Source organism: Thalassophryne amazonica, chromosome 17, assembly GCF_902500255.1.
Source record: "Thalassophryne amazonica chromosome 17, fThaAma1.1, whole genome shotgun sequence".
Classification (NCBI taxonomy): Eukaryota; Metazoa; Chordata; class Actinopteri; order Batrachoidiformes; family Batrachoididae; genus Thalassophryne; species Thalassophryne amazonica.
The window spans coordinates 22,130,335-22,374,127 of record NC_047119.1 but is presented as its reverse complement, the minus strand read 5'-3'; the positions used below and the strand labels follow the sequence as shown (position 1 = coordinate 22,374,127).

The 243,793-nt window shown below is 42.5% G+C and overlaps 1 protein-coding gene across 2 annotated transcripts; it reads right to left on the bottom strand.

Moving 5' to 3' along the window:
• Positions 1-310: 310 nt before the first annotated feature.
• ctif (CBP80/20-dependent translation initiation factor) lies at positions 311-172,112 on the bottom strand. Of its 2 annotated transcripts, none has more exons than XM_034191677.1 (13): positions 171,950-172,112; positions 155,919-156,148; positions 155,426-155,497; positions 155,003-155,125; positions 124,055-124,128; positions 122,650-122,754; positions 122,410-122,488; positions 98,046-98,122; positions 67,245-67,812; positions 65,866-66,165; positions 57,935-58,090; positions 45,712-45,765; positions 311-1,187 (listed from the first exon to the last, which is right to left on the bottom strand). In XM_034191677.1, exons 2-13 carry the CDS (start codon positions 156,093-156,095, stop codon positions 1,119-1,121), a joined length of 1,854 nt encoding a protein of 617 aa, XP_034047568.1. In that variant the 5' UTR covers positions 156,096-156,148; positions 171,950-172,112; the 3' UTR covers positions 311-1,118. The 2 variants fall into 2 exon arrangements, with proteins under 2 accessions (XP_034047568.1, XP_034047567.1); XM_034191676.1 differs by lacking the exon at positions 311-1,187 and adding an exon at positions 38,258-41,902.
• Between the last annotated feature and the right edge of the window lie 71,681 nt (positions 172,113-243,793).

Here is a 243,793-nt window from a genome sequence, read left to right as displayed (position 1 = left end):
TTGTTAAGGTCTGTGCTGAGTCAAAATGAATGCACAAGACAGATGCCTACATACAGTCCCATAAACATAGAGGCAACAATTTTCTTCTGAACATATAAAAAGCAAAACAGTCAAGCATGGCATTATCCATTATTATCCATCCATTATTCCAAACATGAAAAAGAAGTCAGCAGGCTACAGGGATTTCATTAATCATGCCTCTTTTACTTGTGTAACACTGTGTCTGTTGAGATAAGACATCACTTTCCTACTACAGATTTTTGTCCTTCATTTTTCTTTCCATACTCTTCTCACCCTACTTTAATCCAATGCAACTTTCTCTTCATTTGTTTCCCATATGAAAGATCAGACTTTAAAGTTACGTTGTGTACTTACAAAATGCTACATGGCCAAGCACTCTATTATCTAGTAGGTATTGTAAAACCTTCTGTATATTGTTGTGGCAAGCATTTTTCAAATGCAGAACTAATTTGTCTTCCAACAATGAAAAATAAGTCAGCAGCCTACAAAGACTTTACCAGGCTCTTTGTCTCGGGAACGAATGAGACAGTGCTTTCAAACTGTGTCCATTCATCACTTTTTTTGAACCCGCTTATTCCAGTTAAGGGTCACAGTGGTCAATGGGTGAGAGGCCTCGGTTCACCCTGGACTGGTTCCCAGTTTATCGCAGGGACAACACTTATAAACAGACGAACTCATTCACATTTCCACTCACACCTACGGCCAATTTAGAGTGACCAGTTCACCTAACCTGCATGTTTTTGAAGTGGGAGGAAGCTGTAGCACCTGGAGGGAACCCACACAAACACAGGGAGAACATACAAACTCTGCACAGAAAGGACCAGGTTGAAAGTGAACCTGGGACCTTCTCATTGTCCTTATTTTGTAGGTGGCAACTTGGCAGTGAGTTGATCTTTTCTATAAGATCTCTCTCCTATTTTTTGCACCTTTTAAAATTTCTATTAAGATGGTATTCTGTTTCTCTGTAAGTCTGGTTCTATTGCACATATGTTCTTGATGTCTTCCACAGTCTAAAGCAAGAGACACATCGAGCCGATGGTCAACCATTGGGAGTCGATGTTTTAAGTCAGTTTGGTATGTCCTGTACCATCAGCACATCAGCACTTGTGGATGTCAGCCATAAGCAGCTTTTTCTCCGATCCAGTATGTTGAATTGATGTTGGCACCTGCGGGTGAGAGAGTGAACTCTGATTGGCTTTTCAGATTTGATCAAATCAGTGCATGAGAAGAGAAACAAGTGATGGAACCAAGCAAATGGTGAAGATAAGATGACTAGCATCCACAAAGTCATGGCTGACTGGAGTCTCCACTAGTCGAGCTGAACCTCCAGTACGTGTGTCCCCAGCTTATACGTAATAACGAATAATTACAAAGTGGTACACTGGATGACTGATAAATCATGACCATTATCTACACATGTGGCCAAAAGATGATTAAAGACTGAGGGTGGACATTGTAAAACCCACTCATATACTGTTAAAAATAAGTTTTTAGTGTATGTGAAAGAGACGCTCAGCTGGATGAGACACAAAGTCAATGGGATCATCTCTGGCATGACTTACACAAGTTGTCATTGTAATCAAACGTTGCACATTATTTCAGCCTAAATTAAATCATCTCCCCTCCTTTTCTCTGTTGTTCTCCTTCTAACCTCTTAACGATTTCAAACGAAACTCCACCAAACATATTAAACAGGTTTGCCCCTTAGTCTACCCGTGATGGTTGCTGCTTCTGCTCCATCTTAGCCGGGGTAGAATTAGAAATCTTTGTCAACATCTAAAGAGTGGAGGACTCCTATTAAATGAAATGAGATTAGAGAACACAAAACTAAAATCATTTTACACATTGTTTTATAGTCTGTTTTGTTGACAGATTTATATTCTGTCTTTTGTTGAATATATATGTTTTGTAGCAAGTCCATAGTTTGTCTATACCGTATATACAGTTGTATAAAGTTAGGGCACCCCTGATAATTTTCATGATTTTCCTTCATAAATCATTGGTTGTCTGCATCAGACAACCGATCAGTCAGATTTGGGCACCTTGTCATTTTATTAATTTACATTTAAAATACATTTAGCACTAATTATTGGAACACAAAATTAGTTTGGTAAGCTCAATGACCCTTGACCTCCTTAAATGAGCTGAAAACAAAGATTGTTCAACATCATGGTTTAGGGGAAGAATACAAAAAGCTATCTCAGAGATTTCAGCTGTCAGTTTCCACTGAGAGGAACATAGTGAGGAAATGGAAGACCGCAGGCACAGTACTAGTTAAGGCCCTAAGTGGCAGGCCAAGAAAAATCTCAGATAAGCTGAAGCAAAGGATGGTGAGAAAGTCATAGTCAACCCACAGACCTACTCCAAAGACCTACAACATGATCTTGCTCAAGATAATGTCTCTGTGCATCATTCAATTATACAGCGCACTTTGCACAAAGAGATGCTATATGATGCAATTTATGTATGTATGTGTAATGCAGAGGAAGCCTTTTCTGTGTACATGCCACAAACAAAGTCGCTCCAGGTATGCTAAAGCACATTTGGACAAGCCAGCTTCATTTCGGAATAAGGTGCTGTGGACTGATGAAACTAAAACTGAGTTATTTGGACATAACAAGGGGCAGTATGCATGGCGGAAAAAGAACACAGCATTCCAAGAAAAACACTTGCTACCTATAGTAAAATTTGGAGGTGGTTCCATCATGCTGTGTGGCTGTGTGGCCAGTGCAGGTACTGGGAATCTTGTTAAAGTTGAGGGTCACATGGATTCCAGTCAATATCAGCAGATTCTTGAGAACAATGTTCATGAATCAGTTTCAAAGTTGAAGTTGCGCCGGGGCTGGATCTTTCAACAAGATGACGACCCTAAACACTGCTCAAAATCTACTAAGGCATTCATGCAGAGGAACAAGTAGTTCTGGAATGGCCATCTCAGTCCCCAGACCTGAATATTATTGAAAATCTGTGGTGTGATTTTAAGTGGGCTGTCCATGCTCGGAAACCAACAAACCTGAGATGTTTTGTAAAGAAGAATGGTCCAAAATACCTTCAACCAGAATCCAGACTCTCATTGGAAGCTATAGGAAGCATTTAGAGGCTGTTATTTCTGCAAAAGGAGGTTCTATTAAATATTGATGTATTTTTTTTCTGTTGGGGTGCCCAAATTTATGCACCTGCCTAATTTTGTTTAAAGAATTATTGCACACTTTCTGTAAATCCTGTGAACTTCATTTCACTTCTCAAATATCACTGTGTTTGTCTGCTATATGATATATTTAACTGAAATTACTGATCCAAACAACCAAAGATTTATAAAGGAAAATCATGAAAATCATCAGGGGTGCCCAAACTTTTACATACCACTGTATATATGTAAAAATAATATTACATCTTCAAGCGGGTAAAGGTTCTGGTCCATAACTCCTCCTCAGCTGGAACAAAACAAGAAAGAATCTGGGAATATTTTATTAGCTGCCAGCAGGTTCCACCTGACGAGACGAGGCAGCTTGGCTCCGAATGCCACCACTGAGAAAAAGTTTGATTGTGTTCACCACATGCTGATGGATGGTAGACAACCGACTGTCAATCAAGTAGCTGATGGTGTTGCTGGTGAAGGAGTTGAGAATATTCTGCACAGAGAACTTGGAATGTCAAACAATTCTGCTCGATGGGTGCCGCATGATCTTCTGGCTTCTGTTTAGCAGAGCAACGGGCTCTTACAAGTGACTCATCTCATAAGAAACTAATCTCATAAGAAACTAAGAGTGAGTAACTCAGGATGTTTTCTGGATCCATCATTTTGGAATAGACCCAAAATGACTATCCATATAGTGGAATAGTGTCTCTTGGTTGGATGATGTCATCAGTTTTCAGGAATGCAAAGGGCATTATATTTGTTGGCAGCCTTTTGAAGGGTGAAAACATAAGGACTGAAGAGTCAGGAAAGCAGATGAATGCAGTCTAATTTCATTGGGACAATGCCCCAGCTCATAAGACTATGACTGTGATGGCTGCTGTTTTTGACTTGTGGCAGCACCAGTTTCACTTGATTGAAAGAATTATTTGACTGGGAAGAATTACTGAAGTGAGCATGGCATCATATTTGCAACTGAAGAGTTCATGGATCATCAAGACGAAAATTAAAAAAAAAAAATATATATATATATATTTTTGTTTTGGTCATGTAATCACAGTAGGTACGCGACAAAAAAATAAATAAATAAATAAATAAAAAATCAAAGTGTCTCCATGTAACACAAAACCTGTTTCATTGTGTAGAGGTTGACTAAACTAAGAAAATGACACCAAGATTGTTAAATTTGGTTGAGAAACAAGGAAGATATGCACCTACTGTTTTTCCATTAGAATGAGACAAAAAGTGTGATCGCATATAGCTGAGACAGGAAAATGACCATATCCTTATTTCTCAAGGTAACTTGGAATACAATGGGGACATGGTAGGTCATTGCAGTAGCTTAGATATTAAACTAATGACTAACTAATGAATGATTAATCAATTAATTAACCAGTATAGTGTGCAATGAATGACAGCACTACCAGAGAAGCTGACATTTAGGTAGGATGATGACATAATAAATTAATGCAAACCTTTGATATCATCATGGTCTGTCAAATAATAATGCAGAGGCAGATGACGGGTCCCTCAGTGCATTTTGCTCTACCTGCCATTTTGAGGCTCAACCACAAAATGTTGTAATTTTTGGCAGGAATGCATCAAAATATATAATCTCCAACATAGTTAGGATAAAAAAAGACAAGCTTACTTGCCTTTGGCAACTGAAGAATGACTTAAGTGATGCCTACTTTTTCTCCATCATATTATAGCACCTTCAATTGCACCACAGACTAAAACAGTTAAATGTGGTCTATTAAACATTAGGTCTCTCTCTTCTAAGTCCCTGTTGGTAAATGATATAATAATTGATCAACGTATTGATTTATTCTGCCTAACAGAAACCTGGTTACAGCAGGATGAATATGTTAGTTTAAATGAGTCAACACCCCCGAGTCACACTAACTGTCAGAATGCTCGTAGCACGGGCCGGGGCGGAGGATTAGCAGCAATCTTCCATTCCAGCCTATTAATTAATCAAAAACCTAGACAGAGCTTTAATTCATTTGAAAGCTTGTCTCTTAGTCTTGTCCATCCAAATTGGAAGTCCCAAAAACCAGTTTTATTTGTTATTATCTATCGTCCACCTGGTCGTTACTGTGAGTTTGTCTGTGAATTTTCAGACCTTTTGTCTGACTTAGTGCTTAGCTCAGATAAGATAATTATAGTGGGTGATTTTAACATCCACACAGATGCTGAGAATGACAGCCTCAACACTTCATTTAATCTATTATTAGACTCTATCGGCTTTGCTCAAAAAGTAAATGAGTCCACCCACCACTTTAATCATATTTTAGATCTTGTTCTGACTTATGGTATGGAAATAGAAGACTTAACAGTATTCCCTGAAAACTCCCTTCTGTCTGATCATTTTTTAATAACATTTACATTTACCCTGTTGGACTACCCTGCAGTGGGGAATAAGTTTCATTACACTAGAAGTCTTTCAGAAAGCGCTGTAACTAGGTTTAAGGATATGATTCCTTCTTTATGTTCTCTAATGTCATATACCAACACAGAGCAGAGTAGCTACCTAAACTCTGTAAGGGAGTTAGAGTATCTCGTCAATAGTTTTACATCCTCATTGAAGACAACTTTGGATGCTGTAGCTCCTCTGAAAAAGAGAGCTTTAAATCAGAAGTGTCTGACTCCGTGGTATAACTCACAAACTCGTAGCTTAAAGCAGATAACCCGTAAGTTGGAGAGGAAATGGCGTCTCACTAATTTAGAAGATCTTCACTTAGCCTGGAAAAAGAATTTGTTGCTCTATAAAAAAGCCCTCCGTAAAGCTAGGACATCTTTCTACTCATCACTAATTGAAGAAATAAGAACAACCCCAGGTTTCTTTTCAGCACTGTAGCCAGGCTGACAAAGAGTCAGAGCTCTATTGAGCTGAGTATTCCATTAACTTTAACTAGTAATGACTTCATGACTTTCTTTGCTAACAAAATTTTGACTATTAGAGAAAAAATTACTCATAACCATCCCAAAGATGTATCGTTATCTTTGGCTGCTTTCAGTGATGCCGGTATTTGGTTAGACTCTTTCTCTCCGATTGTTCTGTCTGAGTTATTTTCATTAGTTACTTCATCCAAACCATCAACATGTTTATTAGACCCCATTCCTGCCAGGCTGCTCAAGGAAGTCCTACCATTATTTAATGCTTCAATCTTAAATATGATCAATCTATCTTTGTTAGTTGGTTATGTACCACAGGCCTTTAAGGTGGCAGTAATTAAACCATTACTTAAAAAGCCATCACTTGACCCAGCTATCTTAGCTAATTATAGGCCAATCTCCAACCTTCCTTTTCTCTCAAAGATTCTTGAGAGGGTAGTTGTAAAACAGCTAACTGATCACCTGCAGAGGAATGGTCTATTTGAAGAGTTTCAGTCAGGTTTTAGAATTCATCATAGTACAGAAACAGCATTAGTGAAGGTTACAAATGATCTTCTTATGGCCTCGGACAGTGGACTCATCTCTGTGCTTGTTGTTAGACCTCAGTGCTGCTTTTGATACTGTTGACCATAAAATTTTATTACAGAGATTAGAGCATGTCATAGGTATTAAGGGCACTGCGCTGCGGTGGTTTGAATCATATTTGTCTAATAGATTACAGTTTGTTCATGTAAATGGGGAATCTTCTTCACAGACTAAAGTTAATTATGGAGTTCCACAAGGGTCTGTGCTAGGACCAATTTTATTCACTTTATACATGCTTCCCTTAGGCAGTATTATTAGACGGTATTGCTTAAATTTTCATTGTTACGCAGATGATACCCAGCTTTATCTATCCATGAAGCCAGAGGATACACACCAATTAGCTAAACTGCAGGATTGTCTTACAGACATAAAGACATGGATGACCTCTAATTTCCTGCTTTTAAACTCAGATAAAACTGAAGTTATTGTACTTGGCCCCACAAATCTTAGAAGCATGGTGTCTAACCAGATCGTTACTCTGGATGGCATTTCCCTGATCTCTAGTAATACTGTGAGAATTCTTGGAGTCATTTTTGATCAGGATATGTCATTCAAAGCGCATATTAAACAAATATGTAGGACTGCCTTTTTGCATTTAGGCAATATCTCTAAAATCAGAAAGGTCTTGTCTCAGAGTGATGCTGAAAAACTAATTCATGCATTTATTTCCTCTAGGCTGGACTATTGTAATTCATTATTATCAGGTTGTCCTAAAAGTTCCCTAAAAAGCCTTCAGTTGGTTCAGAATGCTGCAGCTAGAGTACTGACGGGGACTAGCAGGAGAGAGCATATCTCACCCGTGTTGGCCTCTCTTCATTGGCTTCCTGTTAATTCTAGAATAGAATTTAAAATTCTTCTTCTTACTTATAAGGTTTTGAATAATCAGGTCCCATCTTATCTTAGGGACCTCGTAGTACCATATTACCCCATTAGAGCGCTTCGCTCTCAGACTGCGGGCTTACTTGTGGTTCCTAGGGTTTGTAAGAGTAGAATGGGAGGCAGAGCCTTCAGCTTTCAGGCTCCTGTCCTGTGGAACCAGCTCCCAATTCAGATCAGGGAGACAGATACCCTCTCTACTTTTAAGATTAGGCTTAAAACTTTCCTTTTCGCTAGGGCTTATAGTTAGGGCTGGATCGGGTGACCCTGGACCATCCCTTGGTTATGTTGCTTTAGACGTAGACTGTGGGGGGGTTCCCATGATGCACTGTTTCTTTCTCTTTTTGCTCCGTATGCATCACTCTGCATTTAATCATTAGTGATCGATCTCTGCCCCCCTCTTTCCCTCAGCCCCAACCAGTCTCAGCAGAAGACTGCCCCTCCCTGAGCCTGGTTCTGCTGGAGGTTTCTTCCTGTTAAAAGGGAGTTTTTCCTTCCCACTGTGGCCAAGTGCTTGCTCATAGGGGGTCGTTTTGACCGTTGGGGTTTTTCGTAATTATTGTATGGCCTTGCCTTACAATATGGAGCGCCTTGGGGCAACTGTTTGTTGTGATCTGGCGCTATATAAGAAAAAAGTTGATTGATTGATTGATTGATATTGAATAAATCCAACGTGAAAACATAGATGTCATCAACTCATGTTTATTCCATGAAATCCAACAGAAGTGCAAAAAACATCAGTACTTGGAGACAAGTTTGCAGTGTGATAAGTTATTATCATGTACCTAATCACAGCCTTCCAGCTGATGATTCCATGGCTTATTTGGACACATTCTGGTCATATGCATCCATCCATCCATCCATTTTCTTCCGCTTTATCCGGAGTCGGGTCACGGGGGCAGCAGCTCAAGCAAAGCCGCCCAGACCTCCCGATCCACACACACCTCCCCCAGCTCCTCCGGCGGAACCCCAAGGCATTCCCAAGCCAGCCGAGAGATGTAGACCCTCCAGCGTGTCCTGGGTCTTCCCCGGGGCCTCCTCCCAATGGGATGTGCCTGGAACACCTCTCCAGCGAGGCGTCCAGGGGGCATCCGGAAAAGATGCCCGAGCCACCTCAACTGACTCCTTTCAACGTGGAGAAGCAGCGGCTCGACTCCGAGCTCCTCCCGAGTGACCGAGCTCCTCACCCTATCTCTAAGGGAGCGCCCAGCCACCCTGCGGAGGAAACTCACCTCGGCCGCTTGTACTCGCGATCTCGTTCTTTCGGTCATGAGCCAAATCTCATGACCATAGGTGAGGATCGGAACGTAGATCGATCGGTAAATCGAGAGCTTTGCCCCCCTACTCATCTCTCTCTTAACCACGACGGTCCGATACAGCGGCCGCATCACTGCAGATGCTGCACTGATCCGTCTATCGATCTCACGCTCCATCCGTCCCTCACTCGTGAACAAGACCCAGAGATACTTAAACTCCTCCACTTGAGGCAAGGACACTACACCGACCTGAAGAGGGCAAAGCACCTTTTTCCGGTCGAGAACCATGGCCTCGGATTTGGAGGTGCTGATTTTCATCCCGGACGCTTCACACTCGGCTGCAAACCGCCCCAGTGCACGCTGAAGGTCCTGATTTGATGAAGCCAACAGAACCACATCATCCGCAAACAACAGAGACGAGATTCTGTGGTTCCCAAACCAGACCCCCTCTACACCCTGGCTGCGCCTAGAAATTCTGTCCATAAAAATAATGAACAGAACCGGTTCCGGTTCTGGTCATATGCAATCGATGTACATATTTAAGTTGTTTCCTTTTTTCAGTGTAGATCAATGATTGTACTGATGCAGAAACAGGACATTCTCCAGTTCTCAGTAAGGCCTGAGTGCCTCAGGTTCACCAGGAAAGTGGATGCAAAATCTGCAGCACTATTGCACCCAGAGAACTGAACTAGTAGATCATGGTCCAGGAGAAGAGAAGTGAGCGTGTGTCAGTTGACTCTGTCACTTGTATCAATACATCTTGCCACGTCTCATTCATCTGTCTGTCCCATAGATGTGAAGCAGTTCAGTGTAAGAAATATAATCCGCACATTTTTATTATTTTTTTATTTTACCTTTATTCAACCTGGTTAGTCCCATTAAGATTGAGACCTCTTTTGCAAGGGAGACCTCGACAATTATAAAGTTTCCAATTCATCTAACCTGCATGTCTTTAAATGTGGGAGGAAACCGGAGCACCCAGAAGAAACCAACACAAACACAGGGAGCACATGCAAACTCCACACAGAAAGGCCACAGGTGGGAATCAAACCCATGACCTTCTTGCTGTGAGGCAACAGTGCTAACCACTAATCCACCGTGCACATGATCTGTTAGCACCCTTGAATGCAAAACACACAAACAAAAAAAAAAAAAAACATTGCATGGCAGTATTTTGCTTAAAGACATGCAACAGACAGGTGTAACCAGGACATGAGAGCTACGGTTAACCCTGCCTGTTCCAACTGACTTTCTAAAGTTACACAATCGTTAAAGCACTGGACTTTTTTTCTGCTGAGTGTGCCCTTCAGTTGTCCCCCTAAACAAAGACGTGAACACCCCCGCAGGGACATTGGGTTTATACGCCTTTTTAAGAAAAGACACCATTTGGAAGAGATTAATCTCCATTCCTGAGTGTCATAGTGTTGTTGAACACTTCAGCAGAGCGGCTTTTTAAAAACGTATGTTGTAATCTCATAAGAAACTAAGAGTGAGTAATTGCTCCCTTGACTGAATTATCAAGCAAGTAAAAAAAAAAAAAAAAAGGGATACATGCTGATTTGTGATCCGTGCTGAAATGAAGAGCTCATGGTTGTCTGGAAGGTAGAAAATCAATTTAAAATCTCATTAGATGCTTTCAAAAAATGTAAAACACACTCGTTTTCTAGTTAAGGTGGGAAAAACGAAATCCCCCATTAGGACGGCTCTTTAAAAAGAATGAAATGCAGCCGTGTTTTATTTGCACGTTTCTGCATCTGCTCTGCTAGTGCTTTTTGTATGAGGTCACCTGGAACACGCCTCCACCTGTGTGAGTGAGCGGGTAAGTTAATGGTGTTTGTGTTGACGTGGGTAGTGGGTCAGCCAGGCCCGGGGCTGTGCAATAACACAGGGTCCAACAGGTTTTTACACCTGTATGTTAATTCTGACACTTCAGTGTTTGCCTTGGCTCGGAGGCGAGTGTTAAGATAAACTCAGCTGTAATTACTGGTCAGGCAGTCACTTGGTGCATTCGTTAGACTGCACTGTAAATACACACGAGAGGAAAAGGCGGATTAAAGCTCCAGTAGCACTAAACTGAACGCATTCCGCCCTCCCACTTCTTCTTTTTTGTAATAAATTGAAAAGTCTGTTTCTGATGCCACCCCAGTCTCACACTTTGGGTTTGTTTTGTTTTTTTCATGATGCCATCATGAAATGTGTCAGATTTTTGTGAGGCGGTCAAATTTCAGTCACTATTTTTTAACCCTAATCCTAACTCTAACCATAACCTCAACACCCCCCAGCCCCATGTCACCCCAAATTTCATGACGGTATCAAGAACCAATACATTAAATCACTTTCCTGACACCATCACGAACTTGTCGTGAGATCGGGTTGCTGCTCTGTTCTTCATATGACACCATATTGCCTCTATGAACACAGCACTATCACTATAGCCAGTGTCACCAAGCTATGGAGGCTTGCTAATTAGTGCTAATGGTGTTCACATACAAAACAAATTATACAAAAATTTAACTTAGAGAAAACACTGAGGCTGTAAACATTTTTTTCCTCCTGTAAAGTCTGGGATTGATTTGCTTTTGGAGCCTGCCCCAAGTGGCTTTTTGAGAAATTACACTTTGGCACTTCTGCTTTGGCTTCATTTTTCAGCACCAAAGGTTGGCACTTGTACAGCCCTGCCCCCATTTCACCATGTACCTTGATCTTGACAGTAAAAAGCACCTGCCTAAATTGCGCGCTTTATTAATAATTTACATTATGAGATGACAAAACACATGCCAGAGGAGATTTTAACCATCATGGCCATGTTTCATAGTGACCAGTCAATAATTTAATCAAGCTTTGCCTGAGGGAAATATGATGAGAAATGCAGTCAAATAATGCTTCAGCATAAGGAGCACAGAAAGACCATATCAATAGTACAGAAAAAAAATTAACAAATAAATAAATGAATGAATAACAAAAAAGAATGGGTATTTAGAGAGTGCAACACTCGTGACTTCCAAGTTTGACACATGCAAATGAATTCTTTGTGATTCTATCATACTATATTACAGTATATAATTCTGTGTGGTTTTGATATTTGATCGATTCTGTCTGAAATCAAACCATTGTATCCCTGATTAACACACAACCCTTCATTTAAACCCATTTAAACAATTACAAATTTGACTATGACCTTTCATGGCCAATCAAGTTGAAAGGTCATGTGACCCATATAAAGGAGATATATGACTTCATATTAGTGATTCAGAGTACATCTATATCCAGTTCCTGGAAATTCTAAATATTTCCTATGTATAAAAAGAGAATAAGTAAAGATGATCTTGCTTTGCAAATTTTTGATACCTGATTGCTTATGATGTTGACACCAATGAAAAAAATGGCGGGGGGGGGGGGGGGGTATGTGTCCTAATATATGGTTTGATTCCTTAATTCTGAATCCGGGATGGAAATCAGGGCCAAATGTCAGCAAACCTATACAGGCCCAGAATTCCACTGGTGCTGGAATATAGGCATTGGACCAGTGACCTTGACTTTTATCTATTTGTTTTTTCTTAAAATCACACCACACTTGGCCAATCCTCATTCTACCAAGTTTGGAGCAAATTGGATCAAAACTCTTTGACTGTACATACAAGACCCAAAACAATACCACTACCTGTGATACCGTGTTGGAGAAGTCAGCACACTAACTGTTTGTGCCACCATTCTGTCGCATGTGATACCATGTGTGGGTATTACAATTCAATTATCTATCTTAAATATCTTAATATTGTCAATAAAGCTGATTCAAGATATTGCTCATATTGTGACTATGCTGAGATTTTATAATTGAAATAGTAAATTACAGTGAAAGCTGATCATGGCCGCCTCTCAAGAGTAACCATGTATGTGTCACAGTCAAGCGAAACGTTGGCATCCATTTGTCCTTCTCCAGCCAATGGGATTCTCAATACATGGTCATCTACATGGTGGATCATGCCAAGGGAAATACGTTACATGACCAACATGATGCGGTTGTCAATCCTTTCAAATGCAACTGATCCTCTGAGAAGACATGGTATCAAAGACATCTAATCATCACCTTAGGTTACTGGCTAGCCTCTAAGACTCACAACAATACAGTAAGTCAGGCAGCACCAACACATTACACCTTTAGACATTAACACATTCTTCTTCTAATGGACAAGTCAAGAGTGTTATTGAATGCCTGGGTTTTTTTTTAGCCTTGCTCAGGACAAAAACAAACCCAGACTCTTTGATCCTTCACTCAGCTTCTGTGCTGAAGTCAGGGTGTCCATTGATTCCACCAAGATCTCAGCATCATACAGTGAAAGCACCTAGATCACCGGTTTCTACAACCCTACCCAACACCCAGTTCATTGTACAGTGTAAGAGCCAGAACACATCCCTGATAAACACCAGGATTCATTCAGGTATGATATCCAATAATTTCTTGGGGGTGCCAGAAATTCTTAGTAGCAGCCCAGTTAAGTGAATCAGACAGTGTGAAAATCAACATAGGCGCCAAAGACGCACAACGAAAATTTGACAACAGTGACCCCACAGAGGATAAATATGAGTCTCTCATGACTCCAACTTTCTAGATGAAAAGCAAAATGTCTTCAAAGACCTAAATAAGCCCAGTTGACTGGACTCAACCTACTTGACTAGTTTCAGTGATCTTTATTCATTAGTCACTAATGTTAGTACTCAGCTTTTTGCATACTAAATTCGTAAAGTGTCTCCTTTCTCCCAGCAGTCATTTCAGACTCGGTGCCTCAACACGATCATTTTTGTCATCGGAAAAAACATACGCGCAATGTGTGTGGCGTTTCTGAGCGAGACGGGGAAAAAAGAGACGTCGCGGAGGCTGCAACTCGGCACCGAGTCAAACCATGTCGTCTTCACTCCGTGAAATAACAATGAGTGTGAGAATGTGAAGAAAAACAATCTGATCAACCTTGCGTGAGAAGGAATACGTATGCTGTTACCAAGACAACATGTCTTGAAACACCCTACTACTCACGAGGAGAGACCACAAGTGTTACCTTCACTGCTGCCAAACACTTTGTAAATGGCAGCAGCTTGGTTTATTTCTGCAGGTCACTTGTTAAACGGAGACATCTTAGTTTTGTGCAAGTTGGCATAAACATGCATTTGGAGTAAATATGACTTTTAAGTATCCATGATGACAGTTTTGTTCTGAATTGTGTCCAGTATGTTCTATGTGTCATCCGTGTAAATTTGAACACAGAAATGTTTAACCCCTTAACACCTATTGTCGCATATATGCTACAATATTTGACTCAAATATGCAACATACCAGATTAACCAGTATGCCTGTTGTCGCAAATTTGCAACATACCATTATTATTATTACAACATTATAACATAAATTATTACCAAAATACCAAAATTACTATTTATTTTTTGTGCAAAAGTGAAATTAATAATCTCAACATTATTTACCATCTACTTAAAGGCAAAAACACACACAAAACATTTTTTTTTATATACAGCTATATAAATTTAGGCGTTAAGGGGTTAAATATGTTTGAGTTTGCAGCTTCTATGCAACAAAAACTGTTAAGGAAGTGTGTTATAGTACTGTGTGTGTGTGTGTGTGTGTGTGTGTGTGTGTGTGTGTGTGTGTGTGTGTGTGTGTGTGTGTGTGTGTGTGTGTGTCAGAGCCTCCATGACTGCACTTCAGGCACGAGGCCTGTCAACAAAAGCCTATTCATTGTTCCATTGAGGCGGTCCCGAGGAGACACTGTGGCTGACGTTGTGAGCAGCGACACTGCTCGCTGTATTAGATCTGTTTGGTGTCAAGACAACACCACCACGATTCTTGGAAAAAAAAAAAAAAATCCAACGCCTCCAGCTGTGAATGATAAACACACACACAAACCTCTTTTTGTCACATTTTCTTGTATTCAACCCTTTTTCACATGTAACTGTTTGCTTTCTTTAATACCTAGCAGCAGTAGAGATTTGACATTTTCATGTCAGATTTATCTTTTAACCGCTACCTCTGCATGTGTTTTATATATATATATATATATATATATATATATATATATATATATATATATATATATATATATATATATATATATATATATATTAGATAATGTATCTATAAAATTCTGTTTATTACAGATGTAACATCTTGTCATAATCATTCAGATGCACTGCGCAAAATATGTTGTGTGGGCCGCTGAAGAGGAGGTACTGCTGGCCCACCACCACCAGAGGGCGCCCTGCTTGGAGTGCGGGCTCCAAGCACGAGAGGGCGCCAGACCCAGAAGAAGTGACAGCTGTCACTCATCCTCTGCACCAGCTGTCATCCAGAAAGAAGACAACAGGAGCTGCACGAGTGATAACCTAGTTTGGAGTGGAGCTGCTCCCTCCTAACTGTGTTGGGACTGAGAATTACTGAGTGTGCGGACCTCACACTCACTCATCATATTGTCTGCTTCTCTGCCAGCAGTACCAGGGTCGACAGCCGAAGACAGAGGCCACCTGGGGACTCGGGACCTTGGCGGCTCCGGTGTTCTTCAGACCGTTGGTGGTGGAAGCCGTGTGGGACGCGGGCTTCTCTCTCGTCGGGGGTCTTCTATCTTCGAGCCTGCCACCACGTCACCTGGAGTTAACTTGACTTGCAAATTTACTGTACGTTTCGTTGGTATTATCAAAACATTAAATTGTTACCTTTTTGGCTTATCTTCATTGTCCGTTTCATTTGCGCCCCCTGTTGTGGGTCCGTGCTACGACACCTTCCCAACAGGATTTCTCGGCCACGTCATGGATTCCGAGGGGCGTCAACCCGAGCTTGACGGCCACATGGAAGAGCCAGGAGCGCAGGCGTCAGCGGGAGGCGTGTTGAGTGAGCTGCAGCAGATCTTAACCGCCTTCACGGCTCGGTTAGATTTAGTGACCGAGCAGAATGTCCTCCTTAATCTGAGGGTGGAGGCTCTCACCGCCAGGGTGGAAGCGCGCGATCAGGGCGCTGCTGCAGCCACTCCTCTGGCTGGTCCTGGGCCTGTATCAGACGTTCCACTGGTCGTTCAACGAACCCCCCCACCATCCCCTGAAGCATACATAAGCCCTCCGGAACCGTACGGGGGCTGTGTCGAGACATGCGCAGACTTCCTCATGCAGTGTTCGCTCGTCTTTTCACAGCGCCCTGTCATGTACGCATCAGACGCTAGCCGGGTGGCTTATGTTATTAATCTGCTTCGAGGAGAGGCACGCGCCTGGGCTACGGCGCTTTGGGAGCAGAATTCACGGCTCCTAACGTCTTATACTGGGTTTGTACGGGAGTTCAAACAAGTGTTTGATCATCCCAATAGAGGCGAGACCGCTTCGAACGTGCTGCTGTCGATGAGACAGGGGCGCCGTAGCGCAGCCGAGTATGCAGTCGACTTCCGCATCGCGGCAGCGAGGTCCGGCTGGAATAACGTTGCGCTCCGCGCCGCCTTTGTAAATGGACTGTCCCCGGTCCTTAAGGAGCACCTACTGGCTAAGGAGGAACCGCGTGATTTTGACGGGCTTGTCGATTTAGTTATACGCTTAGACAACCGTTTAAACGAGCATCGTCGGGAGCAGGCCGGGGGGCGTGACCGGGCACGAGCCGTCCCTCCCCCTTCCGGTTCCGACAAGGTGACGTCGTCCCCACGCTTCACTGCCAGAGAGCTCCGTGTGGCTACAGCTCCCCCTGCTGAGGAGGCTATGGACACGAGCAGGGCCAAAGTAAAAACAAATGTCAGACAAAGGAGGCTGGCCCGCGGGGAGTGTTTTGTCTGCGGCTCTTGCGAGCACATGCAGAAGGACTGCCCTAAATGGTCAAACTACAACGCCCGTCCTTAGAAACTGGGCTAAGGGTGGGCCATAACACACACGCGGGAAAACCCCGCAAATCTGCACGAATCCCAGTAACAATCCTTTGTGGGGATTTAACCCTTCACGCCCCAGCACTGGTAGACACGGGGTCTGAAGGGAATCTGCTGGACAGCAGATGGGTAAAGGAAGTAGGGCTCCCTCTGGTGGCTCTGCCGGCACCATTGCAGGTGCGAGCACTAGATGGCACCCTGCTTCCATTAATCACACATCAGACACAACCAGTGACTTTGGTTGTGTCTGGGAATCACAGGGAGGAGATAGTGTTCCATGTAACACCATCTACCTCCCGAGTGATTTTGGGCTTTCCATGGATGGTGAAGCACAATCCCCGGATAGATTGGGCCGTCCGGGGTTGTCACACAGTGGAGCGAAACCTGCCACCAGGAGTGTTAGGATCCTCGGTTCCTCCTCCCGGCACTACGGCTAATGCAGGAGGTCAAGTCCCCCCCCAATCTATCGGCGGTGCCAAAGGAGTACCATGATCTTGCTGACGTTTTCAGCAAAGATCTGGTGCTCACTCTTCCCCTGCACCGACGTATGATTGTGCATCGATTTGGTCTCCGGCGCTGAGTACCCGTCCAGTAGGTTGTACAACCTCTCACCGTCCAGAACGCGAATCAATGGAGACCTACATCCGGGACTCCTTAGCTGCCGGGCTGATCCGGAACTCCACCTCCACGATGGGTGATGGTTTCTTTTTTTGTGGGTAAAAAAGACGGCGGACTCCGTCCATGCATTGATTACAGAGGACTGAATGAGATCACGGTTCGCAACCGATACCCGTTAACCTCTGTTGGATTCAGTGTTCACGCCCCTGCATGAGCCCAAATTTTCACTAAATTGGATCTTAGAAACGCGTACCACCTGGTTCGGATCCAGAGGGAGACGAATGGAAGCGGCATTCAACACCCCCGTTAGGTCATTTTGAGTACCCTGGTCATGCCGTTCGGCCTCACTAACGCCCCCCGCGACGTTCCAAGCTTTGGTTAAATGACGTCTTGCGGGACTTCCTGGCATCGGTTAGTCTTCGTATATCTGGACGATATACTCATCTTTTCCCCGGGACGTGAGACCCATGTCAGCATGTACGTCAGGTCCCTTACAGCCGATTGTTGGAGAACGGCTGTTTGTGAAGGGCGAGAAGTGCGAGTTCTCCACCGCACTTCTTTGTCCTTCCTGGGGTTCATCATCTCCTCAAATCCGTCGCCCCTGATCGGCTAAGGTTGCGGCTGTGAGAGACTTGGCCCCCAACCAACAAGCCACAGGAAACTACAGCAGTTCATAGGCTTTGCAAATTTCTACAGGAGGTTCATTAAAGGTTACAGTAGGTAGTTAGCCCCCCTGACTGCCTGGCCTCCACCAAGGTCCCCTTCGCCTGGTCGGATCGGTGCGAAGCCGCGTTCCAGGAGTTGAAACGCGGTTCTCGACTGCACCAGCTTCGGTGCAGCCTGATCCTGATCGCCAGTAATAGTAGAAGTGGACGCCTCTGACTCAGGGATAGGAGCCGTGCTGTCCCAGAGTGGTGGAGGCTGATAAAGTTCTCCATCCTTGTGCCTTTATTCCCGCAGGTTGACCCCAGCTGAACGGAACTATGATGTCGGCAATCGGGAGCTCCTTGCAGTGAAGGAGGCTCTTGAAGAGTGGGAGCACCTGCTGGAGGGGGCATCGTTGCCCTTCACGGTTTTCACGGACCATCGGAACATGGAGTACATCCGGACCGCCCAGCTGGCTGAACCCCAGGCAAGCCGCTGGTTTCTGTTCTTTGGACGCTTTGACTTCCAGATCCAGTTTACCGCCCCGGACTAAGAACCAAAATCAGATGCATTGTCCCGGGTGCTGAAGAAGAAGCCAAAGCGGGCTGTCGACCCCCACTGAGACATCATCCCCGAGTCCATGTCGTGGCCACCCTCACCTGGGACGTGGAAGGAAGACCGTCCGGGAGGCCCTGACAAGGAGCCCGGACCCGGGGGACTGGCCCCAAGAACAGACTGTACGTCCCACCAGAGGCAAGAGCTGCCGTATTGGACTTCTGTCACAGGTCCAAGCTCTCTTGTCATCCCGGAGTGTGTAGGACCGTGGCAGTAGTCCAGCAGCACTTCTGGTGGGCGTCCCTGGAAACCGACGTCCGGGACTATGTCCAGGCCTGTACCATCTGCGCCAGGGGCAAGGCAGATCATCGGAGGATGACGGGACTCCTCCAACCCCTGCCAGTGCCTCATCGCCCCTGGTCTCACATCGGCCTGGATTCATCACGGCCTCCCCCAGTCCCAGGGCAACACCGTGATTCTCACGATAGTGGACCGGTTCTTCCAAGGGCCAACTTCATGGCCCTCCCGAGCTCCCCGATGGCCCAGGAGACGGCAGACCTCTGGTCCACCACGTCATGCCGGCTGCATGGGATACATCGGACATCGTTTCAGATCGTGGTCCCCAGTTCTCTTCACAGGTGTGGAAGAGTTTTCTGCAGGGAGCTGGGGGCCACCGTGAGTCTCTCGTCCGGGTACCACCCCCAGACAAATGGCCAGGCAGAGCGGGCTAACCAGGAGCTGGAGCAGGCCCTTCGATGTGTCACCTCCGCGCATCCGGCGGCCTGGAGTCACCATCTGGCCTGGATCGAGTATGCCCACAACAGCCAAGTTTCATCTGCTACCGGCCTCTCCCCTTTTGAGGCATGTTTGGGGTACCAGCCCCCATTGTTCCCGCTGGTGGAGGGAGAGGTCGGTGTGCCCTCGGTCCAAGCCCACCTCAGGAGGTGCCGCCGGGCCGCCCGCTCTGCCCTGTTAAAGGCCGGACGAGGGCCAAGGCCCATGCGGACCGCCGGCGTTCCCCGGCCCCCCACATACCAGCCCGGGCAGGAGGTGTGGCTCTCCGACCAAGGACATCCCTTTGTGTGTCGATTCCCCAAAGCTGAAAGACAGATTCATTGGACCTTTCAAAATCCTCAGGATTATTAACCCGGCCGCAGTGAAGCTGCAACTCCCGGCTTCACTGCGGATTCACCCTGTCTTTCATGTTTCCTGTCTCAAACCACACCACACCTCGCCCCTTTGTACTCCGGGACCTACGCCGCCTCCTGCCCGGCTCATTGACGGGGAGCCTGCCTGGACAGTCCGCAGGCTCCTGGACGTCCGTCGTAAGGGCCGGGGTTTCCAATATCTGGTGGACTGGGAGGGGTATGGACCTGAAGAACGCTCCTGGGTGAAGAGGAGCTTCATCCTGGACCCGGCCCTCCTGGCCGAGTTCTACGCGAGACATCCTGACAAGCCTGGTCGGACGCCAGGAGGCGCCCGTTGAGGGGGGGGTCCTGTTGTGTGGGCCGCTGAAGAGGAGGTACTGCTGGCCCACCACCACCAGAGGGCGCCCTGCTTGGAGTGCGGGCTCCAAACACGAGAGGGCGCCAGACCCAGAAGAAGTGACAGCTGTCACTCATCCTCTGCACCAGCTGTCACTCGTTCATCACCACCACCATAAAAGCCGGACTGCAACTCCACCTCCCCGCCGAGAAATCGACTACCATTACCAAGGTAATTCTTCTCTGCTGTAGTTATTCAGTGTATCTAAACTGTGATCTGTGTGCAGCCGCGTACCTGTGAAGTCTGTGGAAGACTGGATTGGCGGATAGTGAGAGGACGACGGTCTTCGTCTCTCACTCCATCCAGAAAGAAGACAACAGGAGCTGCACGAGTGATAACCTAGTTTGGAGGTGGAGGTGCTCCCTCCTAACTGTGTTGGGACTGAGAATTACTGAGTGTGCGGACTCACACTCACTCATCATATTTCTGCTTTCTGCCAGCAGTACCAGGGTCGACAGCCGAAGACAGAGGCCACCTGGGGACTCGGGACTTGGCGGCTCCGGTGTTCTTCAGACCGTTGGTGGTGGAAGCCGTGTGGGACGCGGCTTCTCTCTCGTCGGGGGTCTTCTATCTTCGAGCCTGCCCACACGACACCTGGTGTTAAATTGACTGTGCAAATTACTGTACGTTTCGTTGTGTATTATCACAACATTAAATTGTTACCTTTTTGGCTTATTCATTGTCCGTTCATTTGCACCCCCTGTTGTGGGTCCGTGCTACGACACCTTCCCAACAAAATATATATAGATAGATAGATAGATAGATAGATAGATAGATAGATAGATAGATAGATAGATAGATAGATAGATAGATAGATAGATAGATAGATAGATAGATATATTGCACGCAGCGCATCTGAATGATTATGATGAGATGCTACAACTATAATAAACATAATTTTACAGATACATTATCTAATTCATAAGAAATATTAAAAATGCAACTGTTTTACCAATCCATCAATCCATTACTATATATAGGATAATGTATCTTTAAAATTATGTTTATTATAGATGTAACATCTCGTCATATATCTATATCCATATATATCTATATAGATATAGATATATTGCACGCATCGCATCTGAATGATTATGACGATATATAAATATGCTGACAGCGAACGTGCAGTCAACTATGAAATTATTATTTTATATAACGTGGTGTCAATCGGGAGAAAGCGGGATGCACTGACACTGACACAATGAATTGCAGGGATCAAATTCGTGCAAGTGTCAAGGGCCTTTAGTAAATCACCCACAAACGTTTCTCCACCCCAATTCACTAAATTTTAGATTTCCCACTCAGTTTAACACTTGTCATCTGGCATTTTAGTAAGCCAGGCCCTGAATGTCATCTTTCTTTCTCCGTAAATCCAGATAACTTGATTTTTGACAGGTTTCCAGACTCGGATTAATATTCTTTGTCTATTATACCAACACGAATCAGCTTCATTTAAGTTGTGCTTTCACTTCCCAGCATAACAGCACAGATCTGTACCCAGAGGAGAAAACAGCTTTAAGAGTTGATCACACATTGTAATTATCACATATATTGCTTTGTCATGTGGTTCATGCTTTGGTGTTAAAAAAAACAGACATGAAATATGTGGCTGTTGAACATGGAGCCAGTGTAACACGGCTGATGTCATTAAACATGTTATTATTGTCATAAAGGAGCAGTGACACATACCGTTTCCTCAGGGATTCATAAAGACGCTGCGCTGTAATGGAAATTCAACGCTTCGTTTCAAATCTCATTTTAACATAAGGTTCTGCCTGGTAGACATTAAAACAACACTGGTGTTGGATTTTTAAACCAAAAAAAAAAAAAAAAAAAAAAGTTGATTTATTCAGGTAGACAATATGAAATTGGAATTTTGTGAAAATGTCTTTCTGTTGCTTCACTGCTGATACGTGTAAAATAAAGATGGGAGAACAAGGAGAGAAAAGCAGCTTAGTTTGTGATATTTTGGCTTTTGAAGATCAAATTCTTTCAAAATACGGCAACAATGAAACATCAGCTATTAACTGTTGATGTCTTGCAGCTGACAGCAGCAACTGTTGTTTCTGCACCCGTGTGTGAGGAACAGATAGAAAAAGAGAGAGACGGAGCGGGATATCTGATGAGAGGGCGACCCACTCGCCACTTACCACTCACCATGACTGCGTGCTGAGCTTCAGCCCAGCGGCCACGTGGGAGGACATCACATTTCTGACCATCGTGACCATTTTCCCAAAAAGCATGTTGGATGATGGTCATGTGATGTCATGCTGGGATGTAGTAGACATGACCAGATCATCAGCAGAAAGCAGGGGGATAAACAGTGATGCCTTACAAATTACTTCCCCTAGTACCTAAATAATAAAAATAAAATAAAATCGTGCCACCACTTACAAAAACAAAGAAAAACCATAATGCAATGCTAAAATACCCTCAGCTGCATGACTATTGTTTTCTTTATAATTTGCAGTTGTTTAATTAATTATTAAGATGGTATTGTCTTACGTACAGTTTCTACATGTTCAATAAAGCCCCTCTAACAATCAAAAACAATATTCACATTTAATGGCGTCTGCATGAAGCCTTGCGTGTGCATGAACATGAGCTTTTGACAAGGGCGGAAATTGTGCAAATCAAGGAATATTTGTAGATCACCCTCTGAGTATTTGCAGGTATTAATGACAGAAATTTAACTCCATAGAAAGGTAGCTTTAAGTTAGCAGAAGTTAGCGTGCAAGCTAACGCCGCACAATGTTTTGTAAATGACTCCAGAGGTGTTATCAGGTTACAAAAACAGCATTTTCAGTTTTAGAAATGTTTATTTCTCGCTAGCGTTTACATAATATATTACAATGAGGATTTACAGTTTTTACATACAAATGAAACAGAGTTTTGCAGCTAGCTAGCAGCCTGTGACGTCACCATGCTAATATCCACAAAGTGTCTTGTAAATAAGTTGAAGTGCTATTAGGTTCCAAAAATGGTGTTTTGAGTTTTAGAAGTGTTTATTTCTTGCTAGGTTTTACATTATATATGAAAGACATGACATCATGGTGCAGCTCTGCTCTGATTGGCTGTCACCTCCGCCACTCAAAAACAAAATGGAACAGATTGAAACAGGATGTGACTTTACAACATCTTGAAATACCTCTTAAATAGGTCAAGGTTAGCCATCTTTGAACTTGTCCAAGGTGTGTGTCCCACGAATGTTCCGTGTACATTTGAAGACCCTGGCAGTAATAGGACTGGAGCTATGTTGAGCACAGACGGACGGACGGACGCAAAGCCTTTGCAATACCCGATGGCCATATTTGATGGCCTCAGGTAATAAATAAATAAATCTGCATCAATTCAACAAGTCACTGATAGCACCAGCTTATATATATATATATATATATATATATATATATATATATATATATATATATATATATACATACACTCAACAAAAATATAAACGCAACACTTTTGGTTTTGCTCCCATTTTGTATGAGATGAACTCAAAGATCTAAAACTTTTTCCACATACACAATATCACCATTTCCCTCAAATATTGTTCACAAACCAGTCTAAATCTGTGATAGTGAGCACTTCTCCTTTGCTGAGATAATCCATCCCACCTCACAGGTGTGCCATACCAAGATGCTGATTAGACACCATGATTAGTGCACAGGTGTGCCTTAGACTGCCCACAATAAAAGGCCACTCTGAAAGGTGCAGTTTTATCACACAGCACAATGCCACAGATGTTGCAAGATTTGAGGGAGCGTGCAATTGACATGCTGACAGCAGGAATGTCAACCAGAGCTGTTGCTCGTGTATTGAATGCTCATGTCTCTACCATAAGCCGTCTCCAAAGGCGTTTCAGAGAATTTGGCAGTACATCCAACCAGCCTCACAACCGCAGACCACGTGTAACCACACCAGCCCAGGACCTCCACATCCAGCATGTTCACCTCCAAGATCATCTGAGACCAGCCACTCGGACAGCTGCTGGAACAATCGGTTTGCATAACCAAAGAATTTCTGCACAAACTGTCAGAAACCATCTCAGGGAAGGTCATCTGCATGCTCGTCGTCCTCATCGGGGTCTCGACCTGACTCCAGTTCTTCGTCGTAACCGACTTGAGTGGGTAAATGCTCACATTCGCTGGCGTTTGGCACGTTGGAGAGGTGTTCTCTTCACGGATGATGCGAAGGAGATGTGTTGCACTACATGAGGCAAATGGTGGTCACACCAGATACTGACTGGTATTCCCCCCCCCCCAATAAAACAAAACTGCACCTTTCAGAGTGGTCTTTTATTGTGGGCAGTCTAAGGCACACCTGTGCTCTAATCATGGTGTCTAATCAGCATCTTGATATGGCACACCTGTGAGGTGGGATGGATTATCTCAGCAAAGGAGAAGTGCTCACTATCACAGATTTCGACTGGTTTGTGAACAATATTTGAGGGAAATGGTGATATTGTGTATGTGGAAAAAGTTTTAGATCTTTGAGTTCATCTCATACAAAATGGGAGCAAAACCAAAAGTGTTGCGTTTATATATTTGTTGAGTATATATACACAAACACACTGCTGCCAGTGATTTAGTGTCAGTTTATTTATCAGGGGTACTCATGAATTTCTCTTTGAATCAGAAACTCTCAAGTCTCTGCTGGATCTCTGTGGAGACTTGCACCCTGTGACTCATAAACACATCAGATATACTATAAATACATGAATAGTCTAAACAGCTTTGAGTAAAGTTGATGCTTGTCATCAAAGTTCTTAGCTCATCACCCCCCTCAGCGGACAGTTCAGCCTGCATCAAGGAAGAACACAGAGTGCTAATCATTTGTTTCCCTGAAGAACACAGTAAGAGGTCACAGGTGGATGGTGGGATGTAATGCAAAGTGAGCAGCACTGGCAACTGATGCAGCAACACCTGCAGCAATAATGGGAGTGCATGTTATTCACAAGTGCAATTCATGCATATATACGTGACATGATGATTTATATTGGCTCAAGTCAAATGACTCCCCATACATTGGTACAAATATGTACAATAAACGCTCATTATGTACATTGAGTCAATAAACGTCTACAGTCACAGCAGTCAGAATGACAGTTATACACTTAGAACCATAAGTAGAATCATAAGTATTTGGACAGTGACAGTTCTTGTAATTTTGCACCTGTACATCACTACAGGGGAGTCAGGGGATGGATACATCAACATTCCCAAGTCACTGAAGAGTTCTTGGGCTTCATTTATTAATTAAGGAATACAAACAATATGGTACTTTGTGGTAAATCTGTGTGAAGTAGTCAGTTCTCAAAAACTGAGTAGCCATGTAAGAAGTAGACAAATGAGGGAAGCCACCAAGACAACTCTCAAGAAGACACTATAACAAATGTCCATTTTAATTTCAGTAAACTACTCGCAGCTGGAACTGCCATCATTATATTGTTGCTCTGTTTTCAATGTAAAACAAATACCATACTGTCCCACTGCTAAATTACAGTAAAGAGCTGTATTTGCCAAACTGTTTCTGCATTTAGAAAAAACACTTTGATAATATTTCATTGAGCTTCTTCCATTTTGCTCAGGATCATCACCACAGGAGGTTTGGGATGTTAATTTGGCTTTTCCAATGCAACTCAGCTGTACTAGGATAACAGGCTGACATGGCCAGTCTTGAACCAGGGATATTTTGTTTGGAATATCCCAAGTGCACTAGCTTTGTGCATTGTACTAATGTATTAGTTGACTCAACTAATCTATTTCAGCTCCGTGTGGTCCAACCCAACAGCAGAGCTACTGGAGCTCGAACTGCGTTAATGTCGGTTCTGGCAGAATTTGTGTTGAGCCTTGGTGGCCAACAACCCTGATGCTGGTTCACCAGTTCACCTTCTTTGGGCCAGTTTTGGCAGGTCCTGACCAATACAGACCAAGAAAATCCCAGAAGAGCCACAGTTTTGGTCATACTCTGGTCCAGTCAGTCCAATCATTACGTGTCCCCTTTTCCAGCTTCCAACACATAAAATTTAAAGACAAGATGCTAATTTGTTGCCTAATATGTCTCACCCACTAACAAGTGCCATTGTACCAAGATAATCAAAACTATTCACTTCACCTCAATAGACAAGGTGCTGGCCGGCCATGAAGACCTGGGTTAGAATCTTACTCGTGTTACCTGAAGATTCACAATTGGATCTGGATGGTTAAAGAGAAGCCGTATTGGAATTCTGTGTCTTCTGACCCAAACATGGCAGCCTTATTAGCTACCGAAGGTCAAAATGCCCAGCTGTTTTCCTCCAGAAGGATTTCAATGGCCTTGGTGAAGCATATGGCTCCCTCTTCATTTTGCCCTCCCCTGCAGACTCTACGCACACACGGAAAGAGACTGACACAAACTCATCTGCACACATGACGCACGCCTCCCACCCCCCCACTCCACCCTTGTGTTTCTGTCCCTACCCCCCCCCACACACACACACACTCCCCCACCCCACCCTGCCCTCCGCTCTGCCATTCCTGGGAGGCCATGTGGCACAAGCTGCAGCGCACCCCACCTCCCCCAAGCCTGGCTGCGTGGGACTCTGCTGCGGCCTCCACTCACTTTGCCTCAATTCGGATGATGGACTGCTCCAAAGTTTAGTGCACATAAACAATACCAAATGTACAGTGGGGCAAAAAAGTATTTAGTTAGTTCCTGATTGTGCAAGTTCTCCTGTTTAGAAAGATGAGAGATGACTAATTTTCATCATAGGTACACTTCAGCTATGGGAGACAAAATGAGAAAAAAAATCTAGGAAATCACATTGTAGGAGTTTTAAAGAATTTATTTTTAAATTATGGTGAAAAATAAGTATTTGGTCACCCACACACAAGCAAGATTTCTGGCTCTCACAGACCTGTAACTTCTTCTTTAAGAAGCTCTTCTGTCCTCCACCTGTTACCTGTATTAATGGAACCTGTTGGAACTCATTATCTGTATAAAAGACACCTGTCCACAGCCTCAAACAGTCAGACTCCAATTCAAACCATTGCCAAGACCCAAAGAGCTGTTGACGGACCCAGGAAAAATTGTAGACCTGCACCAGGCTGGGAATAGTGAATCTACAATAGTCAAGCAGGTCGGTGTGAATAAATCAACACCTGGGGAGCAATTGTAAGAAAATAGAAGAATACAAGACCATTGATATCTCCCTCGATCTGAGGCTCCACACAAGATCTCATCCCGTGGAGTCAAAATGATCATGAGAACGGTGAACAAAACTCCCAGAACTACAACGGATGGGACCTGATGAATGACCTGCAGAGAGATGGAACCAAATAACAAAGGCTAACACACTACGCAGAGAGGGACTCAAATCCTGCAGTCCAGGCGTGTCCCCCTGCTTAAGCCAGTACGTGTCCAGGCTCATCTGAAGTTGTCAGAGAGCATATGGATGATCCAGAAGAGGACTGGGACGACCTCATGTGGTCAGATGAAACCAAATAGACTTTTGGTAAAAACTCAACTATGGTTGTGTTTGGAGGAAGAAGAATGCTGGAGTTGCATCGCAAAAACACTATATCTACTGTGAAGCATGGGGGGTGGAAACATCATGCTTTGGGCTGTTTTTCTGCAAAGGGGACAGGACGACTGATCTGTGTTAAGGGATAAATGAACGGGGCCATGTATCATAAGATGTTAAGCCAAAACCTCCTTTCATCAATGAGAGCACTGAAGATGCAACGTGGCTGGGTCTTCCAGCATGACAATGATCCCAAACACACTGCTCGGGCAATGAAGGAGTGGCTCGGGCAATGAAGGAGTGGCTCCGTAAAAAGCATTTCAAGGTCCTGGAGTGGCCAAGCCAGTCTCCAGACCTCAACCCCATAGAAAATTTGTTGAGGGAGTTGAAAGTCTGTGTTGCCCAGCGACAGCCCCAAAACATCACTGCTCTATTGGAGATCTGCATGGAGGAATGGGCCAAAATACCAGCTACAGTGTGTGCAAACCTGGTGAAGACTTACAGGAAACGTTTGACCTCTGTCATTGCCAACAAAGATTATGTTACAAAGTATTGAGTTGAATTTTTGTTTTGACCAAATACTTATTTTCCACCATAATTTACAAATAAATTCTTTAAAAATTCTACAATGTGATTTCCTTGATTTTTTTCCCTCATTTTGTCTCTCACAGTTGAAGTATACCTATGTTGAAAATTACTGACCTCTCTCATCTTTCTAAGTAGGAGACCTTGCACAATCAGGGGCTGACTAAATACTTTTTTACCCCACTGTATATGTGCGATTGTTTTAATTCTGATGTGTGCCATTATTACGTTCAACTAGTAATAACTGTGGATTAATTGTTGTATTTTGTCTGAGGTAATTGGGTGTGAAGATAATTTTGTTGCACTTCTAAGTGTAATGACAATAAATGATCATCTCTCATATCCTTGAACAAGACAGTTAATCTGCATGGTCCCAGTGCACCCAGCTGCAAATGGGTACCTGCTTTGTCTGGGGGAAGCTAACCTGTGTCAGACTGGATACTCTAGTCTGCTTCTGTGCTATGGAATCCTGAGATAAGAACCCCCCCAACACACACACACACACACATTGTGCACCAGCTCCATGAATCAAAGCGCTGCTGGCATGCAGCGAAAAATGTAAATCTCGTCCTCTGCTTTATTTTTTTATACATTCTCCTTTTCTACCTTTCACTTTCACACAACCTTCCCCAGTCTCTGTCACTGAAGTTCAGGTTGCCTAGCAACAGGGTCATGTCTGTCACAGGAGGTTGCCACAATGACAGCCGCCGGGCGGGAACCTGGCAACAAAGACATCAGGTGTTACTTACCACCGCTCGTCTGCAGACACTTCCACCGAACCCCACCCGCACCCTCTGCCGCGCACGCACTCGTGTGCGTGTGTGCTCACTTGTGCACCCCTGAGCGGCACAATCTCTGCTGACGCTGCCCGTGTCCTTTTGCCATCTCTAATTATGGCGTGTACACACTGATTTGTGCCTCAGCGGTCGGTCGCTGAGTGCACCTCACAGCGGAAGCTTTGCCTGTCAGCCGCAAACAAAGACACACTTCTGGGTGGCTGCTGTGGTCAGGGGAGCGAATGACAAATACACACCATCATCAAGCTCCGTCCTGTGAGACACAAAAGTGACTTGGAGAGAGTAGAGTTGAATAATTTCTCTTTCCCGCCTGTACTTCTTGTCTGCTCGATTTCAGAAGTGTTGTCCCCATATGGCTGGATGTTCTTGCTCCAGCTCACCTTGCTTCTCCTCTCGTTGTATGAGCATCTGTCTGTTGACATTGGCTCGGTGTGTGTAGCTACTTGGCAGCCACAAAGTGAGACCAGGCTGCTGTTCCATACTTCTCAGACAGGCCAACGCGAGAACACACCTGCTCCGAACAACCAAAGATGTCAGTGTTCCTTGCCAGAGAATGAACTCTCAGATGTGTCCGTGAGGCACGTATTTGTATTTAAAGTGTGAAAAGTATGTTTTTTTAGCTGATTGGCATTATCACCTAACAGAGTCAAGACTTTAAGTCATTTAAACAGGTCATATCATAGCAGTAAACTATCACAGGTCACCAGGTGTCTTAAAAATATATATATATTAAAGTTCATAGAAGAGACACAAACATTAAGTTGTCTTAAGAGGGTTGGTGCCGAGTTCAGCTGCCACAGACCACAGTCTGGACCGAAGAGATGATTTTTTGGTCCGAACAAAAATGTGGTCTTGGTCCAGATCAAATTGTTCAAACCACATTATTTTCCCTCCATTCAATTTGTTCCAAGGACAATTTGAAGTTTGAAATTTTAGGTTTCACCTTAAAATGATCAAGAAGTGTTTAATAATGTAAAGCTGTGTGGCATAACAATTATGGGTAATGTCAAAACACAGTAGTCCATTGCTAATGTAGCCGTTAACAAGCTAGGCTATGCTGTGTGCACAATGCATTCTCTCACGAGCGCCACTAGCTTAGCTTATAGCAAGCTAAATGTGGACGCTCTCATTTTGGCCAAATAACTACCCAGTTTCTGGGTATTCTGTGTTAGTCCGCGCCCGCGACCAACGCGCTTGAGGAATTCCTGCACAAAAAGTAGTTCCCAGATAATTGCGATGTATTCCTGTGAACTTGTGTATCTTGTGTGTTTTTACGCTTAAATGATCGTAAATAATATTCTCTATTCTCACCCAAGGGGCACCCAAGTTCTCAATAGAGAACTTGGGTGCCCCTTCTAAAAGGTGAGATTTGCAATGAGGGCAAACAATACAACTCTTAGAACAGCATTGGGGAGGCGCTGCTCGAAAAGTTGATTGTCAACAGATCAAGAAAGTGACAGACTGCATGAATGGAAGGCTCATGGCAGTTTTGAAAAGAAAGATGGCCGTATTGATCACTGAATGTTTTTAAAAATTTCAAAAGTGTTTATTTATTCATTTTGCCTTATTTGTGATACTAATTTTATTGCATCGCCACTGCTTGCATCACCCACTCTTTAAATTCTAAACCACCCTTTGATATTTTCTTCTTTACAGTTTAGTTCTGCATCATTTCTCTGCACTTGAACTCACCTCACCTCTGAAGCTCTTGGTCTTACTTCCCTTCCACACGGTCTCTTGTCTACCTTTCTCCTTTCCGTATCAGATCTCACTTTCCTTTTTCTAGCTGTCCTGCCAGCCGTGAAAGTTCTGGCTCCTTTTCTTCCATGGACCCAAGTTCTGGCCCCTTCTCTTCCATGGACCTTGGTCATGCTTTACCCCTCTCCCCGTTGCCCCTCTTTTATCTATCAGGGCTTGGGACCAGCACTCAGAATGCACTGGCTTGTGCAACTAAAAACAACAGTTTTTATTTGGACTTTTCCCTCACAGGACCCCCTTCATCCAGAAGATGATACTTTGAGGCATGTCTTCTGGTTTAACCCTTTTCCCCATCAGCATAGTGGACACTCATCAAATCTTCATCGTCTCTGTGCATGCGAGACAGCTGGAGTGAGTGTCATGAAGGACAGTGTAAAATCACCTATTTGAGGAAAATATCAACACCAGTGCAACTGAGATCAGCGGGATGATGAAGGAAAGTCACAACGCATTTTCAAAAAAAAAAAAAGAAAAAAAAAATCTACTTAAGAACAAACTTTACCTGAAATGTAAGAACTGACTCTAATAAATAAAATAAATTCTTAATTCTGTTGCCCCTGTTGGTCTCACACCTTGATAAAAGTTCAGTTTTTTTTTCTGAGATTGGTGAAACGTTGCAGCCTACGATGGCGCTTTAGGGCCACATTGAATTTTTTTTTTTAGACGTCGAGAATAAAGTCGTAATTTTACAAGAAAAAAAGTCGGAATTTTACGAGAATAAAGTCGTAATATTACGAGAATAAATTCATAATTTTATGAGAATAAAGACATAATATTACAAGAATAAAGGCATAATATAATATTTCGACTTTTTTCTCGTAATATTACGACTGTATTCTCGTAATATTATGACTTTTTTCTCGTAATATTATGACTTTATTCTCGAAGTCCAAAAAAAAAAAAAAAAAAAAAATTTCAATGTGGCCCTACAACTCCGTCATAGCAGCCAAATAGGTGCTTTATTCTGTGTGTTGGTTTCTTGAGGCTCCCTGTCGGTATGTGATGGAGTAAATGAAGAACACGACACAGTATATACAGATTGTTCTACAGTCACACGTTCCAAATACCAATAATTGGTTGATTTACTGAGTCAGCAAGCAGATCCCATACCCAAAGGGGCCACGGCAACAGTTAATTCAGGAAGTGAGCAGGTCATGATATCACTTCCTCCATTGCCAGTCCAGGAAGCAGGAATAGAGGTTTCCAGTTTCCCTTCTGGTTCAAATCACTTTTATAGTTTTGCCTGAAAAAGTCCACTTTGAAAATCATTTACAAAGGGCACTCAGGAAGATATATCTATATTTGTGAGTATCAGGTTGTTTTAGACCTTTGGTGTCAACATCCTCAGTATTTTGAAGTAGGAACCTAGATGCCCTTCATTCTGGGTTGGTTTCCAGTTTATTGCTTCAGGTCATTATGTCTGCGTGTCATTAAATAGTGTCTCCACTGGACTGAAGTGAGGCAGATCCACTCGATATTAGCTTTACTGAGCAAAGTAAATAGGATAACAGATATAGTGAAACATGAGTGTCTGCATATCCAGTGTAATTTGTAATGCATTAAATATACTAATTATTAATTACACTAATTAAATATACACAACTTGCACTATGCACAATTTCTCCAGTCACACGCACAGAAGCCGATAACATCTTAAGGGTTTTCGCTATCTTGGTGGCTTTCCTCACTAGTCACCTTCTTGCACAGATCTTAGTTTTTGGGAACTGCTGCATCCAGACAGATTTACCATACAGCACCATACTGTTTGTATTTCTTTATGAGTGAGGTAAATGAAGTCCAAGACATAATCCGTGTCCTGGAAAAGTTCATGGATCCATCCCTTGACTTGTCTGAAGAAGACTGGATGTAAAAGTGATTTAGATTTTTATTTCTTTTAATTCATGATGTAGAGATTAAAGAGCAACATTTTAGAATTTTTAATATGAAAAGCCTGTAATTTTACTTTATGTCATAAAAAATTCTAACATGTTAAAGCTCAAGGGTGCACAAACCTTCACATCACTGTATGAAAAGCCTTTGTTCACTCCACCATGAAGCTATGATGGTTATGCAACAGACAAAAGCTGCACTTTCCAGCCACAGAAGCCTGTAACTCCTTCAGAGTTGTCATGGGTGTCTTGTTGACTTCCCTCAATAGTCTCCCTCTTGCACAGTCACTGGGTTTTTTGAAAACCGCCGACTTCAGACAGATTTAGCAAACGGTACATTACTGCTCGTGCCAGTCTGATCCTGTTAAGATTTCAGCAGCTAAGCAGAGTGGGTCCTGCTTAGTACTTGGATGGGAGACCTCTTAGGAAGAACAGAAGCTGTATCTGTTTCTCCCAGTAAAATTGCAGTTGCGCCAGGAAGTGTACCCACTGTAAAACTGTTTAGGCGACCCTGAAAGAGCAGATGAAAGACCAACAACAACCATGCTGCTGGTATTTCTGAATGATTGGTGCAAGTCCATGGCATATTTAGTAACTTAAAAATGTTCATGGATCTATTCCTTGACTCATCTAAAGAAAACAGTCTAGAAAAGTCATGATTTGTTTTTAATGATAGTACTTACAATTTCAACTTATTTCATTTATATAGCACCAAATCACAACAAAGTTGCCTAAAGGCGCTTCACACAAGTAAGGTCTAACCTTACCAACGCCTAGAGCAAGCACACAGGCGACAGCGGTAAGGAACAACTCCCTCTGATGAGTTTGAGGAAGAAACCTCAAGCAGACCAGACTCAAAGGCGTGACCCTCTGCTGAGGCCGTTCTAACAGTTTCAAGGTTTTGCAAAGATTTACAAAGCAGAAGAAACAGAAAACAGGAAATCAAACAACATAATAAAAAAAAGATGAGAAGTTCATGCAGGTGTCAGCACTGCAGGCAAGGGTCATCCAGCATTCCTCACGCCATCAGTGGGCCTATTCCCGCAACTTATAGCCTATGCAAATGAAGGAGCTGTGTATATAAATGGCTAATTCCAAAATGGTGAATGCAAGACTTTTATCAAACCCTTTGAATTAAAGGTAAAAGTCTGCTGCACTATAAACACAAGTTGATTGCTGCTTTTAACTCCACTGTGTTGGTGCAGAGAAGCAAAATACGTATTATTATACTCACTCATCACTAGAGATGGTTATTGAGAACCGGTTCTTTTCGAGTATTATTACGAAATGATTCGATCCACCGATATCAATAGCCTTTTTGCTTAACGATTCCCTTATCAGTCCTTCAGAGCGGCTGTTGTTTTTGAGGGTGTTTGTCGGGAAAATGATAATTCCTCTACGTTGATTACAGACCCTGCAGCGGCTCTGTAATCAACTGTTTCTGCAGTGCGACACCACTTTGAAGTGTGAACCAATGAAACAATGCTTCGATCCACTTGGTTCTTTGATTCACTGCTCTTCAGAAACGGCAAGTCCGCTTCTTAACCCCTCTCAAAGCCATTAAAATATCATGAGTCACTTTTGTGTGGATTAAAGTCACTAACTGGGACTCTTGTCTTGTTGCAGTCAAGAAACGAGAAATGTCCTCCGTTCCGTTGGCACAGCTCCAAATGCTGCGCGGCTCTTTGCTGAGACAGAGTCCGGTCGGAATTAATAACTTCAAAACGAATTGCCGCTTTGAATAAAATGACACCTCTTTCCAAAGGTTGTAATACAGACAAGAATCTACAATTGAACAAAATGTATTTTTTTTTCCTCCCAAAATGAGACGTGCTGCAAGAGCTCAGCTCAGATGTATGGAAAGACATTCATGAATAATTTCTGAAACACTTTTGACAATAACTACAGATTTTGTTTATTTCTATTTATGTCCAGAGATCAAGGATCCACCATGTAGAGTTTATTATGTCCAAAGTTTAAGGATACTTTAAGACTCAATAAAATGTTGTTCAATTTCAATTTAATTTCACTTTAATCGGCTTATAAAGCACCAAATCACAACAAAGCCATCTCAAGGCGCCTCACATAGAACAGTTCTACATAAAAAATTAAAATAAATAAATAAATAAATTCAAATACATAATTAAAAACAGAAGTAAAAGAATAAAACAGATACAAAATAAAACTATTCACAAGAAAGAGAATAAAAATAGGCTTTAAGTCTTGACTTAAAAATGTCCACGGACTCTGACTGCCTCACGGTCGCAGGAAGACCGTTCCACAGAGCGGGTGCACGATAAGAAAAAGCTCTTTGACCCATTGACATAGAAAACCTGTAAAGCCTACTTTTAGTACACAAAAAAATTCACAAGAGGTATCGATAAGGGAATCGATAAGGAATCGGATCGATAGCAGAATCGATAATGGTATCGATATCGATAAAATCTTATCAATACCCATCCCTACTCATCACTCATCTTCAACCACTTATCAGGGATCGGGTCGCGGGGGCAACAGCTCTAGCAGGGGACCCCAGACTTCCCTTTCCCATGCCACATTATTATTGTAATTTATAAAAAAATGTATTTGCGAGTGTCCAAATACCTATGAACCCATCTGGACATATAGGTTAATACAAATTTAGTCAAGATAATGGAAGTCATTTGATGCAAAATGTATTTTACTGGAAATCATAAAGCCCCTTATTGTATTTGGATGCAACATAACATAATAAATAAATGTAACATCATTCACGGACCCACAGAGGACTTCTGAATCAGACAGGCACACAGTATATTCCACTAAAATATGTGAACACAAATATAGCTGAAATTGAATCTGTTTTTTGGAGAGGAATATAAACTAGAGCGCAGTAGCTGCTGCTGAGATGGAAAGGTCAAGAGAGCGAGCTAAAACCATTTCGTAGCCCACAGTTATTGATTTCTCTCACAGCAAAGCGTACAGCAGGAACACATCTGGGGCTGCTTCTGTGTTTTAACTTCACTTTGTTTTACACAATATCTGGCCTTTGTACCCCTCGGACCAAATGGAACACAATCTGCACCGCTCTCCTCTGGTTTGCTTGTGTGCTGATCAAACACAGAAAGACGCAGAGTCGAGGAGGGGAGGGAAAAAAAAGGATTGAGCCATCAGAAAGAGGACGAGTGCAAGATTGTGGGAGATTTCAAACAGTGAGCGTCCCTCCCTCGCTGTTTTTTTTTTTTCTTTTTTGGGGGGGATTTGTCATCAAAGCCAGCTGAGATACAGCCTGTTTTTGTCTGGCTCAAACAATGCCAGCTTGAGTCACCGCACACAAGCCGTTCATCTATCAATGCCAGCCGAGGAAGCGGGCAAAGCTGGAGTCGTGATTTAGTGTCGTGAAGCATGCGTGATTATGTTTATGCCTATGCCCCATATCGGTAACCTTTACAACCATTTTCATAAATAAAAACATTAATCCATAAGGCCTGCTGACATTCTGTATGTCCTTTCCCTTCATCGTCACGCTCTGCATTCAAATCCTACGCAATCTTGTTGTGATCGGATTCTCTTTACCACTTTAAGCTCCATCATCTATCAGGTTAACATGTCCGTTTCCACAGCACAGACCTAAATCAAACAGAAAGTTAATTGTTAGTCAGGACTGGCTTTGACTTTCCTCTGTTTCTTCCCGTACTGTGCCAAGATTTGTTCATTCTGATACACTTCCTACAGGCTCCACCCGTTGATGGAAAAAATAAGACAACGTGGAAGTGGCAAAACTTGCAATTCTTTCAATGACCACTTGAGGCTGGCTCCAAAAGCGAGGCGTGTTTCATGAAAGCCCATGTTAAAATATCTATCTTTACAGCAAAAACGTATAGCCTGATACACACACACACACACACACACAAAAAAAATTCACCTCTATAGCTAGTTTTTCTGTTCATGAGCTCATCCACTTCAGATAATTTATGTCAGTTCTGAATAACTAAGGGTGTGGTTACTTTTGAATGACAGCTGTGTACCAGTTGGAGCAATCATCATTAGCTGTTGTGGACTGTTTATCCTTTGTGAGCATTTTATTACAAGTATCTGAGATATTATGTTTTGCTGTGTGACTGTAGTAATGAATCATCTCACAAGTCTGTGCTCCAGTATTTCTGTTCCATGACAATTAATTTGGATTAGCACCATTAGCATTAAATAGCAGGTATCGTATTGTATGTAGGTAGCTTGTTGAGATTCGGTCCAATGATCGTACGGATGTTACTGAGGCAATATATCCGGTCATACTTTGGCATCCCCGCACCAAGCCACCTGTTATGAAAATCACAGCCCATGACACAAAAATACATGATGATCAAGCACCCGAACCGAAGATAGCATGCTAGCTTTAGCTTTTTTGGGGGGACTCTGACATGGAGGGCAGGTTCAGTATTCATTTGACCCACCAAGGTGATTCCAGTCTTGTCCATGCTCCACCTCTTTACCCATTTCATGAGTTGGTTAGGAGGTAGGTAAAATCAGGCACTGCCAATATGGCAACATTTGGAGCCGCCCCATCAGAGCGTCACACCCGCTCTTCGGAAAATGCAATGGATGATGTCACAAAGGGTTTGTGCAGTATTTGGTTTATACTTTATCGCTCAGATTCTATTTCCTTCTCTATTTGTATTACTCACCATTGACTATTTTCCTAGTACTGCTGTTGAATCACTTTAATTTTTTGGTTTACACTAGTTCTGCTGCGTTACATGGTTTAGTGCTGTATAAATTTTTTCCCCATTTTCAGATCATTCTGCAGTGTGTAAAACAGGCGCTTCCACATGGTGACAGTTATAAATCCATCTCTGCCAAAGACTCAAATCATTTCAGTCAAATGTGTTTAAATTAGCGTAGATGAGCACCAAAGGACGTCCTAAGTCCTTGGTGGGGAGGAGGAGGAGGCGCACACGGCTCCCGTTAGGATGCCCCGAGACGGGCGGTGTGTCAGGCCAAACCAAAGGCAAATCATCAGCCAAGGACGTGCCGCGACTGTTAAAAACCCTGACGTGTGGTCCGTTTAATGTGAGACGATGTAAAGGCGAAGACATGTAAATGAGAGGTTCCAGTATGCGCGTGTGTGAATTGTTAGTATAATGACCTCCTGCCACGCCAGGATTAGTCACGCAGTCTATCTGGTGATGAAAAGTACCCAGTGTGCATTCTGTCTTTGTGATGATTTAAGAATGAAGCCCCGATGTGAACACTCAGTGATCAGAGCTCCCCTCCATTTTCCAAAAGAAGCACCACAAAGCCTGTTTCGTCACACTTTTTTCCCGTTTATTTTTCAGTGACTTAGAAAAACAAAACAAGCTCACAGGTGACCCACTGCCAGAGACCTACAGCTCGCCATGAGTGCCAACCGGAGCCTTGTTTTTAGCATTCATGAGGATACGCGGATGAAGGTGCATCTCATTCAATCGTCGGGTGAGTCATGTGACCCGAGTAAAGGGGTCTAAGGGCACGCGGGGTGACGGAAGCTCTGGCACCGCAGACAGGCCGGAGCTTGTCCCACTGATGTGAGAGCGAGTCGCTTCTTGCATAATGCAACCAACAAGTCCTAAATGGTGATACAGACTTCAACACTGCCAGTAAGTGAGGTATCTCAAATGTTTTTAGATGTTCTAAAATACCCACCTGATGGAAAATGCTTTTTTTTTTATAAGGCAGTGACTAACCATCTGTTTACGGACACTTAACCCGGAGCACGTTGTACTTCCTGTATGCGTGACAGATAAAATAACAGGCGCCGCCGCAGACCCCAAACCTTAAGTTAACCTTTCCTGATCAATGGGGACACATGGTGTCACAGTGTGTCACAATGGTGATACACTGGTGTCACAGTGTGTCACAGTGTGCCACAAATGGTGTCACAGTGTGCCACACTGGTGTCACAGTGTGTCACAATGGTGACACACTGGTTTCACAGTGTGTCACAAATGGTGTCACAGTGTGCCACAAATGGTGTCACAGTGTGCCACAAATGGTGTCACAGTGTGCCACACTGGTGTCACAGTGTGCCACAAATGGTGTCACAGTGTGCCACACTGGTGTCACAATGGTGATACACTGGTGTCACAGTGTGTCACAATGGTGTCACAGTGTGCCACAAATGGTGTCACGATGTGCCACACTGTTGTCACAATGGTGTCACAGTGTGTCACAATGGTGTCAACATGAACTGTGCAATACCATCAACACATCTAGACCAGAAATAACGCAGATTAAATAACAAAAAGTAATGCAAAACATCTATGTGGAAACCAAAAATCACTCTGGGTGCCTCATGGTAGACTGTGAGGCACCAGAGTGATTTTTTTTTAAATTCCTGTTCTGAACACAGATAGATATATGAACAATTAAATGACCATGCTGCAGGGCCAGTGCACAGGGTTTAAGGGAATACTGTAGTGTAAGTACTGTAGGATGAAATATGAGGGTTGGGGGTCCAAATGGTTTTCTGCTTGTCCTGTAATTTGTCACATATGCAGGAAGTAGAGTTAGCGCCCAGGCTAACATTACATTAAACAGACTGTTAGCTACAGTGTTTTAATAACATACACATACATATATATAAATGACCCAAATTTAATTTAAATATTAACCTAAAAATAAAATACAAAGACAATGTCTAACATTACTTGTTGTGAGCAGACACCCAGTGACAGATGATTACTCCCCCCAACCCCATCTCATCTATGTAAATCATCTGAGATGTGTTTCTACCACACAGAATCAGTATTCTTGATGCAAGACAAAGAAAATAATATATAACACTTAAAAATGCCCACAGATATTCAAGGGAAACTATGTGTAATCATAAGGAGCTAATTCCTGATGCGTGGGCAGCAGAACGCCACACGACCGTAATCTTTCTGTGTCACCACTAGCACTCGACAGCCAATGACAGCTCATTTACTTTTTGTTTGTTTTTTTTTTAAAGGCTGGTAAATATAAGGAATGCTGGATTATATATATATGTTAGAGCCCGTTTACAAATGGTACGTCGATATCACAGCACACGTTCGCTGGGCTAATTGCCATATATGACTAGCTAATGAGATCATACAACAAGATTTTCCTCTTTTGATCGTCATCTTCAAAATACACAGGTTAATAGTTTTCATTGTTCTCAAAAAACAAAGCGAATACAGTCGATATTAAACAGCTGTAAAATGTCCACTGCAAAGAAGTGAGTGAGCAGAAACACAATTCAAAGAGTTTTACACTTATATTCCTGTGTGCCATGCTTGGACTTTTTTTTTTTTTTTTTTTTTCTTTCATGTCATTTTCCCTCTTTTTCAGCAACAGAATGATCCGTTTGACTGTTTTGTCTTCGCTCTCCCACAAGGCCTCCAAGCAAAAAAATGATCCTATAAAAACATGGCTACCTGTCAACACCATTAGTCCTTTAAAACATCCTACAAACCTTCCCTAAGCCCTGTCACATTATCATCAATACTGAGGGTTATTTTTGTTAATGCTCAGGTACTAATTTATTTTTTTTTATTTTTTTTTTTGCATTTGGTTTCCTTAAAGCAACAGTGTGTAGGATTCATTGCCATCTAGTGGTGAGGTTGTCGACTGCATTATGCTGTCACTGCTCAGATTGTTTCCCTTCAGTTTTTTGCATTTGTTGGTGGGGGCAATTCGTACTCCCTTGCCTCCACTTGTGATAAGCAAAATGTATGATCCTCAATTTCACAAAAATGATGCTTCTCAACCTCGCTAGACTGCACTAGCAACCAGTAGACAGTGTATAGGGGACCAACCACTGATGCCTTAATTTTATTTTTTCTTCAGTCTTCCAGCAGGGCTGCAAAATGCTAAAGGTGGAGTAAGCATGTCCCTTCTGGACAACTTTATCAAACACGCGGTCTAACATGGTGGAAATTCATGAAGGGGCCCGACCACATGTCGATATGAAGGGCCCTTCTAAGATTATGAAAACACATAGATTTGTCTTAACTGGAAATTACACACTAATGAGCAGATGGTTATGGACTCTATGAACATTTCTGCAAATCAACTCCCGAATCCTACACACTGTAGCTTTAATTTGAAAGAAAACTGCCTCAGAATGGTGCAAAACAAATCCAACCCCTGCAATAAGCCCAAACACTACATGTCAAACTGACTTACAGTATTTCATTTTCCTGTCAGACAAAAACAAAAGAATTATTATAGAGGGTAGTGTCTGTTTTAAAAGCACCCCCCCAGTTAATATTCCTACTGCTTCGATTGGTAGCAGCCGCTAGTGTTCAGGGAGTTTAGATGCCGAGGGGTGTGTTCAGAGTGTTGTCGTCTCACAGGGGCTCAAGCAGCCATCTGCCACCGTACTCCAGCCAGCCTGATCCTTATCCTCAGAACCGGCCAGCAGCCCCACTGTCTCCTTCCCACAAAAGGCTTCCTGCTGGTGCATGTGGAGGGGGGTTGGTTTGGGAGACAAAGGCTGTGGAGCGCCGCAGCACGGCCCCACAGCGGGGCCCTTTGACCTGCTGCCTGGCCCGGCAGGGCAGACAGCCCAGACAGACAGCGCCCACCGCCTCCTCCCTCCTCCTCCTTCGCTCTTTATCAGCCACAGATCTCAGGGGCTGATGGAGAGACGGCGGAGGGGGGGAGGCGTGATGTGGTGGGGAGGAGCGGGGGAGCAGTGGGCAAATGAACACAATGAAGAGACTAACACGAACTCTCCTGACCACCCCTGCTACTATCTTTGGGAGAGGATCTCTCTATTCCCCAGGAACAGGCTGCCGCCCTCTTCCTCCTCCTCCTCCTCTTCTTCCTCGTCCTCCTCCGCTTTAACGAGAATCCTCTCTTGTCTTGTACCTCACCAGCCACAGCAGAGCGAGCTGCCACGCTGAGGAGACAAGACAACCCCCACTGGCCGTGCCATCCGGCCATATTTTCACATGCCAAATGTGCTTTCCGCCTTTTCAGAAAATGTGTAGCTGTGGTTGCTCTCGGCTACTTTGGTGGAGGAACGATCAAACTCAGTGACCAAATAATATTTCGAGGGTGGCTGGTAATGTCGAGATGAAAAACATTTAGTGTCCTCTCTCCTTGTTGCTGACACTGAGGCAGCTAGGCAGTGGTGGTGAGTTTTTGGATGGTGCGGTTGTAGTACTGAGTGGTAAAAGCCTCCAGGGGGCTCCAACGGTGGGCGTGCAGTTCGATGACCTCCATGAGGAGCGAGCGGGTTAGTGGAGACTCGGATGGACAAAGCATCTTGTCCCTGGCTGCTGCAAGGAGATCAGTCATCATCTCTGGAAGCTGCTCTTCCAAGAGATGCCCCATGCTCTGCAGCTGGGGGGTTGGGGGTGGGGGGGGGGGGGGTTGGAGTGAGAGCAGGTAAAGGGCAAAAGGAAAGGGGTGAAAGGTCAGAAAACAATGTTTGTTTTGTCTCCTGCAGAAATGATTCATACTGCATTTTTTCCATGGTGTATCCAGTAGGGCAACCAAATTCATCTTTTACAATTTGTACCTCTGTATCTCTCTAAAGCAGCAAAAACTGTCATGTTAAAATATTTCAGTTAATTTGCAATCTAAATGTTTTTGGTTTAACACCCTAGTGTATAGTGCAAGTGTATTTGGGGTGTGTCTATTTTCTAGTTGAAGGGTGACATCTCCTTTCAGAGGCGTGGGACTGGAATCTACTGCACGGACATTTTGACAGCAACTCATTTTGACCTCAACTGAGAGGTTTTCTAGTGAATTAATGGATCAGCACTCAATGTGTTAAAGTGTGTTTGTGGACAGCAGCCACCAAATCTCCCTGAGGTGAAGCAATAAATGAGTGCATACAGTAGTGTTCAGAATACGAATGCAACAAACATGGAAAAACATTGAGCATGCGCTCATTTGGCGGCACATGCAGCTCTATGTTTGCACCAGTGTGAAAGGGGCTTAAGGAAAAAACTTCCTCTGATGATTAGAGGAGAAACCTCAAGCAGACCAGACTCAAAAGGGTGACCCTCTACTTGGGCCATGCCACCGACACATTGACAATACAAATATACAGGAAATTTTGGGAGTCCCATGTAGTGCACAGGATGGGAGGCCTGCAGACGCCCACTCCCACTTATGGATGGGCCACACCTCAAACAGAAAGAAAAAACTGAATCGGGCAGCAAGAAAGACAACAAATATGGTATACTTTTTCAGCATTAAGCACAGAAAAACAGAAGAAAAACTAAGGTGATTGGCCGGCCACTAGTAACATAGTAATAGTACAATAGTAACTACTATGCCAGTATGGCCAGCCATACAAAAGGGAAAATAAGTGCGCCTTAAGTCTGGACTTGAAAGTCTTCACAGAATCTGAATGTTTTATTGATGCAGGGAGATCATTCCACAGAACAGGGCACAATAAGAGAAAGCTCTATGACCTGGAGACTTTATACACCCTAGGCACACAAATTAGTCCTGCACCCTAAGAAGGCAGAGCCCGGGCGGTACATAGGGTTTAATTAGGTCAGCTAAATAGGGAGGGGCTAGTCCATGAAATAATTTTATATTCACTGACTAGCACCTCCTTTTTCCTTGGTCTGTAAGGAACACAAGCTGTCCACTGTTTAAATAATTTTTAAAATAATTTCTCTATTAAATTGCAACATGGAAAAACGCTGAGCACACTCGCATTTTGGCGTACTTCAAACACAACATCACAATATGCAGCTCTACGTTTGCAACCGGTGTGAAAGGGGCTTAAGGAAAAACTCCTCTGATGATTAGAGGAAGAAACCTCAAGCAGACCAGACTCAAAGGGGTGACCCTCTACTTGGGCCATGCCACCGACACATTTGACAATACAAATATATAGGAAATTTGGGAGTCCATGGTTAAATAATTTTAAAATAAGTTCTCTATTAAATTGCAACATGAACAGCACTTCTTCTTTGTCTTTCGGCTGTTCCCGTTAGGGGTCGCCACAGCAGATCAATCGTTTCCATCTCACCCTGTCCTATGTATCTTCCTCTGTCACACCAACCACCTGCATGTCCTCTCTCAGCACATCCATGAACCTCCTCTTTGGTCTCCCTCTTCTCCTCCTGCCTGCTGGTGGCTCCATCCTCAGCATCCTTCTCCCTATAATACCCTGGGTCCCTCCTCTGCACATGTCCAAACCATCTCAATCTCCGCCTCTCTGACTTTGTCTCCAAACCATCCCACCTGAGCTGTCCCTCTGATATGTTCATTCCTAATCTTGTCCATTCTTGTCACTCCCAAAGAGAATCTCAACATCTTCAGCTCTGCCACCTCCAGCTCTGCCTCCTGTCTTTTTGTTAGTGCCACTGTCTTTAAACCATACAACATAGCTGGTCTCACTACTGTTTTGTAAACTTTCCCCTTCACCCTTGCTGATATTCTTCGGTCACAAATCACTCCTGCCACCTTTCTCCACCCACTCCACCCTGCCTGCACTCTCTTCTTCACCTCTCTACCACACTCTCCATTACTTTGAACAGTTGACCCCAAATATTTAAACTCATCTACTTTCACCACTTCTACTCCTTGTAACTGCACTATTCCACTGGGCTCCCTCTCATTCACACACATGTACTCAGTCTTGTTTCTACTGACTTTCATTCCCCTTCTCTCCAAAGCATATCTCCACTTCTCCAGACTAGACTTAACTTGCTCTCTACTCTCACTACAGAACAGCACTAATGAATAAAAAATAGCTTTTGTCAATTATAATAAAAAAGTAATGGAAAATAATAAAACAAAGAATACCTGAGTTTATAACTTAAAATTCTTTTAAAAAATGAGAATGTCGACACTTTCTAGTGAGATGGCAGTAATGATGATGATAATAATAATATTTGCATTATTTACATAGCACTTTCAGGATAAATAATTTGTCCTCCGGATCAGACACACCACTCAGCAAAAGTCAGGAAAGACATTTTTTTTGTAGCTTAGACTCCCAGCCAACATGGCCCATGGCTACACAGGAAAGGGTGCATACTCCATCCTCAAGCCCTCACATTTTGAAGTGACTATTTCTGTGCTTGGTTCATGAAATGTGGCATGCTTGCATCAGGCTGCCATATAACTTATACAGACAGCTTCTTTTTTAATGCCCACACATAATGGCTTTAATTTGACTGCAACTTTACACAGATATTAGTTTAAAAACAAGTCACCGTGACGATAAAACTGTATTTCACACTGTGAACCATTACACCACTACCACCGAAGGGGCAGCTTTGTAGAGACTGCCTTCTTCATTCATTATTTGCAGTGCTATGTACTGAGCATTAGTAGACTAGCACACTGTTTGAAGGCAAAGTTGACCAACTTGTCAACTTTTGTGGTGATATGAGTCAATGAAACAAAGTTCAGAATCTCACGTCCTTTCTGTGAGCCTTGTCAGTAAAGACTGGTGTTAGAAATTCTTAAATATTACACTGCATGTGCATTTTCACTGGGCTCTTGTTTCTTCTTTGCATCCAGTATTTTCTGGAGCAGACTTTAAACCTTAAATAATAAGAAAATTCCTGTTTAAACAAGTATCACCTAAAACACTAATTCTAACACATTCAACAGTACTCTATCTGTAAAAGTCCTGTTGTACCTGAGGAGGAAGTGACGCACTCTTTGAAGTCAGAATGCACTTAATTCAGCTACAAGATGACACTTTTGTACAGTGTTAGTTTATATCTCTGGAATAAGACGCGGCGTCTCAAACAACTGATAATCACACACCCTCTGGCTGCAGAACTGTGTGTGTTTGTGTGTACATGCTGGAGAGCACGCTGGTTGTAGATGTGTTTGAGGGGACGTGGGAACTGCATGCTCCCAGTTCATCTGGCTTGACGTCTTTTAGTATCAGACATGCTATGCACGTGACTGCTCCCCGATTTCACCCAACAATCAAATCCTGTTATAATCTATGATTATACAAATCCACAGATGCAGACTGGTAGTGTACTGTGTCACAGTAACGAAGTGGTCTCTCTCTCTCTCTCACACACACACACACACACACACACACACACACACACACACACACACACACACACACACACACACACACACACACACACACACACACACACACACACACCACACACACACGAGTGCATGGGGTGCGTGTGTGTGGTTCATACCTCCATGGAACAGCAGAGTACTGCATCTTCCTTAACATCTGTGGACTCTAATAGCTGCAAGAGACAAGAAGAGACATTATGTTACTCTAAAAAGAACAAGATAACAGAAATGAAGGTATCAACTTGGAACATCACAATAATTATTACAGCACAAGTGGAAACAATGATATGACTTTAGACATGAGTTTAGCATGTGCCCTATTCAAATTTCAGGAACACTGATCTATGATAGGGGCAAAAATGTTGAAAATGGACTCAATTCTTAACCTCCTAAGACCCGGAGGTTCTCATGAAACAAAACTTAGTTTATGGACTAGACACCCAAAAATGTCATGTCCACATATGTGGATGTCAGGCCCTAGGAGGTTAATGATAAATAAGCACTTCAAGAACATCAATATGTGCCATACACTGTTAAAAAAAGCATTTGTTGATTCCACTTAGCTAATTCAGGTCATCTTATTGGTCTGACTAAGTTGCATTGTGTCCATGTAAAGTGTCAAGCTTTCAACAATACAATTTGACACTTTACATGGACGTAACTCAGTCAAAGCAATAAGTAGACCTGACTGAGCCAAGTGGAGTCAACAAATCTTTTTTTACAGTGTGACCTGCACCACAAGAACCAACCGGGAAACTAGTACAAGGTCTGAGCAATGTATAATACAGAGTATCAAGTTTTATCATGCTCCATGAAAACCTTGCAGAGGTCTTGCATCCGCAATGTTTCCAAGACTTGGTCTCCTAGCAGAGGTGGGATGAAGTCACCATCAAGTCACTCTCAAGTCATGAATCGGCAAGTCCCAAGTCAAGTTCCAATTCATAATAACCACCAGTTGTTTGCAAGCTGACTTGAGAGTGACTTGATGGTGACGTCGTCTCACCTGAAACATGTCGCATACACAAGATTTTCGAGGCTTGATCCCCTGGTGGCAACATTTGCAGTAAAAATGCATTAAATATCTCAGTTGTCCAAAAGCCTTCATGACATTTTGTGTCAAGTTTCATCTTGATGTACAGTCTTTGTCAAGATATTGTAAACATAAAGGTTTCAAAATGCCTCGTGGCCACATTTATAAAGGAAACATGGCCAACCTTGTCTTAAGTCTATGTGAGGTGACCTCATGCAAGAAGTTTTACCTTCATTGCACAAAGTTTTTGTCAAGCTATTGTGTACACATGAACAAGACAGAGTGAAGTAGCTTTCAGACCTGCTCTGCATTTGGTAATACAGGTAAAATCTCAACAATCCTGATCACAGCAAAATTCTGTGCAAAATGTTTAAATTAGTGTGTAATTGAGTTGTGTGTGGACAAACACACGCACAGAGACAATTACACTGCCCTCTTCAAACAAGGATAAGGACAATAATTAATAAGTAGAAGTCCAGCCCCGTGTGGGAGCAAAACAAAAACAGGATATATTTACATTCATTTTCTATATCCGCTTACTCCAATTAAGAGTCACGGGGGGAGGGGGGTCATAGGGCATGAGGCAGAGTACACTCTGGACAGGACGCCAGTCTATCCCAGATATATATTTACAGATATATGAATATTCAAAGACGAGCCACATGGAGAGATTAAGTGAACACAAGTGACTGCGTGTTTTAATCAGTGTGAAACTAAGAGAAAATAATCCCGACTGTCAATATCTTCAACATTTCAGATTCTGCAAGACAACAAAACGGGCTTTCAGCCTGGCAAGCTAACTAATCACCACGTCCTGTTTTGTGCATGCGTACACACAGTTGCATACTGTGCTGCCAAAAACAAAACAGTTGAGCTGGTAAACACGCTTGCTGGCTTCCCCTCTACGCTGGCCCCCACAGACAGATGGGTGAACAACCGGCACATTTAAACAATGCAGGAAGGGATGGCGGCGTCCTGTGCTAGACCTCCAGCACCCTGTGCCAGGTATTTAGGCAAACAGTTTAATTGATCAAAGGCTGCTTCCAAATTGCCAAACTGGGCGGTGGAAGCAGGGGGAATGTTGCTGGACTGATGTCTGTCTAATGTCAGCACGTGCGGATGAAGTGTGAATGTGTCGTCCTCATTCAGACTGGAATCGACCAAGATTCAATACGGAATACTTTCTAGCCAGATAACATTCAGTTCAGTTCTGTTTTTCATATCCAGCTCAACCACCACACACGTCCAAACTCTATCCGGCTTAAGCAGGAAAGAGTGAATGAGTGTGTGTGTGTGTGCGCGCGCGCGCATATTTGGACCTATGCTGCGTTCTGATATCAGCGTCAGAAAAACCCATCACAGCAATCGTTCTTGCAGAATTTCTGTCTTTTGCAGTGGCAAACTGCAGGTGATGCAGTTTGATGATAACGACACAGACAATAATTTACTTAATTGAAAGGTACACCAGAGTTTCACACTTTGCACAGCATTATACTTATGGCCTTAGGACGAGTCTTGAACAAAGGGAAAAAAGTGAAAAAGAACAAAAAAAAAACACAAATCGCAGAGAAAAGGTGGATGAATGAGCTTTAGACTTTTCCCCATCACCGAATAGCCTGCGAGTCAAGAGCAGAAAAGGAACGAAAGAGGAACAAAATGAAACCAAAGCCAATGTTGATCTCCACACTTTAAACGAAACGCGCCTGGACCCACTGCTGGAGCAGCGTGTGTCTGCATCCTGCTCTGCGTTCCAACTGCAAACAGAAGCGCTCGATCCAACCCACTGTGGAGATGTGTGCACACGTCGGTGGATCCACCCGCTCTGGTTCTTCGTCCAGAACAAAAGAGGGATCATCTCCTTCATCACCAGAATCCTCACTATCTGGTGCGCTCCGTCTTGCTCCAATTTAAAAAAAAAAAAAACCCCAGCAAAAAACAAAACAAAATCAAACAAAAAACAACAACAAAAAACCCAGCTGGTTTGCCGTGGTGCTGCTGTATCACTGTATTACATTTTATATTGTACTGTATTATATTTGTATTGTATTATATTATTATTAGATTTTTGTTGAGTGTATACTGATTTATAACAGAAAACTGTCAAAAGAGGGAGTAAATATAAGTGTAAAAATGATTGAATATATCAAAGCAGCAAAATTAAAATGATCAGTCCGTGTGAACGCGCATCGACTCCCCATGTGCGGTTATTTCCACCAGCTGCCACGGATCCACAATGTGAATTCTGCCTTCCAAAACAGCTCTTATATAATCATCTGAATCATCTACCTGTTGCCACATGTACAGAAGGGCTGGATTGTCATTCCTACACTCATATTGTTATATTTAATAAAAATAATAAGGCGATAGGAGGCGATAGCTGCTGCTGCTACCGCTAGTAATGCGTTCAAGTACCGTCATAAATTACACAACTTTTTGTTGTTTAAAATTCAGCAGTTGCTTGTAGCAGGAGTGTGGTTTTCATTTTCTTTTTGGTAAAGCAATTCATGGTGCTTGAGCACAGTGCAGCTGACCCCCCAAAAATCGAAGCAACCAGGCCGAGTCTGCCCTGTAGTTTCTGGCGGTACATGAATGCAGCGGCAGTAGCAGCCAGCTTCTGCACTGTATGAAAACATTCAGCTGGTCGAATGAAGTCAAACTAAATGCCAAGGTTACAAAAACTAAGCCAATGATAAAAAACCTTCAAGAACTACAGCAAAACGAAATACGGATGAATTGAGGTTTTCGGTGGCATTCGTTCAAATTTTTCAACAGTTTAAAAATCCTGATAAAGCACCAGCTGCAAGAACAAAGCTGCGTGAAGGTTAAACAATGCCAAAGAAAGTCAATGAAAGTCCAGATTTCTGGTTTCATTTAGGCTTCGTTGCCCTTTGTTAAGTGCCGTGTGACCGGGCCCTTAAACAGGAAACCCTGGCTCTTATGGCAGTTTAAAAAGTTAAGTTTTTGTGAGGTTATAAATTAATTCCTTTCTGAAATATCACACAAATTATCTGTTTATCTGTTTAAAGCCAGTCGACTCTGCACTTTAATAATCCAGCTCTCGCTGTTCGTTTTCCTCCCTCTGTAAACACAAAACACAACCAGCTGGCACCCCTGGCTATGACCGCAGCAGCTGCACACCACAACAGCAGTTGTCGGCAAAAGTTAAAAGTTTAGGCTTACTGGGAAGACCAGGACAAACTGGATGTTGTTTTGGACAGTGAGAGATGGATTATCAAAGTGCAGAGAGTGGCCTGGCTTTAACCAAGTAAACCAAAGTAAATTATTATCCGTGTCATTATCATTGAAAATGGTGGCTCTTCACATCATCACGTGCCCCCAGTGGTGAGCAAAAGGTTAGCAGGACAGAAGGAAAAAAAAAAATCTAAACAAACTGACGGTCCCTGGTTTTTCCTTGAAAAATGTAGACAGAGGTAAGTAATGCCACATGTCAGTTGTTGTAATTTGTCATGGAAAATTAAGTTCTATAAAACTAAAACTAATTGCTAAATAACAAAAACTATCATTGCTGAACAATATTGTAGCCCATGTATTTAGATACATATTGCATTGTTTTATAAAGGAGACATGCAAGTACCTAGTATTTATATATTCTACCGAACAGCAGAAATGTCACCGGCCCAATATTTCCACACAAAACCAACATGTAAGCAAGTAAAAACATCCAAATGTTAATGGCAGTGATGAAAGTAGTATGGGACAGAGGGAAGCAGAACTTTCTGTGGACACATTTAAGAAAATCCTTCTCTATGCCACTCCACCATGAAGCTGTATAGCTGATAATGCAACAGACAAAAGTTGCACAGTTTCTGCAGTTAACAGCCATCATCATCAATCATCATCCTCATCACTATGATGGTGATGTTTTCTCAAAACATACTAAATCATTTTGAGTGTAATTTAAAAAAAATTCCCCTCAGACCATCTATTTCCACAGAAATAACTGCATACATGTAACCAAAATGTTATCATCTAAAACCTGTAATGCAGACAACAAAGACAAATTAAGGTCAACCCCAACAGAAAGAAGAGACAGAAAGAGAAAGAACACACCAGTAGCAAGCACCATCTGCTGTTCAATCCACTTTCGATATGAAGCGCTCTATATTTCCAAAGTGTTCCACCTACTGTTCAGACCCAGGCTGCCGTGCAGACGTTAGCTCCGGGTGTGGTGACACTGCGGCTGTTTGATGTGGTAACTGAAGACTTGACGCCGCCAGACGTATGTGACAAGCAGGATTAGCTCATAATGAGTACTCTTGGGAACTGAGGTTAAAAGTTTTGCTCAATCTGTTAAAAATGATCTAATCTATACTCGTCTTTCATCGGTTCCACTGTCACTGCAGCAGCCCTGCTATTCAGCACGACAGCTGGCCTTGTTCCCTGGTCTCTTCTATTGATCCAACATGATAAAGTACAGTCCACACATCCATGCTGCCAACTTATAAAGAAACAGAATTATGCTGGATTATACTCATCTTGAGAACTGATTGAGACTGCTTAAGAGTCCCTCTGCTGGAGCTGGAATCAAGTCAGTAAGGACTTTGATTAGAAGCAAGACATAGAAGTGCTGCACTAAGAAACTTTCAGATTCTTTGAGTCCTGTTGCTCTGTAGTGGATTTGTTACTTTGTCTGGGAAAAACAATGTATGACAGGAATGTGTCCTTTAGGACTAACAACATCTCAAGTGATTTATTCACTTCAAGTACAAAAACATTTTCAACCATCTCAATTTTCTGCTCTCGTCGGTCTTTCAGTTTGATTTCACAACTCAGAATGACTAAATCTGCCATCAGACTGAAAATCAACAAAGAAACCACTGAGCGGAGAAGAAAAAAAATGTTTTAACTGGGTACTAATGACACATCGAGGGCACAAAGTTGAAATGATGACCCCCTTCAGCTTGAATTGTAATTCAAATAGTTGCATGGCAACAGCAGATCTCACGTCAGTCAGGGCTGCAACTTTCCTTCATTATATTAAAATGCGTTTATATTTTTACAGGGTTAGTTAAAATAAATCTATAAATGCAAACAGGTATATAATAAAACAGCTGGACCTTTTCATGCAGACACGTAAACAACCACAGCCTTCCAAACAGCTGCTTAAAAAGCATAATTATATCAACAAACAATTCATATTTTTCAGCACATTTTCTTTGACTGGGAGGACAGGTTCATGCTGAAAATCAAAGAAGAGTTACCAGGTCATAATATAAAGGCTTCTGGGTATTATCATCATGTTGGAATGTTGTTGAGAGTGTGCTACAGTATGCACCATCCCGATGACAGCCTCCGAGGGCAATGCAAGGGTCAACAGTTTTAATAAATGATGGTTATATGTGCAAATTAAAGTTCTGTGGTACCTGTGCTCTGAATTTTCAGGACCATTAGGCTGTGCAGAATTATTCCTTTGTGTGTTTTTTCAAGAGGCACTCTGACATTTAGTGATGTCTTTCACCAACAGTCTTTTGCTTGTAAGCAAAAGAAAAAGATATAACAAAATTTCTTTACTGGTGACAATATCCAGGTCTTCATCAATCTTTTAAAAGCTGCAAAGTCTGGTTCTTTAGGGTGGTGCACTAAATTTAGCATTCCAAACACTGAAGTAAGAAGTAAAAGGGGAGGTGGTGGTCTAGTGGTTAAGCGTTGGGCTTGAGACCAGAAGATCCTTGGTTCAAATCCCAGCCTGACTGGAAAATCACTAAGGCCCTTGGGCAAGGTCCTTAATCCCCTAGTTGCTCCCTGTGTGTAGTGGGTGCCTTGTATGGCAGCAACCTGACATAGAGGTGAATGTGAGGCATTATTGTTGTAAAGCGCTTTGAGCGTCTGATGCAGATGGAAAAGTGCTATATAAATGCAGTCCATTTAAAAGAAGTAAAATTTATTCAAATTGCACATTATTAATTTGTAATGCAAACACTGTATTAGTGAATAGAAGCTAAAGGGCTTCTTAATGTTATTTTACGAGGCACAAAGAACACAAGTAAATGTTGCCACTGAATAGAAGAGCTAAATGTGTGCATATTAACCTCAGAAAACGTAATTGTCTACTATACATTTAAAAATATTATAGTTATTAATTTAGCCTAGCCATCCTCCTTGTTGCAATTCTGCTTGTCCCACAAAGTACAAAAAAGTGGCACAGCGAGTGATATGAAGGTTATTCTCTCTATTTATTCAAGAGCGCATGAAGGTTTTTCCCCCTCTTTATACAAGAGCATGAGCTTTCAGTTTGAGAACATGATTTATTAATTACACTCGTTCTCTAAGACCGAGCCCATCATTCACATTCAGAGCTTCTTAATTTTATTTCATGCCGAGTGGCATTCACCTTAATGGTGCATTACCACAACCTTCTGCTCTTGCTTGTCAATCACATTAGTCACATCAGTTTATAGGAGCAGCTTGTTACCAGTGTAGATAATGCCAATTTGTGGCCATAGATGATAATGCACTTTTAAGACTGATAATGCATTTTTTTCATATATAAGTCATTTTGAAATATACTGGAGGACTAGCTAAACAAATTAACAACAACAACAAAAAAAAACATGACTTACAGTCTGGAAAATGTGATAATGCACTACACTTGTTATTCTTATGTTTTTTGTTTTAAAGTACACCATGTAAACCTTGCGTGCGTGTGTGAATAAACACACACACACACACACATATATATATATATATATATATATATATATATATATATATATATATATATATATATATATATATATATATATATGTACTGGGTGGCCTGAGACAATGCAGGTGGATCTGTCTGGTCCAAGGACACAGGCAGGTAGCATGGGCAGAATTCAAACTCAGGTCTACATATTGGCAGGCCAGCTCCTTAAACATGGGGCTACTTTCTCCTCACAATATTAAAGAAGGTAAAAAAAAAAAAAATCCTGGGACCACCCCTTTATCTCGATCCACTCATCTAACCAAATCTGACTCGAGAGTTAATGGGTACCATCTCAGACCATAACCCCCACCCTCCATGAAGTTTTAGGAAAATTGAGTCAGTAGTTTTGTGTAATCCTGTTGACAAACAGACAGACAAACAAACTAACAAACAGCACTGAAAAAACATAGCTTCCTTGGGGGAGGTAAAAAAGATAAGTATAGAAATCCCAGAAGAAGTGACATCTTTTGTATACCTGGTTAGTATAGTCAACATTGGTGGAAGAAGAGTGTAAAACATCTTAGTCAGAGTACACAAGGTATCAATGGTGTCCAACATGTTCAAGAAAATATTGTCCACACATTGTGTGATGTGAGGACCGTATGCACAACCCAATCTTCAATCCCAATGTGAAGGCTGTCAATCTATATGGTACACAGATGTTAAAAACCACCAAGAAAATAACAGCTTGCTGCAAACTTTCACAAATCAATGCTCTAGAAGAATATTGAGGATTAGATGGGTGGATGGAGTACCTAAAAAAGCAATGGGAAATATGTAGATAAGATCCTCTGCCTATTCAGATCCTACAATTAAATGGAAACATAGATGGACTGACTACAGCTTGAGAAAACACCAGACAACATAATGAAACAAGGGATGAAACCCCAAGGGTAAACGAAAAAGAGGGTGTCCTAATAACAACCGGAGTACAGATGTAGAAGCTGAAATGAAGAGCTATGGCCAAACATGGAACACAGTGGAGAAGCTGGCCAAGACGAGACGAGAGGGAGACGCGAAGCCATCAATGGCCTATGCTCCACCTGGAGCTAAGGGCAAAAGACATCTGAAATCAATGCACATTACAAGAAACCTGCAGACAGTAAGTCAATCTGCCTGTGCGGGAAAGTTCCGCTGTCAGAGGGCTGTGTACACTACAGCGGTCAGCCAGTTGTGACTGGATGAGCTCATTGCCTATTAATCTACTGTGTATGTACATACAGCTGTCATGCACATGCAAACACACTTCTAAACACACCTCAAGTTGTTAGCTAATCCTGTTCTGCAGGCTGCTACTACAGAAGGAGCCGCTGCAGAGTGCACCACAAACACAAACGCTCGCATCCACAAACACACTAGAGGCAACTGCAATTTATGGCAAAACTTGTAGCTGGAATCCAAAAACTGAATGTTACACCCCGAAAGCAGACAGATAAAAGAAAATCAGGAACAATGGCTCTAAAGAAAAATGTGGACACTGGCATGTGTTCAAAAAAAGTACATGTATAATTAATGAAATATTTTGTCATTATTCACAGGCATGTTCTGGCCTCAGGTATCATTAAGCTAAATGTGGTGATGTTGCGACATGAAGGTGTTTTTGTGTGTATCTGAGGTTACATTGTATTTCCACACCCTTCGTCGCGTTGCCAAGCCTTTTAACAAGCTGAGATAATGCCCCGAGCATACGCTCAGACAGGGCGTGGAGACGTGCGTGTGTGTGTGTGTTGGCTGTGTGTCACTGTTAGGTTTGTTTGACAGACGTGGGGTGTGTGTTGACTGCCAACCTGGCAGAGATGTGGGAGGTAGCGCTACCTGGCACATGCCTCAAAGTTACCACTCAAACTAATCTTCTCACCTGGACTGTTTCTTTTAACACGAACCAGCTTCCTCTACGATAACTGGAGGCTCCTCTTACTTCCCCTCAACTCTTCTCTCCTGTTCTTCCTCCCTCACTGCTTGCTTGCTTGCTTCTCCTTTCAAATGTCCATCTGTCGTTAACCACTTCTGTATTGTGCTATGTCTGCTGTGGCTAGCCTACATGGTTTCCATTGTGACTGAGGGATTAAGTGCAATGGAGCATGACCATCTGATGAGAAATGAACCTGGGGTCATGCATTTTCCAGGAACTATGATGATGTCCTGTATGTCTGCACCGCTAACTGAACCCACTGCCGAGACAAACGTCTAGACTTGGTCTGGTCAAAAACAGGAAACTGTGGCTTGGTGTATGCATCAATCTAAAATGGACGTTCCGCAACTGGGCTCACTTTCTAACTTCCACTTATAGGCTTAACACACCTTGATTTTGTTTGAATATTGATGCAAATACAAAGAACGACAAGATCATCAAAGCTCAGCTGTACATTTAAAGTGGCACAGCTGGTCAGTTATTACTTTATGAAATAAAAAAAAACTAAACAAACAAACAAACCCCAAAAAAGTGTTTTGAACGGTTTATAAATGGTCTTTGAAGGCTGTCTATCACCTGCTGTTTTATCTTATAGTAAGAGCTAGATGTTTTCACCAGTTATACACCTTCATGATGACGTGGTATAAAGCAGAATTTTCTTACAATGAAGACCTGAAAGTTTAGTTGCAAATTGCCAGCCTAGATTTAGAGTGAAGCTGAGAGTGGTGATGCAAAATGCAAACTTTGCACTGTGCACAATTTCTTCAATCACAGCCACAGAAGCTTATAACTTCTTCTGGCTTGTCTGGATGTCTTGGTGGCTTTCCTCTCTCTTCTCCTCCTTGCATAGTCACTCAGTTTTTGAGAACTGTCTACTCCATGCAGATTTACTATAGAGTGCCATACTGTTTGTATTTCTTCATAATTGATGTGAATAAAGTCTGACATATTCAGTGGCAGCTTCACTATCAGAGAGCCTCATCCACAACTACCACAAAAGACTCCAAGCTGTCACTGGTGTTGAAGGGGGCCACACAGTGTATGAAGAACGGGGGGGTATGTAAACTTTTGGTCAGTGTCATTATGATTTAAAAAGAGTAAACAAAGTTGTTTGACAATAAATGGCTTCACCCAACCACCAGCCATGAGTGAAAAAAAGGTTTTGTGTTATCATTCATATTCTCTGAAAAATGGTCAAAAAGCTCCCCAAAATTTTGAAAGGGTATGTAAAATTTTGAGCACAACTGTATACCTGTTTGGTAAATTTTTTTTCTCGCCACAATCAACTCAAATGTATGAACATATTTTCATGAATAAGAGCCCATTAAATATCAGTGAGGATCAAGAACACTCCCCAAACCAGAGACAGATCCAGGATGCAAGATCATTTCTGTAATTTTATCACTGTTAACATTTTCTCATTAACCTACTGATTCCCAAGAAGTTTCTGGTGTTTTTTTTCCCCCACACCCGCAACATTATGGCGGACACATTTATCATGCCACTTGCAAATACTTCACCTCTATGAAAACAGCACAATCATGCCTAGAAGAAGGTAGAACTAAAAAAATGTCTTGTATAACAGCTGCAATGCCAATAATTCATACATGAAGAACCCCAATTTGAATTCTTTGATAATTTATTTTACAAAAACTGAAAGAAGATGGAATCCATATACATCATTTTCCCATTTACCCACAACTGTTACCAACACTGAAAAAAGCATGCCATAAATTTAGGATTAATGCATTTATTTTTCTATGCTACTATCTTTCTTGACAACATTTCTTCCACTGTTTCAAGAATCTGTCCTTCAGTCTGCAGTTCAGTTGAAGATTTGCTGAATTTCTGTCATCTGACTAGTGACTGCAACAGAGTAATTCAAGGATTTGCTTTTGCAAAAACACTATCTGGACAGAGTAAACAGTTTATTTTATATGATTAATAAAAAATAAGGAACCGGTATGTAGGACAAAGTCATTGTGACTGATTGGCTGATTTGACGTTTATATTTGACTATTTTTCCTGACAGAAACATTCAGGGCACATGGTCAGATGAAGGATAATCAGAAATTTGACAGCCTGTTGATGTTTTTTAAATTAATTAACTAATTAATTCTGTGAAGTTGTGAAAAAAGACATGAAAAGAAAAGAAAACATGCTTTTCATTCCTGCTGGCACGTTGTGGGGTTCAGAGTGTTACACAATCTATAGACCTTAAAAAAAAATCAAAGGTTTGGCACTAAAATGTTGAGGAGCCTGGTTCTCTTATGAAAAGAACTGTGCTCTACTGAACACCCCTCCATTTATTTATTGGGGGCTTTGATCATTTTACACAATTCACTTAGGTTATTTACAATTCTACGCAGTGGGACTGCAGATATAACTAAGGTATAAAGCTTGGGCTCATTTAGAAAAAAGGCCACTGCCTCCTAAGCAGCAACCAATGTTCCAAACTCTCCTGCTGCAAAATGTCTCATCTCTCTGTACTGATGGAAAAAAAGGAAACTATAATTATGGTGGCCATAATGGTGAAATGGTGGTATACACAAATACAGTCAATTTTGAGATTTTGCAGAGTAAATTTAAATGCTGTTTAAACATGTTGTTTTATCCATGAAGAAGATCAATATTAAGCCAGAACAATCAACATGATCAGCTGTGGTGACATGAGTTTAAATGTGTACTGACCTCACGTAGACAGGTGTAGATGGGACAAACCAGCACCCTGAAGGGCTCCCTGGTACTGCTCCTCATGGTCCCAAACACCTCACATAAGAAGGTGATGAAACCTAACCACTTCTCCACATCAGACTGCTGGAGCTTCTCACGACAGGAGAAATCCCTCTGTTGGTGTGGAACATTGACAAAAGCGAATGTCAGAAATACATCAAGCAGATGTGATTAAACAACAGAACAACACAGAAAAAAGAACATAAATACACAAAGATTTAAACAGCTTTTTTTGCTTTTGTTAATAAATGTAATACAAGTTAAAAGCTGACAGTGTGGTGGTGAAAAATAAGTGTTACATGAGCTTGAATGTTAATTTTTGTAGGTGGCATATGTATCAAGCTCTTCAAGCTAAAAAGCAGCTGAAAAACACATTCAACAACTTCTCACATTCCTTTTATCCACCAGGAGAAGAGGAGAATGAGTCAATTTGGTGCAAAAAGTGTAGGGGAGTGAACGATGTCAGTGTGGGTAAAAGTGTTCAGGTTAATACAGGTTAACTTTTAAAGCACACTTATGGAGATGTTACAGCGGCAGGTTAAACAGAAACTTTATTAACATCAGGATAATCTCGCTGTGGCTCTCTGCAGAGTGCTGCTGTGTTCACGTGGCAGTTTGTAACCTCACAGGATTCTTTAATTAGAATACAGGTTTCTACACATGCGCCCATTTACTTGTACACACTGAAAACAATCGCTTGGCGACAGAATATGATGTTGAATCATTCCAACAAACCTACAGCAACAAACAACCATCACACACTTGCAAAAACAACCAAACCCTCATGTATCTCTGGTGCTATCTGATATGCTTTGGCTCGTCCTCTATTACGTGTCAGGTGGCATATAAGTAGCCTCCATGCAATCCAGAAGACGGCTGCTGGAGTTCTGATTAGGGTGCGGAAGTTTGATTCTGTGGTTCATATAAAATGTTGTGTTCCTCTATATCTTACGGAACTTTCTGAGCCTTATAGACTGCATTTTTATGGTGCTTTTCCATCCGCATCAGGAGCTCAAAGCGCTTTAAAATGATGCCTCACATTCACCCATTCACACACACACACCGATGTAAAGGTGCTGTCATACAAGGCGCTCACTACACCCCGGGAGCAACTAGGGGATTAAGGACATTGCCCAAGGGCCCAAGCAGTCTAGTGGTTAAAGCCCAAGCGCTTAACCACTACACCATCACCTCCCCATAATGTGCCGACACTAGCTCTGTGGTCTCAGGGAGCTGGCCTGTTGCATGTTTCCATGGTAAAGAACAAGTTGGCAGGAGCCTTTGCTTTACTGGGCTTTAATTTTATAGAATAACCAGTATTAGATCAAGTGTTTCTTAGCTCTGGTCCTTGGGGACTCCCTAACATGTACACTTTTCAACTCTCGTTATGCTGGCCAAAGGCGATTAACTCATTCAGGTGTGGTCAGCCAATAAAGAGTGAACAGACACCTGAATGAGCAGATCATTCTTTTGCAGAGGAGGATTTGCGGGTTCCTTTGGGACCAGGTTTAGCAACCACTGACATGAAGCAGTTTTTTTGTCTAGTGCTTAGAATTATTTGACTGATATGAATTTCATTATATTTCAATCTTCCTTTGATTTTCTGTGTTAGCATATGTGACCCTGAACCATACCTTAGTTATGCTGGTATAGACTTAGACTGCTGGGGGGTTTCCCATGATGCACTGAGTGTTTCTTTTTATTCACCTCTTTTTGCTCTGTATGCACCACTCTGCATTTAATCATTAGTGATTGATCTCTGCTCTCTTCCACAGCATGTCTTTTTCTTGATTCTCTCCCTTCAGCCCCAACCAGTCCCAGCAGAAGACTGCCCCTCCCTGAGCCAGGTTCTGCTGGAGGTTTCTTCCTGTTAAAAATAAGTTTTTCCTTCCCACTGTGGCCAAGTGCTTGCTCATAGGGGGTCATTTTGACCGTTGGGGTTTTTCTGTAATTATTGTATGGCTTTTGCCTTACAATATAAAGCGCCTTGGGGCAACTGTTTGTTGTGATTTGGCGCTATATAAATAAAATTGATTTGATTTGATATGTTAAAGCTGCTGGTTTTAAATTTTATGTTTATGCTGCATATACAATAAGTTTGTGTTTCAATCCCTACAAAGTTAATTCCACCTGGCTAACCTTGGTTTTATAGGCCAGTCAGCTTTCCCACAGTACTCCTGTGACTAATTCTGTTTTAATTCCCTGCGGCACAAACTGGACTGACTTTGTCGTCAAATGAGCGGTTACTTAGTGAGACTTAAATAAGGATAATTATTACCAAGCCACAACCTAAAATAAAACCACCTGGAAGAAAGAAAAATGCAGCTTCTTGACTGACTGACCACTTGAGGCTGGCTCCAAAAGTGAGCCAATTCCCGTAGAAGCCAATGTTAAAATGTCCAACTTCAGAGCACAAATAAACATTTTACATGTTGGTACAATAAATGGTTGTTGGTCTCTATAGCCAAGTTCCACCTCCATGACAACTGTACAGAGAGTGATTTTTTTTTAAATATCTCAGTTTAGTTTTTAAGCCATAAACCTATGCACAATTAGGGAGTGGCCACTTCAAGTGGCAGCTAGTGTGTCCAGCTGAGCCAAGTCAGAGAGTTCTGGTAGCACAGAGTTGTTGTGGACTGGCAGTGTGCGTCCTTTCTGAGCATCTTATTCCAAATATTTGTCACAGTGTGGCATGCTGTGCAGTTAAATGTCCTAGTGGATCATCTAAGAAGTCAGAGCTCCAGTATTTCCGCCAAGTGAAATTTTCATGTTATCTAATTTTGTATGCTCATGGAATTAGCACATTTAGAAGCTGCAGTGCATCCAGAAGATATTCACAGTGCTGCACGTTTTCCACATTTTTTATGTTACAAACTTATTCTAATTATTTTTTCCTCAAAAATGTACACAAAATACCCCATAATGACAATGTGAAAAAAGTTTTTGGGAGATTTTTTGCAAATTTATTAAAAACATCCAAAAAACAAACAAACAAAAAACAAATTCAACAATAACAAAAAACAACAACAAAACAAAACAAAAAAAAAAACAACAAAAAAAAAAACAAAAAACAAAAAACTAAGAAATCACATGTACGTAAGTATTCACAGCCTTTGCCCTGAAGCTCAAAATTGAGCTCAATTTTGGTCCCACAGTTGACAGTGCATGTCAGAGCACAAACCAAGCATGAAGTCAAAGGAACTGTCTGTAGACCTCTGTGACAGGATTGTCTCAAGGCACAAATCTCAAGGCTCAAATCATTTCTGCTGCTTTGAAGGTCCCAATGAGCACAGTGGCCTCCATCATCATTAAAGGGAAGTACTGATCCACCAGGACTCTTCCTAGAGCTGGCCACCCGTCTAAACTAGGCGATCGGGGGGAGGGCCTTAGTCTGGGAGGTGACCAAGAACCCAATGGTCACTCTGTCAGAGCTCCAGCATTCCTCTGTGGAGAGAGGAGAACCTTCCAGAAGGACATCCATCTCTTCAGCAATCCACCAATCAGGCCTGTATGGTAGAGTGACCAGATGGAAGCCACTCCTTAGTAAAAGGCACATGGCAGCCCACTTGGAGTTTGCCAAAAGGCACCTAGGGAACTCTCAGAGCATGAGAAACAAAATTCTTTGGTCTCATGAAACAAAGACTGAACTCTTTGGTGTGAATGCCAGGTGTCATGTTTGGAGGAAACCAGACACCATCACTACAGTGAAGCATGGTGGTGGCAGCATCTATGGGGATGCTATGGGGATGTTTTTCAGCTATGGGGATGTTTTTCAGTGGCAGGAACTGGGAGACTAGTAAGGATTGAGGGAATATGAATCCAGCAATGTACAGAAACATCCTGGATGAAAACCTACTCCAGAGCGCTCTGATGGTTCATCTTCCAGCAGGACAATGACCCTAAGCACACAGCAAAGATATCAAAGGAGTGGCTTCAGGACAACTCTGTGAATGTCCTTGAGTGGCCCAGCCAGAGCCCAGACCTGAATTTGATTAAACATCTCTGGAGAGATCTGAAAATGGCTGTGCACCAATGCTCCACATCCAACATGATGGAGCTTGAGAGGTACTGCAAAGAGAAATGGGCAAAATTGCCCAAAGATAGGTGCACCAAGCTTGTGGCATCATATTCAAGAAGACTTGAGGCTGCACTTGAGGAAAGGATGTAATTTCTACATTTTTTTATTTTTACTAAATAAAAAGTGAAGCGCTGTGAATACTTTCCAGATGCATCGGTACTTGATGGCATTAAATCCAGTTAATCCATGATCACTCAGGAAATAAGGTGGTCATAATTATTATTATTTTTATTATCTTTTTTAATATCAATACCAAAGTCACCAGTTATGACAAACACCATCCAATCCCAAAACATATGCTTTAATAAAACCTACTTCATTCCACTACTTCATTACCACTTCATTCACCCCGCCCAGGTCACACAGGGTCTCATCCATGCTCCACCTCTTTACGGTTGGCTGGCACATCGGCGGAGCAGGCACTGCCAAAGTGGCAACACCCAGAGCAGCACTTTGTGAGCGTCAAAATGATTTTTCAAAACCGTTTCTTGAGAAATGGGTGACATCACAGCGAGTTTGTCCAGTATACTGTATATACGATCTGTGGTTATTACCCGTGTCATGAGGGAAAGTCCCCTACGACATTTTGGCCATGTGGCATGCAGGTGCCTCAGTGTTGAGGACCCAAGTAACTGGAAAAGCCCAAGTTGACACCCACATTTCAGCTGACTGTGACAAGGTAGTTGGCTACTTTTGAGAGGTGGGGATGAACTAATGTCTGCCGAGGTTGTTGTTATCCAGGACTCGAAGTGGTTCTGTAGTGTGGTGGATGCGGTGATGTGCTGACCTGGATAACTGCATTTGAAAATTGCTATCTCCCCACAAAGATTTTTGTTATTAGTATATCTTCTTGTATGTATTAGCTTCTTTACTATGAGCAGTCACCACACTATTCTACACTCTGTGTGTGCAAAGGTCAGGGTGGTGTGCAGCAAGAAATTTAAACTTTCAATGTGGGGCACCTCTGCAGCACGCATCACAATCACTTATGCAAGATGATGATGATGCATGATGGGCCACATGTGACATACATTGCACAGTAATGGAGGAGATGCATGCAAACTGCTGTATATTTTAGCAACAAGTAAAACCAGGCACATGCGTTATTTGTTTACAACATATAAAATATGGCTGAAGAATGATCAAAAGGAGAAGTGCTAAGGTGGGGATGGAAGATTGCATGTTAAGCTACACAACAAACAATAACAACTAAATGCTCTTTCCAGCCCTGCTAAATTAAACAACAAACTTCACAAGTAGCAGGCTGGGTACATTTAATCAAAGCAGTCACAGACTAATTGAGATTCTGGGGTCTGGAAGCAACATAGCGCATCATTATTGAAGGCTTTCATGAACCCACTGATGACATTTAAAGTGTTTTAAAGTGTACAGCTCAAATGTCAAAGACAAGGAGGGGGTCAATGCTGGCTGGAAAGTGGGAATGAAGGAGACAGACAAAGAAAAAGAGGACCACGTAGGTGTGGAGAAGAAGGGATAATAAATAGGTGGAGCAAGAATGAAATCTCGATATCTGAAGTCAGAGAAGTTTGAAAGGAAAAACTATTAAAAAAAGATCATTTAGAATGTGAGGAAGATCAGAAGGAGACACTGTAAGTCTGGAGGTGGGGTAACATTTAAACCCCAAGTGTCATATAAAGACAATGTGTGGGTCTTCAGACAGTCTGCCGCTGTGTGCGTCTGGCTCTCAGGGCGGAGTGAAGCTGAGGAGGGAGGGCAGGAGAAACAGCGAGGCACTGGCCTGTGCCAATCTGGGTGAGGGCAGAATAAAGAGCTCATGAAATAGGGAGCGGGAAGAGGAGGGAGAGAAATATATCACGGCTGAGAGGACGTTTTCGTCTTGGTACAACATTGGAATTTACCGTTAAGTGAAGGATTGCAAGGAAAGTGTGTGTTGGTTTCTCTTCCCTGGATGTTTTGATTAGCCCTTTTTGCCCACTGACATTTACAGCGACTCGCACGCTGCTGGTTTCCACCTGAAAGCATTTTCCCACCCGTCGACATCTGAAGGAATCCATTACAGAAGGGATTTTGTGTATGTCGGGTTTGGCGATGCAATTTGGCGCTCCGATCACAGTCTGTACCGGTAGACACCGGAAACTGTCAAGTGCTGCTTGCTTGAAATCACACTGAAAGGCACTTTACCAACATCTGTTTTCAGCACTTAATGTGTCTGAAATGGGAGGATTTTATTTATTTATTTATTGTCAGGAAAAAGGTAGTTTGACTTTATTGGAAATTAGTGTTTGGCTGATATGAGTTTTTTGATCACTGATGCCAATATACACCCACCAACCACTTTATAAGGTACATCTGTTCAATTGCTTGTTAAAACAAATAACTAATCAGTCACCAAGATTCTGGCATCATATTCAAGTCTTCTTGAATATGATGCCAGAATCTTGGTGCATCTATCTTTGGGCAGTTTTGTCCATTCCTCTTCGCAGTACCTCTCAAGCTCCATCAGATTGGATGGGGAGCGTCGGTCCACAACCATTTTCAGATCTCTGCAGAGATGTTCAATTGGATTCAGGTCTGGGCTCTGGCTGGGTCACTCAAATACATTCAGAGAGTTGTCCTGAAGCCACTCCTTTGATATCTTGGCTGTGTGCTCAGAGTTATTGTCCTGCTGAAACATGAACCCTCACTCCAGTCTGAGGTCAAGAGTGCTCTGGAGCAGGTTTTCATCCAGGATGTCTCTGTACATTGTTGCATTCATCTTTCCCTCAATCCTGACTAGTCTCCCAGTTCCTGCCCCTGAAAAACATCCCCACATCATGATGCTGTCACCACCATGCTTCACTGTAGGGATGGTGCCTGGTTTCTTCCAAACATGACACCTGGCATTCACACCAAAGAGTTCAATCTTTGTCTCATCAGACCAAAGAATTCTGTTTCTCATGGTCTGAGAGTCTTTCAGGTGCCTTTTGGCAAACTCCAGGTGGGCTGCCATGTGCCTTTTACTAAGGAGTGACTTCCGTCTGGTCACTCTACCATACAGGCCTGATTGGTGGATTGCTGCAGAGATGGTTGTCCTTCTGGAAGGTTCTACTCTCTCCACAGCTGAATGCTGGAGCTCTGACAGAGTGACCATCAGGTTCTTAGTCGTCTCCCTGACTAAGGCCCTTCTCCCCCGATCGCTCAATTTAGATGGGTGGCCAACTCTAGGAAGAGTCCTGGTGGATCCGACCTTCTTCTATTTACTAATTATGGAGGCCAATATGCTCACTGGGAGCAGCAAAAATGTTTCTGTGCCCTTCCCCAGACTTGTGCCTTGAGACAATCCTGTCACTTGTATCCTGTGTGGCTTCACAGATGCAAAATATAGAGAAAAAAACCCTGATGAGATTTTATTGTACAAGATCATTTTCTGATTTAAAGCAAAATGCAGGTGCTGCACGTACTGCAGTAAAGCCGCCTTTATCAAAGTGATCTTTTTCAACCATAAAGCAGGCACTCTGTCAGCTTATTATCACACAAAAAAAATTGCTTATTGCACAATCATTAGCCAGACTCTCACAGCAACAACTGAAGATAAGAGTTAATTATGGTGCTGCAAATTCTATCTTTATAAGAGATAGCTACACTTTCAACACACAGTCATTTCATCCATCAAGTCCAGTCAGAGGGAACTTGGTGCTCACTGAAAAATATGTAAAGCGTGAAATTAATGAGATTATTAAACTTTAGTCTGAGTTGTGTGAATGCTGAAGAGAATACTAAAGGTGCGAGCCGAAAACTGGAGCCTCACTGTTGCTTGCGAATGTAATGGATCCCTCTCTGCTACTCTCACCTGCAGCATGTTGAGGAGTAGCGATCGGAACTTGGTCCCCTCCACCATGAACAGCGCCATCTTGTCACAGAGCTTGGCAGCTGTGGCTGCAAAGTTCCTGTCGGACACAGCTTTGGTGTAGATTGCAGTGACCACCTGAGCCAGGGCATCCTCGGATTGTGCTGAAGTCTGGGCTTCCTCCATGAACGAAGCCAGCTGCTGCTCCACTCCGCTGCTGTTGCTCCTCATGTTGTTGAGAAGGTTCACCAGCCGGTCCATGCTCTGTGGTCCCGAGCCCGATGCCTCCACCTGTGCTTCTTCCTAAGGGGTGGAAACAAACAGGACTTTGGTGGGTGAAACAGTAACTACAGAGGATGCAACATTAAACTTCCCACACTCATTAGTTTGTCTGTAGGCCATCTGCAACGTGTTCAGGAATACTTTCTGAACAGGTGGGTCTTTGGTCACAGTAAAGGTTAAGGAGGACACACATTTTGAGGCTCCACCTGAATCAAAAACACATACTACAGGGTTTTCCCCCCAAGAAAAAGACTTTTTTTTTTGTTTTTTTTTTACCTGGAGGCCTGTTTCACCAACAAATTATACTATTTGGTGCATTAATTTTGAAAGAACATGACTTTTATGCAAAGTGACTAAAATAACTGCAACTTTGGGGAATGATCGTACACAGACTAAAGTTTAAGTCCAGCAAATTTACACTTACACTTCAGTCTCTCACATCAAGAAACCTTGTTGAGTTTGGACGTCAAAGATCAAATGTAAAGGATAGTGGCAGTTTTTTTCTTTAGGAAAAATTGCATCATTACTTCTCAGTACTGTATATGGCTGAGAGGCAATATGCTCTCTCTGTAACTCAACTCAAACTTTATTTATAGAGCACATTTAAAACAACCGGCCATTTTTGGAACGTAGTAGTGTCACTATAACCCAGATATGAATGGAAAACATCAGGACTAGCTATTTCTGTTTTTACCTCCACTTTACATTGACCCACTGACACTTTGACATCAGGTTGCTAGCATGAAAGGCTAACAACTGCACACCAGGAGCAGCTTGGAGACTAGGACCTTAATCAAGGACACCAAAGTGATTTTTCCTCTCTGATAGGGGAATCGGACTGAGGATCCTCTGGTTGCAAGCCTCTCTAGGCCACCACCTCCCCTTCTAATCTGACTGGTAAATAACCATACAAAGTGACCAAGTATTTAAAGCAAGACAAAGTATGCTAGCAGCTGGGCATCTACGTCTGTGTGACAGAGCATGGGTGTGTGTGAGCATTTATAAGCAATTATAAGACTAACTGTTAGGGTGTTTCCACATACATGTTACTCCTAATCGTCTTAATACTGATTGACAGGCAGTAAGCAGCTTTTCAGTACCTTGTCCTTTAGTCGCCTCCTCAGCCTCTCCTTGGATGACTGCAGGAGGTTGATTTTGGGCTGCTCTGGCTGGTTTTTGCTTGCATTCCTGGTTCCTGATGGGTTGGGTGAATCCTTAATTACCACTTCATTTGTATTGGCTCTTGATTCAGATTTGGGTGATTCACTACTGCCACAGTCCTGTGGAAGCCTGATCTGCTCCTCAGCTAATGTTACATTCTCTGTTTCATTGTCTTTAGTTGTCTTTGGTGGTGCTCCTTTATCACTTATGGTGTTTGAGTGTCCGTGGGTCTGCGCTTTCTGATTGTAGTGCCAACGTCGATTCTGACTGTATCCATGGTGCGGGGGCCCTCCTTGGCGCTGCCCTTGTCCTCCTTGATCCTGGCGAGGTGGTCGACCACTACTGTTTTGTCTGTTATCCCCCATTTCTATCAAATTGTGAGGCTGTTGGTTTGGAGACTGTTGTTGTGTTTGATCCCTCTGGTGCTGTGGTGACTGTTGTTGCGTTTGCTGAGGCTGGTTCTTCCCTCCTACACCACCTCCTCCTCCTTGAGTCCGCTGATGCCTCCTGGAATGAGAGGAAGGAATTTAGTTAGCTTTGTTGTGATGCTGAAAGTGACTGCCTCCAATTTCATCTGCTCACAGCCATCCATCCATTCATCCACCTAGCTAGCTAGCTAGCTAGCTACTTAGCTACGTGCCTACCTATCCACTCTGCCACAATAGTGTAAAGCTGCTTTTTCACCGCCTCATCCCACCTCACACATTACTATTCTCTGTCTTGTATCTTATTTGCACTTAAAAAAATGATATTCAATTTACCTGCCATGTATACTCAGAAAACTACTAATCTTTGAGAAATACGGCAATACACAGCCAGATACCAGATGTTACAGGAGCTATCAACCAGTGATCTATACTAACAGATACAACTTGTAGTACTTGGCAATAAGTAAAAAGTTAAAAACCTTGAAATCGCTTGTATTTGGTGTGTCTATCTTTTCCTGTCCTGCATACGTCTGTGCTTTGCTGCACTGGCCCTATGCTTGACAAGCCGCTGACATATGGTCAATGGGATTAGTCACCCTGGCACCGAGGATGCCTATTATCTGTCGTAAACTACAGTAATACACACTAGCAGTGGGTAGAACACACTGATCTCTATACATTACTGGATCACTCATTGGCCAATATTTTTTAAGCAATCCGGCCGCCATATTACCACTCCAATGTTCCACTCTTGAACGCTGTTTTCTATAGATTTTCATTGAGGTGCATGCAACTTTATTCTTTGTAGTTTTGTTAACAAATACCTTCATGTGCAGCTATAAACTGCACAAATCGCCAGTTGAAGGGCTGTGGACGAACATGTCACCTGTGAGTATGACTGAAATGGGAAAAAATGAACAATAATTTGAAAAGTTCTCTCCCTTATTCCAGCATATAGGCAAAGATAATAATAATAATAATAAGTGGCTTATTAACTCAACATGTGTAAACACGTCATGTTTTGTGTTGGACGAACTATTTTAAGACATTTATTAGGTCTACTTGTGCATAGTTTTGGAGCTTTAGGTGTTTTTGCTACAAGCTTTATTACTTATATTAGGCTGAAGATCATAGAGCTGTGTGTAAAAAATGTCACTGAATATATATATATGCACCTTCAACTGCACCACAGACTAAAACAGTTAAATGTGGTCTATTAAACATTAGGTCTCTCTCTTCTAAGTCCCTGTTGGTAAATGATATAATAATTGATCAACATATTGATTTATTCTGCCTTACAGAAACCTGGTTACAGCAGGATGAATATGTTAGTTTAAATGAGTCAACTCCCCCGAGTCACACTAACTGCCAGAATGCTCGTAGCACGGGCCGAGGCGGAGGATTAGCAGCAATCTTCCATTCCAGCTTATTAATTAATCAAAAACCCAGACAGAGCTTTAATTCATTTGAAAGCTTGACTCTTAGTCTTGTCCATCCAAATTGGAAGTCCCAAAAACCAGTTTTATTTGTTATTATCTATCGTCCACCTGGTCGTTACTGTGAGTTTGTCTGTGAATTTTCAGACCTTTTGTCTGACTTAGTGCTTAGCTCAGATAAGATAATTATAGTGGGCGATTTTAACATCCACACAGATGCTGAGAATGACAGCCTCAACACTGCATTTAATCTATTATTAGACTCAATTGGCTTTGCTCAAAATGTAAATGAGTCCACCCACCACTTTAATCATATCTTAGATCTTGTTCTGACTTATGGTATGGAAATTGAAGACTTAACAGTATTCCCTGAAAACTCCCTTCTGTCTGATCATTTCTTAATAACATTTACATTTACTCTGATGGACTACCCAGCAGTGGGGAATAAGTTTAATTACACTAGAAGTCTTTCAGAAAGCACTGTAACTAGGTTTAAGGATATGATTCCTTCTTTATGTTCTCTAATGCCATATACCAACACAGTGCAGAGTAGCTACCTAAACTCTGTAAGTGAGATAGAGTATCTCGTCAATAGTTTTACATCCTCATTGAAGACAACTTTGGATGCTGTAGCTCCTCTGAAAAAGAGAGCTTTAAATCAGACGTGCCTGACTCCGTGGTATAACTCGCAGCTTAAAGCAGATAACCCGTAAGTTGGAGAGGAAATGGCGTCTCACTAATTTAGAAGATCTTCACTTAGCCTGGAAAAAGAGTCTGTTGCTCTATAAAAAAGCCCTCCGTAAAGCTAGGACATCTTACTACTCATCACTAATTGAAGAAAATAAGAACAACCCCAGGTTTCTTTTCAGTACTGTAGCCAGGCTGACAAAGAGTCAGAGCTCTATTGAGCCGAGTATTCCTATAACTAGTAATGACTTCATGACTTTCTTTGCTAATAAAATTTTAACTATTAGAGAAAAAATTACTCATAACCATCCCAAAGACATATCGTTATCTTTGGCTGCTTTCAGTGATGCCGGTATTTGGTTAGACTCTTTCTCTCAGATTGTTCTGTCTGAGTTATTTTCATTAGTTACTTCATCCAAACTATCAACATGTCTATTAGACCCCATTCCTACCAGGCTGCTCAAGGAAGCCCTACCATTATTTAATGCTTCGATCTTAAATATGATCAATCTATCTTTATTAGTTGGCTATGTACCACCTGCTTTTAAGGTGGCAGTAATTAAACCATTACTTAAAAAGCCATCACTTGACCCAGCTATCTTGGCAAATTATAGGCCAATCTCCAACCTTCCTTTTCTCTCAAAAATTCTTGAAAGGGTAGTTGTAAAACAGCTAACTGATCATCTGCAGAGGAATGGTCTATTTGAAGAGTTTCAGTCAGGTTTTAGAATTCATCATAGTACAGAAACAGCATTAGTGAAGGTTACAAATGATCTTCTTATGGCCTCGGACAGTGGACTCATCTCTGTGCTTGTTGTTAGACCTCAGTGCTGCTTTTGATACTGTTGACCATAAAATTTTATTACAGAGATTAGAGCATGCCATAGGTACCGTATTAAAGGCACTACGCTGCGGTGGTTTGAATCATATTTATCTAATAGATTACAATTTGTTCATGTAAATGGGGAATCTTCTTCACAGACTAAGGTTAATTATGGAGTTCCACAAGGTTCTGTGCTAGGACCAATTTTATTCACTTTATACATGCTTCTCTTAGGCAGTATTATTAGACGGCATTGCTTAAATTTTCATTGTTACGCAGATGATACCCAGCTTTATCTATCCATGAAGCCAGAGGACACACACCAATTAGCTAAACTGCAGGATTGTCTTACAGACATAAAGACATGGATGACCTCTAATTTTCTGCTTTTAAACTCAGATAAAACTGAAGTTATTGTACTTGGCCCCACAAATCTTAGAAACATGGTGTCTAACCAGATCCCTACTCTGGATGGCATTACCCTGACCTCTAGTAATACTGTGAGAAATCTTGGAGTCATTTTTGATCAGGATATGTCATTCAAGGCGCATATTAAACAAATATGTAGGACTGCTTTTTTGCATTTACGCAATATCTCTAAAATTAGAAAGGTCTTGTCTCAGAGTGATGCTGAAAAACTAATTCATGCATTTATTTCCTCTAGGCTGGACTATTGTAATTCATTATTATCAGGTTGTCCTAAAAGTTCCCTGAAAAGCCTTCAGTTAATTCAAAATGCTGCAGCTAGAGTACTAACGGGGACTAGAAGGAGAGAGCATATCTCACCCATATTGGCCTCTCTTCATTGGCTTCCTGTTAATTCTAGAATAGAATTTAAAATTCTTCTTCTTACTTATAAGGTTTTGAATAATCAGGTCCCATCTTATCTTAGGGATAAGACCTGACAGTACCATATCACCCCAATAGAGCGCTTCGCTCTCAGACTGCAGGCTTACTTGTAGTTCCTAGGGTTTGTAAGAGTAGAATGGGAGGCAGAGCCTTCAGCTTTCAGGCTCCTCTCCTGTGGAACCAGCTCCCAATTCAGATCAGGGAGACAGACACCCTCTCTACTTTTAAGATTAGGCTTAAAACTTTCCTTTTTGCTTATGCTTATAGTTAGGGCTGGATCAGGTGACCCTGAACCATCCCTTAGTTATGCTGCTATAGACTTAGACTGCTGGGGGGTTCCCATGATGCACTGAGTGTTTCTTTCTCTTTTTGCTCTGTATGCACCACTCTGCATTTAATCATTAGTGATTGATCTCTGCTCCCCTCCACAGCATGTCTTTTTACTGGTTCTCTCCCTCAGCCCCAACCAGTCCCAGCAGAAGACTGCCCCTCCCTGAGCCTGGTTCTGCTGGAGGTTTCTTCCTGTTAAAAGGGAGTTTTTCCTTCCCACTTCCCACTGTTGCCAAGTGCTTGCTCACAGGGGGTCGTTTTGACCGTTGGGGTTTTTACGTAATTATTGTATGGCCTTGCCTTACAATATAAAGCGCCTTGGGGCAACTGTTTGTTGTGATTTGGCCCTATATAAATAAAATGAATTAATTGAATATATATATATATATATATATATATATATATATATATATATATATATATATATCTTCTTCTTTGTCTTTCGGCTGTTCCCGTTAGGGGTCGCCACAGCAGATCAATCGTTTCCATCTCACCCTGTCCTCTGTATCTTCCTCTGTCACACCAACCACCTGCATGTCGTCTCTCAGCACATCCATAAATCTCCTCTTTGGTCTCCCTCTTCTCCTCCTGCCTGGTGGCTCCATCCTCAGCATCCTTCTCCCTATATACCCTGGGTCCCTCCTCTGTACATGTCCAAACCATCTCAATCTCGCCTCTCTGACTTTGTCTCCAAATCGTCCCACCTGAGCTGTCCCTCTGATATGTTCATTCCTAATCTTGTCCATTCTTGTCACACCCAAAGAGAATCTCAACATCTTCAGCTCTGCCACCTCCAGCTCTGCCTCCTGTGTTTTTGTTAGTGCCACTGTCTCTAAACCATACAACATAGCTGGTCTCACTACTGTTTTGTAAACTTTCCCCTTCACTCTTGCTGATATTCTTTGGTCACAAATCACTCCTGCCACCTTTCTCCACCCACTCCACCCTGCCTGCACTCTCTTCTTCACCTCTCTACCACACTCTCCATTACTTTGAACAGTTGACCCCAAATATTTGAACTCATCTACTTTCACCACTTCTACTCCTTGTAACTGCACTATTCCACTGGGCTCCCTCTCATTCACACACATGTACTCAGTCTTGCTTCTACGGACTTTCATTCCCCTTCTCTCCAAAGCATATCTCCACTTCTCCAGACTAGACTCAACTTGCTCTCTACTCTCACTACAGATCACAATGTCATCTGCAAACATCATAGTCCATGGGGACTCCTGTCTGATCTCATCTGTCAACCTGTCCATCACCACTGCAAACAAGAAAGGACTCAGAGCTGATCCTTGGTGTAATCCCACCTCCACCTTGAATGAGTCTGTCATTCCGACTGCGCATCTCACCGCTGTCACACTATTCTTGTACATGTCCTGCACTACCCTAACATACTTCTCTGTCACTCCAGACTTCCTCATACAATGTCACAACTCTTCTCTTGGCACCTTATCATAAGCTTTTTCTAAGTCCACAAACACACAATGTAACTCTTTCTGTCCTTTTCCAACAGTATTCTCAGAGCAAACATTGCATCTGTACTGCTTTTTCTCGGCATGAAACCATATTGCTGCTCACAGATCTTCACACACACACACACACACACACACACACACACACACACACACACACACACATATATATATATATATATATATATATATATATACATATATACACATACATACATATATATATATATATATATATATATATATATATGTATATATATATATATGTATGTCTGTATGTATGTGTATATATATATATATATATATATATATATATATATATATACATATATATATATATGTATGTCTGTATGTATGTGTATATATATATATATATATATATATATATATATATATATACATATATACACATACATACATATATATATATATATATATGTATATATATATATGTATGTCTGTATGTATGTGTATATATATATATATATATATATATATATATAATATACATATATATATATATATATATACATATATACACATACATACATATATATATATATATATACATACATACAGACATACATATGTATATATATATATATATATATATATATATATGTGTGTGTGTGTGTGTGTGTGTGTGTGTGTGTGTGTGTGTAAAAGCTTGCTGATGATTCCACAAAACTTGTATAAACTTTGATTTACAGAATGATAATTTTTAGTACTGAGTATCTGTCCCAGTGAGATATGAGTAAGTGGGAAGAGAAGGGAAAAAAGTGTCAAAGTAATAAAAGAAAAAAGAAAATAAATCAAATAGCTAATCATGGCATGCATAGATTAGGAGTGATCAATCTTACATTATCTGAAGAACAAAAATAAGTAAACAAGAGAATCAGCTGAGTTATTACTTGAAATTGTTGACGTTCTAATAAGCTGTCTATGGGCGGGCTGCATAAATTGGGAGTGGTTAGATGGCTGGTAAAAGCAAAAAATAATTTATTTTCAAGACACTTTTCTCATCATGTCCATGTCTTACCTGCGACATCATCAGTGTGCGCTGGTCTTCATGAGTTTTTGTGAATGTGCCGCGTGACCCACAATAATTTATGTAAAAAAAATAATACCAATAAAAAATCATTAATTATTTTACACATGCACATTTGGCATGTTTTATTTTCTCCCTCAAATCATCAGTTGGCACATGGCAATGACGTCAGTTTGAGAGTTTGTAGTACCAGTGTTGGAGACCAGGTATAGAATGGATCTGTGGTACTTAATGTGCGAGTTATTTTCCAATGAAATCAGACATTTTATTGAACTATATGGAGGGTTGGGTGTGTTTTCCTGCAATGGCCCACCCCTTTTCGGGCAGAATTTCATGCAAAACCCCCAGGGCATTCTGATGTGTGGATATGGTATATACTGAAAAATTATGATTCATGATCACAGATTTTCATTACAGTAGAAACAAGAAACACAACATTTAACTGCCTTTTTTGTTTGAAATAAATGCGAGAGATGGAAACTTCCTAACTAGGTGCAAGTACTTTCATCACACGTTTAATACAGTCGGGTCTCACTTAAAGCATTTGTTAAATGAGGAAATGTGATGACGTCACTAGTTTGAGCTTTTCCACATATCGCTGGTGATCATCAGGCTCCAGAGAAATTGTTAAATATAAACTGAAATTGCTAAATATATAGCCTTACTGGTGCAAAGTTGTAAGCAATTTCACCTCACAAAAAGAGGACTGCTGGTTCAAAGACAGTCCGGGACCTTTCCATGTAGACTTTTTATAATCTTGGTGTGGGTTCCCTCCAAGTGTTCTGGCTTCCTCACACAGTCCAAAGGCATGCATGCTAATTGGTGACTCCAAAATGATTGCAGGTGTGAAATGTCAACGTGAATGGTTCTATGTCTTCATCCCGTGAAGTACGAGGTCTGTTAGAAAAGTATCCGACCTTATTATTTTTTTCAAAAACCATATGGATTTGAATCACGTGTGATTACATCAGACATGCTTGAACCCTCATGGGCATGCGAGAGTTTTTTCACGCCTGTCGGTTACGTCATTCGCCTGTGGGCAGTCTTTGAGTGAGGAGTGGCCCACCCTCTTGTCGATTTTTTCATTGTTTAGGAATGGCTCAGAGACTGCTGCTTTGTTTGATCAAAATTTTTTTCAAAACTGTAAGGCACAACTGAGTGGACACCATTCGATAAATTCAGCTGGTTTTCGGTAAAAATTTTAACGGCTGATGAGAGATTTTGGTCTGGTAGTGTCGCTTTAAGGACAGCCCACGGTGCCTGACGGCGATCTGCGCTTCGAGGCAGCAGCGTCTCGCCGTTTCAAGTTGAAAACTTCCACATTTCAGGCTCTGTTGACCCAGTAAGTCGTCAGAGAACAGAGAACTTTCAGAAGAAGTCGGCATGAGGAGTTTATTCGGACATTCCATTGTTAATGGACATTTTGTAATGAAAGAACGTGCGGGCAGAGTCGCATGTTGGGCCGGACCCGACCGCGGGGGGTCGCGACAGGAAAAACACCTCCGTTGGAAACCTTAATGGGCAAGTTGGAACATGCCCAAGCTGTTAAACAATTTCTCAGTTACTCACTTGTTGAAAGCCATCAAAAGCCGCCTGAATTTTACAAATGGTTTTCAACACGGAGGTGTTTTTCCTGTCGCGGCGCAGACGGATTCGCCGAGTCGTCACGGAAACGACTCGGCGAATTTGCGCGCACGTCTTTCATTAAAAAATGTCCTTAAACAGTGGAATGTCCGCATAAAGTCCTCATGCCAGCCTCTTCTGAATCTTCTCTGTTCTCTCACAACGTCCTGGGTGAATTAAGCCTCAAATTAGGATGTTTTCAGGTCGAAACGTCAAAACGACGGCGCCTGGGAGCGCTACGCGATGTCCCACTCTGTGGGAGTCCTTACAGCGACAGAAACACGCCATAATCTCTCATCAGCCGTTAAACTTTTCACCTAAAACCAGCTAAATTTCTCGAATAGTGTCCACTCGGATATTCCTCACAGGTCCAGAAAAAATTTTGATAAAGCAACGCGCGCCGTCTTGAGCAGCATGTGAAACAAAGGAATTCAGCCGAGAGGGCTGAACCACATCTCACTCAAGGCCTGCCCACAGGGAAATGACGTCACCGACACGCGTGAAAAAACTCACGCATGCGCATGAGGGTTCAAGCATGATTGGTGTAATCGCACGTCATTCAAATCCATATACTTAAAAAAAAAAGTGTCGGTTTCTTATCTAATAGACCTCGTATGCTGCCTCTTGCCCAGAGTATGCTGGCACTGAAATTGTGAAATGTTCAAAATCAATCTGTTAAGCCAAAGCACAAATGTGCAAAAAGGAAGCCTTTATTGGCCCAAATGGACAATAATCCCCCCCACCGCAATTAGCATGGTAAACACAGGATTAATGGAGTCATTCAGTAAGTCAGCGGGTCCACAAAATGTTTGTAAGTAACTCTACAAATTTAGTGGCACTGCATGTTCAGCCATGAAATTTTTGGTTTTGTTAAATACAGGTGAGGGTAATGAGTTGACTATTTTGGGCCATGTTAGCATTTTTTTTTTTTTAGCAGGCACAATGACCATAACATAAAATGAAGAGAGACGTACCTATCAAGCTGCTTATCAATTGTGTAGTAGCCACCTGTTATCAGCTGCAGGGTCCTGGTGGCCACCAAGGCCACTGCTGCTTGTATTTTAATGTCCAATAACATGAGTAAGCCTGTTACAGCAAACGTTCAGTGTGCTTGTTTGACTCTATTGGTCTACATAATAGTGGACACTTCATGAGACATGAGCAACGCAACACCTTGTTCTCCATCTCAAACACACACACACTCACTAATTTGATGATTAATGTGATTTCTACAATCGCTGTTAGTTCTAATAAGCCATTCGCCTGATCTACTGTGAATGCAGAGGTGAAAGTGAGACAGTAATGAAATGTTAATCATACTTAATGACTGCGTGCTCCGCAGTCGATTGAGTGTCGCTTAGTTTGATCATCACTTTACTGCCAAGTAGACTTTTGCATTGAAGATAAATGATGAGGCCACTGATGAAATTTCTTTTCACAGTATCTTGTTCCTTGGAAACAAGTTGGCATGATCAAGTACTCGTACTGTAGCTGCTCAAATGAAAATCCATTTTCCTTCTTGGGTTGATTTGCCTGGCAACACAAGGCATTAAACAAACTTAAATAATCTTGCATCTCCAGTCCTCAGTACCCATACACATTGGCACCATTGTTGGACTTTGTGATTAACACTGTGCTATACTAAAGGGTACCATTACTTATGCAATCCATTATTATCCCCACCAGCCAAAGAGAAGCAGTAAGTCCTATATAGGCCCAGGGCCCATGCGTATCTCAGGATTCCATAGGCTCTGGTGGCCGTACTTATCTCAGGATTCTGTAGTGTCAAGTGGACGAGAACCTACAACAACCCTGGACAGGACGCCAGTCCAATGCAGGTTACGTCCTCAGCCAAGGACCATTTACAGTTGGGTGGAATGAGATAATGCAGACTATGTGCTTATCCACTGAGCTACCTGCTCTATCACATGTGAAGGGGGGATGGATACAGAATCATACTTCATCTGTGTATGTGTCCATCCGTCACATTTTGCTTTCAGCACTATAAGTTATTAATGCCTTGTCTAATATATTCCATAACTGATACACATAATCACATACTGTGTTTAATCAATCTATTAACTTTTGGCCCATCTATCAGTCAGGACTTTTACAACAGAGCCATTTCAAACACTGTACAGGCTGTACAAACATGTCCATAACCTCGTCTGATTATCCCAAAATTTATATGGATAATCATGAACTACATTTCAGGTGGCTTAGCGGGGGGTATGGTTTCCTCACAGCAAGGAAGTGCTAGGATCGCTTCCTGCCTGGGCTTTTCTTGGTGGAGTTTGCATGTTCTCCCTGTGTCTGTGTGGGGTTTCTCCCACAATCAAAACCATGCTCAAAAATAAATAAATAAAAACATATATTATAATGGCTAAGTGGCCTCTGTGTGTGTGCGTGTGTATGCGTACATACATGCATGTTTTTATATATATATATATATATATATATATACACACACATACACACACAAAACCCCAATTCCAATGAAGTTGGGACGTTGTGTAAAATGTAAATAAAAACAGAATACAATGATTTGCAAATCCTCTTCAACCTACATACAATTGAATACACCACAAAGACAAGATATTTAATGTTCAAACTGATAAACTTTATTGTTTTTGTGCAAATATTTGCTCATTTTGAAATGGATGCCTGCAACACATTTCAAAAAAGCTGGGACAGTGGTATGTTTACCACTGTGTTACATCACTTTTCCTTCTAACAACACTCAGTAAGTGTTTGGGAACTGAGGACACTAATTGTTGAAGCTTTGTAGGAGGAATTCTTTCCCATTCTTGCTTGATGTATGACTTCAGTTGTTCAACAGTCGGGGTCTCCGTTGTCGTATTTTGCGCTTCATAATGCGCCACAAATTTTCAATGGGTGACAGGTCTGGACTGCAGGCAGGCCAGTCTAGTTCCCGCACTCTTTTACTACGAAGCCACGCTGTTGTAACACGTGCAGAATGTGGCTTGGCATTGTCTTGCTGAAATATGCAGAGACGTCCCTGAAAAAGACGTTGCTTGGATGGCAGCATGTGTTGCTCCAAAACATGGATGTACCTTTCAGAATTGTTGGTGCCATCACAGATGTATAAGCTGCCCATGCCACGGGCACTAACACACCCCCATACCATCACAGATGCTGGCTTTTGAACTTTGTGTTGGTAACAATCTGGATGGTCTTTTTCCTCTTTTGTCCGGAGGACACTACGCCCATGATTTCCAAAAACAATCTGAAATGTGGACTCATCAGACCACAGCATACTTTTCCACTTTGTGTCTGTCCATTTCAAAGAAATGGACAGAGAAGGCGTCGGCATTTCTGAATGTTGTTGATGTATGGCTTTGGCTTTGCATGGTAGAGTTTTAACTTGCACTTGCGGATGTAGCGACGAACTGTGTTAACTGACAATGGTTTTCTGAAGTGTTCCTGAGCCCACATGGTAAAATCCTTTACACAATGATGTTGGTTTTTAATGCAGTGTCACCTGAGGGATCGAAGGTCACGGGCATTCAATGTTGGTTTTCAGCCTTGCCGCTTACGTGTACAAAGTTCTCCAAATTCTCTGAATCTTCTGATTATATTATGGACTGTAGATGATGGAATCCCTAAATTCCTTGCAATTGAATGTTGAGAAACATTGTTCTTAAACTGTTGGACTATTTTTTCACACAGTGCTTCACAAACTGGTAATCCTCGCCCCATCTTTGCTTGTGAATGGTTGAGCCTTTTGGGGAGGCTCCTTTTATACCCAATCATGACACTCACCTGTTTCCAATTAGGTGTTCTTTGAGCATTCATCTACTTTCCCAGTCTTTTGTTGCCCCATCCCAACTTTTTTGAAACATGTTGCAGGCATCCATTTCAAAATGAGCAAATATTTGCACAAAAAAACAAAGTATCAGTTTGAACATTAAAAATCTTGTCTTTGTGGTGTATTCAATTGAATATAGGTTGAAGAGGATTTGCAAATCATTGTATTCTGTTTTTAATTTACATTTTACACAATGTCCCAACTTCACTGAACTGGGGTGGGTAGGTAGGTAGATAGATAGATAGATAATGTACTTGGTTTCCACATTTTTGGGCCATATAACATCGTGCTCCATCTGTGCAGCCTTTTCTAGATTATGAGTGTGTGTTAAACATCTTCATAAGCAGCTTCGGTTGCGCTTGCCAGGGGATGCTTGGCCACTAGTTGCCTCATTTTGGTTTTGATATTTTTATTAAATTTATATCATGCTGTAAACATTTGTTTTCATTGTTGGTGTAAAGGGAATAATTTTAGAATTTGTAGAATAGAAAAGCTTGAATTCCCTCACTCCAAAACAGCAAAAAGAATGTGTAGTGTGTAATGGAAAATGTGTAAAAACAAAAAGATGTGCCTACATCCATTGTCCCATGAGGTGGGTGGATGAGGTTCTGTCTGCAATTGTTTACTGAGTGACTGCATCTTGTTGTAGAAAACTGACATTTGAAATAAAGAAGCAAGATCTTTGGATTTGATGTTGCCTGGCTGCAAAATTGTTTTTCCCAAACAATATCACCACTACAAGCCACGCCAAGCCTTCTGATTGGTTATAATGTAATATGTCATAACAAAATCGCAGAAAACGAAAGATGGAAATCTGAAGCCAGGATTTGTAGTTTTAGTAATCGGAGCTAAATTTTGGAACAGTGAGTGATAGCGTTGATATATGGCTTTTTTTAATCGAAGAGGCATGAATTAATAAACTGCATTTCACCCTCCACAGCATATATGTTTTTGTTATGCAAGAACCATGAACGACCAAATCGCCAGTCACCATCTGCAGCAGTCAGGATTACGATCGTGGTGCAGACAGTAGAACAGCTGACTTTTAAACACAGAGTGTGTTGTAGCAGCAGTTCAAATCTCTCTTGGGTAGTGTTTTTGTGTGTTCTTTGCATTTTCTTATATTGGAAAAAAACAAAACAAAAACAAACAAACAAAACAACAATAACCACTACAACTGACTAAACCATTTAAGTTAAAAAAAAGTTAATTAAAAGTTAATTTTTCATACTTTTTGGATTTTATGGACCACAATGGAAATACATATTTGGTTCCTTTAGGGGTAAAAATAAATTGGGTGAAATTTCATAAGCTTTGAAAAATAATCGCTGTCACCTGGCCCCTGTTTTTCTGACGTGTTAGTGACATTTTGAGTTATGGATTGGATACATTAGTGGCAGATTTTGTCACATCTGCCTCAGGTCACATTTTTGAGGTATTCAATGTCAACATGGACTTCCTCATCAAGGAGCCCTCTGAGTGGCAGGATGACCCATCATTCCAGTTGTCACAGCAGGTCCTGGATAACATCGCTGCTGTCAATGATTTTGCTGAGGGAAGAGTTGCACTTATCCAGGATTACAATCAGACCCTAACGAAGCATGAATAGCAGCACCAATACCTGCTGCAAGTTACTGAGTGGCATCGACATCAGAACCAAAATCGGAACCAAACGCCGCTCCCCACGACTATTTGTTTTCACCAAATAGGTGGACAGTAACATGTAATACTCCTTTTAATCTTCCCTATATGGTCAATTGAAGGAGAAAGGATTGTTGTTTGAATTTGTATTTCATTTGTGAACAGGTACATTGCTATTGTTGGTTTACGCTAATATGCTCAATCACTGCAATTTCCACCTCGCGTGTGGCAGTGGTTGGAAAAGTCATATCAAAATAAAATGTTGCATAAAACATTTTCTTATCAAGTTGAACAATTTTGGTAAAAATGCAGGAGAATGGTATATTTTATTGCATTTCATTTAAGTTGTTTTGTTGTTGTTCAGGTCAATTTTTTTAACTACTCAAACAGTTCTACAATGGTAAAAATCCAAGGATACCACAAAAAAGGGGTGGGGATAACATTTTAGTTGAATGCTATGCTCAGTTTTTTTTTCTCATTTTAATTTCGCTATAACCAAGGGGGATTTGAATCACTTCTATAGTGCTCTGTGTATAAAAGCCAGCTGCATCACCATCTGTACCACAGTAGTAACATCAAATGCTATGAATGGTGAACTGCCATTTAGTCATTCAGGGCTCTCAGGTAACAAAAGCCACATATCTACTCTGTTACCCATTGTTTTAAAATTTAGCGCCAGTCCCATTATTGAAACCAGAAATATGGCAGCAAATTTCCACCTTCTGCATTCTGCTGGGGTAAATGCCCATTTTCATTCATTTTCTATAATCGGTTATTCTGATTAAGAGTCACGTGGGAGTTGGAGCCTATCCCAGCAGTCACTGGGTAAGACGAAGGGTACACCCTGGACAGACTGCCAGTCTATCACAGGGTCAAAACGCCTAAAGATCCCAAATTGCCTAACCTGCATGTGTGAGGAAGCTTGAGCAAGGTGGGAGGAAGTGACCATGCTGTTGGGCAACAGTGCTAACCACTAAGTCTCCATGCTGCTTAGTTGAGCATTTTGTTATGACGTATTACATTCTAGACAACCAGAAGGCATAGCGTGGATTGAAGTGGTGATACTGTCTAGGAAAAGCAATTTCACTGCCTGGCTGGGTCTCAGTCTTGCAAATCCATCTATTCATATTCCAACTATGAGTTATCCTCCTTCCCATCTTTTACCCATTTCTGTTTCTGTAGCCACAATGCTACTTTCAGTCTTTTCTTTTGAGTTTTCACTTTAGTCCATCCACTTTAAAGTAGCACAAAGTGCCTCTTACATCTGCCTTGCCAATCCAAATTCACCCTTGACCACAAAACTTGAAAGTTAAATTTCTTCCATTTGAACATCCCAACATGCATCACACTTTTGTGACCTTCTTTATCTGCATTTTTTTCCACCCTGAAATTTTATCTCCTTTATCATTACTGAAAAATACCTTTCTGCTAAAATTACAGCTTAATGTTACCTCCTACCCTCTCTAATTTCTCGCTTCTCCCTTGTTGTTCACCGTGGTATCTCTATGTTCTCTAAATTATGCTGTACAAACTCGAAGAAAGATTATTTATAACTATTCGAGAAGTTCCAGAGACATGATTAAAGTGGTTCTTTTGTTTTTCCACCCTAATTACCAGATGACCTTTGGCTACTGAGGCTGTGTTTAGTAGCAAAACTGAAATGTAATTTGCAGTTTCATATGCTGAAAGTGTATTTATGAAAATTTGGTGCTTTCTGGCTTATGCTGTCACTAATCTGGCTGACACATGCCGTTTTCCTTCTGAGCCAGTTGGCAGAAGTATGGTTAACTAGTCCCGGGTTGACTGATCAATGGCTCTACTAGGTGTGCCACAAAGGCAGTGATCGGAGGGACAAGAAAGGAAAGTAACAGTGCCACTGAAGGACAGATGAAAAGTGATGTGACAGAGCAGTTTGTGGAATTTTCATTAAAAACACACGGGACAAAGACAAGATGGGAAATTACAGACAACAAGGGGAAACAAAAGCAGGGAAGCCAAGAGGAAACAAACAGATATACAATCTACAGGTTTATAACTATGTAATTCACACAACATGCACAGAAAAATGATGCAGTAACTTAATAGGTGAAGTGAATCGACAGACACGATCATGGGAGAAGGCAGAAACATACAAGATCAATCACTGCTGTTGATGTGGACGATACATGTGGATGGAGAGCTCACTGAACCCAATGGATCGCTGGTTGACCCAGACTAGCAAATTGATCGGCCTGGGAGAAGGGATGCCTGCAGGCCAGATTGTCAATAACACGGCCTCGCGCTTAATAAGAGTCACAACAGTTTTACTGGACAATTTTTGACTGTTTTAATGAATATCAAGGAATCAAGAGCATACTGAATGTGTGTGCATAAACTCAAGTATACTGTGAGTAAGGGTGAGTCATCGAGGCCAGAAAACACAAAGGAGATCCATAAGCAGCACAGTGAGACGAGTAGAGTGGCTGGTAGTGAGCAAACCGCCATTCAGTTTATTAGAGATTTGCAAAGGCACAATTCCCCACATGCACAAGCACACGGCAAACATCATCTTGAACAGAACGTACTACATAGTCATATTTAAACTATATAGTGATATGTGATGCCTGGGGTAGATGTCTAAGCGGTTGCTTGTGCACAGATAACTTGTTTTTGGGAGCGAAATAAGTCACAAAGATGGAGTATGTTCTCTTTTTGCTGTTTGGAGCAGCAAGTGGTAAGCTGCGCATTCCTGTAAATCACAACTAATTTCAGCCTTGCTTGACGTGCCTACTAAAGTAGAAACACATGCATGACCTCCTCTTTCTTTTCCTTCCTGCCACAGCCAGCCTACTCTTTTCCTCAGCCTCTCTTCTTTTCTGTTTCTTGTGCTCTGTGAGTGTAATCCTTAAGCTGTGTTTGGTGACATGCTACGGTCATGCATTTGCTTCATCATACAGTAATTCCTTAGTGTACTGCACAAGTTTGCTTGGAATGATGATAAAAAAATACGGATGCACTCACACATAAACAGATACACACTAATTGAATTTTCTTCAAAACTAAAAAATATTACAAAGTGCAACAAATTTAGAGTTAGGGAACCTAAATGCAAGATAAGTGTATAAGAGCTGAAATGTTTCACAGCTGAATGCACATAAATAACATGTGTCCATAGCTGCATGTGCATAAATGACAGAATGAATAGAAGTTGATGCAGCACAAAGAAAAAAGTCTAACCTTCCTCTTAGATTTTCTACATAAATCTATTTTTTAAAAATGTTTTTTTTCCATTAGTGTGAGCTGAAACACAAATCTGAAATGTCGCAGATTTTGTGCAAAACAGTGATGTTAGCATTTTTATTAGTGCAGGTAACTTTTATATGTATTGCATATTTTTAGACTACAAGTCCTGTTTTTCTTTGTTTTTTAAACACATGTTCGGCTGGTCCTTTGGCATCATCTATGGCCACAAGATGGCACTCCCAATGTGACAGAGAGACTGTGTGATCCAAACTTCGTACCAGAAAGTCATGGTAGTGTACTATTAAGCCCGATGCCAACCACCATAAAAGTAGATTTGAATCAGGAGGATGCTCTCCTTACTCTTGCAAAGCACCTTATTATGACTTATGTTGTGATTTGGCGAAATGTAATAAACTGAACTGGACTGAAATTGTGCTGGGTCATAGATAATGAGTGAAATTAATAAATCATGCTCTTAAACTGAAAGACCATGCTCTTGAATAAAGAGAGGGAATAACTAACCCACATACTACTCACCATTCCATTTGTTTGCACTTTGTGGGACAGCCAGACAGCTAGGCAAAGGTATGGCTAAATATAAGGGTATAAGGGTACCCTAACCCTAAATATAAGTTTTAAAAATATACAGCAATTTTATAATGTGTAATAACATGTAATGAGGCTCTGAACAGAATTTTCCTTCTGTTGAGTGTTGACAAGAAGCTCTGTTGAGTAAAGTAATAATTAGCCCATTAACTTCTGCTTGCTAAGGTGGTGTTTGCATTATGAATAAACAATGCACTCCCATTAAATTAACTGATGCATGAAGCAACAAGAACAAAAGTACTCAAATAGTTTTGACCACAACCATTCGTTATGACCATTCATTCATGGTGTCACGTTTCATAATTTAGATATCACAGTCAATTAAGGATGCAATTTTAGCAAGCTTTAAGACGCTCACCACAAGTGCTCCTGTGGTGCCACCATGCTGTCGTCTTTCTTGAGATCAAATCTCTCCTAGTAATAGCTGACTAGCGAAAATAACAAGCACATTTTTAAAATTAAATTGCAGGAGGGAAACTATTTTCTTTATGCCTTGTAGTAGGCAGAGATTGAGGTGCTTGTTGCTGAGATCATACAGGCTACACGTCTATTACTACCTAGACATAATTATTAATTGTGTATTACTTTGCAGAATTAAAGAATGTATGTAGATGAGGTTGTGTTCTGTGATGGCAGCAATGCTTTGTAGTTGCAGTTTTCCTGTTGTACCATTACATGCTGTGGGTACACATAGTCAGAGCTGTGTGTGTGTGGTTACTCACATTTTTAAGTGTAAGTACAAGTTAATAAATACCCCACTTTGGATAAAAATGTTCATACACATGGTTTACATTCCAATGTGCATACAAATGGTTAATAAATCAAGGCTCAGTCCTCACAATCAGGCATTAAAATTTGAAGCACAAACTAAATGCACAGACTCAAGCAGTCAAGTCCAACAGCAAAGTTCACAATTATTCTCCACCAACATTCTTTCTTAATACTGTGTGGAACTGGTGCGTTGTATGAGTTTTGGATGTTTTTTTGTGTTGTTGTTGTTTTGTTTTTTTTAAACAAATGGATGCCTTCCTGCCACTAACGCATTCCGGATTTACTGGGCTTGGAACCAGGAGCAATTTTCGGTTTAGTGTCAGCGATTAAACCAGTGACTTCTTGGTAAATGGAGAACATGTTCACCCCACTTGAGCTGCTGTCAACAATGATCACGCTTGATGAGTTTTATTACTTCCACCAAGGATGTTATGTGTCTTTCTGTTCAACTTTTAGCATGGATAAACAAAAACTATCACACTGATTTTATAGTAAGTGGAACTTGTCACAAGAAGAAATTACATTTTCATAATGATCTAGATGCAGAAGTTAATTATCATTTCTTCAGCAATGTCAAACAGAAACAGATGCTGTGATACTTTTTGCAAATAATTAATGCACATCTCTTGACAGATTATTGGATACCTGTCAGAATACAGATTCTCCACAACGGCAATCTGGGTAGAATCGAATACAAATTTGCATGTGACAGAATGTCTGCAGCAGAGGTACTATATACATTCTAATGAATGCAGATAAAAACTTCTATTATTCCAAATGCACAATGATGTTTTCCCTTGGAAATACATCAGGAAAAAAATGGGATTGCCTTACATTCAAGGTCTAGACTTTCACAGATCAATACATCTGCAACAGCAGGTGGAGCTAAATACACATGAATGTGCCCCGCAACACTGAAGTGATTCGGCCATGTAACTTGTTACTGAAACAGCTTTATGGAGTCTTATGTTGCTGGTGAGTATTGTTTTTAATCATCATATACAGTACACTGTAAGATTGTTGGTAGCTCTTTATTGTTGTAATAGAAACAAAACCTACATGCAGCACTATTTTAGTGAAAACAGGAAAGAAATGCCATATAAATTTTGGGCCTGTCCAGCTGAGGAGAACTTATGATGCAAACTTTAAACTTCTGGATGGAAATGCAGCAGTCATTAAACAACTCTCAAGCAGCTAAGAAATATGGTGTTACAGAGTATGATGCTAGAAGATGACAAGCCACCCAAAAAAACCATCTTAAAAATGCTAAGTCAGAAAAGTTAAAGCAGCTTGTCTAAGAGAATAACAGGCAAGTGGTTTTGTATAGTAAGTCCCTTCAGCTGCTCCCTTGTTTTCCACTCGGGGTTGCCACAGCAAATCTAAGGTGGATCTGCATGTTTAATTGGCACATGTTTTAAGCCGGATGCCCTTGTACATGGTTGAAAAAAGAAACAAGGGAACGCCTATAAACTGTGCTTTTTCATTCCATCCATCCATCCATTTTCTTCTGCTACATCCGAGGTCGGGTCGCGGGGGCAGCAGCTCAAGCAAAGCCGCCCAGACCTCCCGATCCACACACACACCTCCTCCAGCTCCTCGGGGGGAACCCCGAGGTGTTCCCAAGCCAGCTGTGAGACATAGTCCCTCCAGCGTGTCCTGGGTCTTCCCAGGGGCCTCATCCCAATGGGACGTGCCCAGCACACCTCTCCAGCGAGGCATCCAGGGGGCATCTGAAAAAGATGCCCAAGCCACCTCAGCTGGCTCCTTTGGACGTGGAGGAGCAGCGGTTCGACTCCGAGCTCCTCCCGAGTGACTGAGCTCCTCACCCTATCTCTAAGCGAGCGCCCAGCCACCCTGCGGAGGAAACTCATCTCGGCCGCTTGTACTCACGATCTTGTTCTTTCTGTCATGAGCCAAATCTCATGACCATAGGTTAGGGTCAGAACGTAGATCGATTGGCAAATCGAGAGCTTTGCTCCCCTGCTCAGCTCTCTCTTCACCACGACGGTCCGATACAGAGACCGCATCACTGCAGACGCTGCACCAATCCATCTGTCGATCTCACGCTCCATTCATCCCTCTCTCGTGAGCAACACCCTGAGATACTTAAACTCCTCCACTTGAGGCAAGGACACTTCACCGACCTGAAGAGGGCAAAGCACCTTTTTCCGGTCGAGAACCATGGCCTCGGATTTGGAGGTGCTGATCTTCATCACGGACGCTTCACACTCAGCTGCAAACCGCTCCAGTGCACGCTGAAGGTCCTGATTTGACGAAGCCAACAGAATCACATCGTCTGCAAACAGCAGAGACGAGATTCTGTGGTTCCCAAACCGGACCCCCCCCCTACACCCTGACTGTGCCTAGAAATTCTGTCCATAAAGGTAACGAACAGAACCTCCCATGTGACCAAGCTTTTTTTATTTTATTGGATTATTCTGACACAAGAACAAAGAACATTAGTGTACTTTGCACATTTAAGTGCACTTTTTTTTGCTGTAGTGGTAATAAGCCAAACACAAGTCAGTTTGAAGCCACACTTACACAGGTAATTTAAGCAGGTGGGATGGGGGCAACAGTCCCACTGGGTCTCAAATCAGTAAATGACAGCCACACAGGTGAAAATGCGACTGAGCTGTTAAAGAGTGTATTGGAAATAAATTAATTATGAATTATTACAAATACTTTGATTTGAACAGTACCAAGTAGTCACACAGTAAGAAAAAAAAGAAATCCTGTATAAAAAAGGTGCATCAAGATCTATGTATAATGGTTTTATAATCTAATCACAGTCCTCTGAAACATAATAACACTGAATTGTGAGGTCTCGAGAGATTCCCACCCCTAGTGGGTGATCAGGCCAAAATATTATATGGAAATCCTTTGGTGTTGAATCCCAATCCACAGTCACAATCACAATTCCCCACACAGATGTAACTGAATGCACAAGTACTGGGCCGGATGTCCAGGTTGTCTAGAGACAAGGCCTGTCACTTCAGCTCAAGGCTAATGGTCCAACTCACAAATCTCTGGATCCTGTTTTTGCTCATATTTGACTCTGAAAGTTCCGAGTGGAAGTGCTGAGTCGTATCTCTGCCACTTTCACACTTCTCTCAGGATGTTGATCCACTTACTGCTATGCTTTGCCCGCCACGCTGTCTTCTGCTTACAAAATAAGTTACACCTCTAAAATATGTAATGCATCCAGTGTGTCTTCCTGTGTGACAACTATGGCTGTCATAACAAAGCGCTAATTTAGATCAACCAATTAAAAATAAAATAATGCACAAAAAAGTTAATCATGATTAACTGCACTTACTGGTGACCATTGCTCTGGTCATTATTCTGTCCACAGTAGTGTTGTTTACATCAGTGCCTGTCTAAACTGAGCAATCGGGGGAGAGAAGAGCCTTAGTCAGAGAGGTGACCAAGAACCCGATGGGCACTTTGTCAAAGCTCCAGCATTCCTCTGTGGAGAGAGAAGGACAACCATCTCTGCAGCAATCCACCAATCAGGCCTGTATGGTAAAGTGGCCAGACGGAAGCCACTCCTTAGTAAAAGGCACATGGGAGCCCACCTGGAGTTTGCCAAAAGGCACCTGAAGGACTTTCAGACCAAGAGAAACAAAATTCTCTGGTCTGATGAGACAAAGATTGAACTCTCTGGTGTGAATGCCAGACATCATGTTTGGGAGAAACCAGACACCATCCCTACAGTGAAGCATGGTGGTGGCAGCATCATGCTGTGGGGATGTTTTCCAGCAGCATGAACTGGGAGACTAGTCAGGATTGAGGGAAAGATGAATGCAGCAATGTACAGAGACATCCTGGATGAAAACCTGCTCCAGAGCACTCTTGACTTCAGACTGGGACAACGGTTCATCTTTCAGCAGGACAATGACCCAAAGCACACAGCCAAGATATCAAAAGAGCGGCTTCAGGACAACGCTGTGAATGTCCTTGAGTGGCCCAGCCAGAGCCCAGACCTGAATCTGACTGAACATCTCTGGAGTGATCTGAAAATGGCTGTGGACTGACACTCCTCCATCCAATCTGATGGATCTTGAGAGATGCTGCAAAGAGGAATGGGCAAAACTGCCCAATGATAGGAGCACCAAGCTTGTGGTATCATATTCAAGAAGCTGTAATTGCTGCCAAAGGTACATCAACAAAGTATTGAGCAAAGGGTGTGAATACTTAGGTTCATGTAATTTATTATTTTATTTTTAATAAATTTTCAAAAAAAAACAAAAAAACTTTTTTCATGTTGTCATTAATCGAGTGTTGTGAGTAGAAGTTTGAGGGAAACAAATTAATTTACTCCATTTTGGAATAAGGCTGTAGCATAACAAAATGTGGAAAAAGTGAAGCACTGTGAATATTTTTTGGATGCACTGTATATAGCAGAAGAAGAATGAATATATATATATATATATATATATATATATATATATATGTGTGTGTGTGTGTGTGTGAAGGTCATACACCTTTTAATTACTTTTCTGATAGCTGGTCCTGGAAATATCTAAAATGTGTTTCTGTTTTAACTGGCAGACTTTTGACGTTTGTGCTGAAATCATTAATGAAACATAGACACAGACTGAAAAATATTTAAAACTGTGTCATGTCTGAATAGTGATTTTTTTTTTTTTATCCAGGCTTTAATGTTCAAGAAGCAGATTTAAAAATTAAAATGGTTTAGCTCAAATAAGGTCATTATTAAAGGGGACGTATTGTACAAAATCACTTATTAGCGACACTTTATATTTTCATTTGTTTGATATTTAATGTTTAACATCTTGAAAGACCCACAATTCTGAGTGTTTCCACAGACATTCTCCTGCTATAATCATCATTTAGCCCTGACGCAGCTTGTTTAAGACCCATGTGTTATCATGTGACATATGTAACTGAATAATCCCCCAAATGCTTTCATTTTACCTCAGACTCGTAAAAGCAAACCCTCAAACACACGTGCATGCAGACACACTCAACAGCCCAGGATGTCCACCGTACTTCAAAATCAGAGAGAGAGAAACCAATTGTTCTCAATGCGAGTAAACTTTTTTGCTCACTGCTTTTGCATCCTGAGCATGTGACATTTCTTTGCTTCATGCACCTCGCAAGTTGAGATTGATTTTGTTTTTTCCCCCAAAAGGTATAAATGCAATTAACGAGAATTAATCGCAAACCTAGAAATAATTATTACATTTTTTATTCACCTGACAGCTTTTGTTTCATGTGGCATAATAAGAGTTTAAACAGGGCTGCCATTTATTTATTTATTTCATGAGCTGATCAACACAATTCCTGTGACAAGCAGATCATTCGTCAAATTAAAGAGGATCATGATATGAGCTCGTCAGTGTTGTGTGGGCCGCTGAAGAGGAGGTACTGCTGGCCCACCACCACCAGAGGGCGCCCTGCCTGGAGTGCGGGCTCCAGGCACCAGAGGGCGCCGCCGCCTCACGGGAGCAGCCTCGGTGACAGCTGTCACCCATCACCTGAGACAGCTGACGGCAATCATCAGTGGGGTATATCAGCAGGACGGCATCTCCACCTCATTGCCGAGATATCGTTTCTACCGGAGAGGTAACGTATCGAAGCAAACAGAGTGCATCTTTTTGGATTGAGCTAGTTTTTGGATTACTGTTCCAACGAGAGGTGGAGGTACCTTTCCTGCTGTTCGGAGTCCTGGGTGCAAACGCGCCCCCATCTAACTGTTCTTTGTTCCTCGCCAGCAGTACCAGGTCCGACACGCGGAGGCAGTGGCCACCTGGGAGTTCGGGACTTGGCGGCTCCAGTATTCCCGGGGTCCTGTGGCGGAGGAAGCCGTGTGGTTCCGGTCTTACCTTGGAGAGGTGTCTCCTATCTTCGAGCCTGCCCACACGACACTTTTGTGAATTGACTGTTGTCCATTTCTGTGATTGGTTGTATTCGTTGTGCACATTCACAATAGTAAAGCGTTGTTATTTTGACTTACTCCATTGTCCGTTCATTTGCGCCCCCTGTTGTGGGTCCGTGTTCCTACACTTTCCCAACAGGATATCTCGGCCAGCGTCATGGATCCCGAGGGGCGTCAACCGGCTGTTGAACGGCCAATGGAAGAACAAGGCGCACAGGCGTCCGCAGGAGGGGTAATCGGTGAGTTGCAGCGGATCCTCACCGCTTTCACGACTCGGTTGGACTTGATGACCGAGCAGAACGTCCTCCTGAACCGCAGGGTGGAGGCTCTCGCCGCGCAGGTGGAAGCGCGCCCTCCGGGCGCCGCTGCGGCTCTCCCTCCCGTAGACCCTGTGCGTGACAGCGACGTTCCACTGGTTGTCCAACGACCCCTCCCACCTTCCCCTGAAGCATACATAAGCCCCCCAGAGCCATACGGAGGCTGTGTGGAGACGTGCGCGGATTTTCTTATGCAGTGTTCGCTCGTCTTCGCACAGCGTCCCGTCATGTATGCGACCGACGCTAGCAAAGTAGCTTATGTGATAAATCTGCTTCGTGGTGAGGCACGCGCTTGGGCTACAGCGCTCTGGGAGCAAAGTTCACGGCTCCTTCTGACATATGATGGGTTTGTGAGGGAGCTCAGAACGGTGTTCGATCACCCTAATAGAGGAGAGACCGCTTCAGCCGTGCTGCTGTCAATGAGACAGGGGCGCCGGAGCGCAGCTGCCTATGCAGTCGACTTCCGCATCGCGGCTGCGAGGTCCGGCTGGAATAGCACTGCCCTCCGCGCCGCCTTCGTAAACGGACTGTCGTTGGTCCTCAAGGAGCACCTGGTGGCTAAGGACGAACCGCGGGATTTAGATGGGCTTATCGATCTTGTCATACGATTAGACAATTGGTTAAATGAGCACCGTCGGGAACGAGACGAAGGGCGTGGCCAGGCACGCGTCGTCCCTCTCCCTTCCGGTTCCGACCGCGTTCCGCCCTCCCCACGCTCCACGGCCCCTGCGCTCCGTGCGGTTACAGCCCCCCCTGCTGACGAAGCTATGGACACGAGTAGGGCAACATTTAGGGCACCGGTCACACAAAGGAGGCTGGCCCGCGGGGCGTGTTTTGTTTGTGGCTCGATTGAGCATCAGGTAAGAGACTGCCCCGAGCGGTTAAACACCAACGCCCGCCCCTAGAAACTGGGCTGGGGGGGGCCGAGACGTTCACGTGGGACACACCCACATCGCCACACGACTCCCAGTTACAATCCTTTATGAGGATTTAACCCTGAAGGCCCCAGCACTGGTGGACACGGGCTCAGAAGGGAATTTGCTGGACAGCAAATGGGCCAGGGAGATAGGGTTCCTTCTGGTGGCGCTTACCTCGCCTGTGCAGGTAAGGGCGCTAGATGGCTCCCTACTCCCTCCAATCACTCACAAGACACCACCAGTAACTCTGGTGGTGTCGGGGAATCACCGGGAGGAGATCGAGTTTTTCGTGACTCCGGCCACCTCCCGTGTGATTTTAGGTTTTCCCTGGATGTTGAAACACAATCCCCGGATCGATTGGCCGTCCGGGGTAGTGGTTCAGTGGAGCGAGACCTGCCATCGGGTATGTTTAGGTTCCTCGGTTCCTCCCGGTTCCCAGGCCAGGGAGGAGGTCAGAGCCCCGCCCAATCTAGGGACGGTGCCGGTGCAGTACCATGACCTTGCGGAGGTGTTTAGCAAGGATCTGGCGCTCACCCTTCCCCCGCACCGCCCGTATGATTGTGCCATTGATTTGGTTCCAGGCGTTGAGTTCCCGTCCAGTAGGCTGTACAACCTCTCACGACCTGAACGCGAATCAATGGAGACCTACATCCGGGACTCTTTGGCTGCCGGGTTGATCCGGAATTCCACCTCCCCGATGGGTGCGGGTTTCTTTTTTGTGGGGAAAAAGGATGGCGGATTACGTCCATGCATTGATTACAGGGGGCTGAACGAAATCACGGTTCGTAACCGATACCCCTTACCCTTGTTGGATTCGGTGTTCACGCCCCTGCATGGAGCCAAGATATTCACCAAGCTTGATCTTAGGAATGCGTATCACCTGGTTCGGATCCGGAAGGGAGACGAGTGGAAGACGGCATTTAACACCCCGTTAGGTCATTTTGAGTACCTGGTCATGCCGTTCGGTCTTACAAACGCTCCCGCGACGTTCCAAGCATTGGTTAATGACGTCTTGCGGGACTTCCTGCACCGATTCGTCTTCGTATATCTAGACGACATACTCATCTTTTCTCCGGATCCTGAGACCCATGTCCGACATGTACGTCAGGTCCTGCAGCGGTTATTGGAGAACCGGCTGTTTGTTAAGGGCGAGAAGTGTGAGTTTCACCGCACCTCTTTGTCCTTCCTGGGGTTCATCATCTCCCCCAACTCCGTCGCTCCTGATCTGGCCAAGGTTGCGGCGGTGAGAGACTGGCCCCAACCCACAAGCCGTAGGAAGCTGCAACAGTTCCTCGGCTTTGCGAATTTCTACAGGAGGTTCATTAAGGGCTACAGTCAGGTTGTTAGCCCCCTGACAGCCCTGACCTCACCAAAAGTCCCCTTCACCTGGTTGGATCGTTGCGATGCCGCGTTCAAGGAGTTGAAACGGCGCTTCTCGTCTGCACCCGTTCTGGTGCAGCCCAATCCTAGTCGCCAGTTAGTGGTTGAAGTGGACGCTTCGGACTCAGGGATAGGAGCTGTGCTGTCCCAGAGTGGGAAGACCGATAAGGTCCTTCACCCGTGTGCCTATTTTTCCCGCAGGTTGACCCCGGCTGAACGGAACTATGACGTCGGCAACCGAGAACTCCTTGCGGTGAAAGAGGCTCTTGAAGAGTGGAGACATCTGTTGGAGGGAACGTCCGTGCCATTCACGGTTTTCACTGACCACCGGAACCTGGAATATATCAGGACCGCCAAGCGGCTGAATCCCAGGCAAGCCCGCTGGTCACTGTTCTTCGGCCGTTTTGACTTCCGCATCACCTACCGGCCCGGGACCAAGAACCAGAAATCGGATGCCTTGTCCCGGGTACACGAGGACGAGGTCAAAACGGAGTTGTCGGATCCACCGGAACCCATCATCCCGGAGTCCACTATCGTGGCCACCCTCACCTGGGACGTAGAGAGAACCGTCCGGGAGGCCCTGGCACGAAGCCCGGACCCCGGGACTGGACCAAAGAACAGACTTTACATCCCACCAGAGGCAAGGGCTGCAGTCCTGGACTTCTGTCACGGCTCTAAGCTCTCCTGTCATCCAGGGGTGCGAAGAACGTGGCAGTTGTCCGGCAGCGCTTCTGGTGGGCGTCCCTGGAGGCCGACGTCCGGGACTATATCCAGGCCTGTACCACCTGCGCCAGGGGCAAGTCCGACCATCGCAAGGCCCCGGGACTGCTACAGCCGCTGCCCGTGCCTCATCGCCCCTGGTCCCACATCGGCCTGGATTTTGTCACGGGCCTCCCGCCGTCCCAGGGAAACACCGTCATCCTCACGATAGTGGACCGATTCTCCAAGGCGGCCCACTTCGTGGCCCTCCCAAAGCTCCCAACGGCCCAGGAGACAGCGGACCTCCTGGTCCACCACGTCGTCCGCCTGCATGGAATACCATCAGACATCGTCTCCGATCGCGGTCCCCAGTTCTCCTCGCATGTCTGGAGGAGCTTTTGCCGGGAACTGGGGGCCACGGTCAGTCTCTCATCCGGGTATCACCCCCAGACCAACGGGCAAGCAGAGCGGGCCAATCAAGAAATGGAGCAAACGCTACGTTGTGTGACAGCCGCGCACCCGGCGGCCTGGAGTACTCATTTGGCCTGGATCGAGTACGCCCACAACAGTCAAGTGTCAGCAGCCACCGGCCTCTCCCCCTTTGAGGTGTGTTTGGGGTATCAGCCCCCATTATTCCCGGTGGTTGAGGGAGAGGTCGGTGTGCCCTCGGTCCAGGCCCACCTGCGGAAGTGCCGTCGGGTGTGGCGTGCCACCCGTTCTGCTTTGCTGAAGGCCCGGATGAGGGCGAAGACCCATGCAGACCAGCGGCGGACCCTGGCCCCTACATATCGCCCCGGGCAGGAAGTGTGGTTGTCCACCAAGGACATTCCACTGCAAGTGGCCTCCCCAAAACTGCAAGACAGGTACATAGGTCCGTTTAAAATTCTCAAGGTCATCAATCCCGCCGCAGTGAGGCTTCGGCTTCCAGCCTCACTGCGGATCCATCCAGTATTTCATGTGTCAAAAATCAAGCCCCATCACACCTCGCCCCTCTGTACACCCGGTCCGGCACCACCTCCTGCCCGGATCATCGATGGCGAGCCGGCTTGGACAGTGCGCCGGTTGTTGGACGTCCGACGGATGGGCCGGGGCTTTCAATATCTGGTGGACTGGGAGGGGTACGGTCCCGAAGAACGCTCCCGGGTGAAGAAGAGCTTCATCCTGGACCCGGCCCTCCTGGCCGACTTCTACCGTCGCCACCCGGACAAGCCCGGTCGGGCGCCAGGAGGCGCCCGTTGAGGGGGGGGTCCTGTTGTGTGGGCTGCTGAAGAGGAGGTACTGCTGGCCCACCACCACCAGAGGGCGCCCTGCCTGGAGTGCGGGCTCCAGGCACCAGAGGGCGCCGCCGCCTCACGGGAGCAGCCTCGGTGACAGCTGTCACCCATCACCTGAGACAGCTGACGGCAATCATCAGTGGGGTATATCAGCAGGACGGCATCTCCACCTCATTGCCGAGATATCGTTTCTACCGGAGAGGTAACGTATCGAAGCAAACAGAGTGCATCTTTTTGGATTGAGCTAGTTTTTGGATTACTGTTCCAACGAGAGGTGGAGGTACCTTTCCTGCTGTTCGGAGTCCTGGGTGCAAACGCGCCCCCATCTAACTGTTCTTTGTTCCTCGCCAGCAGTACCAGGTCCGACACGCGGAGGCAGTGGCCACCTGGGAGTTCGGGACTTGGCGGCTCCAGTATTCCCGGGGTCCTGTGGCGGAGGAAGCCGTGTGGTTCCGGTCTTACCTTGGAGAGGTGTCTCCTATCTTCGAGCCTGCCCACACGACACTTTTGTGAATTGACTGTTGTCCATTTCTGTGATTGGTTGTATTCGTTGTGCACATTCACAACAGTAAAGCGTTGTTATTTTGACTTACTCCATTGTCCGTTCATTTGCGCCCCCTGTTGTGGGTCCGTGTTCCTACACTTTCCCAACAGTCAGATTGCCCACCCTTACGTTAGACTGTACACCCAGTAAGTCGTAAGCCTGCAAGACAAACAGGCTGTAGTGTGCAAAAAAGCAGTGTTGTTAAAAAAAAAAAAAAAACAGGATAGAGTATGTTAGTATTTCAAGTTGACTAAAAAAATGAAGTCAATCCTAAGCAAACTGCTGTTGGTCCAAGATTGCATTTGTGTTCTTTCCCTTTTGTCAAGCCTGCACTGCGCTCTTCAAACAACAACACAATGGCTCTGGACACAACCAATTATACTCTGTGCTTAAAAACAAGGATGAAAGTGTTCTCATCCATTTGGTATAGCTAAAATTTCCCCTCTTTGACCACAAATTCAACATAAATATTTTCTCTTTGCCTGTCTCTTAGCAACTGAAGAAAGGTTTTCCATTGACATCAGGGCAGGGGGGAGGGACGCAACGAGAGAAAGAGAGGGAGAGAAATGTTTTTCTCTTAAGAACCTGGTTTCAATGAAGGCAAAGTTGATACGATTATAAAATTTGTGGTACTAAAAACCCGCTGCCAGAGTTGGACTCCAGAGGTGGGCTGATAGGTGCAAAGCACAAAAGACACGAAGAAAGCTCAAGGATTCAAGGTGCACACGGCTGAGGTGTGCACTGGATTCTGTTGAGTGGCCTGTTCAACACGAAACATTCTGTCTCCCTAAAGTTATTTTTTCCTGTCTGCAGTAAAGCATGGAGCCTGCATTCCTGTCTCCCCCGAGCTTTGGCTCAGGAGTGATGTTTGAGGCTGCAGGACTGGCTGAGTGCTGACTGAGGCGTGTGTGTTAAGTGCACGCGTGTTGTTACCTTCGGTCATTCCTCCTGCGTCGGAAGAGCTTTTTGGTGTGTGCAATCTCAGCCTCATTGGGTAGGGGCGGGAAGACCTGTGGAGACAAATCACAGACTGTCATATGGACTTTGTGGAAGATAACTCTAAAATATTTTTCTTGTCACTACAAATATAAAAAAGTATGTTGCAGAGAGCTCACTTAAAAAAAGAGAGAGAAAACTGACAAATTCTGCTCATATTTATTCAGAGCAGGATGTGCAGTGGTTGTACATCTGTCACTTCCAGCAGATCTGCAGTTGAGCAAAGTCTACATGAGATGGAAAAGATAAGGTGCACCACCAGCCAGGTGTTTGACTTAATTTCATGCAACACCTCTACTAGAAGTTCTCCATATGTTGGTGTAATGCAACACTCCTCGTTCACTCTCTCTTCAGGTTGGATATCGAGAACCAGTTATTTTCGAGTATCGTTAAGAAATGATTTGATCCACTGATATCAACAGTCTTTTGCTTAATGATTCCCTTATTGGTCCTTCAAAGCAGCCATTGTTTTTGAGGGTGTTTGTTGGGAAAATGATCATTTCTCTATGTTGATTACAGACCCTACAGCGGTTGTAATCAACCAGCATGCAGCGTGACTCCACTTTGAAGCGTGAACCAATGAAGCAATGCTTTGATCCGCTGGCTCATTGGCTGTTTAAGTCGCTGCGCTTCAGAAGCGGCAAGTCCGCTTCTTAACACCTCTCAAAGCCATTAAAATATGTTAATCGTGAGTCACTTTTGTGTGGATTAAAGTCACCAACTGGGACTCTTGTCTTGTTGCAGTCAAGAAATGAGAATCGTCCTCCATTCCGTTGGCACAGCTCCAAACGCTGCGCGGCTCTCTGCCGAGACAAGAGTCCGATTGGAATTAATAATTTAAAAATGAATTGCTGCTTTAAATAAAATGACATCTTTTTCCCAAAGGCTGTGATACAGACAATAAACTACAATCGACAAAAATGTTTTTTCCCTCCAAAATTGAGACGTCCTGCATTCTTTATGAATTACATCCTGACATGCAGCGCAGACAGCTGCAAGAGCTCAGCTCAGACGTCTGGAAAGACATTCATGCCAATAATGTCTGAAAGGAAATGCTGTTGAGAAACTACAGATTTTATTTATTTCCATTTATGTCCAGAGATCATGGATCCACCATGTAGAGTTTATTATGTCCAGAGTTTAAGGATCCAGTGACCAATTTTGTATTTATTTACTCACAAGAGGTATCGATAAGGGAATCGATAAGGAATCGGATCAATAAGTGGAATCGATAATGGTGTCGATATCGATAAAATCTTATCAATACCCATCCCTACTCTCTCTTTCTGACTGTCCAGCGCGCTTTCTCTCTCTCTCTCTCACAAGTTCACCTCTTCTCTCTTCCTCCTCTTTGTTTCTAGTTAGGGATGTCCCAATCACCAATCCAGCCATATTCAATTTTCTTCATATAGTGCACAAATTTGAGCCAAAGACTTTGATGAACCCATTTCTAGCCCCAAAACAGTTCGCCCACAAAAACAAAGTTGTATTTTCAATAAAGATTTGAAAAAAATTCTAAAAAGGCATTTAATTTATTTCTGATTTAGAGTAAAATATTTCTACTAAGTGTTCTAAACAAATATATCGTCTATTCTGAAAGTTGAGATTTTGTAGTAAAAATTTTAATATGCAACACATGAGCTGTATGCTATTAAAAAATAAATAAAAACCTGAACATGGGAATGACTGAAAGTATGGTAAAAATCTAGAAAATACTCCTGGACCTCAGCAAAAAAATGTAGATGAGTGGGTGAGTGAGTGGCTGAGTCCATTCTAGCCATCTTGCGTAGAATAACATCTAGTAACTCAACAAATTAAAAGAACATAAAAGGATGAGAAACCTGACTGCATCTAGTGAAATTGATGCACTAGAAAAAGTACAACTATGGTTTGCCTATGCAACATCCCACAGAGGTACTGTTACCTACTGGATATGTAATGGAGGTGCCTTCCTTCACGAGTGCCACTTACTAAGTTATGAACAGGGAGGCTGGATAAACTGTCAAAAATTATAAAAAGCTTTGGTTAAAACTCACATGTAGTTTGTCTGCCTCGTGAACTCTGGACACTCTGCTCTTCACTACGTTACTCTAAGCTAACAAACTAGCAGCCACAGGGAGAAATATGATACCCGCTATGTTGGCAAGTATTCGATTAAAGATACAACAGAATGGGAAGCTAATACCGGGAATAGTCAATAGACTGAACGTGTGGCTGGGGATAGTGCCAAAATGTTTGTTTGCTCTACAATTCATTGAAACTAACTTGAAACACTGATCCAGAGTCTTTCAAAAACTGTTTCAAACAATGTTGCAGAGTCCATATCAAAAGGAATAGAACAGAATCTGTGCTAAATGTGCTAAATATGTTACCAACTATACTGAAACATTCCAGTTGATTAGTAATTTAAATATTAAAATGAAAGCGAATGAACTAGTATACTTTAGGAATTTTAGATTTAATGACAACTACAGCATAGAATCTGTATGTGCACTAGCACATATGTTGCTTGTATAATTATATGTAGAAGGTTTTTCTACTTCTCAGCAATTCAACTGAATGAAACAAAAAGTGAATTGATTAGGGGAAAATAGTAAAGTTATATTAATTAATTTATTATTTATGGTACTCACATAATACTGCATAATGAAGTAATAGTATAGATGCTGAAGTGCAGATCTACAAATCATGGTCTAAATCCAGGTATTACCACTATGTTGGCAAGTGTGGTTCAGCGAGGCGAAACTAGGGACATATGATCGCAGGTTCAAGCCCTACAGCGGCTCTGCATGTTGTGCCCACTGAGTACCCCTCTCCACCCATGTGCACATACAGGTATCACATTAATCAGTGTTGGGAATTTATCAGACTTGCTGTGGAGGAGGTGAGGGGATCCACAATACATTATGCTTTGAAAGATAGATGGGCACTGTGGGATGTGTTCCCAGGTTGACTTGTGCCTTCCTGCCAGTATTGCCCAGCCCACTAAGTTGTTAACAAGTACCCACCAGTGCTGGGAACTAAGCTGTGGATGAAGAAGAGTTACAGACTTTCATCTGCTTCACTCTACGGGAATCTGGAGATGAGCACTAGTCCCAGAGGCCTAATGATGATTAATCTGTCTGCGATTAGATTTTTAGTCTATGTTTGGCCTTCAGTGGATTCAACATAAAAAGTTAGTTCTTCTCATTCAGGTCTCTCAACTTAAAAAGTTCTATTTCAGCTGTTCTCATAGTAGGTCCAACGTAACCAAATGCATTAGTTAAACAATGCCTCTGAAAAATTTAAGCCAACATGTTTACGTAAAATTTACCTGCACATGTACGGACATACAAATAAAAAACAAATTAAAAAAACAGTTTGCTTTGTAGCAAGAGGCCATACATTTCTCTGCATGTGGCTCTGTTCTGTAACATCTCTTTCAACATACTGTACATCCAACTCCCAGAAACAGAAATTCAAATGACTGAGAGAACTTGAAATTTGATCCCCCTGCTTTAACCTACTTCTACTTTGGCTGCTGGGGAACTGTTGAATTCTGACTGAAACCAGATGTGAGAAAGACAAAGTGTGGGGTGACGTGTCTGTGTGACAGTTATTTATTTTTTTTAAGGCAGATAAACCTGAAAGTAAACTTTACTTAAACCACAACAATTAAGCAGACTGGAGTAAAAATACTGCATCCTCCGAGTGTCAATATCTGTAAAATTCCACTTCACCAAGCTACCAAAAAAGTAGGCAGAAGAAAAGAGAAGGAATCAAATGGAACAGTTGCATGTTTAGCTACTGTAGTCTCGCTCTAGGATATCATTATCTGTAATTCTGCCCTCAAATGGCAACCAGATGACAGGGCGCCCACTGTATAAACACGCAAAAAAAAAAAAGTTTAATAATTTTATTTGGACAGTGTTTTCCATCAACTCTACAAAGCGCTTCACAACATCAAGTGAGAAAGAGTACACAAGAAAAAAGACAATTAATAAAGAACACACAATAATAAAAACAAAACATTAAAATCAATAACAGACTTATAATACCTACATACTGATTAAAAAGAAAATATCAACCCAAAATAAACCTGAACTGCAATCTCGTTTCACCTCAAAAATGTACTAATTATAAGTAATAGAGAACACGTGTCTTCAATATAGATTTAAAAGAGTCGACAGGATCCAACTATCTTAATCTCAGCAGGCAGACAGTTCCATAACAACTGAGCACAAGAAGAAAAAGCCCAACAGGCAGGTTACATTTTACAGACCTTCAGGACAGAGCAGCAGATCACAAGGAGGTTAACATGGTTTAACTAAGTCAATGAAGTAAGAGGGTGCAGAGCCATTCAAAGGTTTATACGTTAATAACAAAACCCAAAGTCTGCTCTCATATGAACAGGAAGTCAATGTATCTTGTTTATGCTGCCCGCGTTATGGGTCACCACACCAGCTCATCTTGTCCTTCACACCAACTACCTGCATGTCCTTCCTCAGAAACATCCATAAACCTCCTAGATGACTACCCTCATCTCCTCCTGCAGAGCGGCTCCATCCTCAGCATCCTTCTCTGGATAAACCCTGCATCACACAGCTGCACATGCTGAAACAATCTCAATCACACCCCTGTCATTTTGTTTCCAAACCCTCCTATCTTGACCTGTCTAAGGGTGGAACTAACATTCTAATCCAATTACATTTGTTCTGCAAATCTGATTGGTTAACCGTGTGAGATTTCAGACCATAAAATATCGCATTGACGGTGGCAAAATATTCGACCGTTTCACATTTGATGCATTACTCCACACTAAGACCGCGTAGCTATGCAGATGTCAATAATGGCCCTGTCAGCTGACCGCAAGCGAAATGACGCTGTTGCTATGGTAAGCGTCGCCGACAGAATTACAGAAAAATAAACTGTGCAAACGATGGAATTGGATTTGATTGGGAATAACCCCCTTGTGTCTGATGATTTGCAGACGATAATGCTGGATTACGGTTGCAAATATCCATTTTACCGGCGGCATGTTAAAACTCCTTTTAATTTCCAACTGTAAAATCCAGCATTAATATCTGCAAATCATCAGACACAACATGGTTATTCCCTAAATTATTTCCATATTTGAATAATCTGCTGATTACTTTCTCCATTGATCAATTAGTTATTTTGCCCACAAAATGTCCATCATCGTTTCCCAAAGCCCAAGACGACACGCACAAATGTCGTGTTTTGTCCATAACGTGAAAATATTCACATTATTGTCAGAAGGAAAAGAACTAATAATAAAACAAAAAAAAAAAATCTTCAAATTTACATACAAAGCTAAAATCCATCTTCATCATTGCCAACAGAAATCATCAGAATGTCAACAGAAATCCAAAATCTTGCTGCGTTTTCATGGAATGTCCGGCGTAATTATCGTTCAATCTCACACGATTAATATTCAACAAAACTCCAGAAGCCACAGAAAGGCATTAAGTGACACAGATGAATATTGAGACATAGTGCATAGTACAGTTCTCCAAAACTGTGTGATTGTTCAAGAAGAAGTCTAGTGAGGGAAGCCACCAAAACACCCAGACAGACCTAAAAGTTATAGGCTTCTGCGGATGTGTTTGGAGAAGCTGTGTATAGTGGAACGTCTATTTGTTGTATCAGCTGTTACACTGCTACAAAGTGAAGTGGCAAACAGAAGGATTTTCTTAAGAAGATGACGTAAAACTTAAGCTACAGTTTACCAGGAGCCACACTGGAGGCACAACCCTATATTTGTGTCACTGTCCAGTTACTTATGAACCTGGCTTTGGTGGACAGAAAGACACATTTTGTCATTAGAGGAGTTCCTAATGTGGTTGAAAAGAGTATTTTAGAGGAAGGGGTTCCAGGAACAATGTGTGCAGGGGTAAGGAGGGTGGTGTGGACTAATCTGAAGGAATAGGCCACGCTGTGATGTATTGTTGTAGAGGCAAAGAGAGTCATAGGGGATCCATGTAATAGTAAAGTTCGGTAAAGAAGAGGTGTAAAATATTGAAATGGGCACGTTGTTTGAACTGGAGCAACATGAAATTGTACAATTGTAGTCCGTGGAGTGAAGGTGTAATTCTTAAGAGTCCGGAAGGCCTTTGAAAAAATCTATACAGTGCATCCAGAAACCATTCACAGCACTTCACTTTTTCCACATTTTGTTATGTTACAGCCTTATTCCAAAATGGATGAAATTATTTTTTTTCCCCCTCAAAATTCTACCATAATGACAACATGAAAAGTGTTTTTTTTTTTTTGCAAATTTATTAGTAAGTCCCTTCGGCTGCTCCCTTGTTTGCACTCGGGCTCGCCACAGCAAATCCAAGGTGGATCTGCATGTTGAATTGGCACAGGTTTTATGCCGGATGCCCTTCCTGACGCAACTCCACATTACATGGAGAAATGTGGCGGGGGTGGGATTTGAACCCGGAGCCTTCTGAACTGAAACCAAGCGCATTAACCACTTGGCCACCACCCCTGCTTTTTTTTTTGCAAATTTATTAAATATAATAATAAAAAAACTAAGAAATTACATGTACGTAAGTATTCACACCCTTTGCTCAATACCTTGTTGATGCACTTTTGGCAGCAATTACAGTCTCAAGTCTTCTTGAACATGATGCCACCAGCTTTGGGCAGTTTTGCCCATTCCTCTTTGCAGCACCGCTTAAGCTCCATCAGGTTGGATGGGGAGCATCGGTGCACAGCCATTTTCAGATCTCTCCAGAGATGTTCAATCAGACTCAGGTCTGGGCTCTGGCTGGGCCACTCAAGCACATTCACTGAGTGCAAAGGGTGTGAAAACTTAGGTACAGTAGCGTTCAGAATAATAGTAGTGCTATGTGACTAAAAAGATTGATCCAGGTTTTGAGTATATTTCTTATTGTTACATGGGAAACAAGGTACCAGTAGATTCAGTAAAAGGGGGTGTTCACAATAATAGTAGTGTGACATTCAGTCAGTGAGTTCGTCAGTTTTGTGGAACAAACAGGTGTGAATCAGGTGTCCGCTATTTAAGGATGAAGCCAGCACTTGTTGCACATGCTTTTCTCTTTGAAAGCCTGAGGAAAATGGGATGTTGAAGACATTGTTTAGAAGAACAGCGTAGTTTGATTAAAAAGTTGATTGGAGAGGGGAAAACGTAAACACAGGTGCAAAAAATTATAGGCTGTTCATCTGCAATGATCTCCAATGCTTTTAAATGGACAAAAAAAACAGAGACGGGTGGAAGAAAACGTAAAGCAACCATCAAAATGGATAGAAGAATAACCAGAATGGCAAAAGCTCACCCATTGATCAGCTCCAGGATGATCAAAGACAGTCTGGAGTTACCTGTAAGTGCTGTGACAGTTAGAAGACGCCTGTGTGAAGCTAATTTATTTGCAAGAATCCCCCGCAAAGTCCCTCTGTTAAATAAAAGACATGTGCAGAAGAGGTTACAATTTGCCAAAGAATACATCAACTGGCCTAAAGAGAAATGGAGGAATATTTTGTGGACTGATGAGAGTAAAATTGTTCTTTTTGGGTCCAAGGGCCGCAGACAGTTTGTGAGACGACCCCCAAATTCTGAATTCAAGCCACAGTTCACAGTGAAGACAGTGAAGCATGGTGGTGCAAGCATCATGATATGAGCATGTTTCTCCTACTATGGTTTTGGGCCTATATATCGCATACCAGGTATCATGGATCAGTTTGGATATGTCAAAATACTTGAAGACATCATGTTGCCTTATGCTGAAGAGGACATGCCCTTGAAATGGGTTTTCAACAAGACAATGACCCCAAGCACACTAGTAAACAAGCAAAATCTTGGTTCCAAACCAACAAAATTAATGCCTCGCAGATGTGAAGAAATCATGAAAAACTGTGGTTATACAACTAAATACTAGTTTAGTGATCGACAGGATTGCTAAAAAAGCAGTTTGAACATAATAGTTTTGAGTTTGTAGCGTCAACAGCAGATGCTACTATTATTGTGAACACCCCCTTTTCTACTTTTTTTTTTACTAATAGCCTATAACAACAGCCTATAATTCTTCTGAACAATGTCTTGAACGTCCCATTTTCCTCAGGCTTTCAAAGGGAAAAGCATGTTCAACAGGTGCTGGCTTCATCCTTAAAGAGGGGACACCTGATTCACACCTCTTTGTTCCACAAAATTGACGAACTCACTGACTGAATGCCACACTACTATTATTGTGAACACCCCCTTTTCTACTGTTTTTTACTAATAGCCCAATTTCATAGCCTTAAAAGTGTGCATATCATGAATGCTTGGTCTTGTTGGATTTATGAGAATCTACTGAATCTACTGGTACCTTGTTTCCCATGTAACAATAAGAAATATGCTCAAAACCTGGATTAATCTTTTTAGTCACATAGCACTACTATTATTCTGAACGCTACTGTACCTACGTTTTCACACCCTTTGCACTCTGTGAATGTCCTTGAGTGGCCCAGCCAGAGCCCAGACCTGAGTCTGATTGAACATCTCTGGAGAGATCTGAAAATGGCTGTGCACCGACGCTCCCCATCCAAGCTGATGGAGCTTAAGCGGTGACGCAAAGAGGAATGGGCAAAACTGCCAAAAGCTGGTGGCATCATGTTCAAGAAGACTTGAGACTGTAATTGCTGCCAAAAGTGCATCAACAAGGTATTGAGCAAAGGACACTACTGTACATGTGATTTCTTACATTTTTAAATTTATTTTTAATAGATTTGCAAAAATCTTTGCAAAAAAACAAACCTTTTTTTCACATTATCATTATGGGGTATTGTATGTAGAATTTTGAGGAAAAAATTGTTTCTTTTTTTAATAAGGCTGCAACATAAAAAAAATATGGAAAACGTGCAGCACTGTGAATACTTTCTGGATGCACCATATATCCTTAAAGCAGTTTGTGATGATAGAACAGGCTGTGCTAGTTACTGATCCTAACAAGTTTCTCATCCTTCAGTTAATGCAGCTAGGTGATGGTCTAGTGGTTAAGGCATTGGAAGATCCTTGGTTCAAATCCCAGCCTGACTGGAAAATCACTAAGGGCCCTTGGGCAAGGTCTTTAATCCCCTATTGCTCCCAGTATGTAGTGAGGACCTTGTATGGCAGCACCCTCACATCGGGGTGAATGTGAGGCATTATTTGTAAAGCGCTTTGAGCGTCTGATGCAGATGGAAAAGCGCTATATAAATGCAGTCCATTTATCATTTATCCCTTATTACTGACTGGGCTATAGTCCTGGAGATTTACCACAAATCCAAATCCTCACTCATTATTCTTAGTCTGAAATAACATCATGACAATTTGCCATCCAGTTATTTTAACAACTGCTACACAAAGTATCTGTATCATGTGTTACCTGTACCAATAGGATTTTAAAAGTTGTTTTTTTTTATTGGGGAACCTATGAACCCAGACTCATCCCTGATGAATTCTTTAGACGGCACTGCATGGCGTACTGACACTGACACTAAATTTGTGATTTTCACACTGATGTTATGTGGCAATTTGTGGTGAATCTTGCTGACACAGTAATAAGAGAGACACAAAACTTTGCAGAACATAGTCTCAGTTTTATAGGCTCGTTTGATATAGCTGCAATCGAAAACGCTACCACCAAAAAGAAAGGAGTCAACACAAACTGTTGGTTGTACTGAAATGTGATACACTATCTGTATTCTGCTGATTTAAGTTACAATGCAGCAAGTCTTTTATTAACATGTATTACAGTAGAAAGATGAATAAAATCCAGAAAACTCAGGAAAGTAAAGCAAAGTGATTAGGGATTAGTACAGAAAGAAAAGCTATAACAGAACTTTCAGTGCTACTGTATGGAAAGTGTGTCTTCCTGCCCCTTCTAGTGTTTAACTCTTCTGGTATGATGCTCATTCACTCACTCCATTGTTTCGTTCAGTTTATTTATGCTGCAAGGGCCTTCGTCCAAAACCAATAAATTTAAAAATGCCTCAGGGGTGGCATTAGAGAACAGCAGAACAGGTTGTTAAGAACATGGAAGAGAGAGAGAGAGAGAATGAATAAATACAAGCTAGCAAGCAAGCAAATACACTTAGGCTAAAATAATGTGATTATTTGGTCTACTTCATATCTTTACAGAAATTTGGTTTAGTTATTCCACTTGTCTTGTGTAAATACAAGATAGAAAGCAAGTAAATACACTTCGTCTAAAACAGTGTGAATACTGGCCTATGTCACGTCTTTATGGAAATTAGGTTTAGTTATTCCACTTGTCTTGTGTGTTGGAAAGTTGCCAGCCCTGCTTTTGTAATTATGACAAAGTTTTGCTACTGGGATAAAATGTCCTACAATTCACCTTAAATCATTTGCTTAATAGGCCAATAAAATTAACATAAATGCATAAATTAGCATGTTTAATTACGTGTAGTTAATTATTAGTAGAAAAGACTGTCTCTGCATTAAAAAAAATGCACTCATGAGTTTGTATTATTCTTGTGACAGTGGGACCAACACATTTTAAGTGTGAAAAAATACACAATATAAGCATGAATAGGTTACTCGGAATTAAACAAAACATATACGCTACAAACTCATCATCTGCCATAATATGGTCTCTACTGCTACGCACAGTTTATTTACCTGCAAGATAGTGACAAGGACTTGGACACAACCCAGATGGATTTGCATTATGCATCTGTTCACAGACCCTCAGGATAACACCCTTCAGATTGCTCAAACCATTCTAATGGAAAACCCCTGTAATGTTGCATCTGGTGTACTGTACACTCAGTGATCTCTATTTCAGGTTTGCAATTCAACGTATTCTGCAGCAGGTGATGCTATCAGGACAAAAGAAATTAAAAGGAAGGATTTAAAGCTGCCACAGACAGGTATAGCGGGTAAACTGCGATAAGAGACAATGATGTGAGGTCGTGACATTCATGTCTCATTTAATAAGTTAAGCCAGGGCCAGAACAGAGCACAGACAGACAGACAGATACATCAAAGAGCTTGGCATTGTAACTGCAGGAGGAGACGGAGCCTTTGAGGGATCAAAGCACCAGGGTGGGGGAAGAAAAAAGAAACTGCTGTACCCTGCCTACAGCAACGTAATCATAGGACAACCACAGCAGGAACACCAAGTTTCACATGATTCTGAAAGACAGAAAATACTTCAACCATTTATGTGTAACTTTACATTAACAATCACTTTACGTTCTCCACAAGATCAAACCTGATGACTGGTCTGGTTTGCATTTAGCTTTTAAAGACCAAATTAATAGGAACATACAGTCTTGACAGTGAGATGTGCTGATAATTACATGCATAACCAGTAGCTGACGACTCAAGGCCAGATTTTACATTCATATTGTAGGTATAAGATCCTCTTAATATACAATGGAACCTCGGTTTTAGAACTTAATTGGTTGCTAAATGTTGTTCTTAAACTGAGGAAACTGCTCAGCATCCTGGACAGCAACTCCCACCCTCTGCATGCCACTCTGAGCACCTTCCACAGACTGAGACCACCAAGGTGCACCACAGAATGCCACAGGAGGTCTTTCCTACCTGTGGCAATCAGACTGTACAATTCCTCCCCCTCTGCAGGATGAATGCATAATGAACAGTTATTCAGAATTATTCAGTTACTCAGAGTTATGTGCAATATTGTCAAACATCTTGTGCAAATGTCTTAAAAACAACAACAACAACAAAAAAAACAACATTGTTCACTGTTTACTGTCACTGTTTCGGTACTCTGGCAAAATAATTTCCTTCAGAATAAATAAAGTTGATCTTATTCGTATTCTTATAACTGTTAATATTGTTCCATGTTTAATTTTGGAATAAAAAGAATGTATTTATTTCCATTTATTTGCCCATTCTTAATATATTGTGGGGTTGTGTCAGGAAAGGTATCTGGATAAAACCCGTGCCAAATCAACATGCAGATTCATATCAGCTCTGTTGTGGGGGACCCCAATGCAAACAAGCAAGAAGCCGAAAGAACTTACCACAGTATAGTAAATTTGATTAGTCATGTTTATATTTAATATGTCAAAAGGAAAAGATGAAAAACAATTACGATAAAACATTTTATGAGTGGGTTGTCCACATGAAGTATTACTATACCTCAGTGGAATTATCGGCAATGATTCATGCACTCAGATCTCAAGTACAGAGATGATTAAGCCACAAAGTGTGCAGTTAGTAGTGCACAGGAGCCAAGAAGCAGCAGGCTTAGGGACAATAGCAGGAAGAGACCTCAGGGAGGGGGCTGTCGGTCACCGTGACCCCCTGGACATTGTTGTGTTGCCCACCAACTTTTGAAGGATGGAGGGGAGGAGTGAAGGCTGACATTTAGAGAGCAGCGAGGAGGAGAGGGTGCAATGAGGGCAGTCATAAGAAAATTGGAAAAAGGAAACAGCAAATAGGAAAAAGCAAAAGGAAGACACAGATAGACACAAGACAGAGGTATGAGATAAACATCATCAGCATACAACAGAACTCTAGGTAGACAGAATACTGTTCAAAAGTTTTAGGGTGTATTCGCCCTAGGCTCAGGTGTCTGGGCCTGTGCCCAAGACCGGCCCTTCCCCACTACACCACTGGCCTGCACTCAAGGTTTGGGCCGAGCTGTTGAGATTAGTTTTATATAAGGAGGTGAAGTAATGTAATATTTATTATGATTAAACAGCACAGGATAAGAAAGCTTGATATTACTGACAGGTTAGCGTAGCTACTCAAAAACATTGGTGCACTGCTGTGCTGTCACTCCTCAATAAATGAACAGGCTTCTGCATTTTTTTTCTTTGTTCTCAGCTCTGAAATAATGGATTCAGCTCTACAGGTGCTTCTGATTGTGTTGCTTCAAGTTATTTTTGTTGTGGCTGGCGTGCCTGGCTGGCTTTTGTGTGTCTTCTGTTTCTGTCTTTTGGTTTTCCTCCCAGGTGGTGCGCATTTGGGACTGAGTGGCTGTGTAGCTGAGTTTAGCAGGACCTCACCCTGATCACCTGAGGCTGATCACGTGCAGCTCATCAGGACTCACAGCTGTGGTGCATCTACACGGATTGGAACATGGTGGCATTTAAGTCTGGAGTGCACAGTGTGTGTTTGCCAGAGACTCGACCTTGTGACCAGACGGGTGAGATCGTCGTCTCTAGAGCCATCTCCCATCAGCGGATGCAGAGAACGTCCAGGTTTGATGCATGGTCTGTGAAAGAGGAGGGGGTGAGGTCTCACGCTCGTCAGCACACTTCCTGAGGTACGTTTGGTTTTGTGACTAACATTTATACAGTCAGTAAATGTGGTGTCCCTCACACCTTATTATATTGAGCTGTATGTTAGTCGTTTAAATCAGCTTCCACTGCAGTGGAGTTTTGTGAACAGGGTGTTCTATGCCTGCAGGGTGGGAAGCTGATTTGCAATTAAGCCAGGAAGTGTTTGCTGTTTGTACACCTTTGAGTGGTCTCTCTGTGTGTTGAGTGTGGACTCACATAATGATTTCTTCTTTCACAGACTCGGTTTGTCGCGGCCACCTGGGGGGTGTCGGCGGGGTCCTTGGGTCCGAACAGTTTTCTGGCTCCGGACCGTTAGCGCTGCTGGGAGCGCACCGCAATCCACCACGCCAGACCGCGTACTCTTTTGTTGTTTTCGTACCACTTCACTGTTATGTTTATTAAACTCTGTTATCCTTTGTACCGTGCTCTGCTTATTTCATACTGGGTCCTTCAAACGCTGGTCGGTTCTCCGGGCTGCGTCCGACACATAATTTTCTCAGATAAACCTTTTCTTTTTATTAGCTGTATGCACTCTGCAGATGTGTACAGCACTTGTTGTACAGAGCAGGTGATCTGACCACCTCTCACACAGGCACAAACGGACATGCCCGTCGCACCTCTGGATTTAATTTTTTTACATCTGCCAACAAAGTTAAAAGAGGTTATGTTTTCGCCCGTTTGTTTGTCTGTTTGATTTTGAACAGCCTAGAGCCCACAATTTTTCTTATATCGTTATGATTTTTTTTTTTAAACGAACATTCATATCATGAAAGGCAAGAACTGATTCAATTTTAAAGTCATAGGTCAAAGTGAGCAGAATTTTTTGGAAAAATCCCTATCTTTAACACTGAATGAATATTCAGAAATTAACAACTCTGTCAAAAAAGATCACATTTTTTTTTCATATTTGAGACCGTTATGTAGCATGGTATCCTTTGTTGACTGACAAAGTTTGAGCCGGATTACAGATTTTGTGGCCATTTCAATTTAACATTGAAACCCCCATTTAATGTATATTTTACATTAACATGCACAGTCACTCATATTGGAAAGTGAGGTGCAGACTGACACTATCGCCTGACAAGTTTGATCTGGATCTGATCCAGATTGTGGATTCAAATTGTGGACATTTCAATTTAATACTGAAAAGCCCATTTGGTGTACATTTTGCATTATATCTCAATCAAAAGTGCCTCAATGACTCTCATTTTTCTAGTATGGATTTACCTACACCACCAAAATTGGATGAAAGTTCCAATTTTTTGCGTGTTTGTCTATCTTCCAGTTATCAATCGGAAACCAAGTGCCAAAAAGAAATGATAAATTGTGCACAGCAGAGATAACCAATATTCTGTGAAAATTATCTGAAAAGGAATTCAGAAACCGAAACACCACATTTGCACCACAGATACATATTAGGACATAGATGACTCCACTGAATTTTGGAGGTGATCCGGATCCGGATTGGTGGATGTCAGAACTCTCCGTTTGCTCTTGTTTCATAAGGTTTAGTAAGATTAAATCTGAAGAAAACTTTAGATTTGAGTCACATTGAGCCCTGACTGACAGCAGACCATCACATTCAATTTAAAAAGAGCAATCAGAGATTTCTGATGTTTGCCAATATGGATCTAGATCACCTTCAAAATTCAATGCAGTCTTCCATGGCCTAATATCTATATGTAGTGAAAGTTTCGTCAAAATCCATGCAGTAGTTTTGACCTAATCCTGCTAAAAGACAGACAGACAAATAAATAAATAAACACCAATGATTTTATTACGTCCTTGGTGGACGTAATAAAAACATCACACAGAGTGGAGGCTCTCTAGTTTTATGTACAGATCATGCAGTCTCTTTATATGTAGTTCTCAGCTTCTTCTCATGTTGTAAAAATGTATTTGTCTTCACTCAACCACTCTGTACTTTATTTCTCTATCTCGAAAATAAAAGTGAAAAAAGTGCAAGAAATTGTCCCTGCTGAAATATAAATTCAATGTAGCTCCAGCTGGTGAAGCTTGGGATTCAATAAACCTTGTTTTCTGAGCATTTCACCATTACTGTGCAATAAAGTTTAATTCAGGCATTCACTGTTGCAGAATGATATTCCAACAAAGTGTGGTGAAGACAGTTTTTAGAAAGTTTAGCCACTGTGGGCAAGTGGTCCACAGGGGGTCCCCCCCACACACACCAAAAGGAGCAGAAAAATCAGCAGCATAAACCTCTTTAACAGGTCGAACAGCTCCCAACATAGGAAAAGCCAGACAGACAGAAAGACAGAAAAGCACACAGCACAGAGGGAGTATCGCTTCATTCTCTGTACAGGATGCCATTAAAGCACTAAATAAAAAGAAATTCCCTTTAACTTCTCCCTTATTTTCACGCGGAGTTACCACAGCAGATATACCTTGGATTTGCATGGTGATTTGGCACATGTTTTATGCTGGAGGCCTTTCCTGATGCAACTCCACATTACATGGAGAATGGGCAAGAGTGGCCTTGAATTGGAAACCTTCCACCCTGGAAACAAGCACACTTAACTGCTTGGCCACTAAAGGGTTACATAGGAACTAGCTGGTGGGAGCAATACTAATGTTTAAAATGCCAAGCAATCCCATGATCTGCATTTTTATCCAGACCTATTAACCAATTTCAGTGCTGTTTTTCAGTCCAGATGCAACAATTGCACTGATTATTAGTATTTGAGCAATCGTGCTATCAAAACAATAAACAGACACAGGCAGAGACAATACAAACTTGGCAGAGGTTAACAACTGAATCACATGCTATTAAAGACCATGAATGGAATGCAAGTCTTAAACAAACTGACAGCTGACACACTATTAAATAAAAAATCCCACCCACCCCCAGTGTCGCTCCTCAATGGGAGTCCTGCTCTGCAGCACGTACGCTTCCAGACGGAGGGGCCAACCAGTCTGTAATATCTCAGCTCCAGACTGCTGCTTTGTTCTTCTGTTGGCCGGCTTTGTGCGCAGACCGGATGTCTCGTCACTAACTAACTGATTCTCTATTTCTGCGTGAGCTCACCCTGTTATTCACTTCCCCAGGCATGAGAACGGCTTTTTTTGAGGGGGTGGGGGTTCTAAAAATGGCTGGGAATCTGGGGGTTACCCTAGATAGCACCCTGGTGGGAGTCTAGGGGGTGAAGCCCCTGAAAGCTCTTGAAATTTGAGCATTTTTGAGTGAACATTTTTTGAAAGCAATTTTGAGCATAATGTGTAGGAATCTTACTGGTGTGAAAGTACTCTTTTCTATAGTTTGTAGGCAACATTTTTGTAAGTACAGACAAGTGCTGGGTGTCAATGATGACATACAGAGAATGGTTGAGACAGACAAGTGAGACAGACCAAATCTTTTTCTCTTTTTACTTGACAGTCAATGAAGATGAGAAAAAATCATAACGGACCTGCCGATACCAAGTCCCCATCCAATACTTGTATTTTCCTAGATATTACACACGGACAGAGCACACTGCATGTACATTAAAGTCAATCCAATGTATGTGCTTGACAGTTTAACAGTGCTGCCATGCATTAAGAACCAAAATGTATTCAGTCTAAGCTGCTCCTTAAAGTTTTTTTTTATAATTTTTTTAAACATTTTAATAAACAGATTTTTTTATATCATCAGTTAAACTTATTTCAACATTGTAGTAGTACAACTACTCGGAGCAATATTGACTGAAAGATGGTTTAGCTGTTAACAATAAATTATTATTATAACTACTACTACTATGTGCAAAAATATCCAAAATCTCTTGAATGCTACCTAAAAACTATGTGGAAACTAGCACCTGCCTACAAACAGTCCAATAAAAATTAAGAAACACAGAAAGGTTTTAAATAAAGATGCCCATTTAAAAGGCAGGGTCCCACATAAGGTTGCGAGGTCTCTGTGACAAAGCCAGTCGAATCCAGCCCAACAGTGTCCTCGCTGAAGACCCGCAACGCGTTAACAACAAATACTAATGCTTTCTTCCCACTCAAATGCGGCTAAAGTCTCTTTCTAAGGATGACATGATGTAAAAGAACACAGATAAAACTTTACCTGTCAATCTGGTTGTGTTGCCTGCATAACTACACGTTATCCATTCTTCTTGCTCAGACAGCAAACCAGGGGTGAATCCAGATGGAAAGGGGGCTTGGGGGGAGGGACACAGCCCCCCACAACACCCCTAGATTAAAGGTCCACTTTTAAAGACATTTTATCATACTACTACCACTAAATATAATAATAATAATAATAATAATAATAATAATAATAATAATAATTTCAACAATTAAAATGTTTAGAAAAAATTTAAATGTTAGAAAATGTTGTAAATAATTTAATTAATTTATAAACAATGTAGTGTTGTGTGGGCCGCTGAAGAGGAGGTACTGCTGGCCCACCACCACCAGATGGCGCCCTGGTTGGAGTGCTGGCTTCAAGCACGAGAGGGCACGGAGCCACTGGGAGTGACAGCTGTCACTCATCATCAGCACCAGCTGTCACTCATACAACTCATCACCATCACCATAAAGGCCGGACTGCAACTCCACCTCCTCGCCGAGAAATCAGCTACCATAAGAGGTAATTTTCTCTGCTGAACTAAACCCCGGCTCCTGGAAAGGGGAAGTGAATACTGGCAGGAGAATGTACGAACTTGCTGTCATGCAGGACAGTCATGTGATAAGTGTATGCGATGACAGAAAACAAGTCAGTTACAGGAATTAGGATGATGCAAATCTTGAGTAAAAAAAACTTATGATAATTAAATGAACGGTATATTATAATAAAGTCACTTTACCAAGGCACAGGCATAGTGAACCCTACTCACATCTTCTGCATCTGGCTCCTCATTAGGGATAAATATGGCTTTGTTCACATTTGCTTCGAAGGCGCTTGCTTCGCTTGACTACACTGCCATTGTCCTTTTCCCATCATGCATTCCATATGTGGTGAAGCAACATAAATGTTATGACCAACAACATTAACACAAAGCTCTTCCAAGCTCCCACAAGCTGCAAAACTCTCACTGAACGTATTGTACTTAATTAATGATTTCTTGGACTTACCCGAGAAGGTGTACGTTTTCTTACACTAAAGCATTTTCCTGTCACACCTACCACGCTGGCTTTCGCTAGAAAATTTCTGCACTCATTTCAGGCTTGAGCAGCTTAATCAGATGACTGATTGCTTACTAATACTAAAGTTTTTCCTTATCACTGTTGCCTATGTGCTTGCTCGGGAAGATTAGACCCGTGTGAAGCACCTTGGGGCAACTTATGTTTTGATATGGTGCTTTATAAATAAACTGAACTGAATACCAATGATTTACTTATATGGAGTGGCTATTCGCCCAAACGTTGGTTCAATAAAGTAAACAGGCGAGCATATACGCCCAAACACAACCGACCAATGAGCGTGCTCGTAAGTTCACTTCCGGTTTCAACGCGGGAGGGAAAAAAGCTGGATATTTTCTCACGGACATGCCCGCGGAGGGGCTGTGATCTAAAGCGGTTCTGTTTGGCTCATCACACCCAGGGAACTGTGTCAAACTAACACCATCTTACAGACAACAAGCAGCATTTTGTTCAAAAATTGTTTTGTCGTCGTTAACAGGCTTCCGTTCAAAATACTTATGATGTTTGTCTGCTTTCATCCATTGCGGTGTTTTCGCAGTATTTATTTCGCAGGAATTAAAGATGGCGCTGTTAAATGTGTCAAACATACGCCACAATAGAGCCTTAAAAAGTGGTGTAAAAAACGTAGTTTAGATGCACAAAACGTGTCAAACACACGATCACGGTTGGGTGAATAAGGTAAGATATTATATTTATCTGCCCAACGGTTCGGCGTGTAATGATCAATGTATGACTTATCTGCCCAACGGTTGGGCGAATAGCCTTTGCCTTACTTATAATACTTCTAAAAATGGGTAAGTTAGTCAAACTTTGGTCTTCAAGATACTGTTGCTCGACCGACTATATCTAAGCCACAGTGTGTAGAATGGTCAGATTTAGTGGTTAGCACTGTTGCCTCACAGTGAAAAGGCATGGGATCGATTCCCACCTGCGGCCTTTCTGTGTGGAGTTTGCATGTTCTCCCCGTGTTTGCGTGGGTTCCCTCCGGGTACTCTGGCTTCCTCCCACATCCAAAGACATGCAGGTTAGGTGGACTGGAAACTTTAACAATTGTGTAATGAAAGCTACATTCCACTTCTGCTAATAAACCTCTAAATTTGACACATTATAGCTTTAAGTGCATAAACTGAATGTGTTTTTGACTGAAGCTTTTTTATTTATTCATATATTCGTGTCAAGCAACCCTACTTTTTTCTTGTTTATATTTAACTTTCCCTCGGGAAATCAATATGCAGTTGTAGCATATCAAAGGAATACCAGATAATAACATCAGTTAATGAGTCATGACATTTTCTGCTTAAGGCTTTAACCACAAGGTAACAGGTGAGGCATGGTGGCATTATGTGTTGAAAGAACAACATCAAGGAGGCTGTCTGGGGGTGGTGGTGGGGTAATTCAATGTGGCACAAACTGCATATTACTACTATTATTTACAAGAGAAATACTGTACATAAGAAAGTGTACTTCACTTTACTACCACAGAATGACAACCAGCTGAGTATTGTACCCATTCATCTTATTTATTTATTTTTTTATTACTTGACTCATCAAGCCTCTGTGGCTTACTGAAAAGAGGTATCATGGTTTGGATGAGTGGTATTCTTCAATTATTTCATTACATTAATCGCAGACATCAGCACATAACTTGCTCATGTTGTAGCCCTAAAACGTAGCTCGTTTGCCTTGAACTGAGCAATTTTTATCCTCAGTATCTGTGTAAGACAATAAAGCTCTAATGTAGCACTGACATTTACAGTGCGCAACTGCACAGTAAGGCTTAGCAAGTGCACACATTACAATACACCTCTCGTTAATGGTTCAATATCACCCAATTCACATTCAGGGTGGTTAACAGCAGAACAATATTTGAATGCTCTGGCAATATTCCACACATTTGACTGAAACCTCTCCATTTCGAAGAGAGTGATACGATCATAGTCTTTCCAAATGTTTCTTTTCAAGAATGACTTCTGAAAAAACCAAGTCTGAAACATTATTGCCCCTCAAGTCAACTTGAGGGAGACCATATGGACCATACAGATACCGTGAGAAGAAGGCTTCATCAGAATGAGAAACAACAGGAGTGGCATGACATCACTGCATGGCTCAGCCTGGCAGACTTCTCCAAAGAGATGATACCAAGCAGAGGCACAGTGACAGAGTGTGTGTGTGTGTGTGTGTGTGTGTGCGCGCGCATGCGCACATGCGAGTATGGGACGCACGGTGAGAAAATACACAAGTGTACATGCTCACTTCTAAGAACTGATAGAAACATAGATTAAAGCTACAGTGTGTAGGATTTAGAACAATGGTGGGCACAGTTCCGCTAATCTGCTAATGGCTAATTATTGAAGCTAACTTTTTTGTTAACGGATTAGCTTTTCAGCTAACTTCAAAAACCATCGGCGGACCAATTAGCTTCCGATAAATTACGAGTAGTTCCGATATATTTTAGGCCGCTAACGTTTTTTACATAGTAACGGTGAAAAACATTTATAAATCCTGTTGGCTCCTGTCTGCTATGTATTTTGCAGCAGTAAGGCAGCTAAGAGGAACTGAGCTGAACTCTACCCCAGCAGAAGGGGCCTGGCCACCAGGCTACCACACAAAAAAAGTCATTACCCTTTACAGCTGTATGCCTTTCTCTGAGGCTGGTTTATAAACCAAATGAATCCGGATAATTTAACAAAACATTAATGTCAACTCTGTTATTTGTACAAAGTAAAAATATAACACATATCTTAATAATGTACTAATTCTGGTTTTGAACATATTAACACACACATGCAGATGCCAAACCGTATTATGGGTAAACTGAGCCTGCGATCACTGATTGATTGATTCATTTAACCAACACAAAACTTGTGTGTTGGTTTTGACAAATAAATGTGTATTTGTAAAATATGTAATTTTCTGTGTGTTAAGTTGTGATTCAGCCAGGCAGCAACAACCATGTGATATAACCAGGCATCATTCACACTGCCATCCAGTAGATGGCAGTGTTCTATGCATTTTGACTCAGCTACTGGATGGCATATTACATACTGGCATGTTATGTTACTATGCTTTTTACTTTTTTACTCTTTTACTATGCTTTGTAATCTTTTAATTTATTTTATTTTGTTTTCTGAATTGTTTAGTGTGAAGTGCCTTGAGGCGACTCTGTTGTGAGTTGGTGCTATATAAAGTCAATAAATTTAATTGAAATTGAGGCTCAGTTTACCCATAATGCAGTCTGGCATCTGTGTGTGTTAATATGTTCAAAATGTCAGAATTAGTGCAAAGATATGTGTTATATTTTCACTTTGTACAAATGACAGACTTGACATTAATGTAGTTAAACTATCTGGATTAATTTTGTTTATAAATCAAAACCATAAGTCAAACCTGCTTTCCTTTTCAAGATGTCTGTCTCACGGCTGGACCACTATATGCTGTCAAAGTAAATGATGCTTCCCTACAGCAGTGGGCAGGGTGCACAAATACAGGAGCAATGACTCATTGGCTGTGTTTGAGTTTTGTGATCACCTTTATTGTATCAGAAGCATTGGCAGTGTTTAAACTCAAAATCGGCTTGTCAGTAGTTGAGAGTGTATCAGAGACAATACTGAAAGCTATCGGTTATCGGTTAGCTGTAGCTTCCAATAAGATTTTTGGTGATTTATCGATTAAGCATTATAAAAGATAACTTTTCAGTTAGTTGATTAGCGGTTATCAAAGCTAACTTTTTGGTTAGCTGTGCCCACCACTGATTTAGTACCACCTATTGGCGAGATTGCACATTGCATTCTGCTGCTGCTGGTCACACTTTTATTTCCCTTTTGGTTTTCACTTTGTTGGCGATGGGGATTCATGCTCCATTGCCTTCTCTGGTGGTAAGCAATATGTAAGATTTTCCTTTTCACAAAAATAAGGGTTCTCAAACATATTAGCCTGTAGTAGCAAACAGTAGACAGCGTATAGGGGAGCAACCACTAATTACCCTTCTTTTTTGTTCAGTCTTTGAGCTGTGCTGCAAAATTCAAAAGCTGGAGTAAGTATGTCACTTTTGGGCTACTCTATTAACATGGCAGCCTCCATGAGAGGACCCACTCCCATGCACATATGAGCAAGCCATTCTAAGTTGATGGAAACATCAATTCATTTTTGCAGGCAATTAATCACACACGAATGAACAAATGGTAATGAATGCTATATTCTATTTCTGCTAATAAACACCCCTAAATCATACACACTGCAGCTTTAACATGAAAAAACCCTGCGGCATTCCCCAGTCATGCCTCTTTGACCTTACTTTGTCCATCTACCAACACATATCCGATCCCAAGCATACCAGATGAATATAACTGACACAGTCTTTTTTTTGGCCCCAACTGAATGAACGGAACAGCGCTCTTGGCTCAGGATCTACAAAAGGAAAAAGGCATCTCGATAGCACAAATAGGCCTGTTTTTTGAGAATCAAAATACACCTCAACTTGAAAGCCATTGGGGGGGGTGGGGGGGGGGGGGGGGGAGAGAACGTAGCTGAAATGCAGTGAAACACGGAAGACATTTTGCCTGGAAAAAAGGGAGGGCGCCAGCAGGGACCCAGAGTGAACCCTGTCACCTCAAGTGTATCATATGAAAAAAAACCTCATACAAAACAGAAAACTGCCAATACATGGTACAGCAGCATGAAACAGTTCTGCATCATTTCCACACACTTTATGCTCAGAAATTCCACAAAAATAAGCAAGAGTTGGTGCAATGAATCATTTCAGAAATAAAATACTGGATATGTGCAGACACACACACACACACACAAAATATAAGTTGTACTTCAAACCGCAGGCCAATCACTGTACATGAAACGGCCACTAACTCAAAATCTAACAAACTTACATCAGTTCTAGTCCGTCATTAGCTGTGTAAATGTGGTGCGTGCATTTAACCAGCAGAGGGGTGTGTAATATTTTTTTATTTTCTTCTCAACAAGAGCTCATTTCAGCAGCTGACCAGCAGGAGTCACCAGAGGCTCATTTGTAAAATACAGACTGACAGAGTATCACTTAAATGGCAAATCATTCAAAATAGTGGTCACCACTCAATAATTGGATTAAACAAAAATGTACAAGTTCAGAGTTGTATTTGTATTTTTTTTTTTTTTTTTTTTTATAAAACATTAAATCTGGGCTCAAATCTCTGTTATGCCTTCTGGCAAACTCCATCTGAAATCCCATGTCTACTTTTGAAAAACTACTGTGAAACAATAACTAGTGAAGTTAGAGACAAAAGTTGCCCTATGGCTAGTTTCTCAGTTTTAATCAGGTAAATGCGTATAATTTGTGTGTATTAAACACAGAAATTAAAGTGGAGTGTGACAGTAAAACTGGCTTTTCATCAACTATCAGAACCAGAGCTTCCTGTTTTAACATAACACTGTGCAAAATGCAAAATGCAAGGTACAAAAAACCCCAAACAAAAGCACAACACTGATGCAGCTTTCAATTAAGCAAATTATTGTTTATCTTGTTAACACTAAAAAATGACCACCTCATGCTGGCACCTGCCACCTGCCACTAGAGATGCCATTAATTCTGTGATGATGACCAGGATGCCAGCACCTCTAAATGCTACCTGTTTTTTCCCCTACCATCAACATGTGAAAGCAGCATTATATTTTGCTCTGCTCTACTCTTTAATGCAGCCAGTATTTTTTATTAACAGGCCACCAGGTGTCGCCCTACAACTAAGAGAGGTTTATAAACTTACTGGAGTCAAAGTCCACTCTGTCATTGTTGTACAACATTCATAATTTACAATATCCCATATTGTAGCAGTCTAGATGGGATATTCTGCTGCAAAAGGGGAGCTAAAGGAAAGAGAAAATATCTGGTAAAGCTTACAGAGCATAGATGGGGTAAAAACTTGTCTATGTCATTCATGTCGATGCTGTCATCTTCCTCAAACTTGCTTTTGTTCATCCTATGAAAAATACAGAATGGAAGAGAAACAAAGTCAGCAACACAGATCCATCAGGAGTGACAGAGGATTAGAGAGAAAACGACAGCACAACCACACTTCACTCACAGGGAATGACTCTAAAGGATATCAATCACAATAAATAAATACTGCACATATCTTACCCCTCTCTGTCAATGTGTGGCAGGTGCTTTGGTGTTCCTCTGAAGTGTTTCCTATGGAAATGGCTGAAGTCTAATTTCTCTGGCTGTACGTCCCAGCCTGGCCCTCTATAAAGAAACAATAAAAAGATTGACAGGCAGTTAGCATCTGCATATTCATACAAATAAAGACAGGAAAGGGTAAAGCTGCAGTGTGCAGGATCTAGTGTCGAGGCTGCAGACTGCATCATACTGTCGCTGGTCACCATTTTGCTTTCCTTCATGTTTTCACTTCTTTGGCAAAAGGGATTCCTGATAAGCAATATGTATGATCCTCCAGTTTAAAAAATGGGCATTCTCAAAGTCGTTATCCTGCGTAGGCAATGAGTAGACATGATATAGTGGAGCAACCACTGATTCCTCTGTTTTTCTTCAGTCTTTCAGTCATATTTCATAATGGCGAGGAATTATGGCTCTTTTGGGCAACTGTATCAACATGAAAATTTGACGTAGCAAACAGAAAACACGCTTGATGGAAAGTGTACTTCGGGAAAAAAAACTCTTACATATTGTAAAAATGTTTTTACACTTGCATGAGGTGGTTTTTCCAGGTGATTTGAAAAATCCTTAATTCAAAAACAGCAAAGGAAACACTTTTTCTGCTAATACAGGTGACGTGACGTACAGAAAGAGTCACACGGTATTCTAAGATACATGACACGGTCCATTTGGACGAAGTAAGAGACTGAGAGCTTGCTAAACGTTGCAAGAGATGATGTTACAGCAGTACTGGATCAATTTAATACATATCCCCTTTGGGATTTGACACAAGTGCCAGACGCCCTTCCTGATGGAACTCCAGTAATACAGTACATGGAGAAACACACAGAACCCCTGGTCTGTGTGCCAAGTACTAAGCAGGACCTACTCTGCTTCGCTTTTGAGATTTGATAGGATCAGGGGCACAAAAAGCACATTAGCTGCATCATCTACAATGATTAAGTATTTAAAATTATTATGGATTATTTTAGGTGCAGCCGATCTGCTCTATGTCAGCCTGATCCCCTCAGATCTCAGAAGCTAAGCAGGGCGGGACCTGGTTTGTACTTGGATGGGAGACCTCTTTGGAACACCAGCGGCTGTGTGTGTTTCTCCAGGTAAAACTGGAGTTGCGTCAGGAAGGGCATCCTGCGTAAAACTTGTGCCAACTACCAATGCGGATCTGGCTGTATCCGCTGTGGCGAGCCTCAACACAAAAAACGGGAGCAGCCGAATGGACAACAACAACATGGATTATTTTAGGTGATCACAAATCCTTACCATAAATTACTCCAGTGGGAAGAACAGATTAGTTTATGGTTGTGTGGTTGGAATCTAGACCAGGTAATCAACAAAATGTGTTGAGTTTGGTAGGCAGCAAAGTACATACCCATGGGAGTCCAATGTGTTTGCAGCCCAGATGTCTGTCCCAAGAATGTCCAAGGATCCATCTCTGTTCCCATTCTAAAACAAATAATGAAAAGGACAGACAGGTTTTGAATGAATGAATGAATGAATGAATGAATGAATGAATGAATGAAAACTGTTTATTTCGAACATTTGATACAACAACAATTACAAGATAGATCAGTAAAGACAACAACAAAAAAGTTCCTACTGTGTACCCAACATGTCCGAAAAGGGGTAGGGTGAAGCATCAGCTTATTTATCCCTACCCCTTCTTCCCCACAACCAGTAATACCCTTTGCCACATATACACATAGATTCCTACACACCTAAACCGATATCAATATATATATATATATATACATATACATACACATATATATATACATACACACATCAACATACATACACATATACATACACATATATACACATATACATATATACACATATATATACACAAACATAAATATACACCTTCACATACCTACTTACATACAAAATACTATATATTTACAAGCCGAAGCAAAAAACAAAAACACCCTAACCCTCATTACCCTTCCCCTCCCTATACCCAGAAAAAAACATATTTTTGTACCGCTGTTTGAACTGGTTCATGCTTGGACATTGCTTGAGCCCCACTCCCAATCTGTTCCACATCCTCACCCCACAGACAGAAATACAGAAACCTTTTAATGTTGTTCGTGCCCACTGATGCTTTAAATTAAATTTCCCCCTCAGACTGTAATCCCCTGATCTGTTAAAAAACATATTTTTAATATTTGCTGGAAGTAAATTGTTTATTGCTTTATACACAATTTGTACTGTTTGAAAATGAACCAAGTCTGTGAATTTTAAGAATTTGGATTGTAAAAATAGTGGATTTGTATGATCTCTATAGCCAGTATTATGAATAATTCTTATAGCTCTTTTCTGCATTACTGATAGTGATTGTGTTGTACCTTTATAAGTATTACCCCATACCTCTGCACAGTACTGTAAATATGGTAAAACCAGTGAGCAGTAAAGAATGCGGAGTGAGTTGTGGTCCAGAATATGTTTCGCTTTGTTTAGAACTGAAATGCTTCTTGACAGTTTACTTTGTATATGTTTTATATGAGTCTTCCAGTTTATCTTATCATCTATTATCACCCCAGAAACTTATTTTCATGTACCCTTTCAATATCTACCCCCTCGACTTGTAACTGAACCTGTATGTCTGTATTACAATAGCCAAATAACATGTATTTTGTTTTACTTAAGTTTAATGATAATTTGTTTCTGTCAAACCATATTTTCAATTTTCCCATTTCTATACTGATCCTCCTCAGTAACTCCTGCAAATCCCCCCCTGAACAAAAAATGCTTGTGTCATCTGCAAATAATACTAATTTTAATATTTTGGAAACATTGACAATATCATTTATATAAATTAGAAACAGTTTTGGACCCAATACTGACCCCTGTGGGACGCCACAAGCATTGTCCAAGCATGATGATGTATATTCCCCCAACTTCACAAACTGTTTTCTGTTACTTAAGTAGCTTCTCACCCAGTGCAACACCAACCCCCTAATCCCATACTGTTCAAGTTTATTGATTAATATGTCATGATTAATTGTATCAAAGCCTTTTTAAGGTCTATAAATATTCCAACTGAATGTAATTTGTGGTCTATGGCGTTTGTAATCTCCTCAACTGATTCTATTAATGCAAGTGATGTTGAACTATGTGCTCTGAATCCATATTGACTATCAGTAAGTAATTTATGTTTATTTATGAATTTGTCTAATCTATTATTGAATAACTTTTCTAATAATTTGGAAAATTGTGGAAGCAAAGAAACAGGTCTATAATTTGTGAAGTGGTGTCTATCCCCAGTCTTATACAGCGGCACAACCTTAGCTATTTTCATTTGATTGGGAAATTTACCGGTTTGAAATGATACGTTACACATGTATGTTAATGGTTCTACAATCCATTCAATGACCTGTTTTACCACCACCATATCAATTTCATTTAAATCGGTAGATGTTTTATATTTACAATTATTCACAATGTCTATAATTTCATTTCCATCCACCGCTGTGAGGAACATTGAACAGGGATTTCTTTCTATAAGATTATTATCCCAATCCTCAGATTGGGAATCAGGAATTTTTTCTGCCAAGCTTGGTCCAATATTTACAAAAAAATTATTAAAACCGTTGACTACCTCATCCTTATTTTCCTTCTTGACATTATTATCAATGAAATACTGAGGGTAACTCTGTTTTTTATTACCATTTTTGATAATGCTATTTAATATATCCCATATTCCTTTAATATTGTTTTTGTTATTATATAATATGTTACTATAATATTCCTTCCTACATACCCATATAATATTAGTTAATCTATTTTTGTATTTCTTATATCTATTTTCTGCCTCTTTAGTCTTTAGTTTTATGAATTCTCTATACAGTGTATTTTTCTTATTACATGCATTTCGTAACCCTTTCGTCATCCATGGTCGAGCTTGGATTTTTTGTTTTCTGTAGTCTTGTTTAATTGGACAATTTTTATCATATAATGATGTAAATATTTGTAAAAAAGTTTCATATGCACTATCAACATCACTTTCACTGTATACCTTTTCCCAGTTTTGCTCCTGTAAATCCTTCTTTAGTGTGTTCATGTTTTCCTCTGTCCGCACTCGCCTGTATTTTATTTTCTCCTCTGACTGATTCCGCCGATGGTTTCTATTATAAACGATGAAAACTGGTAGATGATCACTAATGTCATTGATTAATAATCCACTCACAGTGTTATTCTCAATATCATTGCTGAATATATTATCAATTAAGGTGGCACTATGGGATGTAATTCTGCTTGGCCTGGTGATTTTTGGATATAAACTCATACTGTACATTATACTGATAAATTCATCTGTTATTTTATGCTTATTTGGATTGAGCAGATCAATATTTAAGTCACCACAAATGAACACAGTTTTTTGATTAGTTTTTGAGAACATTTTTCCCATACAGTCAGTGAATGTTTCAATACTAGATCCTGGTGCTCTATATATACAGCTGACTAATACATTTTTGCTTTTTTCTTCACATATTTCAATAGTTATACATTCTAATAAGTTATCAATCACAGTTGTCATATTGTCTACTATTTTATAATCCATGTTCTTATCCACATACACAGCCACTCCTCCTCCACTCTTATTTTTTCTGTTTACACAATTAAATTCATATCCATCCAGTTCAAAATCCATTCCTTTATCTTCATTGATCCATGTTTCTGATATAGCAATTATGTTAAATATTTTTTTAACTGACTTAAATATTCTTTAATGTTGTTAAAGTTTGCATATAGACTTCTGCTGTTGAAATGGATTATTGATAATTGTTATCCGTTCTAATGATCCGATTAAACTGTTCATCTGTATAATAGCAACAACTGTCATTGATATTTGAGAAGAAATTATTGTCAGGGTCTATATCGTGCTCCAAGTCCAGTACATTGTGGTCTGTGTATTTAAATGTTCTCAGTTCTACTTTTCCATGATCAGCAATCCTTTGAGTTATATCCTTCTTGTCTCCAGATGTAGATGAATAGGTAGTAGATGAATAGGTTCCTCTGGTCTGTGTCATGGTGTTGTGATGTGTTTGTGTCCTCATACCTTATTGGTCATATTTGTCCAGATCCTCGCTTTAAGAAACACTATTGTTCATATTTGTCCAGCTCCTCGATGTTCCTTATTGCCATGACTTTTGCTTGTTCTGGTGATCCGTTCAGTTTGATGAATATTTTACAGTTTGAAGTCCATGTGTGCTGGATTTTTCCCTGTTCTTCAAGAAGCGTGCTTTCCTGGCGATGTCGGCATTCCGTTTGGTGAGATGTTCATTGATGAATACGTTTGTCCCTTTCAGTTTTCTTCCTTGTTTTAACAGTGCTGTTTTGTGTTTTCTGTTGATGAATCTCATGATGACGGTTCGTTTATCACCGTCATTTCTCCGGGGCAGAGGGTGGCACGCTTCAATGTTATTTAAATCCATTTCTATACCTTTAGATAGGAGGAAATCAGCAACCTGTTTTTCCACAGAGCTAACCTCCTGTTCACTGGGCTCCCCTCCGCTCTCATCTGTTACCGCCCGTGCGTAGGACCGTGGTTTGATATGAAGACCTGTGATGATGACGTCGTTAATTCTGGTGTACTGCTCCAATTCAGCCACTCTATTTTCCAGCTGCACCAGATGCCGGTCTTTCTCGGCATTCTGGAGCCGTAATGCCTTCACCTCCTCCACCAGATCCATGATTGATTTCTGTTGCTGCTTCACAACAGAAATCTCCTCTGATAGAAAGTCCAGAGATTTTTTAATATCGTCACCTTCCTCCGCTGTCAGAACCTTCTTAGGCCCCATGGTCGGCTTATGAGCAGCTTGTCGATCGCCGATGTTAACAGCCTGCGTTGTTTGTCACCGGGATGGATCTGCACTGCGCTGGTGCCGCGCGGCCTCGGTGTTTCCGCGCTGATGGATCCGCGGTGGCTGCACGAGGCCTCGGGGAAGCGGCACTCGTGACACGCGGCTCTAATGACGCAGCGCGCGGCCTCAGTGAATTCACCACGTTGGGCGGGCCTCGGACGTTGTTGCTGTCCAGTCGCGGGGCTAAGTTGCCGGTTGAGGTGGTATTCCCACTGTCCGGGTTGGCAAACACCGGCGTGGCAGATGGCAACTACAAACACCACCTCTGAAAACTCAGGTACAAACTTTTTGCAGCTCGCTCTGACGACACGCAGCTCTGACTGACTGTGACTGACGCAGCTCTGACCTGATGATTGCAGGACATCGCTCTGTGTGTAAAATGTTGAACATATTCGGCACATTTGATTTGATTTGTCCATGCTATGATTTCTTAAATGCTAACTTCTGTACAAACCAATCTAATGAAGTAGTGTTAATTTTGTCACCTGTTTTTTAATTTAGTGTTAGTCTTGTGTCAAATGTCCTTTTCAGTTTTAGTCATTCACATACCTTTTTTTTAGTCAGGTTTTAATCGAGTAAAAGTCTAACGCCGCAAACACAAAAATGTGGCGTACATCTGTCTCAACGCTAACGTTCAGATGTATCAAAAGTGAAATGACCATGGAAATGTGCGGTGCACCACGCCAGGTTTACAGCTGGCGTGGTTTCTACAGCTATTGGTCCACTGCCGACACGTAGAGGTGATGCTGGGAAACTGTTAATATGTGAAAACATGAAGTCATCAGAGTGATGTGCACATCAGAGACACACTTATGAACAATAAACACACCTACATATACTCAACAAAAATATAAACGCAACACTTTTGGTTTTGCTCCCATTTTGTATGAGATGAACTCAAAGATCTAAAACTTTTTCCACATACACAATATCACCATTTCCCTCAAATATTGTTCACAAACCAGTCTAAATCTGTGATAGTGAGCACTTCTCCTTTGCTGAGATAATCCATCCCACCTCACAGGTGTGCCATATCAAGATGCTGATTAGACACCATGATTAGTGCACAGGTGTGCCTTAGACTGTCCACAATAAAAGGCCACTCTGAAAGGTGCAGTTTTGTTTTATTGGGGGGGATACCAGTCAGTATCTGGTGTGACCACCATTTGCCTCATGCAGTGCAACACATCTCCTTCGCATAGAGTTGATCAGGTTGTCAATTGTGGCCTGTGGAATGTTGGTCCACTCCTCTTCAATGGCTGTGCGAAGTTGCTGGATATTGGCAGGAACTGGTACACGCTGTCGTATACGCCGGTCCAGAGCATCCGAAAACATGCTCAATGGGTGACATGTCCGGTGAGTATGCCGGCCATGCAAGAACTGGGACATTTTCAGCTTCCAAGAATTGTGTACAGATCCTTGCAACATGGGGCCGTGCATTATCCTGCTGCAACATGAGGTGATGTTCTTGGATGTATGGCACAACAATGGGCCTCAGGATCTCGTCACGGTATCTCTGTGCATTCAAAATGCCATCAATAAAATGCACCTTTGTTCTTCGTCCATAACAGAAGCCTGCCCATACCATAACCCCACCACCACCATGGGCCACTCGATCCACAACATTGACATCAGAAAACCGCTCACCCACACGACGCCACACACACTGTCTGCCATCTGCCCTGGACAGTGTGAACCAGGATTCATCCGTGAAGAGAACACCTCTCCAACGTGCCAAACGCCAGCGAATGTGAGCATTTGCCCACTCAAGTCGGTTACGACGACAAACTGGAGTCAGGTCAAGACCCCGATGAGGACGACGCGCATGCAGATGAGCTTCCCTGAGACGGTTTCTGACAGTTTGTGCAGAAATTCTTTGGTTATGCAAACCAATTGTTTCAGCAGCTGTCCGAGTGGCTGGTCTCAGACGATCTTGGAGGTGAACATGCTGGATGTGGAGGTCCTGGGCTGGTGTGGTTACACGTGGTCTGCGGTTGTGAGGCTGGTTGGATGTACTGCCAAATTCTCTGAAACGCCTTTGGAGATGGCTTATGGTAGAGAAATGAACATTCAATACACGAGCAACAGCTCTGGTTGACATTCCTGCTGTCAGCATGCCAATTGCACGCTCCCTCAAATCTTGCGACATCTGTGGCATTGTGCTGTGTGATAAAACTGCACCTTTCAGAGTGGCCTTTTATTGTGGGCAGTCTAAGGCACACCTGTGCACTAATCATGGTGTCTAATCAGCATCTTGATATGGCACACCTGTGAGGTGGGATGGATTATCTCAGCAAAGGAGAAGTGCTCACTATCTCAGATTTAGACTGGTTTGTGAACAATATTTGAGGGAAATGGTGATATTGTGTATGTGGAAAAAGTTTTAGATCTTTGAGTTCATCTCATACAAAATGGGAGCAAAACCAAAAGTGTTGCGTTTATATTTTTGTTAAGTGTATTTGCAATTATATGGGTGGACATAAAAGGATATGCAAAGTGATGTGCAAAATGGCACTAACAATGGCTGCGTTAGCGTTGTTAGAGGACCTTGCAAAGGTTGCAATCTGACGTGAGTGTGTATTCAGGGAACACAAGGATTTACTTGCAAATCACGATAATTGGCTCATAAGCTGCATTCGATTACCAAGGCCTGTGTTACTGGAAGTGCATGCAGAACTGCGATCGGTCTGAAGTGCAATACGACGAGGAGCCAGGGGTTGTCTGTGCCAGTGACATGTGGTGAGGTTTGTGGCTGGTGAGGCACTGACTTCATCACAATCAGGTTTAAATACATATGAACCCCACAGAGTATCTTATTCACCGTTTGATTGACAGCAGTTAACTGGTTATGTGTAAAATCACCTATCAGCATTCTTTACACATACAAACTCTAGCACACAAAAAAGCACATTTAATAAAAAAAATAAAAAAAACGTTATTATAGTCTTACCTTTACTTATAAATGAAGTCTATGTACCGCTCCTTCTGAACAAAAGCATCGATGACTTGCTTGTGGAACTTTACCTTATTTTTCTTCAGTTTTAAAAGTCTAAAGTCAGATTTCACAGGTAAATATCTGATCCAAACCAGCAATACTTTTAAGTTTCCTACCGCATAAAGTAGTTGCTCAGACCATCCCAAAATGCAATGTGGCTGCCTCGGGTGGTGAATATTGCGTGATACAGATGATTAATATACACCAGGTGGTGCAAATTAGGCATCCGCATTGCGCAATGTGCACTACATGGTGCATACTGTGCATTCGTATCTTGCAATATGCCCAACCCGTGGTGTATACAGCCAGTCTGCTCTGTGTCAGTGGAGAATGGAGATCACTGCCAGGGAAGAAAAGTCGTCCTTCATCTGTCCTGTTCTGACTGTATGTTTGAAGCCAGTTTGTTACTGGACATCCACATAGCCAGACTTACGTGTGTCCCGCTCTGTTTGAAAAGAGCGGTTCTTCTGTTGTCTGGAGCAAAAATTGTTTCAGTTTGGATATGTAATCCTCCATTCTGAAAGTAAAGTCCAGGCAAGAGGAAAAAATAAATGAATGGCTGCTCTTGTAGCTTGCTGTCACTTATTCTACAGCTGAGGAGTTGCTGCAAGAAGAATCCTTGGGATCACTAGTGCCCCCTAACACAAGGCAGGAGAGCTGCGTGCCTCACCCAGTGCCTTTTAGCAGCCATTTTATGATCACTCAGCACATGAAACACATTACACACACATACAGCTGTTGACAAAAAACACTGTACATTATGTACATCAGCTAAACTATGGAATTTAAGTTCATACAGCCAAAGTGTTTGACCATTTTAATGGCGACACACAGAGAGACAGTGAGACAGTCTTACTGCACAGCATGACACCAGTTAGCCCAGCAATTGCGCAATCCAAGGTGAGGCATGGCTGGCTGCTGCCTCACCTCAAGTCTCTTCTCTGTATTTGAATGGCAAAAGTGAAAATTTAGTAACAGTAAGTCCCTTCGGCTGCTCCCTTGTTTTGCACTCGGGGTCGCCACAGCAAATCCAAGGTGGATCTGCATGTTCAACTGGCACAGGTTTTACGCCGGATGCCCTTCCTGACGCAACTCCACATTACATGGAGAAATGTGGCAGAGGTGGGATTTGAACCCGGAACCTTCTGCATTGAAACCAAGTGCATTAACCACTTGGCTACCACCCCTGCAAAAGTGAAAATTTAGTCATTTCTAATAAAAAATAATCTAAAACTGGTGAAGTTAAAAGGAAAATAAAGTTATAGTACAAATCACTGGATAAATATAACCACTTAATTTCATTTTTCATTTTACTTTTTTTTTTCTTTCCATGATGACAGGTGAGGCACAGCCTCACCTGCCTCCCCTGACCGCACATCACTGGTCTGTGCCACACAGGTGCTGACCATGCTGGGCTTCCTGGCAATAGGGGTATTCAAGCGTGAGATGGCTGATCAGTCAGGTGTGTGCCAGTCAACCTTGAGTCGAGCCATGTCGGCTGTGTGGAACTCAATCATCTGAATGTCATCCAGGTACATCACATTTCAACATTACAGCACCATCTACAGCCAGTTTCCCTAATGTAATGAAAACTACTGACTGCACATATATTGCTGTAAAGGCGCAATCACATGATGAATTTGTCTTTGTTATTAGGAAACAATTTCATTCCATCAACAGTCAAATCATATGTTGGGGTGGGAACAGCTGGGATAGTACACAATGAGTGGCTGCGTGGGTAAATAGTTTATTTGTGTAATTGTTCCGAGCACATTTGTGCATGTGCACATTCATATATGTTTTTTGTTATCATTATTAATGTATTTTCTTTTTCTTAATGGTGACACAACAGCAGCAGATTCTTAACAGGCCCCCAATTTTCTCCCTGATTGTGTTCACCATTTGTCAATAAACATGTGTATAAAGTTGTGAATGTCACACAATAACAGCCGGGGCACACCTCATTTCTTTTAGCTTCCATGTGTGTGTGCTGCTCTGAGCTCACAGTGACCTCACATGCGCACACATGCACGCACGCACACTAATATTTTTCCCATTTCATTTATTCCATTTTCAAGGGTACCAAATAAACTATCCCTGCGTGTCCCCATGTCATTTCCAGCCATCTGTAGCTAACACTTGGTATAATTTCTTTTCTGTGTTCATGTTGACTGATCTGACGTAGTGAGGATTCCCAGCTCCCAGGGCCTATTTACTTGAATCTGCATATTTAAATAGGGCGTGCAAAGGGAGGAGCCTGGTGCGTGTGCGCTCAAATCCATGTTGTTTGGATGTACAAATGGAATGTGCTTGGATTCATACGTATGCACACTTTGATACATCTGAATTTTATTGTGCTTTGTCAGGAAGGATGACTTTAAGCTTGCTTTCAGCTTGTTTTCATCTTGGAATATAATACGTGCCATGGAATTAATATACATGCTGTTGGATTAAACTGCACAGTTTTTGGTACCTACAGGAGTAAGTGAGGTCATACCGGACTTTTCCATTGCAAATGGGGAGGCCCACGGAATGAACTCGGTGGTGAAGACGATGGAATATGTCTAAGAATGATTCTAACATGACAAGTATGATCAAATGAAGTATTAATGTGTTAAAATTAAGAGTTGATTAGAAAAAGTATGTTACAAATAAGTGAAATGAATGATTATATGAGTTGTTTTTCATAAAGAGTGCAGAGTCAGAGAAAAAGAGGAAGTGAAGAAGATGTCGCAAGCAGGGCAGGAAAAGCTGATGTTAAACAACTGATCAAATGATTAAGATGTTGGTAAAAATTAAATGAATAATAAGGAATGAAAATGTTTGTATATGATCATATGAATTGTTTGTATGTGAAAGAGAGTTGTAATGAAATGACTGAATATGATTGATGTGATTCTAAAGAAATGATTTAAAAGAATGAATTCTCAGAAAAGCTGAAGTGTTAACAGAAAAGAGGAACTTGAGAAATAAGTTACTGGTAAGGGCTGCGGGGATTTCCAGTAAAGTGGAAGGAGAAGGGAGGAGGTTTTGAGTCAACAGCGTCCGCATGGTAACCAAGATCATCTGAGGACGACTGGAGTCAAGCACATATATAAACTGTGAAACACCAGAAAACGGGGTTATTCTTCCAGGGAGAAGTGCTGTTGGCACTACTCCCCTGCTACGAGGAGATCACAAGACTTGACCATCTTGTGAGCAGCAACTGGAATCGTGGAGTGAGAGGATTGGAGCCATAAAAGATCATTTGAGAGAGATTTCAACTCCCACTCAGGCCGTCCAGTCACAGAGTAGCAGAACAACGGAGAGTAACCACTGGCCTTAAGTCTGAGTGGGGAATGTTCAACGATTTCTCTCTCAAGGAACATCACCGCATACCAGAATGGATTAGATCAACTTTTGGTTGATTGAAGACGGAATAAATTCTTATGTGGATTAACTTCCTGAAGGATTACAACATCACACAAGGATCGTGGTCAGCTAACAATTAATAGCTGATGAAGAGGAAATCAAGTTTATCGAGCTGGGGACCCTAACCTCAAAAACCTCCTTCCCTCACTCCTAGAAAAAATTGTTAAGAAGTCAATCCAGTCCCAGTCAAAGTAAGATCAGACAGAAATATTGAATTAAAAACAAAAATCTCTGCCAATCATTATTCTAATTATACTTGAATTACTGTTGTGAAATTATCACCATATAATCTATGTTGATTATGTTATTGGCACTTTCAAAACCTGCAATAAATTTCCAAGCATGCAGTTAAAGAGTTAAGGCTCGGACATTGGATTATTGATGCTTCTTAAGGTGTAAAAGTTAAAGTTTATTGGGTGTACAACATCAAAAGGCTCTAAAAGGTTAGTCTGGTTTTTTTTAATGAAAATAACACATCCTGGGGACTCACTGTACGAGTCACTAAATTCAAAATCTAGCAACATTCCAAGAGCCCTGATCCATAAGAGGAGAGCTGCCATTAATGGGCGTGGCCAGTTCGTATCCTGGTTCCTGAGAAGGAACAATATCCTATAATGGAAGATATGAGTGGAAGTCAGATATGAGTGGAAGTCAGATCCTCGATAATGAAGACGAGGGCAAGATAGACTCCCAGGCCGAATCCGAACAAAGTGATGAGGAACACAAGCCAGAGGGAAGTGGAGATGAATCGATATCCCCGGGAGGTCTTAATCCTGGGGGAAATGGTCAAGAATATAAAAGCCCGGACCAGCTCCACACAAGCTTTGACCCAGTATGGCCAAATTTGCCCTTAGGAAGCGTGAGAGGAACAACCTCAACAGTTAGAAAACAGACAGAACGCCTGGTTGAGCAGGATAAAAGACGAAGAAGGCTTCAGGGAGTGTCTGGACAGATATTCCATCAATTGCCGGAATGTGGGCCCAGAAGCTTGGGACAGCTTAAAGCTGAAGAATGTGTTGCCGGACCGAGTTACCATATTAAAGAGGAAGGGCGTTCGCAGGAGATCTTTAGAAAATCTAAAGCAAAAACCCACCATGTATATGCTGAATGTGACTACATGGAGGAATTGGACCCTATGCCCGAAGGAACCAAAAAAATGGTGACCCAAGATGGAAGACGGGCATATCATTATTTTGGCAGTCCTTGGGATATAGATGGAGATAGTCTTACTGTCTTCACAAATCCCAGACTGAAAATTGCCAACCGAAAATTACATCCACCGGTGTGACAATATCCCTTGAACCCTGGAGCTGTTGAGGAAATGGATAAAATAGTAAAAGAATTGGAAGCTTTGGGGATCATTCGAGTGGAATTTAATCCGATCACTAACAGCCCCATCCAAGCAGTTAAGAAGCCAGAGTCGGCAGGAGGAGGCTGGAGACCAGTAATCAACTTCAAGGCTCTCAATCGACGAACAATAGCCAATAGAGCGAGTTTGATAAATCCCCAAGGAGCACTGAAAACGCTCCAAATTAAGAGATACAAATCATGCATTGATCTGGCAAATGGATTCTTTTCCCTGCGATTAGCAAAACAGTCACAAGGGAAAACAGCATTCACACATAAAGGGAAAAGTTATGTGTGGCAACGACTCCCGCAGGGATACAGAAATTCACCAAATGTGTTCCAAGCAGCAGTAATGGAAATATTAAAAGATCTGGGAGTAACAGTCTACATCAATGATGTGTTTATCGCAGATGATGATGAAAATGAACACCTAATGCGGCTGCAAAAGGTGATTCAGAAGCTCACAGAAGCTGGATTAAAACTCAAACTGAAGAAATGTCAGTTTGGACAATTTAAGGTTAACTATTTGGGATTCCAGGTATCTTCAGACCTGGGGCTCTCAGAAGTATACCGAGAAAAATTGAGTCAGATTAAACCACCGCAATCTGAGAATGACCTACAGAAAATATTGGGATTGTGTAACTATGTGAGAGATCATGTTCCACACTATCAGACATACGCAAGGCCCCTTTATTGTTGTGTGGGCCGCTGAAGAGGAGGTACTGCTGGCCCACTACCACCAGAGGGCGCCCTGCTTGGAGTGCGGGCTCCAAGCACAAGAGGGCGCCAGACCCAGAGGAGGTGACAGCTGTCACTCATTACTCCAGCTGTCACTCATCTACACCACCATATAAGCCGGACTGCAACTCCACCTCCCCGCCGAGAAATCGACTACCAGTACTAAGGTAATTTCTCTGCTGACTGACACATTGTGTAACCAACTGAACTTCTGTTGCAGCCGTTTTCCTGAAGTGTTTCCTTGTCTGGAGGATTGCCGTTTTGGTGTGACAGTGACGGCTTCACCTCGCACCCCGTCCCAGACAAGTGGTTGATCAGGAGCTGCACGAGTGTGTGTGATTTGGAGGTGGAGGTGCTCCCTCCTAACGGTGTCTGGACTGTTAATTACTGAGTGTGCGGACTCACACTCACACATTATCTTTCTGTTTTCTGCCAGCAGTACCAGGGTCGACAGCCGAAGACAGAGGCCACCTGGGGACTCGGGACTTGGCGGCTCCGGTGTTCTTCAGGCCGTTGGTGGTGGAGGCCGTGTGGGACGCGGCTTCTCTCTCGTCGGGCGTCTTCTATCTTCGAGCCTGCCCACACGTCACCTGGTGTTTATTGACTGTGAACATTAAGACACGTTTCGTTGTGTAATATCACAACATTAAATTGTTACCTTTTGGCTTACTCATTGTCCGTTCATTTGCGCCCCCTGTTGTGGGTCCGTGCTACGACACCTTCCCAACAGCATTTCTCGGCCATCGTCATGGACTCCGAGGGGCGTCAACTCCAGCTTGAACGGCCAATGGAAGAGCCAGGAGCGCAGGCGTCAGCGGGAGGCGGGTTGAGTGAGCTGCAGCAGATCTTAACCGCCTTCAAGGCCCGGTTAGTATTTGTGACCGAGCAGAGTGTCCTCCTTAATCGGAGGGTGGAGGCTCTCACCGCCAGGGTGGAAGCGCGCGATCAGGGCGCTGCTGCAGCCACTCCTCTGGCTGGTCCCGGGCCCGTATTAGACGTTCCACTGGTCGTTCAACGAACCCCCCCACCGTCCCCTGAAGCATACATAAGCCCTCCGGAACCGTACGGGGGCTGTGTCGAGACGTGCGCGGACTTCCTCATGCAGTGTTTCGCTCGTCTTTTCACAGCGCCCCCGTCATGTACGCATCAGACGCTAGCCGGGTGGCTTATGTTATTAATTTGCTTCGAGGAGAAGGCATGCCGCATGGGCTACGGCGCTTTGGGAGCAGAATTCACGGCTCCTAACGTCTTATACTGGGTTCGTACGGGAATTCAAACAAGTGTTTGATCATCCCAACAGAGGCGAGACCGCTTCGAACGTGCTGCTGTCGATGAGACAGGGGCGCCGTAGCGCAGCCGAGTATGCAGTCGACTTCCGCATCGCGGCAGCGAGGTCGTCTGGAATAACATTGCGCTCCGCGCCGCCTTTTGTAAATGGACTGTCCCCGGTCCTTAAGGAGCACCTACTGGCCAAGGATGAACCGCGGGAATTCGACGGGCTGATCGATTTGGTTATACGTTTAGACAACCGTTTAAATGAGCATCGTCGGGAGCAGGCCGGGGGGCGTGACCGGGCACGAGCCGTCCCTCCCCCTTCCGGTTCCGACAAGGTTGACGTCGTCCCCACGCTTCACTGCCAGAGAGCTCCGTGTGGCTACGGCTCCCCCTGCTGAGGAGGCTAGGGACACGAGCAGGGCCAAATTAAGATCAAAAAATCAGACAAGGAGGCTGGCCCGCGGGGAGTGTTTTGTCTGCGGCTCTTGCGAGCACATGCAGAAGGACTGCCCTAAAACGGTCAATCTACAACGCCCGTCCTTAGAAACTGGGCTAAGGGTGGGTCATAACACGCACGCGGGAAAACCCCGCAAATCTGCACGAATCCCAGTAACAATCCTTTGTGGGGATTTAACCCTTCATGCCCCAGCACTGATAGACACAGGGTCTGAAGGGAATCTGCTGGACAGCAGATGGGTAAAGGAAGTAGGGCTCCCTCTGGTGGCTCTGCCGGCACCATTGCAGGTGCGAGCACTAGATGGCACCCTGCTTCCATTAATCACACATCAGACACAACCAGTGACTTTGGTTGTGTCTGGGAATCACAGGGAGGAGATAGTGTTCCATGTAACACCTTCTACCTCCCGAGTGATTTTGGGCTTTCCATGGATGGTGAAGCACAATCCCCGGATTGATTGGCCGTCTGGGGTTGTGACGCAGTGGAGCGAAACCTGCCACCGGGAGTGCTTAGGATCCTCGGTTCCTCCCGGCACCACGGCTAATGAGGAGGTCAAAGTTCCCCCCAATCTATCGGCGGTGCCAAGGGAGTACCACAATCTTGCTGACGTTTTCAGCAAAGATCTGGCACTCACTCTTCCCCCGCACCGACCGTATGATTGTGCCATCGATTTGGTCCCGGGCGCTGAGTACCCGTCCAGTAGGTTGTACAACCTCTCACGTCCGGAACGCGAATCAATGGAGACCTACATCCGGGACTCCTTAGCTGCCGGGCTGATCCGGAACTCCACCTCCCCGATGGGTGCTGGTTTCTTTTTTGTGGGCAAGAAAGACGGCGGACTCCGTCCATGCATTGATTACAGAGGGCTGACGAGATCACGGTCGCAACCGATACCCGTTACCTCTGTTGGATTCAGGTGTTCACACCCCTGCATGGAGCCCAAATTTTCACAAAATTGGATCTTAGAAACGCGTACCACCTGTTCGGGTCCGGAAGGGAGACGAATGGAAGACGGCATTCAACACCCCGTAGGTCATTTTGAGTACCTGGTCATGCCGTTCGGCCTCACTAACGCCCCCAGCGACGTTCCAAGCTTTGGTAAATGACGTCTTGCGGGACTTCCTGCATCGGTTCGTCTTCGTATATCTGGACGATATACTCATCTTTTCCCCGGACCCTGAGACCCATGTCCAGCATGTACGTCAGGTCCTACAGCGGTTGTTGGAGAACCGGCTGTTTGTGAAGGGCGAGAAGTGCGAGTTCCACCGCACTTCTTTGTCCTTCCTGGGGTTCATCATCTCCTCCAACTCCGTCGCCCCTGATCCGGCTAAGGTTGCGGCGGTGAGAGATTGGCCCCAACCGATAAGCCGCAGGAAACTACAGCAGTTCCTAGGCTTTGCAAATTTCTACAGGAGGTTTATTAAAGGTTACAGTCAGGTAGTTAGCCCCCTGACTGCCCTGACCTCCACCAAGGTCCCCTTCGCCTGGTCGGATCGGTGCGAAGCCGCGTTCCAGGAGTTGAAACGTCGGTTCTCGACTGCACCAGTTCTGGTGCAGCCTGATCCTGATCGCCAGTACATAGTAGAAGTGGACGCCTCTGACTCAGGATAGGAGCCGTGCGTCCCAGAGCGTGGAGGCTGATAAAGTCCTCCATCCTTGTGCCTTTTATTCCCGCAGGTTGACCCCCAGCTGAACGGAACTATGACGCGGCAATCGGGAACTTCTTGCGGTGAAGGAGGCTCTTGAAGAGTGGAGACACCTGCTGGAGGGGGCATCGTTGCCCTTCACGGTTTTCACGGACCATCGGAACCTGGAGTACATCCGGACCGCCAAGCGGCTGAACCCCAGGCAAGCCCGCTGGTCTCTGTTCTTCGGGCGCTTTGACTTCCAGATCACGTATCGCCCCGGGACCAAGAACCAAAAACCAGATGCATTGTCCCGGTTGCACGAAGAAGAAGCCAAAGCGGGGCTGTCGAACCCCACCGAGACCATCATCCCCGAGTCCACTGTCGTGGCCACCCTCACCTGGGACGTGGAGAAGACCGTCCGGGAGGCCCTGACAAGGAGCCCGGACCCGGGGACTGGCCCCAAGAACAGACTGTACGTCCCACCAGAGGCAAGAGCTGCCGTATTGGACTTCTGTCACGGGTCCAAGCTCTCCTGTCATCCCGGAGTGCGTAGGGCCGTGGCAGTAGTCCAGCAGCGCTTCTGGTGGGCGTCCCTGGAAACCGACGTCCGGGACTACGTCCAGGCCTGTACCATCTCGCCAGGGGCAAGGCAGACCATCGGAGGACGACGGGACTCCTCCAACCCCTGCCAGTGCCTCATCGCCCCTGGTCTCACATCGGCCTGGATTCATCACGGGCCTCCCGCCGTCCCAGGGCAACACCGTGATTCTCACGATAGTGGACCGGTTCTCCAAGGCGGCCCACTTCGTGGCCCTCCCGAAGCTCCCGACGGCCCAGGAGACGGCTGACCTCCTGGTCCACCACGTCATGCGGCTGCATGGGATACCATCGGACATCGTTTCAGATCGTGGTCCCCAGTTCTCTTCACAGGTGTGGAAGAGTTTCTGTAAGGAGCTGGGGGCCACCGTGAGTCTCTCGTCCGGGTACCACCCCCAGACCAACGGCCAGGCAGAGCGGGCTAACCAGGAGTTGGAACAGGCCCTTCGCTGCGTCACCTCCGCGCACCCGGCGGCCTGGAGTCACCATCTGGCCTGGATCGAGTATGCCCATAACAGCCAAATCTCGTCTGCTACCGGCCTCTCCCCTTTTTGAGGCATGTTTGGGGTTCCAGCCCCCATTGTTCCCGCTGGTGGAGGGAGAGGTCGGTGTGCCCTCGGTCCAGGCCCACCTCAGGAGGTGCCGCCGGGGTGTGTGCGGACCGCCCGCTCTGCCTCTATTAAAGGCCCGGACGAGGGCCAAAACCCATGCGGACCGCCGACATTCCCCGGCCCCCACATACCAGCCCGGGCAGGAGGTGTGGCTGTCAACAAAGGACATCCCCCTCTGTGTGGACTCACCCAAATTAAAGGACAGATACATCGGCCCATTCCCCATCCTCAAGATCATCAACCCGGCTTCACTGCGGGTCCACCCTGTTTTCCACGTGTCCCGTATCAAGCCACACCACACCTCGCCCCTCTGTGCACCTGGCCCTACGCCGCCTCCTGCCCGGCTCATCGACGGGGAGCCTGCTTGGACAGTCCGCAGGCTCCTGGACGTCTGTCGTAAGGGCCGGGGGTTCCAATATCTGGTGGACTGGGAGGGGTATGGACCTGAGGAACGCTCCTGGGTGAAGAGGAGCTTCATCCTGGACCTGGCCCTCCTGGCCGATTTCTACAGACGACACCCGGACAAGCCTGGTCGGGCGCCAGGAGGCGCCCGTTGAGGGGGGGGTCCTGTTGTGTGGGCCGCTGAAGAGGAGGTACTGCTAGCCCACTACCACCAGAGGGCGCCCTGCTTGGAGTGCGGGCTCCAAGCACAAGAGGGCGCCAGACCCAGAGGAGGTGACAGCTGTCACTCATTACTCCAGCTGTCACTCATCTACACCACCATATAAGCCGGACTGCAACTCCACCTCCCCGCCGAGAAATCGACTACCAGTACTAAGGTAATTTCTCTGCTGACTGACACATTGTGTAACCAACTGAACTTCTGTTGCAGCCGTTTTCCTGAAGTGTTTCCTTGTCTGGAGGATTGCCGTTTTGGTGTGACAGTGACGGCTTCACCTCGCACCCCGTCCCAGACAAGTGGTTGATCAGGAGCTGCACGAGTGTGTGTGATTTGGAGGTGGAGGTGCTCCCTCCTAACGGTGTCTGGACTGTTAATTACTGAGTGTGCGGACTCACACTCACACATTATCTTTCTGTTTTCTGCCAGCAGTACCAGGGTCGACAGCCGAAGACAGAGGCCACCTGGGGACTCGGGACTTGGCGGCTCCGGTGTTCTTCAGGCCGTTGGTGGTGGAGGCCGTGTGGGACGTGGCTTCTCTCTCGTCGGGCGTCTTCTATCTTCGAGCCTGCCCACACGTCACCTGGTGTTTATTGACTGTGAACATTAAGACACGTTTCGTTGTGTAATATCACAACATTAAATTGTTACCTTTTGGCTTACTCATTGTCCGTTCATTTGCGCCCCCTGTTGTGGGTCCGTGCTACGACACCTTCCCAACATTTATGCTCGTCTCAAGAAGAAACCTAATGGACAAGAGCAAAAGCAATGGATTTGGACAGCTACAGATCAGGATTGCTTGGAAAAGCTAAAGAAAGCCATTCAAGATGCAGTTAGGTTGGAGCCGCGTAGTCTGACTACTCGTCTGCTAGCCGAAATAAGCTGTGAAGAAGAGGATTCGGTGGTAAAAGTGAGCAACGAAGGAGGGGGTATGGTAACTTTGTGGAGCTATACTCTGTCTTCGATTGAGAGAAAATATCCACCGGAAGGAAAAGAACTGGCAGTCCTGGCTAGATATTGGAGTGCGTTAAAAGAACTTGCACAAGGTCAGGGAATAAAAATTATCACTCAAAGCCAAGTCCACCGGTTCCTAAGAAAAGGAACTATTGAGAGTACTAAAGCCACAAATGCCAGATGGGGAAGGTGGGAGGACATCCTGCTAGACCCTGAGCTGGAAATTGGGCCAAAACAGTCGGCGACAAAAAAGTTGCCAAAGGAGAGGCAACTCCCTATGGACCCATACGACTGGACTATGTACACTGATGGGTCAAAGAAGGGTACAGACAATATAGCTTATTGGGGCTATATTCTGAAGTATCAAGATAAGGAGAAATATCGTCAAAAAGGTCAAACGCCAGGGAGTGCCCAAGCCGGAGAAGTTACAGCAATACTGGAAGGACTCTTGGAGTTAAACAAGAGGAGAGTAAAAAGGGCTAAAGTGGTTACAGATAGTCATTACTGCGCACAAGCCCTGAAAGAGGACTTATCCATTTGGGAAGAAAATGGATTTGAGGGAGCTAAGGGGAAGCCTGTAGCTCATATGGATTTGTGGAAGAAAATAGCCAAGTTGAGGCTAACAATGGACTTAGATGTGGTACATCAGAAGGCCCATGTAAAAGAAGGAGCACATTGGAGCGGGAACGAAGAAGTGGACCGCTATGTGCAGCTGAGAAAAGTCGTCGTTGTCGGGATCGAGAAATGGGAACAGACACCCAAGGGAAGGGTAGTTCCAAAAGAGTCCGTGAAAGAAGTGGTGCTGGCCGTACATGAAGCGCTTGGCCATGCAGGCACCATTCCCACACGGAAGGAGCTGGAGAAGCTGCAACTTTGGATTCCGAGAAACCAAGTCTGCCGAGTCCTCAAAGACTGTGAAGTATGTGGTCGATACAATGCAGGACGACGAGGACAAAGGGTGGATGGTTTCACCATAAAGAGTACTGTTCCATGGGGATCAGTATGCATGGATGTTGCCGGGCCCATGGGGGTGATCGGTAAGAAAGGAGAAAAGTATCTGTTGGTGCTTGTGGAGCTGAGAACGGACAATGGGACACATTTCCGTAATGCTCAGGTTGACCAGTGGTGCCAGGAAAATGGAGTAATGAGAATTTACTCGCCCCCATACACCCCTCAAGCAAATGGAGTTGTGGAAAGGGCTATTGGACTGGTGAAAAACTGGATTGGGAAAAATGCTAACACGAGGGAATGGAGTACTAAGGCCCTGGAAATTGGACAGGCCCTGAATGACTGCCATCGTGCCGGCAGGCCCACCCCTTCGCAAGAACTGAACCAACGCCCATTTTCGACACCGGAAGTGGGGCGGAGTCAGACTAAAAAGGATGGAGAACCAGAACCAAAGATCCCATTTAAGGTTGGACAGAAGGTGTGGGTGAGAGCTCGAGATCACCTAGCCAACACTGCTGTTAAACCTAAGTATGAGACCACAGATACAGTAGTGAAGATACTGGACAGCAACACAGTAGAATTGAAGAATAAGGGAATCCAAGGAGTGGAGCAGCTGAAGCCAACTCCTAACTAGACGAAACCAGGAGCTAAACATGGCCAAAAATACCCAAGATCTTCCACCCTTCGTCAGAATGGCCACTGTCAATGGGGTGGTTGCCTTAAGAAGAACAAGAAATGACCTCTGGGCAGGCAGAGCCCTGAGGATACTATATCATGCAAAGAAAGGATTTTTATCTCATGAAAAGGAGTTATTACAATGGAAAAAAGTTGAGAATCACTGTGTGATTTGCCGCGAAGAAGTACCGCTGACGGTCCAATGGTCGGGACCTGGGGTTAGAAAACCCCCAATTCCAAATGGGGCAAAAAATGAGTTCAAGCAATTACTTCACAAGCCGGTGAAGGTTTTGGATGCACTAGTATGTGGGTTATGCCGACTAACCCACTTGCCAAGAATGGTCTTTTACACCCAGTGGGACATACGTGGAGACAATGTGGATATGCAGGTGTGTTCATGCTATTGGAATGGACATGAGATCGAGTACTGCCTGGTGTGTAAAGCAAGAACTCATATGGGAAGACTACTGCATGTGGTAAGAGCAGAAGGATGGCAAGTGAGAAGGTTTTTGGACCCCCTGAGGACCTTTCACACCGATGAAGCCTGTTGGGCTAGCAGAAGGGAATCAAGGCAGCGGTGACGTGAGTCCAACGGCACCAAGTGTCTATTTGATGTTAGAAACAACTAGAGCAGGAGGAAGTGACCAAGCTGCAGGAGGTAGTGAGCGAAAGCCGTCTTTGTTGCATGAAAATATACATCAAAACTGGTCCCATGGTTCAGAGTATAGGCAAAGTTATGACCCTCCAATAGACACAGTGCAAATTCCACTGGTGTTCAGAGTGTATAGAGATCCGGAGTGACCCGGATATACAGACATGATGGGAGGACTGACCGATGATCAACAGCAAAAAGCCCAAGAAGAAGAATGGATCGGCCCTTGGGAATTGACAAGTTGGGCCAAATTGATAAAAGAAGTTCTAAAAAACCCAGAAATTCCACTGGAAGATGCAGAAGAGGTGCCACAAGAAAAAGGGGGCAGAGAAACCCTCATGTATTATTTTACCACTGGACTAGACGCCTGGGGAAATAAAGCGGCAAAACCGAAGAAGAAGTCAGCCGAGTACCACGTGACACCTGAAGAATGGGTGAGAAAGAGGAGGATACAATCTATGGGGGGAGTGGCTAGCAGAGCGGACACTCCTCGTAGGCCGGACCAAACAATTAAGGTGCGGCTCACAGTGCTGATGGTGTTGGTCCCCTATGTGGGGGTTTATTCTGTCGGAGCACATGTTGACCTCCTGGAGGAACAGCAGCAGTCGTTACACCAACCAACTCAAGGTGAGGAGAAATCAGGAAAGCCTCTGAGTCGCTGGATGTTTCCCTCCATTTTCCGTGGGACAAGGATGAAGTAAAAAGAAGCGGCTGTTTGCAAAATGTCGCAAGGACCAGATGTAAATAGAGTACCCATTATTAATAATCGAGGAAGACTTGGACCCTACATACAATGTGGCTTTGGTGCTGAGAAACTATACTTAAATTGGCCAGAAAAAGATTTTGAGGAAGAAGACTGGGAACTAGCATCTAACGGATATTATTTATCAAATTATGAATATAAAAGAGATGCCGACTTAACAGAGACAACAGGACAAAAATTACTTGCTGAACAAGTGCTGAGCGAGGAAAGTCTGCAGCGTTGGTACATAAAAGGACGCCGAAGAATACCCCAATCGGTTCCAAGATGTCCAGGTTCCAAGATGTCCAGATACCTACCCCTGGATATTAAATGTGGTTTACCTACAACTCAACGGCCTGAGATTCACATTGAGATGGGGGATTAATTACGCTGAGCCACTCCAAGGAGTCTATGTTGAAATATACTTTAACCAGTGCTTGATCTGGACGACAAGCCCCAACATACGACGTCAATTGAACAGACGACTGCAAGACCCAAGATATCACGTTTTAGATAACCAGACATTAAATTTCAACCTCGGGCCTGTGTGAGCTGCCTACCCCCAACCATACCAACGATTTTTGTAAATCGAGACTTCTTCTACCTGTACAAAAGAGGAGTCTGGAACTGTTGTCAAGCGATAAAAATTCAGCTTCAAATTGAGCCTGAGGATCAAGAAGAGAAGCCTATAGTTCCCCTTTATCTAGCCTTATCACAGACCAGGTATTCTGGAAAAGAGTTTTGGCAGCATTGGCAAGATCTATGGGACTATGTACCCCCACATCAGGTACAGAGGATCCCTGAGGGACCCCTCCCTAAACCTGACAGAATAATTGTTACGATGTGGAAGTGGGCGTGGAAAGGAATGGATTCCGAACTTAAGCACCCATCTCCCATCTACACTCATCTCTTTAAGAGACATCGACTATTCCCTATGGTGGTGCATCTTGGCAGAAAGAGAAGGAAACCGATGGCGGAGTGACAACTCACTCTGAATCATGCTGCGGACCTTCAAACTGGATGAAAATAATGTAAATAGTCTATGATCCGGGCCTGGAGGACTCACACCATACTTGGAATTACCCTACAAGAAAATATGTTTAAGCTGGCCACAAAAGGATTACAAAGAAAAAGGATGGTTGCTGGGAACAGGAGGATACTTTGTAGATAATGACTCATATAAAAGAACTGCTGACCTTGCAGAGCCTGGAATATACACTCCTCTGGAAGCTATCGTGGACAAAGTTGGACAACACTGGAATTGCCCTGGGGTCGGATGGAAATTTTACCCAATTCCCCGGTGTCCAGACTCATACCCCTGCATCTTGAACGTAGTGTATGTACAGAGAAGGGGCTACAGATTTAAAATAAGGTGGGGACCTAATTATGTTGATCCATTACAGGGAATGTATGTGGATATTTGGCTTGGATCTTTCCAGATCTGGACCAGTACTCCCTATATGTTTAAAAGACTTCAACTACAAGAGTCACGTTCAACTTTTTGCTTGATTGAGAACCAAACTTTGCCGATATGCACGACAGTACAGTACCTTGACATCGAGAGAGGCGGAAGTCTTCCGCCTATTAGAAGTGGATGGCGAACCAGAGTACTAGTGGGGCTTTGGCAACCTCCAAAGGCTATACTGATATGACTTAGCATAAAGTCGGGAAGAGGACTATTTCGGAGATCGACTCCTCTGTACTCTGTGATGGCGCAGTATGTCTACAGTGGAACGGCATATTGGGACGCCTATGAGGATATCTTACACCTACGTAGAGAATTGAATCCTGCATCTTCACAGTGTTTCTACACACCCCAGGGACCACCGCCTGAAATGAAGGAGGTGACAGTCGTCACTTGGAAATGGGCGTGGCGAGGACTAGATATTAGACTCCCATGGCCATCTCCCTTGTTAGTCACCCTTCTTCAGCAACGAGCATCAAGCGTCTCTGTTGGGAGCACGAGACAAACAACAGCACCTAAGATCATCTATCTCCGAGATGGAAGAACCACGGGAAGACAGCGTGATCACCACGCAACCTCAAAGAACCAACGAAAGACCAAGAGAAGAAGAGTTTGGCATAGAAATGCCACTACTGCAACAACCCCAAAAGATGGAGCCACTGCCACCAGTACCAAGTGAATTCTACTACGAAAATGTTGGAAGAAAGCAGCAGCAACAAAGCCAGCCGCGAAAGAAAAAGTGCCTCCAATGTTGGAGTTGGATGGCCAGAATTACAGCATTATTAGTCGGCATTGCTGTACTTCTAGCTATCCTGTACTACTATGGTAGTACGCCCTGGACCTTAACCCATATCAGGGTCCAGTACGCAACAACTAAAACTTTCCAACAGACATGTTGGGGAGTTGAATCAAGAAACACCTACATGATATGGGACCAGAACTCTACAGAGAAATGGGCAAAGATGAAGAACCTAACCCAGCAAATGCTAAAGAATAAGTGGTTGCAATATTTGAACGACAGTGGGGAATTTCCAACCGTCACCACCAATTACAACCTGACCACCGGAGCAGACATCCTTCAAAACCTACAAGTGAGGGATCAAGAGATTATCGTGGCACGGTTAAAACAAAGAGAGCGAAGAGAAGTAGGCTGTACTTGGATAAGACCTGAACCTGGCGAGCCAGCCTGGTATTGCTCATGGGGATGCAGAGTACTGCTGGGCTATCGAGCAGGATATTGGGAAAAAGAAGCTGTTTTTCCAGCATTACCAAGACATGATGTTTGCAGAATGATAATGCCTACCTGGAAACATTGGGGTAATTATAACGTCACCTGTGACAACACCCGCAGCAGAGTGTCGAAAGTGGATACTACATCTACAATAGTCCCTCCGTTGAACAACGCTACCGGCATGGGAGCAGGGATACCATATTCCAAACCAACCGCCATCTCACCAGCACCATTGGTGGGATCCACAAAGATATCACCAACACAGGGAAAAACCAAACCACTCCCTACATCGCCAACACAAGATACCCAGCAAGTATTAGAACCAAAAGTTAAAAGTATTGATAACGTGGCTAAAAATAGATGGAAGAAGATTCATGATTATTGTGTAAAAGAAAAAGTGGCAAAATTAGATAGATGTTATTGGAATCGACCTATTGGATGTAAATCTCAAAATTACATGGTGCTTGCACCAGTCATCGATTTGATAGACAGGATTACTTGGAAACAAAAACAGGAAGCAAAACATGATGAATGGCTTAACGACACCTTTCCGTGGGTCTGGAGCGTTCCACTGATACATTTTGAGGAGAATTTTCCAAAGGGATACACGTGGACTGGGCATAGTTTGCGGGGTCCACATAAAGCAAAATTCTATGTGCAAAAACTACCAAAGCCTGATGAGCTAAGGTCAGTACCTGAGGAAGATTTTAGCAAAATTGATCAATGCATGGCAAATAGAATTCATGAAAGCTTACATGAGACAGAATACCATAATAATTTGTCTGAAGGTTCTGGTAAATCCCCCCGATGTCCCATAGACCAAATTAAGACAGGGAATTGGCTAAGATGGGTATATAACTGTACACAGTTGTTACAGGTTCCAACCATTAAGGGGACCCTTCAAGCATGGCAGGAAGGAATTAGACGTAGTAAGGACGTCACCTGGTGGGGAATGGAGAAATATGAAGTTGAAGATTGGGTATTCCCCTGTTTGGATCAAAGTAATAATTATTGGGTTAAATATCAATATATCGCCACGGTCTACTCCAGAGACAGAGCTACTTGGTCTAGTGTACTCTGGAGACCAAACCCTTATGTTACGCCACGGCCCTGGAAAATGATTTGTAATAGACGTAATACCACATGCACGATAAGCCTTGCCCGCCAAAATTGTAGAAATGTTCCTGGCTGGGAAGAATATTGTGACGCTTACTATGACGGCGAGTATGACACTTATGGCCATCAAACAGTTTGGGAGAAGAACAGTGCAGGCATATGGATAAGAGCTTTTCCACCCAACGTTGGATGTGCCAAGACTGTCCTGGGACATGGAATGTCGAAAAGGAAGCAGGTCCTAGGCCACATAGTGCCATTTGTTGGTGATGTGAATCGCCTGCAGAACATTGGTTGAGCTGTGGAAAAGGAAGAGGTCGGCATGAATGTTCTTGGTGGGAAAGAACGCAAATAATAGCTGGAGGAATCATCACCACTTTCGCTGCAGAGACCGGAGAAGTCATTAAAGAAGGTCTCGAAGTGGTGACTGGTTGGAGTGGACATTTGTTTGGATATCTTTGGCCCTATCTGTTAATCATAATAGGACTTACTGTTGCTGCAGTAATTGGATACGTTTTGTTAAAAGGAAGTTTCACAACCGCCCTGCGCTTGTGTGGGAGGAGCACACAACGCAGTGATATGGAGCCCCTCCTCCGTTAGGGGAGGAGCGATGAAGCCTACAAAGCCCGACGCTGAGACACGCCCTATTCATTCTAACTTGGGGGAGTGAAGGAAGAAGAAGCATCTACATAACAGCGTACAAACTTAAGGAGATAAGTAAAAAGAATAAGAGAGCACAATGTCCAACAATACTGGCGGCATAAATGACACCATCTTCAAAGTGAGTAGACTGGAGTTTACTGCACTACTGTTAATATGGCTGCTATACTGCTGTGTCGGCCGTTGGGACTTACGACAACCACTGCGAATAGTAACGCTACTACATGGATGTGTCAGATTGGCAATCATCAATCTGCACTACGGTCAGAGTGACTTAGGGTTGTCTTTATTCATCACTCACGTCCTCGGTCGCTTTACTCTCCAGTTTGACTGTTGGGGAATATGGCAGTACACATCAATTACAATTTGGATGGTGATAGATATGACAGCAATCTTTTACGCCCCGGCAGTGATAGCTGACATTGTGTGCGAAGCTGTGATAGCCTTGACCCTATTGGCGTACATAGCTACGTTAACTGGAGCCATACAACGCAGGAAACCCTGGCTCTACAAACTTGGACTTATAATTTGGGCCTTAGGATGGGGAATGTTATCAGCTTTATACTGGCTGTCCATGGTTAGTCAACTACTCCTGCTGTTATGATTTACAACCTATGATGCTTGCTTCCCGCGTACGGCTCCTTCAGCTACAGCGGGAATGACAACGTCACCACAGTCCCACTCTCCTACGGTGATCATGAGGCGGCTCTGGCGTACATATGAATAATCCCGACGAACACTTTTGCTTGCTTGCAATAATATAATAGTTAAAAGACTAATGTTTCCTCTTACACTATAGGGGGATATAAGATGTATTCATTGTCAAGCCACCCTGGAACAAGCGCTCTACTTCTGGGAGATAACACCGACTCTGTGGTGCCCGACATGTTATGGCAACAACTTCCCTGTTCAAGTGGCACGGGGAATAGTGGGACGGAAGGATACTTCTTTTCTGCCCCAGGTACCAACAGAAGCATACCTAAAAATTGAGGTCGAGGCAGATCAAATACGAGCTGACACTATAGTGTCTCCAGAGGGATATATGTATTGCCCCGTGTTTACCAAAATGTGGATGTACCCTAAGGGAATAAGATTCTCCACAGCTCATCTTGCCGATGGCCGGATTATGGCTGTTGGTCCTTCATTACCACCAGTTCCACGTTCATCTCCACAGCGCACTGCGGAGGTTGGGGTACAAACCGAGGATATGAACTGGTGTTTGGAGGCCCTCACGCAGGTGTTCCTGGATGAACACATTCAACAGCCCGAGCCTGAGGATATTCTCGCTGAAGCTTCACCTCAAACGAAGGATACAACACCACGGCCATCTACACCAGTTACATCATGTTATACACCCGTCACCCCCACTTCACCATGCACACCATCGTTCCCTGATGGAGTATCATCTCAGGGATATGAGTCAACTCCGTCTCCATTGGGATTACCATCACAATCACCACTACTGGACGAGCAGCCTTCTGACGGCGACGGCAATCTACAGGTGGGCGGAGAGGAGTACGTGGTGCTGGATGAGTGTCGTTCAACTCCAGCTCCTCCTGTTCTGTCTCCGATGGTGGATGAAAAAGAAGTGCTCACCCATCATCCTGTCAACGACGACGAGGATGTTTTTATGGAGGTATAGAGAGATCGGCGGAGCTTCAAGTCATGGAGGGGGTGTCAGGAAAGATGACTTTAAGCTTGCTTTCAGCTTGTTTTCATCTTGGAATATAATACGTGCCATGGAATTAATATACATGCTGTTGGATTAAACTGCACAGTTTTTGGTACCTACAGGAGTAAGTGAGGTCATACCGGACTTTTCCATTGCAAATGGGGAGGCCCACGGAATGAACTCGGTGGTGAAGACGATGGAATATGTCTAAGAATGATTCTAACATGACAAGTATGATCAAATGAAGTATTAATGTGTTAAAATTAAGAGTTGATTAGAAAAAGTATGTTACAAATAAGTGAAATGAATGATTATATGAGTTGTTTTTCATAAAGAGTGCAGAGTCAGAGAAAAAGAGGAAGTGAAGAAGATGTCGCAAGCAGGGAAGGAAAAGCTGATGTTAAACAACTGATCAAATGATTAAGATGTTGGTAAAAATTAAATGAATAATAAGGAATGAAAATGTTTGTATATGATCATATGAATTGTTTGTATGTGAAAGAGAGTTGTAATGAAATGACTGAATATGATTGATGTGATTCTAAAGAAATGATTTAAAAGAATGAATTCTCAGAAAAGCTGAAGTGTTAACAGAAAAGAGGAACTTGAGAAATAAGTTACTGGTAAGGGCTGCGGGGATTTCCAGTAAAGTGGAAGGAGAAGGGAGGAGGTTTTGAGTCAACAGCGTCCCCATGGTAACCAAGATCATCTGAGGACGACTGGAGTCAAGCACATATATAAACTGTGAAACACCAGAAAACGGGGTTATTCTTCCAGGGAGAAGTGCTGTTGGCACTACTCCCCTGCTACGAGGAGATCACAAGACTTGACCATCTTGTGAGCAGCAATTGGAATCGTGGAGTGAGAGGATTGGAGCCATAAAAGATCATTTGAGAGAGATTTCAACTCCCACTCAGGCCGTCCAGTCACAGAGTAGCAGAACAACGGAGAGTAACCACTGGCCTTAAGTCTGAGTGGGGAATGTTCAACGATTTCTCTCTCAAGGAACATCACCGCATACCAGAATGGATTAGATCAACTTTTGGTTGATTGAAGACGGAATAAATTCTTATGTGGATTAACTTCCTGAAGGATTACAACATCACACAAGGATCGTGGTCAGCTAACAATTAATAGCTGATGAAGAGGAAATCAAGTTTATCGAGCTGGGGACCCTAACCTCAAAAACCCCCTTCCCTCACTCCTAGAAAAAATTGTTAAGAAGTCAATCCAGTCCCAGTCAAAGTAAGATCAGACAGAAATATTGAATTAAAAACAAAAATCTCTGCCAATCATTATTCTAATTATACTTGAATTACTGTTGTGAAATTATCACCATATAATCTATGTTGATTATGTTATTGGCACTTGCAAAACCTGCAATAAATTTCCAAGCATGCAGTTAAAGAGTTAAGGCTCGGACATTGGATTATTGATGCTTCTTAAGGTGTAAAAGTTAAAGTTTATTGGGTGTACAACATCAAAAGGCTCTAAAAGGTTAGTCTGGTTTTTTTTTTTAATGAAAATAACACATCCTGGGGACTCGCTGTACGAGTCACTAAATTCAAAATCTAGCAACATTCCAAGAGCCCTGATCCATAAGAGGAGAGCTGCCATTAACGGGCGTGGCCGGTTCGTATCCTGGTTCCTGAGAAGGCTATTCGACCGGGGTGCGAGATCAGCTTCAGCGGGGTGGACGTCCGGATGGAGGCAGTAAGCAGCTAGACGAATCTCCTCGCCACCAGCTTGAACAGCCTTTGTGCAGCCCTGCCGGGTAATACCCGTGGAGACACGAAGGTCGGACCCCAGAGACGGAGAGCTGGTTTTGTACACAAACACACTTATCGGAGGGTGAGCGTGTGCCGTGTATCTAAAAAAGCGGGATCTGACAGCTTATACAAGTTTCTGGGTTTTGGCGTATGCCACGTTTCAGTATAAAATCCAAGCAAGTGTACATCAAAACCCTGGTTATTTTAGTCTAGTTTTAGCCATAAGCAAATTGAATGTATTTCAGTCTAATTTCAGTCAAGACATTTTTGTCTTTGATATAATTTTTTTTTTAGATTTTGTGATTACTATGTCAGTCAAAATAGTGTTTTGCACATCTCAAATACCAAATGTTATAATGATCTGACAAGATATATTTGTTGAATGATTGATCCCCGATATTTTAAATCCACAAGGCTTCCCCTCAGATATAATTAGACATTCAGTTTTCTCACCAGCCTTGTGATATTTAAAATGGGAGCAGATAAAGCCTTCTCTTCCACAAGATTTGTTCACTCCATGTAGTTTCATGTTGCAGCCACAAGGTGCTAGCAGTAGTACAGGAAATACAGTGCAACATTCTCCATGCAGAATTTTGAAGGCTTAAGCACTTGTAGACTAAAATAAAGAGAGATTTCATTTCAGTTTTCATTTCATGCAAAACATTTTAGTCTTTTTTTTGTTAACAATAATGCATGTTAATATAGTCTTTGTCAGTGCGTTAGAACACTGAGACCGTCTCGTCATCGTCTCATCTTAGTCATGAAATAAATGGTCTTTGACGAATACATTTCATCTCGTCTGATGAAATTAACAATCCAATGAAGGAAGGACTGTCACAGCAGAGGCACATACCACAGTAGACACACTGATGAGTGAAGATGAGCCTTTACCTTTGTGGGGACTTTGAACTGGTTGTTTCGGCCCCTGCTATCTGAGCGGGAGCCAGAACCTGGCCTGGAGCCTGAACTGGGTCTGGAACCTGTGCTGCCATTGCTACTGTGTTCCCACTCATCCTAAGGGTGGGGAAAGAGACAAAAAAACCCTGAGAAATAAATTTTATTCAAAAATATACACATTTTGTTTGCAATAGGAACTTCAGCACCCCCGTGACCCTTAATTGGAATACGTGGGTATAGAAAACAGATGAATGGATTAGTTGTTATTCAAGTCCGACCAGATTATAAATCGCCAGCCCTACCAAACTATGTAGTCAAACAAACAGATAAAAATAACTGACTTATTCTCCGGAAAAAAAAAAACGGTATTTAATTAAGGTTAAATATAAAACAACAGATATGGCAACAAACACATACTGGCTTGGATGAGCCTCTCCCCCATGAAGATGACCAGCTGCCATCCTTCTTGTTGTTACAGTCATGTGTCCACTGCAGGAGAGAAACAGAGGAGAACCTGCTATCATGAAAAACGGGTTAATTACATGCAAGTAAAGACCACAAACAAAAGCAAAATGCCACAACTTGAGCAGACGGTTTACAGCAATTTAAAATAGACATTCTTTAAAAAAATGTCTATTTAAAAAAAAATCATTGCCACTCATTTCCCATCTCTGTGGAACCAACAAAAGCTACTTCCACAAAAAAACCTCATGAAAAAACTAGAATTTTGAATCATGGGTCTATGCAAAAATTTCTGAATTATCCATTCAGTAATTTTGCACTTGAAAGACCTAATCAGAGACACTACTAGAAGGCACGAGTACTGTTATTTACTGCTGACAACATACAGCATACCACAAATATGCAACAAATAAAAGCTTGTCATTAATTTATTTAACAAGATTCTAACCTGTGGCACCTTGCCTCGACTGTCCAAATCTAAGTCACCATCAGCCTTGTCTCCAAGAATCCCTTGCACCTGGTACTCCAACACGTAGCTGTCAATGAAACGCTCCAGCTCTTCAATTTCTTGTGACCGTGTGCTCCCAGTCTCAGATGATGCAGATGCCACTGAAGAGTTCTCCATAGCAACCACCTACGTGGTGGGTGGAAGGGGAGAAGGCAGACGAGGAGAGTGACCTGTGCATTAAAGAAAATAAAGAAACAGAAACAAAGTACACTGTAAAAAAAAAAAAATCAACAGGACGAGGGGTGTGCAAAGCCTTCATCTCACATGAGTAATGGCCTAATAGAGTCAATTTTTAAAGTCAAGATGACAACACTGCTACAAATAATTGACAATCCATCTCTGATGGTGATCAGAGGTGCCAGACGAGTGAAAAAAATGTGGGTTGTTTTTCTTTCACTTTGCCAATGTACAACAAAAACATGAAATACAGTAGTGTTCAGAATAATAGTAGTGCTGTGTGACTAAAAAGATTAATCCAGGTTTTGAGTACATTTCTTATTGTTACATGGGAAACAAGGTACCAGTAGATTCAGTAGATTCTCATAAATCCAACAAGACCAAGCATTCATGATATTCACACTCTTAAAGCTATGAAATTGGGCTATTAGTAAAAAAAAAAGTAGAAAAGGGGGTGTTCACAATAATAATACTGTGGCATTCAGTCAGTGAGTTCGTCAATTTTGTGGAACAAACAGGTGTGAATCAGGTGTCCCCTATGTAAGGATGAAGCCAGCACCTGTTGAACATGCTTTTCTCTTTGAAAGCCTGAGGAAAATGGGACATTCAACACATTGTTCAGAAAAGCAGCGTAGTCTGATTAAAAAGTTGATTGGAGAGGGGAAAACCTATACGCAGGTGCAAAAAATTATAGGCTGTTCATCTACAATGCTCTCCAATGCTTTAAAATGGACAAAAAAACCAGAGACGTGTGGAAGAAAACAGAAAACAACCATCAAAATGGATAGAAGAATAACCAGAATGGCAAAGGCTCACCCATTGATCAGCTCCAGGATGATCAAAGATAGTCTGGAGTTACCTGTAAGTGCTGTGACAGTTAGAAGATGCCTGTGTGAAGCTAATTTATTTGCAAGAATCCCCCGCAAAGTCCCTCTGTTAAATAAAAGACATGTGCAGAAGAGGTTACAATTTGCCAAAGAACACATCAATTGGCCTAAAGAAAAATGGAGGAATATTTTGTGGACTGATGAGAGTAAAATTGTTCTTTTTGGGTCCGATGGCCATAGACAGTTTGTGAGACGACCCCCAAACTCTGAATTCAAGACACAGTTCACAGTGAAGACAGTGAAGCATGGTGGTGCAAGCAACATGATATGGGCATGTTTCTCCTACTATGGTGTTGGGCCTATATATCGCATACCAGGTATCATGGATCAGTTTGGATATGTCAAAATACTTGAAGAGGTCATGTTGCCTTATGCTGAAGAGGACATGCCCTTGAAATGGGTATTTCAACAAGACAATGACCCCAAGCACACTAGTAAATGAGCAAAATCTTGGTTCCAAACCAACAAAATTAATGCCTCGCAGATGTGAAGAAATCATCAAAAACTGTGGTTATACAACTAAATACTAGTTTAGTGATTCACAGGATTGCTAAAAAAGCAGTTTGAACATAATAGTTTTGAGTTTGTAGTGTCAACAGCAGATGCTACTATTATTGTGAAGACCCCCTTTTCTACTTTTTTTACTAATAGCCCAATTTCATAGCCTTAAGAGTGTGCATATCATGAATGCTTGGTCTTGTCGGATTTGTGAGAATCTACTGAATCTACTGGTACCTTGTTTCCCATGTAACAATAAGAAATATACTCAAAACCTAGATTAATCTTTTTAGTCACATAGCACTACTATTATTCTGAACACTACTGTAACTGTATTTGTATTACCTTGATCATTCTGAACTTCCCTACTTTTCACTGCAGTTAAACAAGCATATATGCGTCAATGCCTTCCAAGTATTCAACAGCAGAGCTCTCCTATTTGGGAGCAAGGCCCTGACTGAAAGGATTTCACAATACACATCATCCATCTTTCAAAATGTTTTGACCTCTCATGCCTCTTCAGTGCCACCATCTATGCGCACCTTGTCCACCATGCAAAGCTGAATTTATCATTATTTTTCTACCACTTTCATACTGATGCTGCTCTCTTGAGATTGCTGCATTTTATCATATGACCCCTGACCCAGAGCAGGGCAGCTACCTGCCTGCCTGTCTGTCGCTACTAATCTCCTTTACATTATGGTATGGTCACAGACCTGCAAAGAGGATGTATACCTTGGAGTAGGTTGAATGGTATCTGTTCAGCCAGGGAGGACTTGTTGAGGAGCAATTTGCAGCCAACAAATCAGGTGCACAAAAACTAAAGCCTTTACATTGGATTCTGGTTAAAGGCTATATAGAGTAACTCCAATTTGCAGTGCCACATCATAGTTTGTTTTGTGTCAAATTAAACATAAAAAGGTATCTTTATTACATTTCTGACTATTTCACTTTACACTAGTTATTTCAATAGGATTAAAACTGCACCCACATAGACCTTTTTGAGTGTCAGTGGGGTTGGATCTACTATTAGTAAATACTTCTAATGAGCCCAGAAAGATACTCCATCAGAAGATTACAGCACGGGGTGAGCTCGAGGACAGCTGCCCTGGTGATCAAGTAGGAATCAAAGGCTTTTTTTTTTCTCAAAGACAATGCAGCAGTTCAGAAAATCTCTATACATCACTACAATGATGCTTTTGTTATGTACATTTAGTACCCATGACTAATAATTTAATCCCTACATTGCAATTTAAACATGGCTTAATCTGACCTTGTGTCAACAATATAATCCAGACAATGAGGCTGGCCATTGATTAGCCTTGTGAAATGCAGGCTGCAGGACATGCACTATTTTGGGAATTGCCACAGAAGGATCAGAACTCAGATTTCCAAAGTTAGATCCTTTTTTTAAAGCTCCCAGGCATTCAGAACAAGAAACGGGACATACAGTAGTATTCAGAATAATAGAATAATAGTAGTGCTATGTGACTAAAAAGATTAATCCAGGTTTTGAGTATATTTCTTATTGTTACATGGGAAACAAGGTACCAGTAGATTCAGTAGATTCTCACAAATCCAACAAGACTAAGCATTCATGATATGCACACTCTTAAGGCTATGAAATAGGGCTATTAGTAAAAAAAAGTAGAAAAGGGGGTGTTCATAATAATAGTAGCATCTGCTGTTGACGCTACAAACTCAAAACTATTATGTTCCAATTGCTTTTTTTAGCAATCCTGTGAATCACTAAACTAGTATTTAGTTGTATAACCACAGTTTTTCATGATTTCTTCACATCTGTGAGGCATTCATTTTGTTGGTTTGGAACCAAGATTTTGCTGGTTTACTAGTGTGCTTGGGGCCATTGTCTTGTTGAAACACCCATTTCAAGGGCATGTCCTCTTTAGCATAAGGCAACATGACCTCTTCAAGTATTCTGACATATCCAAACTGATCCATGATACCTGGTATGCGATATATAGGCCCAACACCATAGTAGGAGAAACATGCCCATATCATGATGCTTGCACCACCATGCTTCACTGTCTTCACTGTGAACTGTGGCTTGAATTCAGAGTTTGGGGGTCGTCTCACAAACTGTCTGTGGCCCTTGGACCCAAAAAGAACAATTTTACTCTCATCATCACACAGGTGTCTTCTGTCACAGCACTTACAGGTAACTCCAGACTGGAGCTGATCAATGGGTGAGCCTTTGCCATTCTGGTTTTCTTCCACATGTCTCTGTTTTTGTTTGTCCATTTTAAAGCATTGGAGATCATTGTAGATGAACAGCCTATAATTTTTTGCACCTGTGTATAAGTTTTCCCCTCTCCAATCAACTTTTTAATCAAACTACGCTGTTCTCCTGAACAATGTCTTGAACGTCCCATTTTCCTCAGGCTTTCAAAGAGAAAAGCATGTTCAACAGGTGCTGGCTTCATCCTTACATAGGGGACACCTGATTCACACCTGTTTGTTCCACAAAACTGACGAACTCACTGACTGAATGCCACACTACTATTATTGTGAACACCCCCTTTTCTACTGTTTTTTACTAATAGCCCAATTTCATAGCCTTAAGAGTGTGCATATCATGAATGCTTGGTCTTGTTGGATTTGTGAGAATCTACTGAATCTACTGGTACCTTGTTTCCCATGTAACAATAAGAAATATACTCAACACCTGGATTAATCTTTTTAGTCACATAGCACTACTATTATTCTGAACACTACTGTAATTATGAGTCATCCATCCACGATATACTGTACATGTATAAAGGTATGAACAATGTGTGTGAACATTCATACGTGTTGTGTGGGCCGCTGAAGAGGAGGTACTGCTGGCCCACCACCACCAGAGGGCGCCCTGCCTGGAGTGCGGGCTCCAGGCACCAGAGGGCGCTACCACATCATGGGAGTAATCTGGATGACAGCTGTCACCCATCACCAAACACAGCTGTTTCTACTCAGCACCGAGGTATATCAGGAGGACGGCGTCTCCACCTCAGTGCCGAGATATCGCCTAAGACCAAGGTAACATTCTCTGCAGCATATTCTGTGATTGATAAACTTGTTAAACCTTTCAGGACTGGTGACTACTGAGACCCTCCTTCTTTGGATAAGTACTCACCTTCCTGCTGAACTTTGCCAAGAGGTGGAGGCGGCTTCTCCCCTCTCTGTACTGGGTGCGTTCATCCACTCCTGTGTGTTCTTGCTCTCTCCTGCCAGCAGTACCGGATCCGACGAGCGGAGGCAGTGGCCACCTGGGAATTCGGGACTTGGCGGTTCCAGTATTTCCGGGGTTCGGTGGCAGTGGAGATCTGGGTGGTTCCGGTTCGACTGAGACGGACGTCTCCTATCTTCGAGCCTGCCCACACGACACCAGCGGATTCGACCCTAAACATTGTGTTTGTTATACTACTCGTGCTTGTTTCAGTAGTAAATCTTGTTTTTTACTTCCTCCATTGTCCATTCATTGCGCCCCCTGTTGTGGGTCCGTGTTCCTACACTTTCACAACAATACGTACCAGTGTTTCTACAGTATTATAGGCCTATCAGGCTAATGAACCCCATACACCCCCCTCCCCCCCCAAAAAACCCCTCCAGAAATCTATTCATTTGGAAATTGATAATCATTTCAGCACATTCGCAGCACTTAGATTCTGGTACTCTCTTACACAAATGATACTGAATTGAAACCCTGCGCCAGAGCTTTGGCAAATCAGAAGCCCAATCTGAAGCAAGGACAGCCAAAGGATATGAATGCATGAGTATTGTAAACGTAACCAACAAGTACAGGACAAAACAGTAAACAAATGTGTAACGACTGGGAAAGCTTTCCATCTGATGTCTGCACAAAAGTTTGAGCATACACGAAACATTCCAGTTGACTCACCGGACATCAGCTGACAAAAGGAACGCCTTTAACGAATGAGAAAAGAGCTTGTTCAGCACAAAAACGGATATGAATGGATATCAAAATTTTGTATATGTTACTCATACATTTCCTCAATCTGTCATAGTTTGGCTGAGACTGTGCTGCTGTGTAATCTATCCAAATAAACTGTCATCGAAAACTTTAAATTTTGTTGCAATAGGGCAGCGCAGTCTCGTCTGAACCCCTATGTGATATCGCGGGATTTGACCACATCTGGGTACAGCCAGCACGAACATGGCAGAGAATGCCCCGGGCAGAGTGTGGGAGTGTCAGCAGAAACCATTCAGCCCAGCTCGGTAAACTTGAAAGCATACTGGCAGACCTGCTGCTTTAAGACATGCCGGTTTAAAATGGCTTCCGCTGAAACCCACATCTTCTGAATGGTCTGTGCTGACACTCCAACACTCTGCCCGGGTATTAGTCTCTTCCCACAAACAGCATCAATTCTAACGGGAAAATGGTGTACTGTTTTGTTTTCGACTGCAATCACCGAAGCAGTCGCGAAAAGTGCAGTTTTTTTGGGTTCCCAGTGGAGAAGGAAAGATGAGGCAAATGGGAGAGGTTGTGTCGGTAAGTGTTAGCCTACACAGCTAATCAGAGCTAACCAATCACAGCTAACCAATCCAATTGGTTGGACACATTTCAACCAATCTTTATATAGGTATAATAGCTGTGTTCTCTCGCCCGCACAACTGCCTCAACACGTTTGAGCTTTGGGTCATAAACAAACCGCAAAACATGTCCACTTTCCACTGCATAGTCACTTTTTCTTTGCATTTTCACTTTATTTGTGTGTAATTTGCCCACAAACTCAGAGAAAGTACCATGCTTCTGTCCCTGGAAGTAGAAAACTTACGTCATATGTGTCATATTTTACTCCTTTATCGCCCGCCTTCAAATGAGACTGCACTGCCCAATTATGTTTGCTACACACACACTCAAAATGCTGAAATATTATTTGAATTAAACTTAATGAGTGTTTTTAGATCACTGAAGAAATTCACCTATCAATTTACAAATGTATTAAAAAAAACTCGTGTATTGTCTAGCACATGACAGCCAAAAGCTATCACTCAATACTAAAGTAATTGTAAAAAGCCAATTAAATACAACACAGTATTGTTATAAAAATACTGTCCCTCTCGAAGTCCTCACTCAGGTTCTCAAGTATTTGTTGAAGCAAAATTAGTCACTTGTATTTGTCACACTCCCTTCTCTGAAGTGATTATTTTATTTGATAATCACCAGGGTTTTCCCTCATAAATGCTCATTTGGGGGGTGAGGGAGATGACTAAGGCCAGGGGCCCACCTATAGCCAATGGATGTCCTATCCTGTATTTTCAGATATTTCAGAGGGCATTCTAATCATTTCTGAGATTGATTTTTATTTTCCCATTTAGACATATTTTATGTTCAGTGACCATAACTACTCTGGGGGAAGTTACATAAAACAAATTCTATTTCACCATATATGTTCTGAAACAGAAGGCATTTATGTTCATGACATAAAAGTACGAGTTCAGACGTTGCCTTATCTGTGATATTATCAGCTTGTTGTCTGCAAACACAGCAAGGACAGGAGACATCGTCATTCATTTGGTCATAGATCAGTGATTTGTATGGATCATTTGTCCTTTAATGTGTCATCAAAACACCAAAATTTCTTTAGGGGTGGGGGGATTACTTTGGGGAAGCAAACTTGGCATTCCCTGGAAAAATAGCATTGGGATGGGAAACCCAGCTAACAGTGTCTAAGCATGATCAAAAACCCCAGAAAAAATACGTAATGACAGTCTTGTGTGCACATATTACACAGCGTGTCCAACTGTACATACTTACACATACAGAATAACAATAACCCCAGACAATAACCCCACTGTCCCTCCTTTTGTCTCAGTTGTGACCTGATGAGGGAGAATGGAGCATGCAGTGCTGTGGAGCCCAGCAAGACAATTCTGTCGAGCTACACACACACACACACACACACACACACACACACACACACACACACACACACACACACACACACACACACACACACACACCAACACACACACACCACACCACACACACGTATGGGCCTTTACCCACATGAAGAGCAGGTAGAAATTCTGAGGCCCCCAAGCAAAAAAATGTGAAAAGGGGGCCAACATGGGCTGGGGCTGGAATTACAGATAGACTAAACAACTCAGATTACACAGGAAAGGTCAGTCAAAGAAACAAGTCATGTAAACTGTTATGGGCACAAGTCTCTGTCAATTATTTTCATGACTAATCAATTAACTGTCTTGTCTATAAAACACACTTAAATAGCACAATCACTCCTGCATTAACTGTCTTATCTATAAAACACACTTAAATAGCACAAGCACTCGTGCAAATTTTCCGAATTACAAGGTGACACCTTGATATCATCTTGACAACAGTCATAAATTTCAAAACAGCCCCTATACTGCATCTCTCAATATACAAATTGAGATATTGAAATTTCACCAGCTTAAAGTCCAACTTTGGCCCTCAAGAAATTAGTTCAGGGTCATGTTTTTTTTCTACCCCACAAACCTTCCAACAGAAAAACAATCAGGCAAGTCTGACAGCCAAGGGTCATACATCATTCACTAATAGAAATCCATATGAATCTTAAAAATAATCAACACAAACAGTAATCATTAATTAAAATAATCATTACACATAGCCTGATTAATTGGATATGCATTACAGCCCAAGAATTGACTGGAACACAACTTACAATTCAAATGTCATGTGCTGTATTGTGATCCACTGCATCCTTATTTATTACTCATACTCTGGGAATATGGTTTCATTTTCTTTCTTTTTCACTTGTGAGGGCAGAGGACACTACCGCTCTGATTTAATCATTAATCTCATCAATGGAGAAACAGGAACTCATATAAACATGGACTGCAGATCACTAAGGCAATGACACTGCACAGACTATCTAATTAACTGTCAGTCTGATGAACTGTTGATGTGCTGTAGTTCCTAAGATGTTCCTGACTAGATCCCAAGGGTGCGCATCTATTGATCAGCCACCAATTGCAGATGAAGAGGGCAGACAGTTACAACAAAATCATTGCATTTATCAGTTTTGTTTTGTTTATTTTTAACCACAATGCCAATACCTATAGTGTGACTAATACTTGTACTATACTTTAAATTCCAACAATAAAATTGAAGGTTAAAACTAGCTGTATGAGCAAGAAGAAATTCTGCTGGAACGCCCCCTACAGGTACAGTACAGTACACAGTAGACTGGATGTCTTATTTACTTGTATTTTATTTATTTATCGATAAAATCTATTAACACTGATGCCACATTTGCAAATGGTACAGGTCCCATTTTAATTTGCTAAATGGAAAAACATCACAGTGGTTTCTAACATCCTGTTCATGTAGAATCAAGTAAATGCAGTAATACATTTTTCCATCAACATGCTCTGTATTACACGTTCACATTTCCTCTGAACTCTGAGGAATTTTAATTGTAATTTTCTACCTCTGCACTTCTGCGCTACAAATGTAGGAACTAACAGGAATGCTATTGTTTTGTTTGTCCTCAAACTCCAAGTTCTGACTTAATCATTGCACACATAAACTTTACTCAGCATTGCAAGCAGCTAACAAAAGCCAAATACTACTACAGTGACGAGGCCCTAATGAACTAACTAGTAACGTCGTCGGCTACCGTTAGACACAAAGTGAACAACACTGCAAGTGTTTTCCGTTCTTAAAACACCTGGGACATGGTTAGGTATGGCACCAGGTCACTACAAATTTTAGAGTTTCACCCAATAACTGTTTTGTATGGGCAATGTTCTACAGCAAAACATACAAACCACTCAGGTGATTTAACACATACCTTGTTTGATCTGAACCAAAATAGGTGTGAAAGCTGCCTTGGACTACAGTCTGGATGAAGAACACAATTTGTGCCTGACGAAAAGAAAGTAGACTCAGAATGATCAAAACTGACCTGAACCATTGTCCAGTGTGTTTGCAGTGTGGAAACACTTTCTGGATGGTTCAGACTTTCAGACAAATTACAGGAAGAAGAAAAGAAAGGGACAATAATTTCATTTACATAAATAAGTCAGGTGACTGCACTGCTGTCTGTCTTTTCTCCTTGTTAAAGATAAAATGTCAGCTTTGTGTGTTGCTACAGCAGGCGGTAAAAGTTGAAAATACAGGTATTTCAACCTTGATGGGAAGTGCCAGTGCATGGCGCTGGTAAAAAATATCTTTAAAATAATTATTGTATGGTCACAAGGAAAGGAACCCATTCATTCATTTTGTACCATTCAAACCAAACTTTTTTTTTACGTGTGTTCAAATGGAACTATGAACTGAATTGACAAATTCCATGACCTGATACCTAAGCAAAGCATGAACTATGATATAGTAAATTTACGTCCATATATTCACAACAGGGGATGTTACTTCTATCTATAAATCTAATGCACAACAGAGACAGACAGATAAATGCTTTCAGAAAATGACAATAGCCACAAGCTTACACACGAAGTGCTGTCCTGCAAATTTGAGGACACAACACCAGATAGGACCCAAAATTCAAACCACTGACCACCAGTCATCTAATGAACAACCAGCTTCTTAGTAGCCAACTTCTCAGTAAATGATTTGATCAAAGTAGTCACACTTTAGGTGGCATATTCAAGTGTCTAACTCCCAAGAATATCACAGGGCACATGATGAAATACTTGCTAAACTTGACTTATCACCGAGCAGGTTACCGAATTGTACCCCCATCACACTAGAGGCTGAATGAGGTTGAATGCCGGCGAATGAAAATTTCACCACATTCGAGAAGTGTCGAGGTGCATTTGTGACCGTCGGAGAGCAGTCAAGCACAGTCATGCAGCTGCCCTGAATGTTTTGCTCATGTTCAAAATGTTTGGGGCGCAGTGGAAAAATATAAAATGGCAACTGAAGTGCCGTCTGATCGTAGTCTGACTGCATTCTAAACAATCAAACAGCATGAAAATGGCATTCGCGATATTGTGATCGCGTTCAGGGGGATGTCCAGCATGTTTCTGCCACATCGAGCCATGGCCGAATGATTCTGCTGAACTGCAACCGGACCGCAATTGTATGGCTTACAAGTGCATTCTTATTGTTTTTACTGCATTCTGGTAGCTGTCCAGGTACTCTTACAGTGTTCCACCTACATTTGTACTGTGGTCGGAGGGTCATGGGCATACCATGAGTTGGGGTGGATCGGAGCGCAGTCTGGGTGTTCGGACAGCTGTCCAACACAATTACTTATTCCCTCCCAGATGTGGCAGGAATATTGGTTTTGTTGACATTCTGCCTGATTTGGCTTGGCTTGTGCTCTTTTGTACTAAGTGTGATGGGGCCTTTAGAATCTACATGTGTCTGCAGGCACTACAGACGTGCAGGCTTCTGCATGGACCAAAGCTGTGGAGACAGCTTTTACTCAAAAACTAATTTTCCTCTTAGTAGGCAAGGCTGAATTACTAATGGAACCCACTCACCTTTGAGAAAGTTGATGTTAAGTATAAGAAATGTTTGTTGTGGTTTTCTGTATCACATTGTGGCAACTCCCTTATCAGTCAAGTCAAACAGGTCTCTGTTATGTACTCTGATAACATGCAAACATTACATCACATCAATAAAGACGCTTTGAGCCAATCAGCCTGTCAGCAGCAGGAATCTGAGGAATGCTCGAAGCTTCTTGTTTTTTTTATGATTAAATTCGCCATTTACCATTCTTGGTTTTGACAATTAAATGTACAAACATATTGCTCTGTCATATTCATATGGTTTGGGTTCATAATTTACTGAGTCACTATGTAATCAAACTGACCACATAAACAAAGGATAACCAGTCGTGCCATAGAGGGCCAATAGTGTGCAGCTTTTCTTTTAAGCCCAAATATTTCACCTACACAATTACATTGGGAAAGCGTCAGTATTGGTCAACAAAAGTTTAAAATTAATTTTCCATCGTCTGCAGATACAAAAATTGTGTGACATCAGTGAGTTTTCATCATGACTGGTGGACTGCATTGTGATTTTCTGACAAAGTGGAAATGTATGATGGGAAATAGGATTTGTGTGAGTTTTCTAATACTGCTAGCCTGCAGAAATGTTGTTTAATTTCAAACAATTGCTGATTACCTGAAAAAGGGAAGTGACTTGATAGCCATTCATGATGCACTGTATCATTCATATACTGGTAGCTTGAAAATGGCAAAACATGAAATTTGAGTACAGGATCTAGGACAGGTGCTCTTCAATGAAATAAAAACAAAAGATGTGCATATACTGGTAACTGTATCACCTGAAATGAGTTTCAAAATACAATTAGAGCACCGCACTAATAGAGTGCAAACCTCCACCAACACTAGATTCCAATTCCACAGATTTTTACCTTGAAAAAATTTTCAGGGTCAAAGTCCTGTTAGAGGTGGCTTTTCTTAAGCTAAATATAGATCAAAATAGTGCAACAGATAACTTTAACAATTGTTAATTTCTGGAAGCAATACCTAAATCAGCACACATACTCCTTAAACATCACTTTCTTGAAAAAAAAAAAAAAAAGATTGGCCACTTGAATTTTCAATAGGCAGCCAGGTAGGGCTCAACTGAGGAATTACACAGGGGTAAAAGTTTAAAGATACTTCAACCATATTGAAACCTACACCACATTATTTGTCTGATCACAAAGGTTCCAAAAAGCTTTACTTTGGACTATCTATGACTGAATGTGATGGAGTTATGGGGTAAAAACAATCATTTGCCATCACAAATTGCTCTATGAAAATTAATGATAACCTATAATGCAATGCAACTTACTAATTAACTAAATTGACCTGAAATATACAATGACATGGCTAAAATTCTTCTCTATTACCCATGCGTAGAACAGGTAATTCAGCTAGTTCTAGATAAGACACTGAGAAAATTAGATTGCACATATTTGTGTGAGTATAGCCCAAGGATTTCAGTGATTGTGCATGGTGGTCAGAGTTATTGCACATGTTGCACGAGTGTTTAATGTTCTCACAGCTCAGGGAAAGAAACTGTATTTTATCCTGGAGGTTTGGGCTCTGATCAACCTGTATCTCCTGCCAGACGGGAGAAAGCTGAACAGGCGATGTGCTGGGTGAGAGGGTTCAGAGAGGAAGGATCTGGATTGGTTGAGACAGCGGGAAGTGGCTATCAGATGCAGATCAAACATACTCTATTCATTGAGTGTGCCAGTTCGCACCTCATTGTCACAACTGAGAGTGAATGAGGCACTTTTGATTAGATATAATGCAAAATGTACACCAAATGGGCTTTTCAATATTAAATTAAAATGTCCACAAAATCCACAATCCAGGTCAGATAGATTCAGATGTAATGTAAAATATACATTAAATCTGTTCTGGATCACGTCCCAATCAAACTTTGTCAGTCAATAAAGGATACCATCCTACATAATGCTCTCAAATATGAAAGAAATTTGATCTTTTTGACAGTTATGAATTTTGAAAATTCGTTCAGTGTTAAAGGATTGAGATTTTTCCAATATTCTTCCTGACTTTGACCTTGAAAATTCAATCAGTTCTTGCCTTTCAGGATGTGGATCCTCTGTAAAAATTTTATAATGATCTAAGAAAAATTCTATGTTCCAGGCTGTTGACAAACAAACAAACATACAGGGGCAAAAACATAACCTCCGCCCAAGTTCGCTGGCGGAGGTAACAAGTATAGGCAAAAATCCAATATAATACTTCCCTAATGCCAACATCTGATTTTACTAATTCATACTCTGTGCAGATGGGAGGAATTAAATCAATTAAATTACCTGCTCATGTGACGCATTTTGAAGACAATAACCTAGCCTCTACCTGCATTCTCTCTACAATCTGCTGCTCACTGTGTGCAGCTGCCCCGGTGGCTTCTGGTGTAGGCAAGAAGTCGTCTATGCAGGCATCAGCACTATCGGATGTCGGACCCAGCTCAGCACTACCAGTCTTTTCCTTTTACAGATCTATCAGAGCAAATGCTGCTTCAAACTTGTTTGTTTTCTCACGTCGTCCTGTGACTCACTCATAAATCTTCTGTTTACACAATATAAAAAAATATGTTGACATAAAAGACCACTGTGTACAAATGAAATCTTGACAACTATCCTCATTTACTATTTTAAAATGCCTGTACCAGTCACAACGTGGTCACAACAGACTTTGTAGTGATGCTGGTCAGGTTAAGGATCAAAATCCTGGCAGTTTAGCCACAGTCTTTTTCCCTCCTTCGACAACGCTTTGGCCTACTTTCCCAAATGAGTGATGACCTTCAGTATAACATAATACTATCGGTTCATATCTCTGACATTCGAAGGGTTTGTAAAACCCTGCACTGCACAAGTATTTATCATAATTGAGCATGTAAATATGAGCATGTCGGCCTATGTGGCAGATATAGCGACACTTTGGCTTGCCTGTCAAGATGACCAACTGCTGCACTGTGGGTAGAGTGTGACATCATAGGAAAACAGTCTATAGATGCATAAAGTCCTGACAAAGACTTGAGCCATTTGCATCATTAAGTAGTGGATCATGTGGGATCATTAAGGTGAGCACTGAAGATATGCCTCTGTAACCTGTAGTCACTGCATTTAACACAACACTGTGCAAAATACCACAACACCTTGAGTCCATCAACTGAGTACAAAGACCCAAGAATAATTAATAACTAACTCCAGGCCATACTAAAATATGAAATGGAGCGAAATTTTATGTACATGTAAATGAGTCCATTGTTGGGTCTTGAACAGCAGATGGCACACCTGCCCCTTTTTGAGCAAGGAGCGCATTTCCGCATTTCCAAATTGCCACAAAAAACACCAATAAATAAATAAAAGTACTTCATTTACTTATATTTGGAATCAAGTCTTGGTCAGTTGGGGTCAGTCTGGGTAAATTGTTGCACCCCATTTCCTTCCATTATGCTCCATTTCATTACATTTTACCCCATATCATAATTATCAGTTCCCATTTCGCTCCATTTCGTATTTTAGTATAGCCGATTAACTCCTGCAAAGAGATCCCATTCGCCCTATTGAGGTTTCAAATCCTGCTAAATCTCGCAAAACTTCGGAGAGGTCGCCGCGCTGCGAGATGTCATTAACATTGAAAATGCATTAAGACGCTCTGATCAGGCTGCACTTTAACCACTGCACACGGACAACAGCATTACCATCGCAACATAAAACTCTTTGTATATTGTGCCTAAAACCCTCGTGACTATATTCTTTGGGTTTATAGATGTTGTTATTGTGTTTGTTTTATGTAAACATGCCAGAAGCTCAGGTTGTTTCTCCGTTATTTTCAATGGGAGACGCTGTGAGCCGCGATCACTTCCTGTTCATGTCATTCTGGGGGAAAGTTAAGTTTGCTCTTTAACGTCTTGCTTATTGTCCTTTACAACACTGTTTGTCCTCTTTGTTCCAGAGTAATATATATGTCTGAAATTCAGTTTGCGTTGATTAAATTCCATGCAGATTAAACATAGCAGACACTGATTATTTGGAAAATTTGTTTTAGAAAGTTTTCAGGGTCCCATGCATGCAGCCTCTTATTAGCGTGAAGAAAAGCATAAAAATGTACATTTTGGTAGTATAATGTTCATTTGCAACTGTCGTCATGTGGATTCTCTATGTTGTTTAGACTGCAGCAACTCTCTGCCACGCAACGGATTACAGGATATCTCAATAGGGCGAATGTCCTGTTATCAATTCCAGGTTGCAACTGGAAATGCCAGTGCTGTAACAACTGTTATGACCACTAATGTGAGAATGTTGCATTATGAGCCAGTAAGTACAGACAATTTGAAGTACAAAGAAGAACAGCTAGCATGTAAAAAGATCAGGTTGGGACAACAAACCTGTACACTATAAATGTGTCAGAATATTGAGTGATTTCTTTTTGCCCTGCTCAAGTTATATTTATTAGCATGAACTCTTTGGGTATCATTTGACAGAACATATGTTTAAGAACCGCCCATAAGGGGTCCACACACTTTTTCCTTTAACCACGCCCAGGCTGCTGAGATGCTACTTTGTGTCAGCTAGCCAACTTTACTTTAAGGAAACGTTATTTTTTTTAATACAACATAATATCCCTGTCAAAATATCAAAACCACATCTGCAGTTGCTTCAACGCCCTGCTGCATATTCCTGCATATCGCCGGTAACAATGGTGACGCAATCCTTAGCGGCTAGCTAACGTTAGCATTATACTACAAAGGTAAACAACAGGCCAAGAACAACGTTTTCAACAGACTCAATTAAAAGTGAAGCATAACAACAAGTCTGCAAGCTCATGTCATAACTAGGTCCATTCTCAGCACCTTATAAAAGTGTTATTACAGCACACACACACAACACAAGAGCCGGCTTAAAGGGACTAAATCCTCACCCGAAGTGACACTCGGACTCCTGCTGAAGCCGGGATCACCGCCTCAGATTAAATCCCCCGTGTCATGGCTGATATTTATGTTTATGTGGTGATTTTTGATTAAGAAAGAAAAGTGGGAAAGAGGCTTGGCTGTCTAACCCCGTTGTCCCAGACTGAGGGAGGAAAAAAGGAATGCAGGAATGTGACGTTCAGTCCGGTTGGCTTGCGGGGCTGACACGTGCTCTAAAAGGTGAAGCATTGTGGGAAACGCAGTTCAACATTGCAGCTTGTTGAATAACAGGTTTTCGGTGTCACATTGTTTTTTCTGCACACACACAGGACTTTTTCACGCAAAATAAGTGAGAAATTGTAATGGTGTACTTTCCCGATCTTTCCCGGTTTAATGTGTAAGTTGAGGGGAGCGAATTCAGAAGACTAATGACAACATGAAAAGTTTTTTGTTTTGTTTTGGATTTTTTTTTTTTTTCAAATGTATTCAAAATAAAAAACTAAGAAATCACATGGGAAAAATAGTCACATTCTTTGCTCAATACTTTGTTGATGTACCTTTGACGGCAATTACAGGCTCAAGTCTTCTTGAATATGATGCCACAAGCTTGGTGCACCTGTCTTTGGGCAGTTTGGTCCATTCATCTTTGCAGCACCTCTCAAGCTCCATCAGGTTGGATGGGGAGCGTCGGTGCACAGCCATTTTCAGATCTCTCCAGAGATGTTCAATCAATTCAGGTCTGGCCTCTGGCCGGACCACTCAAGGACATTCACAGAGTTGTCCTGAAGCCACTCCTTTGATATCTTGGCTGTGTGCTTAGGGTCACTGTCCTGCTGAAAGATGAACCATCGCCCCACTCTGAGGTCAAGAGCTCTCTGGAGCAGGTTTTCATCAAGGATGTCTCTGTATATTGCAGCATCCATCTTTCCCTCAATCCTGACTAGTCTCCCAGTTCCTGCTGCTGAAAATCATCCCCACAGCATGGTGCTGCCACCACCATGCTTCACTGTAGGGATGGTGCCTGGTCTCCTCCAAACATGACACCTGGCATTTACACCAAAGAGTTCAATCTTTGTCTCATGGGACCAGATAATTTTGTTTCTCATGGTCTGAGAGTCCTTCAGGTGGCTTTTGGGAAACTCTAGCTGCTGCTGGTTCTTGGTCACCTCCGTGACTAAGGCCCTTCTCCCCCGATTGCTAGTTTAGATAAACAGCCAGTTCTAGGAAGAGTCCTGGTGGATCAGAAGTTCTTCCATTTACAGATGATGGAAGCCACTGCTCATTGGGACCTTCAAAGCAGCAGAAATGTTTCTTACCCTTCCCAAGATTTATGCCTCAAGACAATCCTGTCTTGGGGGTCTATAGACAATTCCTGTGACTTCATGCTTGGTTTGTGCTCTGGCATGCACTATCAACTGTGGGACCTTATATGTAGACAGGTGGCGCCTTTCCAAATCAAATCCAGTCAACTGAATTTATCCATTTACAATATTAGATGGTCAAAGCACCATCTACTGGTTGACCAAGCAGTACACCTGGACTCAAAGACCAGGCAGACCAACCTGAGCACAGCCTGGATTGACTACAGGAAGGCCTATGACTCAATGCCTCACACGTGGATACTGCAGTGCTTGGCACTATTCAAGGCTAACAGTGCACTGATAACCTTAATCAGGAACTCAGTGGGACTGTGGAAGATGTCACTGGAGGCCAACTCCAAGGCAATTGCACAAGTCACCATCAAGTGTAGAAGTGTAGAATATACCAATGTGATGCACTATCCCCGCTGTTGTTCTGCATAGGCCTCAACCCCCCACCCCCAGGTAAATCACCACAAAGAGCGGCTACAGATATTGGTTCAGGAATGGAGTAACCATCAGTGACCTACTGTACATGGATGACATCAAGCTGCATGCCAAGAGTGAGCAAGACATTGACTCAATGATCCACCTCATCAGGATCTACAGTGAGGATATCAGGATGTCATTCGGATTGGATAAGTGTAGCTGAATGGTGGCAAAGAGAGGGAAGGTCATCTGGACTGAGGGGGTGGAGTTGCCAGAAGACAGGACAGGGGGACATACAGGACAGCAACAAGTATCTGGGAATTCCAGAAGCCAATGGGAACCATGATGAAGATGCAAAAAGGTCAGCCACAGCCAAATACCTCCAGAAGGTATGACAGGTGCTGAGAAGCCAGCACAATGGAAGGAAGAAGATCCAAGCCATCAATACATACACCCTACCAGTCATCAGGCACCCAGCTGGGATAATAAGTTGGCCACATGAGGAGACAGATGCCACTGATGTAAAGACATGAAAACTTCTCAATGCACAGACATTTCCACCCAAAGTCCAGCACCCTGAGGCTCTATGAGCAACGCAAAGAGGGTCAAATGAGTGTCAGAGCCACAATCCAGGATGAGACAAGGAGCATCAATTAAATACATCAGAAAGATGACCTCCCGACATCAGCTGTTACAAGAATGCCTCAGGCAACTGAAGACAGATGGTGATAGGGAACAGAAGGTGGAGATATCATGGAAGACCAAGCCCCTCAATGATATGTACCATTGACAGATGGAGGAAGTGGCTGATATTAAGAAGACCTACCAGTAGCTAGAAAAGACCGGCCTAAAGGACAGCACAGGGGCTCTGATCACGGCAGCAAAAGAACAAGCCTATAGTGCTAGATCCATACAGGCAGGAATCTACCACATCTTCTACATGTTAAAAAATTTGAATATTGTGAAAAATGTCTCCTTTTTTTACATTTATTTCAGAAAGTAGCAATTGTGTGTGTTCTGATCTCATATAAACTAAGCTGTTTCAAGCATTTTATTTTATTTTGAGTGCATAAATGAGCATACTTTTTAGAAGTTAGACATTTCTATATTATTATTCTTATTATCATTACATTTTAGATCATGTGTAATGTTGGTAAATAGCAATGTAGTAAATGTGTAAAGTCTAGTATATATAAAACATTTGCTTTCTTAAATAAATGAAAAAATAGTATTAGATCTATCTATCTATCTATCTATAGATAGATAGATAGATAGATAGATAGATAGATAGATAGATAGATAGATAGACAGACAGACAGACAGACAGACAGACAGACAGACAGACAGATAGATAGATAGATAGATAGATAGATAGATAGATAGATAGATAGATAGATAGATAGATAGATAGATAGATAGATAGATAGATAGATAGATAGATAGATGTTTCTCATGCTATCAAAGCTCTTTGAATTGAAAGAGAGAGATGCAACACCTCCCAACTCAAATGACTTGTTAAAAACAGTTGAAAAATCAGGCAATTTTCAGCCAATTGTGACATCTTGTGGATGCTAAAATAACTGCAGCTAGACGAGTCCTGTATCTCCATGCATTAACACACTTATCTTCTTTGTCTGCTTCTTTTTCTTTGCATTGTTCCCCTCAGGGAATCATCGGTCTTCATCTCACCTTGTCCTCTACAACCTCTTCTGCCACATCAACCACCTGCATGTCGACTGGTTTACTGTTTTGTAAAGTCTGAATTTCACTCTCACAGATCTGTCACAAATTACTGCTGCTCTTCTCCATCCACTCTGTGTAGGTTCCTTTTAAATGAAGCCACAGCTTGACGCTCCAGTTATTCCCTCATTGTCATCCACAGCAATGACCAAAAAATAACTCCACAGGATCCTGCAATATGACAAACAGATGTACAACACTGCAAACCCAAACACAAAGAAAATGATGTAACTAAGTGCAAATGTTTAAGATTATATACTCAAAACGGTTCTTTTATTTTAAATAAATTTGCAAAAATCTAAAAATGTTTTCCATTGTTATTATGGGGTATTGTGTGTAGAATTCTGAGGGGGGAAAAAAAGTGAATTTCATCCATTTTGGAATAAGGCTGTAACATAAAATGTGGATAAAGTGAAGAGCTGTGAATACTTTCTGGATGCACTGATACATCTGCACACACTCACCGGCCAATTCATTAGGTACACCTGTTCAATTGCTTGTTAGCACAAATAGCTAATCAGTCAATCACATGGCAGCAACTCACTGAAGTTCAAACTGAGCATCAGAATGGAGAAGAAAGGGGGTTTTAAGTGACTTTGAACATGGCATGGTTATTGGTGCCAGACAGTCTGGTGTGAGTATTTCAGAAACTGCTGATCAACTGGGATTTTCACACACAACCATCTCTAGAGGATGTCAGATGTCAGAGGTCAGAGGAGACAGGTCAGACAGGTTGAATGCATGATGCTATTGTAACGGAGGCCAGCAGGTGTCGCTGTGCAGATGTATTTAGTAAACCTCACTACCAACAGCTCAAAAGGATTCTCTGGTCACAAGGCCAGAGCCCTGGGTTTTAGCCTTCTGGTTAGAGAGTCCGACTTCCATGCCGAGGATTGTGAGTTCGCATCCCGAGGGGAGCGAATGGGCGGAGTCATAACAACACAACACAGTGTGCAGCCGCTACACTGTCATGTCAATATGGACTAACATTTCTGAGGAATGTTTCCAACATCTTGTTGAATCTATGCCACAAAGAATTAAGGCAGTTCTGAAGGCAAAAGGGGGTCCAACCCGGTACTCACACATTTTACCGAATAAAGTGGGCAGTGAGTTTGTGTGCGTGTGTGTGTGAGAATATATGTGTGTGTGTGTGAGAATATATATATTATATATATGCTGTTGTTCATTCGGCTGCTCCCGGTTTTTTGTTCGGGGTCGCCACTGCGGATACAGCCAGATCCACATTGGTAATTAGCACAAGTTTTACGCCAGATGCCCTTCCTGACACAACTCCAGTTTTACCTGGAGAAACACACACAGCCGCTGGTGTTCCAAAGAGGTCTTCCATCCAAGTACTAACCAGATCCTGCTCTGCTTAGCTTCTGAGATCTGACGGGATCAGTCTGACATAGAGCAGATCGGCTGCACCTAAAATAATCCATAGCAGCCATAGAGCCAGAGCAGACCGGCTGTGAATATATATATACAACCCCTGGCAAAAATTATGGAATCACCGGCCTCGGAGGATGTTCATTCAGTTGTTTAATTTTGTAGAAAAAAAGCAGATCACAGACATGACACGAAACTGAAGTCATTTCAAATGACAACTTTTTGGCTTTAAGAAACACTATAAGAAATCAGGGAAAAAAAATGTGGCAGTCAGTAACTGTTACTTTTTTAGACCAAGCAGAGGGAAAAAAATATGGAATCACTCAATTCTGAGGAAAAAATGATGGAATCATGAAAAACAAAAGAACGCTCCAACACATCACTAGTACTTTGTTGCACCACCTCTGGCTTTTATAACAGCTTGCAGTCTCTGAGGCATGGACTTAATGAGTGACAAACAGTACTCTTCATCAATCTGGCTCCAACTTTCTCTGATTGCTGTTGCCAGATCAGCTTTGCAGGTTGGAGCCTTGTCATGGACCATTTTCTTCAACTTTCACCAAAGATTTTCAATTGGATTAAGATCCGGACTATTTGCAGGCCATGACATTGACCCTATGTGTCTTTTTGCAAGGAATGTTTTCACAGTTTTTGCTCCATGGCAAGATGCATTATCATCTTGAAAAATGATTTCATCATCCCCAAACATCCTTTCAATTGATGGGATAAGAAAAGTGTCCAAAATATCAACGTAAACTTGTGCATTTATTGATGATGTAATGACAGCCATCTCCCCAGTGCCTTTACCTGACATGCAGCCCCATATCATCAATAACTGTGGAAATTTACATGTTCTCTTCAGGCAGTCATCTTTATAAATCTCACTGGAACGGCACCAAACAAAAGTTCCAGCATCATCACCTTGCCCAATGCAGATTCGAGATTCATCACTGAATATGACTTTCATCCAGTCATCCACAGTCCACGATTGCTTTTCCTTAGCCCATTGTAACCTTGTTTTTTTCTGTTTAGGTGTTAATGATGCCTTTCATTTAGCTTTTCTGTATGTAAATCCCATTTCCTTTAGGCGGTTTCTTACACTTCGGTCACAGACGTTGACTCCAGTTTCCTCCCATTCGTTCCTCATTTGTTTTGTTGCGCATTTTCGATTTTTCAGACATATTGCTTTAAGTTTTCTGTCTTGACGCTTTGATGTCTTCCTTGGTCTACCAGTATGTTTGCCTTTAACAACCTTCCCATGTTGTTTGTATTTGGTCCAGAGTTTAGACACAGCTGACTGTGAACAACCAACATTTTTTGCAACACTGCGTGATGATTTACCCTCTTTTAAGAGTTTGATAATCCTCTCCTTTGTTTCAATTGACATCTCTCGTGTTGGAGCCATGATTCATGTCAGTCCACTTGGTGCAACAGGTCTCCAAGGTGTGATCACTCCTTTTTAGATGCAGACTAACGAGCAGATCTGATTTGATGCAGGTGTTAGTTTTGGTGATGAAAATTTACAGGGTGATTCCATAATTTATTCCTCAGAATTGAGCAAGTCCATATTTTTTTTCCTCTGCTTGGTCTAAAAAAGTAACTGTTACTGACTGCCACAATTTTTTTTTTCTTGATTTCTTATAGTATTTCTTAAAGCCAGAAAGTTGCCATTTGAAATGAATTTAGTTTTGTGTCATTTCTGTGATCTGCTTTTTTTCTACAAAATTAAACAACTGAATGAACATCCTCCGAGGCCGGTGATTCCATAATTTTTGCCAGGGGTTGTATATATAGGGTTGTATATATATATATATATATATATATATATATATGTATATATATATATATATATATATATATATATATATATATAAATGTGGCAGGGGTGGGGTTTGAACCAGAAACCTTCTGCCCTGAAACCAAGTGCACCAACCACTTGGCCACCACCCCTGAATATTTATTTATGTATTTATTGTGGCCAGCCTAAGGCACACCTGTGCAATAATCATGCTGTCTAATCAGCATCTTGATATGCCACACCTGTGAGGTGGGATGGATCTTGGCAAAGGAGAAGTGCTCACTAACACAGATTTAGACAGATTTGTGAACAATATTTGTGAGAAATGCGTCTTTTGAATATCTGAAAAATGTTTTAGTTCTTTGACTTCAGCTCATGAAAAATGGGAGCAAAACATAATTGTTGTATTTGTATTTTTTGCTCAATGTATACATACATACATATATATATATATATAATGAGACACATGAACTGACAGGATTTGGGGGGACGGCTGATGCTGAAACCTTGACAAAAACATTGATTAGAACACAGACCAACAGAAGAGCTAAAGTGTGGATTATAAAATATGGAGGGGACAAATGTGAAGATGAACAGGTGAAGGAGTGAGTTTGTTCATGCTCCAGATGGCTGTTGAATATGACACACAGTCAGAGTCTAATTAACTACCACGATGTGACGGAGGCGGCAGCAGGTTACTACACCCACACCCCACACACGTTCTCTTTTCCTCGTCACTCCCTCACCCTTAGTCATCCCATAATTACTTTGTTGTCATCTTCACATCACCCACAGCACGGCAAGCCATTCATCCTTCCTTTTCCCTCCTCCCAGAATGCTGTGAGTGTGTGCAGATACTTCACATGATGTCTCCTCACATGTTTGTACCCAGCTTTCATCTGCTGGGGTGTGTTTACATTTCAAGTGTATAATTTTTGGTGTGCCATCCTGAAATTGCCGTTCACGATGTGCAAGCGTGTAGTTTATATTGAGCTGTTTAAACCAGAGAAAAGGACAGAAAGCCATAAAATCAGAGAAGACATGCATTTACATTGTGAAGTATGATCATATAATTTTTACATCTTTGGCTAAACCATAGAAGCTTAAAATGTTGGACTGCTGTAGATTTCAAAAAACTGTAAGCATATTTTTCTTGGAATTGCAGTAATTTAAAATTCAAAGCATTATGATGTGATACAGTAGGATGAGATATAAAAAGACCCAAAGAAAATCTTGGCTGCTGCACAGGAGCTTAATCAGAGAAAGCATGTGAAGAACAGTGCATTAAAGGTAAAGTTTTAGTTCAACCAGTGTAAAGTGCATATAAGATTAAAAAAGTAATTATGTGCACAATACTGCACAAACATGGCTAAAGACGCGTAAATATATGTACCTAAAGAATGACAAAGTGTGCATCGTGGACAATTGCAGTACATCATATTATCTGTTCATCCATGCATTTCTGTCTGTCCCACTAAACACTGTAACTCACCGTAAACTCTGCCCTGGATGCTAGTCCGTCACTGCATAATAATACAATATGACATGAGAGATTACATAATATACACCGGCATTCTGTCTCGGGTGTACCCCGCCTCACGCCCCATGACTGCTGGGAAAGGCTCCAACCCACATGACCCTTAATTGGAGTAAGTGGGTATAGAAAATGGATAATATAATATAATATAATATAATATAATATAATATAATATAGCTCTTTCGTGCAAATGTTTTAGGAAACTGTCATGTTTGATTTTTTTCCTTAATCGGTGTCTCAACAGAAAAAAAAACAAAACAAAACTTTGAAATACCCAAACATTCTCATTTCAACAAATATCAAATGTGTGGTTGCATTATTTTTCTTTAGAACACAGACAGTTATCAGTAAGCACTGAGTTGTGAAACAAGATTAAAAACCAAATTAAATACAACATTAAAATAATTAACTGCAGAAGACCACATAACAAAAAATGATTTGGATTTAGCACCTTAAAGAAATTATGTTTTATTGAAAGGTGAAAATTAGTCACACATTTTGTATCAATCAAACCATACACACTATATATATATATATATATATATATATATATATATATATATATATATATATATATATATATATATATATATAAGCAGAGTTGTAAAGTAATATCAAATATGCCCTGTTACAAAATGTTTTGTAACAAAATGTCAGTTGTTTGTAGTTGCTTGTCAGTTGCTTTTTGTTGAATTGTTGCAGAGAGAGAGAGAGAGAGAGAGAGAGAGAGATTAAAAGCTGAAATTGGCATTGATCCTCAGGTCACCCTGCACAAAGCAGAATCCTCACCATAGGGATGGTACCAAGGCACCAATTAGCAGTGGAGACGGCGTATGATGATATTTCCGTGTGCTTGTGGCCTGGGCAGCGCCGTCTGTGTGTGTTATAAAAGGCAAAACCATAAACATGGAATTAGACAGTACAGGCCTTACAGCTCTTTAGGTCTCAGACTCTCCCCTCCTGTGGCTTCTGAGAGGAACGGTGTGATATAAACAACTTCGGCCAGCAAACTGTTTCTGCTGCATTTGCCACTTTCCAATAGTGCAGCTGATTATTTGTGCCTGTCAGTAGGTGACGTCCATTAGGCCGGAGGCCCACGTACAGTACAGCGGTCTGCTGCTGCGGGTTCCTTCATTGTTAGGTTCACTTTATGAACAGGGATTTCAGAGGATGTTTTGAGGGAAAGATCACGCTGAACTGAACCAAGGATGTGAACAAGTGGAAGTGAGTGAACATATCTTTGAGCAACAGACGGGCAAACCCCAATAAATAAATGTACAGATTTTGGCCAGGGTTCAATTTGTTGAGCGACAAAAACACAATAGCTTTGTAACCAGCAGGTGGGGGCAGCGCACAAATCATAATACTGCTCTGTGTGGAACAGGGCTATTTTAAAGTGATGTAAGCCCTAACTAACTGTAAATGACAATATTGGGCAGAAAACAACAAAGAATTGAATAACTGAGTATCTCATATTATACATACAGTATCTCATATTAAACTGTGCTCCTGTTCTCTAGGTGCTTGTTTCTGTTTTTGAAACCCACACTTAAAGGACAACTCTGAGATTTTTCAACGTGGACTCTATTTTTAGAGGATTTGGGGTTAAACCTTTCATTTTGGACCAAAATTGTTTAAATCACCCCAATATCGAATTATGATGCTAACACTGTCATGGGGCGGAACATATACAGTGTTAGACTATGGGGCAACCTAAAAACCTTACAGTAAACTGCTTCTTTTTGCCATTGAATAGGCAAAACTATCATTAGAAATGATAGTTTAGTATGGAAAGGATCCCAAAGGAGGTAAAGGTAAAGCAATGTTTTAAAATGACTAATAATAAAGTTAGCATTTACCTAGTGTATTCTATTTTAGCGACACTGCACTGCTTGACTGTAATTACAAGTCAGTTGTCAATGAGAGGCTTGTTCTTCTGCATACAACCACAAAATAGCACAGGTACCACACAAAATTATGATGTTGTGACTAAATAAGTTAAGATTAAAGGGATCTTTATTTACTATTAGCCAAAGCAGTTAACACATGGCTCAGCCATAGCAGCAATTTTTTCAAACTTTTATTGAACAATGGTAGGACATTTACAGTAAAAGTACCACAGTAGGTAAATTATAAATTTTGTAATATCACAACAGTATTTTGTAAGTAAATACAACCCCAATTCCAGTGAAGTTGGGACGTTGTGTAAAATGTAAATAAAACAGAATACAATGATTTGGAAATCCTCTTCAACCAGTATTCAATTGAATACACCACAAAGACAAGATATTTAATGTTCAAAGGGATAAACTTTATTGTTTTTGTGCAAATATTTGCTCATTTTGAAATGGATGCCTGCAACACGTTTCAAAAAAGCTGGGATAGTGATATGTTTATCACTGTGTTACATCACCTTTTCTTCTAACAACACTCAATAAATGTTTGGGAACTGAGGACACTCATGAATGGGTATAAAAGGAGCATCCCCAAAAGTCTCAGCCATTCAGAAGCAAAGATGGGGCGAGGATCACCACTTTGTGAACAACTGCATGAAAATTAGTCCAACAGTTTAAGAACGATGTTTCTCAATGTTCAATTGCAAGGAATTTAGGGATTCCATCATCTACAGTCCATAATATTATCAGAAGACTGAGAGAATCTGGAGAACTTTCTACTTAGCATAAAATTAGTGGTGCATTTTTGTGTATTTTAATGGTTTATATGAATTATTTGCCCCCCCAATAGTGTTTTGGTTTTACTGTAAGGCCACAAGAGCATATAGAATAGTATTGTGTTAATAACTTACTTGAGGATGTGATAACTTGAAAATGTGGCTGATTTTCAGGTTAATTGAGTTTAATCAAGTCCACTTAAGACCAGAGTATTGATTATCTGAATATATTATCCCTCAGCAGATATCTTTTTTTGTGCCTTGTTTGTTGTTTTTTCAGTGTGGGCTGTTTCTTTTTCAAATTCTTGTCCTAATCAAGCCAAGTCAAATCTGCAAGCATGTGCTTGGGTCCTGGATAGCAACCATTCAGGCCGACAACCAGGGGTGGATTGGCCATTGATAGTACTGGGATTTTTCCCGGTGGGATGATCAATAAATGGGCCGATAGCTGCACTTTTTTTTCATGGTAACTCTCCCGACCCGCGAGATTTTTTTCCGTAAGATACTTCTGGCATTATGTACACTTCTCAGCAAATCAGAAAGTCAGAACTCATTAATGCATTAAGGGGTGGAGCGTGCGTGGCTCTACATGTGACGAAAGACGCCCGAACATGCCTCTCTATGAAGTCCGAACCACCTAACCTGGGTTCGGGTGTTTATTAAATCATATTTTTGGGGACTGCGCGGTGGTTCTCCTAACCGTTTACTTTGTTGTGGACATTAAAAGTTATGAGCTGCATATTTTTTCCAGTAATCATACATTAAGTGGCGCTAATGGATGAAACTACCGACAGCTGATAAAAGTGCTGCAACAGCAGTGTCTGATCCGTTAGGATGTTTGCGCTCTATGAGTACGGTGCTTGAGTTTGGAGTATTTTATGACAAACACCTGCAATAATCAAATTTTTGTCCCAGTCCAGCCCTGCAAACAACCAAACCCTACAGCTTTAAAATTTTGAAAGCCGAACTGCTAATACTCTATTTAGCCAAATCCCAATGCGCTAGCATAATTGTTTTTTATTTCCAAATATCAAAACACAAATGACATTTTCAAATTTGTCTCCCAATGTGATTTTGCCAATTGACACCTTTACGGTGTCAAATCTCGTGCGTAATCACGTTCTTGCCGGGGAGGCTGAGATTTCGTTGTCAGTGTGTAAATAAGCGTTTGCGGCAACTTGTTTACAACTTTGCGTAGTTATGGAGGTGAGTTCAACCAAAATATGTATTTAGGTGTTTAACTAAGATAATCGTGAGTCTTTAATGTGAGTTTTATAAAAAAAAAATAAGGCATGTTGCTGTTTGTGTTGTGTGTCGGGAACTGGTTCTTTTCGGGTATCCTTAAGAAAAGATTTGATCCATCGACATCAATAGCGTTTTTTCTTAATGATTTCCTAATCAGTCCTTCGGAGTGGCCGTTGTTTTTAGGGGTGTTTGTCAGGAAAATGATAATTTCTCTACATTGATTACAGACCCTGAAGAGGGTCTGTATAATCAACCATTTCAAGCATGGCTTTGCTTTGAACCTTGAATCAATGAAGCAGTGCTTTGACCTTCGATCTGCTGCTTTGTTGGTTCTTTGTTTTATTTCGCTTTATCTTAATTTTTCCCCGCTAAAACTCTAAAGAGCGTATGTCTGTGAGTAATATTTACCTTTTTAATATTAAACTGACTTGTTATGGTCTTCTGAAACAGTTGATAGATGTATTTTATAACATAAAAACGGCACAGATGCTAACGCGTTAGCATGTCTATGGCATTTTCAGTGTTAAAGTTAGCATTAAGCTGAGCCATTAACAAGCCTACCTCCCCAGTGCGCAAAGGATTCTGGGATACTCTAAAACTGTCAATACTAAGTTAATTCATGAATCCCATGCATAAGTGGGCCTTTTTGTTTGCTCTTTTCATTGTCTGTTAAGCTGTGTTCTTTGCTAGACCTTCATCCTCCACTCGTCTCCACTACATCTTCTTCTCCATCCTTCTCTCTGTCTCTCGACCATCAAGCTTGTCCAGTATTTCACTAGGGATGTTGACGCAGACTGTCATCTTAGTCTTCTGGCGTCGGACACGTTTGCCCTTCCGTTGTCGAGGTCACTCTCTGTGTCACATCTGGAGTTGGTCTTCTCTAATGAGTCTGCTTCTTTTTCATTAGAATTGTAGTATTTTCAAGTCTGCTGAGACATTCTGTGAATTCAGAATCCACTTCAAACAGCCGGACTTATTCTTCGCCCTCTGCAACCCGACACTGAAGCTAGGCGTAGCGTCCGAACGCTGCGCAGACAGCTCCAGGCCTCGCGTGTGCTCGCCCGCATGTATGGTGAGCACCCGTTGAGTAGGTGGGTCTACTGTAAGGGAGTGGGAGAAGTGGGAAAGGGGCAGATGGAACACAGAAGGAAGTTCAGCAGCAACACGCAGAGTGTCAGAAAGAGGGACGGAGGGAGGAGCTTGGCATGAGCCGCAGGGACAGCGGTGGGTAGCAAATGGAAAGAGCCAAGAGACTGATAAGCAGAGAAGAAGACAAGGTGATGAGGTGAAAGGTGGTGGATGGAGGAGTATTAGGGAGAATGTGGGCGGAGAGAAGTAGGAGAGGTGAGGGACACACGGTCATCGGCGGGGTGACAGGAGGGCACAGGAGTTGGGGTTTGAGTAAGTGATAATGATACCAGGTGCAGGATGGTGTTAGGATGAGGGGATGGTGACAGAATGGTCAGGGAGGAAATGAATTTGGCCTTCAACACCCACTTGATGGAGGATGATTCCCTCATAACGACAAAATCTGTTCTCAAACCAAAATTTTATCAGCATTACTGCAGCACTACAGCAATTTTCCCTGTAAACATGGTCAAAAAGGGATTTCTGTTATCATTACTTTAAGAAAACACCAGTTCAGATTGCAATTAAATTTTGATAAAATTGCACAAATGAAATTCAAATCCACCTACATGTCCAACATAAAAAAACAAATAAACAAACAAAAAAAACCCTTTTGGATTTGTTTAGTCAGATTTAACTACAAGACATGAAAACTTGTTGAAATGTGCAATTTTAAATCTATCAAACTTGACCTGACACATGCCAGTGACACATTTCCAAAGTTTCTGTTCAATTACATCAGCTCTCAGAGATATATTTTAAAAATGATAGCATCTCTTCCATGTGAATGTGCTGGGACTTTAATTTGGTCTCTCTTATTTAAGGTCTGGGGTGGCATCATGAAAATGCAACATTTCTGTGACACTATCCCAAAATTATTTCCTGATAGTATCACAAAATTTGGGGGTAATGGGGGGAGCATTAGGGTTAGGGTTATGGTTAGGGTTAAATATAGTCACGAAACGTTGACCGCATTGTGAAAATGTGACACATTTTGTGATAGTTTCAGGGAAAAAAATGTGACTGGGCCGGAATACAAGCTTAATTTGGTCTCTCTTAATTAAGGTCTGTGGTGGCATCATACTGTCTGGATATGGCTATGTTCTGGTGTTCTTTCAGTCATGAGATAAAGGAAAAGCTTAAAAAGCCAAAAAAAGTCAGCTTTGGGAATGAATAATGTTATAATAATACCACAATTTTATGATATTTCCAACATTGCGTATGAAATTTTAATAATTTGGGCTTTTGTTTCAGAATATTATCAGCAACGTATCGAATGAGTTGTTGGACAGAGTAACTGAGTAATACTACATAGCCACTAAATGCTACCATTGGTTGATATGAATGCACATCCTGATCTCAAATCAACTTCGTGATGGCATCATGAAGATGCAACATTTCTGTGACAGTATCCCAAAATTATTTTGTGATAGTATCAAAAAAAATTGGGGTAATGGGAGGGGAGGCATTAGGGTTAGGGTTATTGTTAAATATAGTCACTAAAATTTGACTGCATTGTGAAAATGTGACACATTTTGTGATGGTTTCAGGAAAAAAAAAATGTGACTGGGCCAGAATACAAGCTAAATTTTGTAAAATATTTATCCTTTAAAGCTGCTTTGCATGTCCTTAAAAATGGTGTCCAACGATTGTGTACACTTTCAGACACATTTCACTCATAAGCCATTGATCAAAGTTGATGATGAAGACAAACTCAACTAAGACGGATTAAATTGTTAGACAGTCCCCAACTTCTTCCCTAGATTCAATGTGTTGTGATAGGGGAGTCTCAAGGGAAGATTTTCTGACTGATGCAGGTAGAAACATCTTTCTAAACTCGCAGTCACTAAACTCATTGTCACCAAAGTTACCAAAGATCCTCATGTACATCGTGGTTAGGGTTAACTTAGTATTCGCCCTCATCCAACTCAGGCGAATATCGGCCATTTTGGGCGACTGGGCATGGACGTCGGGCCTTTGAAAATGCATACTGCTCTCCAAAAGCATGTTATTGTATTATTATAGGGCTGCGACGCTACATGCGCTCTGATTGGCTGATTACCGGTTGGAAATGTTCCCATATCTGGAACGGTTACCATGAAAGTTGGTCTGCAATGTGTATTTTTGTTACAAATCAGAAAGCTAAAAACTAGAAAAACCAAGCCAAATTAGAAAAACCCAGTCGGACATGAACTTACTCCATAATATCTCAACAGCATCGGAAAAAAAACACACAGACTGAAAGCTTACTAGCTAACGACCGGACCATCTGTTAGCAAGTTCTTCATGGAGGTGAAGAAAGCGAACAAACCCAACACAGTCGGCAGCATATTTGGGTGACACTGTAAATTTGCGTGTTTATATATATATATATATATATATATATATATATATATATATATATATATATATATATATATATATATATATATATATATATATATATATATATATATATATATATATAAAACAGCCATATAATAAACAAATTATTAACCTCGCTTGCTCAGTCTGTATGTAGATATCAGACCTCTGTGTTTTCCACACTTACACCTTGGACTGATATTTCTCTGTATAGACCCTCTCACTCGGTTAATAATCCTTTAATATTTACAAATACAAGTAAGAAGGATATATAAATGTGTTGAGTTTTCCAAACTTTTTTCCCATCTTTTTTTTGTGTTGGTGTGTGTGTGTGTGTGTGTGTGAGGTGGGAAGTCCCTTCAGCTGCTCCCTTGTTTCACTAGGAGTCGCTACAGTAGATCCAAGTTTTACGCCGGATGTCCTTCCTGATGCAACTTCACATTACATGGAGAAATACGGCAGGGGTGGGGTTTGAAGGGGGAACCTTCCACACTGAAACCAAGCACACTAACCACTTGGTCACCACCCCCACCTATGGGATCAGAACCTCCTAGTACCATCTAAAATTTGAAGCATGACTCTGGGTCAAGTGGTGCTACTATGCCAGTCCTGGGGTAGCGGCTTGTACTCTTGTTTGCATCGTGTTGATGTTTTTGACTCTTCCCACTTGCTCCCTTTGGGATATGAACTCACAGTCTCTGGCAGGGGAAGCAGACGCTCTGACCAGTCGGACGAACCCCAGGCTCTGGCTTGAGTAGCCAGCAGGGTTGGGGGAGTGAGGCCTAATGACTACCACATGCACAGCAAATCCGGCTGGCTTCCGTCACACTGACATCATAAATTAAAGATCATCAACTAAAAAAAGTGTCTGGTGGTTAAATACCGTTACCAAACCAGCTCAGTCCGACGGTTAAATACCCACTGCCTGTTGTGATGCTTCATACATAGTTCTCAGACACTGCAGGGGTGGCTGCTCCCTGTTTACTGATGTAACTAAGGTCTGGTATGCTGTCTTAAATAGCCACTGTGACAAACAATGCTGCTAGTTTCTAAATTTCAGATATAAAGTTGCTATTTAATAGACAACCATGTCATCCACACTTTCCCATGCATATTTCTCCACACGATTGGCTACATAGTTACATATTCAGTCATTTTCTCTTCTGTATGGGAGCTGCGCCTGCCCTATGTGTATGTGTGTTGAGTGGGAGAGCTCCAACTAGGGGTGTCAAAACAGAAATCTCTGCCCACTAACTGACCTTGCCTGAACTGTGCAGTGTACACAACGATAGCGCGAGGAGCCTTAGGGTCAGAGCAGGGTGTCAAAGTGATCCAGCCAGCATCTGTGTGTTGTGTACAGTATGTGCTTGTTTTTGTGTTGTCTGGTCAGGGCGGTAGGAGGGGTGGTGGTGGGGGGGGGGGGTTAGAGCGGCTGTGTGTATCGATAGTGTGTTCATGCCGAACTACATCCCACACAGGCCTGAAAGACTGGGCTTTTCTGGTCCCTACTTTTTAATGTTTTTTTAATTGAACCTACTCCTTTGTGTGTTGTTTTGTGAACACATATGTGTTATACTGCAGTCATTTGGTTTTGATCTCTTAAAGAGGACAAATTCTACCATATCTTTTTTTAATCTACCTTTTATCCTGACCTCAGTGACTGGACACCTTTGGAGGACCCTTGGGTACCACGTATGTTGTGGGAATGCCAAGTACGACATTTTGGCCATTTGGTGCATTTCTATGGGGATAATCTGCCACTTAGCTGCCTAAGTCCAAAGGAGGAACCAGACCAAGGTAATAGCCACATTTCACGATAGCTACACTACTTTCGAGAGGTGGGGATGACCTGGTTGATGACCTAGGTGTTTGGCATCCAAGACCCAAGGCAGTTCTATCCAATGGCGTATGCACCAATGTGTGCAACCCACAAGTTTCCAGACCTGAACATATGTTCTGAGAACATCTACATTTTTGCTGTTGAAGGCCTACACTTAACAATCCAGTTTCTTACTATCTGATTTCCTTGCAGACTGAACTCTATTGTGTGCTGTATTTGCAGAGTTGCTATGGCATTCATGTTGCCCTTTTGTTATATCTTCAGTCATTGAGGCCTGGGGAGCTATTTTTGAAACATTATGTGCATCAGTGTAAGCAGTTGTGTCTCTTTGAAGCCAAATGATTAACATATATGTGAAAAACTGGATTAAAATCTGAATTTTGTGCATCTTTCTTTGTTTTAGGTGTTGTAAAAACCTGTTATAACCTGTGCATCTGGAAAGTATTCACAGTGCTTCACTTTTTCCACAGTTTGTTATATTACACCCTGATTCCAAAAATGGAGTAAATCAATTTTTCTCTCAAAAATCTCACGTACATAAGTATTCACATCATTTGCGCAATACTTTGTTGATGCACCTTTGGCAGCAATTACAGCCTCAAGTCATCTTGAATATGATGCCAGAATCTTGGCACACCTATCTTTGCGCAGTTTTGTCCATTCCTCAAGAGTGCTCCAGAGCAGGTTTTCATCCAGGATGTCTCTGTACATTGCTGGATTCATCTTTCCCTCAATCCTGACTAGTCTCCCAGTTCCTGCTGCTGAAAAACATCCCCACAGCATGATGCTGCCACCACCATGCTTCACTGTAGGGATGGTGCCTGGTTTCCTCCAAGCATGACACCTGACATTCATGCCAAAGAGTTCAACCTTTGTCTCATCAGACCAGAGAATTCTGTTTCTCATGGTCTGAGAGCCCTTCAGGTGCCTTTTGGCAAACTCCAGGTGGGCTGCCATGTGCCTACTAAGGAGTGGCTTCCGTCTGGAAACTCTACCATACAGGCCTGATTGGTGCATTGCTGCAGAGATGGTTGTCCTTCTGGAAGGTTCTCCTCTCTCTACAGAGGAATACTGGAGCTCTGACAGAGTGACCTTTGGGTTTTTGGTCATCTCTCAGTTTACACAGGTGTCCAGCTCTAGGAAGAGTCCTGATGTATCTGAACGGCTCCCATTTACAGATGATGGAGGCCACTGTGCTCATTGGGACCTTCAAAACAGCAGAAATGTTTCTGTACCCTTCCCAAGATTTGTGCCTCGAGACAATCTGGTCTCAAAGTTCTACAGACAATTAATTTGTCTTCATACTTGGTTTGTGCTCTGACATGCACTGTCAACTGTGGGACCTTATATGTAGACAGGTGTGTGTCTTTCCACATCATGTCCAATCAACTGAATTTACCCAAGGTGGACTCCAATTAAGCTGGAGAAACATCTCAAGGATGATCAGTGGAAACAGGATGCACCTGAGCTCAATTTTGAGCTTCATGGCAAAGGCTGTGAATACTTACGTACGTACACGTGATTTCTTAGTTTTTTTGGGTTTTTTTTTTATAAATTTGCAAAAATAAAAAACAAGCAAAAAAAACCCCCCACCTTTTTCTTGAAAAAAAAAATGAATTTAATCAATTCTGGAATAAGGCTGTAACATAAAATGTGGAAAAATGAAGCACTGTCAGTACTTTTTGAATGCACAATAGTTCAGGAAAACAAACTGAAATCCATCAGTCTGAGAGGCTACAGTACATGTCGGGTAAATCAGAAGAAGAAAATGCACCCAAAGAGACTCCGCTACTGTCTGGACAAAGGTTGAACCAAGTGCTGAAATCTCTGTGGAGTGTCACCAAAGTCCAGACCCCTAATGACGGCCCTGGAGAGACAGTGATGTGAGGATGTGCCGTACGTGTGTCTGTGGGTCTGCAGTTGGCTCGTGGTTGTCATGGTGAGGTGAGGCTGGGGGCTGCACTAGCTGTGGCTGAGGACATCTTCGAGATGACAGTTTTTGTGTGGCTTCAGTGAGCTGGGGTCTTTTCACTTACAACAAGTGACACAAAAAAGCCACAAAAAAAAAACAGCAATATGCGCCTGGGTTTCACATTCATGTTTTGCAAAGGAAGAAGCACACTGACACAATGTGCAAACAAGCTGATTGGTGCTAAGTGCCAATAATCACTAGTTCCAAAAATTTTTTTGGTCAGTCTGTGTTTGAGTCATGTTGGAACACGCCTGTGTTTCACATCGTTTGGGAGCTAGTCACGTTCTGTTTCTTGGCAGAGTTGGTACTTTCTGCATCATCATGAACACAAACAAACAGTTTTAACTGTTAAATGAGTGTCCGCTTCACCAAATAATCTTGTGGACCTCAGAGATCTGTGACTTATGTAACAGAGTTAGAGCTTCAAAATAATGTAATTATGTTTATAAACCAGTAATAACACATATGAGAATAGTACCCCCCCATATGTACTCAGCCGGTCTACTCTGGGAGCATGCCATTGCACCGACCACACTGTGGCGCTGCTCTGGGTCCTGGACGGCAGGTTCAGGCAATGTCTACTTAAAGCTACAGCTACGGCGGTCCATGTGCAATCTGAGGACCATCTGACCGCAATTTACATACTCTGATGGTGGCCAAACAGGATCCAAAACAATTTGAGCAAATACGAGGGAACCTCGAGATGGATCTGGCACGGTATGCCTGCCGGTATGACCTGCATTACCCCCCCGGAGTGCAAAGGAACTGTTGAAATGTATGTGGCATCACGATAATAATGATGACTTATTATCATGTACAGTGAATGTGAACAGTGGCTATCAAACCAAAAGCACAGTGTGCTACTGTGTGCACGCCGACGCAAATCTGAACAGGTTGTTATATCCACAATAGACCTTACAGTACAGATATTTGTCCATTCCTTCCCATGGGCGACGTAAATAATGTGAACTACCTTCTCCACCACGGCAGCTGCGCCTCTCTGTGGTCTCATGCACAGTAACGCGTCATTGCACGCGTCAGGCTCGGAGCTGAACAGATCATACTGCTGTAATATATGATCACCTTCTAACTCTGTATAAGATATGACATAGAACTGTTGTGCCAGGCCATGACAGTATTAATAAACATGAATGCCACCTCCAACAGCGGTCCAGGAGTGTTTCACAGCGCGGACATGGAGCCGGAACCCTGCCTGTGGTTAAAATCCTCTCACCCAAAATAAAAATAAATCCCATGTGATCGCGGTGTTCTGAGTTGCGTTGTGCTCCTGAAGTGAGCAAACAAGAAAAAAGAAATTAAAGTTTGTTGGAAATGCATGGCCCACTGCCAGCAAACTTTCAGAGAAGCTGTCCAGTGGCAATAAGCTATCCAGTGGTGCGCATGCTTAGTGGCTCAAATATGCGTACATATGCACACACACACACACGGCTGAGTGATAATTGCAGCCCCACGCATGTGCGTGGAGCAAGCGTGGGCCACACACACACACACACACACACACACACACACACACACACACACACACACACACACACACACACACACACACACACACACACACACACACACACACACACACACGTACGCGTGCTGCGCACTCGCACACATGTGCTCATGAGGAACACAGCGCTGCCTCCCAGTCCAGTCCTGTGTTTGCCATCCAGACATTTGGACATCGGGCAGTCTGCAGTACCTCTTATTGCTGTCTGACAACAGTCTGTGTCATCTAAAGTGTTGTCCACATACGCTTTGGATGCCATAGTGCAGGTGTGAATGAGGTAATCTGGATGCGTTCTGACACGGCTGACCACTCCTCTTTTCCTCCCAACTGCGTTGGATTATGGCGATATTTGCTGTGTTGGGCTGGTTCCTGCACATTCTTGCTATGTGCGATGGGGGCTTAACTGTTCAGTTGGCAAAAACCCATTCCAAGATATACAAGGAGACTGGTGCATGTGTGGTCCTTCAGCTGGGGACCTTCTGGTTGAGAGGCAAGTGTACTAAACTGTTCCATGATCATATGTACTGCCATACACACACACACACACACACACACACACACACACACACACACACACACACACACACACACACACACACACACACACACACACACATATATATATATATATTTTTTTTTTTTTCTTTCATTCTTGTATTCATCTACTGACCCAATAATAAAAAAGTTGACATTACAAAATGATTAAACTATAATAAAATATCAAATAATAAAAATGTAAATAATACATCTTCGTTCCTACTCTCACCTATGGTCATGAGGGTTGGGTCATGACCGAAAGAACTAGATGACGGGTACAAGTGGCTGAAATGGGCTTCCTTAGGAGGGTGGCTGGTGTCTCCCTTAGAGACAGAGTGAGATGCTCGGTCATCCGTGGCAGCTTCGCTTTGAAAGGAGTCAGCTGAGGTGGTTCGGGCATCTGGTAAGGATGTCTCCTGGGCGCCTCCCAAGGGAGGTGTTCCAGGCATGTCCATCTGGGAGGAGACCCCGGGGAAGACCCAGGTGTAGGTGGAGGGATTATATCTCCACACTGGCCTGGGAACGCCTCTGGATCCCCCAGTCAGAGGTGGTGAATGTGGCCCGGGAAAGGGAAGTCTGGGGTCCCCTGCTGGAGCTGTTGCACCCCACCCAATCCTGGATAAGCGGTTGAAGATGAGATGAAATGGGATGATGCATGCATAATGAATAGTGGTAAGTTGTCTGATTAACAGTATGCAACAAAGTTATTAGAAAATTTGGACTATATCCCCTTAACGCCTGAATTTATATAGCTGTATATAAAAAAATGTTTTGTGTGTGTTTTTGCCTTTAAGTAGATGGTAAATAATGTTGAGATTATTAATTTCACTTTTGCACAAAAAATAAATAGTAATTTTGGTAATAATTTATGTTATAATGTTATAATAATAATACTGGTATGTTTCAAATATGCGACAACAGGCATACTGGTCAATTTGGTATGTTGCATATTTGAGTCAAATATTGTAGCATACGAGTATTTGCGACAATAGGCGTTAAGGGGTTAAAGTCGGTTGAAAATTGTTATCACATACAGTATTTGCAGTCTTGTTATATATAAATTTTAAAAACTCAGAACTGGTTCCATTTATAAGGATCAACTTAGAAAATTTTAGATTGTGAGTGACGTGGTGAAATCTCTCCCTCTCTCTCTCAGGGTTTGTGAAGAGTGTTTTTAATAGCAGTAACTGTGCGGCTGCAGAACGAGTGGCCGCTGCGGTGTAAAAAGCAGCAGTCAAGAGTCTCTTTTCATGACCTGTTTGGGTGAGGAACTCACCCAACACACCACGAACATTTGTGCGCGCGCGCACACCACACACACACACACCACACACACACACACACCACACACACACACACCACACACACACACACACACCACACACACACCACACACACACACACACCACACACACACACACACACACACAGACTCATACACAGCCCCGCCCATACTGCATACCCACACATGCACACACACTGTATATGTATATCATGTATAACTTAGCATAGACAAGCCACTTCCATATATGTGCATACAGTCGTACACTCCAGCGCTATTGTGTACACGTGCAGACCCATCCAGTAGAAACTGCACACAAATGTGCACAGGCATGCACACGCTCGCAGTGTTTATTCTGAGAGTCTATCCTTCCCTGATGACTGGATATGACGAGACACACTGTCGATAGAGTGGGCCAATCTAACTCATTGTACAGTTGATTTACTGTCCCACCACCAGTCCATTACTGTATAATTACACAAACACACTTTACTGCACACACAGCAGTCCCGCATTACACTCATACATATGTATGTATCCACTAGTGGTGGGCCCAGCTAACCTAAAACTAACTTTGTTATCTGCTAATAAGCTAAATGAAAAAGTTAATTGTGATAAAGCTGAATCAATGTTGTGCCACAGTGGATACCGCCAGATACACATTAGTATTTGACACAAGTTTTACACCAGATACCCTCCCATCCAGGCCCCACACTGCTTAGCTTCTGAAATCTGACAGGATCAGGCTTACACAGAGCAGACTGGCTGCTATAAAGCTGAACCAATAAACTGCTAAAACCTCAAACTTTTATTAGCGTTGACTTGGTTTTTATTTGGCCGAAATCCCATAAAACGATCTAAACAGCTGAAATTTTAATATGGTTTCGCATGACAAGATCAGATGATTATCGGGAAGGATGTAAATGAAATTAAATAAAAAGTTCAATCAATCAATTTTTTTATATAGCGCCAAATCACAACAAACAGTTGCCCCAAGGTGCTTTATATTGTAAGGCAAGGCCATACAATAATTATGTAAAAAGTTGTTTCCATTCAACATATTCCCAGTATAGAAAGTAGTAAATGAATAACAAATACAGTTGTATGTAAAAGTTGGGGCACCTCTGATGACTTCCATGGTTTTCCTTTATAAATCTTTGGTTGTTTGGATCAGCAACTTCAGTTAAATATATTATATAGCAGACAAACACAGTGATATTTGAGAAGTGAAATGAAGTTTATAGGATTTAAAGAAAGTGTGCAATAATTATTTAAACAAAATTAGGCAGGTGCATAAATTTGGACACCCCAACAGAAAAAATACATCACTATTCAGTAGATCCTCCTTTCGTAGAAATAACAGCCTCTAAACGCTTCCTATAGCTTCCAATGAAAGTCTGGATTCTGGTTGAAGGTATTTTGGACAATTCTTCGTTACAAAACATCTCAGGTTTGTTGGTTTCCGAGCATGGACAGCCCGCTTAAAATCACACCACAGATTTTCAATAATATTCAGGTCTGGGGACTGAGATGGCCATTCCAGAACATTATATACTTGTTCCTCTGCATGAATGCCTGTGTAGATTTTGAGCAGTGTTTAGGATCGTTGTCTTGTTGAAAGATCCAGTCACAGTGCAACTTTGTCACTGATTCATGAACACTGTTCTCAAGAATCTGCTGATATTGACTGGAATCCATGTGACCTTTAACTTTAACAAGATTCCCAGTACCTGCACAGGCCACACAGTCCCACAGCATGTTGGAAACACCTCCAGATTTTACTGTAGGTAGCAAGTGTTGCAATGCTGTGTTCTTTTTCAGCCATGCATACTGCCCCTTGTTATGTCCAAATAACTCAATTTTACTTTCATCAGTCCACAGCACCTTATTCCAAAATGAAGCTGACTTGTCCAAATGTGCTTTAGCATACCTCAAGCAACTCTGTTCCTGGCGTGTACGCAGAAAAGGCTTCCTCTGCATTACAGCATCATACAGCATCTCTTTGTGCAAAGTGCGGTGTATAGTTGAACGATGCACAGAGACACTATCTGCAGCAAGATCATGTTGTAGGTCTTTGGAGCAGGTCTGTGGGTTGACTATGACTGTTTTCACCATCCTTTGCTTCATCTTATCTGAGATTTTTCTTGGCCTGCCACTTCGGGCCTTAACTAGTACTATGCCTGTGGTCTTCCATTTCCTCACTATGTTTCTCACAGTGGAAACTGACAGCTGAAATCTCTGACAGCTTTTTGTACCCTTTCTCATGACTGGATTCACCTGTGTAAGGAGGTCAAGAGTCAATGAGCTTACCAAACTAATTTTGTGTTCCAATAATTAGTGCTAAATGTATTCAAATCAATAAAATGACAAGGGTGCCCAAATTTATGCACCTCCCTAATTTTGTTTAAATAATTATTGCACACTTTCTGTAAATACAGTACTAGAAACTTAATTTCACTTCTCAAATATCAGTGTGTTCATCTGCTATATGATATATTTAACTGAAATTTCTGATCCAGACAACCAATGATTTATAAAGGGAAATCATGAAATCATCAGGGGTGCCCAAACCTTTGTATACAACTGTATTATTTCTCCACACTGGCCTGGGAAAGCCTTGGGATCCCCCAGTCAGAGGTGGTCAATGTGGCCCGGGAAAGGGAAGTCTGAGGCTCCCCTGGAGCTGTTGCTCCCCCACGACCTGACATGGATAAGGGGTTGCAGATGAGTGAGTGAGTGAGTATGAGGAAGTTTGGAGTGGCAAAGGGTGGCAGACTGTGAGGCTGGTGCATGTACAAGGATAGTGCGACAGCGGTGAGATATGCAGTAGCAATGACAGATTTACATTGAAGGTGGAGGTGGGATTACATCAAGGATCATCTCTGAGTCCTTTCTTGTTCACAATGATGATGGACAACTTGACAGATGAGATCAGACAGGAGTCTCAATGGACTAGGATGTTTGCAGATGACATTGTGATCTGTAGTGAGAGTCGAGAGCCGGTTGAGACTAGCCTGGAGATGTGGAGATATGCTCTGGAGAGCAGGGGAATGAAAGCCAGTAGAAACAAGACTCAGTGCATGGGTATGAATGAGAGGGAGCACGGCTGAATAGTGTTTACAAGGAGTAGAAGTGGTGAAAGTAGATGAGTGTTATTTGGGGTTGATTGTCCAAAGTAATGGAGAGTGTGGTAGAGAGGTCAAGAAGAGAGTGCAGGCAAGGTGGGGTGTGTGGAGAAAGGTGGCAGGAGTGATTTGTAACCGAAGAATATCAGCAAGAGTGGAGGCTAAAGTCTACAAGACAGTAGTGAGACCAGCTATGTTGGACGGCATAGAGATGGTGGCCCAAAAAAGACAAGAGGCAGAGCTGAACATTATCTTTGGGAGTGATGAGAATGCACAGGATTAGGAATGAACATATCAGAGAGACAGCTCAGGTGGGACGGTTTTGAGACAAAGTCAGAGAGGCGAGATTGAGATGGTTTGGACATATGCAGAGGAGGAACCCAGGGTATATAGGGAGATGCTGAGGATGGAGCTACCAGGCAGGAGGAGAAGAGGGAGGCCAAAGAGGAGGTTTGTGGATGTGCTGAGGGAGGACATGCAGGTGGTTGGTGTGACAGCGGAAGATACAGAGGACAGGGTGAGATGGAAACAACTGATCTGCTGTGGCGACGCTAACGGGAGCAGCTGGAAATAGAAGAAGAAATAAAAAATAATAAAGTAATTAATGCACTTATTCTGCATTGAGGTGATGCATGTTGGCTTGAGTTTGCTTATAAGATTGTTGTATAAGCTTTAAGAGGAACAAACACAATTTTTCTTGGGAGATCTGATCTTGGGATCTGGTGGTCAGAAATGGACTTGTTTCCACAGCTGTTGTGTCAGGCAACCTGACGTGATCGGATATTTGTAGCTGAGTTTTAGTGGTGGGTTAAAGAGCAACTACAAACCAGATACTGCACTATCTTGCTCATCGCTCCGTGCACTCGATGTCAGTCAGATTTGCACGACACAAATTTCCTTCATATTTAATATTTCTGCAAAACAGCATCTCTGCTGTAGCTTCTGGGATTCTGCCCTGGTCTCAGGCTGAGTGTGCGCCTACTCTCCCCACTGTGATTTGTCACTTACAAACCTGCAATTGTATTCAAGGCCAAATATACTGTCGGGGTGGGAATGCTGGGGTGGGCTGTCTGTGTGTCACACAACAAAGCTTGGCGCAAGGGTGTAGCCCTCTCCCTTCCATCCTCCCACCTAACCACCCGGCACGACCGAGATGTTTGTACGGAATCTTGTGTGTGTGCGTGTGTGTGTGTGTGTGTGTGTGTGCACTCAGCTGGTCGAACAGTCTCCCCACCCTCGTCTCCTCGGGTGAGGAAGCGATCTCCCTCCCTTCTTGCTGTTTTATTTGGATACAGAGCGTTTCTCAGAGACAGGTCTCCTGTCACTCCTTCGGTCTCCAACACTGACCTTCACCGTCTCTCTTTTTATCAGTCTTTCTCCACCATCCCTTTCTTCCTCCTGCTCCACATCCCTCTCAAACTCTGCTTCCCTTCCTCCTGATATGGCACGTATGCCTGTGGAGTTTTTTCCCGTGAGCTTTGAGAGTAAAATAAAGAAATGCCAGTTTTTTGAAGGCTGTGTGATTTGTGCACACAAGTTATAAGCTGTTGTGTGGCATAAAGTGGAAGTTCCCTTTTATTACACGGTACCAAAAAAAAAAAAAAAAAAAAAAAAAAAAAAAAGTGAGCGGCCTTTAATGTTGTGAGGATGGAAAGGGACGATTATGGTTTATGTGCTGGTGCATCCCGATTATACAACCACAAAAACCCATGTTGAGTCACGTAGGTTAAGATAGGATGTGAATGAACACACAACTAGAGGGAAGAATGAAATGTTCTCAATGACAATTTCATATCCACATGAAAAACGTTCTCATACGAGTTACACGACTTGGCTTTAAGGTTTAGCAATTCGTTCCAGTTTCCCTCATTTGATATGATCAAAGGATTTATTTTCATGCATACAGTAGTTTAACTGCTATTTAAAGGCCTCTATGGTGGCCGAGAGAGGCCACACCACTTCCAAATTAAGACAGGAATAGGAAATGCAGAAAACACAAATATGAAAAACACCTGCATGGATTCTAAAACAGGCAGTGGTATCAAAAACACTTTGCAAATTGTGAAAATGCTCGGAAACACAGAACACAAGCGAATATATCCGACAGCACATGCAACAAATGAAACTGACAAGGTGTCTGCTGCAAACTCACACAAAAAGTTCCACAACACATTGGAAGCATTAGCAAGACAAGAATAAGATGAGGAGTATCACTTACATTGTGAGGGAGGGTTAGCTTCAACACTTTGGCCATGTGACGTCTCTCTGTATGTATGATCCAGGACATAGGTGCCTCCATCCTTCACCTGGCTGTGGGAGATAGATGTGGTTATTTTAGAGAAGATGGACCGGTTGGACCTGGGTGGTTGCTATTCAAGACCCAAGGCCTTCCATGGTGCTGTGGATGCTGTAAAGCATGACACCAATACATGCTCCCAGACTTGATTTGACAGGCTTTCATGTGATCAGACGCTGTGTGATAAACTGAATTAAACTGGGTCTGCATCAGCTGGTACCAAATTATGCATTTTTTACATAATTAAAAGAAACTGTCCGTAGGGCTACTTATCATTTGTTTCTACTTTTCACTTAAATGTCACCACCATCGACATAATATGAACTCCAAAGTGACTGAAAACATAATTAAAGCTAATTTCACAAGGCTCTCTAAACACAACCAACAGGTTTCACTTTTAATGGTTAATTCCACTCCACACTCCCTGCGACACACACAATGACACATCAGTATAATTTGTCTGATGAGCAGGGAGGCACAGGGCGCACCCCTCTGCCCTCCTGAAATATGCAGTGTGTGTGACAGCAGTTACACCTGTGACTCACCTGTGTGTGTGTGTGTGTGTGTGTGTGTGTGTGTGTGTGTGTCCACCACTCCAAGATGTCCCTCATCCATCATGTTCCTCAAAATACACACATGCATATACACACATACTGAGCAATAGGGGTCAAGGGAGGGGGGCCCGGTGTGGGCGAGGTGCAAGACACCTCCTGCATGCTTTAATTTTCACCTCCGCTACCGTGACCCTCTGTGACTACAGATACGAGTGGCCTCCTGCTGTATGTCTCCTTGCCTGTCAGCCCCTCCAATCAGTGCCCCCTCTCTAATCATCTTGCAGGGTGACAAAAAGTTTTTCCAGCAATCTTTCAGAGGGCAACTGCAAAAAATTTAAACTTTTAAAGAAGGGATCTTCTGCACGTCTGCCTTGCAGCACGTCTATTTTTCAACTCATTCTATATGCAGATGATGGAACTGTGTTTTTTCAGTTTGCACACATTGTTGCAGTATACATTTTAATATTTTTTGCTTGCATTTTTTACAGTTATGTTGACATTTATATACCAAAGCCTGTAAGGATTAATGGATTAGTCAATTAATAACACATATGTGCACCTGTGTTTGCCAGAGCATGTATTTCTGTAGGTGTCTCACAGTAGTCATACCATGAGGATCATCGGTGCTCTGTGTGTATGTGTCATCAGTTGATGAGGTGTTTACTGAGTTCTGTCTTTAGCCTGGAGGGAGCCCAAGCACACTGTAGTCCCAGCCACCACACACTAGAGTAATTGGCCTTTTCACACCGCATAAGCTTCATTACCTGCACCCCCATTTGCAACGCAGAATGTAATGTGCCATGTGAGTATATGGAAAGAATGCATAAATAGTTTGGTTCAATTCAATTTTTCAGGCGGGGTGGGGAAATTGGGGACTGAAGTGTGATGCTTATACTGAAGGATTTAGGGGGATGATGAACTGCGGCACAGTTTCGAACTTGGCCCCAGTGAGTTTCTCTTGGTACAGTCTTAAATCATTATCTGTGTTTTAGTATGTGTTTATTACATTTTTATTTTCAGTGAGAAAGCCTGTTGAGTTGTTAGACAGTTATGCCTCGTTTATACTGGACTAAGACCTACAAGACCATGCCATGTTGCCAAATCTCACAGGTCATAGCTGGTCTCCACTTTGATCTGTTATTTGCATTTACACCAAGTGTGTTTTGTGATTGAATTGTGCGAGCGAAAAATATGTTAACATTCGCAATCAGTCATGCAACCCCATGCAGAGTCAATTAAGAGTCTAGTTACGACCCATAGCATCAGTTGGGAGTGGGTTGGGACCTGTGAGAGTTAACCAGACTGATTGTGAGACCCATGTATCTTTCAATTGGTTGCACAACTGCTGCCAGTGTTTTAAACAGTTCAGTACACTTGCACACCTGTTGGAGAGTGATGGCGACCAGGAGAGATCTTTGTTCCGACTATGGAGATCCCACTGTGACCAGCTTGCAACGCTGGTGAGAGACAACGAGTGTGACAGTGAGCAAAGGCCATTTTCGATCATCCATCAGTCGTGGACTCGGTGTAAGTGAGGTCAGTTATTCAGACAATCAAGACATGTCCTTTGTGTATTTCAATGCCATCCGAAATGTTTGGGGAGGTCTTGGCCTGAAGATTAGAAAAGCTGGTTTGTCACACAAGAAACTCACTAAAATGTCCAGAGTCCTTAATCCCCACATTGTTCCTGATGTGTATTTTGCACCTTTCATGGCAGCACCCTGACATCCGTTAATAAATGTAAGTATCATTGCAAATCATTAGAGTGGTACCATTAAAATGATATGAGGTCAGGTAGCTGATGGGCTGCTACTGTCATTCTTTCAGAATTGACTTCCCATGGAGGAACGTGGCTTGTGGAGATCCAAAGATTTGCGCTGGGTACCTTTTTGTTGTTTTCAGTGTAAGACAACACTAATAATCACAAAAAATCTGTGTCAATTCAACAACAGGTAGATGCATCAAAAACATTTTGCAAATTGAAAAAAAGTGCTTGCAAACAAAGACTACAAGCAAATATAACCTACAGTAAATGTAAAAATTTTATATGATTAGGGATTTACTGCAAATTCACAGAACAAACAAAACCTTAGTCAACTAAGTAAGTTTAGTAGACTAAAGGATTAGACTGCTTTATGAAACTGGTCCCAGCAGTCGTGTGGGGTATTGTAATCACTCGTGTGTCTGTGTACAAAACAACTCAAACAGATTTTCACTAAAGTCAGGACAAATATTCCTTCACTGACTGTCTGTAGATGATTAACAATCTTGAGCAGATAGGACAAAAGTCAAGGTTGTCAAAAATTGTTTGAAAACACAGTTCTAATGGTTTCTTTGCAATCAGTGGGATTTCATTCCTTCATGCCTTCATTCATTTTCTGCTGCTTATCCAGGTCTGGGTTGCAGTGGCAGTAGACCAAGCAGCTCATCCCATAGTTCCACTAGTGGGCAAAATTCTGCTAATCCGCTAATTAGCAAAGCTAACATTTTTTATTCACGGATTAGCTTTTCAGCTAACTTTGACAACCATCAGCGGACCAGTTAGCTTCTGCTAAAATTTAGTTCTGCTAACTTTCAGTCCGCTAACATTTTTTTTTGCTGGTAAAGTGGGTAAATTTAAACAGTCAAAAATGTTTATAAATCCTAAAATCATACATGTTAGCTCCAGATTATGAACACAGAGAGCTAGCTAACACTTGTGGTTCACAGGTCAAAGCACGCAAGTCCTGCTAAGAAGACAAGATGTTACAATGTGGACAAAAACAGTATGTAAGCAGCTCAAAAGTCATTATTTTTATTTATTTATTTTTCCTGCATTTTTTTTTGTGAATGCAATACGGGTGAGCCGTGGCTCTGTTAAGGATTTATAAATATATAATATACAGATAAACTGTGACTTCTAATTTGCAATTTACTGTTTTTTGATAAAGATGATGACAGTGTTTGGGTTTCAATTTTTTATTTATTTATTTTTCATGTGTTTGTTTTGTGTTTGTGATCATTTTTAATTTACCCAGCAGCCCCGTGGCACTTAAACTCAAAACTGGGCTTATCAGTAGCCAACAGTGTATTGAGTCAATACTAAAAGTAGCTGTGTAGCAGTACTTCCACTATTTTTTTTAGCGGTTTATCAGTTAGCGTTATAAGAGTTAACTTTGAGTTTACGGTTTAATGGTTATCGAAGCTAACTTTTCGGTTAGCTGTGCCCACCATGGCATAGTTCCCTATCCTTGACCAAGCCCTCTAATTCTTTCTGGGGGATCCTGACGCATACCCAAGACATAGAAATATAATCCCTCCAGCATGTCCTGGGTCTTCCCCAGGGCGTCCTCCCAGTTGGGCATGCCTGGAAGACCACTCTGTAAAGATGACTGGGGCATCCTCACCAGATGCCTGAACCACTTCAGATGGCTGCTTTTGATGCAAAGAAGCAGCGACTCTACTCTGAGTCCCAAGTTTTAAACTACCCTATCCTGGACTGTAAGCGGAGATACCAGATGGAGGAATCTCATTTCAACCGCTTGTTTCCGCGACCTTATCTTTCTGTTATTACCCAAACTTCATGACCATAGGTGAGGACAGGAGGGTGAGTTGACTGGTAAATCAAAAGTCTCACCTTTTGTCTTAACAAATCATTTGTAATCAAAAGGTCAAAGGTATGAGTTACTTTGCTATCATGTTTCCTAAAATATTACACAGTGCAGCATTATGTGCACATGTGTGATATGCCCCCCCCCCCAATTTATATACAGTCAGGCCCATAAATATTTGGACAGTGACACATTTTTAGTAATTTAACCTCTGCACACTCCTGCAATGGAGCTGAAATGGAGCTCATGATGTAAGTCATGGGATGGAAACATGAACATTTCTCAGTCACTGAATATATTTTGGACATTGTTTACAGAGAAGACCGCTCTGTCGAATAGGAAATGAACGACCAATATATATAAGATTGGGGTTTAATTCCAGGTAGTGCTCCAGGCTGTCCAAATACTTATGCACCTGACTCTTAACAACTTTTTAAAAGCAGTGGATTGTAGTGCTAAAATAATATTCATTTTTTTGCTGTTATCTTGTAAAAACAACAACAACAACAACAAAAATTACTTTCAGAATGTAAAGCCAAAATGTATCATTTTAGAACTGAAAACTATCTTGTTTAAAGTTCTTTCAGTGAGGGCGCTTGTCTAAACATCAAGAAGATATTGGATTCTATTTATATGCAGAAAAAAAGAATTGTCTGTCTGATTTAACCACAGAGTGACAGTTAAACCATTTTCTCCAGATACACAATGGAGTTGCTTTTTTGTGCTTACTCCTCCCTGTTTTTGTCCGAAGTCACTTCACAACCTCACCCCTCTGTTCACTCACGTCAAACAGTGCAGCAGCGATGAACATGCTTCACTTACACTCAGTCATGACCTCATGTTAATGTATCACAGCCAAAGATGTGCAGCTGATTGCAGTTGTGCACTATTTCAGCATATGTTAAATGTCGTGTTGTTTTCTAGGAAAAAAAATAGGTGGGGAAGTTTTTACACGACCATGCACGCCATTTGTGAAGATTCAGTGTTTTCAGCAATGGGGTACAAAGTGTAGAGCTCGCTGCAGAGCAGGTGGGATAGGAACTGGACTACCAAAACACAGATCGAGATTCAATTCCAGCTGTGTGTCTCAGACTCCCTGTCTGTGTTCTTGTACATGACTCTTTACTTGCAGCATCCCATTTCACCCGGCTGTAAATGGATACCAGCTTTGGCTGGAGAAGTAACCTGTGATGGACCAGCGTTCCATCCAGTGGGAGTCAAACTGTCATACATCTCACACTGCGGCATCCAGGGATCAGCACCGGTCCAATGGGCCTCAGGGCCCCAGTCAAATCTCACAAAAAACAGTTGTAGTAAAACATAAGAAACTAAAAGCACCACACTCATAGGGTGCAAACCATCGCCAACACTAGTTCCAATTCCATAAATTTCTGCCTTGGAAAGAAATGTCCAAGGTCAAAGTCCTGTAAGAAGTGGCTTTTATGAGCTAAAACATAATACAAAACAGATCAAAAGGGCTTTTCAATATTAAAAAGAAGCAAATATCCACAAAATCAACAATACGGATCAGATGCGCATCAAACTTAGTCTATTCATTGAGAGTGCCAGTTTGCACCTCACTGTCACAAAGAGTGATTGAGGCCCTTTTGATTGAGATATAATGCAAAATGTACATCAAATGGGCTTTCCAAAATTTAATTCAAATGTGCACAAAATCCACAATCTGGATCAGATCCGGATTAAACTTTGTCAGGCAATAGTGAGTGTGAGTCTGCACCTCACTTTAAAATATAAGAGTGATTCAGGCACATTTGATTAAGATATAATGTAAACTATACAATCAATTTTCAATGTTAAATTTAAATGGCAACAAAATCTGTAATCTGGATCAGACCTGGATCGAATCAGTTAATAAAGGGTACCATCCTACATAATGCTCTCAAATATGAAAAAAAAAAAGATCTTTTTGACAGAATTATGAATTTTTGCAAATTCATTCCAATGGTAAAGATAGGGATTTTTCCAATTTTCCAAGATTTTCCCTGACTCTGCCCTTTGACCTTGAAAATTTAATCAGTTCTTCCCAATCAGGAAACAAGTCTTCAGTAAAAATTTATAAGGATATTAAAAATTGTGGGCTCCAGGCTGTTCACAAACAACAACCAACCAGACAAACAGGGGCGAAAACTTTGTTGGTGGTGGGAAAAAGTAATGCACAAAAACTTGTATGTATTTTTGTTGAATTTGTATATGAGCCATGAATTTCTTTGCCAGGTGATGATGACATCATCAACAACAAGACGGCGGATCAGCTAAGAAAAAAGTGATAAGTTGTCTTTTACTTATTATCATCGTTATCTTACACCAAACCAGCTCTTACACAGAAGACGTGTGTGTGTGTGTGTGTGTGTGTGTGTGTGTGTGTGTGTGTGTGTGTGTGTGTGTGTGTGTGTGTGTGTGTGTGTGTGTGTGTGTGGCAGCCACTGGCGTGAATATGCATGAAAGATTACGCTTAACCTTTAGTATCATATCGCACAAAAGGCATCATGAAAATATGTTGCAAGGCCTACAGAAGTCTTGGAAGTGACTGGCTGCTACAGACTTTGCCCGCATTAATTATACTGGCTAAGATGGATTAACTCACTCACCCACTCGTCTATATTTTGCTGTCCAAACCCCTACACTTACTGGTGGAGGCAATTTTCCACAAGCTCACACCGGCACCATTCCTTTCCTTGTTCTTGTTGTAGAATCTCACAAGAAAATCAATTAAAAATATTTGTGGAAATTACATTACAGAAACATTTATGTGAGTCGATGGTACATCTTCTTAAAACCGAGTGCCATTAAGCTCTCTTGTTCCTGTTTGAAGTTTTTATTACATATTATTATGTGCCAAAGCAGTCTATTGATCCTCGTGCAAAGAGAATGACAGCTGCGGTGGCGAGGGAACGTGTGAAAGCTAACAGGGAGAGGACCAGAGGTGAGTAGTTACTATTTTAGTCTTAGCAGACAATCAAGAGACGGTAACTAGCTCGACTGTGAGACAGGCAGAAGAACAGTAATGGTCAGTGTCTCCGGGGGTCTGAGGGTGAGGTCAGTACCGCCAGGCTCGGCTTCTGCTTCCCAGGTGGACAGGAAACGCATGAGCATGGGAGGGTTCAACAGAGGGATGAGGACATGGAAAGAGCAAAGGAAAACTGATCCCGTGGTGAGTGTATGTGAGAGTATTGGCTCTATGTATGAGGATACACCTGTCTGAGTGTGTGCGTGTGCACTCCCTCGCTATACGCAGGATTTAGATGCTAAGTGGCTGTTTTAGAGATTTTTGGTGGCAACTTTCAGTTTCAATCTATAGTCATGGAACAGAGATGGTCAGAGACTGGAGCCTGTTTTGTTGGTTTGATTGTAACACACACACACAGTGCTACTTAATGACACATCAAAGCACATTTTAATCACTCTATAGGGTGTTTATTATTGATCAGACATAAAAATAAGACATGCATTCAGAGAATTCATTTTCTCGCCCTTTGCTGTCTCCCCACCAACATGTTAGCAAATATTACAAACAGGAACAGTGACAGAAAGTTATTAATGAGCTGATGACAACAAATCAAAATGAAATGAAATGAACTGTGATGCTAGGAAAACTAATTTTATAAACAGACTTGTACATTTCGTGATCATACCGATAAGTCTTACTGGTCACTAAAGACATGATCATGTCATATGATGACATCACGTATACATTAGAATATACTAGCCCTTCTCATTTCAGGGTTACTTAGAAAAATATGTTTTTTGGCTCATATACTGTCATATGATATGGCAGCATATAAATGACATCATCACAACATCACATACAAATTAGAATATGGCAGCATGTTGCCGATTCATATGCACTTGATATCATCCGTCTAACTCTTTGTTTCACAGTTATTGCAGTAAAGTTAAAAGTAAGCTCCCTCAGCTTCTCCCTTGTTTTTTCACTTGGGGTCACCACTAGAGGTGAGCGATACGGGAATTTTGGTATTGATCCGATACCAAGTAAATACAGGCCCAGTATCCGATATTGATATACGATACCGATACTTTTTCATATTTAAGCTTCACAGATCTAAAGAATCCAAAAGACCTAGGATAGAATTTCACCAAATATTGTACATGACAACAAAATACTTTATTATCACAATCAACATTTTTGTTTAAAAAATATCACTCAACACAACTTAAAACAAAATCTCCTGAGGTAGAGGGCTAACAAACCACAATACAACAAAATTAACACACCACAACAAAATTGGCTGGCGCCGCTGAGCCATGTGACTGCGCAGCAACAAAAGACCAGAGGGGGGAGGGTGTGCTGCTCCGTGTTGTGTGACACAGTGCACCGCTGCTTACACACAGAGAGAAGACTTTGATGAATCTGCGTGCGCACCAGTCAATGCATGCGGGAGAGGAAAAAAAAGCTTGAGTATCGATCTTTTTACACGAGGATCGTTCAATATCAATACCAGCGTTGGTATCGATATTATCGACATTAGGATCGATCAGCCCACCTCTAGTCACCACAGTACATCTGAGGTGGATCTGCATGTTGATTTGGCACGTTTTACACCAGATGCCCTTCCTGATTACATAGAGAATGGGCAGGGGTGGCCTTGAACTTTGAACTTTCTGCCGTTAACATACATAGTTAACCACTTGGCCACCTCCCTATTGCAGAAAATGTGATAAAATTAAAAAAATATATAATTTTGGTGATGTCATTATGACACCACACATAGATCAGCAGATGTTATTGCATTTATAGATTCATATGCATTCGAAGTCATCCTTCTAGCTCTCTTTGCTTCACAGTTATTGCAGAAAATGCATGTTTTTTTAAAGAATTATTTGGTCACATGATGTAATTTGGTGATGTCATCATTATGCCACATATACAGCAGATGGTTGTGTCTTTACAGATTCATGTGAATTTAAGTCATCCTTGTAGCTGTCTGTTTCAAAGTTATTGCGGGTTTTTTAACCCTCAAGCGACCAAGTTATTTCAGTGACTAATATGGTAGGATAATTATAGCACCAAATATGGAAGAACCAGTGACTAACAAATATGCCAATACTTTAACACAAATCTCAATGAACCCATCTGTTGTCTTTTGTGACAATAATGAATGATTTTCATCCTCACCCTGGGAATCAAGAATCAGTCTCAATGCTTGTGCAGTTGTAAATCTTGCTATTTGAGGTCTGTTGGTGGCATGCTTCGCTGCAAAACAGTAAAATATAATGATGTGAGTTGGCAAATTCCAACACCATTTGAAGCTATAATGTTAAAAGCCTCAGATCTTCCTGGGGTCATAAGTGACCCCGCGCAAGTTTGGATGATACTTGCCAAACAGATCGGCTGATCCTTGCAAAGTTCTATGAATAAATGCAGGACAAATGGACTGACAAATTCATGGTAGGAAGCTTTTTCTAATTAAAATTAGAAAAATGGTGCACAAAACTATACACCTGGGGTGATAAATGCCCCAATCAGTTGCTTGAGGGTTAACAGCCATATAGTCACATGATGTGATTTGATAATGCCATTATTATCTTAAGTATGGATCAACAGATGGTTGTGTCTGTGGAGTCATAAGAATGTGAAATCATTCTAACACTCTGGTTCAGAGTTATGGTGAAAAATGTGAATTTTTAGGGGGAGAGGTATGGGGGGCAGTTTTCAACCTTTATTCCAATTTAAGAGACACAGGAAACAAGGAAAGACATGCAGCAAAGGTTGCACACTCGCACAGGCTGGGAATTAGAACACAGGGATGCTGCAAACCCCTCAGCAATGAATACCTTAAATAGTGGTGAAAGTTAGCTAAAATGTCCAAAAAAATGTTCATTTTGCGATAAAAACATGGAATTTGGCACTAATGTTTATTTTCAGATATGGAGCCATCCTGGACCTGACCTCTAATGAGCTACAGGTCAATAAAGAATTACACAGGGGTCCAAATTTAAAAATGCTCCAATTGTGTTGAAACTATACCACATTATTTGCCTGATCATAACGATTCCAAAAAGGTATAGTTTGGACTTTGATGATTGAATTCCATGGAGTTATGAAGTAAAAACAGCAAAAATGGCGACAAAGGTCAGTTTCAGTTTGTACAGGGGTCAAAAGTTAAATTTGCTCCAACTTTGGTAAAAATTATGCAAATTATTGGTTGAGTTAATAAGTATTTTTAAAAGGAATAGTTTGCACCATCTGTCATGCTTAGTTATGTTAATAGCCACTAAATGCTACCATTGGTTGATATGAATGCACATCCTGATCTCAAATCAACTTCGTGATGGCATCATGAAGATGCAACATTTCTGTGACAGTATCCCAAAATATTTTGTGATAGTATCAAAAAAAATTGGGGTAATGGGAGGGGAGGCATTAGGGTTAGGGTTATTGTTAAATATAGTCACTAAAATTTGACTGCATTGTGAAAATGTGACACATTTTGTGATGGTTTCAGGAAAAAAAAATGTGACTGGGCCAGAATACAAGCTAAATTTTGTAAAATATTTATCCTTTAAAGCTGCTTTGCATGTCCTTAAAAATGGTGTCCAACGATTGTGTACACTTTCAGACACATTTCACTCATAAGCCATTGATCAAAGTTGATGATGAAGACAAACTCAACTAAGACGGATTAAATTGTTAGACAGTCCCCAACTTCTTCCCTAGATTCAATGTGTTGTGATAGGGGAGTCTCAAGGGAAGATTTTCTGACTGATGCAGGTAGAAACATCTTTCTAAACTCGCAGTCACTAAACTCATTGTCACCAAAGTTACCAAAGATCCTCATGTACATCGTGGTTAGGGTTAACTTAGTATTCGCCCTCATCCAACTCAGGCGAATATCGGCCATTTTGGGCGACTGGGCATGGACGTCGGGCCTTTGAAAATGCATACTGCTCTCCAAAAGCATGTTATTGTATTATTATAGGGCTGCGACGCTACATGCGCTCTGATTGGCTGATTACCGGTTGGAAATGTTCCCATATCTGGAACGGTTACCATGAAAGTTGGTCTGCAATGTGTATTTTTGTTACAAATCAGAAAGCTAAAAACTAGAAAAACCAAGCCAAATTAGAAAAACCCAGTCGGACATGAACTTACTCCATAAATATCTCAACAGCATCGGAAAAAAACACACAGACTGAAAGCTTACTAGCTAACGACCGGACCATCTGTTAGCAAGTTCTTCATGGAGGTGAAGAAAGCGAACAAACCCAACACAGTCGGCAGCATATTTGGGTGACACTGTAAATTTGCGTGTTATATTATATATATATATATATATATATATATATATATATATATATATATATATATATATATATATATATATATATATATATATATATATATATAAAACAGCCATATAAAAACAAATTATTAACCTCGCTTGCTCAGTCTGTATGTAGATATCAGACCTCTGTGTTTTCCACACTTACACCTTGGACTGATATTTCTCTGTATAGACCCTCTCACTCGGTTAATAATCCTTTAATATTTACAAATACAAGTAAGAAGGATATATAAATGTGTTGAGTTTTCCAAACTTTTTTCCCATCTTTTTTTTGTGTTGGTGGTGTGTGTGTGTGTGTGTGAGGTGGGAAGTCCCTTCAGCTGCTCCCTTGTTTCACTAGGAGTCGCTACAGTAGATCCAAGTTTTACGCCGGATGTCCTTCCTGATGCAACTTCACATTACATGGAGAAATACGGCAGGGGTGGGGTTTGAAGGGGGAACCTTCCACACTGAAACCAAGCACACTAACCACTTGGTCACCACCCCCACCTATGGGATCAGAACCTCCTAGTACCATCTAAAATTTGAAGCATGACTCTGGGTCAAGTGGTGCTACTATGCCAGTCCTGGGGTAGCGGCTTGTACTCTTGTTTGCATCGTGTTGATGTTTTGACTCTTCCCACTTGCTCCCTTTGGGATATGAACTCACAGTCTCTGGCAGGGGAAGCAGACGCTCTGACCAGTCGGCCGAACCCCAGGCTCTGGCTTGAGTAGCCAGCAGGGTTGGGGGAGTGAGGCCTAATGACTACCACATGCACAGCAAATCCGGCTGGCTTCCGTCACACTGACATCATAAATTAAAGATCATCAACTAAAAAAAGTGTCTGGTGGTTAAATACCGTTACCAAACCAGCTCAGTCCGACGGTTAAATACCCACTGCCTGTTGTGATGCTTCATACATAGTTCTCAGACACTGCAGGGGTGGCTGCTCCCTGTTTACTGATGTAACTAAGGTCTGGTATGCTGTCTTAAATAGCCACTGTGACAAACAATGCTGCTAGTTTCTAAATTTCAGATATAAAGTTGCTATTTAATAGACAACCATGTCATCCACACTTTCCCATGCATATTTCTCCACACGATTGGCTACATAGTTACATATTCAGTCATTTTCTCTTCTGTATGGGAGCTGCGCCTGCCCTATGTGTATGTGTGTTGAGTGGGAGAGCTCCAACTAGGGGTGTCAAAACAGAAATCTCTGCCCACTAACTGACCTTGCCTGAACTGTGCAGTGTACACAACGATAGCGCGAGGAGCCTTAGGGTCAGAGCAGGGTGTCAAAGTGATCCAGCCAGCATCTGTGTGTTGTGTACAGTATGTGCTTGTTTTTGTGTTGTCTGGTCAGGGCGGTAGGAGGGGTGGTGGGGGGGGGGGGGGTTAGAGCGGCTGTGTGTATCGATAGTGTGTTCATGCCGAACTACATCCCACACAGGCCTGAAAGACTGGGCTTTTCTGGTCCCTACTTTTTAATGTTTTTTTAATTGAACCTACTCCTTTGTGTGTTGTTTTGTGAACACATATGTGTTATACTGCAGTCATTTGGTTTTGATCTCTTAAAGAGGACAAATTCTACCATATCTTTTTTTAATCTACCTTTTATCCTGACCTCAGTGACTGGACACCTTTGGAGGACCCTTGGGTACCACGTATGTTGTGGGAATGCCAAGTACGACATTTTGGCCATTTGGTGCATTTCTATGGGGATAATCTGCCACTTAGCTGCCTAAGTCCAAAGGAGGAACCAGACCAAGGTAATAGCCACATTTCACGATAGCTACACTACTTTCGAGAGGTGGGGATGACCTGGTTGATGACCTAGGTGTTTTGGCATCCAAGACCCAAGGCAGTTCTATCCAATGGCGTATGCACCAATGTGTGCAACCACAAGTTTCCAGACCTGAACATATGTTCTGAGAACATCTACATTTTTGCTGTTGAAGGCCTACACTTAACAATCCAGTTTCTTACTATCTGATTTCCTTGCAGACTGAACTCTATTGTGTGCTGTATTTGCAGAGTTGCTATGGCATTCATGTTGCCCTTTTGTATATCTTCAGTCATTGAGCCTGGGGAGCTATTTTTGAAACATTATGTGCATCAGTGTAAGCAGTTGTGTCTCTTTGAAGCCAAATGATTACATATATGTGAAAAACTGGATTAAAATCTGAATTTTGTGCATCTTTCTTTGTTTTAGGTGTTGTAAAAACCTGTTATAACCTGTGCATCTGGAAAGTATTCACAGTGCTTCACTTTTTCCACAGTTTGTTATATTAACACCCTGATTCCAAAAATGGAGTAAATCAAATTTTTCTCTCAAAAATCTCACGTACATAAGTATTCACATCATTTGCGCAATACTTTGTTGATGCACCTTTGGCAGCAATTACAGCCTCAAGTCATCTTGAATATGATGCCAGAATCTGGCACACCTATCTTTGCGCAGTTTTGTCCATTCCTCAGAGTGCCTCCAGAGCAGGTTTCATCCAGGATGTCTCTGTACATTGCTGGATTCATCTTTCCCTCAATCCTGACTAGTCTCCCAGTTCCTGCTGCTGAAAAACATCCCCACAGCATGATGCTGCCACCACCATGCTTCACTGTAGGGATGGTGCCTGGTTTCCTCCAAGCATGACACCTGACATTCATGCCAAAGAGTTCAACCTTTGTCTCATCAGACCAGAGAATTCTGTTTCTCATGGTCTGAGAGCCCTTCAGGTGCCTTTTGGCAAACTCCAGGTGGGCTGCCATGTGCCTACTAAGGAGTGGCTTCCGTCTGGAAACTCTACCATACAGGCCTGATTGGTGCATTGCTGCAGAGATGGTTGTCCTTCTGGAAGGTTCTCCTCTCTCTACAGAGGAATACTGGAGCTCTGACAGAGTGACCTTGGGTTTTTTGGTCATCTCTCAGTTTACCACAGGTGTCCAGCTCTAGGAAGAGTCCTGATGTATCTGAACGGCTCCCATTTACAGATGATGGAGGCCACTGTGCTCATTGGGACCTTCAAAACAGCAGAATGTTTCTGTACCCTTCCCAAGATTTGTGCCTCGAGACAATCTGGTCTCAAAGTTCTACAGACAATTAATTTGTCTTCATACTTGGTTTGTGCTCTGACATGCACTGTCAACTGTGGGACCTTATATGTAGACAGGTGTGTGTCTTTCCACATCATGTCCAATCAACTGAATTTACCCAAGGTGGACTCCAATAAGCTGGAGAAACATCTCAAGGATGATCAGTGGAAACAGGATGCACCTGAGCTCAATTTTGAGCTTCATGGCAAAGGCTGTGAATACTTACGTACGTACACGTGATTTCTTAGTTTTTTTGGGGTTTTTTTTTTATAAATTTGCAAAAATAAAAAACAAGCAAAAAAAACCCCCCACCTTTTTCTTGAAAAAAAAAATGAATTTAATCAATTCTGGAATAAGGCTGTAACATAAATGTGGAAAAATGAAGCACTGTCAGTACTTTTTTGAATGCACAATAGTTCAGGAAACAAACTGAAATCCATCAGTCTGAGAGGCTACAGTACATGTCGGGTAAATCAGAAGAAGAAAATGCACCCAAAGGACTCCGCTACTGTCTGGACAAAGGTTGAACCAAGTGCTGAAATCTCTGTGGAGTGTCACCAAAGTCCAGACCTCCTAATGACGGCCCTGGAGAGACAGTGATGTGAGGATGTGCCGTACGTGTGTCTGTGGGTCTGCAGTTGGCTCGTGGTTGTCATGGTGAGGTGAGGCTGGGGGCTGCACTAGCTGTGGCTGAGGACATCTTCGAGATGACAGTTTTGTGTGGCTTCAGTGAGCTGGGGTCTTTTCACTTACAACAAGTGACACAAAAAGCCACAAAAAAAAAACAGCAATATGCGCCTGGGTTTCACATTCATGTTTTGCAAAGGAAGAAGCACACTGACACAATGTGCAAACAAGCTGATTGGTGCTAAGTGCCAATAATCACTAGTTCCAAAAATTTTTTTGGTCAGTCTGTGTTTGAGTCATGTTGGAACACGCCTGTGTTTCACATCGTTTGGGAGCTAGTCACGTTCTGTTTCTTGGCAGAGTTGGTACTTTTCTGCATCATCATGAACACAAACAAACAGTTTTAACTGTTAAATGAGTGTCCCGCTTCACCAAATAATCTTGTGGACCTCAGAGATCTGTGACTTATGTAACAGAGTTAGAGCTTCAAAATAATGTAATTATGTTTATAAACCAGTAATAACACATATGAGAATAGTACCCCCCCATATGTACTCAGCCGGTCTACTCTGGGAGCATGCCATTGCACCGACCACACTGTGGCGCTGCTCTGGGTCCTGGACGGCAGGTTCAGGCAATGTCTACTTAAAGCTACAGCTACGGCGGTCCATGTGCAATCTGAGGACCATCTGACCGCAATTTACATACTCTGATGGTGGCCAAACAGGATCCAAAACAATTTGAGCAAATACGAGGGAACCTCGAGATGGATCTGGCACGGTATGCCTGCCGGTATGACCTGCATTACCCCCCCGGAGTGCAAAGGAACTGTTGAAATGTATGTGGCATCACGATAATAATGATGACTTATTATCATGTACAGTGAATGTGAACAGTGGCTATCAAACCAAAAGCACAGTGTGCTACTGTGTGCACGCCGACGCAAATCTGAACAGGTTGTTATATCCACAATAGACCTTACAGTACAGATATTTGTCCATTCCTTCCCATGGGCGACGTAAATAATGTGAACTACCTTCTCCACCACGGGCAGCTGCGCCTCTCTGTGGTCTCATGCACAGTAACGCGTCATTGCACGCGTCAGGCTCGGAGCTGAACAGATCATACTGCTGTAATATATGATCACCTTCTAACTCTGTATAAGATATGACATAGAACTGTTGTGCCAGGCCATGACAGTATTAATAAACATGAATGCCACCTCCAACAGCGGTCCAGGAGTGTTTCACAGCGCGGACATGGAGCCGGAACCCTGCCTGTGGTTAAAATCCTCTCACCCAAAATAAAAATAAATCCCATGTGATCGCGGTGTTCTGAGTTGCGTTGTGCTCCTGAAGTGAGCAAACAAGAAAAAAGAAATTAAAGTTTGTTGGAAATGCATGGCCCACTGCCAGCAAACTTTCAGAGAAGGCTGTCCAGTGGCAATAAGCTATCCAGTGGTGCGCATGCTTAGTGGCTCAAATATGCGTACATATGCACACACACACACACGGCTGAGTGATAATTGCAGCCCCACGCATGTGCGTGGAGCAAGCGTGGGCCACACACACACACACACACACACACACACACACACACACACACACACACACACACACCCACACACACACAACACACACACACACACACACACACACACACACACACACACACGTACGCGTGCTGCGCACTCGCACACATGTGCTCATGAGGAACACAGCGCTGCCTCCCAGTCCAGTCCTGTGTTTGCCATCCAGACATTTGGACATCGGGCAGTCTGCAGTACCTCTTATTGCTGTCTGACAACAGTCTGTGTCATCTAAGTGTTGTCCACATACGCTTTGGATGCCATAGTGCAGGTGTGAATGAGGTAATCTGGATGCGTTCTGACACGGCTGACCACTCCTCTTTTCCTCCCAACTGCGTTGGATTATGGCGATATTGCTGTGTTTGGGCTGTTCCTGCACATTCTTGCTATGTGCGATGGGGGGCTTAACTGTTCAGTTGGCAAAAAACCCATTCCAAGATATACAAGGAGACTGGTGCATGTGTGGTCCTTCAGCTGGGGACCTTCTGGTTGAGAGGCAAGTGTACTAAACTGTTCCTAGATCATATGTACTGCCATACACACACACACACACACACACACACACACACACACACACACACACACACACACACACACACACACACACACACACACCACACACACATCATATTATATATATTTTTTTTTTTTTCTTTCATTCTTGTATTCATCTACTGACCCAATAATAAAAAAGTTGACATTACAAAATGATTAAACTATAATAAAATATCAAATAATAAAAATGTAAATAATACATCTTCGTTCCTACTCTCACCTATGGTCATGAGGGTTGGGTCATGACCGAAAGAACTAGATGACGGGTACAAGTGGCTGAAATGGGCTTCCTTAGGAGGGTGGCTGGTGTCTCCCTTAGAGACAGAGTGAGATGCTCGGTCATCCGTGGCAGCTTCGCTTTGAAAGGAGTCAGCTGAGGTGGTTCGGGCATCTGGTAAGGATGTCTCCTGGGCGCCTCCCAAGGGAGGTGTTCCAGGCATGTCCATCTGGGAGGAGACCCCGGGGAAGACCCAGGTGTAGGTGGAGGGATATATCTCCACACTGGCCTGGGAACGCCTCTGGATCCCCCAGTCAGAGGTGGTGAATGTGGCCCGGGAAAGGGAAGTCTGGGGTCCCCCTGCTGGAGCTGTTGCACCCCACCCAATCCTGATAAGCGGTTGAAGATGAGATGAAATGGGATGATGCATGCATAATGAATAGTGGTAAGTTGTCTGATTAACAGTATGCAACAAAGTTATTAGAAAATTTGGACTATATCCCCTTAACGCCTGAATTTATATAGCTGTATATAAAAAAATGTTTTGTGTGTGTTTTTGCCTTTAAGTAGATGGTAAATAATGTTGAGATTATTAATTTCACTTTGCACAAAAAATAAATAGTAATTTTGGTAATAATTTATGTTATAATGTTATAATAATAATACTGGTATGTTTCAAATATGCGACAACAGGCATACTGGTCAATTTGGTATGTTGCATATTTGAGTCAATATTGTAGCATACGAGTATTTGCGACAATAGGCGTTAAGGGGTTAAAGTCGGTTGAAAATTGTTATCACATACAGTATTTGCAGTCTTGTTATATATAAATTTTAAAAACTCAGAACTGGTTCCATTTATAAGGATCAACTTAGAAAATTTTAGATTGTGAGTGACGTGGTGAAATCTCTCCCTCTCTCTCTCAGGGTTTGTGAAGAGTGTTTTTAATAGCAGTAACTGTGCGGCTGCAGAACGAGTGGCCGCTGCGGTGTAAAAAGCAGCAGTCAAGAGTCTCTTTTCATGACCTGTTTGGGTGAGGAAACTCACCCAACACACCACGACATTTGTGCGCGCGCGTCACACCACACAGCACACACACCACACACACCAACACACACACACACACACCACACACACACACACACACACACACCACACACACACACACACACCACACCACCCACACACACACACACACACACACAGACTCATACACAGCCCCGCCCATACTGCATACCCACACATGCACACACACTGTATATGTATATCATGTATAACTTAGCATAGACAAGCCACTTCCATATATGTGCATACAGTCGTACACTCCAGCGCTATTGTGTACACGTGCAGACCCATCCAGTAGAAACTGCACACAAATGTGCACAGGCATGCACACGCTCGCAGTGTTTATTCTGAGAGTCTATCCTTCCCTGATGACTGGATATGACGAGACACACTGTCGATAGAGTGGGCCAATCTAACTCATTGTACAGTTGATTTACTGTCCCACCACCATCCGCCATTACTGTATAATTACACAAACACACTTTACTGCACACACAGCAGTCCCGCATTACACTCATACATATGTATGTATCCACTAGTGGTGGGCCCAGCTAACCTAAAACTAACTTTGTTATCTGCTAATAAGCTAAATGAAAAAGTTAATGTGATAAAGCTGAATCAATGTTGTGCCACAGTGGATACCGCCAGATACACATTAGTATTTGACACAAGTTTTACACCAGATACCCTCCCATCCAGGCCCCACAACTGCTTAGCTTCTGAAATCTGACAGGATCAGGCTTACCACAGAGCAGACTGGCTGCTATAAAGCTGAACCAATAAACTGCTAAAACCTCAAACTTTTATTAGCGTTGACTTGGTTTTTATTTGGCCGAAATCCCATAAAACGATCTAAACAGCTGAAATTTTAATATGGTTCGCATGACAAGATCAGATGATTATCGGGAAGGATGGTAAATGAAATTAAATAAAAAGTTCAATCAATCAATTTTTTTATATAGCGCCAAATCACAACAAACAGTTGCCCCAAGGTGCTTTATATTGTAAGGCAAGGCCATACAATAATTATGTAAAAAGTTGTTTCCCATTCAACATATTCCCAGTATAGAAAGTAGTAAATGAATAACAAATACAGTTGTATGTAAAAGTTGGGGCACCTCTGATGACTTCCATGGTTTTCCTTTATAAATCTTTGGTTGTTTGGATCAGCAACTTCAGTTAAATATATTATATAGCAGACAAACACAGTGATATTTGAGAAGTGAAATGAAGTTTATAGGATTTAAAGAAAGTGTGCAATAATTCTTTAAACAAAATTAGGCAGGTGCATAAATTTGGACACCCCAACAGAAAAAATACATCACTATTCAGTAGATCCTCCTTTCGTAGAAATAACAGCCTCTAAACGCTTCCTATAGCTTCCAATGAAAGTCTGGATTCTGGTTGAAGGTATTTTGGACAATTCTTCGTTACAAAACATCTCAGGTTTGTTGGTTTCCGAGCATGGACAGCCCGCTTAAAATCACACCACAGATTTTCAATAATATTCAGGTCTGGGGACTGAGATGGCCATTCCAGAACATTATATACTTGTTCCTCTGCATGAATGCCTGTGTAGATTTTGAGCAGTGTTAGGATCGTTGTCTTGTTGAAAGATCCAGTCACAGTGCAACTTGTCACTGATTCATGAACACTGTTCTCAAGAATCTGCTGATATTGACTGGAATCCATGTGACCTTTAACTTTAACAAGATTCCAGTACCTGCACAGGCCACACAGTCCCACAGCATGTTGGAAACACCTCCAGATTTTACTGTAGGTAGCAAGTGTTGCAATGCTGTGTTCTTTTTCAGCCATGCATACTGCCCCTTGTTATGTCCAAATAACTCAATTTTACTTTCATCAGTCACAGCACTTATTCCAAAATGAAGCTGACTTGTCCAAATGTGCTTTAGCATACCTCAAGCAACTCTGTTCCTGGCGTGTACGCAGAAAAGGCTTCCTCTGCATTACAGCATCATACAGCATCTCTTTGTGCAAAGTGCGGTGTATAGTTGAACGATGCACAGAGACACTATCTGCAGCAAGATCATGTTGTAGGTCTTTGGAGCAGGTCTGTGGGTTGACTATGACTGTTTTCACCATCCTTTGCTTCATCTTATCTGAGATTTTTCTTGGCCTGCCACTTCGGGCCTTAACTAGTACTATGCCTGTGGTCTTCCATTTCCTCACTATGTTTCTCACAGTGGAAACTGACAGCTGAAATCTCTGACAGCTTTTTGTACCCTTTCTCATGACTGGATTCACCTGTGTAAGGAGGTCAAGAGTCAATGAGCTTACCAAACTAATTTTGTGTTCCAATAATTAGTGCTAAATGTATTCAAATCAATAAAATGACAAGGGTGCCCAAATTTATGCACCTCCCTAATTTTGTTTAAATAATTATTGCACACTTTCTGTAAATACAGTACTAGAAACTTAATTTCACTTCTCAAATATCAGTGTGTTCATCTGCTATATGATATATTTAACTGAAATTTCTGATCCAGACAACCAATGATTTATAAAGGGAAATCATGAAATCATCAGGGGTGCCCAAACCTTTGTATACAACTGTATTATTTCTCCACACTGGCCTGGGAAAGCCTTGGGATCCCCCAGTCAGAGGTGGTCAATGTGGCCCGGGAAAGGGAAGTCTGAGGCTCCCCTGGAGCTGTTGCTCCCCCACGACCTGACATGGATAAGGGGTTGCAGATGAGTGAGTGAGTGAGTATGAGGAAGTTTGGAGTGGCAAAGGGTGGCAGACTGTGAGGCTGGTGCATGTACAAGGATAGTGCGACAGCGGTGAGATATGCAGTAGCAATGACAGATTTACATTGAAGGTGGAGGTGGGATTACATCAAGGATCATCTCTGAGTCCTTTCTTGTTCACAATGATGATGGACAACTTGACAGATGAGATCAGACAGGAGTCTCAATGGACTAGGATGTTTGCAGATGACATTGTGATCTGTAGTGAGAGTCGAGAGCCGGTTGAGACTAGCCTGGAGATGTGGAGATATGCTCTGGAGAGCAGGGGAATGAAAGCAGTAGAAACAAGACTCAGTGCATGGGTATGAATGAGAGGGAGCACGGCTGAATAGTGTTTACAAGGAGTAGAAGTGGTGAAAGTAGATGAGTGTTATTTGGGGTTGATTGTCCAAAGTAATGGAGAGTGTGGTAGAGAGGTCAAGAAGAGAGTGCAGGCAAGGTGGGGTGTGTGGAGAAAGGTGGCAGGAGTGATTTGTAACCGAAGAATATCAGCAAGAGTGGAGGCTAAAGTCTACAAGACAGTAGTGAGACCAGCTATGTTGGACGGCATAGAGATGGTGGCCCAAAAAAAGACAAGAGGCAGAGCTGAACATTATCTTTGGGAGTGATGAGAATGCACAGGATTAGGAATGAACATATCAGAGAGACAGCTCAGGTGGGACGGTTTTGAGACAAAGTCAGAGAGGCGAGATTGAGATGGTTTGGACATATGCAGAGGAGGAACCCAGGGTATATAGGGAGATGCTGAGGATGGAGCTACCAGGCAGGAGGAGAAGAGGGAGGCCAAAGAGGAGGTTTGTGGATGTGCTGAGGGAGGACATGCAGGTGGTTGGTGTGACAGCGGAAGATACAGAGGACAGGGTGAGATGGAAACAACTGATCTGCTGTGGCGACGCTAACGGGAGCAGCTGGAAATAGAAGAAGAAATAAAAAATAATAAGTAATTAATGCACTTATTCTGCATTGAGGTGATGCATGTTGGCTTGAGTTTGCTTATAAGATTGTTGTATAAGCTTTAAGAGGAACAAACACAATTTTTCTTGGGAGATCTGATCTTGGGATCTGGTGGTCAGAAATGGACTTGTTTCACAGCTGTTGTGTCAGGCAACCTGACGTGATCGGATATTTGTAGCTGAGTTTTTAGTGGTGGGTTAAAGAGCAACTACAAACCAGATACTGCACTATCTTGCTCATCGCTCCGTGCACTCGATGTCAGTCAGATTTGCACGACACAAATTTCCTTCATATTTAATATTTCTGCAAAACAGCATCTCTGCTGTAGCTTCTGGGATTCTGCCCTGGTCTCAGGCTGAGTGTGCGCCTACTCTCCCCACTGTGATTTGTCACTTACAAACCTGCAATTGTATTCAAGGCCAAATATACTGTCGGGGTGGGAATGCTGGGGTGGGCTGTCTGTGTGTCACACAACAAAGCTTGGCGCAAGGGTGTAGCCCTCTCCCTTCCATCCTCCCACCTAACCACCCGGCACGACCGAGATGTTTGTACGGAATCTTGTGTGTGTGCGTGTGTGTGTGTGTGTGTGTGTGTGTGTGCACTCAGCTGGTCGAACAGTCTCCCCACCCTCGTCTCCTCGGGTGAGGAAGCGATCTCCCTCCCTTCTTGCTGTTTTATTTGGATACAGAGCGTTTCTCAGAGACAGGTCTCCTGTCACTCCTTCGGTCTCCAACACTGACCTTCACCGTCTCTCTTTTTATCAGTCTTTCTCCACCATCCCTTTCTTCCTCCTGCTCCACATCCCTCTCAAACTCTGCTTCCCTTCCTCCTGATATGGCACGTATGCCTGTGGAGTTTTTTCCCGTGAGCTTTGAGAGTAAAATAAAGAAATGCCAGTTTTTTGAAGGCTGTGTGATTTGTGCACACAAGTTATAAGCTGTTGTGTGGCATAAAGTGGAAGTTCCCTTTTATTACACGGTACCAAAAAAAAAAAAAAAAAAAAAAAAAAAAAAAGTGAGCGGCCTTTAATGTTGTGAGGATGGAAAGGGACGATTATGGTTTATGTGCTGGTGCATCCCGATTATACAACCACAAAAACCCATGTTGAGTCACGTAGGTTAAGATAGGATGTGAATGAACACACAACTAGAGGGAAGAATGAAATGTTCTCAATGACAATTTCATATCCACATGAAAAACGTTCTCATACGAGTTACACGACTTGGCTTTAAGGTTTAGCAATTCGTTCCAGTTTCCCTCATTTGATATGATCAAAGGATTTATTTTCATGCATACAGTAGTTTAACTGCTATTTAAAGGCCTCTATGGTGGCCGAGAGAGGCCACACCACTTCCAAATAAGACAGGAATAGGAAATGCAGAAAACACAAATATGAAAAACACCTGCATGGATTCTAAAACAGGCAGTGGTATCAAAAACACTTTGCAAATTGTGAAAATGCTCGGAAACACAGAACACAAGCGAATATATCCGACAGCACATGCAACAATGAAACTGACAAGGTGTCTGCTGCAAACTCACACAAAAAGTTCCACAACACATTGGAAGCATTAGCAAGACAAGAATAAGATGAGGAGTATCACTTACATTGTGAGGGAGGGTTAGCTTCAACACTTTGGCCATGTGACGTCTCTCTGTATGTATGATCCAGGACATAGGTGCCTCCATCCTTCACCTGGCTGTGGAGATAGATGTGGTTATTTTAGAGAAGATGGACCGGTTGGACCTGGGTGGTTGCTATTCAAGACCCAAGGCCTTCCATGGTGCTGTGGATGCTGTAAAGCATGACACCAATACATGCTCCCAGACTTGATTTGACAGGCTTTCATGTGATCAGACGCTGTGTGATAAACTGAATTAAACTGGGTCTGCATCAGCTGGTACCAAATTATGCATTTTTTACATAATTAAAAGAAACTGTCCGTAGGGCTACTTATCATTTGTTTCTACTTTTCACTTAAATGTCACCACCATCGACATAATATGAACTCCAAAGTGACTGAAAACATAATTAAAGCTAATTTCACAAGGCTCTCTAAACACAACCAACAGGTTTCACTTTTAATGGTTAATTCCACTCCACACTCCCTGCGACACACACAATGACACATCAGTATAATTTGTCTGATGAGCAGGGAGGCACAGGGCGCACCCCTCTGCCCTCCTGAAATATGCAGTGTGTGTGACAGCAGTTACACCTGTGACTCACCTGTGTGTGTGTGTGTGTGTGTGTGTGTGTGTGTGTGTGTGTCCACCACTCCAAGATGTCCCTCATCCATCATGTTCCTCAAAATACACACATGCATATACACACATACTGAGCAATAGGGGTCAAGGGAGGGGGGCCCGGTGTGGGCGAGGTGCAAGACACCTCCTGCATGCTTTAATTTTCACCTCCGCTACCGTGACCCTCTGTGACTACAGATACGAGTGGCCTCCTGCTGTATGTCTCCTTGCCTGTCAGCCCCTCCAATCAGTGCCCCCTCTCTAATCATCTTGCAGGGTGACAAAAAGTTTTTCCCAGCAATCTTTCAGAGGGCAACTGCAAAAAATTTAAACTTTTTAAAGAAGGGATCTTCTGCACGTCTGCCTTGCAGCACGTCTATTTTTCAACTCATTCTATATGCAGATGATGGAACTGTGTTTTTCAGTTTGCACACATTGTTGCAGTATACATTTTAATATTTTTTGCTTGCATTTTTTACAGTTATGTTGACATTTATATACCAAAGCCTGTAAGGATTAATGGATTAGTCAATTAATAACACATATGTGCACCTGTGTTTGCCAGAGCATGTATTTCTGTAGGTGTCTCACAGTAGTCATACCATGAGGATCATCGGTGCTCTGTGTGTATGTGTCATCAGTTGATGAGGTGTTTACTGAGTTCTGTCTTTAGCCTGGAGGGAGCCCAAGCACACTGTAGTCCCAGCCACCACACACTAGAGTAATTGGCCTTTTCACACCGCATAAGCTTCATTACCTGCACCCCCATTTGCAACGCAGAATGTAATGTGCCATGTGAGTATATGGAAAGAATGCATAAATAGTTTTGGTTCAATTCAATTTTTCAGGCGGGGTGGGGAAATTGGGGACTGAAGTGTGATGCTTATACTGAAGGATTTAGGGGGATGATGAACTGCGGCACAGTTTCGAACTTGGCCCCAGTGAGTTTCTCTTGGTACAGTCTTAAATCATTATCTGTGTTTTAGTATGTGTTTATTACATTTTTATTTTTCAGTGAGAAAGCCTGTTGAGTTGTTAGACAGTTATGCCTCGTTTATACTGGACTAAGACCTACAAGACCATGCCATGTTGCCAAATCTCACAGGTCATAGCTGGTCTCCACTTTGATCTGTTATTTGCATTTACACCAAGTGTGTTTTGTGATTGAATTGTGCGAGCGAAAAATATGTTAACATTCGCAATCAGTCATGCAACCCCATGCAGAGTCAATTAAGAGTCTATTACGACCCATAGCATCAGTTGGGAGTGGGTTGGGACCTGTGAGAGTTAACCAGACTGATTGTGAGACCCATGTATCTTTCAATTGGTTGCACAACTGCTGCCAGTGTTTTAAACAGTTCAGTACACTTGCACACCTGTTGGAGAGTGATGGCGACCAGGAGAGATCTTTGTTCCGACTATGGAGATCCCACTGTGACCAGCTTGCAACGCTGGTGAGAGACAACGAGTGTGACAGTGAGCAAAGGCCATTTTTCGATCATCCATCAGTCGTGGACTCGGTGTAAGTGAGGTCAGTTATTCAGACAATCAAGACATGTCCTTTGTGTATTTCAATGCCATCCGAAATGTTTGGGGAGGTCTTGGCCTGAAGATTAGAAAAGCTGGTTTGTCACACAAGAAACTCACTAAAATGTCCAGAGTCCTTAATCCCCACATTGTTCCTGATGTGTAATTTTGCACCTTTCATGGCAGCACCCTGACATCCGTTAATAAATGTAAAGTATCATTGCAAAATCATTAAGTGGTACCATTAAAATGATATGAGGTCAGGTAGCTGATGGGCTGCTACTGTCATTCTTTCAGAATTGACTTCCCATGGAGGAACGTGGCTTGTGGAGATCCAAAGATTTGCGCTGGGTACCTTTTTGTTGTTTTCAGTGTAAGACAACACTAATAATCACAAAAAATCTGTGTCAATTCAACAACAGGTAGATGCATCAAAAACATTTTGCAAATTGAAAAAAAGTGCTTGCAAACAAAGACTACAAGCAAATATAACCTACAGTAAATGTAAAATTTTATATGATTAGGGATTTACTGCAAATTCACAGAACAAACAAAACCTTAGTCAACTAAGTAAGTTTAGTAGACTAAAGGATTAGACTGCTTTATGAAACTGGTCCCAGCAGTCGTGTGGGGTATTGTAATCACTCGTGTGTCTGTGTACAAAACAACTCAAACAGATTTTCACTAAAGTCAGGACAAATATTCCTTCACTGACTGTCTGTAGATGATTAACATCTTGAGCAGATAGGACAAAAGTCAAGGTTGTCAAAAATTGTTTGAAAACACAGTTCTAATGGTTTCTTTGCAATCAGTGGGATTTCATTCCTTCATGCCTTCATTCATTTTCTGCTGCTTATCCAGGTCTGGGTTGCAGTGGCAGTAGACCAAGCAGCTCATCCCATAGTTCCACTAGTGGGCAAAATTCTGCTAATCCGCTAATTAGCAAAGCTAACATTTTTTATTCACGGATTAGCTTTTCAGCTAACTTTGACAACCATCAGCGGACCAGTTAGCTTCTGCTAAATTTAGTTCTGCTAACTTTCAGTCCGCTAACATTTTTTTTTGCTGGTAAAGTGGGTAAATTTAACAGTCAAAAATGTTTATAAATCCTAAAATCATACATGTTAGCTCCAGATTATGAACACAGAGAGCTAGCTAACACTTGTGGTTCACAGGTCAAAGCACGCAAGTCCTGCTACGAAGACAAGATGTTACAATGTGGACAAAAACAGTATGTAAGCAGCTCAAAAGTCATTATTTTTATTTATTTATTTTTCCTGCATTTTTTTTTGTGAATGCAATACGGGTGAGCCGTGGCTCTGTTAAGGATTTATAAATATATAATATACAGATAAACTGTGACTTCTAATTTGCAATTTACTGTTTTTGATAAAGATGATGACAGTGTTTGGGGTTTCAATTTTTTATTTATTTATTTTTCATGTGTTTGTTTTGTGTTTGTGATCATTTTTTAATTTACCCAGCAGCCCCTGTGGCACTTAAACTCAAAACTGGCTTATCAGTAGCCAACAGTGTATTGAGTCAATACTAAAAGTTAGCTGTTAGCAGTAACTTCCACTATTTTTTTTTAGCGGTTTATCAGTTTAGCGTTATAAGAGTTAACTTTTGAGTTTACGGTTTAATGGTTATCGAAGCTAACTTTTCGGTTAGCTGTGCCCACCATGGCATAGTTCCCTATCCTTGACCAAGCCCTCTAATTCTTTCTGGGGGATCCTGACGCATACCCAAGACATAGAAATATAATCCCTCCAGCATGTCCTGGGTCTTCCCCAGGGCGTCCTCCCAGTTGGGCATGCCTGGAAGACCACTCTGTAAAGATGACTGGGGCATCCTCACCAGATGCCTGAACCACTTCAGATGGCTGCTTTTGATGCAAAGAAGCAGCGACTCTACTCTGAGTCCCAAGTTTTAAACTACCCTATCCTGGACTGTAAGCGGAGATACCAGATGGAGGAATCTCATTTCAACCGCTTGTTTCCGCGACCTTATTCTTTCTGTTATTACCCAAACTTCATGACCATAGGTGAGGACAGGAGGGTGAGTTGACTGGTAAATCAAAAGTCTCACCTTTTGTCTTAACAAATCATTTGTAATCAAAAGGTCAAAGGTATGAGTTACTTTGCTATCATGTTTCCTAAAATATTACACAGTGCAGCATTATGTGCACATGTGTGATATGCCCCCCCCCCCCAATTTATATACAGTCAGGCCCATAAATATTTGGACAGTGACACATTTTTAGTAATTTAACCTCTGCACACTCCTGCAATGGAGCTGAAATGGAGCTCATGATGTAAGTCATGGGATGGAAACATGAACATTTCTCAGTCACTGAATATATTTTGGACATTGTTTACAGAGAAGACCGCTCTGTCGAATAGGAAATGAACGACCAATATATATATAGATTGGGGTTTAATTCCAGGTACGTGCTCCAGGCTGTCCAAATACTTATGCACCTGACTCTTAACAACTTTTTAAAAGCAGTGGATTGTAGTGCTAAAAATAATATTCTACTTTTTTTGCTGTTTATCTTGTAAAAACAACAACAACAACAACAAAAATTACTTTCAGAATGTAAAGCCAAAATGTATCATTTTAGAACTGAAAACTATTCTTGTTTAAAGTTCTTTCAGTGAGGGCGCTTGTCTAAACATCAAGAAGATATTGGATTCTATTTATATGCAGAAAAAAAGAATTGTCTGTCTGATTTAACCACAGAGTGACAGTTAAACCATTTTCTCCAGACTACACAATGGAGTTGCTTTTTTGTGCTTACTCCTCCCTGTTTTTGTCCGAAGTCACTTCACAACCTCACCCCTCTGTTCACTCACGTCAAACAGTGCAGCGATGACACATGCTTCACTTACACTCAGTCATGACCTCATGTTAATGTATCACAGCCAAAGATGTGCAGCTGATTGCAGTTGTGCACTATTTCAGCATATGTTAAATGTCGTGTTGTTTTCTAGGAAAAAAAATAGGTGGGGAAGTTTTTACACGACCATGCACGCCATTTGTGAAGATTCAGTGTTTTCAGCAATGGGGTACAAAGTGTAGAGCTCGCTGCAGAGCAGGTGGGATAGGAACTGGACTACCAAAACACAGATCGAGATTCAATTCCAGCTGTGTGTCTCAGACTCCCTGTCTGTGTTCTTGTACATGACTCTTTACTTGCAGCATCCCATTTCACCCGGCTGTAAATGGATACCAGCTTTGGCTGGAGAAGTAACCTGTGATGGACCAGCGTTCCATCCAGTGGGAGTCAAACTGTCATACATCTCACACTGCGGCATCCAGGGATCAGCACCGGTCCAATGGGCCTCAGGGCCCCAGTCAAATCTCACAAAAAACAGTTGTAGTAAAACATAAGAAACTAAAAGCACCACACTCATAGGGTGCAAACCATCGCCAACACTAGTTTCCAATTCCATAAATTTCTGCCTTGGAAAGAAATGTCCAAGGTCAAAGTCCTGTAAGAAGTGGCTTTTTATGAGCTAAAACATAATACAAAACAGATCAAAAGGGCTTTTCAATATTAAAAAGAAGCAAATATCCACAAAATCAACAATACGGATCAGATGCGCATCAAACTTAGTCTATTCATTGAGAGTGCCAGTTTGCACCTCACTGTCACAAAGAGTGATTGAGGCCCTTTTGATTGAGATATAATGCAAAATGTACATCAAATGGGCTTTCCAAAATTTAATTCAAATGTGCACAAAATCCACAATCTGGATCAGATCCGGATTAAACTTTGTCAGGCAATAGTGAGTGTGAGTCTGCACCTCACTTTAAAATATAAGAGTGATTCAGGCACATTTGATTAAGATATAATGTAAACTATACAATCAATTTTCAATGTTAAATTTAAATGGCAACAAAATCTGTAATCTGGATCAGACCTGGATCGAATCAGTTAATAAAGGGTACCATCCTACATAATGCTCTCAAATATGAAAAAAAAAAAGATCTTTTTGACAGAATTATGAATTTTTGCAAATTCATTCCAATGGTAAAGATAGGGATTTTTCCAATTTTCCAAGATTTTCCCTGACTCTGCCCTTTGACCTTGAAAATTTAATCAGTTCTTCCCAATCAGGAAACAAGTCTTCAGTAAAAATTTTATAAGGATATATTAAAAATTGTGGGCTCCAGGCTGTTCACAAACAAACAACCAACCAGACAAACAGGGGCGAAAACTTTGTTGGTGGTGGGAAAAAGTAATGCACAAAAACTTGTATGTATTTTTTGTTGAATTTGTATATGAGCCATGAATTTCTTTGCCAGGTGATGATGACATCATCAACAACAAGACGGCGGATCAGCTAAGAAAAAAGTGATAAGTTGTCTTTTACTTATTATCATCGTTATTCTTACACCAAACCAGCTCTTACACAGAAGACGTGTGTGTGTGTGTGTGTGTGTGTGTGTGTGTGTGTGTGTGTGTGTGTGTGTGTGTGTGTGTGTGTGTGTGTGTGTGTGTGTGTGTGTGGCAGCCACTGGCGTGAATATGCATGAAAGATTACGCTTAACCTTTAGTATCATATCGCACAAAAGGCATCATGAAAATATGTTGCAAGGCCTACAGAAGTCTTGGAAGTGACTGGCTGCTACAGACTTTGCCCGCATTAATTATACTGGCTAAGATGGATTAACTCACTCACCCACTCGTCTATATTTTTGCTGTCCAAACCCCTACACTTACTGGTGGAGGCAATTTTCCACAAGCTCACACCGGCACCATTCCTTTCCTTGTTCTTGTTGTAGAATCTCACAAGAAAATCAATTAAAAATATTTGTGGAAATTACATTTACAGAAACATTTATGTGAGTCGATGGTATCATCTTCTTAAAACCGAGTGCCATTAAGCTCTCTTGTTCCTGTTTGAAGTTTTTATTACATATTATTATGTGCCAAAGCAGTCTACTGATCCTCGTGCAAAGAGAATGACAGCTGCGGTGGCGAGGGAACGTGTGAAAGCTAACAGGGAGAGGACCAGAGGTGAGTAGTTACTATTTTAGTCTTAGCAGACAATCAAGAGACGGTAACTAGCTCGACTGTGAGACAGGCAGAAGAACAGTAATGGTCAGTGTCTCCGGGGGTCTGAGGGTGAGGTCAGTACCGCCAGGCTCGGCTTCTGCTTCCCAGGTGGACAGGAAACGCATGAGCATGGGAGGGTTCAACAGAGGGATGAGGACATGGAAAGAGCAAAGGAAAACTGATCCCGGGTGAGTGTATGTGAGAGTATTGGCTCTATGTATGAGGATACACCTGTCTGAGTGTGTGCGTGTGCACTCCCTCGCTATACGCAGGATTTAGATGCTAAGTGGCTGTTTTAGAGATCTTTTGGTGGCAACTTTCAGTTTCAATCTATAGTCATGGAACAGAGATGGTCAGAGACTGGAGCCTGTTTTTGTTGGTTTGATTGTAACACACACACACAGTGCTACTTAATGACACATCAAAGCACATTTTAATCACTCTATAGGGTGTTTTATTATTGATCAGACATAAAAATAAGACATGCATTCAGAGAATTCATTTTCTCGCCCTTTGCTGTCTCCCCACCAACATGTTAGCAAATATTACAAACAGGAACAGTGACAGAAAGTTATTAATGAGCTGATGACAACAAATCAAAATGAAATGAAATGAACTGTGATGCTAGGAAAACTAATTTTATAAACAGACTTGTACATTTCGTGATCATACCGATAAGTCTTACTGGTCACTAAAGACATGATCATGTCATATGATGACATCACGTATACATTAGAATATACTAGCCCTTCTCATTTCAGGGTTACTTAGAAAAATATGTTTTTTTGGCTCATATACTGTCATATGATATGGCAGCATATAAATGACATCATCACAACATCACATACAAATTAGAATATGGCAGCATGTTTGCCGATTCATATGCACTTGATATCATCCGTCTAACTCTTTGTTTCACAGTTATTGCAGTAAAGTTAAAAGTAAGCTCCCTCAGCTTCTCCCTTGTTTTTTCACTTGGGGTCACCACTAGAGGTGAGCGATACCGGGAATTTTGGTATTGATCCGATACCAAGTAAATACAGGCCCAGTATCGTCGATATTGATACCGATACCGATACTTTTTCATATTTAAGCTTCACAGATCTAAAGAATCCAAAAGACCTAGGATAGAATTTCACCAAATATTGTACATGACAACAAAATACTTTATTATCACAATCAACATTTTTGTTTAAAAAATATCACTCAACACAACTTAAAACAAAATCTCCTGAGGTAGAGGGCTAACAAACCACAATACAACAAAATTAACACACCACAACAAAATTGGCTGGCGCCGCTGAGCCATGTGACTGCGCAGCAACAAAAGACCAGAGGGGGGAGGGTGTGCTGCTCCGTGTTGTGTGACACAGTGCACCGCTGCTCTTACACACAGAGAGAAGACTTTGATGAATCTGCGTGCGCACCAGTCAATGCATGCGGGAGAGGAAAAAAAAGCTTGAGTATCGATCTTTTTACACGAGGATCGTTCAATATCAATACCAGCGTTGGTATCGATATTATCGACATTAGGATCGATCAGCCCACCTCTAGTCACCACAGTACATCTGAGGTGGATCTGCATGTTGATTTGGCACGTTTTACACCAGATGCCCTTCCTGATTACATAGAGAATGGGCAGGGGTGGCCTTGAACTTTGAACTTTCTGCCGTTAACATACATAGTTAACCACTTGGCCACCTCCCTATTGCAGAAAATGTGATAAAATTAAAAAAAATATATAATTTTTGGTGATGTCATTATGACACCACACATAGATCAGCAGATGTTATTGCATTTATAGATTCATATGCATTCGAAGTCATCCTTCTAGCTCTCTTTGCTTCACAGTTATTGCAGAAAATGCATGTTTTTTTTAAAGAATTATTTGGTCACATGATGTAATTTGGTGATGTCATCATTATGCCACATATACAGCAGATGGTTGTGTCTTTACAGATTCATGTGAATTTAAGTCATCCTTGTAGCTGTCTGTTTCAAAGTTATTGCGGAAAATGTGTGTTTTAACCCTCAAGCGACCAAGTTATTTCAGTGACTAATATGGTAGGATAATTATAGCACCAAATATGGAAGAACCAGTGACTAACAAATATGCCAATACTTTAACACAAATCTCAATGAACCCATCTGTTGTCTTTTGTGACAATAATGAATGATTTTCATCCTCACCCTGGGAATCAAGAATCAGTCTCAATGCTTGTGCAGTTGTAAATCTTGCTATTTGAGGTCTGTTGGTGGCATGCTTCGCTGCAAAACAGTAAAATATAATGATGTGAGTTGGCAAATTCCAACACCATTTGAAGCTATAATGTTAAAAGCCTCAGATCTTCCTGGGGTCATAAGTGACCCCGCGCAAGTTTGGATGATACTTGCCAAACAGATCGGCTGATCCTTGCAAAGTTCTATGAATAAATGCAGGACAAATGGACTGACAAATTCATGGTAGGAAGCTTTTTCTAATTAAAATTAGAAAAATGGTGCACAAAACTATACACCTGGGGTGATAAATGACCCCAATCAGTTGCTTGAGGGTTAACAGCCATATAGTCACATGATGTGATTTGATAATGCCATTATTATCTTAAGTATGGATCAACAGATGGTTGTGTCTGTGGAGTCATAAGAATGTGAAATCATTCTAACACTCTGGTTCAGAGTTATGGTGAAAAATGTGAATTTTTAGGGGGAGAGGTATGGGGGGCAGTTTTCAACCTTTATTCCAATTTAAGAGACACAGGAAACAAGGAAAGACATGCAGCAAAGGTTGCACACTCGCACAGGCTGGAATTAGAACACAGGGATGCTGCAAACCCCTCAGCAATGAATACCTTAAATAGTGGTGAAAGTTAGCTAAAATGTCCAAAAAAATGTTCATTTTGCGATAAAAACATGGAATTTGGCACTAATGTTTATTTTCAGATATGGAGCCATCCTGGACCTGACCTCTAATGAGCTACAGGTCAATAAAGAATTACACAGGGGTCCAAATTTAAAAATGCTCCAATTGTGTTGAAACTATACCACATTATTTGCCTGATCATAACGATTCCAAAAAGGTATAGTTTGGACTTTTGATGATTGAATTCCATGGAGTTATGAAGTAAAAACAGCAAAAAATGGCGACAAAGGTCAGTTTCAGTTTGTACAGGGGTCAAAAGTTAAATTTGCTCCAACTTTGGTAAAAAATTATGCAAATTATTGGTTGAGTTAATAAGTATTTTTAAAAGGAATAGTTTGCACCATCTGTCATGCTTAGTTATGTTACGGGGTAACATATGTCATACGTCATAGAATCCAATGGACGTCAACCTTTTTTGACCTTTACTTTGGAGACCAAGCATTCAACACAGTCAAAACTATTCCATTTATTAATCCTTTTATTTCAACCAATAATTTGCATCACTTTTTACCGAAACTGGAGGAACTTTTGACCCCTGTACAAACTGAAACTGATCCATTTTTGAAGTTTTTACCCCATAACTCCAGAACATTCATTCATAGATAGTCCAAACTATACCTTTTTGGAATTGTTATGCTCAGACAAATAATGTGGTATAGTTTTCAACATGAATGAAGCTTTTTTCCATTTTGAGCCCTGTGTAATTTTTTATTGACCCCTGTAGCTCATTAGAGGTTAGCTCCAGGATGGATCTGAAAATATACTTTAGTTAATTTAGGATATGTGTGCCAGATTCCATGCTTATATCACAAAATGAACAATTATTTTGCTAGCCGCCCCACTAAAAAACATGTTTAAAAATATTTAAAGTTATATGACATCATTTGGTGATATATACATACAGTAAACTGTGATCGACAAAATGGCCGGTGAAAGAGTTTGGTGAGGTTTGCAAGACCAGAATATAGCTGATACACATCTTGACATTCCTCAAGTGTGAGGAAGCAAACAATAATATCTTGCAGAAACACATACACACGCATGTTCTTATCTAAAGGGGTCATCACATACACATCCTTCTCATCACTGTCATCAGTGTGTGACTCAGACATGATGCTGGGAGACCCACCTTGTGACGGCCTGACAAGACTGCCCCAAAAACTTTTAGCCTTTTCCACTGAACTAAAAATGCACGCATGCACAAACACACACACACACAAAATTTCACAATGGCTGTTCAGAACGTCTAGGAAACAGGCGGTTATCTCAGTTTCAAGTCATTTATAATGTCTGCAGGGGTTTTTGTTGGACACATAAAAAGCCCATTCTGACCTGTTTATGTACATGCAAATGTTGAAGCATTTACAGACTCACTGACCACTTCATTAGGCATGCCTGTTCAGAACTGATGAAGCTTTTCTGGATGAAGAACAAAACACACTACAAAAACGGTCCCTCTCAAAATAAGCAAAATAATCCAAAATTTTGCCAAATTGTCTTTTCTTAAGCAAAAAAAATCTGCCAGTGGGGTAAGAAAAATTTACTTGGTTAGAATTCTCAAAACTAGCAAAATGTCTAGGCACTCAATAATCAAAATGTGCCTTAAAACTCGACAGAATTCTTATTTTAAGATTAGCCTCTGTCTTAAAATAAGGAAAACAATCTTGTTCCTTTGCTTGGATGATTTAAAATGGCCATGGCTACGGATACGGACCTGTATCTACAGAGACCGTTCTCAAGATATGGAGGGTATTCCCCTGTGACGTCATGTCTTACTGCCCAATCAGAATGCACAAATATGTCCATACCCGTGTGCGCCTGTCATTGTTGTGTGGGCCGCTGAAGAGGAGGTACTGCTGGCCCACCACCACCAGAGGGCGCCCTGCCTGGAGTGCGGGCTCCAGGCACCAGAGGGCGCTGCCGCCGACGAAGGCTGTCAGGCTGACAGCTGTCACCCATTACTAGACACAGCTGACTGCACTCAGGACGGAGTATATCAGCAGGACAGCGTCTCCACCTCAGTGCCGAGATATCGCCTTGAGATTAAGGTAACCTACTCTGCTAGTATATATTTTGAGGACTCTGATAAACCTTGCTAAACTATTTCAGGACAGCTGATTACAGAAAGCACCTTGCTTGGATAAGTACTCACCTTCCTGCTTCATTATTTCAAGAGGTGGAGGCGGCTTCTCCCCTCTCCGTCTACTGGGTGCTGTCGCACCCATACCTGTGTGTTTGTGCTCTTTCCCGCCAGCAGTACCGGATCCGACGAGCGAAGGCAGTGGCCACCTGGGAATTCGGGACTTGGCGGTTCCAGTACTCCTGGTTTTCGGTGGCAGAGGAAATCTGGGTGGTTCCGGTTCGACGGGGACGGACGTCTCCTACCTTCGAGCCTGCCCACACAACACCAGCAGATTTCGACTTACAAAGTATTAATTGTTGTATTGGTTGTGCCCTGTTCACAACAGTAAAACTTGTTATTCACCTTTCTCTATTGTCCGTTCATTGCGCCCCCTGTTGTGGGTCCGTGTACCTACACTTTCACAACAGGATATCTCGGCCAGCGTCATGGATCCCGAGGGGCGTCAACCGGCTGTTGAACGGCCAATGGAAGAACAGGGCGCAGCGGCGGCTTCGGGAGGGGTAATCGGTGAGTTGCAGCGGATCCTCACCGCTTTCACCACTCGGATCGATTTTATGACCGAGCAGCACGTTCTCCTAAACCGCAGGGTGGAGGCTCTCGCCGCACAAATGGAAGCGCGCCCTCCGGGCGCCGCTGCGGCTCTCCCTCCCGAGGACCCTGCGTGTGAGAATGACGTTCCACTGGTTGTTCAACGGCCCCTTCCTCCGTCCCCTGAAGCATACATAAGCCCTCCAGAACCGTACGACGGCTGTGTGGAGACGTGCGCGGACTTCCTTATGCAATGTTCGCTCGTCTTCGCTCAGCGTCCCGTGATGTACGCAGCTGATGCTAGCAGGGTAGCTTATGTGATAAATCTGCTTCGCGGGGAGGCACGCGCTTGGGCTACAGCGCTCTGGGAACAGAGCTCACGGCTCCTTCAGTCATACGACGGGTTTGTACGGGAGCTCAGAACGGTGTTCGATCATCCCAACAGAGGAGAGTCCGCTTCAACCGCATTACTGTCCATACGACAGGGACGTCGGAGCGCAGCTGCCTATGCAGTCGCCTTCCGCATCGCGGCAGCGAGATCCGGCTGGAATAGCACTGCCCTCCGCGCTGCCTTTGTAAATGGATTGTCTCTGGTCCTAAAAGAGCACCTGGTGGCTAAAGACGAACCGCGGGATTTAGACGGGCTCATTGATCTGGTCATACGGCTTGACAACCGGTTAGAGGAACGTCGCCGGGAGCGAGGCGAAGGGCGTGGCCAGGCACGGGTCGTCCCTCTCCCTTCCGGGTCCAATCGAGTTCCGCCGTCCCCACGCTCCTCTGTTCCGGCGCTCCGTGCGCTTACGGCTCCCCCTGCTGACGAAGCTATGGACACGAGCAGGGCAACATTTAGGGCACCTGAAGCACAAAGGAGGCGGGCCCACGGAGCTTGTTATGTTTGTGGCTCGAGTGAGCATATGGCAAACGATTGCCCCGAGCGGTTAAACTCCAACGCCCGCCCCTAGAGACTGGGCCAGGGGTGGGCCAAAACATGCACGTGGGACACACCCACATTGCTACACGACTCCCAGTCACGATCCTATATGAGGATTCAACCCTGAAAGCCCCAGCACTGGTGGACACGGGCTCTGAGGGGAATCTGCTTGACAGCAGATGGGCCAGGGAGATAGGGCTCCCTCTGGTGGCTCTTACCTCGCCTGTGCAGGTTCGGGCACTAGATGGCTCCCTACTCCCACCAATCACGCACAAGACACCTCCAGTAACTCTGGTGGTGTCAGGCAACCACCGGGAGGTGATCGAGTTCTTCGTGACTCAGGCCACCTCCCGTGTGGTTTTGGGTTTTCCCTGGATGCTAAAGCACAATCCCCGGATTGATTGGCCGTCCGGGGTAGTGGTACAGTGGAGCGAAACCTGCCATCGGGAGTGTCTCGGTTCCTCGGTTCCTCCTGGCTCCCAAGCTAAGGAGGAGGTCCGAGTCCTGCCCAATCTGAAGGCGGTGCCAGCGGAGTACCATGACCTCGCTGACGTGTTCAGCAAGGATCTGGCCCTCACGCTACCTCCCCACCGCCCGTATGATTGTGCCATTGATTTGGTTCCAGGCAGTGAGTTTCCGTCCAGTAGGCTGTACAACCTCTCACGGCCGGAACGCGAATCCATGGAGACCTACATCCGGGACTCTTTAGCTGCCGGGTTGATCCGGAATTCCACCTCACCGATGGGCGCAGGTTTCTTTTTTGTGGGTAAAAAGGATGGCGGACTTCGTCCATGCATTGATTATAGGGGGTTGAACGAGATCACGGTTCGCAATCGATACCCGTTGCCCTTGTTGGATTCGGTGTTCACCCCCCTGCATGGAGCCAAAATGTTCACCAAGCTGGATCTTAGGAATGCGTATCATTTGGTTCGGATTCGGAAGGGAGACGAATGGAAGACGGCATTCAACACCCCCTTAGGTCATTTTGAGTACCTGGTCATGCCGTTCGGTCTCACTAATGCTCCCGCGACCTTCCAAGCGTTGGTAAACGATGTCTTGCGGGACTTCCTGCACCGGTTTGTCTTCGTATATCTAGACGATATACTCATCTTTTCCCCGGATCCTGAGACTCATGTCCGGCATGTCCGTCAGGTCCTGCAGCGGTTGTTGGAGAACCGTCTGTTTGTGAAGGGCGAGAAGTGTGAGTTCCACCGCACTTCTTTGTCCTTCCTGGGGTTTATCATCTCCTCTGACTCCGTCGCCCCGGATCCGGCCAAGGTTGCGGCGGTGAGAGATTGGCCCCAACCCACTAGCCGTAGGAAGCTGCAACAGTTCCTCGGCTTCGCTAATTTCTACAGGAGGTTCATCAAGGGCTACAGTCAGGTAGTTAGCCCCCTGACAGCCCTGACCTCTCCAAAAGTTCCCTTCACCTGGTCGGACCGGTGCGAGGCCGCGTTCAAGGAGTTGAAACGGCGCTTCTCGTCTGCACCAGTTCTGGTGCAGCCCGATCCTAGCCGCCAGTTAGTGGTTGAAGTGGATGCCTCGGACTCAGGGATAGGAGCGGTGCTCTCCCAGAGCGGGAAGACCGATAAGGTCCTTCACCCGTGTGCCTATTTTTCTCGCAGGTTGACCCCCGCTGAACGGAATTATGACGTCGGCAATCGGGAACTCCTTGCTGTGAAAGAGGCCCTCGAAGAGTGGAGACATCTGTTGGAGGGAACAGCCGTGCCATTCACGGTTTTCACTGACCATCGGAACCTGGAGTACATCAGGACCGCTAAGCGTCTGAACCCCAGGCAAGCCCGCTGGTCATTGTTCTTTGGCCGTTTTGACTTCCGGATTACCTACCGCCCCGGGACCAAGAACCAGCGATCGGATGCATTGTCCCGGGTGCACGAAGAGGAGGTCAGAACGGAACCGTCGGATCCCCCGGATCCCATCATCCCGGAGTCCGCTATCGTGGCCGCCCTCACCTGGGACGTGGAGAAGACCGTCCGGGAGGCCCTGACCCGTGTCCCGGACCCCGGAAACGGACCAAAGAACAAACTATACGTCCCACCAGAGGCCAGGGCCGCAGTCCTAGACTTCTGTCACGGTTCTAAGCTCTCCTGTCACCCAGGGGTGCGAAGGACCGTGGCAGTCGTCCGGCAACGCTTCTGGTGGGCATCCCTGGAGACCGACGTCCGGGACTACGTCCAGGCTTGTACCACCTGTGCCAGGGGCAAGGCCAATCATCAGAAGACCTCAGGGCAGCTACAGCCACTGCCCGTGCCTCATCGCCCCTGGTCCCACATCGGCCTGGACTTCGTCACGGGTCTCCCGCCGTCCCAGGGAAAAACCGTCGTCTTCACGATAGTGGACCGTTTCTCCAAGGCGGCCCACTTCGTGGCCCTCCCGAAGCTCCCTACGGCCCAGGAGACAGCGGACCTCCTGGTCCACCACGTCGTCCGTCTGCATGGCATACCATCAGACATCGTCTCCGATCGCGGTCCCCAGTTCACCTCACATGTCTGGAGGAGCTTCTGCCGGGAACTGGGGGCCTCGGTCAGCCTTTCGTCCGGGTACCACCCCCAGACCAACGGGCAAGCAGAGCGGGCCAACCAAGAACTGGAGCAGACACTACGCTGTGTGACAGCCGCGCACCCGACGGCCTGGAGTACCCACCTGGCCTGGATCGAGTACGCCCACAACAGCCAAGTGTCATCAGCCACCGGCCTCTCCCCGTTTGAGGTGTGCTTGGGGTATCAGCCCCCCTTGTTTCCGGTGGTCGAGGGAGAGGTCGGTGTGCCCTCGGTCCAGGCCCACCTACGGAAGTGCCGTCGGGTGTGGCGTGCTGCCCGCTCTGCTTTGTTGAAGGCCCGGACGAGGGCGAAGAAACATGCAGACCGGCGGCGGGCCCCGGCCCCCACGTACCGTCCTGGGCAGGCAGTGTGGTTGTCCACCAAGGACATTCCCCTTCAAGTGGACTCCCCCAAGCTCCAAGAACGGTACATCGGTCCCTTCAAGGTTGTCAAAGTCATCAATCCCGCCGCAGTGAGGCTTCAGCTTCCGGCCTCACTGCGGATCCACCCAGTATTCCACGTCTCCCGGATAAAGCCCCATCACACCTCACCCCTCTGCACCCCGGGTCCGGCACCACCTCCTGCCCGGATCATCGACGGGGAACCGGCTTGGACCGTGCGCCGGCTCCTTGATGTCCGTCGAATGGGCCGGGGTTTTCAGTACCTGGTGGACTGGGAGGGGTACGGCCCCGAGGAGCGCTCCTGGGTGAAGAAGGGCTTCATCCTGGACCCGGCCCTCCTGGCCGACTTCTACCGACGCCATCCGGACAAGCCCGGCCGTGCGCCAGGAGGCGCCCGTTGAGGGGGGGGGTCCTGTTGTGTGGGCCGCTGAAGAGGAGGTACTGCTGGCCCACCACCACCAGAGGGCGCCCTGCCTGGAGTGCGGGCTCCAGGCACCAGAGGGCGCTGCCGCCGACGAAGGCTGTCAGGCTGACAGCTGTCACCCATTACTAGACACAGCTGACTGCACTCAGGACGGAGTATATCAGCAGGACAGCGTCTCCACCTCAGTGCCGAGATATCGCCTTGAGATTAAGGTAACCTACTCTGCTAGTATATATTTTGAGGACTCTGATAAACCTTGCTAAACTATTTCAGGACAGCTGATTACAGAAAGCACCTTGCTTGGATAAGTACTCACCTTCCTGCTTCATTATTTCAAGAGGTGGAGGCGGCTTCTCCCCTCTCCGTCTACTGGGTGCTGTCGCACCCATACCTGTGTGTTTGTGCTCTTTCCCGCCAGCAGTACCGGATCCGACGAGCGAAGGCAGTGGCCACCTGGGAATTCGGGACTTGGCGGTTCCAGTACTCCTGGTTTTCGGTGGCAGAGGAAATCTGGGTGGTTCCGGTTCGACGGGGACGGACGTCTCCTACCTTCGAGCCTGCCCACACAACACCAGCAGATTTCGACTTACAAAGTATTAATTGTTGTATTGGTTGTGCCCTGTTCACAACAGTAAAACTTGTTATTCACCTTTCTCTATTGTCCGTTCATTGCGCCCCCTGTTGTGGGTCCGTGTACCTACACTTTCACAACAGTCATTATTGTATGCATCGCTTAAGGTTTAAAGCTTCTGAAACAATCCCTGTTTCACAGTCTGCTAATGCTACTGTATACGAAATTCAATAGGAGCGGTGTGAGTTTGGTAGTTGGAATTTTTGCCCCCGTTTGACCCACGCATGTGCAGATGCGTTGCGTACTTCACTTATTCTCCTCGGTCTGTACCATTAGCAGTCCCGCAGAAGATACGGATGTACGTATCCTTAGCCACTTCGATTTAAAATTGATTGCCTTTCCTTGTTACTGGTTAAATACAGCTTGATATTAGCTGGAAAAACTTAAGAAAAAGTGAGATACATTTTCCCAAAATAAGACATTTTTTCTTATGCAAAAAAACTGCTTACCAAGATTATTTTTCTATTTAGACAAAAATTAAGTCAACAAATAAACAAGTCTTTTTTATGTTTTATTTTTATTTTTTTACTTTCTTAGATATCAGTTTTTGCAGTGCATCTTCAGGGAACTAAACAAGGCCAGTTGACCCGTCTTAACTATTTGGACACACCTGTTCAATTAATCATTAAACCAAATATGTCAGTGCATTTGGCGATCATGGTCAATAGGATCGGTTCAAATTTAAAACAAGCGTCAGATTGGGGAAAAGAGTTGATTTAGAAGACTTTGAATGTGTTGTATGGTTGTTGTAAGATGAGCTGGTTTGAATATTTCAAAAACTAAAAAAATACTTAATAAAAAGTTACTTTTGGGTGATATTATTAATTATTTCATTATGAAGAAAACAAATAAATGTACTTCCTGGGCTGGTTTCTTTCACCAATATTCTCTGATATTTGTGTTATCAAAACTTCTACCTTTATAAGTTGCAGAGTGACAGGTCAGATGGACATAGAAATCATAAATGTGGCTACTACAAGCTCAAGTGATGGTAATTTGGGGTAGTATAACTGACAGCAGAGTCAGAGGCTGCCATACTTTTATGGAGCTACAGTTACACGCTGAGTTGCGTCCATGTAATTGTCCCTGAAATCGTAGCTCCCAGCTTCCAAAACTTCTATGGTTTTTCTGTACTTTAAATGCCACCACTTCCACAGAGTGGACATATTCATCTCTATAGAGCTATAAAATGAGATGAGAAATAGTAGGGGAAGTAGGACTAGCAACGTTGCTCCTCCTTCTCCCAGAACTGAACCAAAGCACTAAAAAAAATTTGTTTGTTAGATGCCCCAAAGACACAAACCAGGATGTTACACCCCCCCCCCCCCAAAAAAAAAAAAAAAAAAAAAAAATCAGGCTCAAGGCAGAGATTCAAGATGGCAATTCAAAATAGCTGCCAAAATAGTTTTTTTTTTTTTTTTTTTTTTTTTAGTAAAATGCATTACAATGACACATAAAATACTTAATTTAAAAGGTATTGCATGAGAAAAATATTTTGTTACAATAAATATACGAGGTCTATTAGAAAAGTATCCGACCTTATTATTTTTTCAAAAACCATATGGATTTGAATCACGTGTGATTACATCAGACATGCTTGAACCCTCGTGGGCATGCGAGAGTTTTTTCACGCCTGTCGGTTACGTCATTCGCCTGTGGGCAGTCTTTGAGTGAGGAGTCGTCCACACGCTCGTCGATTTTTTTCATTGTTTAGGAATGGCTCAGAGACTGTTGCTTTGTTTGATAAAAATTTTTTCAAAACTGTAAGGCACAACTGAGTGGACACCATTCAATAAATTCAGCTGGTTTTCGGTAAAAATTTTAACGGCTGATGAGAGATTTTGGTCTGGTAGTGTCGCTTTAAGGACGGTCCACGGCGCCTGACGGCGATCTGCGCTTCGAGGCGGCAGCGTCTCGCCGTTT

What these genes read in the sequence shown, in the direction of transcription:
- ctif (XM_034191676.1), bottom strand. Translation starts at nt 156,095, where the DNA reads ATGGAGAACTCTTCAGTGGCATCTGCATCATCTGAGACTGGGAGCACA. An exon ending in GTCGAGGCAAGGTGCCACAG is followed by an intron (nt 155,498 to 155,918) that starts GTTAGAATCTTG and finishes TCTCTCCTGCAG; the next exon opens with TGGACACATGACTGTAACAA. An exon ending in TCTACACCTGTCTACGTGAG is followed by an intron (nt 45,766 to 57,934) that starts GTCAGTACACAT and finishes TGTCTCTTGCAG; the next exon opens with CTATTAGAGTCCACAGATGT.